A 257,311-nucleotide genomic window follows, 5' to 3' on the forward strand; every position below is an offset into this window, starting at 1 on the left:
TCCCTCTCCATCAGGGACTCTCTGTTGTGTTCCCTGTCAGGGCGGTCACTGGTGGTAGATGGGCACCATCTAGTTCTTCTGGTCTCAGGATGATGGAGTCTCTGGTTTATGTGGCCCTTTTGTCTCTTAGGCTAATATTTTCCTTGTATCTTTGGCTATTCATTCTCCTTTGCTCCAAGTGGTTTAGGACCAATTTATGTATCTTAGATGGCTGCTCTCAATATTTTAACACCTCAGATGCCACTCACCAAAGTGGGATGCAGGACATTTTCCTAATAAACTTTGTTATGCCATTTGACCTAGATGTCCCCTGAAACTATGGTTCCCAAACCCCAGCCCCAGCTACTCTGCCCCTCAAAGTGTTTGGTTGTGTTCACGAAACCTCTGAGCTTTTGGTTTTGTCCAGTTGTGTTGACTTCCCCTGTATGATGTGTTGTCCTTCCCTTCACCCGAGACGATTCTCGTCTACTATCTAGTTAGCGAATTCCCCCTTCCTCCCTCTCCTCCCTCTCCACCCTTGTAACCATCAAAGAAAGCTTTCTTCTGTGTTTAAACTTTCTCTTGAGTCTTATAATAATGGACTCTTACATTTGTCCTTTTGTTATTGACTAATTTCACTCAGCATAATGCCCTCCAGATTCATCCATGTTGTGAGATATTTCACAGATTCATCATTGCTCTTTATTGTTGTGTAGTGTTCCATCGTGTGAGTGTACCATAATTTGTTGATCTATTCATCTGTCAATGGGCACCTAGATGTTTCCACATTTTTGCTATTGTGAACAGTGCTGCGATGAACATGGGTGTGCATATATCTATTTGTGTGATGGCTCTTATATCTCTAGGATATATTCCAAGGAGTGGAATTGCGGGATCATATAGTATTTCTGTTTCTAGCTTTTTAAGAAAGCACCAAATCTTTTTCCAAAAAGGTTGTACCATTTTCCATTCTCACCAGCAGTGCATAAGTGTTTCAGTCTCTCCACAACCTCTCCAACATTTATTATTTTGTTTTTTGAGTTAGTGCCAATCTTTTGGGGTTGAGATGATATCTCATTGCAGCTTTGATTTGCATTTCTGTAATGGCTAATGATCGTGAGCATTTCCTCTTGTATCTGTTAGCCTCCTGAATGTCTTCTTTGGTGAAGTGCATGTTCATATCCTTTGCCCATTTTTTAGTTGGGTTATTTGTCTCTTTTGTTGTTGAGGTGTTGCAGTATCTTGGAGATTTTAGAGATTATATCCTTATCAGATATGTCATAGCCAAATGTTTTTTTTCCAGTTTGTAAGTTCTTTTTACTCTTTTGGTGAAGTCTTTTGATGAGCACAAGTGTTTGATTTTTAGGAGCTCCCAGTTATCTAGTTTTTCTTCAGGTGTTTGTGCATTGTTAGTCATGTTTTGTATTCTGTTTATGCCATGTATTAGGGCTAGTGCTGTCCCTATTTTTTCTTCCATGATCTTTATCATTTTAGATTTTATATTTAGGTCTTTGATCCATTTTGAGTTAGTTTTTGTGCATGGTGTGAGGTACAGGTCTTGTTTCTTTTTTCGCAGCACCATTTGTTAAAAAGACTGTCTTTCCCCCATTTAATGGACTTTGAGCCTTTGCCAAATATTAGCTGCTCATAGGTGGATGAATTTATGGCTGGATTCTCAATTCTGTTCCATTCATCTATGTGTCTGTTGTTGTACCAGTACCAGGCTGTTTTGACTACTGTGATGGTATAATAGGTTCTAAAATCAGGTAGTGTGAGGTTCCTCATTTTGTTGTTCTTCTTCAGTAATGATTTACTTATCTGAGGCCTCTTCCCTTTCCATGGAAAGTTGATAATTTGTTTCTCCATCTAGTTAAAAAATGCCACTGGAATTTGGATTGGGATTGTGTTGTATGTGTAGACTGCTTTGAGTAGAATTGACATTTTCACAATGTTGACTCTTCCTATGCATGGGCAAGGTATGCTTTTCCACTCATATAGGTCTCTTTTGATCTCTTGCAGTAGTGTCTTGTAGTTTTTTTTTTGTATAAGTCTTTTACATCTCTGGTTTGGTTTATTCCTAAGTATTTTATCTTCTTGGGGGCTACTGAAAATGGTATTGGTTTGGTAATTTCCTTTTCAAAGTTCTCTTTGTTGGTGTAGAGGCATTCAGGTGATTTTTGTATGTTTATCTTATTTCCTGATAATTTTCTGGAATCTTTATTAATTTCAGTAGTTTTTTTTTTTGGTGGATTCTTTGGGGTTTTCTGTGTATAAGATCATATCACCTGTGAATAGGGATACCTTTACATCTTCCTTACCAATTTGGATGCACTTATTTCTTTTTATTGCCTTATTGCTCTGACTAGGACAGCCAGCACAATGTTGAATAAGAGTGGTGATAAACAGCATCCTTGTCTGGTTCCTGTTCTGAAGGAGAATACTTTTAGACTCTCTCCATTTAGGATGATGCTGGCTGTTGGCTTTGTGTAGATGCCCTTTATTATGTCGAGGAATTTCCCTTCCATTCCTATTTTGCTGAGTTTTTATCACGAATGAGTGTTGGAGTTTTTCAGATGCCTTTTCTGCATCAGTTGATAAGATCAGGTGGTTCTTGTATTTTGTTTTATTTATGTGTTGGATTACATTGATTGTTTTTCTAATGTTGAACCATCCCTGCAAACCTAGTATGAATCCCACTTAGTCATAATGAAGTATTTTTTTGATATGTTGTTGAATTCTATTGGCTAGAATTTTGATGATGATTTTTTCGTCTATGTTCATGAGGGATATTGGTCTGTAATTTTCTTGTGGTGCCTTTATCTGACTTTGGTATCAGGGTTATTCTGGCTTCATAGAATGAATTTGGGAGTATTCCATCCTTTTCCATTCTCTGAAATACCTTTAGTAGTACTGGTGTTAACTCTTCTCTGAAAGTTTGGTAGAACTCTGCAGTGAAGCCAACAGGGCCAGAACTTTTTCTTTGTTTGGAGTATTTTTTTTTATTACTTCTTCAATCTCTTCTATTGTTATAGGTTTACTTAGTTGTTCTAAGTTAGTTTAGGTGGGTAATATGCTTCTAGAAATTTGTCCGTTCCCTCTAGGTTTTCAAATTTGTTGGAGTGTAATTTTTCATAGTATTCTGTTATGATTCTTTTAATTTTATTTGAGCCTGTTGTGATATTGCCCATCTCATTTCTTATTTGGGTTATTTGCTTCCTCTCCTGTTTCTCTTTTGTAAGGTTGGCCAATGGTTTATCAACTTTGTGATCTTTTCAAATAACCAGCTTTTGGTCTTGCTGACTCTTTCAATTGTTTTTCTATTCTCTATTCAGTTTATTTTTGCTCTAATTTTTATTATTTCCTTTCTTCTGGCACCAGACAAAGAAACATTCATTTAGTGGGGTTTTAGGGTAGTGGGCATACATTTTCTGATAAAATTATTGAATAGCACAGTACAGAATTCTTCACTTTTGAGTTTCTCAGAATGATCACTAAGAGGGTCAAACATAGTAAAGGGTTTGATCAGTATACCCCAGGGGCTTGACTAAGGCCCCTTGCCTTTGCAATCATTCTCTTTCAAAGCACCTCTCTAGTCTTCTCCTTGGCAATTTTCCTTCTTCACTTGTCTACTTCTAACAGATTTTTTTTTAATTGTGTTTTAAGTGAAAGTTTACAAATCAAGTCAGTCTCTCATACAAAAATTTATATATGCCTTGCTATGTACTTCTCGCTGCTCTCCCCCTAACGAGACAGCACACACCTTCTCTCCACCCTCTATTTCCCATGTCCATTCAGCCAGCTTCTGTCCCCCTGTGCCTTCTCATCTCTTCTCCAGACAGGAGCAAACTGAGCTCCACGGTGGACACCCCATAGGGGCTTCTCAGCAATGTGTTCTGTTGCTTATGCAACGAACACCACGTGAGCCACGGTGAACACGTCCTACAGTCCCAACACTTTGAGCAAGAACTTCTTACAGAATAAGAAGCTGGGCTTTCAGCTCCTGGGGAAGTCCAAACAGGTCACTGGCAAGCTGGCCCAGGCCTTCTAGGCACAGTATTTTGAAGTGTGCTGTGGATCAGGGGATCTTGGGAGTGGAATCTAGAGATAGAATACTCTCGCAGTGTTGCAGAAGGTCGTTATTATACCCAAGTGGGGTTGCTTGCAGAACCTGAGGGGCTTCCTGTAAGTCCACTCTCTTGAGAGGTGAGCTGGAATGTAGCTGAACAGAGGCAAAATTTCCTCAGACAGGGCCTGAATACTGTGCCCATCAAAAGGTGGAGCCCCTTCCCTTGACAGATGGCAGCCAGGCACCCAGATGTCCTTCTGGTGAGTGGAGGGTGAAGTGGGGACAGAAGTCCAGCTCCACTCTACTCTCCAGCCCAACATCTGGTCTGTGAGCAAAAAATTGTCTCTGGGGGTCCTCACCACAGGGAATAGAGCAGGGATCAGGGCAATTGCTCAGCCCCGAGGTGGTTGATCACTATCACCCTCCTCTTATGGAGACTTTGGAAGGCTTGGTTGGGATATGAGGTGTTGGAATCCCAGGGAACTTCTTGTCCCTAAAGCGTTGCATGTGAAATGTACAGAAGGCACCTCTGGGATGGGATGCTGTATTCTCATGAGAGTGATTGGAGAGCTCAGGCCTAGGGACTATTGGGTGGAAGGTTCCAGAAGGAAGTCACTCGCATTCAGTGTGAAAGAGCTCTTGGGGAGGTAGAGAGCTGTGTTTGAACCTGAAGAAGAAAGGCATGGAAGGTTTCCTAGGCTCTCCTTCCTCTTCCCTATAGGCATTCCTGCAGCCTGAGATGGCAAGTGTCTGGTGCTGGACCTGGACAGGGGTTAGCGGAGGTGGGTGGACCAGGGGCAGATGTAAAGTTAAGTGAGGAGGTTCTGAGGCAGACCCAGAGTCCTCCTTCTGAGCAAGGGCCTATAAGGGCAGGAATGGGGTGGTTCAAAGTGGCAGCTCACAGCCAAGGCTATGGAGGCCCTATGAGGTCACAGGAAGGTACTTGAGGGGTACCAGTGGTGGTCTCTGGTCCCTAGATAAGCGGACAGCAGAACTTGAAGTCAGGGTTTCAGGGGAGCCTGGGATCTGGAAGAGTGCTGAGTATCTGGCCCAGCATGACTGTGTATTTATTATAATATCTTATTTATATTAACTTAGGGGAAACCCTGGTGGCGTAGTTGTTAAGTGCTATGGCTGCTAACCAAGAGGTCAGCGGTTCATATCTGCCAGGTGCTCCTTGGAAACTCTATCGGGCAGTTCTACCCTGTCCTATAGGGTCGCTATGAATCGGAATCGACTCGATGGCAATGGGTTTTTTTGTTTTTTTTTTTTTGATTGGTGCTTTAAGTGGCAAAGTTAGTTCCCCTTCTTGCTGCCTAGACAACATTAATAATAAGATGGCTCTCTACCTAGGAGCCTGGGCCAGGCCTTAGCCCTTGGCTTCTCCTCAAACCCTGAGCAGATGGGCAGAACCCAGCTGTAAAATGTATGCTATTATGCTTTGCATTCATTTCGCCCCTTTCTCTGTCCTTCTCTGAGCACTTTATCAGTGCCCACCTGCTTACAGGAAGGTATCAGGCAGCTACAACGCTGGGCTCCAGGACAAGTGTTATCTGTCCCCATGGCAAGACTAGGATGTAGAGATCTCATGGGTCACACTCACCTTTGTCCAGGATCTTGGTCTGCTGCCCTTCCCATCACTCTACTCTGTCGGTGGACAGCTTGGAGCTGGCTGACCTTCTCTAAGCTGAGCTACAAGAAAGCCAACCTTGTCTGAAAGCCAGAATTGGTGACTCCAGACTCTGGGGCCTGCTGGGTCTCCCATCACCTTATCACCTTGTAGAAATATCTGTGGTGGGCACACCTGGGCTGCCTTCCTTCCTGCCAAGCCCCTTGACCTCTCATCTCTCTCACCGTCCATGCTCCCTCTACTCCAGCCCCGATTCTGCCCCTCTGTACCCATTCAAGTTATGCTTTCCAGAATCAGTCACCCCTTATGCATGATGAATTCCTGAATTATTGAGCCTTTGTGTGAAAAAGTGTTGTGCGGGTTGGGTATTAATCTGTTCTTTTCTCATTTTCTCCTGCTGGTGTTGACCCAATCCTGGTGTCCTGGGTCCTATCCTGGGGCCAGAGATGACTTTAAGGAGGAGCAGGGGCACCCCTAAAACAGAGGATGCGGTGGGACAGTCATTTTGAAGTGTTTTAAGACAGGAGTACTGGAGACCTTATATGGTACCAAAAATAAAAATGTAAACAAAATAGCACTGCCGTGCCCACAATAAGACTAGGATGTAGAGACTCATGGGTCAGCTCTGAGCTCCTGAACCACACTCGCCTTTGTCATAGTTTGCTTTTCTCTCTTCCTCCTCCTCTCCTGCCTCCTTCCCCTCGACTCCTTTGGACCTTATGGTGGCAGCTTCTCCCCTGACAGAGGCAGTCCAGCCCTGCTTGGCTCGCCCTCTGCAATAGACATAGTGTGTGGGGTTGGAGCCCTGGAATTGGGAGAGGCAGTCATTTACCTTCGAATGGTACAAATAAAAAAAAAAAACCCAAACCCAGTGCCGTCGGGTCGATTCCGACTCACAGTGACCCTATAGGACAGAGTAGAACTGACCCATAGAGTTTCCAAGGAGCGCCTGGCAGATTCAAACTGCTGACCCTTTGGTTAGCAGCCATAGGACTTAACCACTACGCCACCAGGGTTTCCTCAAATGGTATAGAAATTCTTATTTTAGAATCATCATCCTGCCCCCTTATTTGCATGCACACTACTTACCCAGTGGGACCCACCGTGTTGCTGCCTTCTCCTTAGATGTTCTGCGTCCTCTCTTTCCACTGGAAAGGACTTCACCTTGGGTGACAAATTCCTGTTTGATGAATGTAGCTGGGGAAATGCTTCAAGCTGACACATGATTTTTTCTTTTAATGTATTCAATGTCATGTTTAAAGTGTTTATTTTTTATAAGGAAGGAATATTTTTTGATTTTTTTTAGAAAAAAGAGAATAAATAACCTGCTTTGGGCATGTTCTCCAGAGTCTATTGATGTGTGAGATGGAAGGCTGGGACCATTCTTTCCTGAGCACCCAGTTGAGTGAGGCTGTGTTTGGCAAAGGGCAGGAGGGTGGGAAAAAGGTGTCTCCATTGGGCGAGGGTGCTGGTGGGGGCACGGGCAGGGGTTGGCAGACTTTGGGCACAGACAGAGCCAGGGAGGTAGGCAGTGTCCAGATCATGAGATGCTGTCAAGGAAAGGGACAGTTACTCAAAATTGGGGGGATTATTTGATATCTTACACGTAGTCAGCTCGTTCACCCCCAACCCTCACTTAATTCTCATAGTAACCCTTGAATCATTATCCTTATTTAACAGATTGGGAAACTGAGGCCCAGGGAAATGAAGCAACTTGCCCAGGGAAATGAAGCAACTTGCCCAGGGTCGCACTGGCAGAGTGTTTAAGACGCTTTAGCTCCAAATATCATTCTCTTTTCCCTATATGGAACTTCAGAAACCAGCTGCTGAAGCCTCTGTCTTTGAGGATGGACCACTGATCACCAACGACATCAAAGACAACAGCTGAGAATGTGGTGCGGGAACGTTCAAGGCCCTGCTCAAACTCACACAGGACTCTAGGGCCAGAGCCAGGGCTTTTCCACTGTGCTTTTTCAGGCCTGAGCTGCCTTCCTGCAGGGGACACGTCCTCCCTGCTGCCTCACACCGTGAAGACCCCCAACCACTGAAACTTTTTCCCAGCCTCCTGGGACCTCCTTCCTTGGGGGAACGAGATAGTTTGGGACTGAATGGCCACAGACACAGGGGCTCTGGAGTGGCCCTATTTTCTCCCCCATGTTTTGTCTGTGGTTGGGTCTGGGAGTCCCCCAGCTGCAGTTCATTTTGGGGATCTGGGCAGCTTTTCTGAGTTACGTACTTGTTCATCCAGGAATGTTTTTAAGTGTCCAGTCCTGTGGATGAATAGGTGTGAAATGGTGGTAGTTGTAGTGTTCGAACCTGTTTAACTTCAGGGGGTGGTGATGGGGAGGGTGTAATGACTAAGTTCAAGATCAGCCCAAGGCCGATTCCCATGAGGAAGAGATCAGACATACATTCACTCTCCAACTTTTTTACCAATTCTGACACCAGCTGTGCCTCCCACGGCACTCTCTACTTCTCTTCTAGGTTTGATAATCCATTGCAATGACCACATAGAACTCACAGACCATACTTACAGTTAACTGGTTTATTAAGGAAGCGAGAGGGCACAACCTGGATCAGGATCAATAGGCCGCTTCTCAGGATTACGATCAGAGAGCATGTAGGCAAGTCTCATTATTTTCAGTGCAAGAAAGCTCTCTCAGCTCCCTTCAGCTGTGCAGACCTCATCTCAGCTCTCTCAGGACAGGCTCTTCTTGGCCTGCCATCTGTCACCACTGGCTCTGCCACAGGGTCCCTTTTGGGCCTCCTGATGTCTTCAGTGTTTCAACTTTTGACCCATGTTACACTTCTTTTAGGAGGCTCCTTGCCTCTGCTCTCTCACTCTCTGCTTCTTTTCTCTGGGGTTGGCTGCATATATATACAAACACCTTGTCAATTTCAAGGCAAGGCCCTCCCACCAAGGCCACAAACTGACCAAGCCCCTCTCGGTAGGCCACAGACACTTCATTTGCATAGCCTATTGACCAATCCCTGCAAGGCACATACCAATCACAGGGCAGGCTGTCATCCAGGACCAGACAAAATGTATTAAACCACGAGTTGTTTACAGCTTACCCAGGAAATGTTAATCAACCTGGACAAAAGTAACAAACCCTCTGGGGTAGAAGACTAGGGCAAGGCAACTCCTCAGGGCTCAGGGGGGCTGAACCAGAGGCCCTGCAGAGCGTGATTCGTGGACCCATCATGTCAGCCTTGCCTGGAAGCTGGTTAGAAAAGCACAATCTTGCTGCCCCCATCTCCTAAAAAGGCCCAGACAAAACCAGTTGCCATCGAGTTGACAACTCGTGGCGACCCAATGTGTGTCAGAGTAGAACTGTGTTCCATAGGGCTTTCTTTTAAATAGTTTTATTGATATATAATTTACATATCACAAGATTCACCTTTTATAAGTGCACAGTTCAATGAATTTTAGTACATTTACAGAGTTGTACAACCATCACCACAACCTAATTTTAGGACATTTCCATCACCTCCCCCACCCCGCCCCACAAAACAAACCCTGCTGTCTCTTTTTTGTTTGCTTGTTTTATTTACTTTTGTTGTTATTAAGCTCCATGGAGATTTCAATGGCTGATCTTTCAAAAGCAGATTGTCAGACTTTTCTTCCGTGGTGCTTCTGGATGGACTCAAACCTCCAACCTCTTGGTTAGCAGCCAACCACCTTAATCATTTGCAGCACCCAGGGACTCAGCCAACCCCCAGATCCTTTTAGTAAGGTCCCAAGGATCCCTGTGCACACTACAGTCTGAGAAACACTGCTGTGTAGCCCCTCTATCTTTCACTGCTCATGAGCCTGTGACTTTTCCCCAAATGCAAATCACCATGGGCAGCGAAGACAGCTGCTTGGGAGGGGAGAGGCCACCAGGCAGGGCCGGAAGCCCGAACCCCAGCTGCTTCTGACCCCTTATCCTCAACCTCAGGTCCAGAATCTCAGCCCTTCCCAGCCTGTCTGGCTGAATTTCACCCCACGTCCAGCCACAACCTGGAGATTGAAAAAATAACACAAACAAACAGAAAAAAATACTAAAACTTAGGGAAAGAGCCTTATTGGCACAAAGGTTAAGCATTCGGCGTCTAATGGAAAGGTTGGCATTTCAAAACCACTTGGTCTCTCTGCTGGAGAAAGACCTGGCAATCTACTTCTGTAAAGTTTACTGCCATGAAAACCCTATGGGGGCAGTTCTACTCTGTCACATGGGGTTGCTGTGAGTAGAAAATTGACTTGACAGCACCCAACAACAATAAAACTTGGACTCCACCCACGACTAATTAAATTGGAACCTCTATACTGTCTTGTTATGGATTGAATTGTGTCCCCCCAAAATATGTGTTGTAATTCCCAACCCTGGTACTTATGGTTGGAGCCCTGGTGGTGCAATGGTTAACTGGTAACTGAAAGGTCAGCAGTTCTAATCTACCAGCCGTTCCTTCAAAACCCTATGGGGCAATTCTGTTCTGTCCTATAGGGTCGCTATAGACGGAATTGACTCGATGGCAACGGGTTTGCTTGTTGTTGTTGTTGTTTTTTAATATACTTGTGGATATAGTCAGATTTAGGAATAGGGTCTTCTTTATTACGTTAATGAGGCCATATCAGTATAGGCTGAGTCTTAAGCCAATCACCTTTAAGATATAACCCAAGATGATTAGGCAGAGAGAAGCAAGCAGAGGTGAGGGCAGATAGATGCCACGCCACATGGAGATCTCTAAGGAACCAAGAAACACAAGCTGAAGAGAGAAGGACCTTTCATCAGAGCTGACAGACAGAAAGCCTTCCCCTAGAGCCAGTGCCCTGATTTTGGACTTCTAACCTTGTGACAGCCAGAAAATAAATTTCTGCTCGTTAAAGCCACCCACTTGTGATATTTCTGTTACAGCAGCACAAGATAACTAAGACTCGTCTGAAGGTAAATGGCCACCTCTCTCAATTCCAGGGCTCTAGCCCCACACGCTATGTCTATTGTGGGGGGCCAGCCGAACAGGGCTGGACTGCCTCTGTCAGGGGAGAGGTCACCCCAGTAGGGTCAGGAGAAAGAGAAAGAGGAGGAGAGACAAAGAAGATTTTCCTTAAAATTTTTTAAAATATATGACTGGAAAATTACTGTCCTACCCCTTCCTTTGCTGAGGACCACCCTCTCCTCCTTAAAATCATCTCTGGCCCAGGCACATGACCCAGGATGCCAGCAGTGGGTCAATGCCAGCAGGATAAAATGAGAAAAGAGCCGCTTTTTCACAGGAAGTCTCAATAATTCAGGACGTGTGCTCAGAGAATGCTGATCTGCCAGACTGGTTCTAGAAAGGGTACTGTGGACGGAGACTGGGGCGCAGAATCAGGGCTGGGATGGAGGGGGCATGGACGAGGGGAGAGTTGAGGGGTCAGGGGGCATGTTTGGCAGGGAGGCTGCCCAGCTGTGCCCAGCACAGATGTTTCCATAAGGTGATGAGATGATGGGAGACCCAGCAGGCCCCAGGGCCTGGAATGACCAATTCTGGCTTTCAGATGAGGTTGTCTTTCTTGTAACTCAGCTTGGAGAAGGTCAGCCAGCCCTGAGCTGTTCATTGACAGAGCAGAGAGATGGGAAGGAGCAAAAGGCTGAGATTCTGGACAAAGGCAATTATGACCCATGAGCTCAGAGCTGAGTCTCCACATACTAGTCTTACTTTGTGGGCAGACACCTCTTGGCCCAGTCCCCACTCCTCTTAGCAGCTGTCCCCACTCCCAGACTGGAGGGCTTTTCTAGACTTGCCTGCCCAACAGCTCAAAGAAAGGGATCAGGTTCCCTGCTTCAGAGCCCAGACCTGGGTGGGGACACTGGGCAGGAGGGGACCACAGCTTCCTGGTGAGAGTCGGGGGCCTCATGCTGCCCTCTCCAAAGCAAGGGCAGTGGCTCCCCCACACAATTCCAGCTTCCTGAGTTCTCCTCAGCCAGACAATCAAGTCCTCACTGGAGTTTGGGACCCCCCAAGAAGCTTCCCACTGTGCAGGAGCATCTTTGTGGGGAGGGTGCTGGGTCAGGACAGTTCCAGGACCCTTCAACTAATCCCTTGCCCTGAGGTCAGGGCCACCGGAGAGGACCTGTTTGCTCACTGCCCATAGCCACACCCGAGGCTCATCTGGGGTCAGAAGTCCAGCTCGCGCTCCATTCGCCAGCCTAACACCTTTGTGCCTGGCTCTCATCTTTCAGAGGAAGGGGCCCCACCTTCTAACTGGCACAGTATGGACACCCTCCCTGTGGATGTTTTGACCCCATTCAGCTCCACCCCAACCCACCTGGAGTGGAATGGACGGGCAGGGAGCCCCTCAGGTTCTGCCAGCAACCCCTTGGTCTTAGTGGTGACCTCCTGCCACAATGAGAGCCCCCCACCTCTAGATCCCACTCCCAAGATTCCTTGATCCACAGCACACTTCAAGATCCTGTGCCTAGATGGCCTGGGACAGCTTGGTAATGACCTGCTTGTACTTCCCCAGGAGCTGACAGCTCAGCTTCTTCTGTAAGATGTTCTTGCCCGAGGTATAAGGGCTGTAGGACGTGTCCACATGGCCCATATGGCGCTCATTGCACAGGTGGCCTTGCACATTGCTGAGGAGCCCCTGAAATATATGCCCCATGGAGCTCAGCTTGCTGTGGAGGTTCTGGGTGATGCTGCCCAGGGAAGTGCCAAGGTACATGATAATGCAATGCACCTCCACCAACCTGTCCTTCTCCATGCCATCAGCATGGAAGGGCAGAAAGTCTATTGTATCAGGGCTTCACAGCTTGCCTACTTTGATAGCGAATGGCTCACCCTGGTCCATGTACTGAGCAGCAGAGGGAAGAAGGGAGGTGAACAAGGAGGCAGGCTCAGTGTTCCAGCCCTGCCACCCTCCTCTGGGGCAAGCTCTTGGGCTTCAGTTTCCCCACCTATGGCCTGAGGACCCAACTCCGTGCCATCTCAGGATCGTCAGATGGAAATCTGGGTGTGAACGCACTTGGTTATGTAAGGACATGTAAAGACTGATATTATTACTTATTATTAGTATTGGGAACCCCTGGCTGGTCAAATGGTTAATGTACCCAGCTTCTAGCTGATAGGTTGGGAGTTCAAGTCCACCCAGAGATGCTTCAGAAGAAAGGCCTGGCAATCTATTTCAAAAAAAATCAACCATTGCAAACCCTATGGAGTGCAGTTCTACTCTGACACACATGGGGTCACAATGAGTCTGAACTGATGCAGTAACAACTGGTTTTGTTTTGTTAATTATCCTGTCATATGGGGAAAGAAACAAAACCTGGGTACCTCACCTTCAGAGGTGCACCACACACACTTGTCCTTTCACCCACCTGGGTATCTCTCTGCACCCAGACACCCACTGCTCATTGTCTTTCTCAAAGACACCTCTCTGAACACCTCCATGCCTTTTCCCTCCTTTGTGTATCTCCATCTGCCTCTCCCTCCACATGGTGGAGGAATCTTAATACCTGAAGTGCCAGGCCCAATACATTCTCATCAGAGCTCTGTCCCGACCTAACCCTGGGAAAGTCGATTCCAGTCCGAGCTGGGAGTGGGCGTGGGGAAAGCTGGGTGTGGTGTAAACAGCACCCCCTCCCGCTGCTTTCCCTTCCAGCCCAGGTCAGTGCAGGCTCCACTGATATCTGCAGGAATTCTGCCCATTTCTCCAACTTCAGGCCCACACCCTCCTTCCTCAGTCCCGGGGGGTGGGAGGGGTAACTTACACAGAAAATAAAGAGGGTGCTGGCACTACTGTTGAGCTGCAGCAGTTGATTCCTGATCTGGAATCTGAGGTTGCTGGAACATGGGTGACGTGTGGTGCAGGTGGTCCTGTCAGGACTGTTGGGAAGGGGGCTCCCCGCCCCACGTTCCCAGTGTAGAACAAGCAGCAATGACAGAATTCCTGAGGGTGGCAGAAAGTTGCCATGATCAGGACGGTGGGACCGGCAGCTGGAGGCTCAGGTTACGCTGGATGCACTGCGTCTCCACCTACAGCTCTATGGCCACCATCTCTGTCTCCCTCTATTTCACTATTCCTGCTTCTCTCACCTACTTATATCTCCCTGCAGGACACCAGCTATTCCCACCGACTGGAACCTGGATCTAGGCTTATACTCAACCATCCAATCTTTTCCCTCAAGAAGGCAAAAGCCCAATGACCCCCTGGCACTCTGACGTGAGGGTATCACTCCCCATCCTATTGGAGTAGAAGGCATCTATCTCCCCATCTCTCTATCTCCCCATCTCCCTATCTTCCCATCTCCCTGTCTTCCCATCTCCCTATCTTCCCATCTCTTGGGATGGCCCAGGTCTTAAGCACTGCTTCAAAAACACCTGCCCACAGTGACCTAAATCCCCTAATTTGGGGTCCCATAGGGGCCATTGCAAGGGGAATCCTTCACTGACCCTTTTAAGCTTGCCAAGCCTGCCACCTAATTCTGGGTCTCCCAGGCCAATTGCTGCCCCCCACCTTAATTTCTCTCTCCTCTATCTCTATCCTTCCCCAAATGTGGCCCACATGCCTACTTTTGTTGTTTTTGTTGGTTGCCATGGAATCGATTGTGAATCATGGTGAACTCACGTATGTCAGAGTAGACCTGTGCTCCACAGGGTTGTCAATGGCAGATTTTTCAAAAGTAAATCACCAAACCCCCGAGACTATGGTTCCAGGACACTCTGCTAACTCAAAATTGAAACCACTCCTGAAGTCCACTTTCCAGACAAAGATTAGACAAGTCTATAAAAAATAATAATAATAATAACACACATGAGGAGCTGCTTCTTAGTGCCGTTGGTTATGTGAGACCAAGTGGGCAACTCCTTCCCTAAAGCAAGATGAGAAGACAGAAAGGTACAGGGACTGGAAGACTGGACACAGGAAACCCCGGGTGGAAAGGGGGAGCATGCTGTCACATTCTGGGCATTGCAACCAATGTCACAAAACAATATGTGTATACATTTTTTAATTAGAAATTAACTTGAGCTGAAAACTTTCACCGAAAGCACAATTAAAAAAAAAGTATATCACCAGGCCTTTCTTCCAAGGAGCCTCTGGGTGGGGCTGAACCTCCAACTTTTCAGCTAGTAGCCAAGCATGTTAACTGTTTGTACCACCCAGAGACTCCCCTTTTGCATAGTCTTTCAATTTAGGGGTGAGGTAACCTGGAGGCTTCTGTTTCATCTACCACAAACACTGAGTTCCTTGGATGCAAAGGGAGGCCCTCACCAGGCTTGACCCAGTGAGTGGATGGATGACAGAGAGAACATGATGATGAGCGAGCATGAGAAGCATCTCTCATGAGCTGAGTGATGTCAGGATGGCCCCTTAGCCTCCCTGGGCCTCAGTTTCCTCACCTGTAAATGGAAACAGTAACCCAAACCCACCTTCACACAGTGGTTGGGAGGAGCTATGGATGGGTAAGAAAATGCCTTGTAAACTGCAAAGTGCAGGGCCTGCAGAGACCGTGGGCTTATGTATCTGGTGGGGTAGCTGTTGGTGTTGGGGGTCCTGCTGTCCTGTTGAGCCTGCCCAAGAGCCCAGATGGGAAAAGGCCCAGGTGGGGACCTGGGCTGTTACGCTACCACTACAAGGACAGGAGGCCTGTCTGTCAGGTCTCCTCCCAGCCTAGGATCAGGACACCTGAGGCAGAGGGGGAATCAGCTGGGAGGGTGGTCCTTCCTGTTCCCCTTCCCCATCAACCTGGCCTATGGTCTTGGATCAGAGCTGTCAGAATCCTGCATGCACAGAGAGAGAGTGGCTCCTTCCCCTGCGAGAGGATACAGGTGTGTGAGATTCACTTGGCTTTGTCAATTTCCCCTGTGGTAGGTGGGCTGGGTCCCGTTCCTCGGAGTATTCCTGTCTCCCTGCTCACAGGATCCTTCCAGCAGCCTTAGAAGGATTACTACTCTCGCGATTTCACCAATAAGAGAGCTGAACTCACCTGAGAGGGTCACCTACTCGTGGTCACAGGATGGGACAAGGCAGAGCCAGGGCGAGGACCTAGGCACCCTGGTAGTGCCCCTTCCTCCCTCTAAGTGAGTTTTCTTGCCTCCCGTTTGGAGGATGACCCAGCCACCTATTTCCAGTCCTTTGTTCTCTATGGCCAAGGGAGGGGAGACAACAGAGCTCCTGCCCTCTCCTTGGGACCAGAGAGTTTTCCAGATGGAGCGAGGGCAAGAACCTGGGACCAGAGTGCCCATGGCCCTTCTGCCCCACAGGCTGGCAGTCGGGGTCTGTCATTCTTTCTCATTCTGGCCTTTGCATTTCTTTTGTTTTCTCTAGTTTCCTAGTCAAGTTTTGTTTTGCAAAGTTTCAACCTGGTCTCGTATGAGCAGAGGGGATGCCAAGGACACCTGGGTGTGGTTGGCCGTGTGGTAGGCAAATCTAAGTATAACAGGTATGGTACGTGCCCTGGGCGCCACTTGAGTGTGTGTGTGGAGGGGGAGGGGGCGTCAATGAGCAGTTCTGTTGGCCATGGCAATTTCCATCATCAGCTGCAAGAGATCATTCAGCAATTTAAAACTAATTTCCATAGGTGTTATTTTCCTTAGACACATGCCTGGCTGTGGGATTCAGTCAGTCAGGAGGGGAAGAGCCGAGACGCTGGAACTGAGCAAGGGGAAACGGAGTCAGAAACAGCTAAGGGTAGGGCTCCAGTCCCTGCCCTGTGGTCTCTCTCCTCCCAAGCATTAACCTGTGCTGCTGTGAAGATTTGCATTTGGGGAGAGTCCTAGACTCCTGAGGAGTGAGAGATGAAGGGCGGCGGCAGCGTTTCTCAGACTTCAGTGTGTACAGGGATCCCTGGGACCTTACCACAAGGCTGACTCCCATTCAGCAGGTCTAGGGGTGGGACTGAGTCTCTGGGGATACAAATGGTTAAAGTGCCTGGCTGGTAACTGAAAGGTTGGAGGTTTGAGTCCACCCAGTGTACCTCAGAAGAAAAGCCTGGCAATCTACTTTTGAAAAATCAGCCACTGAAAACCCTGTGGAGCACAGTTCTATTCTGACACACATGGGGTCACCATAAGTTGTAATCGACTTGATGGTAACTGGTTTCATTCGGGGGTGGGAGATGGGTTGGTAAAGATCGCATATTTCTAATCAGCTCCCAAGTGAGGCTGACACTTCAGTCCATGGACCATGCTCTGCAGGGCCTCTGGTCCAGTCCTTCATTGCTCAGAGACCAGAGAGGACCACAGCCCATGCCGCTCCTGGCCCCTAGAACACAGCTCCCTCCTCCTGGGCCTCCCCACCTTGTGTGTGCCTCTTCCATCACACTCACCCTCCCCCGCTGGCCTATGAATAGCTTCTAGAACGCACCTCCTGTGTCCTGTTCATCTTTAGAACCTGGGCACAGGACTTGACATTTATAAGCATTCATGAATGAATAAGTAGGTGACTCTGAGAAAAGCTGCCCAGATCCCCAAAATGACTCACCGCTGGGGGACTCCCAGACCCCATCACAGACAAGGCATGGGGGAGATGATTTCGGCTGCTCCAGAGCCCTTGTGTCTGTGACCATCCAGTCCCAGCCTATCTCATTCCCCCAAGGAAGGGGGTCCCAGGAGGCTGGGAAGAGCTTGCAGGGGAAGGGGGTGCACGTGGGGCAAGGTAGGGGGGAGGAAGTGTCCCCTGCAGGAGGGTAACTCAGGCCTGGAATAGCCCAGTGGTAAAGGCTGACTCTGGCCCCAGCATCCTGTGTGAGTCTGAACAGGTCCCTGAACTTTCCTGCACCACATTCTCGGCCGTTCTCTCTGCTGTCAGTGGTGATCAGTGGTCCATCACTGAAGACAGAGGCCTCAGCAGCTGGTTTCTTCAGAGTCCCTAAAGTTCCATGTAGGGGAAAGAGCGTGAGATTTGGAGCCAAAGTGGTATCTCTGACGGGCCTGAAAACACCCTGCCAGTGTGGCCCTGGGCAAGTCTCCCTGAGACTGGGTTTCCACCTCTGGTAAATGGGGATGATGACTCCCTGGGTTACTATGAGAGTTAAGTGAGGGCTGGTGGTGAACGAGTACTACATGTAAGACATCAAATAATCCTTCCACTTTTGAGCAAACGTATCTTTCCTTGGCAGCATCTCATGATCTGGACGCCACCCACCTCGCTGGTTCTGCCTGTGTCAGGCTTCGCCCACTCCTGCCCTAGCTCCTGCCAGCTCCCTCAGCAGGTGGAGGCTCGTTTATCCCATTCTCCTGCTCTTTGCTGAGCAGAGCCCCAACAGCTGGGCGCTAAGGTGGAGATGGTCCCAGCCCTCCAGCCCTGTCTCCCACATCAATATGTTCTGGAGAGCATACCAAGAGCAGATTCTTTATTAATTTCTCAAGAAACCAAAAAGTATTGGTCATAGATTGAATTGTGTCCCCCCAAAATATTTGCCAACTTTGTTAGGTCATGATTCCCCGTGTTGTGTGATTATCCACCATTTTGTCATCTGATATGTAAATCCTAATCTTTGCTTGTGGTTAATGAGGCAAGATTAGATTATGTTAAGGGGGATTAGGGTGAGATGTAAGGCCCTTGCTCAGGTCACATCCCTGATCCAATGTAAGGGGAGTTTCCCTGGGGTGTGGCCTTTACCACCTTTTATCTTACAAGAGAGGGAAGTGAGCAGAGAGTTGGGGAGCCTCATACCACCAAGAAAGCAGTGGCGGGAGCCGAGTGCGTTCTTTGGATCCAGGGTTCCTGTGTGGAGAAGCTCCTAGTCAGGGGAAGACTGATGAGAAGGACCTTCCTCCAGAGCCAACACAGAGCCAACACTCCCTAGAGTTGACGGCCTAAATTTGGACTTCTAGCCTACTAGACTGTGAGAAAATAAATTTCTCTTTGTTAAAGCCATCCACTTGTGGTATTTCTGTTATAGCAGCACTAGATAGCTAAGACAGCACTCCTTCAGTATAAAAAATAAATATTAAAAAATATTTTGTTATATTTTTGGTGGAAGTGTACACAGCAAAGCAGGTTCCCATTCAACAGTTTCTACAAGTCTTGTTCAGTAATATTGGTTACATTCTTCACATTGAATCAGCATTCTCACTATTTCCGTTCTAGTCATTCCCTTCTTCTAACCTAGTCTCGCGGTACCCAACCTTCTCAGCTATGCCTCAGAGTATTTATTGACCATTTGGACTCATACAGGTGTTTTTTGTTTTTTTTTTTTTTACAGAAGCAGAGCACTCAAGGGTAATATTTGTTTAAAATATTAATATTTTAAATATGACATTGAATACATACAAGTCATCTGTCAGTATGAAACATTCCCCCAGCTACATCCATCAAACAGGAATTTGTCACCCAAGGTGAAGTCCTTTCCAATGGAGAGGGAGGGTGGGGAACATCCAAGGACAAGGCCACATGGTGGGTCCCACTGAGCTAGCATTGTGCATGGGAACTGGGGTTGGGTTTCGGTAATGGGGGGATTGGAAATGACATTCAGATACATCTGTATCTTTTGAAGGAGACTGAGTGGTGCAAGCAGCTTGCAATGGGCTGCTAACCCACCCCAGCAGTTTTACGGAAGAAAGGCCTGGTGTTCGCTTCCATAAAGATTACAACAAAGAAAACCCCAGGGAGCAATTCTACTCTGTAACACATGGGGTTGCCATGAGTAGGGCACCAACTTGACAGAAGCTAACAACAACGTCCCCCTAATTCAATGACTTTCAACTCTTGCTTCACACAGAATAACCTGGAGATTGAAAAAAAGCAAAACAAATTAAAACATTAAAGTTTTTTTAATGGGCAAGGAGCCCTGGTGGCGCAAATATTAAGCACTCTGCCACTAAACAAAATGTTGGCAGCTCGAACCCACAAAGCAGCTCCTCAGAAGACCTGGCGATATGTTGCCATAAAGATTACAGCCAAGAAAATCCTATGGGGCAGTTCTACTCTGTCACGTGGGGTTGCTACAAAATCGAATTGACCTAATGACACCCAACATCAACAACAGATCTTGGACTCCACCCAGTACCATTAAATCAACCTCCGTACCATTGAAAGGGAAATGACTACCTCTCCCAATTCCAGGGCGCCAGTCCCACACACTATGTCTATTGTGAAGGGCCAGCCAGGCAGGGCTGAACTGCCTCCGACGGGGGTGATTTGCCCCAGTAAAGCCAAGGGAGATGAAGGGAAGGAGGAGGAAGAGGAGGAGGATGAGTGACATGCAAACTAAAAAAAAAAAGTGGAAAATGACCGTCCTGCCCCCTGCTCCACTGAGGGGCCCCCTCTCCTCCTTAAAATCATCTCCGGTCCAGACGTATGACCCAGGATTCCAGGAGCGGGTTAACACCAGCAGGAGACAATAAGTAAAGAACAGCTTTCTCACACAAAACCGGAAACGGTTGCCATTGGGTCGATTCCGACTCATAGTGACAATTCTGGATCTGTGCGCAGGGGATGCTGATCTGCCAGGCTGGTTCTAGAAAGAGCGCTGTAGAAGGGACTAGCGGACAGAATCAGGGCTGTATTGGAGTGGGCATGGGAAAGGGGAGTGTCAGGTGGCTGGGGGCAGAATCCAGGCTGATGTGAACGGGGTGTGGGTGATGGGAGAGTCGAGGGGTCGGGGGCAGTTCGGGAAGGAAGGCAGCACAGGTATAACCACAAGGCGATGAGATGATGGGAGACTCAGCTGGCCCCAGGCTCTGGAGTCGCCAATTCTGGCTTTCAGACAAGGTTGGCTTTCTTTTCTTTTTTTATTGTGCTTTAGGTGAAGGTTTACAGCTCAAGTCAGTTTCTCATACAACAATTTATACACATATTGTTATGTGATCCTAGTTGCAATCCCTATAATGTGACAGCACACTCCCCCTTTCTACCTCGAGTTTCCCGTTTCCATTCAACCAGCTCCTGTCCCTTTCTGCCTTCTCATCCCACCTCTGGACAGCAGCTGCCCGTTTTGTCTTGTGTATCTACCTACTTGAACTAAGAAGCACACTCTTCACGAGTATTGTTTAATGTTTTATAGTCCAGTCTAATCTTTGTCTAAAGAGTTGGCTTCAGGAATGATGTTAGTTGTGGGTTAACAGAAACTCCAGGGGCCACATCTTCTGGGGTTCCTCTAGTCTCAGACCATTAAGTCTAGTCTTTTTACGAGAATTTGAGTTCTGCACCTCATTTTTCTCCTGCTCTGTCAGGTACTCTTTATTGTGTTCCCTGTCAGGGGAGTCATTGGTGGTAGCCAGGCACCATCTAGTTCTTCTGGTCTCAGGCTGATGGAGCCTCTTTTTTATGTGACCCTTTTGCCTCTCAGGCTAATATTTTCCTTGTCTTTGGTATTCTTCATTCTTCTTTACTCCAGGTGGGTTGTGACCAGTTGAGGCCTATTAAATGGCTGCTCGCTAGCTTTTTAGACCCCAGACACCACTTACCAAAGTGGGATACAGAACATTTTCTTAATAAACTTTGTTATGCCAATTGTCGTAGATGTTCCCAAAACCATGGTTTCCAGACCCCAGCCCCTGCTACGCTGTCCCTCGAAATGTTCAGTTGTGTTCAGGAAGCTTCTTAGCTTTTGGTTTAGTCCAGTTGTGCTGACTTCCCATGTATAGTGTGTTGTCTTTCCCTTCACCCAACATGATTCTTGTCTACTATCTAGTTAGTGAATTCCTCTCTCCCTTCCTCCTCACCCTCGTAACCATCAAAGAATGTTTTCTTCTGTTTTTAAACCTTGTCTTGAGTTCTTATAATAGTGTTCTTATACAATATTTGTCCTTCTTGCTACTGACCAATTTCACTAAGTATAATGCCTTCCAGATTCATCCATGTTGTGAGATGTTTCAAGGATTCATCATTGTTCTTTATCATTGTGTAATATTGTATTTCGTGAACGCACCATAAATTTTTTATCCATTCTTCCATGGATGAGCACCTAGGTTGTTTCCATCTTGTTGCTGTTGTGAACAGTGCTGCGATGAACGTGGGTGTGCAGGTATCTATTTCTCTAGGATACATTCCAAGGAGTGGAATTGCTGGATCCTATAGTACTGCTTTTTCTAGCCTTTTAAGGAAGCGCCAAATCAATTTCCAAAGTGGTTTTGCCATTTTATGTTCCCTCCAGCAGTGCATAAGTGTTTCAGTCTCTCCTTCTCTCCAACATTTATTATTTTGTGTTTTTTGGATTAATGCTAGCCTTGTTGGGATGAGATGGTATCTCACTGTAGTTCTGATTTGCATTTCTCTAATGGCTAATGATCATGAGCATTTCCTCATATATCCGTTAGCAGCCTGAATGTCTTCTTTAGTGAAGTGCCTGTTCATGTTCTTTGCCCATTTTTTAATTGGGTTATTTGCCTTTTTGTTGTTGAAATTTTGCAGTATCTCGTAGATTTTAGAGGTTAGACCCTGATCGGATATGTGATAGCCAAAAATGTTTTCCCAATCCGTAGGTTCTCCTTTTACTCTTTTGGTAAAGTCTTGTGATGAGCAGAAGTGTTTGATTTTTAGGAGCTCCCAGTTATCTAATTTCTCTTCTGGTGTTTGTGCATTATTGGTTGTTTTCTATTCAGTTTATGTCATGCATTATGGCTCCTAGTGTTGTCCCTATATTTTCTTCCATGATCTTTATCATTTTAGATTTTATGTTTAAGTTCTTTGATCCATTTTGACTTAGCTTTTGTGCATGGTGTGAGGTATGAGTCTTGTTTCATTTTTTTTTTTTGCAGATGGATATTCGGTTATGCCAGCACCATTTGTTAAAGAGACTGTCTTTTCCCCATTTAACAGACTTTGAGCCTTCATCAAATATCAGGTGCTTATAGGTGGATGAATGCTTTCAGACTCTCTTCATTTAGCATGATGTTGACTGTTGGCTTTGTATAAATGTCATTTGTTGTGTTGAGGAATTTCCCTTCTATTCCTATTTTGCTGAGAGTTTTTATTACGAATGAATGTTGGACTTTGTCAAATGTCTTTTCTGCATCAATCATTAAGATAAGGTGGTTATTATCTTTTGTTTTATTTATGTGATGGATTACATTAATTGTTTTTCTAATGTTGAACCATCCCTGCATACCTGGTATGAATCCCACTTGGTCATGGTGAATTATTTTTTTGATATATTGTTGAATTCTATTGGCTAGAATTTTGTTGAGGATTTTTTCATTTATGTTCATGGGGAATATTGGTCTGTAATTTTATTTTTTTGTGTTATCTTTACCTGGTTTTGGTATCAGGGTTATTCTGGCTTCATAGAATGAGTTTGGGAATATTCCCCTGTTCTCCATGCTCTGAAATACCTTTAGTAGTAGTGGTGTTCACACTTCTGTGAAAGTTTGGTAAAATTCTCCAGTGAAGCCATCAGGGCCAGGGCTTTTTTTTTTTTTTTTACTCTTTCAATCTCTTCTTTTTTTATATAGGTTTATTTAGTTGTTCTACCTCTGTTTGATGGCACTGGTTTTTTTTTTTTTTTTTTTTTATTACTCCTTCAATCTCTTCTTTTTTATAGGTTTATTTAGTTGTTCTACCTCTGATGGCACTGGGTTTTTTTTTTAATTACCCCTTCAATCTCTTCTTTTTTTTATAGGTTTATTTAGTTGTTCTACCTCTGTTTGATGGCATTGGGTTTCACTGGGTTACCTCTGTTTGTGTTAGTTTAGGAGGGTAGGGTGTTTCTAGAAATTTTTCCCATTTCCTCTAGGTTTTCAAATTTGTTGGAGTACAATTTTTCATGGTATTCAGTTATGATTCTTTTAATTTCAGTTGGGTCTGTTGTGATATCACCCATCTCATTTCTTATCCGGGTTATTTACTTCCTTTCTTGTTTTTCTTTTGTCAGTTTGGCCAATGGTTTGTTGATTTTATTGATCTTTTCAAATAACCAGCTTTAGGTCTTGTTGACCTTTTCAATTGTTTTTCTATTCTCTATTTCATTTACTTCTGCTCTAATTTTTATTATTTGCTTTCTTCTTGCTGCTCTCTTTCTATTTGTTTGAGTCATAGGGTTAATGTTTTTATTTTGGCCCTTTCTTCTTTTTGGATGTACGCATTTATTGCTATAAATTGACCTGTGAGCACTGCTTTTGCTGTGTGCCAAAAGCTCTGGTAGGATGTGTTCATTCTCATTTGATTTTATGAATTTCTTTATTCCCTCCTTGATTTCTTCTATAACCCAGTAATTTTTAAACAAGGTATTGTTTATTGTTGAGTTTTCATATATTTGATTTTTTTCCCTTGCTTTTTCTGTTATCGATTTCTACTTTTATGGCTTTATGTTCAGAAAAGATGCTTTGTAATATTTCCACTTTCTGGATTCTGTTAAGGCTTGCTTTATGGCTAATATGTGGTCTATTCTGGAGAATGTTCCATGTGCATTCGTAAAGAAAGTATATTTGGCTACTGTTGGGTAGAGTGTTCTGTATATGTCTATGAGATCAAGTTGGTTGATTGTGGCATTTAAATCTTCTGTGCCTTTATTGAGCTTCTTTCTGGATGTTCTGTCCTTCACCAAAAGTGGTGTGTTGAAGCCTCCTACTATTATTGTGGAGCTGTCTATTTCTCTTTTCAATGCTGTTAGAGTTTGTTTTATGTATTTTGGAGCCCTATACTTGGGTGCATAAATATTTATTATAGTTATGTCCTCCTAGTGTATTGACTGTTTAGTCACTATATGGTGTCCTTCCTTAGTCTTTGTGGTGGATTTTACTTTAAAGTCTATTTTATCAGAGGTTAATATTGCTACTCCTGCTCTTTTTTGATTGTTGTTTGTTTGATATATTTTTTTCCACCCTTTGAGTTTTAGTTTTTTGTGTCTTTGAGTCTAAGGTGTGTCTCTTGTAGTCAGCATATAGCTAGATCATATTTTTTAATCCATTCTGCTACTCTCTATATTGATGCATTTAGCCCATTTACACATTCAGTGTAATTATTGATAGATATGAGTTTAGTGCTAGCATTTTGATGATTTTTTTTTTTTTTTTTTGGTAGTGTTGACAGTTTCTTTGTTCCACTTAATTTTCTGTGCTGAGCTGTTTTTCCTTATATATTTTCTTTTCATCTTTTTCATTGTTGTTGATTTTGTATTTGTTGAGTCTTTATGTTTTTCTTGTTTTTATTTTGATGTGTAGGATTGTTAGTTTCCTTTGTGGTCACCTTAAAATATACCTCTATTTTTCTAAGTTTAAATTAGTTTTTTATTTTTTGATATCTTCCTGACTTCCTCTCCATATGAAAGTTCTATGACTACATTATTCAGTCCCTCTTTTTTTGTTTTAATGTTGTCATCTTTTATGTATAGACTTCTCTGTTTCCCTATTTTCAGTCTTTTAGCCTTGATTTATTTTTGACACTTCCCTATCTGGGTTGATACCTGGTTATTCTATCCTGTGTTCTAGTCTTGAATTGTTACCTATGTTATTGATTTCCTAACCAGAGGACTCTATTTAGTGTTTCTTGTAATCTTGGTTTGGTTTTCACAAATTCCCTTAACTTCTGCTTATCTGGAAATGCCCTAATTTTGCCATCATATCTGAGAGACAGTTTTGCTGAATATATAATTCTTGGTTGGCATTTTTTTTCCTTCAAAGCTTTATATATGTCATCCCCTTGCCTTCTTGCCTTCATGGTTTCTGCTGAGAGTCAGAGCTTAGTCTTATTGACTGTCCTTTGTAGATGACTTTTTTTTTTTTTTTTTTTTTAAATCCCTAGCTGCTCTTAAAATTCTCTCTTTATCTTTGGTTTTGGCAAGTTTGATTATAATATGTCTTGGTGACTACCTTTTGGGATCTACCTTGTGTGGTGTTTGATGAGCATCTTGGATAGATATCTTCTCATCTTTCACGGTATCAGGGAAGTTTTCTGCCAAAAAACTTCAAAAATTCTCTCTGTATTCTCTGTTATCCCCCCTGTTCCAGTACTCCAATCACTCCTACATTATTTCTCTTAATAGAATCCTACATAATTCTTAGAGTTTCTTCTTTTTTTTAAATTCTTTTGTCTGATTTTTCCTCAAATAAATTGGTGTCAAGTGTTTCATCGTCAGTCTCACTAATTCTGACGTCCATTGCCTCAACTCTGCTCCTATGACTTTCTATGAAGCTGCCTAATTCTGAAATTTTATTGTTAATCTTTTGGATTTCTGTTTGCTGTCTCTCTATGGATTCTTGCAGTCTTTTAAATTGGTCGCTATGCTCTCGTATAACCGTCTTCAGTTCCTCTGTTGCTTTTTCTGTGTTTTCCTTTGTTTGTCTGCGTTTTGCCTGATCTGCTTTCTGATCTCTTGAAGAAAAAAAAAAGAAGAGCTCTGTATATTAATGTTTTGAATTCTACCTCTAGTAATTCCAAGAAGTTCTCTTCTCTAGGATGTTTCTTGGTTCTTTGTTTTGGTCATTTGCTTAAGCCATCATGGTGTGCCTCTTAAGTGATTTGATATTGACTGTTGTCTCCAAGTCATCGACAAGTTATTATATTTATTTATTGTGTGTTTGCTTACTGTGTCCTAGCTTCTTGTTTTGTTTTGTTTCGATATGCCCAAATAGGCTGGTTGTGTGAGCTAGCTTGATTATTGGTATCTTTGGAGCTCTCACATCCTGTCACTAGGTGGTTGGAGCTGTTACTAGGTATGTGAGCCCAGGAGTCTGTTTACTTTTCTTATGTGGATTCAGCTCAGGTGTCCAGGTCATTGGTCACCAAGTGCATGGTGCAGGTCGTCACGTACAATCCTAGACGGGCAGGGCTAAGTAGGTGTGGTTGGAGCCGGCACAGGTTTCTGGCTGCAGTAGACGGTTATATGCCGAGCAAGGTAGGGAGCTGACAGCTGCCCCTGAGTGCCTAGGTGGAAGGCGTGTCCCTGTTCCCTGAGCACATAGGTGGGTAGGTTTTTCAGCTGGACTTTGAGGATCCAATGCTGTGGGCTGTAAGGACTGGGAAAAAAATAAGGACTGGGAGGCACCACTTATTCCTGGACACCTGTCATGGGTGGCTAGCTGGAGTGGTTGGAGCCACCAGTCCTCAAGCCCCTGATGTGGGTAGGTGAGGACCCTGCTTAATGGGCAGAGTGGTGTCAAAAGTCATGAATCTGCCACTACCCCCTAGCTGTTGCATTTGAAAATAGGCTTCAGGTATATACCATGTTGTGCTGTGCTAATGAGGGCTTCTTGAAACGGGCTCACAGAGGCCTAGGCAAGAGTGAAAGGCTTTCAAAATCCATTACCCCTTATGCCTGTGCCTAGGCAAAGGGGCTGTGCCTGCCCTGAGGTCCCAGATTAGGGGATCTGGCAAATTATTTTTTCCTGTTTGTTAATTCGTTCCCTCTCTAAAACTGGGAGAATAGCTCGGAGTGCATGGTAGTGTAGCAAATGCTGAAGCCAGTCTGGGACTGAAGCAGAGTGGGGAGGGGGCAGGTAAATGGGAGAGAGGTACTTCCCAGAGGGGGGAAGGGTTTTTTAATCCTGAGTGGTAGGTTAGACGCTTGTACTTAACTTTTGCCAATTCAGCTCCATTTCTCCCTGGTTCTGGAGACTTGAGCAGGCTCTCCATTGCTTGGTTTCTCCTGATGTGGAGAACACAATCAGAGGGTTACCGCTCGCCTCAGCCCATGGACGCTGGCTGATCCAGCATGAATAGTCTGGAAAATGCTTGCAGCTTCTGACCTGTCTCTCCCTCCCCCTGTCTCTCAGTCCAACTCCTCAACTTTGTCTTTGATGTTCAGGGCTCCGAGATTGTCATGTATAATCAGTCTACTTGTTTTTTTGTGTGTCTTTTTGGTAAAAGGGACCACAAGAAGAGTCTGCCTACTCTGACATCTTGGCCCCACCTCCCAGGGTTGGCTTTCTTGTAGCTAATCTTGGAGAAGTTTATCTGTCCCTGAGCTGTCCACCAACAGAACAAAAAGATGGGAAGAGCAGGAGGCCAAGACCCCAGACAAAGATGAGTGTGATCCATGAGCTGGGAGCTGAGTCTCCTAGTGTTGCCATGGGGATAGGTAACTCCTAGTCCCGGGCCCAGTCTCAGGGCTTCCCTGCTGCCTGCCCACCAGCCAGTGGGCTTGGATAATAAAGTGCTCAGAGAAGGACACAGAAGGGGCAAAGTGAGTGCAAAGGACCATAACCTATTTGACTGAACTGCTAGGACTACTGCTTGCCTGCTCAGGGTTTGAGAAGAAACCCAATCTCTCCTCTAAGCAGCTGTCCCTGCTCCCAGACTGGAGAGTATTTCTAGACTTGCCTGGCCCTCAGCTCAATGGAAAGCCTGGGGTTCCCTGCTTCAGAGCCCAGACCCATGTGGGGGTGTGGGGAAGCTGGGGCAGGAGGGGACCATAGCATCCTGGTCTGAGTCAGGGTGGAGGGGGAGGTTGGGCTCATGCCACCCTCTCCAGAGCAGAGGGCAGCAGCTCCCCCTGACAGATCCAGCTTCATGAGGCCTCCTATACCAGGACCTCGTGTCCTTACTGGAGAGTGGGGCACGCAAAGGGCTTCCCACTGTGCAGGAGCATCTTTAGAGCGAGGGTGCTGGGCCAGGACAGTTCTAGGACCTGTCAACTGCTCTCTTGTCCTGCAGTCAGGGCCACTGGAGACAATGTGTTTGCTCACTGCTCATAGCCACACCTGAGAGTCAGATGTGGGCAGAAATCTAGCTCTCACTCCACTCACCAGCCTGACACCATAGTGCCTGGCTGCCATCTTCCAGTGGGAGGCATGCCATCTTCTAATTGGCGCAGTGTCGAGACCATGCCAGTGGAAGTTTTGACCTTGATCGGCTTCCTCCCAGCCCACACCTCAGTTGAGTGGACTGGCAAGGAGCCCCTCAGGTTCCGCCAGCAGCCCCACTTGGCCTTAGTGATGACCTCCTGCCACGTTGAGAGCCCCCCTCCACCTCTAGATCCAGCTCCCAAGATCCCTTGATCCACAACACACTTCAAAATCCTGTACCTAGAAGACCTGGGCTAGGTCAGTGATGAACTGCTTGTACTTCACGAGGAGCTGACAGCCCAGCTTCTTGTTCTGTAAGATGTTTTCACTGAGGTGTCAGGGCTGTAGGATGTGTCCATGTGGCCTACGTAGTACTTGTTGCACAGGTGGCAGAGCACGTTGCTGAGGGATCCCCAAAGGGTGTCTGCCGTGGAGCTCAGCTGGTATGGAGATTCTGGGCTTTGGGGTTGAGGGTCTTCTGGTCCTCCATGATGTTGCCCAAGGAGGTATCAAAGTAAGTGATGATGGGGTACAGCTCCACCAGCTTGTCCTTCTCCATGCTATTGGCATAGAAGGGTGGGAAGTTCATCAAGTCACGGCCACAAAGCTTGTCCACGTAGGTGGGAAACAGCTCACCCTGGGCCATGTACCGAGGAGCAGAAGGCAGAGATGAGATGAGCAAGGAGGGAGGAATTGGTGTTGTAGCCCTGCCGCCAACCCTCAGGGCAAGCTCTTGGGCCTGTTTCCCCACTTATGGCATGGGGACCCAACTCTGTGCACTGAAGACATCTCAGGATCTTCAGGAGAGGCAGATGGAAATCTGGGTATGAATGCACTTGGTAAAGAATCAAGGCCTTTACCAAACATCCATTAATAATCGGAACCTGGAATGTATGAAGTATGAATCTAAGAAAATTAGAAATCATCAAAAATGAAATGGAATGCATAAACATTGATATCCTAGGCATTAGTGAGCTGAAATGGACTGATATTGGCCATTTTGAATTGGACAATCATATAGTTTACTATGCTGGGAATGACAACTCAAAGAGGAATGATGTTGCATTCATTGTCAAAAAGAGCGTTTCAAGATCTATCCTGAAGTACAACGCTGTCAGTGATAGGATAATATCCATACGCCTACAAGGAAGACCAGTTAATACAACTATTATTTAAATTTACGCACCAACCACTAGGGCCAAAGATGAATAAATAGAAGATTTTTACCAGCTGCTGCAGTCTGAAATTCATCAAACATGCAATCAAGATGTACTGATAATTACTGACGATTGGAATGCAAAAGTTGGAAACAAAGAAGAAGGATCAGTAGTTGGAAAATATGGCCTTGGTGATAGAAATAATGCCAGAGATCATATGATAGAATTTTGCAAGACCAATGACTTCTTCATTGCAAATATCTTCTTTCACCAACAGGAATGGCGACTATATACATGGACCTTGTCAGATGGAACACACAGAAATCAAATTGACCACATCTGTGGAAAGAGACAATGGAAAAGCTCAATATCATCAGTCAGAACAAGGCCAGGGGCCAACTGTGGAACAGACTATCAATTGCTCATATGCAAGTTCAAGCTGAAACTGAAGAAAATCAGAGCGAGTCCACGAGAGCCAAAATATGACCTTGAATATATCCCACCCGAATTTAGAGACCATCTCAAGAATAGATTTGGCACATTGAACACTAGTGACTGAAGACAAGATGAGTTGTGGAATGACATCAAGGACGTCATCCATGAAGAAAGCAAGAGGTCACTGAAAAGACAGGAAAGAAAGAAAAGACCAAGGTGGATGTCAGAGAAGACTCTGAAACTTGCCCTTGAGCGTGGAGCAGCTAAAGCAAAAGGAAGAATTGATGAAGTAAAAGAACTGAACAGAAGATTTCAAAGGACCTCTCGAGAAGACAAAGTAAAGTATTATAATGACATGTGCAAAGAGCCGGAGATGGAAAACCAAAAGGGAAGAACATGCTCGGCGTTTCTCAAGCTGAAAGAACTGAAGAAAAAATTCAAGCCTCGAGTTGCAATAGTGAAGGATTCCATGGGGAAAATATTAAACGATGCAGGAAGCATCAAAAGAAGATGGAAGGAATACACAGAGTCATTATACCAAAAAGAATTAGTTGATATTCGAACATTTCAAGAGGTGGTATATGATCAGGAACCGATGGTACTGAAGGAAGAAGTCCAAGCTGCTCTGAAGGCATTGGCGAAAAACAAGCCTCCAGGAATTGATGGAATATCAATTGAGATGTTTCAACAAACAGATGTAGTGCTGGAGGTGCTCACTCGTCTATGCCAAGAAATAGGGAAGACAGCTTCCTGGCCAACTGACTGGAAGAGATCCTTACTTCTGCCTATTCCCAAGGAAGGTGATCCAACCCAATGTGGAAATTATAGAACGATATCACAAGCAAGCAAAATTCTGCTGAAGATCATTCAAAAATGGCTGCAGCAGTATATCGACAGGGATCTGCCAGAAATTCAGGCCGGTTTCAGAAGAGGATGTGGAACCAGGGATATCATTGCTGATGTCAGATGGATCCTGGCTGAAAGCAGAGAATACCTGAAGGATGTTTATCTGTGTTTTATTGATTATGCAAAGGCATTCGACTGTGTGGATCATAACTAACTATGGATTAACATTGCGAAGAATGGGAATTCCAGAACACTTAGTTGTGCTCATGAGGAACCTTTACATAGATCCAGAGGCAGTTGTTCAGACGGAACAAGGGGATACTGATTGGTTTAAAGTCAGGAAAGTTGTATGTCAGGGTTGTATTCTTTCACCATACCTATTTAATCTGTATGCTGAACAAATAATCCAAGATCCTGGACTATATGAAGAAGAACGAGGCATCAAGATAGGAGGAAGACTCATTAACAACCAGCGATATGCAGATGACACAACCTTGCTTGCTGAAAGTGAAGAGGACTCGAAGCTCTTACTAATGAAGGTCAAAGACCACAGCCTTCAGTATGGATTACACCTCAACATAAAGAAAACAAAAATCCTCACAACTGGACCAATGAGCAACATCATGATAAATGGAGAAACGATTGAAGTTGTCAAGGATTTCATTTTACTTGGATCCACAATCAACAGCCATGGAAGCAGCAGTGAAGAAATCGAAAGACGCATTGCATTGGGTAAATCTGCTGCAAAGACCTCTTCAAAGTGTTGAAGAGCAAAGATGTCACCCTGAAGACTAAGGTGCGCCTGACCCAAGCCATGGTAATTTCAATCGCATCATATGGTGTGTGAAAGCTGGTCAATGAATAAGGGAGACCGAAGAAGAGTTGACGCCTTTGAATTTTGGTGTTGGCAAAGAATATCGAATATACCATGGACTGCCAGAAGAACGAATAAATCTGTCTTGGAAGAAGTCCAACCAGAATGCTCCTTAGAAGCAAGGACGGCAAGACTGCGTCTTACATACTTTGGACATGTTGTCAGGAGGGATCAGTCCCTGGAGAAGGACATCATGCTTGGCAGAGTACAGGGTCAGTGGAAAAGAGGAAGACCCTCAACGAGGTGGATTGACACAGTGGCTGCAACAATGAGCTTGAGCATAACAAGGATTGTAAGGATGGCGCAGGACCAGGCAGTGTTTCGTTCTGCTGTGCATAGGGTCGCTATGAGTCGGAACCTACTCTGCGGCACCTAACAACAACAACATTAGTAGTCCCTGGGTGGTGCACATGGTTAACGCCCTTGGCTGCTAATTGAAAGGCGAGTGCACATAGAAGTGCCTCAAAAGAAAGCTTTGGTGATCCACTTGCGAAATACCAGCCATTGCAAAACATATGGAGTACATTTCTTCTCTGACACATACGGGGTTGCTCTGTCGGTGGCATCCCTCACTTCCAGACATCCACCGCCCGCAGTCCTTCCCCATGCCACCTCTCTAAACATGTCCCTGCTTTTCCCTCCCTTGTGTATCTCCACCTGCCTCTTGCTCCACGTAGTGAAGGAATCTTAACACCTGAAGTGCTTTCTGACCTTGGAAAGGGCTAGGGGTAGGGAGTTGGGAAAGCTGGGTGTGGTCTAACCAGTTCCTCTTCTTTCCTTCCATCTCCAAAAAGGTCTCCTCCCTGGCCAGCCCTCCACCAGCCTAGGTCAGTGCAGCCTCTACTGGTATCTGCAGGAATTCTGCCCACTCCTGTCACCCCAGCCCCACCTCCCCTGTCCTCGGTATCCAGGGATGGGAAGGGGTAACTTACATAGAGAATGAGGAGGGAGCTGACACTACGGTTGAGCTGCAGCAGTTGATTCCTGACCTGGGTAGTGAGGTTGGGGAGACATGGGTGACTGTGGTACAGGTGACCTTGTCAGGAGTGTTGGGAAGGGGGCTCCGTGCCCCATGTTTCTAGTGCAGAACAAGCAGCAGTGAGAGGATTCCTGGGAGCCGGTAGAAAGATGCCATGATCAGGACAGTGTGAATGGCAGCTGGAGGCTCAGGTCACACTGGATGCACTGTGTCTCCACCCATGGCTCTATCATCACTGTCCCTCTGTCTCCCCCTATCTCTATCTCACTATCCTTGCTTCTCTCTACCTGCTTATATCTCCCTGCAGGATAAGAGCTGTTCCCACTGATTGGAACCTGGATCTAGGGCAACACCTAACCATCCAATCCTTACCTTCAAGAAGGCAAAAGCCCCGTGGCCTCTTGGCCCTCTAACTTGAGGGTACTACTCCCTATCCTTTTGGAACAGGAGGTGCATATCTACCCATCTCCCCAAATGGCTCAGATTCCTATGCATTGCAGCATGTGCATCTGCCCAGAGTGACCCCAATCTCTCATTCTGGGCTCCCATAGAGATTATGGGGAGGGCAGGGGAAGATTGTTTGTGGGGGGTAGAAATCCTTCACTGACCTCTTCGCCCTCCCAAACCCGCCACCTGATTCTGGCTGCTGAGGCCATCTGCCCCACAATTTCCCATCTCCTTCATCTCTGTCCTTCCCCAAATGTGGCCAGTCTCCTACCTTTGTTTTCGTTGTTGCTAGTTGCCATCGAGTCAATTTCAAATCATGGTGACCCATGTGTGTCAGAGTAGAATTGTGATTGTAGGGTTTGCAATGACTGATTTTTCAGAAGTAGATCACCAGGTCTTTTTTTTTTTTTTAATTTATTTTTTGTGTGTTAAGTGAAAGTTTACAAATCAAGTCAGTCTCATACAAAAAGTTATACACACCTTACTATGTACTCCTAGCTGCTCTCCCCCTAATGAAACAGCACACTCCTCCTCTCCACCCTGTTTTCCCTGTGTTTATGCAACCAGGTCCTGTCCCCCTCTGCCTTCTCATCTCACCTCCAAGCAGGAGTTGCCCACATAGTCTCATGTGTCTACCTGAGCCAAGAAGCTCACTTCTCACCAGTATCATTATCTATCTTATAGTCCAGTCCAATCCCTGTCTGAAGAGTTGGCTTTGGGAACGGTTCCAGTCAGGCTAACAAAGGGTCCGGGGACCGTGACCTCCAGGGTCCCTCTAGTCTCAGTCAGACCATTAAGCCTGGTCTTTTTACGAGAATTTGAGATCTGCATCCCACTGTTTTCCTGCCCCATCAGGGATTCTCTGTTTTGTTCCCAGTCAGGGTAGTGATCACTGGTAGCCGGGCACCATCCAGTTCTTCCAGTCTCAGGCTGATGGAGTCTCTGGCTTATGTGGCCCTTTCTGTCTCTCAGGCTCATCTTGACCACATGTCTTTGGTGTTCTTCATTCTCCTTTGCTCTAGGTGGTTTGAGACCAATTGATACACCTTAGATGGCCACTTGCTAGTGTTTAAGACCCCGGACGCCTCACCAAAGTGGGATGCAGAACGTTTTCTTAATACATTTTGTTATGCCAATTGACGTAGATGTCCCCTGAAACCATGGTCCCCAAACCTCCATCCCTGCTACTCTGGCCTTTGAAGCATTCGGTTGTATTCAGGAAACTTCTTTGCTTTTGGTTTAGTCCAGTTGTGCATCCTGTATTGTATGTTGTCTTTCCCTTCACCTAAAATAGTCCTAGTCTACTATCTAGTTAATGAATATCCCTCTTCCTCCCTCCCACCTTCATAACCATCAAAGAATATTTTCTTCTGTGTTTAAACTTTATCTAGAGTTCTTATAATAATGGTCTCATACAATATTTGTCCCTTTGCAACTGACTAATTTCACTCCGCGTAATACCTTCCAGATTCCTCCATGTTATGAGATGTTTCACGGATTCGTCGTTGTTCTTAATTGTTGCATAATATTCCATTATGTGAATATACCATAATTTTTTACCCATTCATCCACTGATGGGCACCTTGGTTGCCTCCATCTTTTTGCTATTGTAAGCAGTGCTGCAGTGAACATGGGTGTGCATATATCTGTTCGTGTGAAGGCTCTTATTCCTCTAGGATATATTCCAAGTAGTGGAATTCCTGGATCGTATGATAGTTCTATTTCTAGCTTTTTAAGGAAGCGCCAAATTGATTTCCAAAGTGGTTGTACCATTTTACATTCCTACCAGCACTGTATAAATGTTCCAATCTCTCTACAACCTCCCCAACATTTATTATTTTGTGTTTTTTGGATTTATGTGAGCCTTGTTGGGGTGAGATGGTATCTCATTGTAGTTTTGATTTGCATTTCTCTAACGGCTAATAATAATGAGCGTTTCCTTACATATTTGTTGGCCCAGGCCTTTCTTTTAAAGAGTCCCTGGGTGGTTAAAATGGTTAAAGTGTTTGGGTGCTAACTGAAAGGTTGGAAGTTTGAGACCACCCAGAGGTATCTCAGATGAAAACCCTGATGGGCTACTTCTGAAAAATAAGCTATTGAAAACCCTATGGAGCACAGTCTACTCTGACACACATGGGGTCGCCATGAGTTGGAATTGACTCCATGACTACTGGTTTTATGCAGAAGTGGAATTCATTTATTACACTAAATAACACCTTTTCAGAAATACATGTCATAAGGAAGCGAGATGTATTTGTTTCCTTATTTATAGCCCTATTTGTTCTAAACAGCAGGCAAGACCCTTACAACAGAAAGTGCACAATAAAAAATACTGATAAAATACAGAAAGAGAATCAGGAGCAGAGAAGATATAAGCAGACTGATAAAACCCAGACCACAGAAATAAAGAAAATAAATCCTTCAGCTCACAAGGGGCTACATAATTACTGTGGCTAAGCTTCAAAGTTGGTTCTGAGACTCCTGGCAGCCAAAAGAAAAAGGGAAATATGATCTACTGTGTGATTCCTATGATCAAAAAGGAGCAGACTTTCCTACACTTCAGGGGAAGCAGAGCCCACCCTGAGCCTGGATTCTAAAGAGAACTTCTTCTGAGACCCCTGGGTGGGGGAGTGTGAGGAGTGAGGAGTGATTGATGTCCCACCCAAGGTGGCACATTTCATTAAGGATTCCAGGCTGGCCCTGAGGTGGTCTTGGCAAAGCTGGTGCCCAATGTCAAATGCAGCCCAGTGAAGGGGATTCTACGTGGGGCCAGGGTGATGCAGCACAAACCGGGCCTTTAGCCCAATCCAAGGGAGGACTATTGTATCCTAGGGTGGGCAGGGGCTGAATATGCCTCAGAAACTTCTCCCAGTCCCCAGGTTTTTTTCTTTTTTTAATTTTGGTAAAAGATATATATAACAAAAACATTTGCCATTTCAACATTTTTTACATGCACAATTCAGTGACATTAATTATGCTGTACAACCATCACCACTCTGCATTTGTAAAAATTTCCATCACCCTTTACAGTAACTCAGTGCCCCCTAAACTATGATTCTGCTTTCCTTTTTGCTCCCTCTCCTAGTAACCACTAATAAGCTTTGGTCTCTATACATTTGCCAATTCTAAATATTTCATATAAGTGAAATCATACAATATTTGTCCTTTCATGCCTGACTTATGACATGCAGTATAATGTTTTCAAGGTTCATCTGTGTTGCAGCATTTATCAAAACTTCATTTCTCCTTATGGCTGAATAATATTCCAATGTGTCTATCTGCCACATGTTGTTTATCCATTCTTCAGTTGATGGACATTTAGGTTGTTCCTACTTTTGGCTACTATGAATAGTGTTGCAATGAACATTGGTGTACGAGTTGTCCCCAGGGCTTTAAAACCTTTTTGCTGATGCATAATATACTTACAAAATGTACACCAGAAGACTCCCTCCCTCCTGGAAGATTCTGTGAGGGTTGGAGCAACGCCAGGGCACACATGAGGGATGGCATGGGGGCAGAGGGCTTGGGGAGTCAGTGGGCTTTGAGTCTTTGCGCCCGGCTCATTCCAGGGCCACTGCCTGGGGCCCAGATTGAAAGCATTCATGGGGCACTGGCTTCAGCATCAGCAGAGCCCAGGTTTCACAGTGGTTACGTGCTCGGATGCTAACTAAAAGGTTGGTGATTCAAACCCACCGGCTGCTCCATGGGAGAAAGATATGGCAGTCTGCTTTTGTAAACATTTCAACCCAAACAAACCCACAGCTGTTGAGATGATCCCTGCTTATAGCAACCCTACAGGGCAGAGTAGAACCTCCCCATAGGGTTTCCAAGGCTGTACTGTTTACGGAAACAGACTGCCATATCTTTCTCCTGCAGAGCAGCTGGTGAGTTTGAACCATCCACCTTTTGGTTAGCAGTCAAGCACTTTAACCACTGTGCTACCAGGGCTCGCTTTCCATAAAGAGTACAGCCTTGGAAACCCTTTTGGGCAGTTCTACTCTGTTCTAAAAAGGGTTGCTATGAGTTGGAATTGACCCGATGGCACCAGGTTTTGGTTTTGGCTTCGGCATCAAGGACAATTCCCAGGCCACCTCCTGCCCTACCAGAGGACCCAGCCTGCCCAGCCTGTCTGCGTCCCTGCTTCAGCCTCATTTAACGGGCCAAATACTTCAATTATGAGGAGGTGGTCAAGGCCTGTCTACTCCATCTGAGCCTCAATGACGGAGATAAAGAGAAGGTATCTCGGGGGAGGAGGGCTGGGTAGAGTGCAGAGGGACAGCTGCAGACATGATGGGATAGAGGGCTAGTGGGGGTGAATGCAGCAAACAGGCCTTCTCTGCCGGCTGAGAACCAAACCACCAGCCAAGAGGAAAGTGTGTGTGAGGCATTTTTGTCATTCCAAGGAATTCAGCCCAGCTCCTGCCCAGACAGTCAATGAATCAAAGCTGAGAAAGGCTCTATCTGTCAGCAGGCTTTCTTCCTGGTCCTGCTCACCAAGTTCCCACCCTCCACCCCACAGGTGGTGGGCAGCCCTCCCAGCTCTCCAGAAGGACCGTTCTCCAAAGACAAGGGTGCTGCATGTGTTAGCTGCGGGTGTGGGACTCTTGTCCTCCTTGGCTTGTTCTTCTTCTCCTGTCCTGGGAAGGGGCATTACATGCATTGCCCACTGTAGTGGGTTGAATGGTGGACCCTCAAAAGATATGCCTACGTCCTAACCCCCAGAGCCTGTGAATGCAACCGTATTTGGAAAAAGAGTCTTTGTGATGTAGTTAAAGATCTCAAGATGAGATCATCCTAGATTATCCATTGAGCCCTAAATGCAGTTACAATTGTCCTTATAAGAGACACCTGGAGGAGAGGCATGAGGAGAAGGTCACGTGAAGACAGGCAGAGATTAGAATGATGTGGCCACGGCCCAGGAACGTCTGGAGTCACCAGAAGCTGGAAGAGGCAAGAAAAGAATTCTCCCCTGGAGCCTTCAGAGGGCTTATGTCGTTACTGACCCCTTGATTTCAGACTTCTGGCCTCTGGAACTGTGAGAAGATAAATCTTTGCTGTTTCATGCCACCCAGTTTATGGTCGTTTGTTAGGTGGCCCTAGGACACTACTGTCTGTCACCTGTCTCAGTGTGTCCAAATCAGCCTCTACATGGCCTGAAGCCATCCCCTCTTGTCTTTTTCCCTGCCCCAGGCTGTTATTACTTCTGTCTTGGACTATTGTAACAGCCTCCAGCCTGTCTGTCTGCCTTCAGCTCAGCCCCTTCCCATCTGGCCAAAGTGCCTCCTCATTCCAGAAGATTTCAGAAGCCCTGCTCAAATTGCTAAGAGGGTGAGGCCACCCCCTTCCTGTGGACCTCAGTCTTGTTCCCAGCTTCACACCTGACTTCATAAACCCCCACTCAGAAGGGCCCAAGGCTTGGTTTAATGCTCTGCTCTTGTCATCTTGAAATTCTAAATTGTTTTTGAACAAGGGGTCCACATTTTCATTTTGCATCAGTTGGAGCCAGTTGCCATCCAGTCAACTCTGACTCACGATGACCCCATGTGTGCCAGAACAGGACTGTGCTCCATAGGGTTTTCAATGCTGGTTTTTCAGAAGTAGATCTGCAGGCCTTTCTTCTGAGGTGCCCCTGAGGGGACATGAACCTCTAGCCTTTCAGTTAGCAGCCGAGTGTGTTAACTGTTTGACCATTCTACAACTCATTTTGCACCAAACCAAACCAAACAAACCATCGATGTCGAGTTGAATTGATTCTGACTCTTGGTGACCCTATGTGTGACAGAATAGAACTGCTCCATAGTGTTTTCTTGGCTGTCATCTTTACAGAAGCAGAGTACGAGGGCTTTCTTCTACAGCACCACTGGGTGTGTTTGACCCTCCAACCTTTATATTAGTAGTCAAGCACAAATCGTTTGTGCCACACAGGGACCTTTATTATGTATCAAGCCCCCCAAAAAACCAAACCCGTTGCCATCGATTCCAACTCACAGCGACCCTATAGAACTGAGTAGAACTGCCCCATAGAGTGTCCAAGGAGCAGCTGGCGGATTCGAGCTGCCGACCTCTTGGTTAGCAGCCAAGCTCTTAACCTACGCCACCAGGGCTCCCGGTTCATTATGTATAAGGTCCTGCAAATCATGTAGCCGGCTCTGCCCAGCTCAGCGTTCTCAGCCAGCCACCTCCACACCCCTGGGAGCTCGCAGCCCCCCTGGGATCTGCATTTCAGTGCTGTCCTCAGGCTTCCTGTTCATTGGAGTCTGAGAAGCACCACAGTGCAGCACCCCGTGCACAGGGCCAGGGCTTCCACATGGCTGGATATGGATCCTGGCTCTGTCCTTTGCAGCTGTAGGAGCTTAGGCAAGGTTCTTAACTTTCTGTGCCTCAGTTTCCTCATCTCTCACATGACCCTCTTGTGGCCTTTGAGAGACATGAGGACAGAATGCTTGGCAGACAGTAAGCAGGTGGGTAAGTGCGACAGGTCTTATCTGAATATCCACACCCTACCTGCCTCCCCTCCATCCCCCCACCCCCTGGAATATCTGCTCCGCTCTTGATTTATTTTTAGAACCCTCACAAGCCCCACCATGGTGAGCCTCCTCAGGGAAACCTCAGCTCTCCTGTAGGCAGCAGAGGAGGTTCTGGGGTGCAAGGGGGCCTTTCTGTCTCCCCACACCTTGCCCTGACTCTGGCTGGAGACCCAGCCTTCAGTGTCTCCCACGCAGTTCGGCCTGCCGGATTCCCTGGCCAGAGTCGCCCCCGTTCCCTCAGCGACCAGTGGTAGGTCCTGCTTCCCAGATACAGTGAAGCCCAAGGGAGGCACAAGAGGTGGGGAGCCGAGTGTGAGGTCAGCCCCACGTCAGCCCCTCTCCCTTTCCCATCATGGCTGGGAAGAGGCCGCTGAGTGGGTGCCAGCCACAGGGGAGGTCTAGTCCTCTGCTCCCAGCCAGACCACAGGCCGCTGCACTGAGCCGCAGCCAGGCTGGGGGAAGGCGTTCTCAGCCCCCAAGCTCCTCTCTGTCTGGCTCTTGGGACCCCTCCCCGACCCCACAGCCGAGCAGCCGCCACAGGCTCTTCCAAGCAGGTGAGGTCATTGTCTCCACCAGACCAGCCTGACGCAAAGAAGTTAGCCACCCACATGGCAAGAATCAAGCATCCCCGCTCCCTATCCAAAAGTTCTCCAGCTGCAGCCCTGGGCCCCAATTCCTCTACTTCATTCCTCAGAAGGGGCCTTCAGGAGCTGGCCCCAAACACCTGTTGGGGGACTGAACTGGGCTGGCTGAAAGAGAATTATAGAACGGGGCTGGGTAACTTGATGAAAAGACAGATTCCTGGACCACCCTCCAGAGTCTGCTTTGGTCCACGAGGAGAGGCCCCAGAGGTGGCCTGTGACAGCTCTAGGGGATTCAGTCCACAGAGGTTCTGGAACCTCTGGTTTCAAGCCTCCTTTGCTACCTACAGAACACAGAGCTGCATCACTGGTGTTTATTTTCTGCTTGAAGCAATTTTTATCATGGCTTGGGCAACACGAACCTCTTCTTCTGCTCCTCAGGGCTTCCCAATAGTGCCTGGTCCCATTCTGAACATCCAGAATGCTTTTGCCAAGGGCTTGGGGACTTGGCTCATGGCCTCTGGAAGAGTGACAAGTGGGGATTCCCAGTTAGTTCCTCGAAGTTCAAACCTCTGCATTATTCAAGATCGGTATTTCTCAATGGGGTGGCTGTGTCTCCCAAGGACCACTTGGCAATGTCTGCAGAAATTTTTGGTTGTCACAACTAGGACGGGTGTGCTCCTGGCATCTAGTGGGCAGAGGCCAGGGATGCTGCTCAACATCCTACAATGCACAGAACAGCCCCCCCGCAATAAGAATTATTCTAACCAAAATGTCAATAGGTAGTGCCAGGTTGAGAAATCCTGGCCAGAATTGATTAACCCATCATCACCCAGCTCCTAATCAGCCCCCAGACTACGGGGATGCCGAGACAAGATCCAGCTCTGCAGAAACTGAATGGGAGCCAGGAGGCCTTTCGTCCTAGTCTCGGGCAGGCGTCCTCATCACCGTGTGCCCTGGATGCCTCACTCCCCTCTCTGAGCCTCGGTTTTTACACCGTAAAGCAAGGTTAGTGTAAGAGAGACCACGGGCTTTAGAGCCAACTGCCCTGGGTTTGGATCCTGGCTCTGTCCCTGACCAGCTAGGGGAACATGGACTCATTATTTTCTCTCCCTGAGTCCTTGTTTCATCGTGTCTGAAGTGGAGACCTCACATCTCACCTCATAGGGCTGCTGGGAAGATGAACTGAGATAGTAGACACAGGGTGCCCAGCCCAGGTCACTCATGTGGTAGCCTTCCATGGATGACTGTTTTCGTCTCTGTTTGATTCAAGGTTGACTCCAACTCCCAGAATCTCCCCAACTTCACCGGTCTAGGGTTGCCAGGTAAAATACAGGACCCTGAAATTCAAATTTAACGGGTGCCCTGTATTTTTCTTTGCTAAATTCAGCCCAGAAGCTGTTTTTATAAATAAAGCTTTACTGGAACACAGTCACACTATTTATATATTGTCTGTGGCTGCTTTTTGCAGAACAGTAGAGTTGAGTAGTTGTGACAGAGACGGTATGATGCGAAAAGCTTAAAACTGTATGTAGACCTTTACAGAAAAAGTTTGCCAGCCCCTAGTCTATGCTGTGCTTATCACAAGGTGGTCTGGAAATAATTCCCTGAGGGTGGTGGGGCGTGTGTATGGAGCCCCTGGAGTAACAGCCCCCTTTTTTGGGAGGTGAATAGGAGAGCTCTTGGTCATCCTGGGGATACAGTCTGGAAGAAATTGCAAAGAGCATAGGCCCAGGGTACAGGGACCTGGGTTCCAGAGCTGGTCCTTTGCTGGCTTCGAGTGGGATTGGGAAAGTCCTTTCCCTTCCCCTCTCTTGAACTCAGTCCTTACATCCTTCATTTGTTCAAGAAATATTTATTAAACACCCACTATGTGGTTTTTTTTTTTTTTAAATGGAAACCCTGGTGGGATAGTGGTTAAGTGCAGCGGCTGCTAACCAAAGGGTCAGCAGTTCGAATCCTCCAGGCGTTCCTTGGAAACTCTATGGGGGAGTTCTACTCTGTCCTATAGGGTCGCTATGAGTCAGAATCAACTTGAAGGCACTGGGTTTGGTTTTTTGGTTTGTATGTGGTAGATGGAGTGCCTGAGTTGTGCAAACAGTTAATGCGATCAGCTGCTAACTGAAAGGTTGGAGTCCCCTCAGAGGTGCCTCAGAAGAAAGACCTGGTGCCCTACTTCTCCGCCATTGAAAACACTGTGGAGCCCAGTTCTACTGTGATGCATGTGAGGTTGCTATGGGTTAGAGTCGACCTGAGGGCTACTGTTTTTTTTGTTTTTTGTCCTTTAAGACACAGGTTTATTTTTATACAAAGCCAGCTTGCAGATAAAACCGTGAGGTTTCTGCGTGCAACATAGTGACGGTTTGACATTCCAGCAATTTGGCACCTAAAAAAAAAAAAAAAAAAAAAAGCACCTAGGAATTCAGTCAATGTTTACTGGAAGGAAGGATGGAGGATATGAAGAAAGAAGGGAGGGAAAATTAGCACCCCCCCCTCCAAAAAAAAATTTAGGTGCCTGTTTTACTGGGAATCGGTTTGTTTTTTAATTGCAAAAGGAATATGAAATTCATTATTTTTAAACTTGGAGAACCAGAATACAACTTAGGATGACTTAAAAACTAACTTCCTTTTACTGCATTTTTATGGCAAATACATTCATTAGATAAGACCCAGGAAAATAGTTTTCCTGTATTTTAAATACGTTTTGTTCAAGAAAACACGGAATCTATAGAAAAGTTGAAGAATTACTTGCTGGTTATCATACTCATAAAATATATCCATTTGAGTTTTGTTTCTGAACAGATATATTCTGCTAAGGAAGCAGTTTCATCTGAGATTTCTTGCTGAGCACATATATTTTTCTCTATTCTGATTCTTTTTTTTTTTTTTAAGTAATTTTTATTGTGCTTTAAGTGAAAGTTTACAAATCAAGTCAGCCTCTCACACAAAAACACACATACACCTTGCTACACACTCCCAATTACTCTCCCCCTAATGAGACAGCCTGCTCTCTCCCTCCACTCTCTCTTTTCGTGTCCATTTCCCCAGCTTCTAACCTCCTCCACCCTCTCATCTCCCCTCCAGGCAGGAGATGCCAACATAGTCTCAAGTGTCCACCTGATCCAAGAAGCTCACTCCTCACCAGCATCCCTCTCCAACCCATTGTCCAGTCCAATCCATGTCTGAAGCGTTGGCTTCGGGAATGGTTCCTGTCCTGGGCCAACAGAAGGTCTGGGGCCATGACCACCAGGATCCTTCCAGTCTCAGTCAGACCATTAAGTCTGATCTTTTTATGAGAATTTGAGGTCTGCATCCACTGCTCTCCTGCTCCCTCAGGGGTTCTCTGTTGTGTTCCCTGTCAGGGCAGTCATCAGTTGTAGCCGGGCACCATCTAGTTCTTCTGGTCTCAGGCTGATGTAGTCTCTGGTTCATGTGGCCCTTTCTGTCTCTTGGGCTCGTAATCGCCTTGTGTCCTTGGTGTTCTTCATTCTCCTTTGATCCAGGTGGGTTGAGATCAATTGATGCATCTTAGATGGCTGCTTGCTAGTGTTTAAGACCCCAGATGCCACTCTTCGAAGTGGGATGCAGAATGTTTTCTTAATAGATTTTATTATGCCAGTTGACTTAGATGTCCCTTGAAATCGTGGTCCCCAAACCCCTGCCCCTGCTACACTGGCCTTCGAAGCATTCAGTTTATTCAGGAAACTTCTTTGCTCTTGGTTTAGTCCAGTTGTGCTGACCTACCCTGTACTGTGTGTTGTCTTTCCCTTCACCTAAAGTAGTTCTTATCTACCACCTAATTAGTGAATACTCCTCTCCCATTCTCCCTCCCTCCTCTCCTAGCCACAAAAGAATGTTTTCTTCTCAGTTTAAACTATTTCTCAAGTTCTTATAATAGTGGTCTTATACAATATTTGTCCTTTTGCAACTGATTAATTTCACTCAGCATAATGCCTTCCAGGTTCCTCCATGTTATGAAATATTTCACAGATTCTTCACTGTTCTTTATCGATGTGTAGTATTCCATTGTGTGAATATACTGTAATTTATTTATCCATTTATCCGTTGATGGGCACCTTGGTTGCTTCCACCTTTTTGCTATTGTAAACAGTGCTGCAGTAAACATGGGTGTGCATATATCTGTTTGCCTAAAGACTCTTATTTCTCTAGGATATATTCTGAGGAGTGGGATTGCTGGATCTTATGGTAGTTCTATTTCTAGCTTTTTAAGGAAGCACCAAATCGATTCTCAAAGTGGTTGTACCAGAGGGCAACTGGTTTTTATGTGCTACATGCTGCTTGGTACGGATCCTGCTCTCATGGGGCTGAAGCCCAAGCAGGATAAAAGATAGAGGAGTCCACAAATACACAAGAGGGTACCAGCTAGTTGCGAAACACCCTGAAAGAAATAATGAAGATGCTGTGAAAAGGCAGAGGCTTGGGGGGCTGGGGCACCTCTCTAAGGAGTGGCATTGAGTAGAGACCTGACAGACAAGGAGAAGCCTCATTTTCCCCATTTCTGCCTCCTAGGGGCTCCCAGGGCTGTTTATGGAAAGAACATTTCAGCTCTGGCCAAGAGGCAGTGTTTCTCCTAAGCCCCTTTGCATAAGACCCCCCCCAAGAGTAGCACCTTTCATCTCACCCTCAGTCTGGACAGGAGTGGCTGTGGGCAGCAGGGTTGTCACCCTGGTGGGGGATGGGCTGAGGAATGGGGGAAGAAGAGGGGCAAAGGGAGCAAGGGCCCAACCTGACCGTGGCCAGCAGCAGTCTCTCATCCTATTTTCCTGTGCCCATTCCCAGGAGAAGTGTCCTGTCCCATGTGTTCACAGCAGGCGGGGCAGGCCTGATCCCAGTGGATGGGCCGGAGGACCTGGGGGGTGCTGGGGAGGGTATGGGGGGGATTGAGCTTTGTGGATATTTCCTGCAGGGCACAGCTCAGACCCCCTGGCCATCTGGGCTACTCTTGGAAAAATGGACCAGACACTTACTCCCAGCCCCAAAGGACAGCCTGGGCATGGCCCTCTCTAGGCTGCCTGACCTGGGAGTCCTCAGAGGTAGAAGATGTAGTCAGGCCCATCTGGCTGGGAGCTGGTGGTTAAGGGCGGTGGCGTGGCAGTGGCCAAACCCTACCATGCTCCCCTCCACCTCAAAACACCCAGCAACATCCAACCCCTGCCCCATATCCCCTCTTCCACATAGGAGCTGCCTGGTTCAGCTCTGGACCAGTTTTCTGCAGGATTCATCTGGTCACATAATTGCTGTGGGCTTAATGGACACACTGCTAGGTGACACGTTTATGGTGCCCTAAGGCGAGCGAGTGACTGAAGGTGGAATTCCAGGTGAGGGGCCGGTCAGCGGGGAGCAAGGACCTTGAATTACAGCGCTTACAAGAAAAACGCGCTTCCACGGAGACAGGGCTTTAAAGTTTACTAACTGAATACTCATCTCACAGACATTCACTTACTTAGTAAGGACAGGTGAGTCTCATTTTGGACTTCTCTTCTTCCCTCCTTCTGTCCTTCCTTCCTTCTTTTGTTCTTTCCTCTCTTCCTTTTTCCTCCTTCCCTCCCTCCCTCCCTCTGTTTCTTCCTTTCATTGTTTCGCTCACAAATTCATTCACGGTTGGGCTCTGGGCAGGGTACCAACAACCCCAAGGTGGAAACACAAGATGCCTTGTCCTTTGACAGAAAGGCAGGGTGTTCACACGCAGTGTACAACACCACAACCACCACAAAAGGCGGAAGCAAGGGAGGAACTGAGGCTCGGAGAAGTGGTGAGTGCCCCTGCAAGGACTCTACCTACCCAGGCCTTCTGACTGCTGGTCCAGTGCTCTCTCTTCTGTACCAGCATTGCCCAAAGTGGGTTCTGCCACTCTTCGTCTTCCAGGGAAGTTCATTGGTGTTCACAGAAGACATAAGACTTCACATCAAAAATGTTTCGGAAACAAAATTAAAAAGATGTCCTTGTTGCAGGACTTGTTAGAGCTTTTGGTGCAGTCAGGTGGGGATGATGTACGTAGGGGGTCCATGGATCCTTCTCAGCAGCTCCTTCAGGATGCGGTGTGGGAAGTGCTGATTCAGCCACCTCCTTTAATATGACCCACACAAAGGCTGGCCCTGGGCTAAATTTGGTCTGAAGACCTTTTGTCTCTCATGCCCCCAGACCTCCAGCTATGACCTGTGGTGCTCAAACAGAGGGGAGGAGGAGGGGGGGTCCACTGGGCGCAGCTCCTCCTGCCCCAAATCTCAGCTTCATGCCACAACCGTCCAGCAAGGGACCAGAGATGAACTCTGAGGGTACAGCCCATGGCATCCTCAGAGGGGGAGCCCCATAGAGATACCCCACGCACCCGGCCTCACCAGGCCTGGCCCAAGGCCCAAGTCATGGCAGGGGCCAGGGTAGTTGTTCTAAAACACAAATGTACTGTGTAGCTCCTGTTTAAAACCCTCTGTGGCTCCCCAGTACCCCTAGGATACAGTCCAAAGCCTCAACCTGGCCCATGCACTCCCAGCCTCAAGCCCCAACGCTTCCTGCTCCATGCTCCAGCAAAATTGAGCCACTCAAGGTCCTGGGGCATGCCAGGCTCATCCTGCTTCCCTGCCTCTGTGCCTGCAGTCCCCATCCTAGGACACCCTTCTGGTTTTCTTCCTCTGGACAATTTCATTCCTCCTTCCAGGTTCAGCTAAGGCCTCCTCTCCTGTGAGAATTCTCCCTGCGCCCCAGGCTGGCCTCTCCCCTACATTCCATGAAATGATCTTTGATGTGTTGATCTCCCTAGCTAGGCTGTAGACCCTGGTTCTACCCTCCAGCAGAGTCCCCTGAGGCCACAGAGCCCCACAGAGGGCCCCTCCACTGTCGGTATTCACACAGGTCTACCAGTCTCCTACGTGTCAGGACTGCTCTGGTCCCCAGGTCCCCAGGGAGAGAATAGGCCCACAAACTCAGGCTGGGTGACCTTGGGCAAGTTCCTGAACCTCTCTGTGCCTCTCTTCCTCATCTGTAGAATGGGGTTACTCTGAGCTGGTAGCTGTAAAACACAGAACATACCTGGCCTGCACTAAGTGACTTGCATGTTATACTATGGTGAAAATAGTGGCATCAGTACCAGGACCCTGGGCATCAGGGAGACCAGGGTCCCCATTCCAGCTCTGGTACTGACCTTGGCCAAGAGCTTTTTCCTCCCTGGGCCTCAGTATCCCCCCACTGTACAATGAGGCTGTTGGGTTCCTAAAAGGCTCTCTCGGCTCCAACAAGAACTGGCTCAGAGACTCTCGTAAAAATCAACAACATCAGAAACATTCCCCATGGGCAGCCCCAGGGTCCCTGAAGCCAAGACTCTGGCTCTTGAAGGAGTCTCTTATCTCGTCTCTGAGATATTGACTCCAAGGGGAGGGAGTACCTGGACACCCATCCTTCCTCCCCTCACCTTCCCTAATGACCCCCAGCCCCTGCAGTGGGTAGAGCTGGAGGCATCCTTTGAGATCATCCTCATGCCTCTCCCCCTTAGCATAGGCTGTTCCCTTTGGAGGAAATGGTCTTCCCCACCACCTCCATCTGTCACTGGACTAGCAGCCTCCAGATGGGCTCAGACATCCGAACACCTGGGCAAAACCTCTCCAAATGCTCCCCCCCCCAGGGATGCCATTCCTTGTCCCTCTGATGTGGCGCTTGTCGCCCTGTCCTGGGTCTCCCACTACACCAGGCCCTATGTCTTTATTCATTCCTCTATTATCAGCATCTACTTTTTTTTTTTAACCTAACCCCAGGGAGTCCCTGGGTGATGTAATGTTTAAGGGCTGGGCTGCTAACTGGAAAGTTGCTGGTTCGAATCCATTTAGAGGCACCTCAGAAGAAAGGCCTGGCAATCTGCTTCTGAAAGGTCACAGCCTTGAAAACCCTATGTATTGCAGTTCTACTCTGAAACACGTGGGGTCACCTTGAGTCTGAATTGACTTGACAGGAATTGGAAAACTGGAACCCAACTCCAAGCCCAGAGCAATTGCTCAACTCGTGTGTCGATGGCAAGGCACACTCCAGACACCTTGATTCCCAGATTAGAAGGCCAAGCCCAGGAAGAAGGCCGATCTGCTCGTAGTCCTGAGTGGATGGCAGAGGAGGCACCTGACAGCGGAGGTGAGAACCCTGCTGCTTTGAGCCTCTTGATCTGTGAAAAGGAGAAATGGTGTAGAGCAAGCCTCCAGTGGAAGGGAAATACATGTGCAGCTTTGCAGAGTGAGGCCTCGTGAGCTGCCCTCTCAGGCTGTGGCTGCTGCTGTCGGGCAGGGACCGGACCTGGGGCATCCCCACTCTGGGTATGTCACCCAAACACAGCAGGCCTGCTCGAGTGCGTGCATGTCCTTGGCTGTAACTCTTCCTGGGGTAATGAGCTCCATAAGTTTATCTTTGCTGGGTACTGTGGATTCCTGTTTATCCAGGGACTCACAGAAACAAACAGAAGACTTGGGTGACCAGAATTTTCCCTCTCAGCCTGCTCAAGGATAGATAACCCAAGTCACAGTTCAAGATCACCCCGGGCCTGAGAGTCAACTGATGGCCACACAGTTGAGTTTGATTGAGTTTCCCTATTAGCTAGGATCAGTAATGGAATCACAGACCACCAGGCCTCAGTGGGCCTCAGAGAAAACCCAAACCAGTTGCCATCAAGTCAGTTCCAACTTCCAGCAAACCCGTGTGTGTCAGAGCAGAACTGTGCTCCACAGGGTCTTCAATGGCTGATCTTTCTGAAGTAGATTGCCCGGACTTTCTTCTGAGGTACCTCTGCGTGAGTTCAATCCACCAACCTTTTGGCTAGTAGCTGAGTGCTGAACCGTTGGCACCACCCAGGCACCACTGGAGAAAGCCCAGTGGATTTTCAACAATCTTGGAGGAGGCCTGTGGGGCTGGGAGGTGACCCAGGCCCACCTTGGGGCAGGTATCGACTTGGGGGCACCAATAAGGCAGAGCTCTGGGTTTTACATATTGGGATATCACATGCAATTTTCATTTAATAAAGGGAGGAGGATTCTTTTGCTAAGAGCAAAATAAAAACACCCACAAATGCTTGAAAACCACCAATATAGTTCAAATCTCCCTTACTTTACCAAAAAAGGTTCTGGGATGCCCAACAGAGGTCACCTGGCTGATTGTGCTCTGGAGGAGAGGAGTCTGGTACCAAGGCCTGGCCTGATCCGCCTTTGAGACCGAGGGCTTCCCACCCTCCTGCACCACGACTCCCACTTAACTAGAACATTCCTTTAACCAGAACTCCCTCTGCCCTGACCACGCCCCCAGGCCTTGACTGGACATCCCTCATTTATCCACAAACGACCTCCTTCCAGCCTGCACAAAACGGAGCAGCTCCAGTGTCTGGGTTTGGTGAGCACGTCTGTGGTCACTCTCCCCCTCCAGGTCATTTCCTCCTGCAGGGGAGGGTCCTGCCCACATGCCGCTCCCTCCCCTCCCCTGCCTGTCCTTCCTGTGGAGCCAGCTGTCTGGACGCTGGCCAGCATTGGGGTCAGAGACCTGTGCAAGGGGGCTGGGAGAGGCCTTCACAGCCAGTCATTTCCCAAAGGGGTTGCTCCAGGGAACCCGCAGGTAGCACGAGGCGGCAGCTACCCTCAGGTTGCAGAGCCAGGCGGCCTGGCTGACAGCAGTAGGCTTACTAATGCCACCACAGCTCTACCTCTCTCCCTGCTATGTGGGGGCCCAGAGATGGGCAAGCCCCTCAGATGTGGCCCTGCAGGAGCCCACCGTCCAGTGGGAGACAGACCTCACACAAATGCTGTGCTCTTTAGGAAAGGAATGGGGTGCCAGGATACAATCAAAGAGGGGTCAGGGCGTGATGGGGGCAGGGAGGAGATGTAAGGAGGAGTTGGAATAAGCCAGGCTGAGGAAGCGGGTGACCAAGTGAAGTGGGATGATGAGATGTGCAGGCCGCGGGGGTTCAGAAAACGACAGCAACTCCTGTAGCTTCTTGTGTGATGAGATGATAGGCTCATGGGGGGAGGAGCCTTAAAGGTCATCTAGGCCAATGGCTCTCCACTAGGGGCGATCTTATCCCCAGGGGATTGGCAATGTCTGGAGATGTTTTTAATTTTTATTGTGCTTTAAGTGATAGTTTACAAATCAAGTCAATCTCTCATACAAAAATTTATATACACCTTGCTATATACTCCTACTTGCACTCCCCCTAATGAGATAGCACACTCCTTCCCTCCACTCTCCATTTTTGTGTCTATTCGGCCAGCTTCTGACCCCCTCTGCCCTCTCATCTCCCCTCCAGACAGGAGTGGCCCACAAAGTCTCATGTGTCTACTTGATCCAAGAAGTTCACTCCTCACCAGTATCATTTTCTATCCCATAGTCCAGTCCAATCCTTGTCTGAAGAGTTGGCTTTGGGAATGGTTCCTGTTTTGGGCTAACAGAAGGTCTGGGGACCATGACCCCTAGGGTCCTTCTAGTCTCAATCAGACCATTAAGTCTGGTCTTTTTACAAGAATTTGGGGTCTGCATCCCACTGCTCTCCTGCTCCCTCAGGGGTTTTCTGTTGTGTTCTCTGTCAGGGCAGGCATCAGTTGTAGCCGGGCACCATCTAGTTCTTCCGGTCTCAGGCTGATGTAGCCTCTGGTTTATGTGGCCCTTTCTGTCTCTTGGGCTCATAATTACCTTGGGTCTTTGATGTTCTTCATTCTCCTTTGCTCCAGGTGGGTTGAGACCAATTGATGCATCTTAGATGGCCACTTGCTAGCGCTTAAGACTCCAGACCCCACTCTTCAAAGTGGGATGCAGAATGTTTTCTTAATAGATTTTATTATGTCAGTTGACTTAGATGTCCCCTGAAACCATGGTTCCCAAACCCCTGCTGCTGCTACATTGGCCTTTGAAGCGTTCAGTTTATTCAGGAAACTTCTTTGCTTTTGGTTTAGTCCAGTTGTGCTGACCTCTCCTGTATTGTGTGTTGTCTTTCCCTTCACCTAAAATAGTTCTTGTCTGCTATCTAATTAGTGAATACCCCCCTCCCTCCCTCCCTCCCTCCCCATTCTATTTTTCGAGGTCTTATAAAGTGGTTTCATACAGTATTTGTCCTTTTGCAACTGATTTATTTCACTCAGCATAATGCCTTCCAGATTCCTCCATGTTATGAAATGTTTCACAGATTCATCACTGTTCTTTATTGATGCGTAGTATGCCATTGTGTGAATATACCATAAGTTATCCATTCATCCATTGATGGGCACCTTGGTTGCTTCCATCTTTTTGCTATTGTAAACAGTGCTGCAATGAACGTGGGTGTGCATATATCTGTTCTTGTAAAGGCTCTTATTTCTCTAGGATATATTCTGAGGAGTGGGATTGCTGGATGGTATGTTATTTCTATTCCAGTTTTTTAAGGAAGTGCCAAATTGATTTCCATAGTGGTTGTACCATTTTACATTCCCACGAGCAGTGTATAAGTGTTTTGGAGATATTTTTGGTTAACACAGTTGGTGGGGAGGAGAGGCTGCAACTAGCATCAGGTGGGTTGAGGTCAGGGATGCTGCTCAATACCCTACAAGGCACAGGACTGTCCCCACCACAAAGATGAATCTGGGCCAAAAGTCAATCATGCAGCGGCTGAGAACCCTGCTCTAGGCTAACTCGTCCACTAGCCTATTATCTGATCTATACTTGAGCACCCCCAGCGATGGGGCAGTCACTTTAACACTTGGTGTTTTAAGAATGGTCTTTCTACAATGATGAATTCCTGAAACATCTCATAACATGGAGGAATCTGGAAGACATTATGCTGAGTGACGTTAGTCAGTTGCGAAAGGACAAATACTGTATGAGACCACTATTTCAAGAACTCAAAAAATAGTTTAAACAGAGAAGAAAATGTTCTTTGATGGTTGCCAGGGTGGGGATGGTGGGAGCAGGGTATTCACTACCACCCAACACCCCCCTTGCATCCCCTTCACTGTTCCCACCTGATGCTCTGGGTCACACAGCTTCTCTGAGCCTCAGTTTTGCCTCCTGTCAAATGAAGGTAAGGACACCTGACTCGATGGTGAGGCTAAGAGGAGGTATCAGATGGGATGATGCTTCAGAAAAGTGAAAGCATGGCACAAAACAGGATAGGGTTGCTGTCATCATGACCACCTTTTACCCTTCCCTGGGTTTGCACCCTGGAGTCCCTGGGTGGCACAAATGGTTAAGTGCTCAACTACTAACCAAAAGATTGTCGGTTCGAGTCCACCCAGAAGTCCCTTGAAAGAAAGGCCTGGCGATCCGCTCCTGAAAGATTACAGCCTTGAAACCCCTATGGAGCGCAGTTCTACTCTGCACACATGGGGTCACCATGAGTCAGAATCGACTTGATGACAACTGTTTTTAATTTAGACCAGCCCAGCTCAAAGTGTTTTCCCCGATGTTACTTCGTCTTCCTCCTAACTCTGTGGAGCAGAGGCCAGAGGCAGAGCAGCAAGTGTTATCCCCATCTTACAGATGAGCAAACGGAGGTTCAGAGACCACAATGAAGACATGGTAGAGCCACAAGCTGAAGCCGGGTCCTCTGACTCCAAATTCAGGCAGCAGTGGGGAGGAAGAGGAGAGCAGCTGGTGCTGAGCCCTTGGGAGTCTGACAGGAGTGAGGGTGGGAAGGACCTGTGGCCAGGGCCAGTCCCAACTGCACACATGCTTCTTTTGCTTCTCATCTAGCTGGGTTCTCCTGAACATGGCTGCCGGTGGGCCGTAGGCACATGGACGTGGCTGGGGGCCCACGCCCCCGCGCCTGTTTCTCTCTCACACTCACCCTTCTCTTTCGGTTCCTCTAGAGTGGCTTGGGTTTCCTTCCTCCCTTCAAAGCTGGTGGGTTGTCTCCTCTCAAAGCCACTTTCTTTTCTTTCTTGGAATCTGCCCAGGGAAAGACACCTGTGTTTCTGTTTCCATTTCTCCTCAGGCACCAGCATTTCCTGGGGTGGGGGGAGGCCTGTGGGAAGCTCTTGGCTAAGAATGCCCTGACACCCCTTTTGCCGCCTGCCCCCTGTCACCAGCTGGTCTTCATCACTCCAACCTCAGCCTCATTTCAGTGGCTGAATTGGAGAATCACAGCTTCAGAGATGGAAGGGATTTTGTTGAGGGGGGCAGGGGCTTACTCGAAGGGACATAGTCGGGTAGGGGCAGATATAGGAGGCCTGCCTTTCACACTATACCAGGCAGGAAGTGCGATCCCATACTCTGTCCCTCCAGAATCCCTTCTCTTTCCCCTGCTCCCACGCAGCACCTCGCTCCTCAGAACATTTGCTCCACTTACCCCTCCATCTGCAACATCTTTTTCTGCCCCTCACTTTCATGCCTGACTCATTCTTCAAGACTCAGCCTAATATCGCCTACTCCAGGAAGCCTTCCTGGATTGCCTCCCTTTTGCCCACACTCCCCTGGCTGAGAGACGTCCCCTTTCCCCTGTCTCTCTTCCTATCCCGCTATACTGATATGGCCTCTGGTAAAAATTTGTCTTCCGCCAGCCACACTCACCAAGTCACCTCCTCCCCTCGCCCCCTGCCTGTGCTTGCTGGTGCTGTGACCCTCATCAGTCTGTACTAGAATCGTTTGCTTCTCTGCCCTCCCTGACTTGTGAGCTCCTTAAAGGCTGAGCCCTAAGCCCCCTCCTCCTTTGCAAACAGCTTTATTGAGATATCATTCACATACCAAACAATTCACCCATTTAAGGTATATGATTCTTTGTTTTTTTCATATATTCACAGAGTTGTGTAACCATCATGACCAAAATGAAGTTATTAGAGCATTTCAACCCCCCCTCCAAAAAAACGCACACCCATTAGCAGTCACTGACCATTGCCTCCTTCCCCCAGCCTCAGGCGACCACTAACCTACTTTCTGTCTCTATAGATTTCCCCATTCTGGACATTTCATAGCAATGGAATCCTACAGCATGAATCCTTTTGAGACTGGCTTCTTTCACTCAGCATCATGATTTCAAGGATCATTCACGCCATAGCATGCAGTACTTCGTTCCTTTTATGGCTGAACAATATTCCATTTTGTTTTTCCATTGATAGACACTTGGGTTGGTTCTACCGTTTGGCTATTGTGAATAATGCTGTTATAAACAGCTGTGCACAAGTTTTTGTGTGGGCGTAGGTTTTCAGTTCTCTCGGGTGTATACCTAGCAGTGGCATTGCTGAGTCACTCTAAGGAGCACTAGTGGCACATTGGTTAAGTGCCTGGCGCTAACTGAAAGGCTGGCCGTTCGAACCCACCTGGTGATCTGCTTCCGTAAAGATTAATCCAAAGCCAAACCCATTGCCGTCGATTCAATTCTGACTCATAGCGAAACCCTATAGGACACAGCAGCCTAGGAAACCCTATACCAAACACATTGCCATCGAGTCAATTCTGACTCATAGTGAATCTATAGGACAGAGTAGAACTGCCCCATAGGGTTTCTTTATGGAAGCAGACTGCCACATCTTTCTCCTGTGGAGTGGCTGGTGGGTTCGAACTGCCAACCTTTCGGGTAGCAGCCAAGCGCTTTAACCACTGCGCCACCAGGCAGTTCTACTCTGTCACATGGGATCACTATGAGTTAGAATTGACTCGACAGCACACAACAACAGCTTGCTAACTCTATGTTTCACATTTGAGGAACTTCCAGACTGTTTTCCAAAGTGGCTACAGCATTTTACATCCCCACCAGCAGGGTATGAGTGTTCTGATTTCTCCACATTCTCATCAACACTTGAAATTATCTGACTTTCTGACTCTAAGCCATCCTACAGAGGGTGAAGTGGTAAGCCTTAAACCTTTTATTTACCAGGCAGCAAGGCTTGGCGGTGGAGCTATGGGCCCTGGAGGCCGACCTGGGGCTGGACACCCAACCACTTCTGCCTGAGGGGTTGGGAGAGGTCTTTTCACCTGGCTGAGCCTCATTTTTCCATTCTGTGGAATGGAACAATAGTAGGTGGCTGAGAGGTAGGCTGTAAAGTCCTCAGCATAGCGCCTTGGCATACAGCACATATTACAGCCAGATGATCACGTCGGCGCTCCAAAGCCAGCATGGGTTCTGGTGCGGGGTGGGCCTTCGTGGGTATGGGTGGAGTGGATGGCAGCAAGCGTGCCCTGGGGCAGACACCAGCCGAGGACCTGGGCCCTGGGCTGGGCTGGACATGAGGAGGCCTGGGGAGGCACTCACTGCCTGCCGTTCTGGGGAGCCTTGGCCAAAGCCCCTTCCAGAAGGCTCTTGCCTGGCTTGGGAAGCTGTTTTCTTTCTATAGGCATCTTTTGAGACTCAGCACATGTGAGCCACCTCCTGATGGTTTGAATTAGGGAGCAGCTGATGCCTTCTGGAAAACCCAGGGAAAAACATTATTGTCGGAGGCCAGTCTCTCGCGGCAAGGCTGACGGCTTGGCCTGGCAATCCAGAGCACAAAAGCCTTCACTGGCAAAATCGGAGCCTTCCCATTGGGGGCTCCCCTCAGCCCCCTTCCCCAGCTGTCCCCTGGGCCTGGCAAACCTTGTTGCCAGTGGGAGTCGGGACAAGACTCCTGCACCATCTGGGATCCTCCACCCAGCATGTGTTGGTGGACCAAGGGCTGACTCAACTCCCAGCCTGGCAGAGGCTGGGTGTCTGGCACAGAGTAAAGGTGGTCCCCAATCCAGAAGTGGGGGCCGCTGGGGAGGAAGCAGGGCCAGAAGGAAGGTGCCAACAGGCTGGTTGGATGCTGAGCTTGGGGAAGGAGAGACAGCATTAATAGCTTTCATTTTACAGATGAGAAAACTGAGGCTCACACAGTCAGACTGGCTCAGAAGCCTCATCCTTACTTTCCACGCTCAGAATGGGAGTAAAAGTAAAAGTGCTCTGTGACCCAAAAGGCACAGTGCAGCCCTGAGGTGTTTTCAATGTCATCCTTAGCTGTTTTCCTCACCTGGGCTTGTCCCTCCCCACCGACCCAACCAGGAGTAGCCAGAACAACTGGTCAGAAGAGCATGGATGGCCGTCCCTCAGGCTAGACACCACCTCACTGTGGCTTCCATGTGCTCACCAACAGTCAGAACCCCGTGCCTGGGGCCCCATTATCTCTGGACCAGCCTCGAGGGCAAAGCACATGCTTTGCTACCGGCTGAGAAGTCCAACCTCAGATGGACAGGGTTGATTGTCTGGGCCTGCGGCACCCTGATAAGGCCCCTGCAGCATGCAACAGAGTGCCAGGAGGCCCCTTACCCCACCTTCCTGCACTCAGCACCTACTGCCCCTGTTCCTTAACTTCTAGAAGTACAGGCACCCACAGGTGGGCCCTGGAGCTCAGCAGCCCCCACCCTCACAGCCTACCTCCTTACCACCCCTCGGGTGAGCCAGACCTGGGTCCAAACCCCCGCCACATCCCAGCACTGGGTGTGGGTGCCTGTTTCCTGATCCTAAGATGAGATTTCTGTTGTCTCTACGCCATGGTGCTACTGGAAAGATCAAATGAGGTGGCACATGGCACACATGAGAACAGGCTGGCACATACAATAGGGGCTCAACAATTAGTTGTTTGATTTGTTTTCCCCAGCCCTTGTGCCCTGAGCCGTAGGGTTTTCTTGGCTTTAATCTTTACGGAAGCAGATTGCTAGGCCTTTCTCCTAAGGTACTTCGGGGTTAGTTCAAGCCATCAACTTTTAGGTTAGTACAAAAAAAAAAACAACCCAGAACCCGTTGCTGTCAAGTCAATTCCAACTCATAGTGACCCTATAGACAGAGTAGGATTGCCCGCAGTGTTTCCAAGGCTGTAATCTTTGTGGAAGAGACCGCCACATCTTTCTACTGCGGAGTGGCTGATGGGTTCAAACTGCCGATCTTTCGATTAGCAGCTGAGTGCTTAACCACTGTGCCACCAGGGCTCCTTATCAACTGATTACAGAGGAGAAAAGGTGACCATGAGGGATGGCTGGACTGTGGGACCTGGAGGAAATCACTCCATCTTGCCCACTAACTAAATGACTAACACCGGCAAGAATCATATGTCCTAACTGTGGACCAGCTGTGCCGCCCCAGGACAATGTGCCATCTCCTCCTGCCTGGTTTTCCACCATTGTACAGGGGCCTAACATCTGTTCGCCGTCCCACCTCTAGGTGCTGTAAGGGTCAAATGAGACAATGGGCATTTGTCAAGTGCAAGCAGTGACACAAATGAGGACCACCGAACCCATCTGGAGGGGTTAGGAGAATCTAAAACTTCTCTTTCCCACGTGCTTTCTAAGGATAATGGTGAAAGTAAAGATGACAACAGTGGCCCTAACTCCGTATGGGCAGACTCAGCCGTGGCCAGGCCCAGGCCCTTATGCCTGCTCCTTTTCTCCTCACTCACCCTGCCCAGCCCCGCTGGTGGCCATCCTTCCACCCTAATCAGAGCCAAGCTCCTGCCAGGCAGTGTCCTCTCTGCTCCCACTTCTGCTTACCTGGCTCCTTCCCATGCTGCAGGTTTCCGCAGTGTTGGCCCTGTGAGGTAGCCTCCCGAGTGGCACTCATCATGGCTCTACTGAGACAATTAACTGTATCATCAAGGCACTAATGGCTGCTCTCCTGTCAGGAGGATGGTACTGAAGGAAGAAGTCCAAGCTTCACTGAAGGCATTGGTGAAAAACAAGGTTCCGGGAATCGAATGAATACCAATTGAGGTGTTTCAACAAACAGATGGAATACTGGAAGCACTCACTCACCTCTGCAAAGAAATTTGGAAGACAGCTACCTGGTCGACTGACTGGAAGTGATTCATATTCACGCCCATTCCAAAGAAAAGTGAGCCAATGGAATGTGGAAATTATCAAACAATATCATTAATATCACATGCAAATAAAATTATGCTGAAGATAACTCAAAAACGGTTGCAGTAGTACATCGACAGGGAACTGCCAGAAATTCAAGCCAGATTCAGAAGAGAACATAGAATGAGAGATATCATTGCTGATGTCAGATGGATCTTGGCTGAAAGCACAGAATACCAGGGAGATGTTTACTTGTGTTTTATTGACTCAGCAAAGGCTTTCAATTGTGTGAATCATAACACATTATGGATAACATTGTGAAGAATGGGAATTCCAGACCACTTAGGTGATAGCACTCATGCAGAACCTGTGTATAGAACAAGAGAACAAGGGAATACTGCATGGTTTAAAATCAGGAAAGGTGTGCGTCAGGGTTGTATCCTTTTACCATACTTATTCAATCTGTATGCTGAGCAAATAATCTGAAAAGCTGGACTAGATGAAGAAGAACGGGGCATCAGGATTGGAGGAAGATTAACAGTCTTCGATATGCAGACGGCAAGCGAAGAGGATTTATCACTTACTGATGAAGATCAAAGACTACACCCTTCAGTATAGATTATGCTTTAACATGCCTGTTGCCACTGAGTGGATTCCCACTCACAGTGACCATGTAGGATAGAGTAGGACTGCCCCATAGGGTTTCTAAGGAGCAGCTGGTGGATTTGAACTGCTGACGTTTTGGCTAGCAACCAAGCTCTTAATCACTATTCCACCTTAACATAAATAAAAGAAAAATTCTCACAACTGGATCAATAAGCAACATCACTATAAACGGAGAAAAGATTGAAGTTGTCAAGGATTTCATGTTACTTGGATCCACAATCAACGCCCTTGGAAGCAGTAGTCAAGAAATCAAATGATATATTTCATTGGGCAAATCTGCTGCAAAAGACTTCTTTAAAGTGTTGAAAAGCAAAGATGTCACTTTGATAATTAAGGAGTGTTTGACCCAAGCCCTGGTATTTTGGATCGCCTTATATGCATGCGAAACCTGGGCAATGAATAAGGTAGACCCTAGAAGAGTTGATGCCTTTGAATTATGGTGTTGGTGAAGAATATTGAATATACCATGAACTGCCAGAAGAATGAACAAATCTGTCCTGGAAGAAGTACAGCCAGAGTGCTCCTAGGAAGAAAGGATGGCAAGACTTTGTCTCACATACTTTGGACTTGTTATCAGGAGGGACTAGTCCCTGGCGAAGGACATCGTGATTGGTAAAGTAAAGGGTCAGTAAAAGAGGAAGACCCTCCACAAGATGGATTGACACAGTGGCTGCAACAAATGGGTTCAAAATAGCAACAATTGTGATGACGGTACAGGACCAGGCAGTATTTTCACTCTGTTGTACATAGGGTCACTACGAGTTGGAACCAACTCTATGGCACCTAACAACAACCTAACAACAACAATGGCGGCTCTCCAAAGGCCCCGTGAGGGCAAGGAGCATCTGGTCTGTTTACGGTTGTGTCCTCAGGGCCAGACACTGGGCAAGGCACACAAGTGGATTTCGCCGACAGATGGAATGAGTGAATGAATGACATTTTATTTACCCCATCCCTCACAAAATTCACCCCATGTGTGCACTCAGCCTCTCTGGCTCCAGCTGAGAATGTTAATTGTCGTGATGGGCAACCTTGACCTGGAATTTTAACGACCACTTGCACATGGGCTCTGAAGCCTGGTGGAGTCTGCTGCTGCTCAGCTGTGCGATGTCGGAAACGTTATCTCTGTACAACAGATGACAGCGCCTGCCTCATCAGTGCTACTGATGGAGGATTGCATGAGCGAGAGGTTATGACGAGCAGGATTGCAATGATTATTGTTACTGCTGCTAATGACTAAGAGGTGCCTCCTCCCAGTTAACATCTTTGTCCTTTCATAGCGGTGGTGGCCAAGGTCTTAATCGGCTTGGAGAGAACTAGGAAAGGAGCCAGACACTGGCCGTGTGACCCGGAGCTGATGACTAACACAGGCAACAATCATATGTCCTAATTTGCTACCTCACAGTGATGTGGGGAAGATCAAACAGAGCGATGAATGACAACTATTCTGTCCATAAATATTTATCAGACACCTACTGTTTCCAGGGCCTGAGGAGGACCAAGCAAAGGCCAAGACAACAGCACCCCTGTTCTCGAGGTATTTACAGTCTAGAGAGAAGCCAGAAATTAAGAGATTGGAGCAAGGCGTGCAAAACCAAAATCAAACCTAACCCATTGCCACTGAGTCAATTCTGACTCATGGTGACCCAATAGGACAGAGTAGAACTTCCTCATAGGGTTTCCAAGGCTGTAATCTTTAGGGAATCAGAATGTCACATCTTCCTCTCATGGAGCGGCTAGTGGGTTCAAACTGCCAACCTTTCAGTTAGCACCAAGCACTTAATCGCTGCACCACCAGAGCTCCTGCAAGGTGTGCAAATGCCCTATAAATTACTATTTTCCTCTCATAGGGGATCGCGTGGTGGCCGAGATATTGCTGTGAGTCCAGCAGTACAACCTGAAGGTGGAACATCGACAAACATCCCTCCTCTGCCTCCTTCCAGTGGTGGGAGCTGGCACCTTCCTTCACTCCCAGTGCCTCGGAGTCTTCAAGTTATGAAATGGGCTTGGAAATAGTGTCATTGATGTGACTAACGGGTGCCTCCTCCCAGTTAACACCTTTGTCCTTTCACAGCTGTGGTGGCCAAGGTCTGGATCAGCTTGAAGACCTGGGCAAGGTCTCTGCACAGAGCTGATGGAAGGATGGAGTGAACTCATGTGTGGAAAGGGCTGAGAACAAAGCCGGCCTGGCTGAACCGTCACTGGATGATGGTGACTGTCAATGCTATGGCCTTGCTGCCTCCCACGTCCTGTCAGGAGCAGGCAGCAGGGTTGAGTGGGATGTAGACTGACATTGCCCTTCAAACAGAGTGATGATGATGATGACGAGGAGGGTGGGGGGGGGGGTGGGGACTGCCCTCCCTTCCCACCCGGGGGCCTATTTTGGTTAAACACACACACACACGACTAAGCACCTAAAAAGCCTTCAAAGGAACTAGTCCAAAGGGTTAATAATAATTTTTTCTAGAGGGTGGGATTTTGAGGACATCCACCAATCATCTTTTATCTTTATGTATTGTTTGGACCATAGATTACTTTTGTAATCAGGAAAACTCAAGTTTAAGAAAAAAACAAGGAAAACAATGACTTCGTGAAAGTATGAATGAATGAATGAATGCACACATGGATGGATGAATGACTGGGAGCCCCTGGCCTTAGCCAGCGGAGTGACCTGGGCTCGGGTCAGCGGGGTGATAACTCAGCAGGCGCCTCATGAATCAGCCCTCAGTTTCCTTTCTCAGAGGAAGACGGAGTCAGGCCTGGCTGTCAGGGCTCCCGGCTCGCTGACCCACGGCCACGGCAGCCTTGGCGGGGTGGACAATGAAGAGACTCAGCCATGGAGCCGGGGCTGTGACTCACATGTCGCCAAGGCCGGGAGGGCCCCCCGTGCTTGGCACCCACGTCCCCACCATTCAACCGGGGCAACGAGCTGTGTGGATTCCCGGCACCCTTCTGATACCGGCTGCTCACCAGGCCCTGGGGCCAACCCAATCGGCCTGGCGAATAAGGAGGCCCTGGACAATCCCTCCTTTCATAAGCCTCGCTGCTGACTAATCCTCCCAGTCCACCTTCTACCCCGAAAACCAATCCCTGCCCTGGAGCCAGCCCTGCGGGACTTTGAGGGCAGCTAGCTGTCCTTGGCTCCCCCTTTCCACCGCCTCTCCCCTGCACTACTCTCATACCCTGCCCCTTCCCACCTCTCTCTGGGGCCCTTGCTCTAGGCAGCTCTGTCCCTCTTCCCTTCCTCCTGCCACCCCCAAGTCCTCCCTTCTGGGCCTTGCTGTCAAGTCTATCATTCATACCACAATCGAAGCAATGCTGAGGGGCTCCTTGTCACCTGTCCTCCCACTCATTCCTGCTTCTTTCCCTCAAGAAGGCAAGGCCAGGGCCCCTAGAGGCAGGATTCTAATGAGGCCAGCGGGGACTCCTCCTGAGCACGCGTGCAGAGGCACGTGGAGTGGTGTGGTGGGAAGAGCCAGGCTTTGGAGTCAGACTTGGGTTCCAATTCTGACTCTTCCACTCACTAGCTGGGTGACCATGGGCAGGTGACTTAACCTCCCCAAACCTCAATTTCTACATCTTAAAAAAAAAAGGGGGGGTGGGGGGTGAAACTATTTTGTATGATACTGTGATGGTGAACACATGATATTAAGCATTTGTCAAAATCCTCGGGGCTGCAGAGCACAGAGTGAACCCCAATGTAAACTATGGATGTCAGTTAACAATAACATACCAATATTGGTTCATCAATTATAATAAATGAATCTCAGTATGTAAGACGTTAATAGGAGAAATGATGTGTAGGGGGCAGGTATATGGGAATGCTCTGTACTTTCTGGAGTCCTTGGCGGGGTGCAAATGGTTAATGCACTCGGCTACTAACTGAAAAGTTGGAGGTTCAAGTCCACCCAGAGGTGCTTTGGAAGAAAGCCCTGGCAATCTACTTCCAAAACCTCAGCCATTGAAAACCCTATGGAGAAGAATTCTACTGGGACACACGTGGGGTCGCCATGAGTTGAAATCGACTTGACGGCTACTGTTTTTCTGTACTTTTTGCATAATTTTTCTGTAAACCTAAAACTGCTCTAAAAAAAAAAAAAATTGCTGTCGAGTCAATTCCGACTCATAGCAACTCCACAGGACAGGGTAGAACTGCCACATAGGGTTTCTAAGGGGTGGCTGGTGGATTCAAACTGCTGACTTTTTGGTTAGTAGCCAAGCTCTTAACCACTGCACCACCAGAGGCTCCAAAAAATAGTCTGTTTTTAAAAAAGGGGGGAAGGGAGAGGGAGGTGTGGATAATAATACCTTACAGAATGGGTGTGAAACACAGTCCAGAAAGCCTGGCACGTAGTAGGTGTTCTCCACATGTTGGTTTCCATATCTCCATTTCCCTTAAAGCAAAGTCTCTGGATAGTGCAAACAGTTAATGTGCTCAGCTGTTAACTGAATGAATGGAGATTCAAGTCCTCCCAGAGGGGCCTCAGAAGAAAGGCCTGGTGATCTACTTCTGAAAAAAATCAGCAATAGAAAACTCTATGGAGCGCAGTCCTGCTCTGACACACGTGGGGTTGCCATGAGTCAGAACCGACTTGGCAGCAGCTGGTTGGTTTCCTTAAAGCACCTACAGAGGGGCTCAGGAAATGGGTTGAGATGTTTTGGGGACACCCGGTCTCTGCCTTCGCCTCTGCCCCAGCTGAGGAGAGTGAGGGTCACTCAGGGGAGAGTCCAGCTCCTCTGACTCACCTCAGCCCTCATGGTGGCCAAGGTTCCCCAGCTGAGAAGTGGCCTCTTGTCAAGGGTTGACGGAGGGTGGCTGGCAGTCTGCCGTGACACCGTGTGAGTGTGATGACATACTCCTGCGGTGAGCCTGGCATGGATAGTGCAAGACACCAGGAGATGGAAAAACTATCTCTGTTTACTTCTGGAATAGAATCTCCCTCTCCTTTTCTTGTGGCACAGTGAGGGGCGGGGAGAGGCAGAGACATGGCCGGCTTCCCCCACTAGTGGGGCTTAACGGAGGAGGCTTGGAATGACTCGGTGTGAACCAGGAGGCAGCTGGGAAAACTGGGAAAGGTACTGATCTGGGAGATGAGAGCCGTGGGTCTAGTCCCAGTGGGGCTCCGACTATCCCTGAGACTGTGGGTGTCACGGCCTCTCAGGGTGACAAGCCTGTTATCTATGGGGGAGGAGAGGCAGGGTCTTCGCAGGCCCTCTCCAGCCTTAGAATTCTGTAACTCTGTATCTACCTCTTTAAAGATGCAAAGCAGAGATGCTGAGCTAGAGCCGATGTGGCAGATAAAAAAAAAAAAAGCCAAGATAATCAGCCCAGTGGCTTTTCTCCCTTCCGTGCCCTGCGTCAGCATGGTCTTCACTGCATTCTGGCATTTGCTCAGATAGATAGGTAATCAGGGCAGCATCTGTGGGCCTGAACTTCTGGAGGATGGGCTGATAAAGCAGTTCTTACCCTGAGCCCTTCCTCCTTCTGCAACGACATGGGGGTGAAGTCGACCTTCTGAACCCACCTGGCTCTGGGATCACTCCTGGCACAGAACCTTTCCAAAATACATTTTCTTTGGTCAGAGCTTCCACAGTCAGCCCGAGTCTGGGAATACCCGCCCCCCAAAGAAATATTTACTGATCGTTGCCCCAGTGCCTGGCACCAAAACCAAAGGTCCTGGGTACATGTGCTGAAGGGATTCCCGCGTGGTCTTGGCGTTTGAGATAACTTGGTTTCCAGCTCTGTGAGGCTTACAATGGAGCGAAGGAGGAGGGAGAGAGAGAGAAGTAGAGGAGGAGGAGAGATCCAATATCCTCAGGACACAGTGACGTGGGGGATGGAAGGCTTCAGGATGTCAGAGCAGCAGACTCCTCCTACCCTGTAGAAAGGTGGAGGTGAGAGAGAAGGGAACCTGACAGAGACAAGGTCACCAGCAAAGGCAGTGAGGCACGCTTAGTCAGAAGTAAGGTGACAAATTTAGGTAGCACACAGCTCTAAGGGTTGGATTTCTTTTTCATTTTACTGTGGTAAAATATATAAAGCTCCACGAACAACTGCGTCCTTTACCATGAGACCAGAAGAACTGGGTGGCGCCTGGCTACCGTTAGTGAATGTTTTGACCAAAGAGCCTACAGAAGAATCCTCATCAAAAAGTGGAAAAACAGGGAACAAGGTTTCAAATTCTCTTGGAATCCCAACTTCCTGGAGCCACTGAGGCTAGATGACCCCTGAAACTATTGCCCTGAGGAAATCTTTAAACCTTTAACTATCCCTTGAAGCCATCTTTAAAGCAAACAATAAAGTTACTTAGTAAAGAACGCCTGGAGCGTTGTACTCTTTTAACGAATTAACCTATATGGAATGGAATTGACAACAGCAACTAACAGCAAGTTTAGATGAGAAGCTTAGAGGACAATGAGTTTATTTTAACGTTGATGGAATAATTTGGAAAAGGATAGTGAGAATGTTTGCACAACTTGAAGAATGTAATTCGTATCACTGAATTATACCTGTAGAGATTGTCGAATTGGCATATGTTTTACTGTGCATATTTTCACCAGAAAATTAGATAATTAAAAAATATGTAAATAGGATAATATTTACCACCTGAACCATTTTGAAGTGTACAGTCCAGCAGCATTAATTACATTTACGCTACTATCTATTTCCAAATTTTTTCATCACCTCAAACAGAAACGCAGTACCTCTTAAGCAATAACCACCATTTCTCCCTCTCCCAGCCCCTGGTCACCACTGGCCTCTGTGCGTTTGCCTATTCTAGATAATTCACATAAATAGAATCATACAATATCTGTCCTTTCTGGTCTGACTTATTTCACTCGGTGTAATGTTTTCCAGGTTCCTCCACATCACCCTGGTGGCATAGTGGTTAAGTGCTACGGGTGCTAACCAAAGGGTCGGCAGTTCAAATCCTCCGGGTACTCCTTGGGGACTCTATGGGGCAGTTCTACTCTGTCCTATAGGGTCGCTATGAGTCGGAGTCGACTCGACGGCACTGGGTTTTTGGTTTTGGGTTCACATCAGCGTATATCAGAATTTTATCTCTCTTGATGGCTGAGTAATACTCCATTGTATAGATATAATACATGTTGGTTGTCTATTCATCTGGCGATGGACAGGAGGATTGTTTCCACCTTTGGCTATTGTGAATAGTGCTGCTACAAACAGTGGCGCGCAGGTTTCTGTTTGAGTCCCTGCTTTCGAGTCCCTTGGGTATACACTTAAGAGTGGAATAACTGGGTCCTGTGGTCATTCTGTGTTTAACTATTTGAAGAAACCCAAACTGTGGGTTTCATTTTAAAATGAAACACCCTCCATAGCCTTCCTTACAGCCCTGGTTTGTTTCCTTCCTAGCACTGATCACAATCTGTAATGACATGTTTACTTGTTTATTACCTGGGTCCCTCTCTGGAAGGAAAGTCCTCAAGAGTGGAGACTTTTCACTGCCTTATTCACCACTCTGTTCCAGTGCCTCAGACAGAGCCCTGAAAGAGAAGGTGCTGGAAGATCCTTGTGGAATGTATAAGGCATCTGAGCAAGAGGGTGACAAAATCAATGTGACATGTCGCAATGGTGGAGTCTAAGGCTGAGTCAGAGCTGGACAAAGAGGTCGAACATTCCTCCTTTTAAGAACCTGGGACATTTTTTCATCTTGCTTCCTATCAGTGGTGTCTTGCCCTTCTACAGGCTGGGCACGGGCACTGAGGCCTGGAAGGCGGACATGCGTGGGAAGAATGTGAAACTGTGCTGGCAGTCCGGCGACAAGAATTGGTCTTTGTCCTCATCGTCACATGCACCTGTCTTTCCAAACCCTTGACAAACATTGTGTCATTCACCTTGCCAATCTCTTTGTGGATTCGGGCTTGGGGTGGGGGCAGGCGAGCACACACTGGGCACATTCCCCGCATTCTTGCCTCCTGACAGCTCCTGGTACCGCAGCTTTCAGAGTAGGGGATGCCTAAAAATTCCAACTGACTCACCCGCAGGGGGAGGATGGCCAGCATGAGGGGCTGGGCATGGAGTCTCCTGGGTCTCTGCCTCCCCAATTCAGAGGGGGCTGCGTTTCTGCTTGAATAAAGGCTCTGTTGTCCCTTGAAGCACCAGGAGTGGTGACCAGTGCCTTACAGTGCCGCAGGTGGGAGCCCAGCTCGGAGCCAGGATGCCTGAATCTGATTCTGGCTCCACCATTATCAGCCTTGTAACCTTGGGAAGGAGGCCCTGGGTGGTGCAAATGGTGAACGCGCTCTGCTTCTATCTGAAAGGTTAGAGGTTTGAGTCTACCCAGAGGTGCCTTGGAAGAAAGGCCTGACAATCTACTTCCAAAAATCATCCACTGAAAACCCTATGGAGCACAGTTTTCCTCTGACACACATGGGGTCACCATGAGTTGGAACCAACTTGAACGTAACTGGTAACCTTGTGAAACCTCTCTGGGCCACATGTCCTCATGTGTAAAATGGGGGCAGACAATGGTTCCTACTTCACAGGGAATGTGGTGTGGATCCAGCTAGAGAATGTGGGTAAGACACTAAGCTCAGTGCCTGGCACACGGGAGCTGCTTCATCCTGGTGGCTTGTGTTAGGATGTCACCCTTCTGAGACAGTGACATGAGACTTGCTTCCAGGTGGACAGGCGAGTGTGATGGTCCTCTTTCAGTCCCACAGGACAAGGGCTGCAAGATTGCACGGTGGGATGTCCCTGCTCCACTTTGTGGTTCTGGTTGGAGTTGTCCTCTCTGAATGTCCCTGTCCTTGAACGCCGTCTCGGGGTGAGACTAAACCAAATGGGAGGCAGCTTTCCTAGTCCTCGCTCGGCTTCCAGATGGAGTAGAAAGAACCAGACGCCTGCCAAATTTCTCTCTCTTCCCCTTCAAGGCTTGTTTGATGCCAAAGAGTTTCTCAAAAGGGGGAAACACAGTCCTTCCGTCATCAGTGTTGTGTCACAAAGCCTGCCGGCACGGCCCCACCTTCCATCTGTCCTCCAGGGGTTGTCCCTGAAAGGCTTTCTCATCCTCAGGGGGACCCCATTCTCTAATGGGGCATATGAAGTCTGGGAATGAGGACTGGATACCACATGCAACGTAACCTCGGGCCGGTCGCTGGCCTTGTTTGGCTCTTCTCACTTTCCCCATCTGTGAAGCAAGGAGGCTGGCTGAGGTCATGCAGGCGGCAGTTTCCGGCCACACAGTCCCAGGAGGCTCTGGCTCTCTGAGTGTGGGGGAGGGCCAGACAGCAAGCTACTCATCCATCCTCAGAAGGACAGCAAAGGGTGAGGAGTGAAAGGGCTTCACTCTGTCCCCTTGCTGATACCTTCTGTGAATAGGTATTGGTCTGTAAAATGGGCATCATAATGGTCACCTCCTGAGTTGTTTATTTTTTCATTGTGGAAAATATATATGTATAAAGCATTTGTCATTTCAACAATTTTCACAGGTCCAGTTCAGTGACATTACGTTTATCATGTTGTTCAGCCATCACCCTCATCAACTCCCAGATTTTTCTACCACCTTTAACAGAAGCTTAGTGTCCCTTAAGCATCAAGTCCCCCTTTTCCCTTCCTGCTTGCCTGCCCTGGTGACCACCAACAGACTTTGGTCTCCGTACACGTAACTCTTCTAGATATTTCACTTAAGTGGCATCACACAGTATTTGTCCTTTTGTTTTCACTTGGCATATTGCCCTCAAGGTTTTTCCAGGTTATAGCATGTATCAAGATTTCATTTCTGTCTTATTTTATTTTGTTGTCATTGTTGAGAATATGCACAACAAAACACACCAACTTAACCATTTGTACATGTACCATTTACTGATATTGATTACATTCTTCTAGTTGTGCAGCCGTTCTCACCCTCCTTTTCTGGGTTGTTCCTCCCCCATTAACATATACTCACTGCCACTTAAGGCTTCTATCTAATCTTTGAAGTTACTATTGTCACTTTGATCCCATATAGATAGTTCTTAAAAAAGCATAATGCTCAAGGGGGACATTTTTTACTTGTTAAGGTCAACTATTGTTTTAGGGACTTTATCTCTCTTTATGGCTGAGTAGTATTTCATTGTATTTATGTATGTACCTCACGATAACTGGAGAAAATATTGAAGTTGTACAGGATTTCATTTTACTTGAATCCATAATCAATGCCCATGGAAACGGTAGTCAAGAAATCAAACGACGCATTGCATTGGAAAAATCTGCGGCAAAAGGCCTCTTTAAAGTGTTAAAAAGCAAAGATGCCACTTCAAGCGAAACCGTAGTGGCATAGTGGTTAAGTGGTTAAGTGCTACAGCTGGGCTCCTTGGAAACTCTATGGGGCAGTTCTACTCTGTCCTATTGGGTCACTAAGAGTTGGAATTGACTTGATGGCAACGGGTTTGGCTTTTTTTTTTTTTTTGGTCACTCTAAGGACTAAGGTGCGCCTGACCCAGTCCATTGTCTTTTCAATCTCCTCATATGCATGTGAAAGCTGGACAATAAATAAGGAAGACTGAATAATTGATGCCTTTGAATTATGGCTTTGGTGAAGAATATCAAATATACTGTGGGCAGCCAAAAGAATGAACAAATCTGTTTTGGAAGAAGTACAGCCAGAATGCTCATTAGAAGTAAGGATGATGAGACTTTGTCTCACATACTTGGGACATGTTGTCAGGAGGACCAGTCCCTGGAGAAGGGTATCATGCTTGGTAAAGTAGAGGGTCAGCAAAAGAGAGGAAGACCCTTAACAGATGGATTGACACAGTGGCTTCAACAATGGGCTGAAGCATAACAACAATTGTGAGGTTGGCCCAGGACCGGGCTGTGTTTCGTTCTGTTGCACATAGGGTCACTATGAGTGGGAACCGACTTGACGGCAACTAACAGCAACATGTATGTACCACATTTTATTTATCCATGCATCTGTTGATGGGCACTTGAGCTCTTTCAAACTTTTGGTTATTTTGGATAGTGCTGCCATGAACAAGCCGAGTTGTTTTAAAGATTAAACTAGATGACACATGTACAGAGCTCAGCAAGTGTCTGGTACTTACGAAATTCTATTTTTATTATTTCCTCAGAAATACGGGTTTGTTCACCATCACTGAACCTGCCACTTACAGTGGGAGACACCAAGGCCAGTGGCAGCTGGTGGGAAGGGAACTGGGACAATAGTTGGGCCACCACACCAGGCCCACTTCAGGAGGAAGTATAGTCATTCTGGGGAAAAGTCCCACAGCGTCTGCCCTGGCTCCCTCAGGCAGCTCTCAGAGCTCGTGCCAGCAGATGGGTTGGCTGTGTTCTCTTTTCCTTCATGCCATTAGCACATTCCCAGATGTTTCAGGCAACAGCCTGGGGAGCTTGTCAGGTTATGTCTCTTTGGCTCTCCTCCTCTGTAGCTTCTCTTTCCTCTGCTTTCCCCCAACTGGCTGTCGTTACTTTATAGATGAAAAGCCACGTCTTTCCCAACACCTTCAAAATCACCCTGCCACAGCAACTTTTTCAGAAAATCCCTGGAAATGTTTCAGCCAGCCAAGCTTCACAAAGGGAGGCCAGGAGAGCCAGCCACCTTATAAAATGCTCCTTTTTCCAGCAACAAAATGAACTGCCTTTAGTATTTCACACTTGTATTTCGTGAGCCCCATTTCCCCCCTGCCTGAAGCCCTGGAAAATGGAGACCTGGGAAGTTCTGGTGACTGAGAGCAGCAAAGTGGAATGAGAGAGAGGAGGCTGGATGGCTCCAAAACACCTACCACATGCAGCTGCTTCACCTACCTTATCTCAGCCCTCCCAACCCCAAGAAGTAGGTGGTATTATCCCCCTTTTTGGGATGAGAAACTAAGACTTCAAGAGGTTAGGGAACGTGTTCAAGGTCACTGAGCTACTGAGGGGACTATTTCCGTGGTAGATGGGTGACAGGAGCACACCCACCTGGTCTGTGCATTGTCCATGGTCTGGGGCTTTGCTATCAGCCATTTGCCAAAGTGGGCCCCCTTCAGACTGAAACCTGACCCAGAAAGGAAGTCACTGGCCATCATGAAAGAAAGAGAGGGTGGAATTAACTTTGGGAGAAGCACCAGCACAAAAGAGGCGTGCGTGTACGAGGATGGGTGTGTACCATGTGTGAGGTTGTATGTTTGTGTAAGGATGTGTGTGTACGCATATGTGTTTGTGTGTGAAAATGCATGTGTGTACATGTGTGAGGACATGTGTTTGTGTGAATGTGTGTGTGAAGATGTGTGTGCACACTAGTGTATATGTGCATGCTGTGTGTGTGCATGTGTGTGAAGACATTGTGAGGGCATGTGTATAAGGGTGAATGTGTGCACACTTTTGTATACATGTGCATGTGTGAGGGTGAACGTGTGCACACTGTGTATATATGTGGATGTGTGAGGATGTGTGTGTGAGGGTGAATGTGTGCACACTTGTGTATATATGTGGATGTGTGAGGTGTGTGTGAGGGTGAACGTGAGCACACTTGTGTGTACATGTGCATGTGTGAGGATGTGTGTAGTGAGGGTGAACGTGTGCACACTTGCGTGTATATGTGCATGTGTGAGGGTGAATGTGTGCACACTTGTGTGTACATGTGCATGTGTGAGGATGAATGTGTGCACTTGTGTGTACATGTGCATGTGTGAGGATGCGTGTGTGAGTGAACGTGTGCACACTTGTGTATATGTGCATGTGTGAGGATGTGTGTGTGAGGGTGAACGTGTGCACACTTGCGTGTATATGTGCATGTGTGAGGGTGAACGTGTGCACAATTGTGTATACATGTGCATGTGTGAGGATGTGTGTGTGAGGGTGAACGTGTGCACACTTGTGTGTACATGTGCATGTGTGAGAATGTGTGTGTGTGAGGGTGAACGTGTGCACACTTGTGTGTATATGTGCATGTGTGAGGGTGAATGTGTGCACACTTGTGTATAAGGATGCTTGTGTGTACATGTGTGAGGATGTGTGCTGGGAAGCAGGGAGAGGGTGGACGGCGGGGGAGAGAACACTGTGACCATGAACAGATGGAGTCTTTTGTTTTGAGAGATCTCGTTAGTGTTAAGTACCAGGTGTTTCCCAACACTGCCCACAGATCTCTTAAAAATGTATTTATCTTCTCTGGTCAAAGGGCAGCATTCAAGCAAGGGGGGACCTTTTCCTGGAGGAATAGACTCGCTGGCTCCTGGGCCATCCAGGATACAAGGTTTACCTTGGCTGGGAGTGGACTCAGCAGGCCTGTCTTCCTGGGTCAGACTGGGCCGTGGGCCTGCCCCTCCCCCTGCACCTCAGGGAGTGGTTCTCCCCATCTCAGGGCAGATTAACTTCCCTGGCAGCGGCTTTGTTTGGGCTCGTGAAGGAGGAGCAACCGCTGAGAGGAGTGGAGGCCTCTCCCTTCCACCCCCGGGCCTGGTTCTGCTGAAAACACTGGATGTAGAGCTTCTTGCTTTGCTTTCCCTGGCTGGGTGTCCCGGGCAGAAGGGGAAACACCGAAAGCCCAGGCGGTTTTCTCTGCTGGGATTTTGGGGTGGGATTGGTTTTCCTGCTTGGGTGGCTCAGGCCTGAGCAGCCATCGTGTGTCTGGGCTGTTTTGGTGGTTGAGCGTTTGCTACTTGGGGTGGGGCAACCCTGGGAATGCTGTAATGGGAAGCAGGAGAGTGGAGTCTCAGACTTGTGAAGAGAACATTTTTCCTCTGCAGGTCGGTTGTGCAGAAGGGTGGAGGGAGCCTGACTTTTTGTGCGTTTCCTGCCAAGGAAGGCTCTTCCGTGTTCATTTAAATCTGTTTTAAAAATGGCTATTAATTTCACACACACACACACACATATATTCCTTTACATGTGGTCTCTCAAAGATTCGAAAGACCATACAAAATACCTTAGCTCTGAGAGGACACAGTGCACACCTGGTCGACCTCCTCCACTTCCTCTACATCTTGAACAATGTCCTCCCCTCCCCCACCTGCCTGGACTCCTTCAGGGCCTACTAGACTGTAAGCTTCCCGTGGGTCACCCCTGCCATTGTCCCAACATTTGGCAGGTGCCTCTGCCAAATAATAGACCTCATGACACATTTGTCAAATGAGTGAAGGATGAGGTGACCTGCTGCTGCTGCTGCAGGTAGGTGGCTCTTGTGAAACAGCCTCCATGCGAAGATCCTTGGATCTCTGAGCCAAAGTTATGTGGAGCCAAAATCCACTTCCCTCTGAATGCCACCCCCTGGAACAATACAGATTGGGTGGGTATCTTCCTTCTTCCCCACAAAACTCTGTAACTATGTGAAGACAGACATTATACTCCTCCCGTACCTATGCTGAACATAGTTCTTAGAACTATTCCTTATATCACATGGATGCAAGACCCTTCACTAAGTGGTCACATTCGTCAGGACACAAACTCTTAAAATATGGTTCCTGAGCCAGACCCCAAATTCTAGGTGCAGCCTGGTCAAGGTGAGCACATTGGACCACCCCCTCCCTTGACTCTCAAGTCAACACAGAACATCATTCTTGGCCATGCTGTGGCTGCACACTAAAGAAATCTAAAAGAATCAGCTAAAAACTGCTAGAATTAATACAAGTGTTTTAAAAATGACTGGATGCAAAATAAACACACGAAGGTCAAAGATGTTCTTCTGTACAAGTAAGCAGCTGAAAATAAAGACATACCATTCACAATAGTAACAGAAACTGTTAAGCACTTAGCAATAAACTTGTGGGGGATCCTGATAAAGAAAAGGACACCATTACATTGGGAAATTTAAAAAGAGACTTGAATAAAATAAGTGTTGCTACATGGGAAAATTAAATTTAGAACATTTCTTCAGCCTCAGATCAATTTGCAGATTTATTATCATGTCAATCAAAACCCTAAGAGAATTCAGATTAATTTCTTAAAATGAATCAATCCAGATTTAACGACTGTGAGAAATGACAAAGACAATTCTACAAAAGAAGGGTGTGGTGAGGCTGGGAGAGACCTGCCCTACCAGATGCTAGAACAAATTATTAACTAAAAATACAAACATAGTCATGTAACACGAAATATGTCAAAAATCAACAGATGCTGGTTCAGTGTGCTCCCTCTAGAAACAAGCTCAAAGTGAGGTAAGATGGGTAAGGTAGGGTCTAGAGAAGACAGAATGGCCAAGGGAGAATTTAGAATACTTGGCCATCTATACAGATTTAAAAATCTCCTTGTCCACCATTGATAATCTAAAATATAGGTTATAATAAAAACCCATGTCTGCCAGTGTTCAGTGCAGCACAATAGCCAAAAGGCAGAAATAGACTAAATGCCCAAAGACAGATGAATGGATAAACAAAATGCGGTACATAGATAACAATAGAATATTATTCCGCCGTAAAGAGAGATGAAGTCCTCATACATGCCACTACATGGATGAACCTTGAAAACATCACGCTGAGAAAATAAGTCAGTCACAAAAGGACAGATATTGTATGATCCCACTTACATAAAATATCTAGAATAGGCAAATGCATAGACCTCAAAGTTTATTAGTGGTTACGGGGGTGGGTGGGAGGTAGGGGAAAAGGGGAAGTCAAGGCTTAAGGTGAGCTTTTGTTAAGGGTGATGGAAAAAATTTGGCAATGGATAATGGTCATGGTTGAACATGATAAACAATGTCGCTGAATTGTACACATGAAGAATGTTGAAATGGCAAATGTTTTGTTATATCTATATATTTACCACGATAAAGAATAGCCACGAAGGAAACAAAAGTCTCAGAGAAGAAACTAGTCTGGAGGGCTAATGGCCTACACAAGCCAAGTTCTCATCTACCCTGAGATCAGAGGAATTAGATGGTGCCTGGCTACCACTACTGACCGTTCTGATCAGGGCCACAATAGATGGACCCTGATAGAATAGGAGAAAAATGCAGAATGGAACTCAAATTCTTAAGAAATCTAGTCTTACTGGACCAGTTGAGACTAGGGGACTCCCTGAGACTATTGCCCTAAGATACTCTTTAAACCTTGAATTGAAATTATTCCCTGAGGTACCTTTCAGGGAATAATATATTGGCACACAAAATAAAGGATATTACCCGTAGGTATGGTGCTTCATTAAAAAAAAAACCATCTATATGAGACAAGGTGAAAATTACTCAACAATCACTCTAAAGCAAAGATGAGAAGATAAGGGGGCAGGGAAACCACAGCACTGGAAACAGAACAACCAGAGAAAAATTAAAGAGAATGTTGACACATTATGAAAAATTTAACTAAAGTCACTGAACAATTTTGTAAAAATTGTCAAATGGGAACCTAATTTTTGATGTAAACTTTCATCAGAAACACAATATATAAATAAATGAAAAGCCCAGAGGGTTCCTGGTTTATAACCTCATCAACCATGTGGCTTTCTCTGTGGAAAGGAAGGCCCTGGACCCTATTTCTGTGGTGACACTGAAGCTGTTCCCAGGGGACACTGTACATCTGCCAATCTCTGCATCTCCTTGGTTCTTTCTGCCACTGCTGTGTTCTCTGAGAGGGGTTTTGTAGTCATCAGGCCACCTTTTTCTGAATTCAGTCGTTTGAATTTCCAGAATCAGATTAGGTTGGGGATGCACCCTGAAGCTATAGACCTGATATTCTGCTCCTTTAGAAGTTTGCTGAGCATCAATGCCAAGCTCTGTGTGAGGCCCCAGGCCCTGAAGATTTCCGCACGTAGTACCTTTGCTCAGGATGGATTTGGACCAAGCCCTTGTGAAGCCGGGATGCAGACTCACTGAGGAATGGCCCAGCCAAGCGGCATGGGGTTTCCCACTTCATTGTATAAGAAGGACCATACGTGTTACAAACACAGGTCATTTCTATTAAATACAAAGGAGTGACTTAAAATGTTAAATTATACTTTTGGCCATTTTAGGGAAAACTTTTTTTGCTATAGTAATATTCACAGATTGGAGGATTTTTAAACCCATTCCAGACTTCTAGGCTCTGCTTTCAGAGGCAACCAAGTTGTAGCATTTACAGGGGCCCTAGGGCTCAGGGGTTTTGATAGATAGATAGATAGTGGGTAGGTAGGTAGACAGACTCTGACTCATGGCCACCTTATGAACAACAGAAAGAATAATTGCCCAGTCCTGCATTATCCTCACAATTCCTGGCATGTTCAAGTCCATCGTTGCAGCTATTGTGCCAATCCATCTCACCAGGTGTCTCCCAGTTTTTGTACTTCACCAAACATTATGTCTTCCTCCAGTGATTGATCCCTCTGATGACATGTCCAAAGCAAGTAAGTCTGACAATATTCTGTTGTAATCCATAAGGTTTTCGTTGGCTAATTTTCAGAAGTAGATTGCCAGGTCTTTCTTCCTTGTCTGTCTTAGGCTGGAAGCTCCACTGAAACCTGGCCACCATTGGTGACCCTGCTGGTATTCGAAATACTGGTGGCATGGCTTCCAGCACCACAGCAATATGTAAGCCACCACGGTACAATAGACTGACAGATAGTGGTGGGAGTCTCAGATGCAGACATGAAACTCTAATTCCTGGGGATGTGGTCTCAGTTCCCCTGATATGTGAAATGGGAAGAATATTCTCGATTACCCATGTGTAGCTCTGTGGACAGCTGAAAGACTGGTTGGCTTCTCTCGACTATGGCAAAGCCTCGCCCTGCTCAAGTTGTTCTCTCTTATTTTGTCTTTTGAATCCTTTCTTCTCATTGACTTAATGGGCCAAGGAGGGGGTATCCACAGAGGCCAGTGCTTGAGCAAAAGGCCTCACTTGAGACAGTGGGAGATTCCAGAGTCAAAAGGCAGGAAACCAAGGAAGGAAAGACCCCAAACTCAGCAGGGGCTGAGGCCAGCAGCCAGGGGTTGAGAACAGGGAGAGAAGAGAAGTACAAGGGCCCAAGGAAGGGGGATGTTGTATGAGGAGTTAGGAAGTATGGCTCAATCTTGCGGACTGTGTTAGGGAGACTGTGTTAGAGGCCTGGCCTAGTTCACTGGATGCTGCCCAGTAAAATCACCTGAGGAGCTTCAAAGATACCTGTGCCCAAGGCCCGGCCCAGCCCAGCCCTAACCGGAGGACACACCAGGGGTCACGTGCTGTTGATGAAGCTCTCCAGGTGATTCTAATGCGAAATCAGGTTTGAGACTCTCTCACCAGGAGTGAGGGCGATACTCCTTGGTTAATCGTACCTGACCTGGCACAAACGAAAACACACATATATACACACTATATACATGTGCACACATGTACGTACATACATATACATGCGTGTATGCACATGCATATTTCCAGTTGCCGCCAAATTGATTCTGACTCATGGTGACCCCGTGTGTGTCAGAGTAGATCTGTGCTCCATAAAGTTTTCAGTGGCTGATTTTTCTAAGTAGCTCTCCAGGCCTTTTTTCTGAGATGGCTCGGGGTGGACTGGAATCTCCAACGTTTCAGTCAGTGGCCAAGCACGTTAATTGCGTGCATCATCCAGGGACTCTGTATAGGTATATACACACATATATAAAACTCAGCAATATAAAATTTATATAAATGCAAAACTCAGCAATTTCATAGTAATTTTAAACAAACAAAAAAATCTTTAGCGTACATGCTGGTCGTTATCACCGTAAACTTTGGAAATATGTTGATGATGAAGCTGAATGCAGAAGACAGCAATGGTACTTAACCTTCCACTAATCTCTAGATCCTATGCACAGTGCTTGATTTTTTTCATGTCTTTTAAATTCATTATTGATTTCTTTTTGGATGTATAGGAAAAAGGAGATACAGAACCAAACAAACTGGGACTTCCTCCTCCTTTAAGGGCAGTGTCCCTGTCACTTACCTCTTCATCATCTTCATCCTGCTCCTCTAATTAAGCTGTTATATCTGTGAACTGTTTCTCCCTTTGAGGGTCTCTTCACCCAGTCTTTCAACTGAGGGCATCACAGCAAGTTGCAAGGGTCCTTCTTGTGTCTGTTGGAGCTTTGTCAAGAGAGTTGTTAGCTGCCTAGAGTTGGCCCCCCACTCATGTTGGCCCCATGTTCAATGGGATCAGGCCATTTTGATCCATAAGATTTTCTTTTCTATTTTTTTTTTTTTGTTGTTGTTGTTGTTATTGAGAATATACTCAGCAAAACATATACCAATTCAACAGTTTCTACACTTACAATTTAGTGCCATTGGTTATGTTCTTCAAGTTGGGCAACTAGGGTTTTCACTGGCTGGTTTTTAGAAGTAGATTGCTAGGCCTTTTTTCCTAGTGTGTCTTAGTCTGGAATCTCCACCGAAGCCTATTCAACTTCATAGCAACACACAAGCCTCCACTGATAGATGGGTGGTGGCTGTGTTTGAGGTACATTGGCTGAGAATTGAACCCAGGTCTCCCAAATGGAAAGTGAGAACTCTACCACTGAACCACCACTGCTCCCATTGTCAAGCAAGAGTGGAGTGAGATTGGGGAGGAAAGGAGAGTCCACAAGTCTTTTTCTAGGTGTTCTTAGGCTCCTCAGGGATCTGCTCAGATGGAAGGAGGTCATGGTTCTGAATCAGGCCTCTTCTTGCTGATGCTGGTTAGTCTGACACATTTTTACTTCAAGTCCTAGCTTGATGCTCCAAGTACAAGCTGGTCACCATGTGATGTATCCTAAGAAAAGAACATTATAAGGTTTGGGGATGGATCTTCTGTGTGTGTGTGTGTGTGTGTGTGTGTGTGTGTGTGTGCGTGTAATAAATAAACTCAGGTCCAGATCAGAATAAAGAGACTGAAAAGAGAAAATCCAGCCCTCTCCAGAAAATTCAAGTCTTCCCTGTCCCTGGGCAGCTGTTAGCCCATCACCCAGTGTCATCTCCAGGGAAAAGTCTGAGGAAAAGTTCCCTCTGAGAAGGAAGCTGCGCAACCCATGGCTGGGATGCAGCTGCCCTTCTGCTCTCACAGAACACGGAAGAACATGAACGAGCTCTGAGGCAACCTTCAGCGAGCCAGACTGGGGACGGGCAGGCAGCCGCTGTAGAAATCTTCCAAGGAGGTAAAAAGAGGTGAAAGAGTCCTCATTTACATTGAGAGCAAACTTCCTGCCCTATTAGACAATGAGGCATTCAGAAGCAGCCTGAGTAAAAGTCCCCTGATGCAAGGAGAGGTGAGCAATTTCTTGTCAGGCTGTTGTTAGCGGATTTGTGCATGTCCTAGCTAGGGCTTGAGGTGAACACTGGGGCCAAAAACAATAGCCCTCAACCCCACAAGCACAGAAATCTCATTCCATTGGAGTTTCCTTCTGAGAGGACAGCAGACTTTTCACAAACAAAGTGACTTCAAAGGAAGACTTGCATCACTTACTACCCTCCTTCCCCCCCCCCCCCCCATTTCCCTTCAGCCCAGATCTGGCCCCTCAGTTCCTTGGTTTACTTTAGGAGGTTCTCACACACATTGAGAAGCAATTATCTGAGCACACGGGCCAACAGGAAAGTCATTGTAACTGAATACTTCCTTTGTCAGGCGCTGACGCTGCCTGCCATGGTGGTAGGCGGGCGACTCAGCACCCAGGACACCCCCCTACCACGAATTCCCCGGGGATGGGGAGCCGGGGAATTTTCTTACATCACTTGACGTGCTTGCTTTCACTCACAAACTCCTGAGTCATGAGTGGAAGCCCATCGCCTGGGGCCTCTGGCTGAAACCAGGGGTTATAGATTTTGAAATGGGACTCCAACGGTTGACTCTTGTACAATCATCAGAGGAAATGTGTATGATTGGAGTCGTCTCTCTTCAAGACAATGTACCTTTTAATTGACGGGATTACGTGAGGAGAGTGGCCTCGTAGTGGCTTAGTAAGCTGATGCCACGTTACTGACCAATATTTGACGTTCGGCGGGTTTACAAAAAGGGCAGTCTCTCTGTTTGTTTAAAACAAGATTAAGCGAAAGGAAAAGTTTTTCTTTCCCATCCCAAGACAAATGGGAAACACATGTTTTCCCTTTTGACTTTGTAGTACAAGGCTCAAACAGCTCTCCCCGCCTCCCCTCCTCAACTGTGCATTTTCAGGGATTGCCGAATGTTTCCTCTCTTTGGTGGCCAAAGCCAGCCTTTAAGCCTTGATATTTCCAGACGAGCATAATTGGTGGTGATGGCCCAGTTGATTCCAGGTGATGCTTTAAGCACAGAGGGAGGGTGGGTGGGTGGGTGTATGAGGGGTGGGTGTTCCACCATTTTAGGGGCAGATAGAATGGCAAGCTCAAGTACCAGGAATTCTGGGAACTGGGTTCAAGTCTTAGATCAGCTTTTACCCTTGTGACTTTGCTAAGCCTCAGTTTCCTCATCTGCAAAATGAACTTGGTTGAACTTTAAACGTCTCTGGGGTAATTTCCAGTTCTGGGTGAGTTATGAGTCTAGGTTGGTTTTTCTGGTTCGTGGGAGACATTTCCTGGTTGAGGGATCCCTCAGCACAGGCTCCAGGTGCCTAGTATGCGGGCTTGAGAGTTGGGAGACCTCAGCCAAGGAGCCAGTCCTGCCACTGACTCACTGTGACCTTGAAGAGCTCAGTTCCCCACTTTGTGAGTCCTTCTTCTTATCTGAGAAAGGGAGGCTTAACAGTCTTGCCCTGACATAGCTATTCGGATACGCGACAAGCCTGAATGAGGCTCGGGGGTTAAGTACTTTGAGATCCTTGGAATAAAGAAATGGTTCATCTTAGAAGATCAGTTTTAAAAAATACTAGCCCATAAATGTATTTTGGATTATATCAAGAATCAAGAAAAGGGGCCCTGGCGGCACAGTGGTTAAGCACTCAGCAGCTAAGGGACAGGTCAGCGGTTCGAACCCACCATCTGCTCCACAAGGGAAAAGTGTGGCAGTCTGCTTCTGTAAAGACCACAGCCTAGGAAATCCTACAGGGCAGTTCTACTCTGTCCTATAGGGTTACTATGAGTCAGAATCGACTTGACAACAACGGATTTAGGGTTTTTTTTTAAAGAAAATCAATATTTTCTACTCCTGGCTTTCCGCAAATTGTTCCTGGTTCAGGGAATACATGCTTCCCCCTCCACTGGCCAGAGCAGTGATCCTAGAAGATGGCTTTGATTGTGTTGCTACTCTGCTCAGACACCTTGAAGGTTCCCCTCAGTTCCAGGATTAAATCCAAACTGACAGTCAATTCCCACTATGGCCTGACTTCAACCTGCTTTGTTTACTGCATTTCCTATCTAAAGTCCTAGAGTCTCCACACTGAAGCTAGAATCATTGCTCAATGTTTCCTCATGTGTGGCAGCCAGTCTTTGCTTCAACACGATGGTGGGGCAGGGAGAAGCCTCTGATACTCAAAGCAGCCCAAACTTTTTCTAAAAAAACAAAAAGCCAAACCAGTTGCTGTCAAGGGATTTTCCACTCATGGCGATCCAATGTGTGCAGAGTAGAACTTCTCCATAGGGTTTTCAAGGCTGTGACCTTTTAGAAGCAGATTGCCAGGCCTGTCTTCTAAGGTGCTTCTGGGTGGATTCAAACCACCAACCTTTGGATTAGTAGTCCACCACTTAGCCATTTTTGCCACCCAGGTGCTCCTTGGCCTTTTTCTAATCATTCCTAATTGTATGAAACTTCTTATAGTGCATCAGATCTGCCTCATGAATTCCAACCATCCATAGGTCCTACTGGAGCTACCCTAAGGCAGCTTAGTTCCTCTTCCTCATCATGTCATCCCTAAGAAATCTTTCTTCCAGACTAAACAATCTTAGTGTGTTTAACAGACTTTCATTGACTTGGTTTTCAGGCTCCTAAATGTTCTTGCCATAACCTTTCCATAACATACTTCAAATTGTCAATGTCTGTTAAGAACAGCATGACTCTCTGAACTAAATGCAATGCTGTAAATGTGGATTGATTGGTGGAGTGAGGACCTCCTTTGTTTCTACAGTTACGTTAGGTAAGAGTTGTGGCAGTAATTCAGTGGCTAAAAGAATATACCAGTTGAAAAACCAGTTGCTGTCGAGTCAATTCTGACTCATGGCGACCCAATGTGTGTCAGAGTACAACTGTGCTCCATAGGGTATTCAATGTTTAATTTTTTGAAAGCAGATCACCAGACGTTTCTTCAGGAACCTCGGGGTAGACTCAAATCACCAATCTTTCAATTAACAGCAGAATCCGTTAACCCATTCACACCACCCAGGGACTCCTGAAAGGACACAGAACGCTTTTTTTCTCTCACGTAAGTCTGAGGTGAGTGATCCAGGTTAGCAAGTGGCTCTGCTCTCTGCAGTCATTTAGGGACCCAGACCCCTTCCAGTTGAGGGCTCTACCACTGCATGGATGTTCCGGTCCATGCTGGATTGCTGCCAAGTCCCAGATGTAGCCAGCAAAAAAAGGAAAGACGGTGGGGAAGAGGTCTGCCCACTTCTAAAGGGCCCAGCTTCCAACTCAGATCACTTTTGTTAGCACCCCACCAGTGAGAACTCAATCCCATGGCCACATCCAACTATAAGGGAGGCTGAGAAATGTAGTACAGCTGGCAGCCCTGGGTAGAGAGCCTCCACTAGCTTGGAAGAACAGGAGGGTTGGACAAGTCTTGTTGGTCTTCGTTTCTGGAATACATCAAAGTTCTTGACAGATTCAGGGCCAATGCAGTCACTGTTCTGCTTGGAACTTCCTGCTCCCTGAGCCTCCTCCCCCTTCAGGTTGAATGCCACTTCCTCAGAGAGGCTTGCCCAAAGTGGGTTCTCATCAGTGTCGTTCTGACCTTCATTTGTTCAGGGATTTTATGTGTTTGCTTCTTTTCCTACTATGTGAGGTCAGGGACTATATGTGTCTTGTTCTTCACAGTCTGTTCACTGCCCACGCCAGTGCCTGACACCGATTGGGGGTGAAATGTAATATGTTGTTGTCAGTTGCTGCTGATTCAGCTCTGACTCACGTTGACCTTATGTATAACAGAACAAAACATTGCCCAGTCCTGTGCCACCTTCGCGATCATTGGTGTACTCAAATCCGTTGTTGCAGCCACTGTGTATTTTGAGTGCCTTTCAATCTAGGGGCTCATCTTCTAGTACTATACTGGACATTGCTCTATTGCGATCCATCGGCTTTTCATTGGCTGATTTTCAGAAGTGGATCACCAGGCCTTTCTTCCTAGTCCGTCTTAGTCTGGAAGCTCTGCTGAAACCTGTCCATCATGGGTGACTCTGCTGGTATTTGAAACACTGGTGGCATAGCTTCTAGTATCACAACAACACGCAAGCCACCACAGTCCAACAAACTGACGGGTGGTTGGAGAGAAAATGTAGACACCATATATTTATTAGATGTGGTCTTTTTTGGCAAGTTAGGTCATATTGTGGTCATCTAAAAGCCCTAGGGCTCTTCTCACGTGAACAGTAGTTAAAACATATCTTGCCATCTTCTTCTTAAGACGTTGATTTCTTGATCTTAGATATAGTATTTTACAGTTATAATATGTTTCAGCTAGCTGTTTTTGTCCACTATTCTAGCCCTTCCAGTTTCATATTATCCAATATTCTGATAACGCTGTGTGTGCTTCCTTATGTCAGTGGTAAACATCAGTGAAGATGGAGAGAAGAAATGGGCCCCACATAGAGCCCAGCAGTGGTACTGGGGACTGTACTGTATCCTGCCATCAATCTGTCATCAGCTCTCTATGAGGATGAAGGCAAAATTTTACAACAGTACTCACACCAAGAATGTCGCACAGTCTCTGTCAGGTGCCCTGCTCAAGTCAGATACACAATGGTATCTACCATACTTTCACACGGGATTATAGAAATTTTAGGTTAGAAAAGACCAAATTCCAGCCAATCACAAGCATCCCCTTGACAACATCCTCTAGTTTACCAGTCTAGTAACCTTATAAAAAACAGGAAATGACTCGTTCCTAGTGAACCCACTATTGATGCCTAATGATCAGTGTTCTCTTTCAAGTGAAGTGTTTACAAACCTTTAATTCATAATCTGTTTTGAAACTTTTCCAGGACCTACACTCTTCTCCTTTCCAGAAATCCTGCCGGAGTTGTCCATTCTGTCTCCAAAGGTCCCTATCACCCTTGGGCTTCTAAGCAGCTACTCCTCTGTTCCTCCTGGGATGAAATGCTCTTCCTACTCGACTTTGCAGACTCAAACCCTGACCTTCCATCAAGATCCTGTTCAAATTTCTCATTATAAAAATTCCCCCTGTGAAGCTTTCAGAGTCCCTGGGTGGTGCAAACAGTGAACGTGCTCAGGTGCTAAGAGAAAGGTTGGAAGTTTGAGGTCACTTGGAGGCACTTGGAAGGCCTGGCGATCTACTTGTGACAATCAGCCACTGAAAACTTTTTGGAGCACAGCTCTACTCCGAGACTCATGAAGTTTACTGGTTTACTAGTTTCTTCTTTGTGAAGCTTTGCTTTACCATTCCAGCCTTTTCTCTGTACTGAGTCCTGACTGTATTCACTAACCCTATTCCTCTTTGGAATGGTGGCAGTGGTGGTCCAGCGGTAAAATTCTCGCCTTCCATGCGGGACACCTGAGTTCAGTTCCTGACCCGTGGACCATATGTGTAACCATCTCCTGCCTGTCAGTGGAGGCTTGCATGTCTATATCATGCTGAACAGGCTTCAGTGGAACTTCCAGACTAAGAGAGACTAGGAAGGAAGGCCTGGCCATCTACTTCTGAAAATCAGCCAATGGAAATTCTATGGATCGCAACGGTCTGATCTACACCCAGTTATGGGAATGGTGCAGGACTGGCAGCATTTTGTTCTGTTGTGCATGGGATTGCCATGAGCCAGGGGCCAATTCAACAGCAGCTAACAACAACAACAACATCCCTTCTGCGTCTCCACGCTGCCACTTGAGACTGACATATGAAGGGCAGGACCTCACCCTCGGGGATGTTCCACTGGGGCCTTGTGCAGAAGTCTGTCCTGACACAAGTCATGTGGATTGATCTGACCACTGAAAATCAATATAAGCTGTGCCCAGGGGCTGGCCCTTCCTTAACACTTCAGCCAAAGCTGTGCGGGTACAGATGATGCGGTCTTCCAATGTGTTTGGAAATTTAAGATTTTGTTTTGTTTTGTTTTTGGTAAAATAAAGTAACCATTATAAAGTTCTAAAGAAGCTGTAGCATTATTTGTTGATTTGTTTTTTACAGGGCAACCAATCTGTTTGTGATAACATTCTGGGAAAGCGGGTGGGTAGCACTGGATTATTATTCTAAATGACAACATTTACAACATCCTGAACACTCTGGGAGTAAAAGACACAAATGAAAATTCAGAGGGACAAGAGGAATATTTTTGGAAGTGGTTACTTAACCTTTCAGAAGCATGCTTAGATTTACAACAGATTTCAAGTAGGGCTTCTTTAACAATCTTTGGAGATCTAAAACAATTTTCATAGAACTCTTGAGGAATGAGTCAGCTCCACGAAGTGAAGTCCACCTGCATTTGGCATCAGCCTCTGGCAGAGCTCACAGACCACATCATACCACGAGTGCTATTAGTCCCTGGGTGGTGTAAACAGTTAACACGCTTGGCTACTAACTGAAAGGTTGGTTGTTCAAGTCCACCAAGAGGTGTTTAGTGATTTGCTTTTGAAAAATCAGCCGTTGAAAACCCCATGGAGCAGTTCTACTCAAACACACAGGGGGTCACCATGAGTTGGAATCTTGATGGCAACTATATCATCGAGTCCAATACTTCCAAACTGCAAATGGAAACCTGCCCCCTGGAAGGGGAGGGGGACTCAGAAAGGAATCCTTCTCCAACTGCTGGAGTCCCCTGGACAAGTCACAAAAGGACTCTCCCTCCTCTTCTTGGCTTCTCTGGGGCCTGCCACCTTCCTCCTGAGAGAAACTTTCCTTTCTATTGAAATGCTGATGACTCTATTTGCAAAACATCTCATTATAAAAACCCTCTCTGCTGCTTGCTTCATGGGCTTTAATAAATCCTGGATTAGTATAAGAAACCACCAAGACACTGACTCTCCCCATTTCCCAGAGAGCTGTCTGAGGCGGTTGCTTCTTCATGAGTAACTTCCCCCAAATTCTTTGAAAACTGCTAATGCCGAGAACTTAAGACCCCCGTGAAACTGTACAAAGCAGAGAATGAAAACTCATCACCCTGTCATTCTCTAAAGCTGGCACCGACAGTTCCTCCCTGTTTCTTTCTTTCCTCACTCCCCCACCCCTGCCCCGCCCCGCTCAAAGCAATTCATACATGTTCCCCCCACCTTTTTTTTTTTTGACTAGGGATGAAGTTTGAGTTCCCAATCAACACCTTGAACTTACAAGATGCAGCTATTCAGCTGGCTCTTTCTTAGCAGTAGGATTCTCAGAGATCAGGAGGAACCCTATGATCCAGTTGTTTCCATTCAGTGCTTTACTATCTTCAAGCCTGCCCATCTAGATTTCTAGAAAATTGCAACGCTACGCTTTTCTCACAAAAGGGGTATATGAAAGTTTCCCTTGCCACACCTTTTCTTCGTGTGAGCACAGCGCCACTTTGACAGTTTCCCAAGTTTCTTTGTAGCCTCCACCTTGCCTTCCCTCATTTCCTTCTGCTCTTCTTTCTTAGGTGAAGCTCAAAGGGATGAGCTCTATATTAGAACATGGTTACCAGTGTCATCCTCTAAGAGGGTCTTAGACTGAGGCATGAACAGTTGCTGATAGGGCCCTCCGTAGCTGTGCCAAAGGCAGCACCATGGGAGTGCCCACAAAAGAAGATAACAATTTGGAGGTGGCCAAAGTAATAATATTAAAGCAGTTGGATGAATTTAATGAGCAGAGGCCATGCCCAGAAACCAGCTAATTTGTTCATGTGTATCCCCATCTGTTGCTGTTGTTAGTGGCTGTCAAGGGGACCCAGATTCATGGTGACCCGATGCACAACAAAACAAAATGCTGCCAGGCCCTACGTCATCCCCACGATTGGCTGCAGACCGTTGTGATCCACAGTGTTTTCATTGGCTGATTTTCAGAAGTAGATCTCCAGGACTTTCTTCCTAGTCTGTCTTAGCCTGGAAGCACCACTGAAACCTGGTCAGCATCATAGCAGCACGCAAGCCCCCATTGAGGGACGGGTCGCAGCTGTGCATGAGGTGCACCGACTGGGAACCTAATCTGGGTCTCCGACGGGGAAGGTGAGAATCCTACCATTGAACCACCACCACCGCCCCCATCGACAAACTGGCAAATGAAATCTTCTTGAAGTGTGGAGACAAATTCCATTCTGGTTGTCTACAAGACTGAGGTTGATACTTTGACCTTTGGGGAGTTTAAGAGTCAGCGAAGTATAGTGGAAGGAGCACAGAACTGGGAATCAGGTACCCTGGGCCTTTGCTCCAGCTCTGCTGGTCGCAACCTTGGACAGAGCATTTCTGTCACAGTGGGGCTCAAGGGGCACCAGCATCAGACTCAGCTGGGCTGCTTGGGAGAAATGCAGATTCCTTGAATCAGTCCCTGGGAGTGAAGCCTGAGAATCTGCATTTCTAAAAAGCGCCCCAGGTTTGTTGTATATTGGAGCTTGAGAACCACTGTTCTAGGCCTCAATCTCCCCATTGGGACTAGACCAGAGATTTTCCCAAAGGCGCTGCGCAAACGTTTTCAGAAGAATGCCAGGGCTTCTTAGAGGGACGACAGGGGCCCCACGGGGACGCAGGTGAGGCCCAGAGCGGAGGGGAAATTTAGCCAGCAGGACTTGGGACCCTACCCCTGCCTCAACCAGACTGGCTCTGCTTCTCTCTTCTATCTTGTAGATTTAAAAACAATTGGGACAATATTAAAACCACTTCTGGTGAAATAAAATGGATTTTAAAATAATAAAGTGCACTTTTAAAATTATCATTGAGTTTGAAACACGATTGTGTTATAAACTTAATTGGTTTTGAATTCTCTTGTTTTGGATTTAACCTAAGGTTGTTTTGATTTTATTTTTGGCTCTGGCACAGGGTTTCCACAGAGCTCTGAATGTCCCTGCTGCTAAGCTGCAGACAGGCTGCTTCTGTAAATGGGCAGTAATATGCCAGCAGATGGATGTTCACTCTGCAGCACAGAGTTTGGTCCGCTTGTCACTATGCCCGATTTCAGTATTTCTGATTCTTAGTTGTAAAACATGATTTCCGGGCTGTCTTAGGCTGGGCTCTCTAGAGAAGCAGAACCAGTGACTCATATAAATATATATAGAGAGAGATTTATATCAAGGAACTGGCTTATGTGGTTGTAGAGGCTAGAAAGTCCCAAGTCCCTGGGTCAGGCTGGAGGCTTCTCCTGACTCACATAGTGGCATGGGCAGGTGAAGCCAAGATTAGCAGGTCAGACAGCAGGTTGCTGGCTCACAGGCTGTGAAGGCTGACTAATCTCAAGATCGGCAGGTAAGCAGCTAGCTCAAGTCCCAAGAACCAGAGGTCTGATGAAACAGGAGCTTGTTGCAGGATCCAGAGTGAGCATAAGACAACAGCGAGCTTTACCAGAAGGCCTACCTATATTGGATGCTCTCCCTTTCAACTAATTGACTGCTTAAAACAGAGCTCACCAAGGAGGTGATTAGATTATATCAGATCTCATTATGGAGGTGATTACATCATCACATAGCTGCCAAACTACATCATAACTGCCAAACCACTGAGAATCATGGCCCAACCAAGGTGACACACAGCTTTAACCACCACACAGACATTTGAGCAAAGCAGATGTCTGGTCCCTCATCTCAGCTCTGTGTCATATTTGCTATCAGATAAGCTCCTTAACCTCTTCCTAGGGGATGACTTTCTCTGGAAACTTCCATCACTCCCCCAGTCCCTCTCCTCATAACCACAGGGTTATGGGAAAGGGCTGTGTGTGTGATTCCCAGCCCTGTCTTGGTCATTAAATATATCCTTACACCTGACATCGCCACACCTGATGTCCCCACACCTGACATCCCCATACCTGACGTCCCCACGCCTGACTCAAGTTGGACTTGTTGGATCAACTCCCTTGAGGATTTGCGCCCAGGTCCAAGCGGCTGCCTGTCAGCCTCTTCATGTAGCTGGTAACCTTGGAGACATGGGCGGCCATCTTTGGCCAATGGACAGGGTATCTGAAAGAACCATTGTGAAGAGAGAGAAAAATGAATTGTATGTGTGGAGAGATGCAGAAACAAAACCCCAGAATGCCTGAGTTTCTAAAGGCTTTGCCATTACTAGCTCCAGTCCCTTTCTATGGCTCCATGAGACACCCCTGAACAGTTACAACAAATTCTTTTTTTTTTGCTTAAGCTAACTAAAGACGGTTTCTGTCACATTGAAATTGTAGAGGTATAACTAATCAACATTGTAAAATGATGAGTCCAACCCAGTTCACCGTATTGTAAGAATCAATTGAGATATTTGTATGACTATGCCTTAGAAGTATCAATGCTAATGTATCTTACGGTGCTATTATTATTATTTGACTCTCCCTTTTCCCCTTTCAATTAAAGAGTACTACATTCATTGGCTAGATCTAATTTTCCAAAGTTACTCAGTTATTTGGTAAAAGGCATTGAAGGCCATTTTAATAATGCACATATTTTCAAGAGTAACATATTTAAAGAAATAATTGAGCACTTTCTATGTCCCAGGAGGAAAACTGGGTACTTGATTTTATATTCATTCACTCCTCCCTCCCTTCATCACTCCCTCCCTTCCTCTCTTTCTTCCTTCCTTTTCTTTTTTAAAAATTATTTAATTGTGGTAAAAACATGTTTAACAAAAACACTTGCCAATTCAATATTTTTTACACGTACAATTTAGTGACAGTGGTTATGTTCATGACATGCAACCATCACCGCTATCCATTTCCAATTTATTCCACCACCAATAACAGAAACTCAGTGCCCCTAGCAAAAACTCCCCCTCCCATGCCCTCCTGCCCCGGGTAACCACTAATAAAATTAGGTCTCCATAAACTGGCTCATTCTATGTATTTCATATAAGTGGAATCATACAATATTTGTTCGTTCATGACTGAGTTATTACACTCAGTATACTGTTTTCAAGGTTCATCCATGTCGAAGCATGTATCAGGGCTTCATTTCTCTTTGTGGTTGAATAATATTCTGTTGTCTGTAGATATAGCATTCTGCTTATCCATTCGGCTGCTGATGGACTTTTAGGCTGTTTCCACCCACTGGCTATTGTGAACAGAGCTGCGATGAACACTGATGTACAAGTCACTCCTTTCTCGATTGTCCTTAGTGCTACCATAAAAATAACAACTATGCCCTGCAGACTTGCTGGTGTCTAACAACTGAAAGACCAAAACTGCCCCAAACTCTTAGGGAATTAACCCGCTCCAAAATAACTACCAGACCTTGGGTTTATTGCCCCCTATGACCCACAAAGTATTCTCTGCCTCAAGTAATGAATACTCAGACCATCTTCACGATTGTCCATAAGAGACTACATGATCACCAACTGCCCCCATTTATGACTACAAGGTATTTGAAACCCTTTGCCCTATTTTTACAAATATTAAAACTTATTAAGTTTTTAACTTACTGTTTTGGTTGTAGAAACCCTTGACTTTTTTTCCTGTCGGTGGTGCTTCTTTCCACTTTTGGCTTGGATGCTGCCCGATTCATGAATCCTTTGGTCCTGCTCAAGTGCACTCACTATCAATTTAAAATTTGGCTTAATGTCAGGAATTTTCTTTGACACTACCAAGAGTCAGGAGTGGGCTGGGTGAGCATGGTGCAGGCCCTCAGACAGCATAGCATCTAGTGAGGGAAGGAGCAGGAGGTGGGCAGTTACAGTGTGTTCTAGGTGCTAAGGTCCTGTAGATTCCAACTCATAACAACCTTTTTTAGGACACAGTAGAACTTCCCCATGGGGTTTTCAAGGCTGTAATCTTTAGGGTAGCCAACTGCCACATCTTTCTCCCATGGAACTGCTAGTCAGTTCTAACCACAGGCCTTTCAGTTAGCAGCCAAGTGGTTAACCAATGTGCAACCAGGGCTCTGCTGATGCCAAAGCCAGTGGCTCATGAATGCTTTCTATCTGGGATCCAGACCAGTGGCCCTAGAACGAGGTGGGTGCAGAGGCTCAAAGCCCACTGAATCCGCATACATCCTCCCTCCACAGCATCCCTCCTGGGTTCCCTGGCACTGCTCCAGCCCTCCCAGAATCTTCCAGGAGGGAGGGAGTCATCTAATGTACATTTTGTAAGTACATCCTACATTACTAAAAAAGGTAAAACCCTGGAGTCAACTTGTAAACCAATGTTCATTGCAACACTATTCACAGTAGCCAAAGTAGGAACAACTTAAACATTCATCAACAGAAGGATGGATAAACAACATGTGGCAGATACACACAACGGAATATTATTCAGCCATAAAGAGAAGTGAAGTTCTGATAAATGCTACAACATGCATGAACCTTGAAAACATTATGCTGAGTGAAATCAGTCAGTCACATGAGGACAAATATTATATGATTGCACTTTTATGAAAATCTAGAATTGGCAAATGTATAGAGATCAAAGCTTATTAGTGGTTACTAGGAGTGGGAGTGAGGAGGAAAGGGGGAGTCATTGCTTAGGGGGCACTGAGTTACTGTTAAGGGTGATGGAAAATTTTGCAAATAGGTAGTGGCGACGGTTACACAACATGGGAATGTCACTGAATTGTGCATGTAAAAAACGTTGAAATGGCAAATGTTTTCTTATATATACTTTTCTACGAAAATTTGAAAAACAACACCAACAAAAAACTCTGGGTGCAAGAAGAAGCTTCTGAGGCATATTCAGCCTCTACCCCACCCTAGGACTCAATAGTACCCCCTTAGATTAGGCTAAAGCCCCAGTTTGTGCTGGTTCACCCTGGCTCATTATAGAATTTCCTTCATTGGACTGTATTTGACATTGGGCACCAGCTTGGGCATGGACCACCACAGGTTCAGCTGGGAATCCTTAATGGGGGTAGCTACCTTGGGTGGGACATCAACCACCTCTCACCCCTCACCCCTCACACTACCCTACTCAGGGATCTCAAAAGAAATTTCCTTTAGAACCCAGGCTCAGGGTGAGTTCTGCTTCCCCTGAAGAGCGGGAAAGCCTCTTCCTTTCTGATCATAGGAACCGCATAGCAGATCATATTTCCCTTTTTCTTTTGGCTGCCAGGAGTCTCAGAGTCAAATTTGAAGCTTGGCCACATTAATTACGTGGCCCCATATGAGCTGAAGCACGTATTTTCTTTATTTCTGTGGTCTTAGTTTTATCAGTCTGCTTATATCTCCTCTGATCCTGACAATCTGTTCTATCAGCATTTTCCATCGTGTACATTCTGTTGGTTAGAGCCTTACATGCTGTTTAGAACAAATAGGACTATAAATAAGGAAAAAATACATCTCATTTCCATTGTGATATTAATATTTATTTCTGAAAATGTGGTTACTTAGTGTAATAAACACGTTCCCCTCCTGCATAAAACCAGTTGCCATCGAGTTGGCCCCGTGTATGTCAGAGTAGACTGTGATCATAGGGTTTTCAGTTGCTGACTTTTCAGAAGGAGATCACCAGGCTTTTCTTTCGAAGTACCTCTGGGTGGACTCAAACTTCCAACATTTCAGTTAGCAGCCAAGCACTTCAACCATATGTGCTATCCAGGGACTTGGCCCCACACCCAGATCTGATGAATGGGAGTCAGCCTTGTACTAAGGTCCCAGAGATCCGCGTGCACAATGAAGTGTGAGAAATGCTACCCTGCAGCCCCTCCATCTTGGCCTGCTCATGAGTCCATCAGTTCCCCCCACTGCAAATCACCACAGCAGCACAGGCAGCTGTTTGGGAGGGGAAAGGCCCCACTGCAGGGCCAGGAGCCAGACTGCTGGCTTTTCTGACACCTTGCCCAAGTTCAGCTCCAGTGCCTTGGCCCCTCCCCACCCAGACTGCTGAATCCCACACCAAGGCCAGCCACACCCAGCCATTCTCAGCGTCCCCTCCACTCAAGTAACACAAGGTTGAAACTATGCAAAAAAAAAAAACCTTTTACTAGGAAACTAGAGAAAACAAAACAAACACCAAGGCCAGAAAGGGAGGGAATGACAGATCCCAAATGCTGGCCTGTGGGGCAGAAGGGCTGCCTGGCACTCTGGCTGTCGTCTGTGTCTGGGGAAGTCTCGGGTCCCAGAGGAGAGGGCAGGAGTTCTGATGTCTGCCCTCCCTTGGGCCAGAGAGAACAAAGGACTGGGAATTGCGACTGGGTCACCCTCCAAACAGGAGGCAAGAACACTCACTCAGCGGCAGGGAGGGGCGCTGCCTGGGTGCCCAGGTCCTCACCCTGGCTGTGCCCTGTCCTGTCCTGTGACCGTGAGTAGCTGACCCTCTTGGGTGAGCTCAGCTCTCTTAACTGCGAAATAACAATGAACACTGGTCTATCTCCTTCACAAGGCTGTTGGAAGGATGCCGTGAGCAGGGAGACAGGAATGCTCCCAGGAGAGGGACCTGGCCCGCTCACAATAGGTAAGATGGGCAAAGCCAAGTGAATCTCAGGTACCTGCGACCTCTTGCAAGGGATGGGGCCACACTCTCCCTGTGCATGCAGGGTTCTGACAACTGTGATCCAAGGCCACAGGCCACGGTGATGAGGAAGGGGGAGCAGGAAGGACCACCCTCCCAGTTGATTGATTCCTCCTCTGCCTCGGGAGTCCTGATCCCAGGCCAGGAGGAGAGCTGACAGAGAGGGGCAGGCTCCCTGCCAGTCCACTTCACTGAGGGGTGAGCTGGGAGGTAGCCAATAAGGGTCAAAATTTCCTCAAGCAGGACCTCAATGATACTGTGCCAGTTAGAAGGTGGCATCCCTTCTTGCAGAAAATGGCAGCCAAGCACCAAGGTGTTGGGCTGATGGGTAGAGTGTGAGCTGGACTTCTGCCCATGCCTGATCCTCAGGTGTGTCTTTATGCAGTGAGCAAATACATTGTCTCTGGTTGACCTGTCCATAGGACAAGAAAGAAGCTGAGGGGCCCTGAAACTGTCCTGATCCAGCACCCTTCCCCCAAAGATGCTCCCACACAGTCAAAGCTCCTTGGTTGTCCCAAACACCAACCAGTGAGGACTCGAGGGCCTGGCATAGGTGGCTTCATGAAGCTGGAGCTGTGCCGGGGAGCTGCAATTCTCTGCTTTGAAGAGGGTGGCATGAGCCCGCCCCACTCCTGACTCAGACCAGGAAGCTGTGGTCCCCTCCTGCCCTAGCTCCCCAACACCCCCACCTAGATCTGGGCTCTGAGGCAGGGAACCGGATCCCTTCCTTTGAGCTGTTGGGCAGGCAAGTCTAGAGATGCCCTTCAATCTGGAAGCGGGGACAGCTGCTGAGAGGAGTGATATGGTTTGTTCTCAAACCCCCAGCAGGCAGTAGTGCCCCTAGCAGTTCAATCGACTAGATTATGATGCTTTGCACTTATGCGCTTTGCAACTAGATTATGAGGCTGGGGCCCAGGCCAGGAGTTACCTGTCCACATGGCAAGACTCAGCTCTGAGCTCATGGGTCATTCTTGCTTTAGTCCTGGATCTATCTGTCTGCTCTGTCTGTGGACAGCTCAAGACTGGCTGACCTTCTCCAAGCTGAGCTACAAGAAACTGACCTCATCTGAAAGCCAGAATTGGTGGCTCCAGAGCCTGGTGCCAGCTGGGTCGCCCAACATCTCATGACCTTTGGAAACACCGGTGCTGGGCCCACTTGGGCAGCCTTCCTTCCAGACCCGTTCCTGACCCCTCAACTCTCCCACTGCCCAAGCCCCTCCATGCCAGCTAGAATCTGGTCCCCATCCACAGCACTCTTTCTAGAACCAGTCTGGCAGATCAGCATCCCTTGTGCACGGTATCCTGAATTATTAGACCATTGTGTGAAAAAGCTGTTCTTTTCTCATTTTTTCCTCCTGCATTGACCCACTCCTGGCATCCTGGGTCATGTGCCTGGGTCAGAGATGATTTTAAGGAGGAAAGGGGGCCCTCAGCAGAGGAAGAGAGTAGGGCAGTCATTTTCCAGTCATATTTTTTTTTAAAAATTAATGAAAAATCTCTGCTAGTTTGTCACTCCTCCTCCTCCTTCCCCTGGTCTCCCTCGGACCTTATAGTGGCAACTTTTCCCTTGACAGAGGCAGTCCAGCCCTGCTTGGCTGGCCCTCCACAATAGACATAGTGTGTGGGGTTGGGGTCCCGGAATTGAGAGAGGTAGTCACTTACCTTCCAACAGTGCAGAGGTTCTGATTTCACTGGTCCTGGGTGGAGCCCAAGCTTTGTTGTTGTTAGGTGCCATTGAGTCAATGTGATTCCATAGAAACCTCATGTGATAGAGTAGAACTGTCCCATAGGGTTTTATTGGCTGTAATCTTTATGAAAGCATATCGCCAGGTCTTTCTCCTTTGGAGCTGCATGATGGGTTTTAACCACCAACATTTTATTTGTTTATTTATTTGTATTTTTTAAATTTTTACTGTGCTTTAAGTGAAAGTTTACAAATCAAGTCACTCTCTCATACAAAAATTTATATACACCTTGTGGGTTTTTTAAAAATATACTCCTAGTTACTCTCCCGCTAATGAGACAGCACACTTTCTCTCCACCGTCTATTTTTGTGCCCATTCAGCCAGCTTCTGTCCCCCTCGACCTTCACATCTCCCCTCCAGACAGGAGCTGCCCACATAGTCTCATGTGTCTACTTGATCTAAGAAACTCACTCCTTACCAGTATCATTTTCTATCCTATAGTCCAGTCCAATCCTTGTCTGAAGAGTTGGCTTTGGGAATGGTTCCAGTCTTGTGCTATCAGAAAGTCTGGGGACCATGACCTCTGGGGTCCTTCTAGTCTCAGACCATTAAGTCTAGTCTTTTTATGAGAATTTGAGGTCTGCTTCCCACTGTTCTCCTGCTCCCTCAGGGGTTCTTTGTTGTGTTCTCTGTCAGGGAGTCATTGGTTGTAGCCAGGGACCATCTAGTTCTTCTGGTCTCAGGGTTTATGTGGCCCTTTCTGTCTCTTGGGCTCACAATTACCTTGTGTCTTTGCTGGTCTTCCTTCTCCTTTGTTCCAGGTGGGTTGAGACCAATTGATACATCTTAGATGGCCACATGCTAGCGTTTAAGACCCAGACGCCATTCTCCAAAGTGGGATGCAGAATGTTGTCTTAATAGATTTTATTATGCCAGTTGATCTAGATGTCCCCTGAAACCATGGTCCCCAAACCCCCACCCCTGCTACGCTGGCTTTCGAAGCACTTAGTTTATTCAAGAAACTTCTTTGCTTTTGGTTTAGTCCAGTTGCACGGACCACTCCTGTATTGTGTGTTGTCTTTCTCTTCATCTAAAATAGTTCTTGTCTACCATCTAATTAGTGAATAACCCTCTCCCTCCCTCTGTCCCCACTCTTGTAACCATCAAAGAATATTTTCTTCTCTGTTTAAACTATTTCTTGAGTTTTTATAACAGTGGTCTTATACAATATTTGTCCTTTTGCAACTAATTTCACTCAGCATAATGCCTTCCAGATTCCTCCTTGTTATGAAATGTTTCACAGATTCATCATTGTTCTTTATCGACACATAATATTCCACTGTGTGAATATACCATAATTTGTTTATCCATTCATCCGTTGATGGGCACCTTGGTTGCTTCTATCTTTTTGCTATTGTAAACAGTGCTGCAATGAACATGGGTGTGCATATATCTGTTCGTGTAAAGGCTCTTATTTTTCTAGGATATATTCCAAGGAGTGGGATTGCTGGATCATATGGTAGTTCTATTTCTAGCTTTTTAAGGAAGTGCTAAATCAGTTTCCAAAGTGGTTGTACCATTTTACATTCCATCTAGCAGTGTATAAGTGTTCCAGTCTCTCCACAATCTCTCCAACATTTATTATTTTGTGTTTTCTGGATTAATGCCAGCCTTGTTGGAGTGAGATGGAATCTCATTGTAGTTTTGATTTGCATTTCTCTAATGGCTAATGATCATGAGCACTTCCTCATGTGTTAGCTACCTGAATGTCTTCTTTAGTGAAGTGCCTGTTCATATCCTTTGCCCTTTTTTAACTGGTAAACTACCAACATTTTAGTTCACAGCAGAGCACTTAACCTTTGTGCCATCAGGGTTCCTTGCCCAAGGAACCTTTAGTGTTTTTTTGTCTGTTTGTTTTGTTTCTTCAATCTCCAGGTTATTCTAGTGTGAAATAAAAGTTGAAAGTCATTGAGTTAGGGAAATGTTGTTGTTGTTAGCTGCTGTCCAGTTGACTCCCATCTCAGGGCAACCCCATGTGTTACAGAGTAGAATTGCTCCCTAAGGACTTCTTGGTTGTAATCTTTATGGAAGCAAATTACCAGGCCTTTCTTCTGTAAAACCGCTGGGTGGGTTCGAACATCCAACCTTTGAGTTAGCAGCCCATTGCAAACTGCCTGCTCCACTCAGCCTCCTTCAAAAGGTACAGATGTTCTTATCTGAGCATCATTTCCAATCTTCCCATTGCCCGGACCCCAGTTCCCATGCACACTGCTCAGTCAGTGGGACCCACCCTGTGTCCTTGTCCTTAGATGTTCCCCGTCCTCCCTCTCCATTGGAAAGGACTTTGCCTTGGGTGGCAAATTCCTGTTTGATGAATGTAACTGGCAGAATGTGTCATACTGACACATGGTTTGTATGTATTAAATGTCATATTTAAAAAATATTTTTTTCAATGAATATCATCCTTGAGTACTGTGCTCTTTCAGAGAATCATCTATGCGAGATCAAATGGTCAAAAGATACTCTAACGCATAGATGAGAAGGCTGGGGGCTGTGAGACTAGGTTATGGGAATGGAACAACTAGAAGGAAAATCGTGAGAATGTTGATTCAGTGTGAAGAACGTAACCAATATCACTGAACTAGATCTGTAGAAATGGTTGAATGGGAACCTGTTTTGCTGTGTACACTTCCACCAAAAATACAATAAAATATTATTTTAAAAATATATTTATTTTTTACACTGAAGGAATACTTTGTGGTTTTTTAAGAAAAAAGAGAAATTTTATTAGACTTTGCACTTGGCACGTTCTCCAGAGTATAGTGATGTGGGAGACGGTGCTGGAGGGTTGAGACCGTCTATGCCTGAGCACCCAGCCAAGTGGGGCTCTGCTTGGCAAAAGGCAAGAGGGTGGGAAAGGGGGGTCTCCACTGGTACGGCTTGGAGTGGGAATCAACAGAGCTTGGGCACAGGCAGAACCAGGGAGGTGGGTGGTGTCTAGATCATGAGATGCTGCCAAGGAAAGGGACAGTTGGTCAAAAGTGGGGGGATTATTTGACACTTTACACCTAGTCAGTTTGTATACCACCAGCCCTCACTTAACTCTCATAGTAACCCCTCTGTTAAAGGGGGAAACCCAGGCTCAGACAGACTTACCCAGAGTCACACTTGCAGAGTGTTCAGGGTCAGCTGGGGCCACCCCCTTTGCTCCAAATGTCACGCTCTTTCCTTATACGGAACTTCAGAGACTCAGAAGGAAGCAGGTGCCAAAGTCTCTTCGAGGATGGACCACTGACCACCAATGACAGCAAAGGGAACTGCCGAGAACGTGGTGCAGGAAGGTTCAGGGCCCTGTTCAGACACAGGATGCTGGGGCATTTCCACTGGGCTCTTCCAGGCCTGAGCTGCCCTCCAGCAGGGGACACATCTTCCCTCCTGCCTCGCCCCATGGGGACCCCCAGCCACTGCAACCTCTTCCCAGCCTCCTAGGACCAGGTTCCTTGGGGGAATGAGAGAGGTTGGGACTGGATTGCCGCGGACACAGGAGCTCTGGAGTGGCCCCAGATGTCTCCCCCATGCTCTGTGTTTGGGTCTGGGAGTCCCCCCACCATGATTCATTTTGGGGATCTGGGCAGCTTTTCTGAGAGTTACCTACTTGTTCATTCATGAATGCTTATAAGTGCCAGGTCCTGTGCCCAGGTTCCAAAGATGAACAGGACACAGGAGGTGCCTTCTAGAAGCTCATAGGTCAGCAGGTGAGGATGAGTGTGATGGAAGAGGCACATACAAGGTGGAGAGGCCCAGGAGGAGGGAGCTGTGCTCTAGGGGCCAGGAGCGGTGTGGACTGTGGTCCTTTCTGGTCTCTGTGCAATGAAGGACAGGATCAGAGGCCCATGGCATCAGTAGGGTTGGTGTTACCCAGTGCAGTAACTCATGATGTTACCCCCACCATGGACCTCCTCCCATACCAGACCATACAGAATTCTTAGTAATGTTTTTTGTACTAATGTTACTTGTAAATCATAATTCTCATATATCACTCCTTTCCTTTAATTACTACTTGATTCTCAAAAAAGCTACTGATACAGGTTCACAAATACTAATTACCACAATATTGTAGCTAAAACACTACAAAGATATTTTTTAAATTGTGCTTTAAGTGCAAGTTGACAGTTCATGTTAGTTTCTCATACAAAAATTTATACACACATTGTTATGTGACCCTAGTTGCTCTCCCTATAATGTGACTGCACACTCGTCCTTTCCACCCCAACCAGCTTCTGTCCCTTTCTGCCTTCTCATCTTGCCTCTGGACAGGAGCCGCTCATTTAGTCTCTTGATTCTACTTGAACTAAGAAGCACACTCTTCACGAGTATCATTTTATGTTTTATAGTCCAGTCTAATCTTTGCCTGAAGAGTTGGCTTCAGGAATGGTTTTAGTTTTGGGCTAACAGAGAGTCCGGGGGCTATGTCTTCTGGGGTCCCTCCAGTCTCAGTCAGACCATTAAGCCTGGTCTTTTTACTAGAATTTGAGTTCTGCACCCCACTTTTCTCCTCCTCCATCAGGGACTCTCTGTTGTGTTCCCTGTCAGGGCAGTCATTGGTGGTAGCCAGGTACCATCCATTCCTTCTGACCTCAGGCTGATGGAGTCTCTGGTTTATGTGGCTCTTTCTGTCTCTTGGGCTAATTTTTTCCTTGTGTCTTTGGTGTTCTTCATTCTCCTTTGTTCCAGGTGGGTTGGGAACAACTGATGCATCTTAGATGGCTGCTTGCTAGCTTTTAAGACCCCAGATGCTACTCACCAAAGTGGGATACAGAACATTTTCTTAATAAACTTTGTTATGCCAATTAATCTAGATGTCCCCTAAAACCATGGTCCCCAGACCCTTGCCCCTGCTACTCTGTTCCTCGAAGTGTTTGGTTGTGTTCAGGAAACTTCTTAGCTTGGTTTAGTCCAGTTGTGCTGACTTCCCCTGTATTGTATGTTGTCCTTGCCTTCACCTAAGGAAATTCTTGTCTACTATCTTTTTTATCTAGTTAGTGAATTCCCCTCTCCCTCCCTCCCCACTTTCATAACCATCAAAGAATGTTTTCTTCCATGTTTACACCTTTTCCTGAGCTCTTATAATAGTGGTCTCATACAATATTGGTCCTTTTGTGACTGACTAATTTCACTCAGCATAATGCCTTCCAGATTCATCCATGTTATGAGATGTTTCGCAGATTCATCATCATTCTTTATCGTAAAACACTAGAAAATTTTAAAAATATATAAAATAGATAAATAAAACTCTACAAAATTTGAAAAAATCAGCTACTATAAAAACACCAGACGCAACGAAAACAACAGCACGTGACTGTGACGCATCCAGAGGAAACCAAGTGATTTGAAGCATCATTGTAATCTGGTAATATTGACAGCTGACTGGAGTGCATTAGAAGGTTCAAAAAGTAAATTAGCATAGAGTTTTAGCCTTGTAGGTATATTGATACATATAAGCTGGGCTTACAAAAAATACTTTTATTCTTACAACTAACTAAAACCAAAAAGCCAAACCCAGTGCCATTAAGTCAGTTCTAACTCATAGCAACCCCATAGGGTTTCCAAGGCTGTAAATCTTTATGGGAGCAGACTGGCACATCTTTCTCTCTCAGGGTGGCTGGTGGGTTCGAACCACCAATCTTTAGGTTAGCAGCCAAGTGCTTTAACACTGTACCACCAGGACTTTTATAACTACACGGTTATTTTTATAAAAAATAATAAATTTCTGCTCAAACACGGCACAAACATTTTATAGACAGTCATTTTGGTGTCACCTCTCTGACAGTGTCACCTGGTGTGGTTTGTACCTCTCGTGCCCCATAGTGATGTCACTGCCAGGATGGGAGGAAGCACAGAGAAAGGCATCCAGTCCAACTCAGGAGACACCCTGGAGGAATCTAAAGAATGAAGAGGAGTTAGAACAGCCTGGAAGGGAAGAATATTGGAAGAAAAGAGAACAGCCTGTCCACAGCCCTAGAGGTGGAAGAGACCTTGGTACATTCAGGTGATGCAGGTGAGGGAAGCAAGGGCCAGACCATGCAGTGCTTTGTGGGCCACACCAAGGAGCCTGGACTTGACCCTGAGGCCTTGGGGAATCACTGAAGGCTTTAGGCAGGGGATAAACCTGGTCATGCTCATACTCTGGAAAGATCCCTTTGGTCAGGGTGGAGATGTGAGGAGTGGACCAGGCTAGAGGCAGGGACGCTGGTCAGGAGGCCATTACAGTAATCTCGGAGAGAGGACGGTGCCCTGGTATCTGCTTTAGGAGGGAAAGAAGGACTGAGGGGAGAGAAGGACTTCAGCTGATATCTATAACATTCCAATTATCTCACTTAATCCTCACAGGAGCCCCATGAAGAATTGTTAACCTCATTTCACACGTGAAGGTTAGAGGGCTGAATTGCTCACCCAGGCTCACAGAGCTGGTAAATGGGTACAAAGGGGCTTGGGGGATTGGAACATTTATGCCATTGCCAGCTCTTAGTTCCTTAGCTCAAGTTGGTTGCTTAGTAGGACTTCAAGAGATGAGATGACGGGTCAAACAAACAAAAAAGGAAACCCACTGCTGTCGAGTTGATTCCGACTCATAGTGACCCCATAGGGTTTCCAAGGCTCTAAATCTCTACGGAAGCAGACTACCACACCTTCCTCCTGTGAAGCCACTGGTGGTTTGAAACCACCGACCTTCAGTTAGCAGTTGATCCCTTTAACCACTGTGGCATGAGGATAGGTGAGTATAATTATGGGAAAAAAGGTCTAGGTTCAAGGAGTGAGCAACTGCCCAGGAGAGCAGGCCTGAGGAGGGTTGCCTCAGGGAGTTCTGGGAAATGGGAGGTGTGGTTTGAGAGTGTGGGCAGCACACAGCAGTGGTTTCAAGAGGGGAAGAGGGACACCTGGGTGGTACAAGTGGTTATCATGCTTGGCCATTCACAGAAAGGTTGGAGGTTTGAGTTTACCCAGATGCACCTAGAAAGAAGGTCCTGGTAATTTACTTCTGAAAAATCCACCATTGAAAACCCTACGGAGCACAGTTCTACCCTGACACACATGGGGTCGCCATGAGTCAGAATCTACTTGACCTCAACTGGTGTTTAAAGGGACACCACAACCAAATGTTCACCACTAAACAGATTCATTTAACTGATCCCGGTATGATGAGGCAATGGTGGTTCAGTGGTAGAATTCTTGCTTTCTAGGTAGGAGACCTGGGTCTGATTCTCAACTAATGTACCTCATGAGCAGCCACCACTCATTCTTCAAGGCTTGTGTGTTGCTATGATGCTGAACAGGTTTCAGCGGAGCTTCCAGACTGAGACAGACTAGGAAGAAAGGCCTGGTGATCTACTTCTAAAAATCAGCCAGTGGATCACAATGGTCCCATCCACAATCAATCATGGGGATGGCGCAAGACCTAGCAGCATTTCTCATGAGTCAGGGCACTTGACAGCAGCTAACAACATGACTTGGTAAGAGACAGCTTTGCCAGCAGTATAACACACCATCTCAGACAGGACAAGGTAAGGGGAGGTGAGATTAAGAGGAAGGAGAACAAGGCCACAGGTATGCATGTCAGGCCCTACTTCACTGTGTGATCTGGGGCAACCCACACAACCTCTCTGTGTAGTGGATAATGGTTTCTGTCTACTTCATGAGACAATTGTGCCTTCAAGGAAATGATATGCATTAGAAGCACTTTGTAAATCATTAAATCATGTGTAAAGGTAAGTTCTATAGCAATGTGAGCTGTTTCATCTACTCAAATCTTCAAATCTCTGGAGAACGGTTGTTAATTGGCCCTTGGCACTAGCTTCTCCGAAATTCTTCAGCCTTTTTCCGGATGGAGTGTCTTCTGAATCTGTACACAGTGGTGACTCTCGTGGCTAACTGGCTGTTGGTCAGAAGAGCTGATTAGATCTCTGTCCAATGGGGTGCTTTGTCATTCTCCTGGGACTAGAAGGAAAGAGTCAGACAGAAAGAAGTAGAACTAGTTTTCAAAACACTCTCAACAGAAAGTATCTTGACCTTAGATTTAGGGTTGAAGAAAATTCTCATTTTATTCATCTGGCTGCCTGGTATTGCATCTTAAATTTCAAATGGTTTCTGCCTGCAGTAAGGCCAAGGGGGGCATAAGACCAGGGTCTGTGGGTGAAAAATTTTTTAAAGGGGGGAAAAACTGAGGGTGGATTTAGGGGCTCAAGACAGTGAGTTCTGGTTTCCAAAAAAGTCAAGTTTGACTTAACAACTGAGATGCACCTGAATTTCTGGGAGCACAACTCAAGTTAGAACACTGGACAGGGAACTTGAAAGAGCAACTCAGTTGCACAAAACTCCAAAAGGTACATATTGTGGAAATGTCTGTGCACACAAAAGTAATTTCCAGAGAGGGCCCTTTAAAAATGTTGGCCCTTGGCCTTCCTCTCCACTTCCTCACCTGGAAGCAGGTAAACCAGGTCAGGAACAGGGTGAGGATGGAGGCCACTGCATTTCTACTGACTCAATGGTTCTTTCCCCCAGGGGATGTCATGCCTCGACTTTGACATACCATTTTTTGTTTCTGTCTCTTTCATTATAGCTAGAAATTCAGTTAACAAGGAGGGCAAAAAGAGAAAGTCTTGCAACTTCCTTGTGCTCCTGAGAGCTTCTGAGGTTCAGTAAGCACCTTTTTCCGCTGTTTACATCTCTGGATGTCGACAGGACGGCATGTGCCTTGGCCAGAGCTGCAGCCAACCACAGCCGTGACCACAACTGTCTTGGTTTCAGAGACCGCTCTTTCATGTCTTGGCATGTAACACCAGTTTTGTTTACCAGGTAGATGTTTTTTCAAATGTAAATTAGGATTATGACTATTGCAACACCTATCAAAGGAAGAGAAGGAAGCCATGCCAGGGTATGATTAGAGGCCACACTGTGTATCAAGGACTCTAGGTTTCCTGGTGACTAGTTTACATTTTTCTTTGCACCAAAACTCACCACCACCACCCCGCCATGTGAAAACCGAACAGTATGAAGTGGACATACTGAAATGTTTTGAGAGGAAAAGTCATGCTATGTTTCTAGGCTACAGTACTTTTTTCAGGTTGCTTAAAAAAATATCATATTTAGTCCATATTCAGGGTGGCTCTTTGGGCTTGGGGAAATAAAAGTATCTGCTAAATCAGCAGTCCCCACTCCCATCCCATCCACCTTAAGAGATTCCAAACTTGCTAGGCTGGTATTTACAAAGTGGACTAAGAAACGGTTTTGAATGTTCAATCAAATTAATATCTTCCTGTGGCAGAATGTTCACAAGGTACAGTTAACTGAAACCAAATCAGGAAATATACATATGTATGTATTTGTTGTCAAGTTGATTTCAACTCATAATGACCCCACAGTGACACAGTAGAACTGTCCCATAGTGTTTTCTTGGCTGTAATCCTTACAGGAGTAGATCACCAGGTTGAGCATGGAGCCCCTGGATGGGCTCGAACCCCCAACCTTTCATTTAGCAGCCAAGTGCTTAACCGTACACCACCAGGGCTTCTTATGTATCTATAAACCCACTGCTGTCAAGTTGATTCCAGCTCGTTATGAGTAGAACTGCCCATAGGGTTTCCAAGGCGGCAATCTTTATGGAAGCAGACTGCCACATCTTTCTCCTGTGGAGTGGCTGGTGGGTTTGAATCGCTGACCTTTTGGTTAGCAGCCAAGTGCTTAACCACTGCACCACCAGGGCTCTCTCTCTCTCTCTATAAACCAAGCCAAACCTGTTGCCATCAAGTAGATTCCGACCCATAGTGACCCTATAGAACGGAGTAGAGCTGCCCCATAGGGTTTCCAAGGAGCGACTGATGGATTTGAACTGCTGACCTTTTGGTTAGTAGCCAAGCTCTTAACCAGTGCGCCACCAGGGCTCCATATACATACATACATACATATATACATATATAAAATCTCCATTAAATGAATTGCTTTTATGTACACACATACACACACACACATACATGCACAGAGGAAATATACTAAAATGGGTAGTGGGATTATGGGTAACTTTTCTCTTCTTTATGCTTTTCTTATTTTTCCTCATTTTCCACCATTGGCAGGTATTATCCTCACAGCAGAGCATGATGGTTAGAAGTACAGACTTTGGAGCCAGCCTGCCTGGTTCAAATCATGGTTCAACCACTCATTGTTGTTAGTTCCAGTTGAGCTGATCCCAACTCATGGTGATCCTGTGTATGCAGAGTAGAATGGCTCCACAGATTTTCAAGGCTGTGACCTGTCAGAAGCAGATAACCTGGCCTGTCTTCCAAGGTGCCTCTGGGTGGGTTCGAACCACCAACCTTTTGGCTAGTAGTCAAGGGCTTGTTTGTGCCACCCAGGGACTCCTTACCTCTTCCTAGTTGCGTGATAGTAAGCAAATTACTTAATTTCTCTGTGCCTCAATTTCTTAATCTGTAAAATGGGGTCAAGATTGTACCTCCCTCATAGGGTCGTTATGAGAATTAAAGAGTGACGGTGTATATAGTGCTTAGAACATGTCTAGCACCTAATAAGCACTATCTGTTTGTTAAATGAGGAAAACAATCCTTTTTAATTTAGTCAAGCTGTATTTCATTTTCTCTGGACTGTTATTTGTCATACGTTTATGGTTTTCACATTTTCTGATACATACTACCGAAGGGAGCACACAAATAACCCCGTGTTTGTCTTCCACTACTGTAGTCAGGGTGGATGCATGACGTTTGGTGGTGGCTAAGATTCTTAGAATTATTTGCCAGGCATGATAAAGAACAGGGATTTCTCAAGGGTGTACTATGACCTCCTCAGTTGGCCATAGCTGGATGACGGCAGGCCTAATTCTCACCTAAACCACAGGCGATACTATCACAATTAGATTAGTGACGTTCACAGAACAGGAAGGATCCCTGACCTTTGGTAAATTATGCCCCTTCCCCAGAGGTTGAAATGCCCTGGGTACACCTGTGTTTACTGATACATGCTTCACTGCCTCACGTAGATCAGGAAGGAGCAGAGGGAAATGAAAACCAGCTTTGTGGTAGTCAAGTAATTGTGAAATTGTTAATGACTGATATGAGAAGACGAAGGATGTAATGACCAGGCAGAATGAGTTCTGAAGGATCTTTTCCCAACATAATACGGTATCCACACAAAGGCAAATTCGTAGTTTAAAATTCTCATTTTGTAGAAACTGGGAACTATGTGTCACACGTCGTTTGATAGACTAAAGAGCTGACTGAACTAATCTTTGATTTTGTAACAAAAAATGTAGTACTGACGAGGTATAGCTCAGGAATTGACAGAAAGAAGCAAATTCAAAAAAAAAAGCACAAAAGGGGGGAATCTCTGGCTCTGGGGAGGAAGGACAAGAGGGCACTGGAAAAAAAGATCATATAAAATCACCACTGATGCTGTTTCCATTCAGCCAGTGGATAAATATTCTAGAAAAGGAAACTTCAAATCTCATTTACCCAGTTCTCTGTACAAAGTGAGTTATTCACGATTAAACGTAAAGAATAAACCTATGCAAATATTTGTTGTATTGTTAATTTTGAGGGAGTTGGGGGAAGCAGCAGGAAGTAAAGTCACTTTTAAGTGATTCAGTTAACATCTCTTTTTAAAATGTTATCAGGAAAAGAGATTTTGATCGTTATTTATACATAGACGCCACATTACCCCCCCTCAAAAAAAAAAAAAAAGGTTGTTTTTCTTTCAGAGGCTTATGTCCTATTAGAAAAGACAATGTAAACCTTTTCGTACATGACCTTTATATAATTTCCTTAGAAACTAATTGTGAAAGTTTGTTTTTTTTTTTTTAATTTTCTGAGTTTAGAGCGTTAAAAAGCTTACAGCAGAAGTTCTACTATAATGGGAAACCTTAACTGACAAGTTTCCAAGTACCTGCTGCTTACTGTAAATTCTTACCTATAAATTTCAGTTATTGGTTTTTGATAAAGGGAATATTACAATAATACTGATACCTGGCAGTTTTAAGCTGTTTATCCTTTTGGTTACAGAATTCGTTTAACAGTTTCCATCAGAACGGTTATTCTAATGACTTTTAGCTAGAACGCCGTTAGATTTTGTTTTGCTTGTCCATTCTAAGAAATACTTAAAATCCAAGCAATAGCAAATATCGAAACATGGTTTACCATTTTGCAACTCTAACTTTTCTAAATGACTTTACCTATGGTGTCACCACCATAATCCCACAAAGAGCTTATAGCATGCAAATAACTGTTATAATCATAAATGAGTTTCATTAATAAAAACTTTCCCCTGAGGCTCATCCTTAAGGCTGATACGGTTCTGACAGAAGCCCATGTTTCAGTTAACCACAGGTTAGGTTCAGATGAATCTCGCTTTTGCTTAGGACTTTGAACTGGTTTTCTGGTTCGGAGCCCTATTTTTGCTCAAGTTAACCCCTCCCTTGGCTCCTAGGGATTTGGGGTCTAGCAGGCTCTCTTTAGGACCACTGATGGACTGGCCCCCCCAAGGGAGCTTCCCACCCTTCCTCCAAGCTACCCCACAGCCCAAGCAGAGGGATTTGAACACTGAGCCAGATTTAGAGTAGATGTTCACAACCCACAGGGGCGATGGAGGTTCGGTGGTAGAATTCTTGCCTCCAATGCAGGAGAACTGGGTTCCATTCCTGGCCAATGCACTTTATGCACAGCCACTGCCCGTCAGCCGGTGGAGACTTGTGTTTTGCTATGATGCTGAACAGATTTCAGTAGACCTTCCAGACTAAGACAGACTAGGAAGAAAGACCTGGGGATTAACTTCTGAAAATCAGCCAGTGAAAATCCTAAGGATTATAGCAGTTGCAGTCTGATCTGCAACTGATAATGGTGACGGCACAGGACTGGGCAGATAACTCTTTGTTTCATTGTGCATGGGGTCACCGTGAGTCAGGGCCGAGCTGAAGCCAGCTAACAATAACAACATCAGAACACACTGTTTCTACCTCCTGGTTGTTAAAAAACCTCAGCGGATGGCAGGTTTACCATCCACATTTTGTGGTTTAACGTGGTCCGTGGTATATAGGTGTACCATTCACTTTTTCCGGCTCTCAGGTTCTTTGGTAGTACACTTTTACCACTGAAAGTATTTGCTTCCCTCCAGTGGGGACTTGCATAATGGTGAAAGGGGAAAGAAATGTTAGTTGAAGCAAAATAGCTGGGGTATGAAGCTTGCAAGTAAGGTACTGCAACCAGGAACTGTGATTGGGTAAAAATTTTGTCTCTTTTGGCTTTTGTATCCCTAGATAAGCCTTGTAAGCATACGTATGGTTTCCTGTATGATAGTTGGGGAGCCCTGGTGGGTTTGGTTTTGTTTTTTGTGCCATATTTGGAAAACCAGAGATTCCCCATGTAACCTAATGGAAGGAGCCACAAAAAAAACATCAGCAACCAAGGTCTGGTGGTACAGATGGGTAACTATGGGTTTGAGAACCTTAAAAGTTCTGTGGTAACCATGTAGTACCATATAATATTTCTCAAAATCCATATTGTTGTTGTTGTTAGATGCCGTCAGGTTGGTTGCAAAAACTTAAACACCTCATGACTCAGCATGCTTCCATTAATGAACATACACGGTATCAAAAAAAAATTCAAAGCAGAAAATAATTGGACCATGAAAGGGTTAAGAAACAGAGGAATAGAGGGGCTAAATGACCCGTCCAGAAATAAAGGCAGAACCAAGATTAAAATTAAAATCCAGACCTAGCAACTGACAAATCTCTAAATTCTCCATTATATACTATACTGCATCACCTTCCTCAGCCTACTTAGAAGCCAATGCACTGGCAGTCTACCAGTTACCAGTATAATCCCTAGCACTGTAGTTAATCTTCTGCCATTATCATTATCTTCTACTTTTATCATTGCTGGAGATTTGAGCAGTGAAACTGGACCTTCCAGAGGAAGAAGAGACCATGAAGTCGTCTAATCTACTCCCCAGGCTTTAGGCAGCACTACGTTGAAACCAATCCAGACTTCCAGAAAAGATAATTCTACCACCTTCTCTTCAATTTGAATGTCACTTACTGCATCCTATGTCCCTTTTCTTTTACTCTATGTTGACTGGAGATAAGTAGTTTCTTATCTTAAATTAAAAAAAAAAATTACAATTGCATTTTAAGGTAAATTGGCAATATTTGTTAAATGGCAAACATAGGCCTCAAGTGAGCTGGTAGTAAAGTACTTGAAATGCTGGGGGAAATATGATCTATATTTAATAAAATTCCATTAGTGAGTGAAAATTGTTTTCATTATTAACATTTTCATTATCTTGCTTCTCATAAGGTCTGCAGTTATCTTACCAAACCTGCATTTCTCTGTACAAGGACTTGTCTCCATTATAATTTAGTCTAGTGGTTTTCTTCTCATACTATATTAGCTGAGGAGCCATTTCATTACGTTTGCAACTTTCTAACCATTCAATGTAATTAATTCCTTTAATAGAATTCCCTTTAGGGAAGTCCCATTAGTAGGCATCACTATGAATTAACATCTTAGTTCAAGAGAAAAGCTCTTTAGAGGCAACAGTGAGACAGATAAATCTTTGTTAAGAGATGTGGCCAGGGGACTTAACCACATTCCTTGTGGTTTCAGAATGACATGTGTATTCTGAGTCTCACAGATAGGCAGAGATAGTTGTTATTCTCAGTAATACCCTGACCACACCAGTTCTTTAACACCAAGAAGTAGTTCTAAATGTTACAATTTCTTAGAAGAAAGCAGCACACCTGGTGTGCACATTTCAGGCAAAGGAATAAAGTGAACATTCTCTGCCCACTGACGGACTAAAGCCTATTAAGAAAGGCCATTTAAAGCACACTTTTACGTTGCTGGACAAATCTTTTCTGTATTAACCTACTAAGGGTTATTTTCTTCCCTTTAATCCACATTGCTGCACAGTAGTGAGGTCCTTCTGGGGAGTTTGAATATTTTCTTCATTATTTTCATAGATGGTCCCTGGAACCAGGGTGCTATTTGCTAGCCGAGTGACCTTGGACGAGTGATTGAACTTCTCTGTATCTGGTAGTTCAGTGGTAGAATCCTAACCTTCCATGTGGAAGCCGTGGGTTCAACTCCCGGCCAGCGTACCTCAGGTGCGGCCACCACTCGTCCGTCAGTGGAGGCTTGTGTGTTGCTGGGATGCTGAACAGTTTTCAGTGGAGCTTCCAGGCTAAGATGGACTAAGACAAAAGGCCTGGTGATATACTTCAGAAAATCAGCCAATGGAAATCCTATAGATCACAATAGCCCCATCCTGTCATGCATGGGGTTGTCATGGTCGGGAGCTAACGCCATGGCAGCTGAGAACAACATATTTCAGATACTCATCTACAATCAAGATAACAACAGTATCTGCTTCCACCGGCTGTTGAGAGGATGAGATGAAGGAGCACACGCGGGTGCTTAGTAGCCTGACCCGGAGGGAGTGCTTAATTGATTTTGACTGATTAGAATCAGCTCTGCTGAGTGGAGGCTCCACCAGGGGCATGTAGGCCTGTAACACAAACGCTGAAAGACTGACAAAGCAGAGGAGTGATTGCCTAGGTCCAGGGGAGGAGGACTGGCTGCAAAGGGACAGGAGGGAGCTTCAGGGGTGATGGAAGTGCTCTGTATCTTGATTGTGGTGGTGGTTACTCAGTGTATACATTTGTCAAAACTCATCGAACTTAAAATGGGTGCATTTTATCGTATGTAATTTATATCTCAGTAACTTTTATTTAAGCTAAAAAGAAAACCCACTCAAACAATTCTTTCTCTGATTACCCTTTTTAATATCTGAGCCGAGGTCCTAAGCACTTTGCATCTGGTCAATACAGTCTCCTGGGTGATGGATCTGTCTTGGGCTCTTCCTTCTCTAATTCCTCCTTCATGTCTCCATGCTGGGGCCACTTCAGTAATCCTGCCCACAGCAAGGTATGCAGCCATTTGCTCAAATGGAGGGCAAGAAATGAACATACATATGCAAGTATGTTTGCTTGTTTATTCTTAAAATAGCTCTAGAAAGACATACAAGAAAGTGGTTATGTCAGAAAGGGGAGCATGGTGGCTGGGGGACAGGGTGGGAGGGATGTTTCTTTGAATCTTAAATCATGTGAATGTATTACCTAACCAAAGATAAATAAATAGAATGTAGGAAATAATAAGAACCCTGCCAAGTTCATTTATTCATTCAACAAATATTTACTAAGCACTTACCACCTGCCAGGCACATAGCAGGGTTAGAGTGCCCACGGCCATTACTGTTTCATCAGTATCAGTGAGGATCCTTTATAAACTGGGTGCCACAGGTCCAGTCTGTTGGTTTAGCTTTCAGCTGGCTTGTCACCCACCACATCCTTTGTTGTCAAGTTGACTCTGACTCATGGCGAACCCATGTGTTATAGAGTAGAATTGGGTTTTCTTGGTTGTAATCTTTTTGGAAGCAAATCACCAGGCCTTTCTTCCATGGTGCTGCTGGGTGGGTTCAAATCACCAACGTTTAGGTTAATAGTCAAATGCAAACTGCACTACCCAGGGACCTTTACAGCTGGCTTATAGGAGACAGAAAGTGTACTGGTTAATTACAGTGGCCATGGCTGGCATATGGTTTAAGAAAAAAACAAGGTCAGGGTCAATTATGCTGAAAAGGGTCACTTCCCACATACTGAAAAGACTTAAAAAGCTGTGGAAGTGGCAAGGGTATCAGATAATACCTCATAACTGTTTACTAAGCACTTAACTTTCTATGTGCCAGGCACTTTTCTAAACATTTTACGTGTATTAACTCATGTTAACTCTCACAATAACTCTGTGAGGAAGGCACAATTATTGCCCCCACTTTGCAGATGATGAAAGAGAGAGAGCAAATAACCTGCCCAAAATTAAACAGCTTTTAAGTGGGATGTCCAGGGTCTGTAATCAGGTAATGTCCAACTCTGAACTCTCAGTTCTAACTACTTCCCTCTACTGCCTTCTGGGAAAGGGATTTATGAAATGTTCCCTTGCTCCAAAATATCGCTGCTGAAATCTACCATTAATAAAAATGTCATAGAATTTTGCAGCTGAAAGAGACCTCAGTATTTGTCTTAGCTATCCAGTGCTGCTACAACAGAAATACAAGTGGATGGCTTCAACGAACAGAAGTTTATTCTCTTACAGTCTAGGAGGCTAGATGTCCGAATTCAAGGTGCCAGCTCCAAGGAAAGGCTTTCTCTGTCAGCTCTGGGGGAAGGTCCTTGTCATCAATCGTTCCCTGGTCTAGGAGCTTCTCAGCTCAGGGACCCAAAGGACACGTTTCCCTCCTGGTTCTTCATCCTTGGTGGCATGAGGTCCCCGTCTCTCTGCTCACTTCTTTCTTCTGTAACTCAGAGGAGATTGACTCAAGATACAACCTCATCTTGTAGACTGAGTCCTGCCTCATTAAGAGAACTGTCTCTGATCCTGCCTCATTAACGTCATAGAGGTAGGATTTACGACTCACAGGGAAATCACATCAAATGATAAAATGGGGGACGACCACACAGTATGGGGAATCATAGCCTAGCCAAGTTGACATACTTTTTTTTTGGGGGGGGGGCGTCAATGTTTGTTTAATAAAAAAGTAAACATTGAGTGAATAAAGATATCTGTTAGTAGACAATTGCGTCTAGAAGTGTTCAGAAGACACTTCTGACCTTGAGACTGAAGAGTAACCAACTCCACACAAAATCACAATTCTACCCCTGATGTCTGTACATGAAAACAGAAAACATCTGCGCACACTCCCAGCTCCGATGCTACATGGGACATATGCGTATGTGCACGTGATTTTTTTTTAATAATTTTTATTGTGCTTTAAGTGAAAGTTTACAAATCAAGTCAGCCTCTCACACAAAAACACACATACACCTTGCTACACACTCCCAGTTACTCTCCCCCTAATGAAACAGCCTGCTCTCTCCCTCCACTCTCTCTTTTCGTGTCCATTTCGCCAGCTTCTAACCCTCTCCACCCTCTCATCTCCCCTCCGGGCAGGAGATGCCAACATAGTCTCAAGTTGACACATATTTTTGAGGGACACAATTAAATCCATAACAGTATTCATTTGGTTCAACTCTTACCCAGAGGGAAACCATTCCAGATAACTCAGCCTGAACACTTCTGGCGATGGAAATGCATTGCAGCCAGAAGCAGTCACCTGCTCACAGCTCTGATTGCCAATCAAAATACTTAACTGTGGTCAATGCCTTCTGTGTGCCAAGCACTTTGCTACAGCATGGGAGAAAATTCTTCAATTTAGCAAGCCCAAGTCTGCCTCCCTGCAGATTCCTCCCTCTGGGTCTGCATTCTGCTCTTTGGAACTACATGGACTGGGTCTGTGGTCCTCTCCTCTTGGTGATAGACCTCATGTGTTTGAAGATAGCTACAAAGTCCTCCTTAGCCTTTCATCTCCACTGTTTATTCCATCTCTTCTCCCTGGTGGCATAGAAGTTAAGAGCTACAGCTGTTAAAGAAAAGGTCAGCAGTTCGAATCCACCAGGCGCTCCTGGAAAACTCTATGGGGCAGTTCTACTCTGTCCTATAGGGTCACTATGAGTCGGAATTGAGTCGACAGCAACAGGTTTGGTTTTTGGTTTCTCACTCCAAAATCCCTAGGAAAGATTCATTCCTCCCTATTAACAAGCTTCTGTTTTCAAATGCCAGTATGGAGGCGGGCACATTAAGGTTAGACTGATGCTTTCCTACCTAGAGGAACTGTCCTGAGGGGACTGGAGTTTTGATTTGGGGAAAGGAATGGGTAGCATGCACGGTTCAAGAGTGGGCCTGAGGTTTGGAGGGGTGCTGAGGAAGTGTTGCTGGGCAGGCAAAAAGCAGCACTGGGATACTCAGTTCCTGTTGCTAAGGAAGAGGGCTGCCAGGAGTAGAAAGCAGTGACAGTGAATAACATTTGTTGAGCACTGACTTTAAAGTGTTGAAAACCAAAGATGTCACTCTGAGGACTAAGGCTGGTGAAGAATATTGAATATACCATGGACTTCCAGAAGAATGAACAAGTCTGTCTTGGAAGAAGTACAGCCAGGATTCTCCATGGAAGCAAGGATGGGATGGTGAGACTTCATTTCATGTACTTTGGACATGTTATAAGGAGGGACCAGCCCCCAGAGAAGGATGCTATGCTCAGTAAGGTAGAGGGTCATCGAAAAAGAGGAAGACCCTCGACGAGATGGATTGACACAATGGCTGCAACAATGGGCTCAAACACAGCAATGATTGGGAGGATGGCGCAGGACCATGGGCAATGTTTCCTTCTGTTGTACACAGGGTCACTGTGAGTCAGAACTGACTTGATGGCACCTAACAACAACAGTGACTGTGTGTGCTAGGCCTGGGCAGTTTGCTTAAATCCTTTAATCCTCACAACAGTGTTATTAGGTAGATACTACTATTATCCATACTTTACAGATTGAGTAAACTGAGAGTAAGAAAGATGAAATAACTTGTCTACAAAATGGCAATTAGGTTTGGAATGCAGGAGCTTTTTCTTAACTACTTTGTTAAAAGAAAGATGGAAAACTGAAAACTATCTTTGCTCACCCTAGAGCCGATTAGTGATTATCCAAATGGAATTCAGATGCTTCAGACTTCTCCAGCTTTCAGGAGTTATGTTTTCCTTTAATTCCCAAATCACAACTCCATAAAGTCCACTCTTATACCTGGCTTCTGTCTCTTAAGTATTTGAGTCCCCAAAGGATGCTTACCTGTTCCACCAGCATGTCCTAGATGATTCCGGCTATCTGAACCAGCCTGCCTCTCCACTCCTGCCAAAGGGAAACCCTTATACCGTTGGACCCCATGGCGCAGTTAAGGCCAGATTGTTTACTGAAGGCTCAGGGATAACATAATGGAATTATTCAGGGCTTCTGAAAGTTCATTTGAACCCCTGCTGAGAATTTGCATTTCTAACAAGTTCCCAGGAAGTTATACGTAAGAATCACCTGGGGATCTTGTTAAAATGCAAATTTTGATTCAGCATATCTGGGGTGGGAATGCAAAGCTAGGTTTGAACTTATAAGAACCTGTCTGAAGCCCTGAAACACAGGAAAAGACCCTGAAGTGAATAGATCAGCCCATTCCCAGGACCACTGGCCAAGCCCTTTTCCAGGGTCCCCTATAGAGACTTCCCTAACCACCTCAACCCTCCCCTCCCACCCCACCACACACACACTCAGCCAGGAGTACTTGTGGCCCACCTCTGGTACAAAAGTCAATCTCAACAACTTTGACACTCCCAGAAAGTAAAACCCTATTTGTAGAGATGTGGTACATCCCAAGTACTACAGTGTCTTGTGTGTTGCCAGGATTCTGGAAGATGCATGCACCAGTATTTCAAATATCAGCAGGGTCACCCATGGTGGACAGGTTTCAGTGGAGCGTCCAGACTAAGACAGACTAGGAAGAAAGGCCTGGTGATCTACTTCTGAAAATTAGCCAGTGAAAACCCTATGGGTCGCAACAGAATATTGTCTGATATAGTGCTGGAAGGTGAGCCCCCTCAGGTAGAAGGCACTCAAAATGTATAGCGGCCACAACAATGGACTCAAGCATACTAATGATTGTGAAGATGGCACAGGATGGGGCAATGTTTTGTTCTGTTGTACACTGGCTCAACATGAGTTGGCGCCAACTCCATGGCAATTGACAACAATAACAATGCTTCCAAGGAGAAGTTGGCCTTTCACACCGTGTGAGCAGATTAGCTCCTAGCACCTCAAGTCTCGCCATCTCTGTATAGGATCTTGACTTTACCACTGCATAACCAGAAGGCCCATTAATTGAAACTTTTCCTTTTTTACAGCCAAAACAATGATGTCCTCTATACTGTCCTAGTCTCTACAGAAACTGAAAACCGCATACTAAGTTTCAGTCAGGGCCTCGTTACACAAATCACACTTAAAATACTACCTTTTAAAAAAAGCTAGTACTTTCTAAAGAGGATACATTTGGGATAAACAAAGGTATTTCTCACTCGTATAGGACCTTGCCTTAATTCTTACAAGCACAGTGTGTGAAGTTTCATTTTATCATTTGGGTCCTCCTTCCAAATGATGATGATTAGAACTAAGAATTATTTTTGCTACACAAATCTGTGGAAACCTCTAAATATCCAATACCTGTTGGGTTTAAAACCATAAATTGGCAATTTTAAGATAAATTGAAAATTGGCTGTACTGGTTCACGGAATTTAAAAACATACAACTTTGAATTCGTGTGAAGGCAACTTTGACATGATGAATATTTCCAGCCTCTTCCTGGCAGAGGTGAGCTGGAGAATGAAAGAACCCAGACACCAGAGGGACCCGAGAGAGGGGAAATGAAGGTGCGGTTTCAGTGCCTGGCTTCAAAGGCTGGCGGCAATCACAAGCCTAACCCATCTCTTTGCAGCTAGACCAACTTTCTGTAAAGGCAGAAAAACCCCAAACGGTGAATTCAAATTTCCCTTGCATAATTTTTAATTTAACAATGTTCCAGTTTCCAAGCTATTGCCATCTAATCTTTGTAATCACACTGATGAATCAAACGTAGTCAGGGGGTAGGGAATGGCTAGTGTAGTACCAGTCAGGCTTCCCAGTGTGGGATCTAGGTTTTCATTCTCACTGAAGTCCCAGATCCTTTATGCGCTGGTGTGTATTCATCCCATTACTACTAAGGACAGAAATGAATAGACAAAAGATCTCTTTCCCCCTAATAAATCATTAAGTAAATAGAATTGAATACCCTCCAATCTTGCTAACTGATTGCATATATGAACTATGCTGGGTAAACCCAGCTAGTTCACTTTTCTGTGATTATCAGATCCTCTGGATAACAGATCTCCTCCCCAGTATGCCCAGCCACTTCTCTCCGCTGCCTCTTCCAGTCACTGCATCAGATAGATGCATTCCAGCTGTTGTTGAGGGAGAGGGTGTTAATAAAGAATAAAATCATCACAGAAGTTTTCTAGACAGATCCAGATTTTAGACTGACTTAAAGAATCTATCAACCTCAGGCTAAGTTTAAGAAAATTATAAATACAGATTGAGAGCTAAGTTGCCCCTTTAAACAAAATGGGGGAAATTCAGGTTGACTAATTACTCCATTTAACAAATTCACTTTGAGAGACAAAGACTCCCAATCTTTGTAAAAAAGCTCCTTTGTGTTCAAACCCCTGCAGTGGTGGTAAGAGCTCAAAAGCTGCTCCTTATACAGAGCCAAACTGACCTCCTGTGGCTTTCACCCGTTTGGTTTTACATCTGTCCTCTGGAGAGACAAAGAACAAACCAAATCCCTCTACTAGACAGCTAATCTCTTTAAGCGATTTCTCTTAAAAAATTGTGGTGACTCAGGCCAGGCTACAATTCTATCAAGGATATAATAAACCCAATGCCTTTCTCCTCCTTCTTTTAGTGGCAGAGCAAGTAAAGTATATGTGAGTAGTTAATATGCTGGGAAAGGAGAATGCTCCTCCCTGGAAGTCCTGGTACTACAGCCCAGTTCAAGACCCCGCTTTGTAAGCCACTCCTGGGCAATCAGAAGCGGATGGCGAGCATCTGGGAAGGGGAGGTGCTAGAAAGTCCAGCTCCCTTGGATCTTCCTCTCTGTTGCTACCAAACCCAGCCTTCTGCTGGCTAATGTCCATATCTGTTTATTTGGCCCCAGAGATTCTCCTCTTCGTCTAGGTCAGAGGTCTGAGGTTCTCAATCTTTTATGTGCACAAGAATAGAACAGTCTTCCGCAGGGCTGCACCCCCTGAGATTTTGGTTTAGTAGAAATGAGGCAGGCCTAGTAATCTGTATTTTAACAAGCACTTCAGTGCTAATGTTCTCACTACACTTTGAGAAACACCCATCTAAGTAAATAAACTTTCCAGTTTGAAAAAAAAAAAAAGTGGAACAGAAAAAAACCTTGCATTTTGGTTTTATTTAGCTATAAAGCACACATACTTAAGATCATTTATCTTTGCCTTATCCATTTAAATTATTAAATTCCATGTTATATAAACAATAAAAATAACACTTTAAGTCATTTATTATTCATTTAATTCTAATCATTAAGCCTATCAAACTTCTTCTAGAATAAGAAGGGGTATGACAGCATCATCTGCAGACTGATAACTGAAATGTTTGTCGGGAGGCATCTAATATTGGCCTTAAGAAGCGAGCCAGACTCCTGAACTGCAGCATATTCCCCTGCCCTAAATTAGCGGGCAGACAGGCCTTGGGCCCGCCAGAGTTGAGGAAATTTACAAGGAGAGTATGTTTAGGTCCAACGCTTAGCTGATCAACCTCGTGACTGAAGTTAACACATAAATCAGGCCTGGATAAGCACCACCACACACATCCTATGCAATTCTGTGGGAGCTCTAACAATGCTATAAAAGGTTTCCAGTGCACAGGTTACAACAAGCTAAAACATTTCACAGTAGTCTAAATGCCTGGGGAGTTTAATTATGCAAAGAAAACCCTTCTTTCCTTTGAGAACAGCTTAATGCTTTTCAAAAGAGCTGCTGCGGTTCTTTTACAGACATAAAGGGTGTCTCATCTTTAACTCAGCCTTGAAGCAATGCTATCCCAAGGCAGCTCCAGTGACCTCGTTTCCTCACGGCAAAGTGAGCCCAAGTCCTACCCGGCAATTTAGCACTTAGTAAACTGACTAAAAAAGTTAAGCAACAAATCCATAAAAAGATTTTGGTGATAGGAACTTACTTTCCTGCTAAGACACTTCATGCATGTTTGTTGCAAGACACAATTACTTTTATATAAGCGTAGTGAAGGCATCAAACTTCATTTTCTGTTAGGGACGAAGACTTTCACTGGCTCGCTGACCTTCCTCTTCTTCCTGGGGCTCTCCAAACTCTGCTGACTGTACACAAAATCCATTCTTTGAATCTGTGAGAATCACCAGAGACAGACACAATTCAGCTGAGAGTTTGACATCTGCACAAGGCACACACAAAACAGGCAGACCATGCGTTAATCCCTCTAGCTGCATAACGGATCCAAACCTGCTTTCCTGTGGGCTGGTTTGGCCCTGCACGAAGGCCCTGATGCCAGTATCAGAGTCTAGTATTCCAAGTTTCAGGAGCTGAGGGCCCCTGGAGGCAGCCAACTTCAGGGACGGCTTTTTGGCTCTCTCTAGTGAATTTAGCACATACAACTCTTTAGGGAAGGGTTGTCAAGATGTGGGGCCAAGGAGCAATTAAAGGTCAGGAGAGATCTAGGGCACTGATTACTTTAGAGGCAAATATAACTTCAGTTCCCATTTCAGTTAGCAGAGGCATGCAGCCTTGCCCTTCCTACCGTATGTTCAAATTAGTGAATTAGGAAGGACCGTGGCCCTTCTGATTGGAAGGAAGTACATGTTATTGATTAATGGGAAGATTAGTGGACAATCATATACATCCACTTTATATGCTTGTAATAAATATTCCATCGTTGGGCTCAGCTTTGTTAAAGATTTTAGGACTTATTTTTGCTTAATTGAGGGAACACCTGGGTGCATTATAATCCGTCAAACAATCCCTACTTCCTGATATTCCAGGATACAGATAGAGGACATTTTCATATTTTCCAACCACTAGATAGGGGGAAAAGTTTTTCCACGTCCTCTATTCTTTCTTTGGTAGGAGAATGAAATAAGGTACAATGTGTGGGTGTGTGGGTGTGTGTGTATACACACACATACACATATATATATATATATTTTTTTTTTTTAAGCAAGATTTGTCAGAGTATTTAGTAGAGGCTCCAACATTATGATCTTTTTTTTTTCTTTTGATATAGATGCAGGTTGTTATTGATACGCTATTACCACAAAATAGTGAGAATGTCAACAAAGAACTTAAGTACCATTTAGAACCAAAGATAGGGTCTGAAAATGGCTGATTTAAGAACCAATTTATATTTTAGCTTTAAAAAGTGGTTAAATTCCTGATCTCGGGAACCACAAATTCCCTTTGGCTTAAACCAAGACATGTTGTTAGCTACTGCTGAGTCGGCCTTTGATTCGTGGTGACCCCATGCACAACAGAACGAAACGCTGCCCAGTTCTGTGCCATGACCCTGATAGGCTGTGGATTGGACCACTGTGATCCACAGGATTTTCACCGGCTGATTTTCAGAAGTTGATTGCCAGGTCTTTCTTCCTATTCCATCTTAGTCTGGAAGCTCTGCTGAAACCTGTTCAGCATCACAGCAACATGCAAGCCTCCACGGACAGATGGGTGGTGGGTGTGCCTGAGGTGCACTGGCCGAAAATTGAACCTGGGTCTCCCACGTGGAAGGCGAGAGTCCCACCACTGAACCACTTCTGCCCCCAAGCCAAGACACAGACTATTGCAACAGACTATGTAAAATTTTTTAATTTAAAATTTTAAACAGTAGAAGTCTGAGAAAATAAATGAAGCTGCTTACCAAATAACTGGTTTGCTTATAAAGGTAAAAATTTGAAATAGCCTGCTCTAAAGGAGAGGAAACAGAAACATAAAAACCCAAAGCAGAAAAACAAACTTCTTTATCTAGGAGATGAATTTGTTAGTTTGGTTATAAGAAAAAATACTTGGTAAAATTTCGTTTGTCTAAAAATGTTGCTTGGATATGTTTTCTATCTGAACCAAATTATCCTCACTTCTTTCAAATCTGGGTATACTGGGAAGAAGAGAAGGTGGGTGTATAAATTCTTGAATGATGAGTTGGCCTGATGGTTTAATAATTTTGTTCTCTTTTTCTTCTATTGCTCAGTAAACCAGATTTTTATTACAAGTTGCAGAACAGCAATTTTATTGCAGCGAGTTAGTCAAAACATCTTCAATAATGTGTACAATCTCAAGGCAACCAGTGAGGTCTGGGAACTCTCAACGGTTTATAGAAACCAGTGGGTTCAAAAGCAAGCATGTTATTATTAGTCAGGGGATGCTTCCTAACATAGATTACGTGAACGGTACAAGCCAACAGATTTATCCATACAAAGGAACATCTGAGAAACATTTTTCAGGTGTATTCCAACTGGCTGAGTTTGCATATGTGATGCCAAAGCCAACCAGCCAAGCAAACGGCCAGCAATCATCAGGCTAGACAGATTACCTGGATGATGTGAGCTACATCAGATAACTACATCAAAGGACTTCTATATTTTATGCTATATTTTAAAAACATAGCTTATAAAGTGTTTCTTGTATGCATATTAACAAGAAAGCTACTATGATTCATTCACCAATAGAGCCTCAAGAGTAGAGCATCTAGGTAACAGCAGAGCATTTAGAAAAAAGCCCTGAAGACATGTGTTCTGCTGTATGAAATTTCCCTACTTTCCATTTTTGGTTTTGAGAAGCCAAAGAGTAGGCTTTGCCTAAAACACAGATAGCCAGATAACTCAGGAGCAGTACTTGGGCAGCACTGGAAGTGGTCTCTTATTCTAAACAACTCTTTCACATATTACTTTATTTTTATTTATTTTTTTTAATTTTAATGCTTGTTATTTGAATGCTCTCACAGAATTCTATCTTTCTTGACTTTTCTCCACATTCTCTACACTCTCTGGATGACTCATCGACTCCTAGGAATCAATTACTATTAAAAAACAAAAATTCCCACATTTTTATGTTCAGTCTAGATCATATTTCTGAACTCCAGATCCATGTATGTGTCCAACTGCCTACTAGAAGCCTCCATTTGGATGTTTCAAAGAAAACACAAATGCATATGTCCAGATTGGAATTCATCATCTTCATCCCTGTGCCTACTTCCAATCTTTGTTCTGACTCTGTGCAATTCCCCCCAAAGTGTCCAAGTTAAAAACCTGGGAGTCATCTATAATTACGCCATCATTCTCACCCCAAAAGTAGGATTAGTAATTCCTATTGATCCTACCTCTGCAATCTCTCTCAAATCCATCCACTTTTCTCTATCCCCATGGCCTCTACTTTAGTCCAGGCCAACATTATCTCTCCCAATTACTAGTCCAACACCTCCCCCCTGCCAACTCCCACCAATACTCTTCTCTAATCCATTCTCCACTCTGGAGCCTAAGTAGTCCTACGTGCATGTCTGGTCACATCACTCTTCTGCTTGGTCATTCATTCATTAATGGCTTCCTAGTGAGTAGTGTCACTTTGAGGACTGAGGTATGCCTGACCCAAGCCACAATATTTTCAATTGCCTCATAAGCATGTGAAAGCTGGACAATGAATAAGGAAGACTGAAGAAGAATTGATTCCTTTGAGTTATGGTGTTGGAGAAGTATATTGAATATACCACAGACTGCTAGAAAAACGAACAAATCTGTTTTAGTAGTACAGCCGAACGCTCCTTAGAAGCGAGGATGGCAAGACTTCGTCTCACATACTTTGGACATGTTATTATGAGGGACCAGTCCCTGGAGAAGGACATCCTGCTTGGTAAAGTAGAGGGTCAGTGAAAGAGAGGAAGACCCTCAACAACAGTGGCTACAATGATGGGCTCAAGGATAGCAACGACTGTGAGGATGGCGCAGGACTGGGCATTGTTTTGTTTTGTTGTACAAAGGGTTGCTGTGAGCGGGAACTGACTCGACGGGACCTAACAACAAGTGCCGTCAGGGTCAAGTCCAAACTCCTGTGGCTCTGGCCTGTCTCTGCTACTTCACTGTGCCTAGGCTTACTTAACTACTTGCAGTTCCTTCAGATGGGCCCTGCTTGTTCCCCTCGGGACTTTGCCTGTAACGCCCACTCCCATACTCCGCTATTCCCTTCTTCGCCTGGTCCAGGGTTAGCCCTAGAGCTTCTTCTGCTTGCTGGTCTTCCCTGACACCCTCTTTTGTAGCACTTACTACATGGTATTTTCAGGTCCACTTACCAGTCTTCTAGGCCAAAGTGTAAACTCCTTGAAGTTAGTGACAATATCTTAACTGTCTTTGTATTCCCAATTCCTGGCATCTGGTAGGTGCTCACTAACTTTTGGCTGAATAATTGAATGCATGGGCATAGTGGTTAAGTACTACAGCTGCTAAACAAAGGGTTGGCAGTTCAAATCCGCCAGGTGCTCCTTGGAAACTCTATGGGGCAGCTCTTCTCTGTCCTATAAGGTCACCATGAGTGGGAATCGACTCGACAGCCCTGGGTTTTTTTAATACTGAATCTGATTTTAAGCCAGGCACTGTGCTAAGCCCTAGCACCATATGTAGTACCATATTAAGATGAATAAGACACAGTTGCTCTCAAGGATCGAGTCTTATAAGCGAGAGGCATTTAAGCACCTGATTACAATATAACGCAATATAACATAATGCCATAAAAACCATAGTAGACATTTATTCATTCATTCAGCAACTATTTTGGAGTGGCAACTATGTACATGGCACTGTTCTAGTTGCTTGGGATACATCAGTAAACAAAAGAGATAAAAACCCCTGCCTTGTGCGTTTGACAATCTGGTCATATTTCTTTTTGGCTTAACAATTTCCAATGGCAGCCCCATTGCATTTAGGATAAAGTCCAAGGTCCTTCCTTACTCTGGCCTTTAAACACCAGCAGTGGTTCTTTACATCTGGGGTGAGGGGTCATAGGCTGACTGTGAGAGCCTGATGAAAGCTATGTACTCTTTCCTCAGAAAAAAGTACACACCTCCACTCACACTCAAACCCCGTGGCAGGCAGTTTCAAAGGGTTCCTAGCTTCCCTGAGTACCTCTCAGGAAGAGTCACTTCCCCACAGCTCCTCCACTATACCTCTTACTCTGTGCCCTCTCAGTGTTCTCATACCTTCCTTATTCCTGATTCCGCACCTTCGCACATGATGATTCTTCTGCATAAAAGGCTCTTCCCCCCTCTATCAGGCCTCCCTTTTGCCTAGTTAATTCCTACTCAGTCTTCAGATCTCAGATGAAAAATTACTTCCTCAAACAGATTCTCCTTATCACATCCCAATTAATTTAGGTTCCCCAATCATGCAGTCTTTTTTTTTTCTCTGCATATATTTAAACCTTATGAGGTTTCATTTATGTACCATAAACTGCAACCATTTAAAGTATACAATTTGATGAGTTTTGACAAACGTGAATACAATCAGTCAAGATACACAAGATAGATAACATTTCATGACTCTCTGAAGATTTCTGCAGGTCCTTTGCAGTCTATTCCTCCCTTCGCCCCCAAGCCCAAGGCAGCCATGTATCTGCTATTTTGTTAGTATATATTAGTTTTCAGTTTTCTAAAAATTTACACAAATGGAATCATTCATTACGTGGTCTTTTGTGTCTGGCTTTTTTTATTCAACATAACTGAGACTGATCCATGTTGTTGCATGTATCAGTAGTTTGTTACCTTTTATTGTCAAGTATTATGCCATTGCATAGATACAGTACAATTTAAAAAACCTATTCCCCCCTTTTTTAAATCATGATACATATATATACATACATACATATATATACGTGTGTAGGTATATATATATATAGAACATTTTATTGTGCTTTAGGTGAAAGTTTACATAACAAATGTGTTTTCCAATAATGGTTCTTACACTAATTGTTCCATGACACTGACTGTAATTCCTGCAATGTGTCAGCACTCTCTCCATATCCTCCCTGGTTCTCCGTTTCCATCAGTCTGGTTTCCCTGTGCCTCCCTGCCTTCTTATCTTTGGTTTCAGGCAAACGTTGTCCTTTTGGTCTCCTTTAGTTGATTGTTCTAAGGAGCACATTCTTCACGGGTATTACTGTTTATTTTATAGCCCCATTTATAAGACTACAGGGCATCCTCCATGACTGTGTCAGTTTCAAGTTAAATCAAGTATCATCATGCACTCTTTATAGAGTTCCAGGAGGTCAGGGATATGCCTGTCTTGGTCACATTTGTTATCACCAACATCTAGCTAGTGACTTGCACATAGTAGGGCTCAAGAAATATTTTTCATGCATGAATGAATGAATGACTGAATGAAATTTCAAAGAGCACTCTATTGTATTGGAGGTATCAAGTGGGTGCAGGGTGATCAGTCACGCAATCAGGTGTCGTCAGGTTGTAACTTAGGTGGCAGTGGAGATGGAAAGAAATCAATAGTGAGAAAAACACTTAGAAGGTAGAGTCAGAAGGATGGCCAATTGGATATGGTGGAGAAGGAGAGGGAGGTAGGTAAATAATAACTCCCAGTTTCTGGCTTGGCTAACTGCATGATGGAGGTGCTGTTCTCTCAGGTAGACAACAATGGGAGTTTTGAACCTGCTGAGTTTGGAGTGCCTGCAAAACCCCCAAGTGGATATGCTGAATAGCCAAAAAACCAAAACCCAGTGCCGTCAAGTCAATTCCGGCTCATAGTGACCCTACAGGACAGAGCAGAGCTGCCCCATAGGGTTTCCAAGGAGCACCTGGTGGATTTGAACTGCCACCCCTTTGGTTAGCAGCCGTAGCACTTAACCACTACGCCACCAGGGTTTCCTTATGAATAGGCAACTGTATATAGAAGTCTGGAGTTCAGGAGAGCAGTCTGAGTTGGAGATGTAAATTTGAGGGTCATCAGTATATAGAGGCTAATTAATCCCATGGCTGTGGATGAACTGCTTAAGAGATAAGCCTGTGAGAAGAGTAAGGGGCCAGGACATAGCCTTAAGGATCCACAACATTTAGAGATTAGGTGGAGGATGAACCAACAAAGAAGACTGATAGAGTCAGACAGATAAAAGAAAACTAGCAGATTTTCATGTCAAGAAGGCTAAGATAAGAGGGTTTTAAGAAGAGAGTACAGAAAAAAACGGGTGGTGGTCAATAGTGTCAAATGTTGAGAGGTCAAGGACTGAAATAAGGTCCACGTGATTTAGCCACATGGCTGAGGTATACTGGATTGGTGGGTGCAGAAGTCACCTCGAAGTCAGCTGAAGAGTCCAGAAAAGATAAAAGAAATTGAGACAGTAAGTGCACAAAGTTTTGTAAGAGTCAACAAGGAGTGACCAATTCAGTCTGGAGAATTCAGAGAAGCCTTCTTAGCAGTAGAGGGGACGTTGAGCTGGGTTTTGAAGAATGAGTAGGAGTTCATCAGATTGGAGGTGGTGATGGGGTTGGGAGACGTCATTCTAGGCAGAAGGTTCACCACCTTTAAAGACACTGAATCATGAAAAGACATGGAAGGTATACAGTACAGTGAGAGATGCCCCTTATTAGATGGCTTTTCAAGTTAGGCGTTATGTCTCCAACACATCCCTGATAAAACTGTACATTCCCCTGGGATTATTACCCAATATGATGTTAGAGTAAGTTAATTTATCAAATAGTCTTCAAGCAGCAGCCTGCTGAGAGCAAGGCCTCACAGGCTTTGGAAAGAGAACAGATAAGTTTCAATATAGAAACAGCAGTTTAGGACAGAGTACTTACTTTGCAGTAGGAGGTAGACCTGCATGGGGAGCAAAAGCAGGAGGCTGGGTTGGGTGGGGGAAAGGGAGGAGCAGCTCCAGACAACCAAGAAACATGAAGAGTACTTTAACTGCCAAGGGGTGGGGGTGGGGGGAATGAGAGTGTGGTAAATTTTGCTAACTTTGAAACTGTCTGGTCAGATCTGGCAAAATGTTTTCTCTTTAGAAAACCAGTACTTATCAATATAGATTTATAATCAAGTCTTAAGCCTGAAATTTTTGGATTTGGCAGTTCCCAGATCAAGGAATTTTATAGTTCAGAGAGGGTCTGTGCCCTGTAAGTAAGTTATTATACTAGTGTTAGTTTTGATTCCTCTCCCTTAATATTTAGCTTTTTGGCACAATGAGAGGTAGATCAACAGCAATGATAAAATAAACACTATTAGCATAAATGTAGCTTATGTTAACATTGTGATGAATGAGCAGTAAGAAACCAAAAGCCTGAAGGGAACCCTTATCTCCTCCAACTCCAGTGGTGCTGTAACTCTCTGATATGTCCGAACATGTCTTATGGGGTTTTATGAATGGTTTGGCCACTCTTTTAATTTCTTGTTTCTGCAGTTTATGTCCAGGGTTCTTGACCATGATTATCTCTATTTAGGAGGTTAATGTGTATTCTCCTTAGGGCCATAGCCAGATATTTCCATGTACCTTCAAAAGTTATTATATCAATTCTGTCTTTTTCCATATTATCTAAGGTACTCCATAGCTTAAAAAGTTCTATAATTAATTTATTCAATGAAGGATTTTTTTTTTTTGAGCACCTTCTCTATGCCAGACGCTGTGTCAAACATTAAAGATACAAAGCTGATCAAGACACACTCCATGTCCTCAAAGACAGCCTGGGAGTGGGAAATAAGAGAGTTACAGAAGAAATGATAGAGTCAGGTACAGGGCACAACAGAGGTTCAGAAGAGATCTTATCAGTTCCTCCTGGGGAGGCCTGGCAAGTCTTCAGATGGGATGTGAAGCCTGAACTGAATAGTGGAAGATGAAGACATTCATCAGGCAAATGGCATTAGGGAATGGGGTTGCAGGGAGAACTTTATAGGCAGAAGGCGTGCAAGGTTCAGGGGTTTAAAGCAGCACTCCTTTGGGGAACTGGGAATAGTTCAATGGGACTAATGGGAAGGGTGTGGGGTGGTGGGCTGGGTCAAACAATGTCCTTCTCTGAAGTTTAGGACTTTACCCTGTACTAGAGTGCCACTGAAGGGTTCTAAAAGCAGATTTGTTTTTTTAAAAATTCTATGGCAGCAGAGTAAAGGGTATCTTGGAGCTGAGTGAGACAAGAAGTAAGAAGAGTTAGGAGGATGCTGCAGAAGATAAATGATTTGGGCAAAAACAAGAGCAGCCATGATGTTAGAGAGGAGAGGACTAATAGGGTAGAGGGCTGAAGAGGGAGACAGAATGAATGCCTGAGCCTCAAGTCTAACATGACTTGCTCGTTGATTGGAATAGGCACAGGGATGGTAAAGGAAAGAAAGGAGTAAAAAAAAAAACGACAAAAATTATCCAAGTTTCTAGTAATGCCATTGATCAAGAAGAAAAAAAAAGAGGAGGCTATGTGGGGTGGGTGGTTGGAACATGGTGGAAAGGATGGATAAAGAAATAGTTGACTCTGTTTTCAAGAATCTGAATTGAAGGTGAGATATCCAAATGCAGATGTCCAGCAGGGCACTGACGACATGGCCTGGAGCTCAGGATGGAGAAAATGCATCAAGAGCACATATAAAAAGAAGTATTCACTTTAGACAAAAGAAGAGATATTCCTTCTTCGGAGATCCAGAAGAAAGGAGGTCAAAGTGGGTATACCCACTGCCGTCAAGTTGATTCCAACTCTGAGTGACCCTATAGGACAGAGTAGAACTGCATCATAGGGTTTCCAAGGCCATAATCTTTATAGAAGCAGTCTGCCACATCTTCCTGGAGAGCAGCTGGTGGGTTCAAATTGCCGACCTTTTGGTTAACAGCAGAGCACTTTAACCACTGTGCTACCTGGGCTCCTAAAAGTAGATACAGATATAGGTAACTCTTTAAATATGGTGGCAGAAAGTTGAATAATTCATACGTAATGGCCTTATTTCTACACAGCTGGGTTTAAGATCATCTGCTTAGAAAGGAAGGAAATTGGTTTTACTTAAGACACTAAGTGGTGAAAGTATGGAATAGCCATCTGGACAGTAGGAAAGGGAGTTGATAATAGACTTGTAAAAATAATGTTAACTGTTGCTTAGGATCCAGATAATTTTAATATATATCACTTTCAAATTAAAACACTTAAGATTGGCATATTTAAAATTTCGCTTTTTTTTAGCAAACATTTTAATGCTTACAACAGACCAAGACCATATACTGTATCAAGAACATCACATGTTAATTTATTTCATTTATTCCTCACAATAACTGTGTGAGGTTAGGAAGGGGGTTTTTATTCCTTTTTACAGATGTAGAAACTAAAGCTCAGATAAATGAAATGACTCCTCCAAGTTGCACATTTAGTAAGTGGAAATCTTGAATCCAGGTCTCTAATGTTCCTTATAATATGCTTCTTCAACCCAAGAAGAAAAACAGTGGCAGGAAAATGCAGAAGAGTCCACTGGAACCCTTTGCAGCGTTCACAGGCTTATGCCTGGGGTTGACCCTTTCTTGGGCATAGCCTACAGGGACTTCAAACTAAACATTAAAAAAATAAGCAAGCAAACAAACAAACAAACCAAGCCTGTTGCCGTTGAGTTGATCCTGACTCATTATAGACCCTACAGGACAGAGCAGAACTGCCTCATAGGGTTTCCAAGGCTGTAATCTTTTCAGAAGCAGACTGCCACATCTTTCTCCTGGGAACGGCTGGTGGGTTTGAACCACTGACTTTTTGGTTAGTAGCCGAGTGCTTTAACCACTGTGGACCAGAGCTCCTAAGTTAAACATAGCCAAAGTAAAATTCATTTTTTCCTTTGCAACCAATTTTTCCTCATGACCTTTCAACTTTGGTTATTTACCATTTCCCAGTCATCGAAGGTGGAAAACGTAGTCATATTAGATTCCTCCTTTGTCTCCTAACACCACAGGTCTTGTCATGAGTAAATGGACTAGCACAGATAGACAACACTAAGTACAACATTAACATGTGTGAATCATTAAGTGACTGATGGTGGTTATCATCCCTACTGCTACAGGTATATCCCTACTTCAGCCAAACTGGATCTTCACGGTAGGCTGAAAAATGAGCCCCCAAAAGATGTTCATGTCCTAATCACTAGAACCTGTGAATACTATTATGTGGGGGGTGGGGGGGGATGGGAGGAAGAAGGGTCTTTGTCAGTGTGCTCTTGAGATGGGAAGATTATCTTGGATTATTGAGGTGGGTCCTAAATGCAATCATGCGTATCCTGATAAGAGGGGGGCAGAGATGTGGTCACTGCCAAGGAATGCTGGCAGCCACCAGAAGATGGAAGAGGCAAGGAACAGAGGGAGTGTGGCCCTGCTGCCACCTTGATTTCAGTTCAGTGATACTGATTTCAGACTTCTGGCCTCCAGAACTGTGAGAGAGTAAATTTGTTGTTTTAAACCACGACGTTTGTGGTAATCTGTTACAGCAGCCATAGGAAACTAATACAGTGACTATTCCTCAAACATGTCCATTCTTTTCCCCTTCTCTATTTCCTCCGTACATCAGAAATCTTCCCTTACTTTCTCTTCTTTAAACTTTGAGTAATTCCTTCAATATCAATCTCCAACACTATCTCACCCACAAAGCCTTTACTGCTCCTTTAATCTGATGTGAGCTTTCATTCTAATGGCTCCCCACAGCACTTTTTGTAACTGTATTTTTCTAATAACATAATTATTTGTAAACAATATGTCCTATACCCAGGACTGGGTTTAAGATGTCTAGGAATTCATTTGTATTAATCTTGTGCTCTTTTGACTCTGCAGTGCTTTGAGCAGTGTCTTCCACACAGGTATCAGTAATTCTTTTGCTAATGGAAATGAAGTTAATTAAATTATTAGGTGTCTACTACCTACAAAAAGTATTCTGTTACACAGTTATTCATATATTCTAGACCTGCACTGTCCAATACAGTAGGCACGAGCTGTTTGTGGCCACATAAATTTCAATTTAAATTAATCAAAATGAAATGAAATTTAAAATTCAGTTCCTCAGTTGCATTAGCTACATTTCAAGTGTTCAACAGCCACATGTGGCAAGTGGCTGCTACCTACTGGACCTTACAAATATAAAACATTTTCATCATCACAGGAAGTTCTACTGGACAGAGTTGTTCTACAGGGACAATTAGGTATAACCCATACAAACAGAAAATTTCCTAGAGACTACAGTGATAATGCTGTTGTTGATGGGAGCCATTGAGTCAGTTCCAACTCATAGCGACCATATTACAACAGAGTGAAACACTGCCCAGTCAAGTGCCATCCTCACATCATTGCTATGTTTAAGCCCACTGTTGCAGCCACTGTGTCCTTCCATCTCGTTGAGGGTCTTCCTCTCTTTCACTGACCCTCTACTTTACCAGCATGATATCCTTCTCCAGGGACTGGTCCTCCTGATAACATGTCCAAAGTATGTGAGATCAAGTCTTGCCATCCTTGCTTCCAAGGAGCATTCTGGCAGTATTTTTTCCAAGATAGGTTTGTTCAACCTTCTGGTAGTCCATGGTATATTCAATATTCTTCACCAACACCATGATTCAAAGGCATCAATTCTTCAGTTTTCCTTATTCACTGTCCAGCTTCCACATGCATATGAGATGATTGAAAATACCATAGCTTGGGTCAGGTGCACCTTAAAGTGACATCTTTGCTTTTTAACACTTTAAACAGATCTTTTGCAGCAGATTTACCCAATGCAATACGTCATTTGATTTCCCCAATGCAATACGTCATTTGATTTCTTGACTGCTATTTCCATGGGCGTTGGCTGCGGATCCAAGTAAAATGAAATCCTTGACGACTTCAATCTTTTCTCCATTTATCATGATGTTGCTTACTGGTCCAGTTGTGAGGATTTTTGTTTTCTTTATGTTGAGGTGTAATCCATACTGAAGGCTGTAGTCTTTGATCTTCATCAGCAACTGCTTCAAGTCCTCTTGGCTTTCAGCAAGTAAGGTTGTGTCATCTGCATATCACAGGTTGTTAATGAGTCTTCCACAAATCCTGATGTCAAGTTCTTCATATAGTCCAGCTTCTTGGATTATATGCTCAGCATACAGATTGAATGAGTATGGTGAAAGGTGAATAAGTACAGTGACAATAGGAATATAAAGATTAAAATAATTTTTCCTCAAAATACAAAGATTTATATTTTAAAGAAATCAATTTTTCAAAAATTAATTGATCAAGCAAATGCAATCCCAATCAAAATTCCAATAGTATATCTGTTGGAATTTGTTAAGCTGATTCTAATACTCATCTGGAAGAGAAAATATATAAGAAAGCTTTACAAATACTGAGAAAGAACAATGAGGGGAAAAGAGTTGCCCTTCCAGCCATCAAAACATACTACAAATTTAGAGTGATTACAATATGATAGCGGTAGTACAGGAGTAGATGTATAGATCAGTGAAATAGAGTCGCAATTTAATTTATGATAAAGGCGTCATTTAAAATTAATAGGGAAATGGCAGACTATTCAGGTGGGAAAAAGTTCTCACACCAAAAAAAAAAAAAAATCCCAGCTAGCTTAAGGAGCCAAATGTAAAAAGCAAAAACTACAAATTTATGAGAATAAAAATTTGTTTGTAACTTTGGCACTGGGAAGACCTTCTTAAGCAAGATATAAAATAATGAACCATTAAAGAAAACATCTTTCCTACACTGTTACAGTCTTTGAAGAGGACAATCTGGCAGAATCTAAAAAAATTTCAAATACACATATCCTTTGACCTCCAGGCACTTATTCCAGAGAAATGTTTCCAAACGCACAAAGAGCCATGTTCAAAGGACATTCCCTGAAGCATTGCTCCTGAAGAAAAAAGCGAAAGCACCTTAAATGTTCCCTCAATAACAGAAAGTGGAAACAAACTAAAAAAACCCCAAAACTCATAGGACCTACAGGACAGAGTAGAACTGCCCCATAGGGTTTCTAGGGCTGTGATCTTTACAGAAGCAGACTGCCACATCTTTCTGTCATGGAGCGGTTGGTGGGTTCCAACAGCTGACCTTTCAGTTAGCAGCTGAGCACTTAATCACTGTCACCAGGGCCCCTTCAGAAATGATCTAGGGCACTTTAATACTGAGGAATACTATACAGTAGTTGAAAAGAATGAAGTTGATCTAAATATAATAATAGGGAAAAATCTCTAAAACGTGGTTAAATGAAAAAAAAAGGGAGTTTCAGAAAAAGAAAAAATTATACCATTTATGCTTTTAAAAAAACCCACAAATCAAATATATACATCATACATATATATACAAATTTTATATGGGGCAGTTCTGCTCTGTCCTATAGGGTTGCTATGAGCAAGTCAATATAAAGATTAGAGAGATACTTTGTTTTCATACTACACCTTGGCAATCCGGTGTGTATTTTATACTTGCAACACATCTCAATTTGAATTAGGCACATTTCAAGCACTCAGTAACCACATGTGTGGCTGTGGGTACCCATTCGGACAGCACATTTTACACAATCAGCACAGCTGATTATGATAAAGGCATCATTTAAAATTAACAGCATGTGTGTATATGTTTAAATGCAAAGTAAATGTATGGAATATCCTTACTGGTAGTTTTTGAATTTTCTATGAGAATGTATTCTCATTTGTATAATTAAAATGAAATTAAAATATGAAGCCTTATATTCATTTGTTTATTAATTCTGTTAATATTATGTCTTTTATACTTCACATGTTTATAAATCAACATGCTTATTACTTTCATCTCTTTGTTTCCCTTTATTTCAATGTTCTTAAAGCTTTATTATGAAACAATTTTTTTGGTGTAAGCTGGAAAGGTAATAAAAGAACATAAACACCTTAAAGTTTACTTGGCTTACCTTTCAAAATTAAAAAATCATCTAAAGTATTATTAGATGCTTTCAATAGAAAAATGTAAGTAACATTGCTACTTTCAAATGCCCTATTAACCATAAATTCTGTGGTAGCTAAAAGTAAAACACATATAGACATACTCAAGCACATACTTGTAGTAATCATAAAAATGAAAAAGTTGCATCTTCTTTTGTGGCATGGAGGAAACCTACAGGCAATAATATCATGGTGTTATTAGATGTACCAAACTTGACATAGGTTTGCTGATTCTTCAAAAAAGAGATGAACAGATAACAGACACAGGATTGGAAATGTAATACCCTGCTTCTCACAGGCTTGCTATGTAGGTCATTTGCTTGAATCTGAATCTCTATAAAGTGCTTTAGCAGGTGTTGAAAGGAACATAGTTTAACTGTAAGTACAGAAATGACTATGGAGATATAGGTCCCATAAAATATTCAAAAAAGACTACTCTGGCATGAGCATTGTCCAAGGCGGAAGATCTCTATTAATGTGACATCCAAATCTTGGGTCATAACTGCCTAGTCTTACTGGCCAGAAGAAGAGAACAAAGAAGATGGCACTTAGGAACCCCTGCATCTCCTAACAAGTTCCTCTGTAAGAGGTGGAGGAGAGTGATAAGACACGTTCACTAAGAAGTCGGATTTTCACTTCAAATTGGCCTTAGGTTCACTTGAACAAAAAAAGAGAAAAGAAAAAGAAAACCCCTAAAGAGAAGTGGCTGGGTGTTTAGAGTGGGAATAAGTTTTATATGAGTGGCAGGGCCATTCTTGTTCTCATACGGAGGCGTGCTTTCTTCTCATTGCTCCAATTATCCTCCCTGTCCAGATACCACTTGTTTTCCTCCTGACTGAAGGAAATGAAAGAGAATTCAAACGTGGAAGGGTAAAGGTGGAGGATCAGGAAAGCAGAAGATTCCAGGTACCATGCTAAGGGCTGTGGCAGTGATGAGTGGCAGAGCGTGGAGGCCGCAGGATGGCAGGAAGGGAAAGTAGAGTGTGTTAATGTAGCGAGGGACAAAGATGTGTAAACAACCAACTCTAACCAACATTTCATACAGGTGAGATGAAGCAAGGGCTAAATGAAGGTACAAGCAGTACACAGTTGGAATGTAAAGGGAAAAAGGGAATAGGAGAAGGGGCTTCAATAAATTACCCCAGGGCTGGTTGCACATGTCTGACCAGCCTCTTCTCAGGGTGCACACATTTTCACTGACCCATGAAAACCTAGAGCTGGGAGAATACCACCCAGTGTGCTGAAGCTGAGGCATTTGGAAGTCTTTTGGAACCAATATGAGAGGAAAAGCTAAGAATCTTGCACACACACAGTCACAAAACAGAAGGGAAAAAATTCTATGGCAGTTCACGATTAGCCTTTAGTTGTGAATCAGAAAATAAATAGCATTTTTCAAAAGCTTTGCTAATAAGTTAAAAATCAGAGCTGCCAGGCATTGCGCAACTCCAGGTGGCACCATTCACATTGTTGTCTATTTCTGAGGTCTCCCTGGAATTGTGCACAATCAGCACAGCCATGCATGGCAACCCTGCTGGGACAAACATCAGTTTTTTTTATTAACACGTTCTGGTTTACTAGATTTTTATGTGGGATAAAGTGTATTCCTTTTGGCTAATAGTTCCTGTAAGGAAAAAACAAAAGTTTGGAATGTTATGAATATATTTTCTTGACAACCCAAGACTGTTGAATGCAAACTGCAGTGTAGCTATGCTACAGACTATGGTTAGATTATATACTTAAAACATGGCATACTGTACATATTTTCCAACCTATAAAGATTTTCCATGATGTGGTATGGCTGCTCAGTTTCAAATTAAACACTATTTCTTTAGAAATGTTGGGAAATTTCAGACCCAGCAGGGCCAGAGAGCAGAGAGAAACAGGACTGATGGTGCAGGGGATCTGGCATATTTTTACTTGGAGAATTTTACAATTCAACAATCAAAAGTTGGAAGTTTCTCCTTCTTTTGGAAGAAGAGCTTTTCTTATTTTCCCCAGTAGCTCTTATTTCACTAACATTATCTAATTCAGTCATGTACGGATGTCCCTCAATTTGGAAAACAATATGACATGAAAATATGAGATGTAAACCACTGATTTTTGTACTTAAAGTTATGCCACTATAGTTCTTAATGCCTGATTCTGACTTTCCTCATCAGGAAGTATCTCACCAAATGAAATCAAGAAGTACTTGTCATCAGTGGATATATGGCTGGGTTTTGCTCTCTGGGCTTTGCATTAATTGTTGATAATGCAGGAACCAATTTTTTAGGTTTTTTTTTTTTTTACTTTGAGGGTATTGAACTCACCGGAGGTTTTTCAGAATTTACCCACATTTTCTCCTTCTGTGGGAGTATTCATAAATATGCTACATAAATATAAAGTAGTATTAATATTTAGGCTCATTTCATAAATGTGAGACCTGGTTTCTAAGGCTCATGAGGTCATTAGCAGTTTGGTAACATGTGCTCTAATACCCACAAAGGGAGCACTTTGTGTGGGGATCTAGCAGCTGAGGCCATATTATTACTAGTGTCCCCTTTTTCCTTGCCCTACTCAGGAAGAGTATTCCCACACAAACAGGACTTAAAGCTACCAGGTTCTCATGGCATATTACATATGTAAAATAAGACAATATATCTGAAAATGTTTGGCATGATAATATCTGGTACATGTTAATAATGCAATAAAAATCGGTTGTATCCAGTTGAACATGAGCTGATTTTTGGTGAGCATATCAAGTGTGCTCTACACTGGCACATGAAATAAAAAAAAAAAAAGACTAAAAATCTAACTTATTTTGGGGCATGAGAAGTATGAAGGATCTCTGAGTGGTAAGTGAGATCACATATTCAGTAACAAAGTCTTTCACTTCAAATTTCGGCTACCAATATCTGGTGTTCCTGTGAATGCAATGGGGAAGATAAACTATATGCACTTGAAAATGCTGAACTTACAATAAAGAATGAAAGAGGAGCATAGAAGCTGGAACCACTGACAAATGAAATTCACACAAACTGAGACATCTTCTCAAGAATCCCACCCAAGAAGCAACTAAACCTGAAAAAGTATCTGTCTGGCTTTTTTCATGGTATAGAGCATACACTGAGAACCAGAGGGGCTGGATTCCATCACTGACTGACTTGCAAGTTTCCATCACAGTAAAAAAAAAGGGGAGGGGGATGATAATATTTGCCATGTACCAAATAGCAATGCTTTGAAGATTAATGACATAATGTCTGTAAAGAGGTTAGAGTTACTTGAAAAAAATACACTACATAAATATAAAGTAGTATTAATATTTAGGCTCAGTCTAAAATGTGAGACCTGGTTTCTATGGCTCATGAGGTCATTAGCAGTTTGGTAACATGTGCTCTAACACCCACAGAAGGCCTCTTGTTAACCAAAAAAAAAAAACCAAACCCAGTGCTGTCAAGTTGATTCTGATTCATAGCGACCCTATAGGACAGAGTAGAAATGCCCCATAGAGTTCCTAAGGAGCACCTGGCGGATTCAAACTTCTGACCCTTTGGTTAGCAGCCGTAGCACTTAACCACTACACCACCAGGGTTTGGACTGTAAAGCTTATCTAACCCACCTGGTTAGAGTAGTCACAGAAGCCTTCTTCCCTTTTCATGGTCTCCAAGAAGATAAGGATGGAGAGTACTTGACTTCTTAAAGGAATGAAACATAGGCAAAAGACCACGTCAACGGCATTCAGGCCTTCCAAGGAATGCAGTGGGAGTTTTGGAATGTTTTGGCTTAGAATTAAATAAAAGTCCAGTCATATCATAACTTGATTTAGAAGAAAGGCTAAATTTGCTTCTCAGACAAAGATAATCTGGAATAAGAGTAAGACTGAGAAATTACTGCTTGGAATGGTTAGTTTTTATCTTGAAGAGATTTGAAGACAAACTTTTTTTTTTTTTCTTTTTTTTCCCTAGGAAGCTGTAGCTGCCAGGAGTTGTAGTCTCTTTGATGGCAATATCCTCAGTCCTCATTGAAGCATCATCTTTGTGAAAAGGTTATCAAAGGGGATCTTGCAGTGGTTTCAGCTATAAAGTTTTAAGGGACAATCAATTTAGTATAGACATTACCTTGCAAAGTCTTGTGATATAACTGAATGATTGCAGTGTTATCGTGACTAAGTATTTGCATGTCCCAGTTTTAAAAGATAAAATTAATTTTGACTCAAGGGCCCCAGGCATCAGAAACCACAATCTTCCAAATGTAAGGTTTATGAACTTATCATAATCATTAGCATTCAACAGTCATTCTGAGGCTATGGCCATAATTACAAAACATTTGAACAAAAGATGAAAACAAAAGTCAAGAAATTTTTCTCATTTATCTGGATGTTTTGTTTCTACATTGATCTAGGTTGTGTGTTCTTTCAGAAGTGATGTGGCTTCTTGTCCACTGACTGCTGTGGTATTTCAGACTGACTGATACTAATAATATGTGCTTGTCAAGGAAAAGGGAACTAAAACATTACAGCTTTCTCAATTCATGGTTAACTCTACACTAACCAGAAAGCATTTTCTAAATAAAATATTGACTTTAGTTCTCCCTCTTCCCATCCTTGCCTGAATAATTTACTCCCAAAACCACTGTTAGGTGTGGCAAAGCAAGGTAGACATCCACATGGAGGGTGTCAGAGCCTGAACAAGGTAAGGAGAGCATCTGTTAGAGGACGGGCCTGGTGTTAGGAGTCAGAGCCCTAGTGGAGTAAGAAGGGTATCAAACCATGGCGGAAAGGCGGCAGAGCCTGGGCAGGGTAAGTGTCTTAGACTGGATTCTCTAGAGAAGCAAAGCCAGCAACATGTATAAATATCTATATAGAGATTTATATCAAGGAAATGGCTCACACGGCTGTAGAGGCTGGAATGTCCCAGGTACGTGGGTCAGGATAGAGGCTTCTTCTGATTCACGTAGCTGCAGGGGCTGGGGAAGCCAAGATTGGCAGGTCAGATAGCAGGGCTCTTGCTCACCGGCTATGAAGACCAACGAATCCTAAGATTGGCAGGCAAGATGGCAGGTAAGCTCTAGTCCCAAGAACTGGAGATTAGATGAACAGGAGCCAGCTGCAGAATTCAGAGCAAGCAAAGGCCTGCAAGCCTTGCCAGAAAGTCCATCTATATTGAATGTAGGCCACACCCCCAAGGAAACTCCCTTTAAACTCATTGGCTACTGACAGCAGATCCCATCATGGAGGTGATCACATTATATCAAATCTCATCATGGAAGTGATCACATTATCATATGACTGCTAAGCTACATCATAAGTGCCAAACCACTGAGGATGATGGCCCAGCCAAGTTGACACACAACCTTAATGATCACAGTAAGGAAGGCATCTATATGGGGAAAAGGCCCAGGGCAGGGCACTGAAGCTCAAGCAGGGTGAGGAGACAGACTGGGGAGGAGAGGAGGGTCCCAGCCCTAGAAGGGTGAGATGGGTATCTGTGTGTATGTGGGGAAGGTGGTAAGGACAGGAGATTGATTCAAGGGAACTGATCAACTAAGTAAACATGTTAAGAAGAATAGGAGCCAGGTTTTCACTGATGGAGAAAGGAGTTACAAATATGGAGAACAAGAAAACTAAAATGACCTCTATAGTATTGAATTAGAACTGACAGTAGAAGTGTGAGCCATGGATTTCCATATATATAAATATAGATGGATGTGTGTGTGGAAACCCTGGTGGCATAGTGGTTAAGTGCTACGGCTGCTAACCAAAGGGTCGGCAGTTCAAATCCACCAGGTGGTCCTTGGAAACTCTATGGGGCAGTTCTTCTCTGTCCTATAGGGTCGCTATGAGTCGGAATCAACTCGACGGCACTGGGTTTGGCTTTTGTTTTGGGTATGTGTGTGTGTACATACATATATCTTCTAGCTTTATCCACTGAGACAGCCCGTATCTTGGCTATTAAAGGGAACTACTAAAAGAACCAGAGATCCTTGGAAAAATGGTCGATTCCAGGACCAGGGCAAGAAAAGTATGAGTCTGGAACAGCTTGTTGTGCCAGAATGTAAGGAAGTGCTCAAAAAATTTGGGAACAAGTTGAAGGACACAGAATCCGGTTTGAAGAGGTTCTCACCGGCAAAATCAGGGACAATGTGAGCATCAAAATAAACAGCAATAACAGTGAATAACACAGGTGCCCATGAGTCCATACTGGTAGAAATAAATAAATGAATGAATAAATGGGCAGTTTGATGAGGAACAGGATAATTTACATAGTTTCAAAGTACCTTCTAACAAAATACTTACTAAAAACAAAGGGAAAAAGAGTAATTTTACAGTAGAGAAGCCAGACAGACACCACCTTAATCAAGTGACTAAAATAAACATCATCGGTAGTGGGACAAATCAAAATCATGTACCACTTGATAGGAAGCAACGAGTACTCAGCATCACTTCCATGGTAGTCTTGCAAGAGATGCATAGCCTGAATCTAATCATGAGGAAACATCAGACAAACCCAAACTGAAGGACATTCTACAAAATAACTGGCCTGTTCGAGTTAGAAAATGTCAAGGTCCTGAAAATCAAAGAAAGACCAAGGAACTGTTCCAGACCAAAGGGGGCTAACGAAAATTGACAACTAAATACAACATGTGGCTCTGATGTAGATCCTTTTGCAATAAAGGGCATTATTAGGGCCATTGGCAAAACCTGAATGGAATCTGAGGTTTAGAAGTAATAATGCATCAATGTTAACTTCCCTATTTTGATGGTTGTATTGTGATTATGTAGGAGAATGGCCTGGTTTCCAGAAATTGTACGCCATTGTATTCAGAGGCGATTAAAACAAATGGTTCAGAAAAAACATTATTTGTGCTGTACTTGGACCTTTCTCTGTTTGAGACTGTTCCAAAATAAAAGTAAATTAATACAAAAATGGTGATTTTAGAAAAAATATTGTACATTTTTTTCTTGTTGATACAATACAAATCTTACTGACAAATACTGTTGAAACCATTCAAACCTATATAGTGATTATTTTGAAATGTGTCTCTGTGTAAGTGAGGTGTCAAGAAGCTTGGCTTGTTCTAGAAACAGAAAAGGTCAGAGAATTTGGAGATGAGGGATAGAGGGAAAGCTGCCAGGGGCTAAGGTTGGAGCGTTGGGCTAGGCAGATCAGGAATGACTTTGCCCAGTGAAAGCAAAATGCCATGAACATGTTCCATTCACTCTAGACGCTTCGTGTTGAATAAACTGTACAAGGGCAAAAATGAAAGCAAGGAGACCACTGCAGAGGTACAAGTTGCTTGGGCTAGAGTGGTAGCAGTGAGATAGTGAGAAATGGTCACATTTGAGACATATTTTAAAAGAAGAACTTACTGGACTTGCTGATGAACTGGATGTGGGTTATGGAGTAGAATCAAGGATGACTCCTAGGGTTTTGTTTGTACAAACTGGGTGAATGATGGTGTCATTTACTGAGAGGGGAAAGACTGAGAATTGAATGAAAGTGACTAATGATAGGAAAATAATATGTGTGTATTGGACAATGAAGTGGGATGAAAACCTGATTAAAGTGGGTTAAAGAGAATGGAAAACAAGGACGTGAACATAGCAAGCATAGACAATTCTCTGGCAAGGTAGATATGATTTGTGTCAATCTGAAGAGAGGCATTCCAGACAAGGGAAAGTATAATCCTTATGATAAGGAGGCAGAAATGAACTTGGCTTCTTCTTGTAAAGCGAGAAAACTGACTTAACTCAAGGAAGAGGAGGATATTGGGTAATAGTGGGAAACAGTACAGGTAGGGTGGAGCTAGATCATGAGCAGCCTGAAAGCCAGGTATAGATGTTTAGACTTGACGTAGTAGGAAATAGGAGTCGTGAGATATTTTTGATTAGGGAAGTGATATGATGAAAGTTACATTTAGAGAAGATTAGACTGGCAGTGGTATGTGGGGCTGTGGGATCCTGTGGGAGAGCCTGGAGGCTGTGGCAGCATTTCAAGTAGGAGAGGATGAAGGTCTGTACTCGAGTTTTGACAGTAAGAACAGACTACAAGGGAAGAGTTTGAGAGAATTTTGATACCTGACTACATAAGGAGAATGCAGAATGATTTCATGATTCTGGGCTTGAGACATTAGGAGGATAAAGGTGATGCTGAGAGGCAGGGAAGCTGGGTAGGGAAACTCACTCTGGTGTTGTGGGGAGAGGGCAATGGTGAAGAGGAAGACAAGCATCCTGGATTTGACGTGACAGTGGAATGCCCAATAGAAGGTTTAAGATACTATAGAACTGCAGCTCTAGGGCATAGTCAAGGCTCAAGAGAAGACATTTGGGAGTCAATGGCATACATGTGATGTTTGAAACCATACAAATGGATGAACCCTTCAAGGGAAAGGATGTAGAACTTGAAAAGCATATGTCAAAGGCCTTGGAGGTGTTGAGAGATATCTACAATTAAGGGTGGGGTCAGTGGCATCACTAGGGTTGGTGTCATTCAGTGCAATAACTCATGGTGTCACTACCTGCCCACCTGGGGTGGGCAGGCTGCTGGTAAACACCCCGGTGGGCTGAGCGGCAGACTCCACCCAGTGCAGGGGCAAGCACAGCACCACATGGCCTGCCCCTCCCAGCTTGCCATCCCCCCTCCCCACAGCTCCCCACAGCTCCCCACAGCTCCACTTCTCTCCCACTGGCCAAGATGGAGACCCCTCTCTCTGCCCAGTGGCAGGTACCCTGATTGGTGGGTGATAGGGGGTTTGAGGAGTGATGAGTTACCACACTGGGTGACACCAACCCTAGTGACACCACTGCCTTGGCAGCCCCTCTCCTGGCAGTGGTGACCCACTGCTGCCATGGACCCTGGGCTCATTTTGGTGTCACCTTCTCTGACAGCGTCAGGGGGCATAGTTTGGACCCAGCGCCCCTCTAGTGACGCCACTGGGTGAGATGAAGAACAAGAGAGAGAGAGAAAAACAGATGATGGGTCAGTCAAACAGATGGAAAGGGAATGAGAACAGTATAACATCATGGAAGTAAGAAGAAACGTTTTAAAAAGAGTATATAGTCCATAGGCACTGGGTTTTTTTTTATTGGGTTACATAGTCGATAACATAAAATAGGTCAAGAAGAATGAAAAAGGAGCAAAGACTGTGAGTCTGTAACATCCATTAACTAGGAAGTGAAGAGAGTAGTTAGGGAAGAGAAGGGGGGAGGGATAGAAGAAGCCAGATTTCAGAGTCAAAGGGCAGGTAAAGGGGTGTATGCAGTAAATAGAAATAATTCCTTAAGAAATTTGGTAAGGAAAGGAAGGAAACAGGACAGCAACTAGTGGGATAATCAAGATCTCACGAAGGCTTTTTTCTGCCTACTTAATGCTTAGGCCAACTTCATTCAAATTTTCCTCTTCTTCTACTTTGAGAATTTCAAAGTCTTACTTTTGAACAGCATCGGGGTTATGACAAAAACATGCAAAACCAAAAGGAGGAATTTGATCTCTCTGTGTGTTCTTATAAATAATAAATAGGAAAGTATCTCTGTCGACTTTCACATTAACTTTAATCAATAGGATTAAAGTTTACAGAATAAACTAGCTTCTCATTAAACAATTAGTATGCATGTTGTTTTTTGACATTGGTTGCCAACACCACAACATGTCAACACTCTCCCCTTATCGATCTTGGGTTCCCTATTACCAGCTTTCTTGTCCCCTCCTGCCTTCTCATCCTTGTCCCTGGGCTAGTGTGCCCATTTAGTCTCATTTTTACTAGTATTTTTTTTTTCCTAAATTGAGACTAGGGATGTTCTGGAAAGCTCTGATAAGATAGAGTATGAGTAACACATTTTTTAAAATATAAAAAAATTTTCAGATAAATTTCATTATTATATAAAATAGCCTCCTATCAGCTGAGATGCTTACGTTTAAGTAGAAGACTATAAGCTATATATTCTCTTCCTGAGCCCATTTAAATTCTTTAAATATGTTTTGTAGTCTTTTTACAGTATCATGAAGTGTTTTTCATGTTAAAATTTTTCTTAAGCAATATTTTATCAATTGCCAGACATCTTATATGAAGTAAGTAATATCATCTTCACTTTTCAGACCAAAATGCTTAAAGAAAAAATGCACTGTCTTATAAACTAATTCTTGACTTTTTTTGAGAAACACATTTACTGACTTCTAGGTAAAGATGGTAGATTGACAAACACATTTATTTAGTTTCATCCCAAAATTCCATTAAAATGACAGTAAAAAGGTTTATTTAAAAGACAGAAACCCAAAAGGACAGAAAGAGTAAGAAGACAATAGCAATGAAATTTTAGAAGCAGGAAAGCAGGTGGATGAGAGGTAACTAAGGTAGCAGACCTGAGAAACTTAAATCAGCAGTGCAGTAAACCAAGGACCAACCAGGTGTACATCATTGTAGGGAATTTTCAGTATCAGGTATTTTTGGAACAGGGCTAAAGGGATGGGTGGTGTAGAGGACGTAAAATAATGAAAACCCACTGAAAGACATTTATGAAGCAACTGGATTCCTTAGATCCCCTCCCCAACTCTACAGACTGAAACAGTTGCCCCTCTCCCACCCTGGCGTAAAATCAGAGGTTTAATTCTGTGGAGAGGGTGACAGCAGATCTTTGGATAGTGGGACACAAAGCACAGTTGAGGACAGGGCTATAGTACTGAAAATAGGACAATTACATGGAAGTATTCATACCGACATCATGATAAATGGAGAAGAAAATGAAGTTATCAATGATTTCATTCTACCTGAATCAACAGTGTTCAAAAAAAAAAAAAAAGTCCAAAAGGTACCATCAAATGCGGATGAAGAGCGTAAAGCTTTACCAAGGTAAATGATGTGACTAAGTACGCAAGAGAAAAGGACGTTTTTGATAAAGGATATGACATATATAATGTTACAACAACACTGACAACAATACAAAAATATGTGTGTGGTTATGTCTGTGTATATATATGCATATATGAGTATGGTATACATACATATGTATATATACATGTATGTGTGTGCATATATAAAACCACACAGGAGGCACAGTTACAGATACTTCTTAGACATAACCAAACACCTCATGAGATTGCTTTTCTGCGTTTGAAGGCTCAGGACCATAGTGCTGTGGGACAGCTCAGTCAATTGGCATAATATAGTTCATAAAGCTCATGCTCTACATCCTTGTTTGGTGACTAGTGTCTGAGGCCTTAAATGCTTGTGAGCAGCCATCTAAGATATACTATCAGTCCCTACTTGGAGCAAAAGAAACCAAGGACTCTGAGAATAAGCCAGTCTGTAAGACTAACAGTCTACATGAACCACAGTCTGATCTACCTTGAGACTAAAAGAACTAGAATGGTGCCTGGCTACCATTAACAATCATTCTGATCAGGGACACAATAGATAGATCCTCAAGAAATGGAAGAAAAACGAGGAACAGAACTTAAATTCTTAGAAAGTCCAGACTTACTGGACCGGTTGAGACTAGCAGACGCCCCGGAACTATTGCCCTGAGGCATTCTTTAAACCTTGAACTGAAACTATTCCCTGATGTCCCCTGTAGCTAAATAACGGATTGGCTCATAAAATAAAGAATATCACCTGTGAATACTGCACATCTATATGAGACTAAAGGGTCAACAATTACTCTAAAGCAAAGATGAAAGGGTAAGGGGACAGAGAAACTAGATTACTGGAAATAGAACATCCAGAAAGGGATTAAGGAGAATGATGACATATTGTGAAAAATGTAACCAATGTCACTGAACAATTTGTGTAGTTATTGTTAAATGGGGACCTAATTTACTGTGTAAACTTGCACCAAAAACACAATAGAATATTCTTTAAAAAACATCAATGTCCACAGATGCAGGAGTCAAGAAATCAAATGACAAATTGCATTGGGCAAATATGCTGCCTAAGACCTCTTCACAATTTTAAAAAGCAAAGATGTCACTTTGATGATTAAGGTGCGCCTGACCCAAGCCATGGTCTTATCAATTGTCTCATATGCATGCAAAAGTTGGATAGTGAAAAACGAAGACAGAAGAGCTGATGCAGAGGAGTTTTAGTGTTGGCAAAGAGTATTGAATATACAAATATTGAAAATACAAATTAGTCTTAGAAGAAATACAACGAAAATTTGCCTTAGAAGTCAAGATGCCGAGACTTAGACTCACTTAATTTGGACACGTCATCAGGAAAGATCGATAGCTAGGAAAAGACATCATGTTTGGTAAAGTAGAGGGCCAACAAAAATGAGGGAAATCCTCAGTGAGATGAACTGATACAACAGCTTTAATAATGTCATTGTTAGTTGCTGTGACTCCAACTCATGGGGACCTTATGTACAATAGAACAAAACATTCACCAATCCTGTACCATCTTCAAGACTCTTCATATATTCGAGTCTATTGTTGTAGCTATCATACCAATCCAGCCGCAACAGTGGACTTAAACATAGCGATGATCGTGAAGATGATGCCGGCCAGGCAACGTTTAGTTCTGTTATACATAATGTCACCATGAGTTAGAATCAATTTGAACGCAACTAACAATAACATACATACTGAATGCAGAGACCTTCAGCCCTCCATTCCTATCTGAATCCCAAAACACTGGCAGTCAGCCTGTATTCTGAGGAAATCGACCAACAGGAAATATTTTCAAATACAGATATTGGATGCTATGTGAAATAAACCAGACACAAAAAGAGAAAAATTGTATAATTCCACTTACATGAATCCCCATGACCCCTCACCTATCTAGAATAGGCGAATTTATAGACACAGAAAGTATTACCAGTCGCTGGGAGAAGGGGGAAGGGGGATTTATTGCTTAATGGGTACCCACCTACTCCACTGCTGGCGAGTCAATTATGACTCATAGCGACCCTATAGTACAGAGTAAAACTGCCCCATAGAGTTTCCAAGGAGCGCCAAAAAATAATGGGTACAGAGTTTCTAATTTTGGAAATTAGAAAGTAGTGATAATTATACAACATTGTGATTCCAGTTAATGCACTGAATTGTACACTTAAAGATGGTTAAAACGGCAAATTTTATATTATATGTATTACTAAATATACATCTCTTAGTTATATGTGGAAACCCTGGTGGCGTAGTGGTTAAGTGCTACGGCTGCTAACCAAAGGGTCGGCAGTTCGAATCTGCCAGGCGCTCCTTGGAAACTCTGTGGGGCAGTTCTACTCTGCCCTATAGGGTCGCTATGAGTCGGAATCGACTTGACGGCACTGGGTTTGGTTTGGTTTGGTAGTTATATATATAACTAAAATAAAGAAAATTTTCTTAACCTAAAATAAACAAATAAAAATACAGACTTCAGGAATTCCTCCAAAGGCCTGACCAGATCATTCTACAATGAAGACCACAATCAGCAAGCCCCACCCATAAGCTCAGAGCTGGTTGGTCTACCCTACTCTATGGCACAGTGGTTAAGAGCTACGGCTGTAAACCAAAAGGTCAGCAGTTTGAATCCACCAGCCGCTCCTTGGAAAAACCCAACAGGGCAGTTCTACTCTGTCCTTTAGGATCACTATAAGTCTGAATCAACTCGACAGCAACAGGTTTGGTTTATTTTGGTACTCTTAAATATGAGCGGGCAACCAAAGACTACCAGCCATCTGAGGACTTCTGATAGAGAGAGGCAAGGAAGGAGAGAGGAAGGAGGTAGAAAAAGAGAGATGAAGAGGAGAAAGGGAGGGAAGAGAGAAGGAAAGGAAGGGGAAGAGGAGGAAACAAAGAAACAAACACAGACGCACAGAGAAGAAATGAGATAATCACTATCCTCAGAGATAAGAGGCCATTCTGTAACCATGAATAAGAACAGGATGCCGTAGAACGAGAACAATAAAGGTTCTTAGAAATGAAGATACAATAGCATATATAAAAACTCAATAGAAGAGTATGATCATGTTGAGTTCTTTCAGAGAACAGAACAAAAGCACAAAGATAGGGAAAACTGGAGAGTAAAGATTTAAAAAAATAGAGTACCTGTAAAGAGGTCCAATATCTAAATATTAGGAAGTCTAGAAAGAAAGAACAGAGAAATTTGGTGGAACATAATTTTCAATAAAGAAATAATTTAAGAAAATTTCCCAGAACTGATGAACCTGAGTTACTAGACTGAAATGGGCCACTGAATGCCTAGCATAAATAATGGATGAAAACAGTCTGATATCCAGGCACGACATTATAAAATTTCAGAGCTCTGATGACAAAGCACCCAAAGAGGAAAAACAGATGATATACAAAGACTCGGAATCAGAATGGCTTGGAAATTCTTAACAGCAACACTGGAAGCTAGAAGACAGAGGAACAATGCCTAAAATTGTCATGAAAAATAATTGCCCTCCTAGACTTCTACTTGTAGCCAAGCTCTCAGTCAATCAAGTATGAAGGTAAAATGGTATTTTTAGGCATAAAAGGTCTCAAAAACTTACCTCCTACACAACTTTCTCTAAGGAAGTTACCAGAGGATACCAGTCAACAAAATGAGGGAGCAAACTAAAAAAGAGGAGGACATGGGATGCAGGAAACAGGAGAGAGGCAAAGACTTCCCAGGAAGAGGTGAAGAGAGGTCCAGGATGATGGCCAGCCACCAGGTAGAGGGAGTCTACAGATTTGGTCAAAGGTGAAAAGCTCCAGAAGAAATTTCTCAGGGAAGATCAAATTTTTGTTTCTGAATATCTGAGAGGAGTTTAGACAAGTGCTGTCTATTAGAACTTTCTATGATGGTGGAATTGTTCTATATCTGCTTTGTCCAATACAGTAGTCACTAGCCAGAGCACTTGGAATGTGCCTAGTGTGACTGAGGAATTAAAATTTTAATTTTATTTAATTAAATTTAAATTTTAATAGCCACCTGCGGCTAACGGCAACCATTTCGAATAGTGCAGATTTAAACAAAGTTTGAAGTTGAATTAGGAAAAACATAGACAAAAGTAAGCAAATGAAAAATAATTATGAACTGCAAGAAAGGAAAAGCAATCATGGTTTATTGCATGACTCGGCTCTATACAGAATTACATAGTTATAATAATATAAAAGGAGCCCTGGTGGCACAGTGCTTAAGAGTTCAGCTACGAACCAAGAAGTCAGCAGTTCAAATCCACCATCCACTCCTTGGAAACCCTACAGGGCAGTTCTACTCTCTACTGAAGGGTCGCTATGAGCTGGAATCAACTCGACAGCAATAGGTTTGTTTGTTTTTCTTTTAGATGCTATTGTAAATGTTTCCTTAATTTCCTTTACTGCCAACTCATTGCTGATGTATAGAAACCTGACAAATTCTTGTGTGTTGACCTTATACCTTGTCATTTTGCTGAATTCGTTTATTCTAATAGCTTTCTGTAGAATCTTTGGGGTTTTCTATGTATAGGATCCTGTCATCTACAAAAAGGGACAGTCTCACTTCCTCTTCCTGATTTGGATACCTCTATTTGAGGTCATTAAGGAGTCTTTTTTTGGTGGCGTAGTGGTTAAAGCAATTGATTGTTAACCAGAAGGTTGGCGGTTCGAAATCACCAGCAGCCCCACAGGACAAAGATGTGGCAGTCTGCTTCCGTAGAGATTTACAGCCTTGGAAACCCTACGGGGTCGTTATAAGTCAGAGTTCACTCAAAGGCAGTGGGTATTTGAGGTCATTAATAATACTTAAATTCTAAAAGATTTCTTTTCACATTTTGGTTTTTAATCCACTTGGAGTTTATTTTTATCTGTGGTGTGAGGTAGATGAGACTTCCTTAACATTTTAAATTCAAGTATAATACATATACAGAAAAATAAATACATCATAATGATACAAGCTCAGAAAGTATTCACAAACTGAACACCCGGGCCAGGACTAGAGTGAGGCAAGCGCTGCGCCTGGGAGACTGAAAAATGATGGCATCAGAGGTCCTCTATCTTCAGGGGGAAGAGAGAGAATCAAGGTCAGCAGCAGCCCAAAGCTGAGTCCTATCAGGTAGAGATCAGACATCCCTTCACTCTCCAACCTTTTTACCAATTCTGACACCAACCATCCCTCCCAAGGGATTCTTTATTTCTTTGCTGGGTTCAAGAATTCATTGCAATGGCCACACAGAAATCACAGATCAGACTCACAGTTATGGGGTTTATTAGGGAAGTAACAGGTTACAATACAGGATCAGGATCAACTTTGAATTAACAGGAACAACTCAGGATACCATTCTTTGATCAAGACAGCTTCTTCTCAGCTGTGCCCACAGGCAGGCCTCTGCCACTCGGCCCTGCTCAGGCCTGGCCTTTGTCCTGGTTGGACAAGGATCACAGTTCTTTAGCTCATCGAAAAGTGCCCAGAGGTACCCCACCCTGCCAGGAAGGCTCCTGCCCAAAGGCACTCAGCTCTCCTGCTCTGTGGGTCAGCAAACATGCTGCAGCTATCTTCCTGACCCACGCCACTGCTGTGGTTACAGCAGTGTTACAGTGCTCCAATGTTACAGCTCTCTGTCTCCTGGGTCTAGGAGGTTCTCAGCCCAGGGATCCTAGGTCCAAAGGACACACCCCATTCCTGGCTCTTCTTCTTGATGGTAGTGCGGTCCCCTCTCAACCTCAGGGATTGGCTTTTTTTTAAGCCTACTGGTATGGCAAAAGTGACCAATCCCTTTGGTGGGCCACAGTCAACTTATTTGCATAGCCCAGCCAATCCTGGCAAGAGTTTTATGTACCTTATTTGCATATTCCCACCCAAACATTTTGCAAGAGTTACAAAACCATGGCCAGAAAGGCCATATAAAAAGAGAAACCCATTGCCCTAAGAGACAAGTTAAGGAGGCAAAAGTGAGTGCCTCTTTGAATTGTGCTCACTAGGTATTATGCTTGCCTCACCCTAGTTCTAATTCTTTTGAATATACATGTGAAATTGGCACTCAGATTAGTAAGGAGAATACTACCAGCCTCCCAGAAAACCTAATCTTACTTTGCAGTCACAATTCTACCCAATATGATCACCATTATCCGGACTTCTATTACCATATTCTCTCTTTTTATTTCATAGATACAAAACACAGATTTCAAACTCTTTTTTCATTCAACATTATGTTGTGAGATTTATCCATATTCTTGCACACTGTTGTAGACCATTCTCATTATTTATCCATTCTACTGTTGATGGCTGCAGCAGTTTTTATCATTTGTGTTTTATCAGCTATGCAAAGGTATTCAACTGTGTGGGTCATAACAAATTACAAATAACATTACTAAGAAAGATAATTCCAGAACACTTAATTGTGCCAATGCAAAACCTGTACATAGATCAAGAGGCAGTCGTTCAGACAGAACAATGGGATACTGTGTAATTTAAAATTGGAAAAAGTCTGCAGCAGGGTTGTATCCTTTTACCTTATTTATTCAGTCTTTATGGAGCCCTGCTGGCACAGTGGTTAAGAGCTGTAGCTACTAACCAAAAGACTGGCAGTTCGAATCCACCAGCCACTCCTTGGAAACCTTATGGGGCAGTTCTACTCTATAGTCCTATAGGGTTGCTATGAGTCAGAATCAACTTGATAGCAACAGGTTTGGTTTTGGTATGCTGAGCAAATAATCCGAGAAGCTGGACTACATGACAAAAAACATGGCATCGGAATTGGAGGATGACCACTTTGGTGAGTGGCATCTGGGGTCTTAAAAGCTTGGAGCAGCTATCTAAGATGCATCAATTGGTACCAACCCACCTGGAGCAAAGGAAAATGAGGAACACCAAAGACACAAGGAAAACATTAGCCCAAAAGACAGAAAGGGCCACATAAACCAGAGACTCCATCAGCCTGAGACTGGAAGAACTAGATGGTACCTGGCTACCATCAATGACCACCCTGACAATAAACACGACACAGAGTCCCTAGTGAAGTGGGAGAAAAGTTGGGTCCAGAACTCAAATTCTAGTAAAAAGATCACACTTAGTGGTCTGATAGAGACTGGAGGAACCCTGGAAGACATCACCCCTGGACTCTCTGTTAACCCAGAACTAAAACCATTCCCGAAGCCAACTCTTCAGACAAAGATTAGACTGGACTATAAGACATAAATTGATACTTGCGAAGAGTGTGCTTCTTAGTTCAAGTAGATAAAAAAGACTAAATGGGCAGCTCCTGTCCGTGGGCGAGATGAGAAGTCAGAAAGGGACAGGAGCTGGCTGAATGGACACAGGAAATCCAGGATGGAAAGGAGGAGTGTGCAGTCACATTATAGGGATAGCAACTAGGGTCACATAACAATGTGTGTATAAATTTTTGTATGAGAAACTAACTTGAGTTGTAAATTTTTACTTAAAGCACAATTAAAAAAAGAGAGAATTAGAGGGAGACTCATTAACAACCTACGATATGCAGATAACACAGCCTTGCTTGCTGAAAATGAAGACGACTTAAAGCACTTCCTGATGAAGGCCTTCAGTATGGATTACACATGAACATTAAGACAACCAAAATCCTCACAACTGGGCCCAAAAACAACATTGTTATAAATGGAGAAAAAAATCAAAGTTGTCAAGGATTTCATTCTACTTGGATCAATGCCCATGGAAGCAGTAGTCAAGAAATCACATGATGTATTGCATTGGGCAAATATGCTCCAAAAGACCTTTTCAAAGTTCTTAAAAGCAAAGATATCACTTTGAGGATTAAGGTGTACCTGACTCAAGTCATGGTCTTTTCAGTCACCTCATGCGTGTGAAATCTGGACAAAGAAAAAAAAGACAGAAGCATAATTGATGAGTTTGATTTGTGGCACTGACGAATAATATTGAATACCCCATGGACTGCCAGAAGGATGAGCAGATCAGTCTTAAAGGAAATACAACCTGAATCCTCCTTAGAAGCGAGGATGGTGAGACTATCTAGACCAACTACTAGAAAAGGACATCATGTTTGGTGGAGGATCACTGGCATCGAAGGAGACCCTAAATGAGATGGTTTGACACAAGAGCCTCAACAACAGGTTCAAATATACCAGATTTGGATCATGCAGATGGTGCAGGACTGGCAACATTTCATTTGGTTATACCTAAGGTCAACAGTCGCTATTGACTGATAGCAACTAGAAACAGCATATGGTTCTAAACTGGTGAATGTTCTACAAACATTCTATTATTGAAAATAATACGTATTTTGTAGTTATTAGGTGGAGTGTCTTATAAATGTTAATGAAGTCAATTTGATTGATAATGTGTTAAGTTTTCTATATCCTTAGTGATTTTCTGTCTCTTTTTTATATGATTGTGAGAGGAGTGCTGAAGTCTCCAACTATGCTGATTTGGCGTTTTCTCTTTTAGTTCTGCCATTTTTGCTTCACGTATTTTGAGGCTCTGATATTAACTGCATATATGTTTAGGATTGACTCCTTTATTAATTTGTCATGTCCCTCTTTATCGCTGGTAATATTTCTTATCTTAAAGTCTGCTCTGTCTGATATTAATACAGCCACTCCAGTTTTCTTATGATTAGTATTTGCATGGTATATCTTTTTCCACATTTTACTTTTAACCTATCTGGCTCTTTATATTTAAAGTGTGTTTCTTGTAAACAGCATGCTTATCCATTTTGACAATCTCTGCCTTTTAACTGAAGTGTTCAGATCACTTTTAATTAAGTTATCTATACAGCTGGGTTTAAGTTTACCTTCTTGCTATTTGTTTCTAGTTGTCTCATCTGTTCTTTGCTCCTTTTTTTCCTGCCTTCTTTTGGATTTGGTATTTGCTTTAGTATTCCATTTTATGTCATCTACTCATGTATTAGTTACACCACTTTTTTATAACCATGCTAAGCATTTATAAAATGCATATTTAATTTAGGATTTGTCATCAGATAAGGTGAACCGCTTCATGAATAACCTTAACATGCATAATCTTACAATAGTATACTCCACATTTCCTGTCTCCTGTCCTTTGTGTTATTGTTGTCATACATTTTACTTCTAGATATGTTATAAATCCCACAATACACTGTTATTATTTTTTGCTTCAATTATCTTTAAATAAATTAACAAAACAAAACAAACAACAAACCTCCACTCTTAATTTAACCATACACCTGTGCAGATCCACATTTAGTATCATTTTCCTTCAGCTTGAAGAACTTCCCTTAATCTTTCTTGCAGTGCAGGTCTGTTGGTGAAAAATTCTCTTAGTTTTTGTTTACCTAAAAATGTCTTTGTTTCACCCTCAATTCTGAAGGATAATTTTGCTGGCTATAGAATTCAAGTTTGAAAGCTTTCATCTTTTACGAACTTTAAAGACACCATTTCTATTGTCTCTAGTTTGCATTACTTCCGATGAAAAGAATGTTCCCCTGTGTAATAGTTTCCTAGGGCTGCAGTAACAAAGCACCACACAGTGGGTAGTTCAAAAACAACAGAAATATATTCTGTCACAGTTCTGGAAGCTAAAAGTCTGGAACCAAGGTGTCAGCAGAGCCATGCTCCCTCTGAAGGCTCTAGGAAAGAATCCTGCCTTGCCTTTTCCTAACTTCTGATGGGTTCTGGCAGTCCTTGGCATTCCATGGCTTGTTGCTACATCACTGTAATCTCTGCCTATGTCATCACCTGGCCTTCTTCACTGTATCTCTCTGTGTTCCTCAGTCTGAATCTTCTCTCGTTTCTCTTATAAAAACACCAGTCATTGGATTTAGGGCCTACTCTAATCCAATGTGACCACATCTTAACTAATTACATTTGCAAAGACCCATTTCCAATTCTGAAGTTCTAGGTGGACATGAGTTTTTTGGGGATGCTATTCAACTTGTTTCATCCTGTATGTAATATGTTATTTGTTCCTCAGGGTACTTTTAATAGTTTCTCTTTAACATTGGTTTTCAGCAAGTTATTTTGATGTAACATGGCATGAATTTCTTTTTATTTATCTTGCTTGAAGATCATTGAGGTTCTTGGACCTGTGTTCCTAATTTTCATTAAATTTGTAAAATTTATTGCTGTTGTTGTTAGGTGCTGTCGAGTCAGTTGTAATTCATAGCGTTCCTATGAACAGCAGAACAAAATGCTGCCCAGTTCTACACCATACTCACAACCATTGCTATGTCTAAGCCCGTTGGTGCAGTCACTGTGTCAGTCTTTCTCATTGAGGGTCTTCCTCTTTTTCGCTAACCCTCTACTTTGCCAAATATGATTTCAAAACTTATAAAACAACAGTAATCAAGACAGTGTGGTTTTGGCATAATGATAGACATACAGATCAATAGAATTTAAAGTCCAGAAATAAAACCATGTGTCTATGGTTAACTGATTTTCAAAAAGAGCACCAAGGTCATTCCATGGGGAAAATTATAGTCTTTTGGACAAATGGTGTTGGGACAAATGAATAGCCACATGGAAAAGTATGAAGCTGGACCCTTACCTAAAACCATATACAAAAATTAACTCAAAATGTATCTAAGGCCTAAATATAAGATCTAAAACTATAAAACTCTTAGAAGGTAAATCTTCGTGGCTGAAATTTGGCAATGGATTCTTGGCTATGACACCAAAAACACAAGGAACAAAAGAAAAATAGATAAATTGGACTTCATAGAAATTTAAAAGTTTTGTGATTCAAAGGACACCATCAAGAGATGAAAAGACAACTCACAGGACGGAAGAAAATAATTGCAAATCATATGCCTGATAAGGACTTGTATCCAGAATATACAAAGAACTCTTACAATTCAACAATAAAAAAACAAATAAGCCAATTAAAAAAATGGGCAAAGGATATGAATAGACATTTCTCCTAGGAAGATATACAAATGGACAATAAGCACATGAAGAGAGGTTCAACATCATTAGGCATTAGTGAAATCCAAATCAAAACCACATTGAGATACTACTTCACACCCACTAGGATGGCTAGAATCAAAAAGTCAGCTAACAACTGCTAGTGAGGATGTGGAGAAACTGGAACCCTCAAACACTGTTGGAGGGAATGTAAAATGGTGCAGTCGTTTTGGAAGACAGTTTTGCAGTTCCTCAAATGATTAAGCATAGAGTTATCATAACAAAAACACACAAAAAAAAAACAAACCCGTTGTAGGGGAGTCGATTCCGACTCATAGCAACCGTATATGACAGAGTAGAACTGCCCCATAGGGTTTCCAAGGAGCACCTGGTGGATTCGAACTGTTGACCTTTTGGTAAGCAGCCAAACTCTTAACCACTATGGCATCAGAGTTACCAAATGACCCAGCAATTCCACTCCTAGGTATACACCCAAGTGAGCTAAAAACAGATGTTCAAACAAAAACTTGTACATGAATGTTTATAGAAGCATTATTCATAATAGTTAAAAGGTGAAGACAACCCAAACTGATGAATGGGTAAACAAAATGTGGTATATCCATAAGATGGAATATTATTTGGCCTTAAAAAGGAATGAAGTAGTGATACATGCTACAACATGGAGGAATCTTTAAAACTTAATGCTAACGGAAAGAAGCCAGATACTAAAGACTACCTACTGTATGGTTCCATTTATATTCAATGTCCAGAACAGGCAAATCTGTAGAGATGAAAAGTAGATTAATGGTTGCGTAGGACTCAGGGCTGGGATGGGGAAAATGGAGAGAAAAGGAGGTGACAGCTAAAGGGTACGAGGTTTCCTTTTGAGGTGATGAAAATGTTCTAAAATTGACTGGTAATGGCTCCACAACTCTGTGAATAAACTAAAAAACACTGAATTGTACACTTTACATGAGAAAATCGTATGCAAATTATGTCTTGGTAAAATTGTTTAAAAAAGGGAAAAAAGTGTATAAATAAAACTATACAGTATGTAGTCTTTTGTTTCTAGCTTCTTTCACTTAGCATCATATATTTGCAATTGATCCATGTTACTGCAAGCATCCATAGTTTTTTCTGTCTTGGTGTTTATCCATTTCCCCAATTAAGGCACATATGGGTTTTTTCCAGTTTTTGGACATGATTAATAAAAAAAAATAAATAAAGCTGCTGTAAACATTTGTATACATATGTTTGTGTAAATAGATTATCATTGCACTTGGTGTAACAGCTGTTTTAAAGCCCCTATTTGCTAATTTCATAATTGCTGACATTTGTGGGTCTGCTTCTCCTGTTGATATACTGCTGCAGCCACTTCTGAATGATCTTCAGCAAAACTTTGCTTGCATGTGACATTAATGATATTGCTCAATAATTTCCACATTCAGTTGGATCATCTTTCCTGGGAATAGGCATAAATATGGATCTCTTTTTTTTTTTTTTCCAGTCAGTTGGCAGGTAGCTGTCTTCCGAATTTCTTGGCATAGAGAAGTGAGCACTGCCAGTGCTACATCTATGTGCTGAAACATCTCAATTGGTATTCCGTCGATGCCCGGAGCCTTGTTTTTCACCATTGCCTTCAGTGCAGCTTGGACTTCTTCCTTCAGTGCCATCAGTTCCTGATCATATGTTACTTCCTGAAACGGTTGAACATTGGACAATTCTTTTTGGTATAGTAACTCTGTGTACTTCTTCCATCTTCTTTTGATGCTTCCTTTGTCGTTTAATATTTTCCCCGTAGAATCCTTCAGTATTGCAACTCGAGGCTTGAGTTTTTTCTTCAGTTCTTTCAGTTTGAGAAATGCTGAATGTGTTCTTCCCTTTTGGTTTTCTATTTCCAGGTCTTTGCACATGTCATCGTAATACTTTACTTTGTCTTCTCGAGCTGCCCTTTGAAGTTTTATGTTCAGCTCTTTTACTTAATCATCTTTTTCCTTTTGCTTTAGCTACTTGATGTTGAAGAGCAAGTTTCAGATCTCTTCTGACATCCATTTAAGTCTTTGCTTTCTCTCCTGTCTTTTTAATGACCTCTTGCTTTCTTCATGTTGATGTCCTTGGTGTCATTCCACAACTCATCTGGTCTTGGTCATTAGTGTTCAATGCGTCAAATCTATTCTTGAGATGGTCTCTAAATTCAGGTGGGATATACTCAAGGTCATACTTTGGCTCTCGTCGACTTGCTCTAATTTTCTTCAGTTTCATCTTGAACTTGCATATGAGTAATTGATGGTCTGAAACACAGTCGGCCCCTGGCCTTATTCTGACTGATGATATTGAACTTTCCCATTGTCTCTTTCCACAGATATAGTCGATGTGATTCCTGTGTATTCCATCTGGTGAGGTCCATGTTATAGTCACGGCTTATGTTGGTCAAAAAAAGGTACTTGCAATGAAGAAGTCGTTGGTCTTGCAAAATTCAATCATGTGATCTCCAGCATCATTTCTATCACCAAGGCCATACTTTCCAACTACCGATCCTTCTTCTTGGTTTCCAACTTTTGTGTTCCAATCACCAGTAATCATCAGTGCATCCTGATTGCATGTTTGATCAATTTCAGACTGCAGAAGTTGGTAAAAATCTTCAATTTCTTCACCTTTGGCCTGAGTGGTTGGTGAGTAAATTTGAATAATAGTCATATTAACTGGTCCTCCTTGTAGGTGTATGGATATGATCCTATCACTGACAGCATTGTACTTCAGGATAGATCTTGAAATGTCCTTAGTGCCATTAGTAATGACAATAGTCCCAATAACTAAGTTTCTGTTTGTTCTGGATTGGGTTACCAAAACAGGAGGAGCCCACTATCATGATGTTGTTGTTGTTGTTAGGTGCTGTAAATTTGGTTCTAACTCATAGCAACCCTATGTACAACAGAGAGAAACACTGCCAGTCCTGCATCATTCTCACAATCATTGCTGTGTTTGAGCCCCTTGTTGTAGCCACTGTGTCAATCCATCTCATTGAGGGTCTTCCTCTCTTTCACTGAACCTCTTCTTTACCAAGCATGACGTCCTTCTCCAGGGACTGGTCCCTCCTGATAACAAGTCCAAAGTACATAAGACAAAGTCTCACCATCCTCCCTTCTAAGGAGCATTCCAGCCATACTTCTTCCAAGACAGATTTGTTTCTTCTTCTGGCAGTCCACAGTATATTCAGTACTCTTTGTCTAAACCATAATTCAAAGGCATCAATTCTTATTTGATCTTCCTTATTCATTGTCCATGCTAGAAGAAGCAGATTTGAGGTGGTGGTTCTTATAAAGCATATACTTCTGTTTCTAGCTCTTCTTTGCCACTGTCTTTAGGACTGGTTTTCTGAAGTTTTAGATATCAGTTTTGAGATACTAATAAAAATGCTAAGAGAGTTACTCTCCCTATGATGCCTGGATTTGCTGCAAGTCATAATCTCATCCATTTACCAATAGACAATTTAGCTTCAAATGAAAAACCAGAGGCACATATAACAGTATTAGAAAAATCAGCCAACTAAATATAGTTCTATATCATTACATTTTTTCCAACATGAAATTTATAAAATCTCAATAAAGCCTTCATTTTGAAAAAATCCAGATTTAAATAAAACCTAACTTATAATATTACTACACTGATTTTAGTGTAATGAAAACATTGTATTATCACAGGTTTTTTTTTTTTCAAACGGAACATTTCAGCCTTGCTCCTTTTTTTTTTTTCCCCTCACCGAACTTATTTCTTTTAATCCTAGAATTTAATAGTGATAACACCCAAAGTGTTCCTACCTAAGATTACTCACTGTGCTCAACTTTTCTTCTACTACTTGTTAATATATTCTTTTTTTCCCTAGGCAAGTGAAACAAATTCAGATCATCAGTGTGGCTCTTCCCACTCACAAAAGGCAAGAAATAATTCTGTGATATGTTATAGAATGATTCATAGAAAAAAGAAATGACTTATAAGATTGACGGGAAAGTCAACCAACTTTCATTCCTCTTTGCATGGTTAACAAAAGATACCAATTATATTCTGTAATGCCAAACAGAAAAATAAATTGAAAAAAAAATTCCCATTTGACAAAAAGAAACTTTGTGAAAGGACTATAGTCCCATGATGAAGAGAGGATGAGATGTGGTTTTTAGGGCTGAATATTTTCTGTAGATAATGTGCCTCCTACAACGTTTTTAATAATCATCTCCACTTCCAAGAATCTGAGCAATTCTTGCAACACTACATTGCATCAAATAAAGCACAGATGCTTCATGAGATGTGATGCTATGAAAATCATCAGACTATACCTTAAAAATGTAAGACTTCAAAGTTTAGCAGAAGAAAATAGGTTTTGAATGAAAAGGCTCTAAAGATTCAGAAAATATCTTTCTAGTCCACGCTTAAATGGTGCCATTTACTTTACACTTTTATTTCTTTTTTAATAATATTTTACTATATTTTTGGTGAAAGTGTACGTAACAAAATAGGTTCCTATTCAACAATTTCTACACATATTGTTCAGTGACATTGGTTACATTCTTTACCTTGTGTCAACATTCTCATTATTTCCACTCCAGTTGTTCTGTTTCCAATAACCTAGTCTCCCTCCTCCTACCTTCTCATATTTGCTTTAGAGTAACTGTTGACCATTAGGTCTCATACAGATGATTTTTTAAAGAAGCACTGTACCCCCAGGTAGTATTCTTGATTTCATGAGCTATGTGCTATTTAGCCAAAAGGCGATTTCAGGAGATAGTTTTGATTCAAGGTTTAAAGAATATCTCAGGGTAACAGTCTCAGGGATTCCTCTGTTCTCAAATGGTTCAGTAAGTCTGGAATTTTTAAGAATCTGAGATTCTGTTTCACATTCTTCTCTCTTTCTATCAGGATCCATCTACTGTGTTCCTGATCAGAACACTTGGTAGTGGTAGCCAGGTACCATCTAGTTCTTCTGGTCTTAGGGTAGAGGAAGCCATGGTTCAGGTAGATAACTAGTCCTAAAGGCTAGTTTCTTCTCTGAGTCTTGGGTTTTCTCCTTGCTCTTTTGCTCCAGATGAGCAGAAAGCAACATCTGTATCTTAGATGGCCGCAAGAAAGCTCTTAAGAAAGCTACTCACCAAACTAAGATGTAGAACATAAACTTTATGAACTATATTATGCTAATTGACTGAATTATCCCATGAGACTATGGCCCTAAGCCTTCAAACCAAGAAAACCAATCCCATGAGGTGATTGGTTATGTCTAAGAATATTAGTATGTATGATCTCAATTTTAGTGTATGTGTATATACGTATATACATATATATATTCACAAACAGACACACACATACATATGTATATATATCCTTTTGGTGGTTGTTGTTGCAAAGTTATAAATGCCATAAACCAAAAAAAAAACCCATTGCCATCCAGTTGATTCTGACTCATAGTGACTCTATAGGACAGACTAGAACTGACCCCTAGGGTTTCCAAGGAGTAGCTAATAGATTAGAACTGCTGATCTTTTGGTTAGGAGTCATGCCCTTAACCACCGCACCACCAGGGCTCCTAGCATTTACCAAAACATCCCTTTTCTTATGTACAATTTAGTGATATCATTTACTTTGGTCAAGCTGTACACACCTCACCCACATTTGGTGTTACCTTTACCATCACCAAAAATGAAAAGTATTTACTATTCATAGAATGATTCCCCCTCTCTCCCCACCCACCACCTCTGCAAACCACCAAAGAACACTGGTCTCTGAATATATACCTATTCTGTTTTTTCATAAAAGTTAGATCAAACAATATTTGTCCTTTTGCGATTGACTTATTCTGTTCAGCATAATGTTCTCCAGATTCATCCACATTGCAAGAAGTTTTGAGAATTCAACTTTCTTTATGGTTGTGTAGTAGTCCATTGTATGTATGTACCACATTAAGTTTTATCCATTCATCTGCTGATGGGCATTTAGGTTGTTTCCATCTTTTTGCTATTGTGAATAGTGCTACAATGACCATAGGTATGCATATGTCTGTTTGTATCTCTTCTATTAGATCTCTATGGCATATACCTAGAAGTAGAATTGCTGGATCATAAGGTAGTTCTATTTCTACCTTTCTGAGGAAGCACGATACCGTCTTTCACAGCAGTTGTACCATTTCATTTAACATTCCCACCAGAAGTGGATAAGGGTCCCAATCTCCCCACACCCTCATCGACATTTATTGTTTTCTGGTTTTTTTTTTTAAATCAATGCCATTTTAGCAGGGTAAGATGGTATCTCATCATGGTTTTGATTTGCATCTCTCTAATGGCTAATGACAGGGAGCATCTTTTCATGTGTTTCTTGGCTGCCTGAAAGTTCACTTTGGTGAAGTGTCTGTCCTTGTCCTTTGCTACATTCTTATTTCTTAAAAACAAATCATTTCACTTTAATCAAAAGTATTATAACAAAAAGGTGCAAAATGGGCCTCACAGAGGGGAAAAAAATATGTGTCCAAGTAAGCCATATATTTATAATTTTTGGATTCTTTTGTAGAATTCACACACAAAAAAGCTACCTCAAAATATTACTTTTAAATTGAAATGAGACACAGAAATTCATCAAAATGCAAACTATTTTTTGGTTACACTTGGAAAATAGTGGAATACATACACTCTCATTTATGGTTGATTCCAAAGACTGGGCCATTATGCAAAAATCAGCATTATGCAAAAATGAAAGATGACCACACAACACATCACAAAATGGAGGATGACTACATCATTACATAATGCCAAATCACATCGTTACATAACTGCCAAATTACATCATTATATAACTGCCAAACCACTGAGAATCGTGGTCCAGCCAAGTTGACATATAACCTTAACTGTCACAGCCAGCGTTACTCTCGCCTCACAGCTTGGCATTAGTTACTGTCAGACATACCTTGTTAATGTGCAAAATAACTGGACAGTAGATTTTTTACTACTGTCATAAATGTGAAATATCAGAAAATGAGACAGTCGGTAAGTGAGGAATAGATGTATAGTGTGTATGTTTGAATATGTACTTAAAAAGCAAACCATTCATTTTAACTAGTTTATCCAAGGATAAACAATTGAGTTGGTTCTTTATAAATACTTTTGGCTCTTATAAGAAAACAGTATTCTCTGCCTTTAGCACCTCCTCAAAAAACATCGTTTGTATTAATTACTTTGTACTACAGATGAGAAAACTATAACATTCTGGATCAAGAATCCTAGGTTCAAAGGGAAGGCCTAGAAAAAAGCCTGTACAGAGTATCTAACAACTGTTTAGAACATGGAGATATAAAGGCTCATAAGGATCTCAGAAAATTAAAAATGATAGTATATGGACTCCTACCTAAAAATATGATAAAATATCATCATGCCCCCAAGCTGGGAACTCAGGGCAAGTACTGCCCCTTTGCCTAGGCATAGGCATAAAGGGTCCATGGACTTTGAATGCCTTTCACCCCTGCCTAGGCCAGTGTGGGCTCATTCAACAGCACAGGCCCTCATTGGCATAGTAAAAAAAAAAAAATGTATATACCTAAAGCCTATTTTCAACTGCAACAGCTAAGGGGAAGTCGTAGACTCATGACATTTGACACCTCCCTGTCCATTAAGCAGGGTCCTGACCTACCCACTTCAGAGGCCTGAGGGTTGGTGAGCTGAATCCACACAAGAAAAGTAAATGGACTACTGGTCTCACATACCTAGTAGCAGCTCTAACCACATGCTGACAGGACATGAGAGCTCCAAAGATGCCAATAATTAAACTAGCTCACGTGCCCAGCCTATTTGGGCATATCAAAACAAAACAAGAAGCTAGGACGCAGTAAGTAAACATACAATAAATAAATATAATAACTTATTGATGGCTCGGAGACAACAGTCAATATCAAATCATATAAAGAGGGAGACCATGGTGGCTCCAGCAAGTAATCAAAAAAAAAGTAGGAAACCTCCTGGAGAAAGAGAAGGTCTTGGAATTACCAGGGGTAGAATTCAAAAGATTAATATATAGAACTCTTCAAAAGATCAAGAAAGACATTGGGCAAAATGCAGACCAAGCCAAGGAACACACAGACAATGCAATAGAGGAATTTAGAAAAGCTATACAAGATCAAAATGACAAATTTAACAGGCTGCTAGAATCCATAGAGAGACAGCAAATAGAAATCCAACTCAACAGAAAGTCATAGGAAGCAAAATTGAGGCAACAGGAGTCAGAATTAGTGAGACTGAAGATAAAGCACTTAAAACCAATTTATCTGAGGAAAAATCAGATAAGAGAATTAAAAAAAAAAAATGAAAAAACCCTAAGAATTATGTGAAACTCTGTCAAGACGAATAACTAACCTACAAGTAATTGGAGTACCAGGACAGGGGTGGGGAATGGGGTGTGGATAACAGAAAATACAGAGAGAATTGTTGAAAATTTGTTGGCAGAAAACTTTCATGATATCGTGAAAGATGAGAAGGTATCTATCCAAGAAGCTCATTGAACCCCACGTAGGGTAGATCCCAAAAGAAAGTCATACTTCTTATACTATAATCAAACTTGCCAAAATCAAAGAGAGAACTTTAAGAGCGAGCCGCTAGGGATAAACAAAAAGTCACCTACAAAGGAGAGTTAATAAGACCAAGTTCTAACTACGTAGCAGAAAACATGCAGGCAAGAAAGCAATGGAATGACATATATAAACCTTTGAAGGAAAAAAACTGCCAGCCAAGAATTACATATCCAGCAAAACTGCCTCTTTTACCTGAGACTGGAAGGACCCCAGGAGGTCCTGATCCCCAGACCTTCGGTTAGCCCAAGGCAGGAACCATTCCCAAAGCCAACTCTTCAGACAGGGATTGGACTGGCTAGGTGACAGAAAATGATACTGGTGAAGAGTGAGCTCCTTGGATCAAGTAGACACATGAGACTATGTGGACAGCTCCTGTCTGAAGAGGAGATGAGAGGGCAGAGGGGGTGAGAAGCTGGCCGAATGGACATGAAAATAGAGAGTAAAGGGAAGGAGTGTGCTGTGTCTCATTATGGGGAGAGCAACTAGGAGTATACAGCAAGGTGTATATAAATTTTTGTATGAGAGACTGACTTGATTTGTAAACTTTCACTTAAAGCATAAAAAAAAATCCTCAACAAAATTCTAGCCAATTGAATTCAACAACATACCAAAAAAATAATTCATCATGATCAAGTGGGATTCATCCCAGTTATGCAGGGATGGTTCAACATTAGAAAAACACTCAATGTAATCCATCACATAAATGTAACTAAAGATAAGAACCACATGATCTTATCAATTGATGCAATAAAGGCATGTGACAAAGTCCAACACCTACGCAATAAAAACTCTCAGCAAAATAGGAATAAAAGGGAAATTCCTCGACATAATAAAAGGAATTTATAACAGTCAACAGCTAACATTATCCTAAATGGAGAGAGTCTGAATGCATTCTTCTTGAGAATGGGAACCAGACAAGAATACCCTTTATCACCACTCCTATTCAGCAGTGTGCTGGAGGTCCCATTCAGAGCAATAAGGTAAGAAAAAGAAATAAAGTGCATCCAAATTGGTAAGGAAGAAGTAAAAGTATCCCTATGTGCAGATGATATGATATTATACACAGAAAAACCCAAAGAATCCATAAGAAAACTACTGGAACTAATAGATCTCAGCAAAGTATCAGGATACAAGATAAACATACAAAAATCAGTTGGATTCCTCTACACCAACAAAGAGTACTTTGAAAAGGCAATCACGGAATAATACCATTTACAACAGCCCCCAAGAAAATCAAATACTTAGGAATCAATCCAGCCAGAGACGTAAAAGACCTATACAAAGAAAACTACAAGACACTGCTGTAAGAAATCAAAAGACACCTACATAACTGGAAAAACATGCCATGCTTGTGGATAGGAAGACTCAACATTGTGAAAATGTCAATTCTACCCAAAGTGATCTACAGATACAATGCAATCCCGATCCAAATTCCAACAACATTTTTTAATGAGATAGAGAAACAAATCACCAACTTCATATGGAAAAGGAAGAGGCCCCAGATAAGTAAAGCATTACTGAAAAAGAAGAACAAAGCAGGAGGCCTCACATATTATACCGCTATGTAGTCAGAACAGCCTGGTATTGGTAAGACAACAGATACGTAGACCAGTGGAACAGAATTGAGAATCCAGATGTAAATTCATTCATGGAAAACTAAAAGGATGTGGGAGGTGAGGAGAAAATAGGAGTTGAATGTGTTCCTGTTCAGGTTGTCTGGAAAAATTACAGTGAAATACCAAGATAAGGAACCTGGAAGAAAGAAGAGAATATTTGGTTGGGAGTTAAAATTCTATTTGGAAATGATGAATTTGAGGCATTTGTAGAATGGAGACGCTGGTGGTGTAGTGGTTAAGTGCTACAGCTGCTAACCAAAATGTCGGCAGTTTGAATCCACCAGGCGCTCCTTGAAAACTCTATGGGGCAGTTTTACTTTGTCCTACAGGGCCGCTATGAGTTGGAATTGACTCGATGGCACTGGGTTTTTTTTTTTTTTTGTAGGATGGAAAGATCAATCTGTAGTGGAGGAAACAAAACCAAACCAATAAAGAAAAGAAGGCAAAGATAAAAGCAAAAAAATCAATGAAATAGAAAACAAAACAAGCAATAGAAGTGATCAGCACAACAAAAAGATGACTTCTTGAAAAGACTAATAAAAAATACAAATGGGGACAAATAATCAGCACCATATATGAACATAGGGAAATAACTAAAGAAACACAAGATATTTTTAAAACTAACTTCATACCAAAAAATATGAATGAATGCCTCACCTTTCTCTCTCCCACTTTCAGGTATTCATACTTTTTGTTATGAAGTTATCCATGGAGATCTCTTATGATTTAAAAAAAAAATCTTCTGTTTCTGTAGTTATTCCCCCTTTTAGAGAAAAACATAAAAAGTACCATATTTTCACATGAATAATGTGTGCCTTCTACCTTTGTTCACCAACTGCGTCCTCCCCCCATGCAAGGTATTTTTTTTAAGTGTGCTATGCTAATTTTTTTTACAGGAACATGTGAAAAAACAAATGTAGAAAGCAAACAAATAGAAGGCACACATTATACGTGTAAAAATATGGTACATCTCTCTTCAAACCTTGGAGTAGACAAAAATTTCTTAAGTCATAACAAAAACTGCCAAATAGGTGAAAGGACTGATAAATCAGTATTAAAATTAAGAACTTCTGTTCATCAAAACACATCACTAAGAGAATAAAATGGCAACTCATAAAGTAAAAGATATTATAACAACACATGTATCTGACAAAGGACTTATACGCAGAGTATACACGTAGAACACTGACGAATCAATCAGAAAGACACTCCAATAGAAAAAAACATAAAGAGCATATCTCTGAAAACGGCAAGCAACTTGAACAGATATTTCACAAAAGAGGATATCCAACATGGCCAATAAACATATGAAAAAGTACTCATTTTCAACTCCACTGGTCTCATCCCTTCGGGAGCAAGAAAGAATGAAGAAAACTAAAGATATAAGAGAAAGGTTACTCCAAAGGACTAACGGACCACATCTACCACAGCCTCCACCAGACTGAGTCCAGTACAACTAGATGGTGCCCTGCTACCATCACTGACTGCTCTGACAGGGATCACAATAGAGGCTCCCGGACAGAGCTGGAGGAAAATGTAGAACAAAATTCTAACTCAAAAAGAAAGGCCAGACTTGCTGGCCTGACAGACTGGAGAAACCTGAGAGTGTGGCCCATCAGCTCAGTAATGAGGTCACTCCTGAGGTTCACCCTTCAGCCAAAGACTGAACAGGCCCATGGAACAAGACTAAAGGGGCACACCAGCCCTGGGGCAGGGACTGGAAGGCAGGAGGGAACAGGAAAGCTGGTAATAGGGAATCCAGGATGGAGAAGGGAGAGTGTTGACATGTTGTGGCATTAACCAGTGTCATAGAACAATGTGTGTACAAACTGTTTAATGAGAAACTAGTTTGTTCTGTAAACCTTCAACTAAAGTACAATTAAAAAAAAAAAAAAGGTACTCATCTTCATTAGTCAGCAGAGAAAGACAAATTAAAACCACAACGACATACCACTACCCACTGACCAGAATGGCTAAAATAAAAAAGATGGGAAGTGCCAGAGGTTGGAGAGGGTGTGGAGAAAAACCACAACTTTCGTGCATTGCTGATGGAAGTGTAAATTGGCAAAACCACTTTGGAAACTACCAAAGCTAAATGTACATATATCCTTTGACCCAGCAATTCCACACCAAGGTATATTCCCAAGAAAAATGTGTACATATTTCACTAAAGAAACATGTCCCAGAATATTCAGAGCAGCACTTGTCATAATAGCTGAAAACTGGAAATCACCCAAGTTCCCATCAACAGTTGTTGTTGTTAGGTGCCATCAAGTCAGCTCTGACTCATAGCAACCTTATATATAACAAAACTAAACATTGTCCAATCCTGCACCATTGCAGTGCAATGGGTTCCTCTTTTACATGGCCTTTCTGGCCTTGGGTTTATAATTCTGCCACAATTGACTGGGCTGCAACCTTGCAAGGGATTGGTCGATTACTATGAAAACAGGGGTTTGAAAATACACCCACTAGGACCGAGTCCCTTGCAGTCCAGCTCAAGGATATTGGTTGGTTTTGCCATCCTGCTAGTCTTATATAAGGGCCAATCCCACAGCAGTTCAGGGGGGACCTCCCTACACCAAGAAGACTGTCTTTGGACCCAAGGTCCCTGAGCTGAGAACCTCCTAGACCATGAAGGGAGAGCTGTAATACTGAAGGTGGTATAAGACAGCCAGAAACTATCCCCAAAAAATATGTGTATCAATTTGGCTAGGCCATGATTCCCAGTATTGTGTGACTGTCCATCATTTTGTCATCTGATGGGATTTTCCTGTGTTGTAAATCCTACCTCTGTGATGTTAGTGAGATGGAATAGGCAGAAGTTATGTAATGAGGCAGGACTCAATCTACAAGACTGGGTTGTGTCTTGAGCCAATCTGTTTTGACACATAAAAGAGAGAAGCAAGCAGAGACAGGGGACCTCATACCACCAAGAAACAAGTCAGGAGAATAGTGTGTCCTTTGGACCCAGGGTCCTTGCACTGAGAAGCTCCTTGACCAGGGAACATTGATGACAAGGACCTTCCCCCAGAGCCTACAGAGACAGAAAATCTTCCCCTGAAGCTGGCACCCTGAATTTGGACTTCTAACTTACTAGGCTGTACAAGAATAAACTTCTGTTTCTTGAAGCCAACCACGTGGTATTTCTGTTACAGCAGCACTAGCTATCTAAGGTAAGTGGCTTCTTCATTGCAACTACCTTTTTCACCAACATAAATGGTGACTATACGTGTGGGCCTAGCCTGATGGAATACACAGTAATCAAATTGACTACATCTGTGGGAAGAGATGACGGAAAAGCTCAAAATCAGGAGACAGAACAAGGCCAGGGGCCGACTGCAGAACAGAATGTCAATTGTTCATATGCAAGTTCAAGTGGAAGGTGAAGAAAATTAGAACAAGTCCATCAGAGCCAAAGTACGACCTTGTGTATACCCCACCTGAATTTAGAGACCATGTTAAGAACAGATTTGATGCACTGAATACTAATGACTGAAATCCAGACGAGTTGTGGAATGACATCAAGGACATCATACATGAAGAAAGCAAGAGGTCATTAAAAAGACAGGATAGAAAGAAAAGACCAAAATGGATGTCAGAAGAGCCTCTGAAACTTGCTCTTGAACATCATGTAGCTAAAGCAAAAGGAAGAAATGATGAAGTAAAAGAGCTGAACAGAAGATTTCAAAGGGAGGCTCGGGAAGACAAAGTATTATAACGACATGTACAAAGACCTGGAGTTAGAAAACCAAAAGAGAAGGACAGCCTCAGCTTTTCTCAAGCTCAAAGAACTGAAGAAGAAATTCAAGCCTCAAGTTCCAATACTGAAGGATTCTATGGGGAAAATACTGAACAACGCAGGACACATCAAAAGAAGATGGACGGAATACAGAGTCACTGTACCAAAAAGAAATGGTTGACGTTCAATCATTTCAGGAAGTAGCATATGATCAATAACTATGGTACTGAAGGAAGATGTTCAAGCTGCACTGAACTCACTGGCAAAAAACAAGGCTCCAGAAATTGATGGAATACCAACTGAGATGCTTTAACAAACAGATGTAACACTGGAGGTGCTCACTCATCTATACCATGAAATTCAGAAGACAGCTACCTGGCCAAATGAAGAGATCCTTATTTATACCTATTCCAAAGTATGGTGATCCAACAGAATGTGGAAATTATCCAACAATATCATTAATATCACATGCAAGTAAAATTTTGCTGAAGATCATTCGAAAGTGGCTGCAGCAGTACATTGATAGGGAACTGCCAGAAATTCAAGCTAGGTTCAGAATCAGGGATGTCATTGCTGATGTCAGATGGATCCTGGCTAAAAGCAGAGACTACCAGAAAGATGTTTATCGTGTTTCACTGACTACGCAGTCATTCAACTGTTTAGATCATAATGGATTATGGATAACATTGCAAAGAATGGGAATTCCAGAACACTTAATTGTGCTCATGAGGAACCTGTACATAGACCAATAGGCTGTCATTTGGTCAGAACAAAAGGATGCTGCGTGGTTTAAGGTCAGGAAAGGTGTGTGTAAGGCTTGAATCCTTTCATCTTACATATTCAATCCGTATGCTGAGCTAATAATCTGAGAAGCTGAACTATATGAAGAACAGGGCATCAGGAGTGGAGGAAGACTCATTAACAACCTGTGCTATAGAGATGACACAACCTTGCTTGCTGAAAGTGAAGAGGACTTGAAGCACTTACGGATGAAGATCAAGGTGTACAGCCTTCAGTATGGATTACACCTCAACAAAAAGAAAACAAAATCCTCACAACTGGACCAATAAGCAACGTCATGATAAAAGGAGAAAAGACAGAAGTTGTCAAGGATTTCATTTTACTTGGATCTATAATCAACGCCCATGGAAGCAGTAGTCAAGAAACTAAACAACATATTGTTGTTTTTGTTGTTGTTAGGTGCCGTCGAGTCGGCTCCAACTCATAGCGACCCTATGCACAACAAACGAAACACTACCCAGTCCTGCGCCATCCTCACAATCATTGTTATGTTTGAGCTCATCATTGCAGCCGCTGTGTCAATTCACCTCGTTGAGGGTTTTCCTCTTTTCCGCTGACCCTGTACTTTGCCAAGGCATGATGTCCTTCTCCAGGGACTGATCCCTCCTGACAACATGTCCAAAGTACATACGACGCAGTCTCACCATTCTTGCTTCTAAGGAGCATTCTGGTTGTACTTCTTCTAAGACAGATCGATTTGTTCTTTCTTCTGGCAGTCCATGGTATATTCAATATTCTTCGCCAACACCACAATCCAAAGGCGTCAATTCTTCTTCAGTCTCCCTTATTCATTGTCCAGCTTTCACATGCATACGATGTGATTGAAAATACCATGGCTTGGGTCAGGTGCACCTTAGTCTTCAGGGTGATATCTTTGCTCTTCAACACTTCAAAGAGGTCCTTTGCAGCAGATTTACCCAATGCAATGCGTCTTTTGATTTCTTGACTGCTGCGTTCATGGCTCTTGATTGTGGATCTAAGTAAAATGAAATCCTTGACAACTTCAATCTTTTCTCCGTTTGTCATGATGTTGCTCATTGGTCCAGTTGTGAGGATTTTTGTTTTCTTTATGTTGAGATGCAATCCATACTGAAGGCTGTGGTCTTTGATCTTCATTAGTAAGTGCTTCAAGTCCTTTTCACTTTCAGCAAGCAAGGTTGTGTCATCTGCATAACGCAGGTTGTTAATGAGTCTTCCTTCAATCCTGATGCCCTATTCTTCTTCATATAGTTCAGCTTCTCAGATTATTTGCTCAGCATACAGATTGAATAGGTATGGTGAAAGAATACAACCCTGACACACACCTTTCCTGACTTTAAACCAATCAGAATCCCCTTGTTCTGTCCGAACAACTACCTCTTGATGTAAAGGTTCCTCATGAGCACAATTAAGTGTTCTGGAATTCCCATTCTTCGCAATGTTATCCATAATTTGTTATGATCCACACAGTTGAATGCCTTTGCATAGTCAATAAAACACAGGTAAACATCCTTCTGGTATTCTCTGCTTTCAGCCAGGATCCATCTGCTATCCCTGGTTCCACGTCCTATTCTGAAACCAGCCTGAATTTCCAGCAGTTCTCTGTCAATACACTGCTGCAGCCGTTTTTGAATGATCTTCAGCAAAATTTTGCTTGTGTGTGATATTAGTGGTATTGTTCTATAATTTCTACATTCGGTTGGATCACTTTTCTTGGGAATAGGCATAAATATGGATGTCTTCCAGTCAGTTGGCCAGGAAGCTGTCTTCCGTATTTCTTGGCATAGACAAGTGAGCACCTCCAGCGATGCATCTGTTTGTTGAAACTCCTCAACTGATATTCCATCAATTCCTGGAGCCTTGTTTTTTTGCCAATGTCTTCAGAGCAGCTTGGACTTCTTCCTTTAGCACCATTGGTTCCTGATCATATGCTACCTCTTAAAATGGCTGAACATTGACCAATTCTTTTGTATAATGATGCTTCCTGAGTCGTTTAATATTTTCCCCATAGAATCCTTCAGTATTGCAACTCAAGGCTTGAATTTTTAATTCGGTTCTTTCAGCTTAAGAAACGCCGAGCGTGTTCTTCCCTTTTGGTTTTCCATCTCCAGCTCTTTGCACATGTCATTATAATACTTTACTTTCTTTTCAAGCTGCCCTTTGAAATCTTCTGTTCAGTTCTTTTACTTCATCAATTCTTCCTTTTGCTTTAGCTGCTCGACGTTCAAGATCAAGTTTCAGAGTCTCCTCTGACACCCATCTTGGTCTTTTCTTTCTTTCCTGTCTTTTCGATGACCTCTTACTTTCTTCATGGATGATGTCCTTGATGTCATTCCACAACTCGTCTGGTCTTCAGTCACTAGTGTTCAATGCATCAAATCTATTCTTCAGATGATCTCTACATTCAGGTGGGATACACTCAAGATCATATTTTGGCTCTCATGGACTTGCTCGGATTTTCTTCAGTTTCAGCTTAAACTTGCATCTGAGTAATTGATGGTCTGTTCCACAGTCAGCCCCTGGCCTTGTTCTGACTGATGATACTGAGCTTTTCCATTGTCTCTTTCTACAGATTTAGTCAACATGATTTCTGTGTGTTCCATCTGGCAAGGTCCATGTGTATAGTTGCCATTTATGTCGGTAAAAGAAAGTATTTGCAATGAAGAAGTCGTTGGTCTTGCTAAATTCTATCATTCGATCTCCAGCATTGCTTCTATCACCAAGGCCATATTTTCCAACTACTGATCTTTCTTCTTTGTTTCCAACTTTCGCATTCCAATCATTAGTAATTATGAATGCATCTTGATTGCATGTTTGATCCATTTCGGACTGCAGCAGCTGATAAAAATCTTCTATTTCTTCATCTTTGGCCCTAATGGTTGGTGTGTAAATTTGAATAATAGTCATATTAACTGGTCTTCCTTGTAGGCGTATGGATATTATCCTATCACTGACAGTGTTGTACTTCGGGATAGATCTTCAAATGTTCTTTTTGACGATGAATGCAACACCATTCCTTTTCAAGTTGTCATTCCCAGCATAGTAGACTATATGATTGTCTGATTCAAAATGGCCAATACCAGTCCATTTCAGCTCACTAATGCCTAGGATATTGATGTTTATGCATTCCATTTCATTTTTGATGATTTCCAACTTTCCGAGATTCATAATTCGTACATTCCAGGTTCCGATTATTAATGGATGTTTGCAGCTGTTTCTTCTCATTTTGAGTCATGCCACATCAGCAAATGAAGGTCCTGAAAGCTTTACTCCATCCATGTCATTAAGGTTGACTCTACTTTGAGGAGGCAGCTCTTCCCCAGTCACCTATGGAGTGCCTTCCAACCTGGGGGACTTATCTTCCAGCACTATATCAGACAATGTTCTGCTGCTATTCATAAAGTTTTCACCAGCTAATGCTTTTCAGAAGTAGACTGCAGATCCTTCTTCCCAGTCTGTCTTAGTCTGGAAGCTCAGTTGAAGTCTGTCCTCCATGGGTGACCCTGCTGGTATCTGAATACTGGTGGCATAGCTTCCAGCATCACAGCAACAAGCAAGCCCCCACGGTACGACAAACTGACAGACACGTGAGGGAAACAACATGTTACATTAGAAAAATCTGCTGCAAAAGACTTGTTTAAACTGTTAAAAAGCAAAGATGTCACTTTAAGGTCTAAGGTGCATCTGACCCAAGCCTTGGTATTTTCAATCGCCTCATACGCATACGAAAGCTGGACAATGAGTAAGGAAGACCTAAGAAGAATTGACGCCTGGCAAAGAGTGCTGAATATACCACGGACTTCCAAAAGAATGAACAAATCTGTCTTGTAAGATGTATAGCCAGAATGCTCCTTAGAAGCAAAGATGACGAGACTTTGTCTCACATACTTTGCACATGTTATCAGGAGGAACCAGTCCCTGGAGAAGGACATCATGCTTGATAAAACAGAGGATCAGCGAAAGAGAGGAACCCTCAATGAGATGGATTGACACAGTAGCTTCAAAAATGTGCTCAAGCATAACAACTTTGAGGATGGTGCAGGACCAGGCAGTGTTTCCTTCTGTTATACATAGGGTCATCAAGAGTTGGAATGGGCTCCACGGCACCTAAGAACAAAATGTTAGCTATATCTTCCTTGAATGCAATCAGAAGAAAGTTGTGCCAAAATTAAAGCCATTATCATCTCTGACAGTGTAAAAATACTTACAAAAAAAAAAAAGTTGTTTGTTTGATTATATAATTTACATTAAGACCAGGACCACTTTTCAATATATTAAAAATAACACAGAGTTAAAGAACTAGAAGGAAACTTCAGAAGTTAACAAGTACATTCTTCTGTCTTTAAGTAGAACTCAAACTATCTTAAACAAGTAAATTATTATTCTAATCTCAAAATATCTCCTGAGGAGATTTTATAACATCCCTTCCCACTAAGCAGAAGAATCTAAAAATTCTTTTTGTCTAACTCAGAACCCTTTTAATACAATGTTGGCATACAGCAAACATTATTACCTAGACAACAGCCAGTTAAGGGCCTGCATTTACTTAAGGTACAGTGAGGCCCTAGCATGTACTCAATTCCATGTCTCCATTGAAGGAAGCAGGAATGTAAAGGGCTCAAAGTCCTGCCTGTTTGGCTCCACTGGCTCCAACCCTGTCAGCCTCCTGGCTTTCCCCCAGTGACCTATCCTCAAAGTTTCTCTCACATAACTAAGCGTTGACTAACATTTTTATTTCACTTTGGTTGGTTAATCTATAACATTTTTATCTCCCAATCCCCTCCACCCAATTACCTCAAGTAATCAAGAATTCATTTATACATCAGGTGAGTATAAATATGTAACTAGAATATATTTTTTAAATATGAAAAATATTACTTTGGAGTTGGAGGGCTCACACTTCTCAATTTCTAAATTTATTAGTATGGTACTGGTATAAGGGCAGACATATATATCAATGGAATACAACAGAAAGTCTAGAAATAAACACTTACATATATGTCCAGCTGATTTTTGACAAAGGTTCTAAGACTATTTAATGGGGAAACGGCGGTCTTTTCAACAAAATGGTACTGGGAAAACTGGAAATCCACATGCAAAAGAATGAATTCGGGCCCTTACATTACACCTAATGCAAAAATCAACTCAAAATAGATCAAAGAAAGGGATATCATATAAGATGGTAGAGTAGGAAGCTCTAGAGGTTGGTCCCTTCACTAAAACAACAACTGAACTAGAAATAGCAATTGGAATCAACTATTTTGGAACTCTGGAACCTAACTGGATGCTTACATTAACCAGGGAGTGCATTACAAAAGGATAGGGTGATGATCTCTTCTAGGTGAGCCACATGCACTAACTGGCTACCATCCCCCATTTCTTTGCCCTGACATGGTGGTGGGGATGGCTGTGACATTACTAGAGCTGCTGGATGGTGAATTTAAAGAAGAATTAATATCAATATTTTTCAAAGTCTTAAAAAAAAAAATAGAACAGGAGGGAACACATCCTAACTTATTTTATGAGGCAAGCATTATTATCATGATACCAAAGCTGGAAAAACACATGACATAAAAAAAAAAGCTATAGGCCAATATCTTTTATGAATATAGATGCAAATGTCCTCAGCAAAATACTAACAAACCAAATTCAGCAGTATATTAAAAGGATTATACACCATGACTAAGTGGGGTTTACTCCAGGAATGCAAGGATGGTTCAACGTATGAAAATCAATCAATGTAATACACTACATTAATAGAATAAAGGGAAGAAAAACACATGATCATCTCAATTGATGCATAACAATGCATAACAAAGTATTGGACAAAATCCAATACTTTTTCATGATAGATAAAAAACAGTCTTGTTGCAACATGGATGAACCTTGAAAATATTATGCTAAGTAAAATAAAAATAAGCCAGACACAAAAGAACAAATATTGCATAATTCCACTTGCATGAGGTACCTAGAATGGGCAAATTCATAGAGGTTTCCAGGGGTTGTGGGGAGGAGGTAATGGAGAGTTATTGTTTAATGGGTATAGAGTTCCTGTTTGAGACGATAAAAAAGATCTGGAAATAGATAGTAGTGATGGTTACACAACACTATGAATGTACTTAACGCCACCGAATTGTACACTCAAAAATGGTTAAAACGTTAATTTTAAGTTATGTATATTTTACCACACAATAAAAATTTCCAAAAATGCATTATTTATAAAAGAAAGAAAGAAAATTCATAAATTTTCTAAATTTATTGGTACCTTTTACAAAAGAAGTATATTGGAAAGTCTTTTTTTCTCCTAGTCACAGACAATTTCATTAACAAAGTTTTATCTTCTTCTTGAAGACAGTACTTGTCATGGATTGAATTGTGTCCCCCCAAATTATGTGTCAACTCCGCTAGGCCATGATTCCCAGTATTGTGTGGTTTTCCTCCATTTTGTGATCTGATGTAATTATCTTCCATTTTGTGATGTGTTGTAAATCCTAACCTTTATATATTAATGAGGCAGGATCAGGGAGGGGTTTATCTTGAGTCACACCCTTATTTGAGTCATGTCCTTACTTAACTCACACCCTTACTCAAGTCACACTCTTGCTTGAGTCATACCTTTTATCTTACAAGAGATATAAGGACAGAGAAAGAAGCAGAGAGGAGATGGACCTCACTACAACCAAGAAAGAACAGCCTGGACTGGAATGCATCCTTTGGACCCAGGGTTCCTGCACTGAGAACTTCCTAGGCCCAAGGGAAGACTGATGCCAGACACACGACACATGGAGATCTCCAAGGAATGCCAGGCCAACAGATGTTGAAAGGAGACAAGGACCTTCCTGCACAGCCAACAGAGAAAGTCTTCCCTAGAGCCAGCACTCTGAATTTGGACTTCTAGCCTCTTAAACTGTAAGAAAGTAAATTTGATTGCCAAAGCCATCTACTTGTAGTATTTCTGTTATAGCAGCACTAGGTACTAAGGCATAATTTGGTACCAGAAGAGTGGGTTGCTGCTCTAACAGATACCTAAAATGTGGAAGCAGTTTTAGAATCGGGTAATGGGTAAAGGCTGGAAGAGTTTTAAGGTGCGTAATAGCAAAAGGTTAGATTTCCTTGAAAAGACTGTTGGTGGAATTATGGACATTAAAGGCAATACTGGTGAGGGTTCAGGAGGAAGTGAGGGGAGACACAGAGAAAGTCTCTATCATCTTATAGAATACATACGGTGCAAGCAACAGAATGTTGCTAGAAATGTGGACGTTACATGTGCTTCTGGTGAGACTTTAAAAGAAAATGATGAACATGCGATTGGACAATGGAAGAAGGGCAGCGTTTTTTAGGCAGTGGCAAAGAACTTGTCAGAATTACGCTGAAATGTTTGGTGCAAGGTAAAACTTGTAAGCAATGAACTTTAATATTTGGCTGAGAAGATTTCTAAGCTAATCTTAAAGGGAATGTGTGGCTTCCCCTTTCTGCTTATACTAAAATGCGAGAGGGAAGAGATGGGCTTAAAAACGAACTGCAAAATGAAAACAAAACTTAAAGATTTGGAAAATTCTATTGTACAAACTAAGGACACGTGTCGTAGATTTTTCACCAAGGACATGGGTACATAAACTTTTGTTAAAGAGATTAAGCCATCAGTTTAGACTGAAGGAAACAGAAAGGACAAAAGGAAAGAAAACTGTCTGCCTCTTGGAATTCTACAGCAGGAAATAGGCCAAAGGAGCTACATCTGTTGTTCTCCAAGAAAAGGACCATCCTGGGAGCAGTTCAAAGATCAGTAGAACTGTTGGAAGGAGCACAGGAAGTCAGGCCTTCTTGGTTTCAATAGGCAGGGTCACAGTTTCCTAGATCTCAAAGGATGGGGCCACACCCTCCTAGGTTTCAAAGAGTCGGATCTTAGCCAACTCAGTTCCAGAGTATGGGGCTGCCATTAAGGTGTGCCAGGGGGATGAGGCCGCCGCCCAAAGCCAAGGGGACAAGGCTGCCATGCCCAAGGGCAGAAGAACAGAGCCTGCCAGGGCTGAGGGGGTGGAATTGCCACTCAGATGGACTAGGAGAATGGGGTCACCCAAAGCTGAGAGAGCAGAGTTGCCATCTCAGTGGGCCTGGAAGGAGGAGCTGAAACCCAGGGCTGAGGGGATTCTACCAGAACCAGAGAGCATGGCCAACACCCAGAGTCTAGAGGGCAGGGCCACTGCCTAGATGGTCTCAGAGAACAGAAGATTATTTTCAAGCCTTGAGAACTAATGTAAATTATTCTGTTGGGTTTTAGACTTGCTTGGTGCCTGTTATCCCTTATTTCCCTCCAATTTCTCCTGTTCCACTATTGTACTTTGGAACCAGGTTACTTGCAATCTAGATTTAACAGGTTCACAGACGGGAAAGAATCTTGTCCCAGGATGGAATACGCCTCAAGTCTAACTTATATTTGATTTAGATGATTCAGAAAATGAGATTTTAGACTTAGAATCTATTGAAGACTTTTGGGATGATATGACGGAGTGAATGTGTTTTACACGTGGCAAGGACATGAATTTGGGGGGCCAGAGAGTGGAATGTCATGGATTGAACTGTGCGCCAAAAATATGTGTCAATGTGACTAGGCCATGATTCTCAGTATTGTGTGGTTGTCCTCCATTTTGTTTTGTTTTGTTTTATTATACTTTAAATGAAGGTTTACAGAACAAACTAGCTTCTCATTAGTTAGTACTCGTATTGTTTTATGACACTGGTTAACAAGCCCATGACATATCAACACTCTCCTTCCTCAACCTTGGGTTCCCTATTACCAGCTTTCTTGTGCCCTGCTTTCTAGTCCTTGCCCCTGGGCTATTGTGCCCCTTTAGTCTCGTTTTGTTTTATGGGCCCATCTAACCTTTGGCTAAAGGTTGAACCTCAGAAGTGACTTCATTACTGATCTAAAAGGGTGTCCAGGGACCTGGGGTGTATCTTGACAAGAGGATGTGATTCAATTCAGACCCCTACTCAAATCACACCCTTGCTTGAGTCACACCTTTTATCTTACAGGAGATAAAAGGAGACATAAGCAAGCAAAGAGCAGAAGGACCTCACTACAACCAAGAAAGAAGAGCCAGGAACGCAGTGCGTCCTTTGGACCTGGAGTCCTTGTGTTGAGAACCTCCTAGACGCAGGGGAAGATTGATGCCAAGACACATGGAGATCTCCAAGGAACACTGGCCCACAGGTGTAGAAAGAGAACAAAGACCTTCCTCCAGAGCCAACAGAAAGAGAAAGCCTTCCCTAGAGCCAACACTCTGAATTCGGACTTCTAGCCTCTTAAACTGTGAGGAAACAAATTTCTATTTGTTAAAGCCATCCACTTGTGGTACTTCTGTTATAGCAGCACTAGATAACTAAGACTGTACTTTTTTAAACTAAAAACTCCTTGATGTTAGGGGCTAGTTCTCAGTTTTTATATCTGGCACACTTCACTGGACCCTGTTACTGTGACATGACCAGTGTAGGAACTGAAAAATGTCAATCATGTTGAACCGAAGCAATAGAAGATCAAAAGCTTTGCCTTACATGATTGTTGCATTCCTCCTCCTCCTCATCACAGTCTAGGCCTTGATGGGCGATCTCAGTAGTGTTGTTCTCCTGAAAGACGTTGTTCTCCAAATCAGACACTCTGGTGACCTCAGTCGTGACTTTTACTTTCATGCTGTGAAAGCCAGTGGAGACCAATCCCACTTGCAAGTTGACAGGCTCCCCCTCAAATAGTAGGAAGTGTGAGTTCACCCCTTCTTTAAAACCAGGAGGTTGGTAATCATTTGGGGTCACTGCAAAATGAAAAGGACAGAAATCCATAAAATAACGAGCGTTTCAATAGAACAACTCATATTAATCTTTCATTTGTAGCAACAGACATCTCTTTCGGGTACTCATAAAATCCTATTTACATAAAATATTAGTTCAGCACTTAAAGAATTTGAACTCAAGGTCAAGAAGGGAGAGTGCTGACATGTTGTAGGGTTGGTAACCAATGCCACAAAACGATATGTGCACTGTTTAACGAGAGTCTAGTTTGTTCTGTAAACCTTCATCTAAAGTACAATAGTAAAAAAAAAAGAAAGAAAAATTTCACTAGAGGTGTCCACCTACCCTCATTATAGTAGTGAAGTTTCATCGTAAGTATAACATCATTAGGAAGGGGTCCAAGGTTCTGCATAAGTATATACAATTTACGGATCAGTAGAACACTGGCTTTCTTAATATCTTCACTGTTTGTCCCACTTTCAAAGCTTGTACTGGTGCTACAACCACAGAGAAAAACAGCATACTTTTCAATCATATACAATATTGACAATATATCCCAAAACAGAACAAAAATTTAGACTATATGATCAAATAAACATAAACATCAGAACATTTTTGAGGCTATTTTTAGAACGTAAATTAGTAACGTTTTCAACATGTATACAAAGAATATAGTAGCAGCAAGTTCCCCTAAAGTATTTTAAATATGATCTGATTTTTAAAAATTTTATTTACAAATAACCAAATACTATAATAGTGAGAACAATGGATTTGGAATTAGGAGACCTGGTATCTAATATGGAGCCCTGCTAGTGCAGTGGTTAAGAGCTCAGGCTGCTAACCAAAAGGTCAGCTGTTCGTATCCAGCAAATCCTTGGAAACCCTGTGGGGCAGTTCTACTCTGTCCTACAGGGTTGCTATGAGTCAGAATCAACTCGATGGCAATTTTTTTTTTTTTTCTGGTATCTAATATTGGCTCTGCTGCTAACTAGCTGAACTACCTCGGTCAAGTCATTTAGATACTCTAGGTCAGTTGGCTCATTTGTGAGACAAGCTTACAGACATTTTTGCACTTCCCCAACTATTAAATCAATCACCAGCTCTGGGCCTTTCTACCATCTGGTTATCTCTCAAAGGCATACCCTTCTCATGTCTTGCATGGATTACCACAATGTCTATCTAACTATTTTTCCTACTTTCATTCTTGTCCACACTGCTAAACATTCTCCTTTTTTTTTTTTTTAGTGCCATCATACCACTGCCCAAATACTATTCCTAATAGGGAAATCTGCTCGTGTCACTTCCCTGCTTAAAATTCTTCTATGACCTCCATTAAACTTGAGAATGGTGTGTACTGTGCCTTTCATGACCAGCCCTGCCCTCACCTCCACCTGCATCTGCAGTTACTACCAGTTTTCTCTCACTCATGTGCATTTGCATACGCTGCTTCCTTTGCTTGAAATGTACTTTTCCTACTTCTCTTCCTGACTCTCCTGAATTCATCCTTTAATACCTAGCTCATGGTCACCTCTTCAAGGAAATCTTCCCTAATAAGATCCACGTTTTATGCCTCAAGATAATTGTTTGTCTGTTTCCCACCAGACTGTGAGTGGCTGTATCTTTTATCTCCGCAATACCTAGTTTGGGGCCCTGCTACAGTAAGTACTCAATAAACATTTGTTTAATTAATTCAGGAATGAACATATTAGACTAAATTACCTCCCAAGTCTAATAAGTTTTCTCTTTCCAGCTCACATTTCACATCTGAGTAATTTCCAAGACAGACAATATATTTGCACAGTGCCTTATGCATAGTACGCACTCAGCACTGAAAAAATAATCCTAAGTAAATGAACTGTTGGGTATTGTTCTAACTGATCTTTGGAATCAGTGTGAATTTATAAAGCAAACATTTATTAAGTGAATATATTATCTCCTTTCTCAATTGTGAACAAACTTAAAGCTTTATGACCCTGATTTAACCAATCTGAATATAGGTAATATAGGTAATGAGAATGAAGGGTTATAGCCATGTAGCTCGTGGGATGCTTCAATATACATCAGTAAAATCATATTCAGAAATCCCCTGCATTCTTCTAAAAGGGAAATTATGTTTACTGTGGAAGAGTTGATAAGGTAATTTTGTGGGAACAATCCTTTAAACAAATGCCTACCTTTGGTTTCTAGGAAATTAGTAATATGCACTACCTTTGGCCATTTTTGTTTCAGTCCTCACCTCTTGGGATGTGTGCCCTCAGAGCAAAAGACATCAATCTGGTCATAGTCTTGTTATTACTACTTATGTTTGAGTTTTAGAGAGTAAAAGACAGCTGTTTTTTATGAGATATATGTATGAAAAGTACTGTATAATCTGTAAACTGCTATATAGATGATAGCTAATGATGATTAATATCATTTTAATTCTCATTTCCAGAACTTACCTCCTCTTCACACTCCTAGTGTTGTCTGTAAGTTTTACAAATGAGAGGATAATTTAAGGAGATGAATCTTGGAGAGAGGTAAGTGGTGAGACAGAGCTAATAGTAGGGAAAACTGAGACTGAGGCCATGTTTCTCTTCAGTCATTCCTCTCAGTAGCTCCTATCCCCCTAAATCGGAGTGCTCTACCATCCAGGGCAATGGGACCCCGGTGGCACAGTGGTTAAGCATTTGGCTGCTAACCAAAAGGTCGGCAGTTCAAATCCACCAGCTGCTCCTTGGAAACTCTATGGGGCAGTTCTACTCTGTCCTATAGAATCGCTATGAGTTAGAATTGACTCAACGGCAGTGGGCATTTCACCATCATCTCGCCCCTCTGCTTATATTCCATCTCATCAGCTACCCTTAGCTCACTAACTTTCCGGCTGATCTGATGACCACATCCAAAAGCTACTCGAAGAGGAAAAAATGTTATTCCTCAAAAAAAAAACATCTGCACTGGGGACCTACTGAGAAAATGTCCTTGTCTTTGCTCCTTAATCCACTCATATATTGAAAACTTAGAATTTTAGATTTGATAGGAAAATGCAGTGCTTTCTACCCTCTTCCATACAAGGACATACATAGAAAATGATATTTGTATCGCAGGGACAAGCAGATGAAACCATTTGCATCTGTTGGCAAAAAATTCAGGGATTTCATCTACCGGAGGCCCTGCCTGGCTATACTGAGGGCTGAGAAGATCAATATCTTGATATAGAAATTGAGAAACTTTGCGTTAGTGGATAGAGCCTTATGAAGTTCTTCAATCAGCACCATGTACGCAAACTTATTAATGTAATTTCCACTGCTGTGCCTCCAAAGGCCACCACCATCATCACCACTACCATTAAAAAAAAAAAAAATTTTTTTTTTTTACACAAACTTATTAATATAATTTCCACTGCTGTGCCTCCAAAGGCCACCACCATCATCACCACTACCATTAAAAAAAAAAAAAATTTTTTTTTTTTTTTTACCATTAAAAAAAAAAATTAGGTACCATTTATTGAGTGTTTATTAGGTGCCAGGCATGGGCAAAGCTTTATACATGTATTAATATTTAATAATCACTGTGACTCTATAAGGTAGATATTATTATTACCTCCATAGTGCAGCTAAGAACACTAATATGTAGGGAGGTTGAGTTTTATATCCATAGTTATATGGCCAGTAATTATCAGAGCTAGGGTTCAAAGTAGGTCTTTCTACCTTGGGACTTAGAGCTCTTAACCACGAAACTTGTCTTAGATCCTACAAACACTACCATTGAAGAGAAGAAGGAAAGAAGGAACCCTCTACTCCCACTAGCTTTACCTGTGGATTTCAGAAATTAAAAAAAAAATTTATTACAGTCCCTTTTTATAATAACGGTTTTTTTTTTAGAGTTACAGGAAGTTACAAAAGAAGTACAGGACATATCTCTGGTTTCAAGAAGCTTATGTTTACCTCAACCCCATATATTTATCATGTTCATTAAACAATTATAGATTCTACCTGTCAAAGTCCATAGTGGCTCCTTCTTTTGCGTATTTGAATTTGAACTGGTATATCTCAGTCACTTTCTAGGAACATCGAATGGAACAGAGAAAGAAATTACTTTAAAAAATAAAGTCAGAATTTCACCTGATAAGTAAAGAACATTTTCATTGTATACCTACTATACTGAGTTAGGTGGCAAATACTACCATCACCATTTATTATTTTAGCTGGAGAAACTAGTGCATGGGGTCAAGCGTTTGACCTACTGTAGGTAAATGACAGTGGAACCAGTTGAGAAAACATTCATTCATGTAACAAATATTTATTGAACACCTACTTTGTGCCAAACACTTGAGTCACAGTGGTGAATATGAAAGAAAAGGTTCCTATTTTTCTGGTACATACAGTATAATGGGGGAGATAGTCAATAAATAAGTAAACAAAATAATTTCACATAGTGATATGTGCTGTGAACACTATAAAGCAGATGCTGTGACAGAGAATGCATAAAGGGGAGGGGTGCAGATTTGGTTTGATAGGGCCAAGGAAGCTCTCACTGAAAAGGTGATGTCTGGGCTGAGCCTTGGTGACAAAAGGTGGTCATGTGAAGATGTGGGTGGAAAGAGGGGTGGTGGTGGATAGAGAGAGCAGCCCAGGCAGTGGGGACAGCAATAGAAGAGTTCCCACAGGCTTGGGGAGGTAGGGACAAGATGGTGGACTAGTCAGGCGCTTCCTGTGGTCTCTCTTACAACGGAGACCCCAAAAAACAAGTGAATCGATTATATATGACAATCTAGGAGCCCTGAACATCTAAGGCAAAGTTGAGGACTCAAACTGAGCAGCAGGGGGAAGGAGAGATGGTCCAGAAGCAGCAAGGAGTTGCCAGAACTGACCAGGTGGGAACTGGCACCACACAGGCTGGATCCACTGGCACCAGCACAGTTAAGCAAGCAGTAAGTAGCATTTGGGATGTGTTTTCCATGTCGGGAGAGACCAAGCCGTGGAGAGTCTGCTCAACCCTCCAGAACCAGTGAGAAGCAGCCCTCAACTGGCAAAAGATAAGTACGTAAGTCTAATCTACCACATGGACCAAAAAACACCTCTTTGGGGTAAAAGGTCTCTCCCATTTTCCTGACCCCTCCCTGGTCCGCACTGGGCTTCAGTGACAGCCAGTTTCCCTGGGCCGGAAGTAGGACCTGTTGTGTGCTCTGAGCCATTCTCCTAGCACTGAAAAGGAACAAATTAAACAGGGGAAAAATAATCTCCTGGCTCCCTCAGCCGAGAACTCAGGGCAGAAACACTTCCTTTGCCTAGGCACAGGTATAAGCAGTCCACAGACTTTGAATGCCTTTCACCCCACATAGACCTGTGTGGGTCCATTTCAACAGTGTAGGCCCTCCTTAGCACAGTAAAACAAGGTATATACCTGAAGTCTAGCTTCAACTGTTTCAGCTATATGCTGGAGAGGCAGGATCCTGACATTTGCTCTGCCTATTAAGCATGGTCGTCACCTACCCACATCAGGGGCCTGGGGACTGGTGGCTCCACCCATGCCATCTAGCCACCCGGGACAGGGGTTCAAGGATAAGTGGTGACTTCCAGTCCTTACAGTCAACAGCACTGGGTGCCCATAGTCTGGCTGCAAGACCCACCACCTATGCACTCTAGGAAACAAGGACATGCTTTCCTCACAGACACTCAGGGGCGGTTGTCAGCCCCTTGCTTTGCTCAGCAGGTGACCCCCTACTTCACCCAGATTCCTCTACCTACAGCAAGTGCCCCTGTTTGTCTAAGACTGTAGGTGAGAGCCTGCATCACACACTTGGTGACTGAATACCTGGACACCTAAGATGAATCCATACAAGAAAAATAAACAGACTCCTGGGCTGATATGCCTAGTAACAGCTCTAACCACCTGGTGGCAGGGCGTTAGAACTTCAAAGGCACCAATAATCAACTTAGCTCATTTGAACAGCCTATCTGGGTATATTAAAAGAAAACAAGAAGCTAGGACACAGTAAGCAAACATAAAATAAACAAATACAATAACTTATTGATGCCTTGGAGACAACAGTCAATAACGAATCACATAAAGAGGCACACCATGATGGCTTCAGCAAGCTTCCAAAACAAAGAATCAAGAAATCTTCCAGACGAAGATAACTTCCTGGAATTACGAGAGGTAGAATACAAAAGATTAATATATAGAACTCTTCAAGACATCAGGCAAAACGCAGAACAAGCCAAGCAACATACAGACAAAGCATTAGAGGAACTTAAGATCAGAGAAGGATATAATGACAAATTTAATAGGCTGCAAGAGTCCACAGAGAGACAGCAAACAAAAATCCAGAAGATTAACAATAAAATTTCAGAATTAGACAACTCAATAGAAAGTCATAGCAGAATTGAGGCAATGGAAGTCAGAATTAGTGAGACTGAAGATAAAGCACTTGAAACCAACGTATTTGAGGCAAAATCAGATAAAAGAATTTAAAAAATGAATAAACCCTAAGAATTATGTGGGACTCTATCAAGAGGAATAACCTACAAGTGATTGGAATACCAGAACAAAGGAGGATAACAGAAAATACAGAGAACTGTTGAAGATTTGTTGGCAGAAAACTTCCCTGATATCATGAAAGATGAGAAGATATCTCTCCAAGATGCTCATCAAACCTGACACAAGGTAGGTCCCAAAAGAAAGCCACTAAGGCATATTATAATCGAACTTGCCAAAACCAAAGAGAAAGAGAGAATTTTAAGAGCAGCTAGGGATAAATGAAAAGTCATCTACAAAGGAGAGTCAATAAGACTAAACTCTAACTATTCAGCAGAAACCATGCAGGCAAGAAGACAATGGGATGACATATATAAAGCCTTGAAGAAAAAAACAGCTAGCCGAGAATTATATATACAGCAAAACTGTTTCTCTCAAATATGAAGGCAAAATTAGGACATTTCCAGATAAACAGAAGTTTAAGGAATTTGTAAAAACCAAACCAAAATTACAAAAATACTAAAGGGAGTCCTCTAGTTAGAAAATCAATAACATCAGATAACAACCCAAGACTAGAACACAGGACGAGCAACCAGATACCAACCAGCCAGACATGGAAATCACAAAAATAAATCAAAGCTACAATGCTCAAAACAGGGAAACAGAGACATCATTATTAAAAGATTACAACATTAAATAAAAAAGAGGGACTAAAAAATGTAGTCATAGATCTTTCATATGGAGAGGAAGTCAAGGTGATATAAAGAGATAAAAGATTGGTTTAGACACAGAAAAATAGGGGTAAATATTAGGGTAACCACAAAGGAAACTAACAATCCTACACATCAAAATAAAAAACAAGAAAAACATAAACACTCAGCAAATACAAAAGCAACAACAATGAAAAAGACAAAAAGAAAAACAACTCAGCACTGAAAATTAAGTGGACAAAAAAAACTGTCAACACCAAACACACAAAAAACATCAAAATGACAGCACTAAACTCATACCTATCAACACTTATGATGAATATAAATGTGCACCAATAAAGAGACAGACAGTGGCAGAATGGATTAAAAAAAAAAATGATCCTTCTATATGCTGCCTACAAGAGACACACCTTAGACCTAAAAACACAAACTAAAACTCGAAGGATTGAAAAAATATGTCAAGCAAACAGCAATCAAAAAAGAGCAGGAGTGCATCCAGATTGGTAAGGAAGAAGTAAAAGTATCTCTATTTGCAGAGAACATGATCTTATGTACAAAAAACCCTAAAGAATCCTCAAGAAAACTACTGAAACTAATAGAAGAGTTCAGCGGAGTATCAGGATACAAGGTAAACATACAAAAATCAGTTGGATTCCTCTACACCAACAAAAAGAACATCGAAGAGGAAATCACCAAATCAATACCATTTACAGTAACCCCCAAGAAGATAAAATACCTAGGAGTAAATCTGACCCAAGATGTAAAAGACCTATGTAAAGAAAATTATAAGACAATACTGCAAGAAACCAAAAAAGACCTACATAAGTGGAAAAACATACCTTGCTCATGGATAGGAAGACTTAACATTGTAAAAAATGCCTATTCTACCAAAAGTGATCTATAGATACAATGCAATTCTGATCTGAAATCCAAAGACATTTTTTAATGAGACGGAGAAACAAATCACCAACTTCATGTGGAAGAGAAAGAGGCCCCGAATAAAGCACTACTGAAAAAAGAAGAACAAAGTGGGAGGCCTCATTCTACCTGATTTTAGAACCTGTTATACCACCACAATAGTCAAAACAGCCTGCTACTGTCACAACAACAGATACATAGACCAATGGAACAGAATTGAGAATCCAGACATAAATCCATCCACATATGAGCAGCTGATATTTGACAAAGGCCCAAAGTCAGTTAAATGGGGAAAAGACAGTCTCTTTAACAAATGGTGCTGGCATAACTGGATATTCATCTGCAAAAAAAATGAAACAAGACCCATATCTCACACCATTCACAAAAACTAACTCAAAATGGATCAAAGACCTAAATATAAAATCTAAAATGATAAAGATTATGGAAGAAAAAATAGGGACAATGTTAGGAGCCCTAATACGTGGCATAAACAGTATACAAAACATTGCTAACAATACAAAAGAGAAACTGTATAACTGGGAGCTCCTAAAATCAAACACCTATGCTCATCCAAAGACTTCACCAAAAGAGTAAAAAGGTTACCACAGACTGGGAAAAAGTTTTTGGCTATGACATTTCTGATCAGCACCTCATCTCTAAAGTCTACATGATACTGCAAAAACTCAACAACAAAAAGACAAATAACCCAATTAAAAAATGGGCAAGGTATATGAACAGACACTTCACTAAAGAAGATATTCCTGTGGCAAACAGATACATGAGGAAATGCTCACGATCATTAGCCATTAGAGAAATGCAAATGAAAACTACAATGAGATTCCATCTCACTCCAACAAGGCAGGCATTAATCCAAAACACACAAAATAAATGTTGGACAGATTGTGGAGAGACTGGAATGCTTCTACACTGCTGGTAGGAATGTAAAAGGATACAACTACCTTGGAAATTGATTTGGCGCTTCTTAAAAGGCTAGAAATAGAACTACCATACGATCCAGCAATCCCACTCCTTGAAATATATCCTAGAGAAATAAGAGCCTTTACATGAACAGATATATGCACACCTGTGTTCACTGCAACACTGTTTACAATAGCAAAAAGACATAAGCAACCAAGGTGCCCATCAACAGATGAACAGATAAATAAATTATGATATATTCACACAATGGGATACTACGCATTGATGAAGAACAATGACGAATCCATGAAACATTTCATATCATGGAGGAATCTGGAAGGCATTATGCTAAGTGAAATTAGTTGCAAAAGGACAAATATTGTATGAGACCACTATTATAAGAACTCAAGAAATAGTTTAAACAGAGAAGAAAATGTTCTTTGATGGTTACAAGAGGGAAGAGGGAAGGAGGGAGGGACAGGGGTTTCCACTAATTAGTAAATAAGAACTATTTTAGGTGAAGAGAAAGACAACACACAATACAGGAGAGGTCAGCACAACTGGAGTAAACCAAAAGCAAAGAAGTCTCCTGAATAAACTGAACGCCTCAAAGGCCAGCGTAGCAGGGACGGGGGTTTAGGGACCATAGTTTCAGGGGACATCTAAGTCAATTGGCATAATAAAATCTATTAAGATAACATTCTGCATCCTATTTTGGAGACCAGCATCTGGGGTCTTAAACGCTAGCAAGCAGCCATCTAAGTTGCATGAATCGGTCTCAACCCACCTGTAACAAAGGAGAATGAACCAAAACAAGGTAATTATGAGCCCAAGAGACAGAAAGGGCCACAGAAACCAGAGATTACATCAGCCTGAGACCAGAAGAACTAGATGGTGCCCGGCCACAACCGATGACTGCTCTGACAGGGAACACAAAAGAGAACCCCTGAGGGAACAGGAGAGCAGCGGGATGCAGACCCCAAATTCTCGTAAAAAGACCAGACTTAATGGTCTGACTGAGACTAGAAGGACCCCAGTGGTCGTGGTCCCCAGACCTTCTGTTAGCCGAAGACAGGATCCATTCCCAAAGCCAACTCTTCAGACAGGGATTGGACTGGACAATGGGATTAAAAATGATATTGGTGAAGAGTGGGCTTCTTGGATCAAGTAGATACAAGAGACTATGTTGGCATCTTCTGTCTGGAGGGGAGATGGGAGGGCAGAGGGGGTCAGAAGCTGGCCAAATGGACTAGAGAGAGTAGAGGGAATGAGTGTACTGTCTCACTAGGGGGAGAGCAATTAGGAGTATACAGCAAGGTATGTATAAATTCTTGTATGAGTGACTGACTTGATTTCTAAACTTTCACTTAAAGCACAACAAAAATTTTTTTAAAAAGCAGCAGTGACAATATTAATTTCTGACAAAATAGACTTTAAAGTAAAATCCACCACAAAGGATAAGGAAGGACACTATATAATGATTAAAGGGTCAATATACCAGGAGGATATAACTATAATAAATATTTACACACCCAATGACAGGGCTCCAAAATACATAAAACAAACTCTAACAGTATTGGAAAAAGAGATAGATAGCTACACAGTAACAGTAGGAGACATCAACCCACCACTTTCAGGGATGGACAGAACATCCAGAAAGAAGCTCAATAAAGACATGGAAGATCTAAATGCCACAACCAACCAACTCGACCTCACAGACATACAGAACACTCCACCCAACAGCAGCCAAGTATATTTTCTTTTCCAATGCACATGGAACATTCTCCAGAATGGACCACATATCAGACCATAAAGTAAGCCTTAACAGAATCCGGAATATAGAAATATTACAAAGCATCTTTTCTGAACATAAAGCCATAAAAGTAGAAATCAATAACAGAAAAAGCAAAGAAAAAAAATCAAACAAATGGAAACTGAACAACACTTTGCTCAAAAAACCACTACGTTATAGAAGAAATTAAGGGTGGGATAAAGAAATTTATAGAATCAAATGAGAATGAAAACACTTTCTACCAGAGCCTTTGGGGCACAGGAAAAGCAGTGCTCAGAGGTCAATTTATAGCAATAAATAAACACATCCAAAAAGAAGAAAGGGCCAAATTCAAAGAATTATCCCTACAACTCAAACAAATTAAAAGAGGGAAGAAAAAGAAGCCCTCAGGCACCAGAAGAAAGTAAATAATAAAAATTAGAGCAGAATTAAATGAAACAGAGAATGGAAAAACAATTGAAAGAGTTAGCAAGACCAAAAGCTGGTTCTTTGAATTCAAATATCAAAAAACCAACAAACCATTGGCCAAACTGACAAAAGAAAAAACAGGAGAGGAAGCAAATAACCCAAATAAGAAATGAGATGGGCAATATCACAACACACCGAACCGAAATTAAAAGAATCATAACAGAATACTATGAAAAATTGTACTCTAAGAAATTTGAAAGCCTAGAGGAAACAAATTTCTAGAAACACACTACCTACCTAAACTAACACAAACAGATGTAGAACAACTAAATAAACCTATAACAAAAGGAGATTGAAAATGTAATTTAAAAAGTCCCAACAGAAAAAAAAAAAGCCCTGGCCCTGACGGCTTCACTGAAGAATTCTACCAAACTTTCAGAGAAGAGTTAACACCACTACTACTACAGGATTTTCAGAGCATAGAGAAGGATAGAATACTCCCAAACTCATTCTATGAAGCCAGTATAACCCTGATGCCAAAACCAGGTAAAGACACCAAAAGAAAAAAAAAAAAAATTACCAATATACCTCATGAACATAGATGCAAAAATCCTCAACAAAATTCTAACCAATAGAGTTCAACAACATATCAAAAAAAAAATTCACCATGACCAAGTAGGATTAATACTAGGTATGAAAAATAATAAATGCAGGGATGATTTAACATGAGAAAAACGATGTAATCCATCACATAAATAAAAGACAAGAACCACATAATCTTATCAATTGATGCAGAAAAGGCATTTGACAAAGTTCAACACCCATTCATGATAAAAACTCTCAGCAAAATAGGAATAGAAGGAAAATTCCTCAACATAATAAAGGGCATTTATACAAATTTATACAAAGTCAACAGTCAACATCATCCTAAATGGAGAGAGTCTGAAAACATTCCCCTTGAGAAACGGAACTAGACAAGGATGCCCTTTATCACCACTCTCAATCAACATTCTGCTGGAGGTCCTAGCCATAGGAATTAGGCTAGAAAAAGAAATAAAGGGCATCCAAATTGGTAAGGAAGAAGTAAAAGTATCTCTGTTTGCAGATGATATGATCTTATACACAGAAAACCCCAAAGAATCCACAAGAAAACTACTGGAACTTAGAGTTTAGCAAAGCATCAGGATACAAGATAAATATACAAAAATCAGCTGGGCTGGATTCCTCTACACCAAAAAAGAGAATGTTGAAGAGGAAATCACCAAATCAATACCATTTACAATAGCCCCCAAGAAGATAAAATACTTAGGAATAAATCTAACCAGAGACATAAAAGGCCTATATAAAGAGAACTGTAAGACACTACTGCAAGAAACCAAAAAAGACCTACATAAGTGGGAAAACATACCTTACTCATGGATAGGACACCCAACATTATGAAAATGTCCATTCTACCCAAAGTGATCTTTAGATACAATGCAAGCCTGATTCAAATTCCAATGGCATTTTTTAATGAGATGGAGAAACAAATCACCAACTTCACATGGAAAGGGCAGAGGCCACAGATAAGTAAAGCATTACTGAAGAGGAAGAACAAAGTGGGAGGCCTCACTCTGCCTGATTTCAGAACCCATTATTTCACCACAGTAGTCAAAACAGCCTAGTACTGGTACAACAACAGATACATACCTCCCAATTTGTGGTACTTTGTTATGGCAGCCCTAATAAACTAATACAGGATGGGAGTGCTTTGCATTTTTTCTTAACATTACCCTGGCTTCTTAAAAAAAGAGTGCAGAAGAGAAGGGAAAACCATGAGAACAATTAAGAGACTGGCCATAATTAAGAATAGAATGGCAATAGGAAAACTAGAAAAGGAATCAGGACTTATGACATCTGGTCTTGTTTTTTGATCGTGAACTAAAATCTAGATACTACTGCTATCTGCTCTCCTTAATAAAGAAATCTAGAAATAAAGAGGAATAAATTTCCTCATGAGAGATATATTCCACAGCTTTTTAAAAAGAAAATAACTGTCAGGTAGTTGAAGCAAACATTTGGCTCAGATATGTTGTACAGTGTTCTTACAGAGCCGGAGAAGGTGCTAAAGACAGGTAAGGGGTATGAGTCTAAGTCAGAATATGAAAAAATGCCACTCATTTGGCTGGTTCAAAATTTGGTCCTTGACAATATGGGAATGAGGATGTTAGATTGATGAGAAAAAGCCTTGGTGTTCCTATTACTTTTCTCTATATTCCAAAGAACAGTGATCCAAACGAACGCAAAAATTATTGAACAATATCATTAGTATCACATGCAAGTAAAATTTTGCTGAAGATCAGTCAAAAGTGGCTGCAGCACTACATCAACAGGAAATAGCAAGAAATTTAAGCTAGATTCAGAAGAGGATGTGGAACCAGGGATATCACTGTTGCTGTCAGAGGAAACCTGGCTGAAAGCAGGAATACCAGAAAGATGTTTACCTGTGTTTTATTGACTATACAAAGGCATTCTACTGTGTGAATCATAACAAATTATGGATAACACTGAAAAGAATGGTAATCCCAGAACACTTAATTGTGCTCATGAGGAACCTGTAAATAGATTAACAGGCAGGGATTCAAACAGAACAAGGGGATACCGTGGGGTTTAAAGTCAGGAAAGGTGTACATCAGGGTTGTATCCTTTCACCATACCTATTCAATCTATATGCTGAGCAAATAATCCGAGAAGAACGGGGCATCAGGATTGGAGGAAGAATCATTAACCACCTGCTGATGACACAACCTTGCTTGCTGAAAGTGAAGGGAACTTGAAGCACTTACTGATGAAGATCAAAGACTACAGCCTTCAGTACGGATTATACCTGAATATAAAGAAAACAAAAATCCTCACAACTGGACCAATAAGCAACATCAATGATAAACAGAGAAAAGATTGAAACTGTCAAGAGTTTCATTTTACTTGGATCCACAATCAACACCCATGGAAGCAGCAGTGGAAGCAGCAGTCAAGAAATCAAACGACACATTGCATCGGACAAATCTGCTGCAAAAGACCTCTTTGAAGTGTTAAAAAGCAAAGATGTCACCTTGAGGACTACAGTGCGCCTGACCCAAGCTATGGTGTTTTCAATCGCTTCATATATACACAAAAGCTAGACAATAAATAAGGAAAACCGAAGAAGAATTGATGCCTTTGAATCATGGTGCTGGTGAAGAATGCTGAATTACCATGGACTGTCAGAAGAACGAACAAGTCTGTCTTGGAAAAAGTACAGAATGCTCCTTAGAAGCAAGGATGGCAAAAGTTCGTCTCACAAACTTTGGACACATTATCAGGAGGGACCAGTCCCTGGAAAAGGACATCATGCTTGGTACACAGTTGGCGAAAAAGAGGAAGACACTTAATGAGATACACCGACACAGTGGCTGCAACAACGGGCTCAAGCATAACAACGATTGCGAGGATGGCTCAGGACTAAGCAGTGTTTCATTCTGTTGTACAAAGGATCACTATGGGTCAGAACTGACTCAACGGTGCCTAACAACAACAACCATCCCAAGATTTGGTCTCCCAGATCTGCTGATCTTAACACTTAATATAAACTTGATCACAGATGATCAAGTCCTGGGGAAAATGATTCATGCTGCTTAACCTCTAGAGACTGATTTGTAATGGAATTAATTTTAAAAAGGAACTATTTTTTCCAGCAAGATAATCTACTTGAGAAATCAAACCAAGTTCAAAAGACTACTTTGTGAGTGCAACAGGAGAGGTATATAAGGCTAGAGATGCCTGCAGGTGCCTACAGCAATGGTCCCACTACAGACATAGGCTAGATACCCACTGTCTTCTCTCAGAGATGCTGCCTGTAGTTGCCTGTCCAGTAAACAGTGCCTCTTCTTCCCACCTGCCCATGTTTCTCCACCAACTCTAGCTTTTTGATGCTCTAAGCTATCTTTTATCTTTTAAGTTGAATCAAGAATAGTTGATGAATTATTTAAGAACAGTTCATAAATCATTTTATTATTTGGTCCCTGAAGAAACTAATAAAAGAGTTATGTTTGTAATAGTTTAAATTGAAGAGGCTAATCTTAAATAACTTCCGACTGGTTGATCAAGGAAGGTGTATTTACAGTAGGCATTAGATTCTTCTTAGTACCTCATAGATGTGCTCTCGTTTTTCTGATTTGTGTGTGCCTATTTTTTTTTTAATAAAGATAAGCTCTTAATGCTTATCAATGGTTTCTGTGAATCATACCGAATATATTCATATAGACCAAAGCAACAGCAAAATATATAGCCTTTCCTTCTCCCTCCACACTCCAAACCACTGGCAAGACTCTTTAGGCCTGTCTCCAAAGCATAACCCAAATCCACTTGCTTATCTTCACTGCGATCACTCTATGCAAGCCACCACCATCTCCCTCCTAGATTTCTACAATATCTTTTATCTTATCTGCTTGCTTCCAAACTATCCCTCCAATAAGTTATTCTCTGTCCTATACCCAAAAGGAACCCTGGTGGCACAGTGGTTAAGAGCTTGGCTGCTAACCAAAAGGTCGGCAGTTCAAATCCACCAGCCTTTCCTTGGAAACCATATGGGGAAGTCCTACTCTGTCCTATAGGGTCGCTATGAGTCGGAATTGACTCAACAGCAACAAGTATAGCCAAAAAGAATTTTTGAAAATACTAATCAGGTAGTGTCACTCCCTTGCTTAAAACTCTCCAATGGCTTTCTATTAGCCCTAGACTAAAATCCAAATGTTGCCTTGGCCCACAAGGCCCTACTCATCTGTCCCCTGCCTACCTCTCTAATCTTAATCTCCTGCAGCTTTCCCTCTCACTTACTAAGTTCCTTCATGGTACCCTACCTGTCCAAGAACATGCTAGATTCCTTTCTGCCTTAGAGCCCTTGCAAAGCTGTACAACTGCTGTCTCCAGTGATAATAAATAAAGATAATAGCTCTCAAGTTGTTGGGCAGGCACTGCTCTACATGCTGTACATCTATTAGTTCACATGTAACCTACACTGAGGTAGGTACTATTATCTTCATTTTATAGATGAAGGTAGTGAGTGGGAGAGCTGGGATTTGACTCCAGCGCCTGAAGCATCAACCACTGTGTTATTTTGTCACTCACATGACTGTGCCTCTCACAAGTCTGCAGAGGGCTGACTCCTTCTGCTCATTCAGACTCAGCTCAAATAGTAGCATCTCGGGGAGGGCTCCCATGGACTGTCCAACCTCACATAGTCAACCAATCCCTCCTCTTCCACTCCCACCCACCATTCTCTAGCATACCACCTCCTTTTATTGTCTTCATACATTAAGACTATATAAAACTGTCTTGCTAATTTTTATTTACTTGCTTATCATTTATCCTCCTTAACAAGAACATAAATTTCAAGAAAGCAAAGATCTTGTCTATCCCATTCACTCCTGTATTTTTATACTTTGAACAGTGCTAAGCACATAAAAAAAAAAAAGCACATAAAGGGAAGCCAATTAATATTTGCTGAATGAATAAATATTCAGCCAAGACAGAATTCATACTGAATTAGGATTTCATCCTACTACAATTTATTTTAAAACAAAGTCTCTAAAATCATATTGTGGCTAGAAACAATGACCACCTATCATTCAGTTCCTGAAGCAATCTATCGAAAGTAGGCATTGACACCTCCAGTAGAAACAAAGGAACAGATGGTAAAAAAGTAAGGTTTGTGTCCTCAAAATATTCACATATAGTAACTATTTATGGGTCTATCATTCTGATGGCAACGGGAACACATAAAACCCATATCACTCATTAAATCGCCTAACCCTTCCTTTAACATACTCACTTTTTGGTTTACGCATCTCATTAACACCCTCCAGACTGATAAGTCCTAGTATTTTTTTTTACCTACAGAAAAGCTACACTATCCCTTTTCATTACTTTAGTTCCTTTGTTGGTTCATCTCATTCATCAGATGGAATAATTAGAACAAAGCTTCAAGTACCGGAGCACCATAATTTTTGTACAATGCCCAAAAATCTCCTGGCCCTCTGGCCTGGGGAAGCATTCTCGTTTGATTTAGGCCAGAGATTTCTCAACTGTTATGCCATGGTAGGCTCTTTATACGAGGGCTGCAAATTTTAATGTGTGTGTAAAACTGATTTTAATTCAAGTGAGTACTAATATTATTATTAGGCTTTGTGCAATTTTGTTCAGGGAGACTACCCTTCTATGAGAATGAGTCAAGAAACATGGTATAATATCAGATACATAACTAAAAAAGACTGTGTTCACTGAAATATGTGAGAATGTTGTTTTGTGAGTCCACAAGAGAATGAGATCAGGAAAGTAACTAGTTTTATCAGTGACTTGATGCTGAACAGCAACCATAAAACTGTAACTCCTGGTTGTCTCTAGGCTCTATGAACATTGTTTTTCCATAGTAGTAGTTATACTGTAATTACTGCTGACTTAATTGACTTTTTTTGAGTTCTTTAATATCTTCAAACATAGCATCAAATTTTCTAGTAATCAAAAGCATGCCAGGAACACACAGAGGTCAGGTACCATTGCCATATGGAACAATCTGTAAACATTCCAAATATTTTTTTTCTGGGTCATAAATGATAGCTCAGAGCTTATCATATAATAAGCTTTTGTTTCCTAAATTCATTATCAAATATCACCTGCACCAAAACTCATTTAACAATTTTCTGCCCATTCTGTAAGCTTTTTCTGTAATTAAGCCCAATTGGCTCAGCATTTCACTACCTCAAAACCACTGGTTTAAAACTGGGAGTTTTGGGAGGTGGGGCCAAGATGGCGGAATAGTCAGACAAATCCTGTGGATCCTCCTACAACAAAGACCCAGAAAAACAAGGGAATCAATTATATGTGACAATCTAGGAGCCCTGAACGTCAAAGTTGAGAAATCGGACTGAGCGGCAGGGGGAGAGAGAGACAGTTCAGAAGCAGATAAGAAGTACCAGACCTGACCTAGCTGGCACCCTGCAGGCTGAACTGTTCGGTGCACATGGGCTGAGGCAAGCAGTAGCACTCCGGACGTGTTTTTGCCACGCTGGGAAAAACTGAGCAATGAAGAGTCTGCACAAGCCTCCAGACACAGGGGGAAGCAGTGATGGATCTGCAAGTTAAGCATCTAACATAGTATGTAGAATCAAAATAACCCTTTCCCCTCTGGAAAGTGCCTTTCTTTCCTTCACCTGCCCCCTCCCTGCTCTGCTCTGGTGCTGGTCCAGCAGAGTTCAGTGGTTGCCACGCACCCTGGGCCAGAAGTGGGACCCCTCATGCTGAGCCAGTCTCTTGGCTTTGGGGAGGGAATAAACAAAGTTGCCATGCCCCTAGCTGGGAACTCAGGGCGGTCACTGCCCCTTTGTTTAGGCACAGGGGTAAGGGATTCACGGACTTTGAATGCCTTTTGCTCCTGCCTAGACCTGTGTGGGCCCATTCAACAACGTAGGCCCTCATTAGCACAGTACAACAGGGTATATACCTGAAGCCTATTTTCAACTGCAACAGCTAAGGGGGAGTGGCAGATTCGTGACATTCGACATCACCCTGCCCATTAAACGGGGTCCTCACCTACTCACATCAGGGGCCTGAGGACTCGTGGCTCCACCTAGCCACCCACGACAGGGGTCCAAGAATAAGTGGTGCTTCCCAGTCCTTACAGCCAACAGCACAGGAGCCTGAAGTCCAGCTGCAAAACCCAACCCCTATACATTCTAGGGGACACAAACACACCTTCCACCTAGGCACTCAGGCACAGCCATCAGCCTCCTACCTTCTTCAGCACATAATCCCCTACTACAGCTAGATACCTGTGCCTTCTCCAATCACCCCTTCATAGCTCTGCCCATATAAAAAAAAATAAGAGCCTGCACCACACACTTGGTGACCGACAACCTGGACACCAGAGCTGAATCCACACAAGAAAAGTAAATGGACTCCTGGGCTCAGATATCTAATAGCAGCTCTAACTACCTGGTGACAGGATATGAGAGCTAAAGACACCACTAATCAAAGTAGCTCACACACACTCAGCCTATTTGAGTATATCAAAACAAAACAAGAAGCTAGAACACAGTAAGCAAACATACAGTAAATAAATATAACAGCTTATTGACGGCTCAGAGAAAATAGTCAATATCAAATCACATAAAGAGGCAGACCATTATGGCTCTAGCAAGTGACCAAAACAAAGAACCAGGAAACTTCCCAGAATAGAAGATTTTGGAATTACCAGAGGTAGAATTCAAAAAACTAATATACAGAGCTCTTCAAGAGATCAGGAAGGAGATCAGGCAAAACGCAGACCAAGCCAAGGAAGACACAGAGAAAGAAATAGAGGAATTTAGGAAAGCTACACAATAGCAAAATGACAAATTTAACAGCCTGCTAGAATCCATAGGGAGACAGCAAATAAAAATCCAAAAGATAAACAGTAAAATTTCAGAATCAGACAATTCAATAGAAAGTCGTAAGAGCAGAATTGAGGCAATGGACATCAGAATTAGTGACACTGAAGATAAGGCACTTGACGCCAATTTATTTGAGGAAAAATAAGATAAAATCAGATAAAAGATTTTTTAAAAAATGAAGAAACCCTAAGAATTACATGGGACTCTATCAAGAAGAATAACCTATGAGTGACTGGAATACCAGAACAGCAGGGGTGGAAAACAGAAAATACAGAGAGAATTGTTAAAAATTTGCTGGCAGAAAGCTTTACTGATATCGTGAAAGACTAGAAGATATCGATCCAAGAAGCTCATTGAACTGCACATAAGGTAGATCCCAAAAGAAAGTTACCAAGACATATTATAATCAAACTTGCCAAATCAAAGATAAAGAGAGAATTTTAAGAGTGGCTAGGGATAAACAAAAAGTCACCTACAAAGGACAGTCAGTAAGACTAACCTCTGACTACTCAGCAGAAACCATGCAGGCAAAAAAGCAAGGGGATGACATATATAAAGCCTTGAAGGAAAAAAATTGCTAACCAAGAATCACATATCCAGCAAAACTGTCTCTCAAAAGGTGAAATTAGGGCAGTTCCAGATAAACAGAAGTTAAATGAATTTGTAAAAACCAAACCAAAATTATAAGAAATACTAAAGGGAGACCTCCAGTTAGGAAATCAGTAAGTCAGATAACAATCCAAGACTAGAACACATGACAGAACAATCAGATATCAACCCAGATAGGGAAGTCACAAAAATAAGTCAAAGCTACAACACTGAAAATAGGGAAATAGATACATCAATATATAAAAGATAACAACATTAAAACAAAAAAGAGAGACTAAATAGTGTAGTCAGGGAACTTTCATATGGAGAGGAAGTTAAGGTGATATCAAGAAAAAAAGATTAGTGGAGGTAAATTCTAAGGTAACCACAAGTGGAACTAATAAGCCTACACATCAAGATAAAAAAGAAGAAAAACATAAAGACTCAGCAAATACAAAATCAACAACAATGAAAAAGACGAAAAGAATACACAAAAAGAAAAACAACTCAGCACAGAAAATTAAGTGGAACAAAGAAATTTTCAACACCACACACATACACACAAAAAAAATCAAAATAACAACACTAAACTCATACCTATCAATAATTACACTGAATGTAAATGGACTAAATGCACCAATAAAGAGACAGAGAGTGGCAGAATGGATAAAAAAACATGATCGATCTATATGCTGCCCACAAGAGACACGCTTTAGACTCAAAGACACAAACTAAAACTCAAGGGATGGACAAAAATATATCAAACAAACAACAATCAAAAAACAGCAGGAGTGGCAATATTAATCTCTTACAAAATAGACTTTAAAGCAAAATCCGGCACAAAGGATAAGGAAGGACACTATACAATGATTAAAGGGTCAAGACACCAAGAAGACATAACCATAATAAGTATTTACCCATCCAATGACAGGGCTTCAGAATACACAAAACAAACTTTAACAGCATTGAAAAGAGAAATAGACAGCTCCACAATAGTAGTAGGAAACTTCAACACACCACTTTCAGTGAAGGACTGAACATCTAGAAAGAAACTCAATAAAGACACGAAAGATCTAAATATCACAATCAACCAACTTGATCTCATAGATGTATACAGAACACTCCACCCAAGAGCAGCCAAGTATACTTTCTTTTCTAACACACATAGAACATTCTCCAGAACAGACCACATACTAGGAAACAAAGCAAGCCTTAACAGAATCCAAACCATGGAAATATTACAAAGCATTTTTTCTGACCAAAAAGCCATAAAAGTAGAAAACAATAACAGAAAAAGCAATGGAAAAAATTGCATACATGAAAAATGAACAACACCTTGCTCCAAAACTAGGCTATAGAAGACACGAAGGATGAAATAAAAAAATTCACAGACTCAAATGAGAATGAAAACAAATTCTACTAGAAACTCTGGCACACAGCAAAAGCAGTGCTCAGAGGTCAGTCAATTTACAGCAATAAATGCACATATCCAAAAAGAAGAAAAAGGCCAAAATCAAAACACTAAACCCACAACTCAAACAGAAAGAGAACAGCAAAAGAAGCCCACTGGTACCAAAAAAAGGAAATAATAAAAATTAGAGCAGAAATAAATGAAATAGAGAACAGAAAAACAAGACCAAAAGCTGGGTCTTTCAAAGATCAACAAAATGAATAAACCACTGGCCAACGTGACAAACGAAAAACAGGAGAGGAAGCAAATGGCCCAAATAAGAAATGAGATGGGCGATATCAGAACAGACCCAACTGAAATTAAAAGAATCATAACAGAATATTATGAAAAATTGTACTCCACCAAATTTGAAAACCTAGAGGAAATGGACAAATTTCTAGAAACACACTGCCTACCTAAACTAACATAAACAGAGGTAGGAAAACTAAATAAACTGATAACAAAAGAAGAGATTGGAGAGATAATAAAAGACACTCCCAATAAAAAAAAAGAATTCTACCAAACTTCCAGAGAAGAGTTAACACCAGTACAACTAAAGGTATTTCAGAGCACAAAAAAGGATAGAATACTACCGAACTCACTCCATGAAGCCAGGGTAACTCTGATATCAAAACTAGGTAAAGACACTACAAAAAAAGAAAATTACAGACCTATATCCTTGTGAACTTAGACGTCAAAATCCTCAACAACATTCTAGCCAATAGAACTCAACAACATCTCAAAAACAAAATTTCAATATGACCAAGTGGGATTCATACCAGGTATGCAGGGATGGCTCAACATTAGAAAAATAATTAATATAATCCATCATATAAATAAAATAAAAGACAAGAACCACATGATTTTATCAATTGATGCAGAAAAGGCATTTGACAAAATTCAACACACATTCATGATAAAAACCCTCAGCAAAATAGGAACAGAAGGAAAATTCCTCAACATAATAAAGGGCATATATACAAACCCACAGTCAACATCATCCTAAATGGAGAAAGTCTGAAAGCATTCTCCTTGAGAACAGGAATTAGACAAGGATGCCCTTTATCACCACTCTTACTCAACACTGTGCTGGAGGTCCTAACCCCAGCAATAAGGCAAGAAAAAGAAATAAAGGGCATCCAAAATGGTAAGGAAGAAGTAGAAGTGTCTCTAGTAGAAAATATGGTCTTATACACAGAAAATCCTAAAGACTTCACAAGAAAACTACTGGAACTAATACAAGAATTCAGCAAAGTATCTCGATTCGATGGTACTGGGTTGGGATCAGCTAAGATAAACATACAAAAATCAGTCGGATTCCACTACACCAACAAAGAGAACTTCGAAGTGGAAATCACCAAATCAATACCATTTGCAGTAGCACCCGAGAAGATAAAATACTTAAGAGTAAATCTAATCAGGGACATAAAAGGCCTATACAAAGAAAACCATAAGACACTACTGCAAGAAACTAAAAGAGACCTACATAAGTGGAAAAATTTACCACGCTCATGGACAGGAAGACTCAACATTGTGAAAATGTCTATTCTATCCAAAGCGATCTACAGATACAATGCAATCCCAATCCAAATTCCAACGACATTTTTTAATGAGACAGAGAAACAAATTACCAAGTTCATATGGAAAGGGAAGAGGCCCTGAATAAGTAAAGCATTACTAAAGAAGAAGAACAAAGTGGGAGTGCATACTACCTGATTTTAGAACCTGTTATACCACCACAGTAGTCAAACACAGCCTACTACTGGTACAACAAGATACATAGACCAGTGGAACAGAATTGAGAATCCAGACATAAATTTATCCACCTATGAGCATCTGATATTTGACAAAGTCCCAAAGTTTATTACCTGGGGAAAAGACAGTATCCTTACCAAATGGTGCAGGCATTACTGGATAAAAATATCCACCTACAAAAAATGAAACAAGACCCATACCTCATACCATGTACAAAAACTAATTCGAAATGGATCAAAGACCTAAATATAAAATCTAAAGTAATAAAGATCATGGAAGAAAAAATAGGGACAATGCTAGGAGCCCTAAAACATGGTATAAACAGAATACGAACTATAACTAACAATGCACAAACACCAGAAGAGAAACTAGATAACTGGGAGCTTCTAAAAATCAAACACTTATGCTCATCAAAAGACTTCACCAAAAGAGTAAAAAGACAACTTACAGACTGGGAAAAAATTTGTGGCTACGAAATATCTGACGAGGGTCTAATCTTTAAAATCTATAATATACTGTAACACCTCAACAACAAAAAGACAAAGAACTCAATTAAAAAACGGACAGAGGATATGAGCAGACACTTCTCCAAAGAAGACATTCGGGTGGCTAACAGATACATGAGAATATGCTCATGATCATTAGCCATTAAAATTAGAGAAATGCAAATCAAAACTACAAGGAGGTACCATCCCACCCCAATGAGGCTGGCACCAATCCAAAAAACACAAAATAATAAATGTTGGAGAGGTTGTGGAGAGACTGGAATACTTATGCACTGCTGTGGGAATGTAAAATGGTACAACCACTTTGGAAATGGATTTGGCGCTTCCTTAAAAAGCTAGAAATAGAAGTACCATACGATCCAGCAATCCCACTCCTTGGACTACATCCTAGAGAAATAAGAGCCAACACACGAATAGATATATGCACACCCATGTTCACTGTAGCACTGTTCACAATAGCAAAAAGATGGAAAAAACCTAGGTGCCCATCAACAGATGAACGGATAAACAAATTACGGTACATACACACAATGTAATAAATACTACACAACGATAAAGAACAATGAAGAACCCCTGAAACATCTTACAACGTGGATGAATCTGGACGGCATTATACTGAGTGAAGTTAGTCAGTCACAATAAGGACAAATATCATATAAGACCACTATTATAAGAACTCAAGAAAAGGTTTAAACAAAGAAGAAAACATTCTTTGATGGTTATGGGGTGAGGAGGGAGGGAGAGGGAATTCACGACACAGTAGAAAGAATCATCTTGGGTGAAGGGAAGGACAACACACAATACAGGGGAAGTCATCACAACTGGACTAAAGAAAAAGCTAAGAAGTTTCCTGAATACAACCAAACACTTAGAGGTACAGAGTAGCTGGGGCTGGGGTCTGGGGACCACGGTTTCAGGGGACATCTGGGTAAACTGGCATAACAAAGTTTATTAAGAAAATGTTCTGCATCCCACTTTGGTGAGTAGCCCTGGGGGACTTAAAAGCTTGCGAGCAGCCATCTATTGATGGCTATTCTCTGACTTGGAGAAAAGGAGAATGAAGAGAATGAAGAATACTGAAGACACAAGAATATTAGCCCAAGAGACAAAAGGGCCACATAAACCAGAGACTCCATCAGCCTGAGACCAGAAGAACTAAATGGTGTCCAGCTAACCCCAGTGACCGCCCTGACAGGGAACACAACAGAGTCAGTCCCTGGTGGAGCAGGAGAAAAGTGTGGAACAGAACTCAAACTCACATAAAACGACCAGGCTTAATGGTCTGACTAAGACTGGAGGAACCCCCGAAGCCATGGCTACCAAACGCTACGTTAACCCAAAACTAAAACCATTCCCAAAGCCCACTCTTCAAAGATTAGACTGAACTATAAAACATGAAATAATGCTCATGAAGAGTATGCCTCTTAGTTCAAGCATATACAAGAGACCAAATGGGCAGCTCCTCTCTGAAGGCAGGATGGGAAGGCAGGAAGGGACAGGGCCTGGTTGGATGGACACAGGAAACTCGGGGTGGAAAGGGGGAGTGTGCTGTCACATTATAGGGATTGCAACTAGTGACACATGACAATATGTGTACAAAATTTTATATGAGAGATTAACTTGAGCTGTAAACTTTCACCTAAAGTACAATAATAAAAAAAAAAAACTAGGAGTTTTGCATGCATAAGAAAACATGATAAACACTGCACTAAGGAAATGGCCAATTTATTGACAATCTATTAGGAGTTTTCAGTTTGGGAAACTTCCCTTCAAACCTACAGGAAAAAAAAAAGCATTTTGAAACTAAACAAGAGACAAAGGTAAAAAGAGATAGAATTAGTTTGAGCACTAAGGAATTACTGCTCACCTGCACGTAGCAGTTTTCTTCCCCATTGCTCAAACAGTTATTTGTAATCTTAAAAAGAAAGGCTATTAAAGGCTAAAGATGCTTAATTTAATCTTGAATGCCACCAATTAGGTTAAGTAATATCTACAGTTACTACCATCAAGCTTAGAGAAGGAAAGTTGAAAGCAAGTAAAAACGAAATGGAAAGAAGGAAAGAAAGCTAGGAGGAAGATTGAGAAGGGAATGAGAAGAAAGAACAGAGACTTCTACCTCCATTTCTGTACCACAGTCACAGCTGCCACTCAAAGTGGCAGGAGTGACTATTACATGCCCAGGGCCATGATATTCACTCTGGGAAATAGAAAACAAGATAAGACTCTTGTCCTCAAGAATTTACAACTTAGCTGGGAAGATAAAAATGAATCAATTGAGAGTGTTAAATTGTGGGGTCCAGCTGGAAAAGGAATTTAGAGCAGAAAGAAATTGGTATGGACAGAATAGCCAAGGAGGGTTTTACAGAGGATTTGGACATAAGTTGGCCTTCAGGATGAGCAGGATTCAATAAGCAGAGGGAAGAAATCTAGATACAGAAGAGGTAAAGCTATGAAAAGCTATGAGCAAGTCAAAAGGGGGGAATTTAGTTGGCAAAAAGAAAAAAAAAATTTAGAATTACACCATACCTTATTTATTCTTCCAAAAGACCACAAGCAGGAAGGATTAAGAATCAATTAAAATAAATAATAAAATGTCATTTTGATACAAGAAGAGATTCTTAATGTCACTATAATAGGAAATAGGCTAAGTTTTCTACTCAATGCTTTTTCCAATATGCCCAGGCAGTTTTTGAAAAATGTCCTAATCAATAATGGGCTAAGTATATAAACACACAGAGAGAGAGAGAGAGAGAGAGGCATATACACTGAAAGAGCTTACTGAGTCACTCTGCTCATGGAGTAGTCTAGTAACATAATCTATAACTTCAACTCAGGTAAACATATTTAAATATAATGTACATATACTGCCCGCCCCTCTGTGCATCTTCTTACCTCAGGTTCCTTAGGATTTGTGTAAAGCTGTTTAAGAAAAAATAAACAGCATTTAGTTTCTGAAACTTACTATATTACTTTTCACAGGACACATTTTCTATTTGTGCTCTATTAATTGAGTGCTGAAATTTATACATATATACTTTTTTTTTAAGCTAGAGATAGGAGAAACTCTTATTTTGTGAACATGAAAAGTGTAGTATTCTCTGAAAACTGAGTATAAGGTAACTGACAGCCAGGTGTTTATCACGATTATGACTGAGATACAAATAAATTCTACATAATTTGCTATGATATAAAAATTTTTAAATAAATATCTCAGGCTTTCAATGGTATCTTCTCATTTTCTTTTTATTCTTTACATATACCATCTGTTATACCCAAAGGTAGGTCCACAAGGCTTCAAGAACAAAACACTTTGCATGTATAGAGTAACTAGAAAAAGGAAACCCTGAGAGCCAATAAATGAAACCAATAGTACAGCCAACATATTTTCCCCATGTATTGTTATATACCAAAGACATATATAGTTTTTGATCTTTCATTAAAATTTCTGATAGATCCTATTTTTTATTCCAAAATGTCATAGGACAGGTAAAGAAAGGTAGGAAGGAGGAGGAAGAGTGCTTTTTTGATGGTTCACTTCCCAAAAGACAATGAGATAGAGACAGAGGCTTGGGTCTTTAAATGCGTACTTACTGTAAGTACTGCCATGTGTAGCTTCAAAAGAAAAGAAAACTATTGTTATTATACACTTGCACCTATATTATTATTATTTTCAATAGAGGCTAATTAAAATATAATTTTAGAAAGGCTCCAAAGATTTGAATAAGAAAAAATATTCAGAATGTCAAGTGAGTGACTCCTACAGACGTGGGGCTCTGCCGGGGAGGGTACTGTTGTTAGTTACCATGGTGTCAATTCCACACGTGTGCAGAGTAGAACTCTTCCAAAGGGTTTTCAAGGCTGTGACCTTCTGGAAGCAGATTGCCAGGCCTGTCTTCCAAGGTGCCTCTGGGTAGGTGTGAACTACCATCCTTTGGGTTAGTAGTCTAGCACTTAACCATTTGTACCACCCCAGGGACTGGAGAGGGGAAAAGAGGGATACAAAAAAAAGATAATTATCCCTACTCTCTCAAAGTTATACTCCAGTTTGGGAGGCAAAGATATACAAAATAATTCAGTATCACTAAAAATTAAATATGTCTAAAGTATCTCATAAACATGTGTACCTTTTAAAACTTTAAAGTTTGATATATCTATAAAACCCTTGGCCTCCCTACATATAAACTAGAATAAACAGATCCTCTCTGTTTGAGAAAGTAATATATAAAATCAATATATGTGTGATCACATATTTATGCTTATATATATAGATATACCTGAATATCTGTATTCAAAACATATATATATACACATATATATGCTTGAATATATGTGTTCAAAACCTATCGCCATCGAGTCAATGTCAGTCAACTCATAGTGACCCTATACGACACAGAACTGCCCCACAGGGTTTCCAAGGAGCAGCTGGTGGATTCAAACTGCTGCTCTTTTTGTTAGCAGCCATAACTCTTAACCACTGAGCCACCAAGGCTCCGTACAAATTCAAGCATATGATTATTTTTTTAAAAATACTTAGAATACAAATCAGAAAATTTCAGGACCGTAATTTCCTACCAAATTATTCACCTACATCACCCAAAGGACTAAAACTTTAATGACACCATGTGGCTATTTTGGTTACTGCATACAATCTTACCAACCAAGACGTCCTTCTCTAAGTAAAAATGCTTGGTAAAGTAGAGGGTTAGTGAAAGAGAGGGAGACCCTCAACAAGATGAACTGACACAGTGGCTGCAACAATGGGCTCAAGCACAGCAATGACTGTGAGGATGGTGCAGGACTGGGCAATGTTTTGTTCCGTTGTACACAGGGTTGCTATGAGTTGGAATGGGCTTGAGGGCACCTAACAATAACAATACAATTTTAAGACTACACTGTGCAGTGTAAATTTTTTAATTAATTAACAGTTCATTCATTCATTCAAAAACAGACATAGCCCCTGATCTCAGAGAACGTGAAGACTATTAGGTTCTTTTTTATTTCCAACTTTTGCATTCCAATCACCAGTAATTATCATTGCATCTTGATAGTATATTTGATCAATTTCAGACTGCAGAAGTTGGTAAAAATCTTCGATTTCATCTTTGGCATTAGTGGTTGGTGCATAAATGTGAATAATAGTCATATTAATTGGTCTTCCTTGAGGTGCATAGATATTATCCTATCACTGACAGAGTTGTACTTCAGGATAGATCTTGAAATGTTCTTTTTGATGATGGAAACAACACCATTCCTCTTCAATTTGTCATTCCCAGCATAGTAGACCATATGATTTTCCGATTCAAAATGGCCAATACCAGTCCATTTCAGCTCACTTATGCCTAGGATATCAATGTTTATGCATTCCATTTCATTTCTGATGACTTCCAATTTTCCTAGGTTCATACTTTTTTTTTTATACTTCATACATTCCACCTTATGATTATTAATGGATGTTTGCAGTCTTTCTTCTCATTTTGAGCGGCACCACATCAGCAAATGAAGGTCCCAAAAGCTTGGCTCTATCCACATCATTAAGGTCAACTCTACTTTGAGGAGGCAGCTCTTCCCCAGTCATATTTTGAGTGCTTTCCAACCTAAGGGGTTCATCTTCCACACTATATCAGACAATGTTTTACTGCTACTCATAAGGTTTTCACCGGCCAATTTTTTCAGAAGTAGACTGCCAGGTTATTTTTCCTCTTCTGTCTTAGTCTGGAAGCTCAGCTGAAACCTGTCCACCATGGGTGACCCTGCTAGTATTTGAAATACTGGCGGCACAGCTTCCAGCATCATGGCAACACCCAAACCACCACAATACAACAAACGGACAGACACATGATGGAAAACATATACACATGGTTATTTTAAAGAATTCAAGCAATACCATAAAGCTTAAAGAAAAGAATGCAAAAATTACCTAGAAATAACTAGAAATAATCGTCATCTCCAACAGGAGAACACCTTTCAAGATATCTAGATATTCAGGCTTGACTTTACTCAAACTACTTTTAAAATATTAAACCATTTCCTATTAGCACCCTGAGAAAAGCTACAAAATATTAGCAACATAGAAAAACAATATAAATACTATTTTTCTTCAGTATCTAAGTAGTCCATCTAAGGTTTGGTCTTTACAATCCCTCCAACACAGTTAATTTGATGGATTCAGTCACACAGCTAGTTATTTAAGTAAACTAAATCCACCAAACTGGCTACTCTATTATGTCGCTATTTTAGTGTATGTATTTGTTTAAGAAGTAGCCCTCTGTTAGACTGTGACCTCCTTGACAGAAGGAATAACATGTTACTCTCATTTTTATCTCATCTAGTACCTAGGCACAATGGCACAGATTAAATAGTCAATGTATGAAGAATGAATGAATAAAAAATAATAATAGTTAACACTTAACATAGTGCTTATTTTGTGCCAGGCACTATTCTAAACATTTTAGATCAGTGGTTCTCAAAGTAGGGTCCCTGGACCAGCAGTATCAGCATCAATTTGCTTGAAATGAAAATTCGAAGGCACCAGCCCAGACCTACTGCATCAGAAATTTTGGGGTGGGGCCCAGCAATCTGTGTTTAATACACTTCGGGTGATTCTGATGCAAATTAATGTTGCCGAGCCACTGGTTTAGATGATTATCTCACGTATTTCTCAAACAACCCTTAGACATAGGCACTATCATCATCCCCATTTTATATGTAAAGAAACCGAGGTACCAAGAGGCAGGTTACTTGTGAAAGTCACCAAGGTATTAGGTGTCAGGCTAGGAATCACCAAGGCTGTCTGACTCTTCAGCACTATACTGTTTACCCCTCCATGAGGGACACTCAGGAGTTGGTGCTAAATGAGCAGATGAAGAACGAATGAGCACTGTTTTGTATGCCTGAGGTGGCCTTCTCCTTCTTGCAACCTGTCCAAATACTAAGGGCCTTCAAAGCTCAAAAGTCCTTTTTGCCCAAAGATTTCCCCCATGCCTCTTACTGGGTATAACCCCTTCTTTTCCATGCCTCCCATTGTATGCAATCAGTATCTTTCCTTTGGCGTATATCACTTTCTAACAAGTATGATGGGTATTTACAGATGGAGTGGTGGTCAAAATCTCTCTTGATTTTTTATTTAAAAAATATCAAACTGATATGAAAATATCAGTATTTAACAGCCCAATATGACAAAAGTACTTGCTGATCAATCAAAAAGATGCTGATCTAGCCCTGGGCCAGGTGTTAACTCTTTAGTTGCTGGATCATGATGAGGTCTGGGGAGATCCCAAAAGGGACATTGGGTGGCACGGTACAGAATGGTGGAGAACAGTTCACTTGCGGTCTCAGGAAAGTGGTTATTTACTGCCCAGTACACAACTATTTCAATATTTTAACAACAGGTACAGCTGGGCCAGTGTCTAAGAGCTAATTATCAGCCCTGCTATAAATATCTCTTATCTCCCATTATAACATTGTGGTCTATAAGCTCTTTGTGTGCACAACCCCATATCTGTTTTATCTTTGTATCCCTTAGGCCCTCAGGTCAGTGTTGAAAAAATAATAATAACTATTCAATAAAAAAGAAATGCATGAATGTATTAAATAATCCAATTGTAAGGCTCACTGAAGATTTCTTAAAAGAATAGGAATTGGGAAAGAGTGAAAAGAAGATAGGGAAAAGAAAAAAAAAACCGTGACAGAAATTTCATTTGTATACATGTCTCTTCAACTAGAACTAGGCCCTTTATTTTTACATCCTTTATAGCTGTCTTGGGCCGCATGAAAGTTCAGATGCACTTAAAATTTTTAAAAGTCAAGCTACAACTCCAGCCATTTTAAGGCAACAGGTTACACACATGTACCAAACGTAGTTATCAAAATAACTAAGATGGCATTAAAACCAATTATTCTAGTCCATTTTTTCCTTTTATATCTGAAAACTGTATCACCACTATTTTGAACATGTTGAATTTGCTAAATGCCAGATTCTTGTCTCCCCTGTCCCACATCTTGTGGATTTTTTTCCAGTGAATTCAGAGGGAATTCTGTGGTCAAAAAGATATGAGTGCGTAAAAGGGAAAAAGGAGGGTTTCACTGCTAACTGATGTAAACAAGGTATCAGCAGACAACAAAAAATCAAACTATAACATAAAATAAAAGGAAACTAGCTCAGGAATGCGAATGTAGGGACTGGTACACTATTAAACACAAGAACAAAATAAAAGTCTAAACTGTTTTTAAGTAATAAGAGATGAGTCTTTGATCTTGGTGTAAATTTTAAAATATTCTTACGTATTTCTTTTCCAAAGCATCAAAACAACCTTGAATCCTGTCAAGACATAAATGTTTGATGTCAGTTTGGACCTGTTTCAAAGCCAAAAAAAAATTCCAAGTACACAATTCATTTACATGTTTTGCTTTGAAGTACACTAAGTTGATAACCATTTTTCTTTCCCATTTAATAATTTCTTAAAAATCCCCAGCATGTTTTAATATGTTAATAAAGCTTTATAATAGGCAACAAATTTTGAAGTAGGGAGCTACATCTTATTTTTCTATTTGGCTCCAATGACATATACACAATGATTAATCAAAATTTCATTGACAATTTTCTTTCTTTATGTAAGTCCATTTTCTTTCAAGATCAAAACTAAATCAGCATCTTAATATTAAATAATTGTTACAAATTTCTAGGAAATTATAAAAGAAAAAGGAAGAAATGATTTTAAGGAAATGGTCTATCGAATAAAAGTCTTATGGATAATGTCAGCAATGATAAAAATACTATTCAACTTTTCTGAAATTTCAGTTACTTACCATTTGATAATATGCAGTGACCCAGGACATTTTTTGTCTTCTCGGAGGATTTTTAAACTGAGGTCTACAAAAATAGAAACACAGTCTACATTCATCTACTGAATAACTGCTGGGCTGAAACTGCCCATGCTAAATAAGGGTATTTTCTTTATTTTATTTATATAACTTACTTAGTTCTGCAGCTTCTACAAGCATTTTGAATCTCCAATATCTACTTTAAAAAAAACTTTACGTAGATAAGAAGCTTAATTCCAATTTTGATTATGCTTTAGCAGTTCCCCCCACCCCCTCTGGTCTACAACGTAGCACAGCTGAGTTGGCTGCAAAATCAACTGTGCCACTTTTCTGCTTCTGTTGAATTCTAAGCAAGACTAAGGTAGGATTGAGATCACCTCTGCTGGCCAATTTAAAAACATATATCTCAACCTCAGTCATTTCTTTAATATTTCTCTCCCTCCCAATCAAAAACAAGAAAAATTTTTTCGATGGATTATCCTCAAATTTTTATTTCCATCTGAAACCCAACCACCTTTCTATACTTAGGAAAGAACAGGAAGATCATATTAAGAGTTTTGGTTTAGATCAGTCCAAAATCAATCCCTGATTCATGCTTGACTTGAATGAGTCATTTCACCTTTTCATATTGTTTTCCTATCCTAAAATTAATGTCACCTCTACCTCTAATGAGGGGTATGAAAATTCTTTCATGTTGGTATAATGTTTAGAGATGATCAGAAAGAGTGTGGCATAGGAGCATTGAGCACTTTTATGACATATGTTACTTTAAGTACAAACATTGAGAGGGAGGCAGCTTCACCATAAGTATCACAAAAAAATAATAAAGCTATGAGCAATACTATTATCCCCATGGTTAGGGCAGTGATTAGTATATAATAAGTGCTTAACTACCCAAAGCATGTCTTTTTCCAATTCTGTGGTCCAAACAGGAGAAAAAACCCTCAACTATTTCCTACATAGAAACACATTCACTATTGCAGATTTATTAGACCAAAAGAGGTCATAATACAAATGAGGTTGCCATGACTGCAAATATCGTGCTTATATGTTTATAGCCCACATCCATTTCAAATGTACAGAATCAAATGTTCCTTAAGAAAATTACATTGGAATGAAGCAATGTATATCATTAAACACAGATGTGAGAAATTTAAAGTAAAGTTAGACTTTGAAAAATGACATCATACCAAGAAGCTTGTAACTCTCCACATAAATGATGGTTCCCATTTTAGTGGCAAATCAACAAGATTCTCTGAATTGTTATCACAATCCAGCCTTTCAGGTGAATAGTAAGAGTTTTAAAAATTGAAGTAATTAGATAGAGTCCCAGATGCATTTTTCTTTGAATATAAGAGAAGAAAAGAAGCTAGAAACAACGTGCAATATAAGATGAGATCAAAAATTTAAGGGCCCAAGGAACAAAGGGAAAAAAAGTAGAAGAACATGTGGCAACCGAGAGAAGAACAGGGCTGATTCAAATAATAATTTCCTAAATATCTCTGCTAATCAACAAATGGGTCTGGCATGAGTATGCATTTTTTTCCCCAGCATTTCTATGTGTTAACCAGGAGAAGAGTTTGTTTGTTTGTTTGTTTGTTTAACCTAGCTCCACTGAACCTCTTCAATGCCAAACCAAACCAAAACCCCTATCGGACAGAGCAGAACTGCCCCACCAGGTTTCCAAGTCTTCAAGTCTTCAAGAAGGCTGCCACATCTTTCTCCCATGGAACAGCAGTGAGGTTTGAACTGCTGGCCTTTCTGTCAGCAGCCAAGCACTTAACCATTGCACCACCAGGGCTCTTTCAATGTCAAAGTATGCCTCAAAAAACAAATTCAACTGAAGCACAAAACGGTACAAATCTACGGCATCCAAATAGATTTTGATCTGGCTGCTGCTTTTGTAGGTATAGTTTAGGATTACCAGGCTTGTCCATACAGATTTCTTTTTTCCTTAATCTGTCATTTGGTACCTAGCCAGGAACTAATGGTTCCTATTGGTGAAACCACTAAACGTGGGATAGTGAAATTAAAATGGAAAATGAGTTAGCAAATTGCTTTTGAAGAACAGGCCCATGACTTGGAATTAGCACACCCTATGAGAAGTGAAAGGTTTATTCCTGCCAAATAAAGGGATACAACAGCTGAAGTAACGATTTAGTTAAACTTTACCATCTAAATGGCGTTCTCCATAAGAGCTCTCTGGAAATAGGCCCCTTAGATATGTTATACATGAGATAGAAGTGGCAAAAAGTTTCTTCACCATTATCAACGACTCATGTTCATTAGTTATTTGGGACGGGAAAACTGTTTCCTAGAAAAAAACAAAGGTGAAAAAAATTAGTATTCTTTAATATATTCAGCCCATCACATCAGATTTCAAGTCTGATGCCTTTATAGGTAATCAAAAGGAAACAGGCTTTGAACATTGTATTAAATTAAATCTCCAAAGGCAAGGCAGGGCAGAAAGGTGCTGACAATTACCCAAGTAATTCAGCTCTAATACATTTTATTTCACAACACTGTGTGAATTTGAGGCAAAACTGGAGTTTTACTATGATTTGTAATTTCCCTCCCTCTCATACACTTCTCAGACCCCAATGCAATCTGGTTTTTACCCTCTCCCTTCTACGCTATTCTCTCCAAAGTCACCAAGTATATACTAATTGCCAAAGTCACTGACTTCTCAGTCCTGTTTAACTTTTCTGCAGTGTTTCACCCCATCACCCACTCTCCCTGAAAAATTCTTCTCTTTCAGCTGCCATAACACTATTTTCTTTTGGTTTTTCACCTATCCCCCCATACCTCCCTTAGTCTCTTTCATTTTTCCAACTGCTCTGCCTTTAAATGTTGGTCCCACCCCAGGATTCTATCTTCAGTTCTTTTCTGTTTGTATAGCTCTCTCTTCCTGGGCAATCTCATCTACACTCACAGTTTCAGCTACAGCCTATACAGACTGAACTGGAAAACCTGGTTTCTGTTCTGAGCCACACATTGATATTTCTAACTATCTTCTGAACATCTGTACCTAGACAACTTTGTAAATCCCTCAAATTCAATTTCTCTCTACCTCCCCTGGCTGAAACCTGATCCCAAGTTTAACTCTCAGATTAATTAACCAGCATCCACTCCAGTCAACCAAGCTAGAAGCAAAATCATTTTTGGCTTCTCTCGCTCCTTCACATTCCATATCCAACCACTAAATTCTATTAATTTTCCCTGAAAGAGTTCTCAATCTGTTTTCTCCCTTCCATTCTCACTGCCACTGCCGTGGCTGAGGACTGAATCACTTCTCCCCTGTATTACTGCAGTAAGTAGCCCCTGATCACTCCGCCAACAGTTCCTTTCAATCAATCTGTCCTTCATACTGCAATCAGAACTAACTCTAAAGACTACAAATCTTACGACACTCCCTGTGTTCATGCAGGATAAGAGTTCAAGCACCTTAGCGATGCATTTAAGAACTGTCAAAATCTTATCCTTGCCTAGCTCTCCTGCCTAGTCTCCTACCGCTTCCTCTCTGCCCCCACTCCCTTCTCCTCTGCCATGCACCGTACTCTCTAACCACACAGGACTACTATTCATCTACTATTCTGTACTATATATTCCCATACTTTTGTGCTTTTGCTTTAAGGTAGTGCTCTTCAGAATGCTAAGGCTCTGCAAAATGTCAGATAATGTTCTACAAAAAGTATCAATGCTAGCTAGCAATATTATCCTTCCAAACCATATAATACATGCTTACAGATGACATATTAAACACATTTATATAGTTCTTCTTAAATGACAGAACAGTCTGTCTTAAGGAATGTGTGCCATAGGAGGAATATTATAAGAAAGCAACCGATGCATGAATATGGGACTTGTGCTTCAGTATGTAAGGGGTATCTACCAAGCTAACAGTCATCTGGGGATCCAGTCAATACGGTGCCTTAGACACACACACCCTAACGACCCCCTGACAACAAAGACTCAAGAAACTAAGTAAAACAGACACAAAAAATTACCTCAGATTCCAGAACATCAGAGAGTTCAAGAAATAGACGGAGCACCAATTGGAAGGAGAGGCAGAGCGAGGCCAGTGGGAAAACAGATTCAAGGATAGACTGTGACTTGCCTGCCAGCACAGAGCAGCATAGCCATTTGGGGTGGCATCGAACAACCCAGAGTGAGGAACTCAGGAAAGCAGCCACAAAGAGAGCACAGCTGGCAGCAGAGATTCTGCACAAACAACCTCAGAAAGAAACAAGGTGGGCAGCATGCGGCCAGGGATGGCGAACTCATGAGGAGGGAAAAGCATGGGAGCTGTATAGCTTTGGAACCAGGCAACCACAGGCAAGTGCCTCTAGAGCAAATGAGACAGACTGAGTCATCAGAGCCTTAGAGAAGGAGTAAGTGTAGACAGGAAATGCACATTTGTGAAGGAATAAAGGGGAGGAACAGAGGGGCAGGTGTGAGCTCCAGCCCCTCCGGTGAGTGCAAGAAGGGAAGGAGCTAGGAATTAGTGCAGGAATTGCTTGTCATTGGAGGCACCTGGCCATTTACATGGGAGCCACCCAGCGAAAAGTCAATCTACAGAATAATGGCTAGACTCCCCCCGCCCCGAGCCAGCCAGTGTAAGAAGTCACCCTGCCTGCCATCTGCATGAGCATGTACCTGAGGTGCAGGGGACTGAGCCAAGGCACACAAGCCTGGTCATGCCCACCACCCCTACCCTGAGGTGCAGGAGTACCGCACAGACACGCACAAGCCCAGTCATGCCCACCACTTCCTCCTTGACACACAAGAACCCCTACCAGATGACTGCAAGCCCGACCAAGCCCACCACCCCTCCCTGCTCCAACCACCCCAAGCCACCCCACTGCCTGGCATGCATTCACACCACCAGACTGGCAATCAGAGGTGTGAGACTCCTCCTCCCCCATCGCCCCACCCACCCAGTGACCAGTGATGTGAGTTCCCACGCACCCTCACCCCAACCAGCCGGTTGCCTGGTAATTCTAAAGAGAAACAAAAGAAACAAATCTCTGGATACGTTAAAAAAAAAAAAAATTAGCACAAAACAAACATACATATAATCATTAAAGAAATACATAAACAAATTAACACCTTAATGCCTCAGAGAAGGCATGAGACAATAATAAATCATATGAAGAAATGGGATAAGATGGCCCCAAAAATGACCAAAATAAAGGGACAGAAACCTTCCTGAGGAAGGAATGGTAATAGAATTACCTGATAAGTAATTCAAAAGACTTATATATAGAAATCTCAAAAAAATCAAGGAAAACACAGACAAAACCCTAGGAGAGTTCAGGAAAACAATACAAGAACAGAATGATAAAATAAATAGACAAAGACCACACAAAAACAACAACTAGAAATCCAGAAGATTAACAATAAAATATCAGAAACAGATAATGCAATAGGACATAGAAGAAGAACTGAATCAACGGAAGAAAGAATCAGCAAAAGGGAGGAAAAATCCCTTGCTACTAATTTGTTTGAGGAACAATCAGAAAAAAGAATGAAGAAAGCCTAAGAGTTAAATGTGGGACACTGTCAAGAGAAATAATTTACATGTAATAGGAATTCCAGAACAGGAGGAGGGAAAAAAAGTACAGAGAGAATTTTTAAAGATTTACTGGCAGAAAACTTCCCTAATATCATGAAAGACAAGGTTTCCATACAAGAAGCTCAACAAACTCCGTAGTAGAGAGACCCCAAAAGAAAGTCACCAAGACATATCATAATCAAACTTTCCAAAACCAAAGACAACGAGTTCTGAGAGCAGCTTGCGAAAAACGAAATATCACCTACAAAAGGGCATCAGTAAGACTAAACACTGATTTCTGAAACCATGAAGGCAAGAAAGCAATGGGATGACACATATAACCCCTGAAAGAAAAGAACGCCAACCAAAAATCAAACCAAAATTGTCTTTCAAATACAATGGCAAAACTAGGACATTCCCAGATAAAAAGAAATTAAGGGAACTTGTAAAAACCAGACCAACCTTACAAGAAATATTAAAAGGAGACCTTTGGACCAACAACGTCAGACAACACCATCACCCAGACACCAACTCAGATAAAGAATTCTCAAAAGTAAAATAAAGATGAAAAACTGAAAACATGGACCCAAAGATATCAATCTATAAACAATGACAACTCCAAAACAAAAAGAGGGAATAAATGGTGTAGCTATAGAATTGCCACATGGAGAGGAAGTCAAGATGATATCAGGATACAACACACTATTCTAAACTTAAGAAGATAAAGGTAAATTTCAGAGTAACCACAAAGAAAATTAATAAATCTATTAAACAAAAAAAAAATTCAAGATCTATCCTGAAGTACAATGCTGTCAGTGATAGGACAATATCCATACGCCTACAAGGAAGACCAGTTAATGTGACTATTATTCAAATATACACACTAACCACTAGGGCCAAAGATGAAAAAACAGAAGATTTTTATCAGCTGCTGCAGTCTGAAATTGATCAAACATGCAATCAAGATGCATTGATAATTACTGGTGATTTTAATGCAAAAGTTGGAAACAAAGAAGAAGGATCGGTACTTGGAAAATATGGCCTTGGTGATAGAAACAATGCCGGAGATCGAATGATAGAATTTTGCAAGACCAACGACCTCGTCATTGCAAATATCTTCTTTCACCAACATAAATGGTGACTATACACATGGACCTCACCAGATGGAGCACAAAGAAATCAAATTGAATACATCTGTGGAAAGAGACGATGGAAAAGCTCAACACCATCTGTCAGAACAAGGCCAAGGGCTGACTGTGGAACAGACCACCAATTGCTCATAATGCCAAGTTCAAGCTGAAACTGAAGAAAATCAGAGCAAGTCCACGAGAGCCAAAATATGACCTTGAGTGTATCCCACCTGAATTTAGAGACCATCTCAAGAATAGATTTGACGCATTGAACACTGGCGACCAAAGACCAGACGAGTTGTGGAATGACATCAAGGACATCATCCATGAAGAAAGCAAGAGGTCATTGAAAAGACAGGAAAGAAAGAAAAGACCAAGACGGATGTCAGAGGAGACTCTGAAACTTGATCTAGAACGTCGAGCAGCTAAAGTAAAAGGAAGAATTGATGAAGTGAAAGGACTGAACAGAAGATTTCAAAAGGCAGCTCGAGAAGTATTATAATGACATGTGCAAAGAGCTAGAAATGGAAAACCAAAGGGGAAAAACATGCTCGGTGTTTCTCAAGCTGAAAGAACTGAAGAAAAAATTTAAGCCTCGAGTTGCAATAGTGAAGGATTCTACGGGGAAAATATTAAATGATGCAGGAAGCATCAAAAGAAGATGGAAGGAATACACAGAACCATTATACCAAAAAGAATTAGTCGATGTCCAACCATTTCAAGAGGTGGCATATGATCAGGAACCGATGGTAATGAAGGAAGAAGTTCAAGCTGCTTTGAAGGCATTGGCGAAAAACAAGGCTCCAGGAATTGATGGAATATCAACTGAGAAGTTTCAACAAACAGATGCATCGCTGGAGGTGCTCACTCGTCTATGCCAAGAAATAGGGAAGACAGCTTCCTGGCCAACTGACTGGAAGACATCCATATTTATGCCTATTCCCAAGAAAAGTGATCCAACCGAATGTGGAAATTATCACATGCAAGCAAAATTTTGCTGAAGATCATTCAAAAACGGCTGCAGTAGTATATCGACAGGGAACTGCCAGAAAGTCAGGCTGGTTTCAGAAGAGGATGTGGAACCAGGGATATCATTGTTGATGTCAGATGGAGCCTGGCTGAAAGCAGAGAATACCAGAAGGATGTTTACCTGTGTTTTATTGACTACACAAAGGCATTCGACTGTGTGGATCATAACAAATTACAGATAACGTTGCGAAGAATGGGAATTCCACAACACTTAATTGTGCTCATGAGGAACCTTTACATAGATCAAGAGGCAGTTGTTCGGACAGAACAAGGGGATACTGATTGGTTTAAAGTCAGAAAAGGTGTGTGTCAGGGTTGTATTCTTTCACCATACCTATTTTATCTGTATGCTGAACAAATAATCTGAGAAGCTGGACTATGTGAAGAACGGGGCATCAGGATTGGAGGAAGACTCATTAACAACCTGCATTATGCAGATGACACAACCTTGCTTGCTGAAAGTGAAGAGGACTTGGAGCACTTACTAATGAAGATCAAAGACCACGGTCTTCAGTATGGATTGCACCTCAACATAAAGAAAACAAAAATCATCACAACTGGACCAATAAGCAACATCATGATAAACGGAGAAAAGATTGAAGTTGTCGAGGATTTCATTTTACTTGGATCCACAATCAACAGCCATGGAAGCAGCAGTCAAGAAATCAAAAGATGCATTGCATTGGGTAAATCTGCTGCAAAGGACCTCTTCAAAGTGTTGAAGAGCAAAGATGTCACCCAGAAGACTCAGGTGCACCTGACCCAAGCCATGGTATTTTCAATCACATCATATGCATGTGAAAGCTGGACAATGAATAAGGAAGATGGAAGAAGAATTGACACCTTTGAATTGTGGTCCTGGCGAAGAATATTGAATATACCATGGACTGCCAGAAGAACGAATAAATCTGTCTTGGAAGAAGTACAACCAGAATGCTCCTTAGAAGCAAGGATGGTGAGACTGTGTCTTACATACTCTGGACATGTTGTCAGGAGGGATCAGTCTCTGGAGAAGGACATCATGTTTGGCAAAGTGCAGGGTCAGCAGAAAAGAGGAAGACCCTCAAAGAGGTGGATTGACACAGTGGCTACAACAATGGGCTCAAGCACAACAACGATTGTGAGGATGGTGCAGGACCAGGCAGTGTTTTGTTCTGTTCTGCATAGGGTCGCTATGAGTCAGAACCGACTCGACAGCACCTAACAACAACAACAATTCACCAAAATAAAGAAAAAAGATTCAGCATATAAAATCAACAACAATGAAGAACACGAAAAGAAAATCCATAAAAACAAAGAAGGACACAGAAAATAAGGTGGAACAAAGAAACCATTAACACCACATGCACACACAAAAAAAGCATAACAAAATGGCAGCGGGAAATTCATACTATTGCTAATGATAATGACACTGAATGCAAATCGTTTAAATGCACCAGTCAAGAGACAGAGTGGCAGAATGGATTAAAACACATGACCCATCAATATGGTGACTACAAGGGATGCACCTTAAATACAAAGACACAAATAGGTTAAAAATCAAAAGGATGGGAAAAAATATATATCAAGCAAACAGTAATCAAAAGAGAGCAGGACTGGCAATAATAATCTTGGATGAAATAGACTTTAAGTCAAAATCCATAATAAGAAACAAAGAAGGGCATTATATAATGATTAAAGGGTCAACCCACCAAAGGCCTTAACCACAATAAATATTTATGTACCCAATGACAGAGCTCTAAAATATACAAAACAAACTATAACAGAATTAAAAAGAGAAATATGCAGTTCCAGAATAATAATAGGAGAATTTAATACACCACTTTCAATGATGGACAGAACAACTAGAAAGAAACTAAACAAAGACACAGAAGATCTAAATAACACAATCAACCAACTCAACCTCATAGACATATACAGTACACACCACCCAGCACAGTACAACATTCTACTCCAATGAACATGAACCATTCTCCAGAACAGACCACATTCTAGGCCATGAAGCAAGCCTCAATAAATTCAAAACCATAGAAATAATACAAAGCATCATCTCTGATCATAACATTATAAAACTAGGAATCAATAACAGAAAGAACAAGGAAAAAAAATAAATACATGGAAACTGAATAACACCTTAAAAACTACTGGGTAACGGAAGAAATTAAAAATGTTCTTAGAATCAAAGGCGAATGAAAATACAACATACCAAAACCTTTCAGACACTGTAAAAGCAGAGCTCAAAGGAGAATTTATAATAACTGCACACATCAAAAGGGTCAAAATCAAAGTTTAACTCTACAACTTGAACAAACAGAAAAGGAGCAGCAAAAGAAATCCACAGTCACCAGAAAAATGAAATAATAAAGATCAGAGCAGAAATAAATGAAATAGAAAATGCAAAAACAACAGAAAGAATCATCAAGACTAGAATTTGGTTCTTTGAAAGGTTCAATAAAATTAACAAACCACTGTCCAAACTGACAAAGGAAAAAAATAACAAGAAGATGCAAATAACCAAAATAAGAAATAAGATGTGTGACATTACAACAGAACCAACGGAGACAAAAAGGATCATAACAGAATATTATGAAAAACTGTACTCCAACAAATTTGAAAACCTAGAAGAAATGGGCAAATTTCTAGAAACAAACATACTACCTACCTAAACTAACACAGATACAGGTAGAAAATTTGACATAACCACAACAAAAGAAGAAACTGAGGATGTCATTAAAAAAAAAAATCCCAACAACAACAAAAAAAGCCCCGGCCAAGACAGCTTCACTGAAGAATTCTACCACACATTAAGAGAACAGCTGACATCGATTCTACTCAAACTATTGCAGAACACAGAAAAGGAAGGCATATTCCCCTAATTCATTCTAGGAAACCAGTATAACCCTGATACCAAAGCCAGGCAAAGACACCACTAAAAAAGAAAATTACAGACCAATATCCTTCATGAATATAGAGGAAAAAAAATTCTCAACAAAATTCTAGCCAACAGAATTCAACAGCATATTAAAAAAAAAAATAATACATCATAATCAAATAGGATTCATACCAGGGACACAAGGATGGTTCAACATTAGAAAATCAATCAACATAATTCACCACATAAGTACAAAAAGGAAAAGAATCACATGATCATCTCAATTGACGCAGAAAAAGCATTTGACAAAATCCAACATCCTTTCCGGATAAAACTCTCAGCAAAATAGGAATAGAAGGGGAAATCCTCAGCACAATTAAGGGCATCTACATAAAACCAATGGCCAACATTAGTCTCAGTGGAGAAAGATTAAGAGTATTTCCCTTGAGAATGGGAACAAGATAAGGATGCCCTTTATGCCACTCTAATTCAATATTGTACTGGAAGTCCTGGCTAGAGCAATAAGCAGGAAAAGGGGATAAAGGGTATTCAAACTGGAAAGGAAGAAGTAAAACGATCCTTATTTGCAGATGACATGCCCTTATACATAGAAAATTGCAGAAACTCCACAAGAAAGTTACTGAAACTAATACAAGGATTCAGTAAAGTGATGGGGTAAAAGATCAACACACAAAAATCAGCTGGGTCCCTCTATCCTAACAAGGAGAATTCTGAAAAGGAAATCACGAAACCAATACCATCTACGATAGCCGCCAAAAGGATAAAATACCTAAGAATAAGCCTAACTGGGACGTAAAAGACTTATACAAGGAAAACTATAAAAAAATACAGCAGGAATGAAAAGAGATCTATCTATATAAATGGAAAAACATCCCATGCTCATGGATTGGAAGACAACATTGTGAAAAAGTCAATGTTACCAAAAGCAATCTACAGATACAATGCGGTCCTGATCCAATCCCAACAACATTCTTCAATAAAATGGAGTAACTAAACTCCAACTTTACATAGAAATGAAAAAAAAAAAATTTTTTTTTTTGAGGAGGCCCCAAATCGCTAAAGTAATAGTTAAGAATAAGAACAAATAGGTGGGCTCATATTTCCTGATCTCAAAAGTTACTATTCAGCCTAGGTAATCAAAGCAGCCTGATACTGGTTCAAGGAAAGACAGACACATAGACCAATGGAATAGAATTGAGAACCCAGAAGTAAATCCATCCATCTATGGGCAGCTGATCTTCAACAAAAGGGTCAAAGTTCATTCAGTGGGGAAGAAACAGTCTCTTTAACAAATGGTGCTGGCGAAGCCAGATATTCATATAGAGAAAAACGAATCACGATTCATATGTCACACCATGCACAAAACCTAACTCAAATGAGTCAATGACCTAAATGTTAAAGCTAAAACTATAAAGTTCCTGGAAGATAACATAGGGTCAAAGCCAAAATTTCCAGCATAAATAGTCTATCAAACAAAACTAAAAATGTACTAATGACAGAAGATAAATTAGATAATTTGTATCTCCTAAAAATTAAATACTTACGCTCATCACAAGACTTTACCAATAGAGTAAAAGAGAACCTAAAAACTGGGGGAAAATTTGGCAACAACACATCTGATAAGGGTCTAATCTCTAAAATATATATAAAACTTCAAAAACTTGACAACAAAAAGACAATACAATCAAAAAATGGGCAAAAGCTATAGATACGATGCAATCCCAATATAAATTCCAACAGCATTCTTTAACAAGATGAAAAAACTAATCACCAACTGTTATCTTTAAGGTTGTGTGTCAACTTGTCTGGGCCATGATTCTCATTGGTTTAGCAGTTATGATGATGTGATCACTTCCATGATGAGATTTGATATAATGTGATCACCTCCATGATGGGATATGCTGTGAGTGGCCAATTAGTTGAAAGGCAGTTTCCCTGGGCACGTGGCCTGCATCAAATATAAGTGGACATTCTGGTAATGCTCATGGACTTTTGTTCAATCTGGATCCTGCAGCTGGCTCCTATTCATCTGACCTCCGGTTCTTGGGACTTGAGCTAGCAGCTTACCTGAGGTCTTGCCTGCAGATTTTGGGGATTCATTGATCTCTGCAGCCTGTGAGCAAGCGCCCTGCTGTCTGACCTGCTGATCATGGGTTCGCCAGCCCCTGTGGCTCTGTCAATCAGGAGAAGCCTCTATTCTGACCCACAGACTTGGGACATTCCAGCTGCTAAAATCATGTGAGCCATTTCCTTTATATATACGTATATTTTTTAATGTGTTTATATTTATACACATCACTGGTTTTGCTTCTCTAGAGAACTCAGGCTAAGACATCAACTTTTTATGAAAAGAAAAGAGGCCCTGTATAAGTAAAGCATTATTGAAGAAGAAGAACAAAGTAGGAGGCCTCACACTACCTGATCTCAGAATCTACTATACAGCTAGAGTAGTCAAAACAGCCTGGTACTGGTACAATGACAGACACATAGACCAATGGAACAGAATTAAGAACCCAGACGTGAATCCATCCACCTGTGGACAGATGATCTTCAGCAAAGGGCCAAAGTCCATTAAATATGGAAAAGACAGTCTTTTTACCAAATGGTGCTGGCAAAACTGGATGTCCACCTGTAAAAAAAAGAAACAAGACCCATACCTCATACCATAAATAAAAACTAACTCAAAATGGACCAAAGACCTAAATATAAAACCTAAAACTATAAAGATTATGGAAAAAACAGGGAAAATGCTAGGGGCCATAATAGATGGCATAAATAGAATACCAAACATAACTAAAGATGAACAAATAGCAGATGAGCTAGATAAATGGGATCTCCTAAAAACTGAACACTTGTGTTCATCAAAAGACTTTTCCAAGAAATCCCGAGAGTATGGCCGGACACTCTTTTAGCTTAGTAATGAAGTCACTCCTGAGCTTCACCCTTCATCCAAAGATTAGACAGACCCATAAAACAAAACTAGGTTAAAGGGGCACACCAGCCCAGGGCAAGGACTAGAAAGTAGGAGGGGACAGAAAAGCTGGTAATAGGGAACCCCAAGGTCAAGAAGGGAAAGTGTTGACATGCCGTGGAGTTGTTAACCAATGTCATAAAACAATATATGTAGTAACTGTTTAATGAGAAGCTAGTGTGTTCTGTAAACCTTTAGCTAAAGTTCAATTAAAAAAAAAAAAACTTCTCCAAAAGAGAACCTACAGACTGGGAAAAGAAATTTGACTATGACACATTCAACAAGGGCCTAATCTCTAAAATTTACAGAAAACTTCAACACCTCAACAACAAAAAGACAAACAATCCAACTGAAAAACGGGCAAAGGGTATGAACGGGCAATTTACCAAAGAAAACATTCAGGCAGTTAACAAACACATGACGAAATGCTCTCATTCATCAGCCATTAAAAAAAAAAATTAGAGAGATGCAAATCAAAACTACAATGAGATACCATCTCACCCCACAATAATAACACTGATTAAAAAGAAAATAACAATGTTGGTGAGGTTGTGAGGAGATGGGACTCTTATACACTGCCGGTCAGAATGTAAAATGGTATAGCCACTATGAAAACGGTGTGGTGCTTCCTCAAAAATCTAGAAATAGAAACAACATATGATCCAGCAAACCCAGTCCTAGGTATATATCCTAAAGAAATTAGAGCCATGACAGGAATAGACATATGCACACCCATGATCATTGCAGCATTATTCGCAATAACAAAAAAGATGGAAACAACCTAAGTGCTCACCAAGGGATGAATGGATAAACAAACTGTGGTATATACACACAATGGAATACTGTTGTTGTTGTTAGGTGCCATTGAATTAGTTCTGATCACCACTCTATGTACAACAGAATGAAATACTGCCTGGTCTTGTGCCATCCTCAAAGTGTTGCTATGTTTGAGCCCATTGTTGCAGCCACTGTGTCAGCCCATCTCATTGGGGGTCTTCCTCTTTTTCGCTGATCCTCTATTTTACCAAGCATGATGGCCTTCTCCAGGGACTGGTCCCTCCTGATAACATGTCCAAAGTATGCAACACAAAGTCTTGCCATTCTCACTTCTAAGGAGCATTCTGGCCGTACTTCTTGCAAGACAGATTTGTTTGTTCTTCTGGCAGTCTGTTACGGATTGAATTGTGTCCCCCAAAAATGTGTGTCAACTGGGCTAGACAATAATTCCCAGTATTATATTATTGTCCACCATTTTGACATCTGATATGATTTTCCCATGTGCTGTAAATCCTACCTCTATGATGTTAATGAGGCAGGATTAGAGGCAGTTATGTTAATGAGGCAGAGCTCAATCTACAAGATTAGATTGTATCTTGAGTCAATCTCTTTTGAAATATAGAAGAGAGAAACGGCAGAAAAACAGGGGGACTACAAACACCAAGAAAGTAGTACCAGGAGCAGAGTGTGTCTTTGGACCCAGGTTCCCTGCACTGAGAAGCTCCTAAACCAGGGGAAGATTGATGACAAAGGCCTTCCTCCAGAGCTGACAGAGACAGAAAGGCTTCCCCTGGAGCTGGTGCCCTGAATTTGGATTTTTAGCCTCCTAAACTGTGAAAGACTAAACTTCTCTTTGTTAAAGCCATCCACTTGTGGTATTTATTTTATAGCAGCACAATATAACTAAGACACAGTCCACGGTATATTCTTCATCAACACCATAACTCAAAGGCATCAATTCTTCTTTGGTCTTCCGTATTCATTGCCCAGCTTTTGCATGCATGTCTTAGGCTGGGTTCTCTACAGAAGCAAAACCAGTGAAGAGAGAGAGAGAGAGATTTGTATCAAGGAAATGGCTGACACGGTTGTAGAGGCTGGCAAGTCCCAAGTCCATGGCTCAGGATGGAGGCTTCTCCCAACGCATGTAGCTGCAGGGAATGGTGAACCAAGATCCAGACCATGGAGGATGACGTATCCCAAGATCCACAGGCAAGCTGCGAACTCAAGTCCCAAGAACTGGAGATCAGATGAACAGGAGCCAGCTGCAGGATCCAGAGCAAGCAAAAGCCTCCAAGCCTTGCCAGAAAGTCCACCAACACTGGATGCAGTTCAAACCCCAAGGAAACTCTCTTTCAACCAATTGGCTGCTCACAGCAGATTCCATCATGGAGGTGATCACATTATAGCAGATCTCATCATGGAAGTGATTACATCATTATACGACTGCCAAACACATCATAACTGCCAAACCACTGAGAATCATGGCCCAGCCAAGTTGACACACAACTTGAATGCTCACAATGCATATGAATTAACTAACTAACCCACTGCCATCCAGATGATTCTGACTCATAGCGACCCTACAGGACACAGCAAAACTGCCCCATACAATTTCTGAGCGCCTTTTGGTTAGCAGCCACAGCACTTAACCACTACCAGGGTTTCCCAATGCATATGAAAACCAAAACCAAACCCAGTGTCATCGAGTGGATTTCAACTCATAGTGACCCTGTAGGACAGAGTAGAACTGCCCCATGGAGTTTCCGAGGAGCACCTGGTGGATTTGAACTGCCGACCCTTATGGTTAGCAGCTGTAGCACTTAACCACTACACTACCAGGGTTTCCAATGCATACGAAGTGGTTGAAAATACCACAACTTGGGTCAGGCGCATCTTAGTCCTCAAAGTGACATCTTTGCTTTTCAACACTTTAAACAGGTCTTTTGTGGCAGATTTGCCCAATGCAATACATAGTTTGATTTCTTGACTACTGCTTCCATGGGCATTGATTGTGGATCCAAGTAAAACGAAATCTTTCACAACTTCAATCTTTTTGCTGTTTATCATGATGTTGCTTATTGGTCCAGTTGTGAGGATTTTTGTTTTTTTTATGTTGAGGTGTAACCCATACTGAAGGCTGTAGTCTTTGTTCTTCATCAGTAAGTACTTCAAATACTCTTAGTTTCAGCAAGCAAGGTTGTGTCATCTGCATACTACAGGTTGTTAATAAGTCTTCCTCCAATCCTGATACCCTATTCTTCTTCATATAGTCCAGATTCTCAGATTATTTGCTCAGCATACAGATTGAATAACTATGGTGAAATTATACAACCCTGATGCACCTTTCCTGATTTTAAGTCATGCACTATTCCCTTGTTCTGTTCAAACAACTACTTCTTGGTCTATGTACAGGTTCCATATGAGCACGATTAACTGTTCTGGAACTCCATTTCTTTACAATGTTATCCACAATACATTACGATCCACACAGTTGAATACCTTTGCATAGTCAATAGAACACAGGTACACATCTTTCTGGTATTCTCTGCTTTCAGCCAAGACATCAGCAATGATATCCTTGGTTCCACGTCCTCTTCTGAACCTGGCTTGAATTTTGGCAGCTCCCTATTGATAAGTGTTTTTTTAATTATCTTCAGCAAAACTTCACTTGTGATATTAATGATGTTGTTCAATAATTTCCTAATTCTGTTGGATCACCTTTCTTTGGGATGGGCACAAATATGATCTCTTCCAGTTGGTTGGCCAGGTTTTTATCTTCCAAATTTCTTGGCATAGACGAGTGAGTGCTTCCAGTGTTGCATCCGTTTGTTGAAACACCTCAATTGGTATTCCGTCAATTCCTGGAGCCTTGTTTTTTGCCAATGCCGTCAGCACAGCTTGGAGTTGTTCAATACCATTGGTTCTTGATTGTATGCTACCTCCTGATATGGTTGAGCATTGACCAATTCTTTTTGGTACAGTGACTCTGTATATTCCTTCCATCCTCTTTTGATGCTTCCTGTGTTGTTTAACTTTTTGCCTGTAGAATCCTTCAATATTGCAACTCAAGGCTTGAAATTTTTCTTCATTTCTTTCAGCTTGAGAAATGCCAAGGGTGTTCTTTCCTTTTGGTTTTCTAACTCCAGGTCTTTGCACATTTCATTACAGTAGTCTTCCCTTACATGTGGTTCCGCGTTCTGTAGTTTCATTTACCCCCAACCACCATCTGAAAATATTAAATTTCCACAAACAAATAATTCATAAGTTTTAATTGCCCACCATTCTGAGTAGCATGATGAATCTCGCACATTCCCACTCTGTCCAGCCCAAGAGGTGAATCAGCCCTCAGTCCAGCATACCTGCCCATCAGTCACTTAGTAGCTGTCTCAGCTATCAGATCAACTGTTGTGGTATCACAGTGCTTGTGTTCAAGTAAGCCTTCTTTTACTTAATAATTGTTATTTTTTATTATTAGTTATTGTTGTTAATCTCTTACTGTATTAAATTTATAAATTAAACTTTATCATAGGTATGTATTTATAGGAAAAAACACAGTATATGTAGGATTCGGTACTATCCTCAGATTCAGGCATCCACTGGGGGTCTTGGAACTCACCTTCCAAGGGTAAGTGGGTTCTCCTTGTATAATACTTTGTCTGGAAACCCTGGTGGTGTAGTGGTTAAGAGTTCAGCTGCTAACCAAAAGGTCGGCAGTTCGAATCCACCAGGTGCTCCTTGAAAACACTACAGTGCAGTTCTACTCTGTCCTATAGGGTCGCTAAGAGTCGGAATCAGGGTGTTCTTTTGTTTTTTGTTTTATCTTTTGGTTACTTTGTCTTCTCAAGTTGCCCTTTGAAATCTTCTATTCAGCTCTTTTGCATCACCATTTCTTCTGTTTCCTTTAGCTACTCTAAGTTGAAAAGCACATTTCAGAGTCTTCTGACATCCATTTTGGTTTCTTCTTTCTTTTCTTTTTAATGACCTTTTGCTTTCTTCATGTATGATGTCCTTGATGTCACCCCATAACTCATCTGGTCTTCGGTCATTAGTGTTCAATGAGTTAAATCTATTCTTGAGATGGTCTCTAAACTCAGGTGGGATATACTCAAGGTCATACTTTGGTTCTCGTGGACTTGTTCTGATTTTCTTCAGCTTCAACTTGAACTTGCAAATGAGCAATGGACGGTCTGTTCCGCAGCTGGCCCCTGGCCTTGTTCTAACTGAGGATATTGGGCTTCTCCATCGTTTCTTTCCCCAGATGAAGTTGATTGATTCCTGTGTATTCTATCCGGCAAGGTCCACGTGAATAGCAGCCATCTATGTTGTTGAAAAAAAGGTATTTGCAATGAATAAGTCAGTGGTCTTGCATCATTCTATCATCCCTGGTGTCATTTCTATCCAAAAGAACAGAAACCAAACCTGCTGCAGACGAGTCTATTCCGACACAGAACAACCCCACAGGACAGCGTAGAACTGCCTCATAGGGCTTCCAAATAGCAACTGGTGGATTCAAACTGCAGATGGTTGGCAGCTGAGTTCTTAACCACTGCACCACCAGGCTCTGTCATTTCTATACCAAGGCCATATTTTCCAACCACTGGTCCTTCTTTTTTTGTTTCCAACTTTTTCATTACAATCAGTGTTAACTATCAATGCATCTTGATTCTGTGTTTGATCAATTTCAGATGGCGGAAGTTGGTAAAAGTCTTTGATTTCTTCATCTTTGGCTATTAGTGATTGGTGTGTAAATTTGAGTAACAATCCTATTAACTGGTCTTCCTTATAGGCATATGGATATTATTCTACCACTGACAGCACCGTACTTCAGGACACATTTTGAAATATTCTTTTTGACAAGGAATGGGACACCATTCCTCTTCAGTTTGTCATTCCTGGCATAGTAGATTGATTGTCTGATTCAAAACGGCCAAAACCACTCCATTTCAGCTAACTAATGTCTAGAATATCGATTTTTATGCATTCCATTTCATTTTTGACAACTTCCAATTTTCCTAGATTCATACTTCATAATTCTACATTCCAATTATTAATGGATGTTTGCGGCTCTTCTCATTTTGAGTTGCACCGCAACAGCAAATGAAGGTCCTGAAAGCTTGACTCCATCCACATCATTAAGTTCGACTCTACTTTGAGGAGGCAGCTCTTCCCCAGTCATATTTTGTGTGCCTTCCAACCTGAAGGGTTCGTCTTCCAGCACTATATCAGACAATGTTCTGCTACTATTTATAAGGTTTTCACTGGTCAATTTTTTTTAGAAGTAGATTGCCAGGTCCTTCTTCCTAGTTTGTCTTAGTCTGGAAGCTCCACTGAAACCTGTCCACCATGGGTAACCCTGCTGGTATTTGAAATATCAGTGGCATAGTTTCCAGCATCACAGCAACATGGATGCCACCACAATATGACAAGCTGACAGACAAATGGTAGTTTGTATCCACAGAGCCTGAGAAATTAAGGTTCTTTTGGGTAGTTGGGTAATAGCAGACACTGCATGCATACAGTAATTTATTGAAAACATTCCAAAACTTAGAAGGAATATTTAAGTAACAATCATTTGTAAAATTAAATTACCTGAAAGACATGTAATTTAATATAGACTGTAAAAGGCCATTTGTAGTAATGAAGATCAATGGATGGAAAAGGACTCTAGAGTTTTGCTACCTCTCTAGGCTCCAGGGATTAGTTTCTCAGCTCAGCTGGTTTAATACCTTAAAGGTTATTATTGATGTTTTTAAAATGTCTAATACATGAAAATACTATGGCTTGATAATAGAAAACATTATTACAAATTATTTGATAAGATAGCGTACTTAAGTGATATTTGACAGCTTAACTGTCAAGCTACATGACCTTGGGTAAGTTACTTTAGTTCTCTGAGCTTCAGTTTCTTCCTCATTGTGAGGTTTAATTGAAATAATAATATAAAGCCCTTGGCACAACGCCTCGCACATGGTAAATGCTGAAAAAATGTTAACTTCTATAATAATTATTCCTGTAGTTTTTAGTATTAAAGAGCAGAATCATATAGTCACTTAAAATTTACTGGGAGAAGTAGCTCATGCAGCCCAAACTACAAAGATCGATTTGCATCAAAAGGTTAGTCTAATTTACAGAGAGAAAAATAACTACCAAGCTAATTGTAATTCATATACCCAGTTCAGCATTTTCCCCCAGGAAAGAAGCATACTTAGGAAACCAAATTGAGATTGGCAGTCTGACTGGTGAGTACACTGAATGTGAATCAGAAAGATGACTGCTTTCTCTCTGCCCTAATTCTCCTTGAACTTCAGTCCTTCCTATCTCTGCTACAGCTTAATATCCCTAAAGCAATTATTTTATTCACTCTCTTGACCAAACCCTTTGACTCTCCATTGACTACAGAATAAAGGATAAATTCCTTAGCCTCTTTTAAGATCCATATTAATTTGTCCCCACAATTCCTTTCCAATTTTATTTCCTACTTCTCTCCAACATGAGCCCTGCACTCCAGTAAGGATGGGTTCTTCACTATTCCCTGAGCATTTCTTATTCTGAACCAAGGCATATGCTAGGTTTTCCTCATGGTATGTTCCTTCCTCCCCTGTATCCAAATTCTTTCCATCATTCAAGGTCTACAGTAGGTTCCACCTCCATCATGAGGTATATACAAACCATTCTACCCAGACCCAGTGCCGTCGAGTCGATTCCGACTCATAGCGACCCTATAGGATAGAGTAGAACTGCCCCTTCTTGCCCATGCTAAATCTCCCCTTCTCTAAATTCCTGTGACTTGTATTACCTTACTCTCTTTTTTCACATATCTGTAAATCATATACTGCTTTGTGTATTGACTTAACTCCAGCAAGTCATATTTCCGTAACCAGATTATAAACTTCTACAAGATGAAGATCATGACCTTTGCATTCTGAGAGAATAGCAGAGTATATTATGTGTACATATATATTTTTTCAAATATGTAGATGAAAAAATATATATATATAAAATACTGAGTCTCAATGAATAAACAAATAATGCATTGATGAATATCGATGGGACAAGCTAAACTTGCCTGGCCAAACCCAGCAAGGCTGCTTGGCCCTAGCATGCTTCACCGGGTTCCCAGCATCCAAGTTCTCCCAGAGCACTTCCCTTCAGTTTTTCCAACTGTATCAAGGTTTACATCAGAAATTTCCTAATTGCTTCAGGAAGTGAATATCCAATAAAGAATCCTTCTCTTTAAGCATCTTTGGCTTTCTGATTTCCTTTACTCTAGAAGATCTAAATATACGAACATGAAACAAGCCCCCAGAAAGTTATTTTGTAAGAATCTGATCTAATTTTCTGGACATCCCCAATCCATTAGGCAGTTAAATGTAGACATGCTCTGTCAGAATATTATGTGCCAGTTAACTGATAAAACTGCTGTTTAAGAAAAAACACAAAGATTAAAGTCATGATTCTGAACTAACTCATTAAGTGGTCATCGATTTTCTTTTAATTCTGAACAAAAAATACCTTGTGTATTCTGATGGGCTGAGAGAGCTGAGCAGTGGCCATTATAGGAATGTTTCAGGATACTTTTAACAATTGTAACCTGTAAAATATATATATATAATTAATTAGAGACCTTGGCTAACAAGTATTTCCTATTATATTCTGCCCAAAGATCGAACTAAAAACTTCTAAAAACAAAACTAACATCAAGGACAGTCAAGTAGAAATTGCTTCCCAGATTGTTCGGTTTAGAGAAAAATGTACCAAGCTCAATTTTAAAAAAGCAAAGGAAGACTCATTACTAAAATAGTTCTTTTAGGCCCTATGTAATCTATACAAGGAATTTGAGTTAGAAAACTCCTTATCGTAAATTTTCCAAAAGAAAAACCATATAATTAGAATTTGACTGTATTCTCTGGGAAATTAGTGAAATAAACATTGTTATCGCCACTACTGATTCCCTGTAAATTTGGTATAGATCTCTGGATTAATTTTTGCATCCACTAAATGAAAATTATAAGATGATTTACTTGTTCACAAATATGTTTGAAAGACAGAAATTCTAAATCACTTAAAGATTCAACAGTATGTCTTACTCCTTGTCATCCTCTCAGACAGTAATGGTGCTCTGTAGACAGCAGGGACTCAAAAGTATTTCTTAACTTCCTGTATAATTTATTTGCAAATTCAACTCAAAAGTTAATGCTTAAAATAAATCTAGTTTTCACTCAATTGCTTCACTTACATAAAAAAAAGCAAATTTTCCTTTTTTCTTTTCAAAGGACTTAATTTTAGTTAGGGTTTCTTTTCTAGGTTTTATGGAGTTCTAACCAAAACACTGTCAAATAACCCACTTTAAAAAAATTCCATTCTGGATCACTCAGGATAGTCTATGACCTATCTTTTGTGTATCAATTAATGTAAGACTCGGGAAGATTTTGTAAATAAAAGGGCGGAGTTATTTGACACTGCCACAAGGTGGTGACAAAGATTATCCCATAAACCTATGTGCCATCAAGTAGATTCCGACTCAGCAACCCTATTTAAAAAACAAAAACAAAAAACCAGATCCCTTGCCGTCAAGTCGAATCCAACTCATAGCAACCCTATAGGAAATAGCGACCCTATAGGATAGAGTAGAACTGCCCCATAGGGTTTCCAAGGAGCTACCGCTGGATTCAAACTGCCGACCTTTTGGATGGCAGCCAAACGTTTAACCACTGCGCCACCAGGGGATTGTAAATAGGTAATATACTTTCTCTCAAATTAATTCTTCAGAGAGCACTAGGGGGTACTCTTTTACAATATTTATATGAGACTGAAAATCTTTGGATCTTAAGCATTCCAAAGTATCTTTTGTTGACTTCAGAGTATAACCTTCACTTCTGAGTATAACCTTCACTTCTGAGTATAACCTTCACTTCAGAGTGTAACCTTCAAATCTAACTCAACACATCAAATTGTCTCCCTTGCAATTTCAAGAAATAAAATGGGGGAAGGAATAGCTTTAAGAGTTTTAACTCTAGTCCTAGCCCACTGAACTCCGGTAAACTACCCCCTACTGAGGCAGTTGTTAGTCTTAGAGATAATAAATGAGAGGAATAACGATTTTTAAACAGCTGTCTATATTGGTGCTTTCTTCATTCCTCTATGATCATAAGACATTCTGATGGCATTTTTAGAGAATCAAGTCCTGAAAATAACATCAGCTAATTAGAATACAATGCATTGCTATTGTTGTTAGGTGCCGTTAAGGTGGTTCCAACTCATAGTGATCCTATAAACAAGAGGATGAAACACTGCCTGGTCCTATGCTATCCTCACCATTGTTGTTATGTGGGAGCCTGTTGTTGCAATCCACCTCCTGAGGGTCTTCTTCTTTTTCACTGACTTTTAACCGCTGTGCCACCAGGGTGCCTAATGCATTACTATATCCATACTAGTTTAATGGATGGCCTGGAATAAATTGATATTACCACTGAAAACTGAGACATCCAGGGCTCTTGATTCTGAGAAAGGATTAAAGCTAGTCACTATTAATATTTTGTAAATACCTTAGAAATTAAAATTTAGAAAGTAAGCAAAATTAAAGTTTATGCACACATACATATACAAACAACTGGCAGTATGAGATAGTAGAAAGAGACTTTGGAGTTAATGAACCTGGGTTCAAACTCTGACTCAACTGCCTTGCAGCTTTCTAACCTTGGCCAAATTACCTAATCTGTCTGGACCTCAGTTTGCTTTTTGTACAGTGGAGATGATAGATCCAACTTTTCAGGGCTCTTGTTCTTATCTGGGCACCTGTTTATATGGAGAGTTGGCATAGCATAGTGATTAAGCACATAGACTCTTCTGGAGCCAAACTGCCTAGGAACAAATTCAAGTCTGCAATTCACTGTTCATGTGACCTTGGGCAAATTAATTAATTGCTGTGTGTGCCTCAGTTTTCTCATCTGTAAAATGGGTATAGTAATAGTATCTGCCGCGTAGCGTGGTTTTGAGGATTGAGTCACTGTAAAGCACTTGGACACTGTGTGACACACAGTTCATTTTATGTAGCAAAGCACGTTTATTTAATAAATCTTACTATACATTTGTGCTGAAACACCCAGTTGTTCCTCTTCTGTGTCCTCTTCAAAAAATTTTTTTCCTGCCCATCTCTTAGCTTTTGTTGTCCGCCAGGGTTCTGTCCTAGGAACCTTCTTTTTTTACTTCTAAACACACTCCCTGGATGAACAAATAAGCTTCCATGGTTTCAATTACTATCTCTATTCTAATGATTCTTATATAAGAGTCCAGGTTTCTCTCGGGAGTTGCAGATCTGTAGAGCTGTCTAATAGACAGTCTCACTTTGATGCTCACAACATATCCAATGTGAATTCTTTCCTCTCCTAAAACCTGTTCCTATTCCTTAACTTATTGAATGACATCACCAAATATTTAGTTGCTCAAAGTCTAAAACATTTTTTTCTATTATTGTAATTTAGACGAAGTTTACAGAACTAGCTTCTCATTAAACAATTAGTACACATATTGTTTTGTAACATTGGTTAACAACCCCACGACATGTTAACACTCTCCCTTCTTGACCTTGGGTTCTCAATCACCAGCTTTCCTGTCCCCTCCTGCCTTCTAGTCCTTGCCCCTGGGCTAGTGTGCCCCTTTAGTCTCATTTTGTTTTATTGGCCTCTCTCATCTTTGGCTGAAGGGTAGACCTCAGGAGTGACTTCATTGCTGAGCTAAAAGAATGTCCAGGGGTCCACACTCTTGGGGTTTCTTCAGTCTCTGTCAGGCTAGTAAGTCTTGTCTTTTTTTGTGAGTTAGAATTTTGTTCTACGTTTTTCTTCAGCTCTGTCCGGGACCCTCTATTGTGATTCCTGTCAGAGTAGTCAGTGGTGGTAGCCGGGCACCATATAGATGTACGTGACTCAGGCTGGTAGAAGCTATGGCAGTTGTGGTCCATTAGTCCTTTGGACTAATATTTCCCTTGTCTCAAAGTCTAAAGCTTCTGGTCCAACCCTGACTCCTCCCTCTCTCTTTCCCACATCCAGAGATCTTAATATTTCTCGAATCTGCCCACTCTTCACTTTATCCATGCTGTTCTCGTCTCCGTTTTAGATCAGGCCAGCCTCATTTTCTGCCTGGACTGGTTACTACTCTGCCCACCTCTAGTCTTGGCTTTCTCCATTCTGTTCTTTGTATTGCAGCCAGTTTTCTCTTTATGTTACAAACCTGATTATGTAACTTCCCGGAATGAACTACTTCAATGGCTCCCCTCTGCCCTCAGTATAAAATTCGAACTCCTTACTATGGTTTCAAGATCTGGCTCATGCCTCCGTAGCCTCATCTCTAACCATTTTTCCCTTACACTTTTATGTGCCACCATTCTTATCTAGTTTAATCACCCTAAAGAACTATATTCACTCTAGCCTTCAGGCTTTTGCAATATTCCTCTGCCTGAAACATTTTCCCTTTTCCCAATGTCTACTTATCTCCTAGACATGGCTTCGTATAATTTTCTCAAGGAGTTATTTCCTGATTCCCCCCACCCTGCCCAATTCTGGGTTATGTGCCCATTGCAAAATATACTGTTTTCTGGTTGACCTTATGTATCTTCCCACCCTACCGTGAGCTAACATGAGAGCAATGTTGTGTCTGTCTAGCTCATTCTTTTCTGGTTTATTTTTAATTTTTTAAAGCGTACAATTCAGTGGGTTTTAGTATATTCACAAAGTTGTGCGATCATTACCACCATCTAATTCTAGAACATTTTCATCACCTCAAAAAAGAAATCCCATGCCCATTAGCAGTCACTTCCCATTACCATTTCCTCCCATCCCCTGGCAACTACTAATCTGCTTTCTGTCTCTATAGATTTTCCTATTCTGGACATTTCACATAAGTGAAGTCATACAATAGTGCCTATATTTTCTGTCTGATTTAGCTCATTCTTGAACCCTCAGTACCAACACAGTACTGGGAAAAGTAAGTGCTCAATAAATATTTGCTGAGTCAGTTGAAGAAGCACCACAAGAACAAGGAAGAATTAAGGGTCTAGAAAAGAATCACAGGATTTTAGAAGTAGGAGGAACTTTAAATGTCATCCAGCTCAAATTATCTATTTTCTAGATGAGGAAATCAAGGTCCAGAGAAATCAACTGACTTACCCAGGGTCAGTCAGTCATTCAGTGGCAGAACTGACAGTAAAACTTAAAAATTTTGACTCATGCTTTGGGGCTTTTTCTACAATGACTCCACAAAATGAAATTCTCCTTTGTTTTCATTCTAATAAGATACACTACCAGTGCCTCCCTAGTTGCTGGGCTTGCTTGCTTATTTCTCAACATCCTAGGGTCTCTATCTGGTGTTCTAGAACAAACTTGCTTCAGGAGGGCAAAAAGACCTTTAAAAAAAATTTTTTTTTTTTTAAATAGCCAGGCTCCTTGCAACCTCTAACTATCCTGTTGCTACTGTTTTGTTTTCCCTTTGAGCAGGTGTTTTGTGGAAGTCTCCTACTCAAGTACAAACCCTGCTTAATTTTGAAAGCTGACAGTCCCAGGAGGTATGACTCTACAGATCACGCACTCTTAGAGAATAGCTCTGGTGTTTTGTTTTGTTTTTTTTACCACCTTGTTCTCTGACTCATTATCTAAAGACCTAGGAGAGATTTTATAACTGTGGATTTTAAAAACAGAATTCTAACTTTCAAATGCCTTTCATTTATATATTTATTTGCATATTGGATCCATAAACATGAAAATTCACAGGGCATTGAGACTATTCAGTCTTACATTTCTTATGTTCACTCCATGACAATGATTAAGATCTTGTTGAGAAAGAGGCAAGATTTCTGTATTCTGTCTGATAAAGTCTCACTCTAAGTTTACCTCCTGACCTGTGTCTCAACTCCCTATTTATAATGGTGGCACAATTACTATTTTACCCCCCTTTTTTTTTTCATGTGTGAATCTGATAAAGATTAACCAGCTGTTGTTTAATTTATTAAGGCCTAAACCACTTTTTTTTTTGCCATTCTGAGTAAAGCCAAAACCAAAGTCCTTATTACATTTGCCCAAACTCAATGACGGTTGATTTCCTAATACTTTCCACCCATCTTTCCCAGTCTTCCAAAACATTTGTTTTTTTACAAGAAAATTCTATCAAGTGAACAATATCCAGTAGCTGGATTCTAAAATGTAAGCAGATGATCTTCCTTACACATACATGATATAAAAAAAATCTTCATTCAAAGGGAGTGCATGTCAACATAAATGGGCACAAAAGATTCACAAAGCTGCTAGGGAACGGAACATGTACTAATACTATTGCACTACTCCAAGCCCTTCATTTTAAAGAAGAGGAAAGTCAATTCAGTGAACGAAGAAAAGTCTTTTCAACCAATTGTGCCGGAACAATTGGACATCCAAATGGCAAAAAAAAAAAAAAAAAAAAGGACTTTGGCCTAAATCTCATACCATACACAAATATTACCTTAAAATGGGTCATGGATATAAATATAAAACAACAAAACTATAAAGAAGAAGAAAGTGTGGCCCAGCAAGAGGGCTTGGCTTGCCAAAGGTCAACCAGTTACTTAGAGGTTTCGCAGAAAATTATTCAGTAAATTCAGTAAATTATTATTCATCATTTTAATAAATTTCATTTAGCCCTGATAATTTCCCTACTTCATGCTCATTCAGAATAAATGGTTTCCACTACATTAATTGAGTATTTGTTCACGCTGTTTTGGTTTTTTAATATCTTTTGCATACTACTTCAATTATTCATTCATTCAACATTTACTGGGTGACTACAATGTGCCAGTCATCATGCAGGATTACAAAGATGTAAATTCTGTTCCAATATCAAGAAATGTATGGCCCAGTGGGGGTGAAATTAGATTATCACTCCCAATTAGATTGAAAACCCCTTTAGGGGTTAAGAATCATACCTTTACTTCATTTTTACCAGCCCATACAAGATGTGCTGTACAACCTATCCAATGGTCTGCACACTTGACCACAGTTTGAGTGATTGACTAAGCATGTGTTTCAAGATACTCTTTCCTCTGTATTGTTTGGGGAACTAAAGTCTACAAAGATGAGATGGCAAATCCTCAAGAAAGTGAAAGAAGAGCTGAGGTCAACCCGTGAGGCCTCACTCCCACCTCTCTCTCTCCTCTTGGTCTGTGCCAAGCGTTGGCTACGGCTTAACACCTCAATGGCTGCAGAAAATCTGACCTCCATAAGATAAAACCCCAAAGCTCCTAATACACAGAAGTCGTCTGCCTGGGGGGTAATTATTGCTGCTTTTTCCTCAAGATTGGCATGTTCATTTCCACCCCATTTTCTATTCAGGGGTGCAAAATCTAGATTGAAAAGCTACCAAATAGGGGGAACGTGGGTGGCCCCAGTACAATTCTACTTTTTTTTATGTGTGAAGTTTTTCATCGTCAAATGTTGGGGGAAAATGGTACCTAGAGGCTTCCCTTTGTCTTCCTCAACCCCGGCGTTCCCGCCGTCCCGTTTCTCCTCAGAGTATCTCAGGCACCAAATCAAACTTAAAGCCTCAAGGAAAAAATAAAGAAAAAAATTAACATAAAGAACATGGCCCTCACCTCAGCTCGACGACACCTCCCTTTGACGAGCCTCAACCGTCTTTTCCGGCCCAGACCCGCCCCTCAGGCTCATGAATAATCAACTAGCCCTTCCTGGGCGGGGCGAGACGTTTCCTCATAAATAATTCATTGACTCTCTAGGCTTGCCTGGGCGGCCGGCCTTGCTCGGCTTCATGAATATGCAAAATAGGGCGAGCAGCCGCTAACCGCCCCTGGCCCGCCACCTGCCTCTGTGTCTGGCCTCCCTGGAGCGCATGTCAATGCTCCTCGTCCGCTTGCCTGTTGGCGCCGCGCCTCCTCAGCCGCGTTTCCCGCGCTTCCGACGGCTCGCCCCGTGCTCCCGGGCGGGAGAGATCGGTGTCGAGCTTGCAGCGCCGCACGGGCCCTCGCAGAGGCCGCCGGCGCCGCGTTCGGGCGTCTGGCTGGCCATGCCCTCCTGCCGGCCTTCGGCCCAAGCAGCCGGTAGGTCGAGGAGAGCTTGCTGCAGGGCTTCCTGAGGAGGGGCTGCCCGCCGAGGTTGGGCGGCGGCGGCGAGGCCCACGAGGGCTGGGGGGTCTGGAGTGAACAGAAGCCGGCGGAGTTAGAGTCCGGAGGGACCTTGGGGCTGATGCCGGCCAGGGCCCGGATCTGGGGGGGCGCTCTGAGGCCTGAGGTCAGCGCTGGACGGCCTGGAAGAGGGGAGTCAGAGCCTGGAGGCACCCAGTCAGCGGGAAAGGCTGAGTTAGAGGTTCGGAGGGCAAAGTTTCCAGCCCTTGAGAACATTTTCAGCTTCTTCCCTACACCTAGACATGATTTTGCATTACTTTGAACATTAATTATGTAAATTAAAAAATAAATAAATAAAACATCCATAAATTACACTGTTCCTAGTCTTAGTCCGTTTCACAGAGGTAGCCCTTGTAAGCAGTTGGGGGTGTGTCCCCTCAGGTCCTTGCTCCTGTGTTTGGGTACATATTTATTTAGTACCTGGGAATCCCTGGGTAGTGCAAAAGAGCTAAGCCTTAGGCAGTAGGTTTGAGGTTGGGGTCCACCCAGAGGTACCTCAGAAGAAAGGCCTGGCAGTCTACTTCCAAAAAATCAGCCATTGAAAAGTCTGTAGAGCACACTTCTACTTTGACACACGGGGGGTCACCCTGAGTCAGAAACTACAGCAACTGGTTGAAGCCTTTCAAAGGTTAATGAAGTCAGTGTGACCAAAGCAGATTGTCTCAGAGGCAGTCAGAAGATCCCAAGCAGCCACAAGACTACTAGGATGAGGCCCCCCAACCAGTAACATCAAATACGTCCATCTAGACTGACCAAGCCGCACATATAAGACGCTTATAGAGTGTTGGCAAATGAAAGCCATTTAGTTACCCACAGAAAACAGCGAACAGTTTCATGACAAGCAGTCTCCCCTAGCTCAAAAGTTGTACAGGCAGAGAGAGAGACTTTTCTACTCTTGCCCTCACTTTTTACTGTGGGTGAGGGACCAGGAAGTCCCTTCCCAGTCAGTTTTATATTTCAGGGGCTACTGACCTACTGCATGGATTATAGTGTAGATTTCTCCACTGACCACTGGGGGTGGTTAGACGTGTGGTCACCAGTGAAAGAATTGTATCTGTTTAACCATGCAAATTATCGGGCTTGGTGTGTGTGTGTGTCTGTGTGTGTGTCTGTGCGTGGTTTGTCCCGAAGTTTAAAATACTAGCAGGGGGAGGAACAGAGAGGAACTTACAGTAGACCATTTGGGCCTTCCCAAGGACTACCTCAGGACTTAGAGTCCTTTGAACACCTGCAAGGATTTCCTAAGAGAGTAGATGAAGCAGCAGGCCAGTTGAAACCTCTTCTCATTTTGTTTCTGCAGGAAAGGCGGAAAAAAAGATGTAAGTTGATAAAAACATTTGTTATAACCTGACTCAATGGCAATGGGTATAACATCATGACTAAAACCAAATTTGGGGCTGTTACATTCCTTTAATTCAGATTTTTTTTATTTTGACAGTAGTACCATTCCACCCAATTTTTTTTTTTTTACTTGCTGTAAAAAAAAATTCCCTCCCCCATTTTTTTATTGCGATTTAGATGGTTTACAGAGCAAATTAGTTTCTCATTAAACAATTAATACATTGTTTTGTGACATTGGTTGCCAACCCCACGACATATCAACACTCCCCTTCTCTACCTTGGGTTCCCCATTACCAGCTTTCCTGTCTCCTCCTGCCTTCTCGTCCTTGTTACTGGGCTGGTGAGGCCCATTTAGTCTCATTTTGTTTTATGGGACTGTCTAATCTTTGGCTGAAGAGTGACCTTCAGGAGTGACTTCAGTATTAAGTTAAAATGGTGTCTGGGGGCCATACTCTCGGGGTTTCTCCAGTCTCTGTTAGACCAGTAAGTCTGGTCTTTTGTGAGTTAGAATTTTGTTCTACATTTTTCTCTACCTATGTCTGGGAACCTCTATGGTGATCCCTGTCACAGCAGTTGGTAGTGGTAGCTGGGGAATATCTAGTTGTGCTGGACTCAGTCTGGCGGAGGCTGTGGTAGTTGTGGTCTGTTAGTCCTTTGGACTAATATTCCCTTGTGTCTTTGGTTTTCTTCGTTCTCCCTTGCTCCATACGGGGTGGGACCAGTGGAGTATTTTAGGTGGCCACTCACAAGCTTTTAAGACCTCAGACACTACTCACCAAAGTAAGACGTAAAGCATTTTCTTTGTAAACTGTGTTATGCTGGTTGAGCTAGATGTCTCCTAAGAACAATGGTTTCCAGCCTACAGCACAATAATTTGGTCCCTCAGGGAGTTTGGATATGTCTATGAAGCTTCCATGACCTTCCCTTAGTCAAGTTGTGCTAACATCCGCAGTATTGTGTACTGTCTTACCCTTCACCAAAGTTACCACTTATCTACTGTCTAGTTAGTGTTTTTCCTTTTTTTTTTTTTTTTACCAATCCCAACTCTGTGTAAACCTTTTCAGGAGTTTTTATAATAGTGGCTTCATACAGTATTTGCCCTTTTGCGATTGACTTATTTTACTCAGCATAGTGCCCTCCAGATTCATCCATGTTGTGTGATGGTTTCACAGATTCATCATTTTTCTTTATTGTTGTGTAGTATTCCATTGTGTGTCTGTACCATAGTTTGTTTATCCATTCATCTGTTGACGAGCACCTAGGTTGTTTCCCTCTTTTTGCTATTGTGAATAATGCTGCAGTGAACATGGGTGTGCATATGTCTGTTGGTGTGACGGCTCTTATTTCTCTAGGATATATTCCTAGGAGTGGGATTGCTGGATTGTATGGTATTTATTTGTATTTCTAGCTTTTTAAGGAAGCACCATATCATTTTCCAAAATGGTTGTACCATTTTACATTCCCACCAGCTGTGCATAAGACTTCCAGTTTCCCTGCAGCCTCTCCAACGTTTGTTATTTTCTTTCTTTTTTTTTGATTCATCCCGGTAGTGTTGGGGTGAGATGATATCTGAATTGTAGTTTTGATTTTCGTTTCTCTAATGGTTATTCATCGCAGGCATTTCCTCATGTGTCTGTTAGCAGCCTGAATGTCTTCTTTGGTGAAGTGTTTGTTCATATCCTTTGCTCATTTTTTAATTGTATTATTTGACTTTTTGTTGTAGAGGCGTTGGATTTTACTACAGATTTTAGAGATTAGGCCTTCGTCAGATTTGTCATAGCCAAAAATTTTTCCCAGTCTGCAGGCTGTCTTTTTACTCTTTTGGTGAAGTTTTTTTGATGAGCATAAGTGTTTAATTTTTAGAAGACCCCAGTTATCTATCTTATCTTCTGGTGTTTTTGTATTGTTAGTTACGGTTTGTATGCTGTTTCTGCCGTATATTAGGGCCTCTAGTGTATTTTTCTTCTATGATCCTTATAGTTTTTTGTTTTATATTTAGGGTCGTTGACCCATTTTGAATTAGGTTTTGTGTGTGGTGTGAGGTATGGGTCCTGTTTCAATTTTTTACAGATGGACATCCAGTTTTGCTAGTACCATCTGTTAAAAAGACTATCTTTTTCCCATTTAATGGACTTTGGGCCTTGTTGAAGATCAGGTGACCATAGGTGGATGGATTTACATCTGGGTTTTCGATTCTGTTCCATCGGTCAATGTGTCTTTCAGAGTGTACCAGTACCAAACTGTTTTGTCTGCCGTAGCTGTATAGTAGGTTCTGAGGTCAGGGAGTGTGAATCCTCCTACTTTATTCTTTCCTTCCCTCATTTTTGACAACGAAAAATGTCTCCAGACATTGCCAAATGTCCTCTCAGAGGCAAAATTGGCCTGGGTTGAGAAGCTCTGCTTTAATCCTATACTTCGCAGAAGTAGCTACTCTTTAAGCTTCAGCCACACAGATGGTCTTCCTTGCGACAGCCCTTTCCAGCCTCAGCATTTGCCTGTTTTTTTCTGGCTCAACTATTAGCCCCTCTATTCTAGCTGGACTTACTCTCATCTACCTTGAGGTACGAGCTCAGCCAACTATCATATCTAAAGAGCCCCCACCGTCACAGCCCTATGCTAATGGCAACGTACAAACCATTATTCTCTCCCACTTGTTACTCTGTTTCCTTCATAGAACTAATTATGGTCTGTACTTTCCTTTATTTGTTAGCCTGTTTTAGTCAGGGCTCTCTAGAGGAATAGAGACCTTAAAGCCTTCAACCAGTTGAATGAGGCACCAACACATTATGGGGGGTAATCTGCTTTACTTAAGGCCAACTGATTTAATCACATGTAATTATTTCATAACACAGTCTAGACTAGTGTTTGACCAAACAACTGGGCACCCTAACCTAGCCAAGTTTCTATATAAAACTCACCATCACGTAACATTGTTTGTCTTTGTCTACCACTAGGATGTAAGTAAGCTTCATCTGAGGCTCGGTCTGGCCTGGTCACCCTAGTATGCAGCACAGTGCCTGGCACGCAGTGGGCACTCGGTAAACATTTGTGGACTGAAACAGTAGATTGCCTTCTCACCCTTAGAAGAGTTTCTGTGGAGTTTCTCCTACTCTTTTTGCTCCTCATACCCTTGCCATCTTTGTTTAGAACCTGAGTGGATGAATGAGCACTGTGCCTGGCCCTGTGCTAGGGGCCTTGGGTAAAGCCTTCACCTTTCTCATTGGCTTTTCAACTCCTTGAGGGCAAAAACTATTCATTTTACTCCTTTTTTTATGTTCACATAGATGTTGAATGAACTAATCAATGATTTAAGGAAAAATATTAGACCATTACAAATTGATAGTGCTCAAAGGAGCTTTAGAAATCGTCAAAGTCTGTTCCCTCACTCTACAGACAAGAGTTTAAGTAACTTCCTCAAGGTCCCTAAGCTTATTAAGAGACTAAGTCAGAAGTACAATCCCTGGGCTCACACCTTCCGTTTCAAGGCTCTGTCTTGTCTCTAGCCAGGCTAGTTTCTGATTACTTTTCTGTGAACCCAACTTTCAACTCAAACACAGAAACTCTAAGCCAAAGACTTGATTCTTGTCAATTAAAAGGTTTTTGAGCTTGTACTCTTCATCTTCTGATTAAATCCATCCCTGGGGATAATGGCCTAATGAACTCTAAAGTGTTACACAATATTCAGACAATTTCTCAGCTTCTTTTGTACCTTTCAGTGATAAGAACTGGAATTGTACCTGTCAAAGCAAAATACCTTGTTTGCTTTGGAAGGGAAAAATACACATTGTGGTAGAAATTGATCATTGCCGTTGTTAGGTGCTGCCGAGTCGATTCCGACTCATAGCGACCCTAGACACAACAGAACAAAACACTGCCTGGTCCTACAACATACTCACAGTAATTATGTCTGAGCCCACTGTTGCAGCCGCAACATCCATCTTGTCGAGGGTCTTCCTCTTTTTCTCTGACCCTCTACTTTACCAAGCACAATGTCCTTCTCCAGGGACTGATCCCTCCTGAGAACATGTCCAAAGTGTATGACATAGCCTCGCCATCCTTGCTTCTAAGAGGCATTCTGGCTGTACTTCTTCCAAGAGAGATTTGTTCGTTCTTTTGGCAGTCCATTGTATATTCAATATTCATCACCAACACCACAATTCAAAAGCATCAGTTCTTTTTCGGTCGTCCTTATTCTTCGTCCAGCTTCCGCATGCATATGAAGTGACCGAAAACACCATGGCTGGGGTCAGGCACCCCTTAGTCTTCAAAGTGATATCGTTGCTGTTTAACACTCTAAAGCGGTCTTTTGCAGCAAATTTGCCCAATGCAATGCATAGTTTGATTTCTTAACTGCCGCTTCCATGGGCGTTGATTGTGGATCCAAGTAAAATGAAATCCTTGACCACTTCAGTCTTTTCTCCATTTATCATGACGTTGTTTATTGGTCCAGTTGTGAAGATTTTTGTTTTCTTTCTCTTGAGGTGTCATCCATACTGAAGGCTGTGGTCTTTGATCATTGTTTAGAAATTTCCAAATACCTAGAATTTTGACATACGTCATGTTATGAACTGAATTGTGTCCCCAAGAAATATGTATTGCAATTCCTATGCTAAACCCTGGTAGCATAGTGGTTAAGTGCTATGGCTGCTAACCAAAAGGTTTGCAGTTCAAATTCACTAGGCGGTCCTTGGAAACACTATGGGGAAGTTCTACTCTATTTTGTAGGGCCACTGTGAGTCAGAACCAACTCGGCGGCAACAGGTTTTTTGGTCTATGCCTGTGGCTGGGAATGGGTTGTCTTTGTATGCTAATGAGGCAAGATTAGCGTAGATGTTTCTTCAGTCAATCTTTTTTGAGATATAAAAGAGATTAAACATGAAAGAGAGAGGAAGAGAGGGGGGAAGAGATATGCCAAGCCACCAGCGATCTCCAAGGAACCAGGAAACAAGCTGAACAGAGACAAGGACCTTCCCCCAGAGCTAATACAGAGAACAAATCCTTCCCCTAGAGCCGGTGCCCTGAATTTGGACCTCTAGCCTCCTAAACTGTGACAGAATAAAATTTCTGTTTGTTAATGCCATCCACTTGTGGATTTGAACCACCAATCTTTTGGTTAGCAGCTGAGCTTTTAACCACTACGCTACCAGAGCTGTTATAAAAAAAAAAAAAAGCAGCACTAAATAACTAAGATAGGTTGTTGTTTTGTTAGGTGCCATCAAGTCAGTTCCGACTCATAGCGACTATGCACAACAGGACGAAACACTGCCCGGTCCTGTGCCATCCTTATAATTGTAATTATGCTTGAGCTCATTGTTGTAGCCACTGTGTCAATCCACCTCGTTGAGGGTCTTCCTCTTTTCCGCTGACCCTGTACTGTGCCAAGCATGATGTCCTTCTCCAGGGACTGATCCCTCCTGACAACATGTCCAAAGTTTGTAAGACGCAGTCTCGCCATCCTTGCTTCTAAGGAGCATTCTGGCTGCACTTCTTCTGAGACAGATTTGTTCGTTCTTTTGGCAGTCCATGGTATATTAAATATTCTTCACAAACATCACAATACAAAGCGTCAGTTCTTCTTCAGTCTTCCTTATGCATTGTCCAGCTTTCACATCCATATGATGTGATTGAAAATACCATGGCTTGGGTCAGGCGCACCTTAGTTTTCAGGGTGACATCTTTGCTCTTCAACACTTTGAAGAGGTCCTTTGCAGCAGATTTACCCAATGCAACGCGTCTTTTGATTTCTTGACTGCTGCTTCCATGGCTGTTGGTTGTGGATCTAAGTAAAATGAAATCCTTGACAACTTCAATCTTTTCTCCGTTTATCATGATGTTGCTCATTGGTCCAGTTGTGAGGATTTTTGTTTTCTTTATGTTGAGGTGTAATCCATACTGAAGGCTGTGGTCTTTGATCTTCATTAGTAAGTGCTTCGAGTCCTCTTCACTTTCAGCAAGCAAGGTTGTGTCATCTGCATAATGCAGGTTGTTAATGAGTCTTCCTCCAATCCTGATGCCCCGTTCTTCATATAGTCCAGCTTCTCAGGTTATTTGCTCATCATACAGATTAAATGGGTATGGTGAAAGAATACAACCCTGACACACACCTTTCCTGACTTTAAACCAACCAGTATCCCCTTGTTCTATCCAAACAACTGCCTCTTGTTCTATGTAAAGGTTCCTCATGAGCACAATTAAGTGTTCTGGAATTCCCATTCTTCACAATGTTATCCATAGTTTGTTGTGATCCGCACAGTCGAATGCCTTTGCGTAGTCAATAAAACACAGGTAAACATCCTTCTGGTATTCTCTGCTTTCAGCTAGGATCCATCTGACATCAGCAATGATAACCCTGGTTCCACGTCCTCTTCTGAATCTGGCCTGAATTTCTGGCCATTCCCTGTTGGTATACTGCTGCAGCCGGTTTTGAATGATCTTCAGCAAAATTGTGCTTGCGTGTGATATTAATGATATTGTTCTATAATTTCCACATTCGGTTGGGTCAGTTTTCTTGGGAATAGGCATAAATATGAATCTGTTCCAGTCAGTTGGCCAGGAAGCTGTCTTCCCTATTTCTTGGCATAGATGAGTGAGCACCTCCAGCGCTGCATCTATTTGTTGAAACATCTCAATTGTTATTCCATCAATTCCTGGAGCCTTGTTTTTCGCCAATGCCTTCAGAATAGCTTGGACTTCTTCCTTCAGTACCATCGGTTCCTGATCATATGCCACCTCCCGAAATGGTTGAACATCAACTAATTCTTTTTGGTATAATGACTCTGTGTATCTCTTCCATCTTCTTTTGATGCTTTCTGCGTCGTTTAATATTTTCCCCATGGAATCCTTCACTATTGCAACTCAAGGCTTGAAATAGAAGATTTTTATCAGCTGCCGCAGTCTGAAATTGATCAAACATGCAATCAAGATGCATTGATAATTACTGGCAATTGGAATGTGAAAGTTGGAAAAAAAGAAAAAGGACCAGTAGTTGGAAAATATGGCTTTGGTGATAGAAACAATGCCGGAGATCAAATGATAGAATTTTGCAAGACCAACGACTTCTTCATTGCAAATACCTTCTTTCACCAACATAAACCACGACTATACACATGGACCTCTCCAGATGGAACACACGGAAATCAAATTGACTACATCTGTGGAAAGAGACGATGGAAAAGCTCAATATCAGTCAGAACAAGGCCAGGGGACGACTGTGGAACAGACCATCAATTGCTCATATGCAAGTTCAAGCTGAAACTGAAGAAAATCAGAGCAAGTCCACGAGAGCCAAAATATGACCTTGAGTATATCCCACCTGAATTTAGAGACCATCTGAAGAATAGATTTGATGCAGTGAACACTAGTGACTGAAGACCAGACGAGTTGTGGAATGACATCAAGGACATCATCCATGAAGAAACCAAGAGGTCACTGAAAAGACAGAAAAGAAAGAAAAGACCAAGATGGATGTCAGAGGAGACTCTGAAACTTGCTCTTGAGCCTCGAGCAGCTAAGGAAAAGGAAGGAAAGGAACTGAACAGAAGATTTCAAAGGGCGCCTCGAAAGACGAAGTAAAGTATTATAAAGACATGTGCAAAAAGCTGGAGATAGAAAACCAAAAGGGAAGAACTCGCTCGGCATTTCTCAAGCTGAAAGAACTGGAGAAAAAATTCAAGCCTCGAGTTGCAATAGTGAAGATAGGTTAGAATTTGCCAATTGTTAAAGTTTTGACAAACCTTATGCCCGGTAGTAAAATAACGCTTGAAACAGGTGAAAAGAGGGAAAATTCTTTTTGCAATGACTTTTATTGCCTAATGTCCATTCTCTCTTTAGGCTTACTCCATTGCTACTGGTTTCCACATTTGTCAGTGTATTTATGTCAAAAGTCATTGGTATGAAAGAAAACAGCTGCAGCCCTATTTAAGATATTGTAGCCTTGCTTATATAGTGTATATGAAAAGACTGGGACATATGACTTTTGTATCCAATTGCATTGTGGGTTTCTTTTTTTTAATTTTCAAGAATACTGGTCCCCTCTAGCCCAAGAAACCTGTATCTCAAGAGACTTTCAGTAGTGAATCTTACACTATGTGTACCTGAAATAGTTATCACTCTTCCTCACTGATCAGTCTCTAATAATTAGGCCTTCCAAGGCTAAAGACCATTTTTCCTTCTCACTTATAAAGACTTGTTCATTTTTTATAGGCAGCACCTTGTAATAGAGCCTTGTGGTGCCATTCTCTCAACTTTTAGAATCTTGGAGTTTCTTCTGAGGCATCTGACAGCACACCGCTTCAAGGAAAGTGGAGATACTTTTGCCTACCTGGGCTGCTTGAAATTTTCCCCGTCAAGGCCTGTTTAACCTTGGAAACCTTCTCTGAAAGATGGCTTATTTGTCTATTTAAATAGACATATTGAATATAATATATATACCCAGGAGGATATTTCTAAATGTGCCTTCCCCTCCAATGTACATAATCATGGTACCAAATGCAGAGAAAAGAGATTGAGGTAGAGGGAGCAGCTAAGGAGGAAGAGTGGTTTCTTTTTTCCAGCTTGCTTTCAACTTTTATTAGAATTCTTAAAATTTTCATAACTTCCAGCCATCATGAAGCTAACACTACCATATTTATTAATTCATCAAACATTTATTTTTAAATTTTATTGTGGTAAAATATATATAACTAAATAGTTGCCATTATAACCGTTTTTAAGTGTCCAATTCAGTAGCATTAATTGTATTCATGGAAACCCTGGTGGCGTACTGGTTAAGTGCTATAGCTGCTAACCAAAGGGTCGGCAGTTCGAATCTGCCAGGCGCTCCTCGGAAACTCTATGGGGCAGTTCTACACTGTCGTATAGGGTCGCTATGAGTTGGAATCGACTCTACGGCACTTTGTAATTGCATTCGCATTGTTGTGCAGCCATTACCACTATGCATTTAAAAATGCTTTTCATCACCCTAAACAGAAACTTGGTACCCCTTAACAACTCCCTAATTTTTACTCCCCCCAATCCCTGGTAACCAGTAATAAACTTTTTTCTCTGTATGCATTTACTTATTTTAGATATTTCATATAAGTGGGATCATACAATATTTGTTCTTTTGTCTCTGACTTGTTTCTTTCAGCATAATGTTTTCAAGGTTCATCCATGTCGTAATATGTATCAGAATGTCATTTCTTTTCATGGCTGAATAATATTCCATTGTATGGATATACAATATTTTATTTGGACAATATTCTGTTGTGATTTGTAAAGTTTGTGTGTGTGTGTGTGTGTGTGAAAATATACACAGCAAAACATACACCAATTTAACAATGTCAACATTACAATTCAGTGACATTGATTACATTCTTCAAGTTGTGCAATAACTTTTCCAAATTATTCCACCACCATTAACATAAACTCACTGTCCTCTAAGCTTCTCATCTAACCTCTTGAGTTGCTATTGTCAGTTCATTCACACACAGATAATTCTTTAAAAGAGCACAATGCTCAAGGCAAACATTCTTTACTAATTAAGCTAAACAATTGTTGCCCATGAAAAGTGATCCAGCCAAATGAGGAAATTATCAAACAATATCGTTAATATCACACACAAGCAAAATTTTGCTGAAGATCATTCAAAAGCGGCTGCAGCTGTATATCAACGGGGAACTGCCAGAAATTCAAGCCGGATTCAGAAGAGGACGTGGAACCAGGGATATCATTGCTGATGTGAGATGGATCCTGGCTGAAAGCAGAAAATACCAGAAGGATGTTTACCTGTGTTTTATTGACTATACAAAGGCATGTGTGGATCATAAAAAATTATGGATAACATTGCAAAGAATGGGAATTCCAGAACACTTAATTGTGCTCATGAGGAACCTGTGCGTAGAACAAGAGGCAGTTGTTCGGACAGAACAAAAGGATACTATGTGGTTTAAAGTCAGGAAAGGTGTGTGCCAGGGTTGTATCCTTTCACCACACCTATTCAATCTGTATGCTGAGCAAATAATCCGGGAAGCTGGACTATATGAAGAATAACAGGGCATCAGGATTGGAGGAAGACTCATTAACAACCTGCGATACGCAGATGACACAACCTTGCTTTGCTGAAAGTGAAGAGGACTTGAAGCACTTAGTGATGAAGATCAAAGACCACAGACTTCAGTATGGATTACGCCTCAACATAAAACAAAAATCCTCACAACTGGACCAATAAGCAACATCATGATAAACGGAGAAAAGATTGAAGTTGTCAAGGATTTCCTTTTACTTGGATCCACTATTGACACCCATGGAAGCAGCAGTCAAGAAATCAAAAGACGTGCCAACTCTTCAGACAAAGATAAGACTGGACTATAGGACATAAAATGATACTGGTGAGGAATGTGCTTATCAGCTTAAGTAGACACATGAGACTATGTGGGCAGCTCGTGTCTGGAGGCCAGATGAGAAGGCAGAGGGGGACAGGAGCTGGTTGATTGGACAAGGGAAACATAGGGTGGAGGGAAGGAGTGTGCTGTCACATTATAAGGAGAGCAACTAGGGTCACATACCAATGTGCGTATAAGTTTTTGTATAAGAAACTGACTTGAATTGTAAACTTTCACTTAAAGCTCTTGAGAGATAAAAGGTGGTGCAGGCCATACCCCAGGGAAACTCCCTTTACATTGAATCTGGGATGTGACCTGGTAAGGGTGTTACAATCCCACCCTAACCCTTTTAACAAAATCACAGTCACAAAATGGGGGACAACCATAGAATCCTGGGAATCATGGCCTAACCAAGTTGATACAAACATTTTTGGGGGGACATAATTCAGTCCATGACAACCATGGACTGCCAAAAGAACAAACCAATCTGCTGAATGGCCTTTCTTTGGAGAGGGCACAAATATGCGTCTCTTCCAGTCAGTTTATCAGGTAGCTATCTTCGAAATTTCTTGGCATAGAAAAGTGAGCGCCTCCAGTGTTGCATCTATTTGTTGTAGGAGTTCTTTTTATATTCTGGATATTAAACCCCTATCAGCTATATGGTTCCCAAATATTTTCTCCCATTCTGTGGGTTGTCTCTTTCTTGATAAAGTTCTTTGGTGCACAAAAGTTTTTAATTGTTATGAAGTCAAATTTACATTCTTTGTGCCAGCTTTTGGTGTCATATCTAAAAATCCATTATCAAAACCTAGGTCTCGAAGAATCAAGCATTTATTTTGCACCTAGAATTTATAAAACACTCTCCTTGGCCCTGGGGACCTGAGAGATAATGACTTGGTCCCTGAGCTGTGGAAATTTACAGTTTAGTGAGAGAGAGAGAGACCTATAAACATATTGCTCACACAGAGAATAATCTCTCTAAGTATTAATGGAGATACAAAGTGTATAACAGAATGTAGAGAAGGAAGCTATCCATTCTGAATAGGGAATCAAGAAGACTTTACAAAGCAAGTAGCATTTTTAGGAGCAGAGCCTGTGCATATAATTTCCTTTACCCATTTTTTGGCAATGATTAGACTACTTCAAACCAATCAAAGCAGCATTTTGCTCCTCACTTAAAAACCAAGAGAGCAATGGAAGCATAAGATCCTTTCTCTTCACTCCTTGCAGCAACACACTCCTGAAACCTAAATGCTGCCTTTGCAATCCCAGCTGCCTCCCTCCTGGTTAAGAAGAGAGCCGAGTGGAGTCCCTTTTCATTTTGTCTTCTTCCTCCCTAGGGTTAAATCCAACGTGGCTGTCTCGTGCCAGCTGGATTATTTCAAGCTCTCTCGTTTTTGCATTATGGTATTATTATATCCTGTTCTCTACTGGGGCATACAGTAGCTCTGTGATTTCTTTTGGTCAGTGGTGTTTGTAAATATGTTTATGAATGTGACTCTAGAGTCCTAGAATTTTAAGCATTGCTGACAAGAAAATAAAGGCAAAATGGTTGAGAGAACTGGAGCTTAGAATCAAGCCTCTGTGTGTAACCTGATTATGTTGCCTAACTTATTTGGGGTATTTTTTAGAGAGCGACAAAGGTTGCCAACTTGACTTTAGCTTCTGAACTTTATCCATCCTTTCACAGCCAAAGAGAAGCCAGCCACTATCAACTAAGTCCAGACTGTGAGTTCTAAGCATAAACTCCTACTGCTTTTGCCCACAGACTGCCTCCCTGCAAAATACAATTCCATGCGTCAGTGACAATTTATTATGGCCTTCGTGCCCACTCAGTTTCTGCAGCCTTTAAATTGATCTTCTTCTGACTGGCAGAAGGATCTCCCTGTGGGTTGTGTGATTTGGGAAAACCCTAGGGTTTAATGAACTGGAACAGGAAATGACAGGGGCTGTAAGTGACAGGCGGCTGCCTCCTTGAGCACGCCTACGAAGAAATGTTGGAGGGGAAGGTATTGAAGTCTCAAACACTATGAAAATGTTCTGTTTGGCTACTTGGCTCTCTTTTCTGCTGAACATGAAGTTTTGCTGACATATAAAATGATGTTATTCCTCTTAATGTTCGTCATTTAATGGCAAAAGTTCCAAGTGAATTCAACTTAAAACTGGCTTGCCGTGACTGCTGTTTCTGCAGAAAGATCTAAGATGAGGTGGTGTTCAAAATTCATCACACGACTGACAACCCGTATTTCAAGGCCCTTTGCTTTCTATACCTTTTGATGCTTGGAAAATGGCAACTACCAAAAATGTTTTAGAACACCTATGAGATTACATTGCAGCCTCAGTGCCATTAGAGGCTTTTTTCTGCCCTTAGGTTGTACTAACCTAATGATAAATTTGTAAGTACGAATGACCTCTGACTGAGAAGGTCCCTAATTTAAGATAATGAATTTTTATGATCTCAGCATGAACTGGACACAGTAAAACAAGAAGTCTAACTGAGGCAGACATTTCTGACATCTCTTCTCATTAAACAAACAAACAAAAAACAATTCCTTCCCACCAAGAGAACGGTTAAACAATTGGAAAGTGTGTAAGACATCACAGGAAAATTACCTACATAGCATTAAAATTGGAAAGGAAGAAGAGAATTGCAAGAAGACATCATTTACAGTTTTGCTGTATCTTAGACCTAAGGGAACTCTCTTCCTCCCAGAAAGCCAGACTTCTGTGAAAGCTATAGTCTCACACGTGCTATCAGCTATGTTAACCTTTATCATACCGGTGCACAGCACAGCGAGATTTACTGTAGGAAGAGGCATTGGGAGAATCCAAAGTATGAACTCTTCATCAGCAACCTGTGGACCCCTGCGGCTCATTTTTTGTTGGAGTGCCTAGATATAAAACCAAACCAAACCTGTCACCATCGAGTCAATTCCAACTCATAGCGACCCTAATAGGACAGAGTAGAACTGCCCCATAGAGTTTCCAAGCCCGTAATCTTTACAGACGCAGACTGCAACATCTTTCTCCCTTGGAGCAACAGTTGAGTTTGAACTGCCCACCTTTCAGTTAGCAGCCAACTACTTAGCCATTGTGCCACCGGGGCTCCTTGCCTAGATATAAACATGTTCAATAAATACATGTTGAATGAATGTACATATGTTATTGAAAGAATCTCAAATATTATCCAAGCAATCAACTGGAAGGAGTTCAACTTACACGTAATGGGGTTGAGCTTTGAAAAGATGCATTGCAAATTTCCTGTTTCTGTCAATCATACTGCTATTTTTCCATTTATCCTAATTTGAAACCATTATCTTTTTGTATGTGTGTGGACTTTTTATTCAAGTATAATGTACATACAGAAATCACCCTCTATTTTTAATTTACTTTTTATGGAGATATAATTCACATGCCATAAAATTCACACCTTTAAAGTGTACAAATCAGTGCTTAATAATTGATAAGCACAATGGTATGCTATAGGTACTACAATTGTCCCAACTTACAGATGAAGACACAGAGGCATGGAAAAATTAAATTATTGGCCAGGGTCCCACAGCTAATAAATGATGGAATTTGAGATTTGATCTTGGGCTTCTGGCCTTTGAGCCATGCTGTAAACCAGCAGGTCTCAAACATTTTGGTCTCAGGATACCTTTATACTCTTAAAAATGACTGAGTCAAAATTGGTATAGACTTACAAAGAATCTAGAATGTCCAAGAAATCTTGATAAAGAAAAACAAAGTAGGCCACCTCCAGATTTCAAGATTTGCTATAAAGCTATAGCAATTAAAGCAGGGTACTTTTAGAGCAAGATAGACAAGTAGACTACTGGAACAGCATAAAGAGTCAAGAAATACATGTACAAATAAATGTG

At 42.4% G+C, this 257,311-nt stretch overlaps 2 protein-coding genes, 1 long non-coding RNA gene and 2 pseudogenes across 3 annotated transcripts; all 5 read right to left on the minus strand.

Annotated features, from left to right (window-relative positions):
• Positions 1 to 11,728: 11,728 nt before the first annotated feature.
• Positions 11,729 to 13,697, minus strand: LOC135228197 (leukemia inhibitory factor-like; annotated as a pseudogene).
• Positions 13,698 to 28,547: 14,850 nt separating this feature from the next.
• On the minus strand, positions 28,548 to 32,754 carry LOC100661475 (leukemia inhibitory factor-like; annotated as a pseudogene).
• A 34,296-nt stretch (positions 32,755 to 67,050) lies between these two features.
• On the minus strand, positions 67,051 to 72,872 carry LOC135228198 (histidine-rich glycoprotein-like). Its single transcript, XM_064271924.1, has 2 exons — positions 72,860 to 72,872; positions 67,051 to 71,675 (listed from the first exon to the last, which is right to left on the minus strand). Exons 1-2 carry the CDS (start codon positions 72,870 to 72,872, stop codon positions 70,615 to 70,617), a joined length of 1,074 nt encoding a protein of 357 aa, XP_064127994.1. The 3' UTR covers positions 67,051 to 70,614.
• Positions 72,873 to 74,886: 2,014 nt separating this feature from the next.
• On the minus strand, positions 74,887 to 79,675 carry LOC135228241 (uncharacterized). The gene is made up of 2 exons (XR_010318614.1): positions 77,367 to 79,675; positions 74,887 to 77,017 (listed from the first exon to the last, which is right to left on the minus strand). It is a non-coding gene; the product is annotated as an uncharacterized LOC135228241 (long non-coding RNA).
• A 38,032-nt stretch (positions 79,676 to 117,707) lies between these two features.
• Positions 117,708 to 241,234, minus strand: HORMAD2 (HORMA domain containing 2). The gene is made up of 11 exons (XM_023559244.2): positions 241,183 to 241,234; positions 234,084 to 234,162; positions 214,390 to 214,531; positions 212,203 to 212,266; positions 211,678 to 211,714; positions 206,989 to 207,009; positions 206,290 to 206,316; positions 183,424 to 183,491; positions 179,795 to 179,946; positions 179,219 to 179,472; positions 117,708 to 118,674 (listed from the first exon to the last, which is right to left on the minus strand). The coding sequence occupies exons 2-11, from the start codon at positions 234,123 to 234,125 to the stop codon at positions 118,570 to 118,572; spliced, it is 912 nt and encodes a 303-aa protein (XP_023415012.1). The 5' UTR covers positions 234,126 to 234,162; positions 241,183 to 241,234; the 3' UTR covers positions 117,708 to 118,569.
• Positions 241,235 to 257,311: the final 16,077 nt, after the last annotated feature.

Source organism: Loxodonta africana, chromosome 19 (assembly GCF_030014295.1).
Source record: "Loxodonta africana isolate mLoxAfr1 chromosome 19, mLoxAfr1.hap2, whole genome shotgun sequence".
Lineage (NCBI taxonomy): Eukaryota > Metazoa > Chordata > Mammalia > Proboscidea > Elephantidae > Loxodonta > Loxodonta africana.

Excerpts from the sequence above, each read along its gene's own strand:
- HORMAD2 (XM_023559244.2), bottom strand. The coding sequence starts at position 234,125 with ATGGCCACTGCTCAGCTCTCTCAGCCCATCAGAATACACAAG. Across the intron at positions 212,267-214,389 it reads TGGAGAACGCCATTTAGATG|ACCTCAGTTTAAAAATCCTC; the intron begins GTAAAGTTTAAC and ends CTATTTTTGTAG. Across the intron at positions 118,675-179,218 it reads AGGAGGAATGCAACAATCAT|ATTCAAAGAATGGATTTTGT; the intron begins GTAAGGCAAAGC and ends TGATTCTCACAG.